The sequence below is a fragment of the Prionailurus viverrinus genome, chromosome B4, assembly GCF_022837055.1.
Source record: "Prionailurus viverrinus isolate Anna chromosome B4, UM_Priviv_1.0, whole genome shotgun sequence".
In the NCBI taxonomy this organism is placed as follows: domain Eukaryota; kingdom Metazoa; phylum Chordata; class Mammalia; order Carnivora; family Felidae; genus Prionailurus; species Prionailurus viverrinus.
In genome coordinates, this window is record NC_062567.1 from 34601815 (window position 1) to 34873213 (window position 271399).

Genomic DNA, 271399 nt, shown 5'->3' on the forward strand with positions numbered 1-271399 from the left:
GGCTTCGTGAGGAGTCTCGGCCTCCTGCAGGGCTGACAGGAGAAAAGGGAGACGACTGAGGGAGTCGGGCGGGGTGGGGGGTGGCGCGGGGGCAGCATAAACGAGAGACTGGAGATAGATAAATCAGGGGAGAAAAGGAAAGCGGCTGAGGTAGATGTACCTGTGCTGTGAGAGTGCGGTGGGACGGGTAGGAAAAGAGAAGCAGATAAGGAAAGAGGGAAAGAAGAGGGAGACCGAGAGAATGTTGGGGGGCGGGGGAGAGAGAAAGTGGCAAAAGGAAAGAGAAATGTATTTAAAACGAGGAAGTCATGGGATCCTGAGAGGTCATGATTTCTGTTTCCTATGTCCAGCCATCCCAGAGGTTAGGGGTCATCTTTAACACCTTCTGGAATGCATGGGTGGCTTAGTAGGTTAAGCCTTGACTTTTGCTTTCGCCCAGGTCATCATCTCACAGCTCGTGAGATGGAGCTCTGCGTTGGGCTCTGCGCTGAGAGCAGGGAGCCTGCTAGAGATTCTGTCTCCTCTCTCTACTCCTTCCCCGCTCTCTCTCTCTCTCTCTTAAAATAAATAAATAAACATAAAAAGTGTTCTTTAAAAATTTGAAAAAGAAGTCACACTTGCCCCTTTTGTACTAAACAATATATTCTCTTGGGGAATTCCCTGAGACACAAAAGTCATAGAACTATAGGGGACCCTAGAGAACATCTAGTCCTTCATTCAGCCAAGAGGAAACTTAGGGTGAGAAGTCTGTTTATGCTGGGTGTTCTCTGGACAAAACTGTCCTCAGGACAATTTTGGCCACTCTAATATGAACATGAACTAAATATACCAAACCCTGTGTGTCATGGGTTCATGCTTCCAGAAACTTCTGAAGAGATTATTCTGTGTGAAAAACAATTATGGGGGCACCAGAGTGGCTCAGTCAGTTGAGCAGCTGACACTTGATTTTGGCTAAGGTCATGATCTCACGGTTCATGAGATCGAGCCCCACATTGGGCTCTGTGCTGACAGTGTGGAGCCTGCTTGGGATTCTCTCTCTCTCTCTCTCTCTCTCTCTCTCTCTCTCTCTCAAAATAAATGAATTAATTACAAAAAGAAAAACATTTATGAAATGCATCCTCCTAACAAACACTGAGCTAGGTGATGGTAAGATCAAGATGACTAGGATGGAATCTTTGGCTTTTTGAAGCTTACAATTAAGTAGGTGAAACAGGTAGTAAATACTTAATTTTGATATATGATGGTGGTTGTATGTTATAAGATAGAGATATGCCCAGAGTGCTACAGGAGCCCAACAGCTTGGAGTATCTAGGAAAGTTTCTTGCAGAAAGTAACACTTAAAGTGGAAAGGATTTTCCAGAAAGGGGGAACAGAATGAGCAAAAGATCAGAGATATGAATCAGCATGAGCTGAATAATTCATAAATTACTACAATAAATGTACATGAAACACCCATTAATTGCTAAGTAATGTACTAGGAACTATGCAGGCTATACTTAGCATAGATAATAAATTTATGGTTTCTATAATCAAGGAGATTATAATCAAATACAATAGGTATGGTGTGCACATGAACAACTAAAATACAAATCAAAATTTCTGTGAGAGCTCTTCAAGCCAAGTGCCATAGGAGCTCAGGGGAGGAATAGATTGTGTTTGACTATGGTGATCTGATCAGGAAGAGGTGTTATTCAGCTAAGCTATGAAGGATGGAAAAGATTGCAACAATGAGACAGAACGGGGGAGCGGGGCAGAAGATGGAGAAGATATGTGAGACAGCAGGAAGGACTCAGGAATGAAATAGAGCACTTTAATCTAATTTGGCAGAGAAATTACCTTTTCCTCTGGGCTATAAGTGCTCTTAGCATATCTTAGCATATCTGTTACTGTACTGCTCTACTCTCCACACAGGTTGTGTTCCCCCAAGGTAGGCCTATCTGTGAATACCATGTGTCCAGTGAGCTGGGCCAGCCAAGCCCATCTGGTGCCAGACTTGAATGACCTTATGGGAAAGGATATGTGCTCTGCAAATATATTGGTTTCTCTGCACCTGCAGTATGTTTTTATTTTGCTTTCCTCCCATTTATTTTCCTAGGAAATTTCCTTTTGTAAAGAATGAAGGAAGGAGGCTTATCCACAGCTGAGCCAACAGTTGGGAGAACAGAGTACCAGGGAGGATCCTTCGGTAATGATCCCCCAACTAAAGAATGGGAGTTGAGGGATAGAACGAGGGTACACAAAAACTGAAACACTTTTCTTCTGAATTCTTTGCTTGTCTAGTTGATTTGTTCTTCATGAGTTGGGTGCTCATAGAGACAATACTATCTCTATAAGTAAAACAACCTGCATTATTATCCATAGGACTTGTTGGAAATGCAGATTTCTGGGCCCCATGTTAGTCCTGCTGTGTTGGAATCACTAGGGATGTGATTCATTTTTTAATTTTAATTTTTTCTTTTATTAAAAAAATCCACTTTATTTAGTTACAGCTTGCATGTAATAATATGCACCCACTTTGAATGCACAGTTCAATGAGTTTTGACAAACATATACACCCATGTAATCAAAATTAACATCATTTTAAAAAGTAACCTCATGCCCCTTTGCAGTCAATTGCTTTTATCCTCAGTCCTGGTCTACCATTCATCTGCTTTTTGCCAAGATAAATTAGTTTTGCCTGTTCTAGAATTTCTTGTAAATGGCAATCATAGAGTATATACTCTTTTGTGTTTGTTTTTTTGTGCTCAGCATAATGCTTTTGAGGTTCATTTATTCTGTTATGGTATCAATAGTGTGTTCCTTTTTATTTATGAGTGGTCTTCTATGGTATGAATAAACCATAATTTATCTATTCACCTGAAAATGGACATTTTGGTTGTTTCTAGGTTTTGGTTATTTTGAATAAAGCTGTCTGTGTGAACATATGTTTTATTGGGAGGAAAAACCTAGAATTGGAATTACTGAGTCATATACTAAATATATATCTAACTTAATAAGAAACTCAAATTGTTTTCCAAAGTGGTTGTACTATTTTTTATTTTCACCAGAAATGTATGAGAGGTTCAGGTGTTTTTGCATCCTCACTTGGTAATTTTAGCCTTTTAAAACTTTATCACTTTGAGTGAGTAGTAGCTTTAAAATGGCTTTAATAGGTATTTTTCTGACTAATGCTGTTGGGTATCTTCTCATGTGCTTATTAGCCATTTATCTATTTTGTCTGCCTACTCTTTCTATTGAATTGTTTCTCTTATGTATTGAGTTGTAAGAGTTCTTTATATATTCTGGAAAGCAGTCTTAGTCAGATGTATACATTACAAATATTTTCCCTAGTCAGTATCTTCCTTTTAATTTTCTTAACATTGTCTTTTGAAGAACAAAGGTTTTTATTTTGATGAAGAAAAACACTTGAAAAAGAAAAACATTTTCTTTTATACTTAATGTTTTTTGTGTCCTATCTAAATTTTTTTTTGCCTGTCCCAAGGCCAAAAAACATGTTCTTCTGTATTCTCTTCTAGAAGTTTTATCATTTTTGCTTTTAAGTTTAGGTCTGTGATCTATTTCAGGTTAATTTTTGTGTTTGCTATAAAGAGTCAAAGTTCATTTCTTCCTTAAATGTTTGATATAATTCATCATTGAAGCCAAACCTGGAGGGTTTTTTGTGAGTAGATTTTTAACTACAAGTTCAAGTTCTTTAATAGATACAGGGCCATTCAACCAATAAGTTTCTTTGTGTATCCATTTTGGTAATTTGTGCCTCTGGTAGGGAGAATGGCCACCCAAAGATGTCTCTGTCTTAGTCCCCAAAACCTGTGAATGTGCTACCTTACATGGCAAAAGCAACTTTAAATATGTGATTAAATTAATGATCTTGAAATAGAAAGATTATCCAGGATTATCTGGATGGGTCCAATGTAATCACAAGAGTCTTTGTAATGGGGCCATGAGAGTGTCAGAAAGGAGATGTGACAACAGAAGCAGATGTCAGAATGGGGCAGATGCTATCTGGGGAGAAGAATCCAGAAAATGCAGGTGGCATATAAGAGCTAGAAAAGGGAGGGAAACAGATTCTTCTCCAGAGCCTCCAGAAAGAATGCAATCCCACCAATATCTCGATTTTAGCTAGGTGAAACGCATTTTGGACTTCTGACTTCTGGAACTGTAAGATAATAAATTTGTAAGATAATAAATTTGCTTTAAGTCACTATGTTTGTCATAATCTAACAGCAGCAATAAGAAATGAATACAAGTGTCTTTCAAGAATGTATCAATTTCATTTGAGTTGTCAAACTTGTTGGCACAAAGTTGTTTATAATATGTTCCTATTAGCCTTTTAATGTCTGTTGGCTGTGTAGTGATGGCTCCTGTTTCATTCCTGATATTGATAATTTGGGTATTTTTAAAAGTCAGTCTGGCTAGATATTTATCCATTTTTATATTTTCATATAACCAGTGTTTGGTGTCACTGATTTTTCTTTATTGTTTGTCCATTTGCTATTTCATTGATTTGCTCTCATGTTTCTTTTTTCTTTTTTCTACCTACTTTTGTTTCCATTTACTTTTTCAAAAAATTTTTTTGATGTTTATTTATATTTGAGAGAGAGAGACAGAGACAGAGACAGAAATTGAGTGGGGGAGAGGCAGAGAGACAGAGACAGAATCTGAAGCAGGATCCAGGCTCTGATCTGTGAGCTGTGAGTACAGAGCCCAATGTGGGGCTTGAACTCACAAACCATGAGGTCATGACCCTAGCCAATGTCAGACACTTAACCGACTGAGCCACCCAGGCACCCCTCCATTTGCTTTTTTAAAACTAGCTTCTTAAGATGCAAGCTTAGATTATTGACTTTAAGTCTTTCTTCTTTTTCAGTGTAAGTATTTAAAGCTCTAAAGTTCTCACCAGGCACTGTTTTATCTGTATCCTAAATTTTTCTTATTTATTCAGTGCAAAATATTTTTTAAATTTCTCTTCATATCTTCAAATCTTTCTATTATTCATTTCTAATTTAATTCTTTTATGGTCAGAGAACATATCCATAGGAGTTCAATCTTTTAAAATTTATTGAAAATTCTGGAACTTTTATATGGTCTAATTTATGGTCTATTTTGATGAATGTCTGTGTGCAATTGTCTGATAGCCACTCCAGCTTTCTCATTTAAAAAATTCTTTTAAACATTTATTCATTTTTGAGAGACAGAGCGCAAGCAGGGGTGGGGCAGAGAGAGAGAGAGAAAAAGAATCCGAAGCAAGCTTTAGGCTCTAAGCCGTCTGCATAGAGCCCGACATGGGGCTCAAATTCATGAGTCGTGAGATCATGATCTGAGCCAAAGTTAGACACTTAACTGACTGAGCCACCCAGGCGCCCCACAGCTTTCTCATTATTAACGTTTGCATGTGTGGTGGGCAGAAAAATGGCTTCCAAAAATGTCCATATACTGTCCCAGGAACTTGTGATTATGTTACCCGACATGACAAAAGAGATTTTGCAGATGCCATTAAAATTAAGGACCCTGAGATCGAGGAGATTGTCCTGGATTTTGCTCTGGGCACACCTGTGCCCAACATAACCACATGATTCCTTAAAGGCAGAAAATCATTTGTGGTTGTGGTCACAGGGAGATATGACTACAAAAGAATGGTCAGGGTAGTGTGATGTGATAAGGACTAGACCTGCTTTGCTTGTTTTGAAGATGGAGGAAGGGACTTGAAGCTAAGGACTATGAGTGGTCTCCAGAAGATGGAAAAGGCAAGCTAACTGATTCTCTCCTTGAGTTTTCAAAAAGGAATGCAGCCTTGCTGACACCTTCATTTTAGCCTAGTAAGACCCATGTTAAATTTCTAACTTACAGAACTGTAAGATAATAAATTTGGACGGCCACAAAAACACAATACAGCATGTTACATCCCTCCCCCCCCCCATTCTTTTACTTTTAATCTATCTATATCTTCAAATTTAAAGTATTTTTTCTTATAAATAACATGTATTTGGACTGGCTTTTTAAAAATCCAGCCTGACAATCTGTTTTTTAATTGGCATGCTTAGATCATTTGCATTTAATTTAATTATCAATATGGTTAGATTTATATCTACTGTATTGCTATTTTATTATGTGTTTCTTTTGTTCTTAGTTCTTTTTCATCTTTTTCCTGCCTTCATTTAGCTTGCATATTTTCTGGTACTCCATTTCATCTCTACTAGTGGCTTGTTGACACTACCTGCTCATTTATTTATTTAGTCATTGCTCTAGAGTTTACAATATTTGTTGTTTAAATTCCCATGATGTACTGATCTCACGGTCCATGAGTTTGAGCCCCGCGTCGGGCTCTGTGCTGACAGCTCAGAGCCTGGAGCCTGTTTCAGATTCTGTGTCTCCCTCTCTCTCTGCCCCTCCCCTGTTCATGCTCTGTCTCTCTCTGTCTCAAAAATAAATAAGCGTTAAAAAATTTTTTAAAAATAAATTCCCATTATGTCCAAATATTGTATTTCACATATAATGTAAAAACATTACAAGTTTGTTTCTATTTCTCTCACCCTCTGTGCTACTATTGTCATAGATTTACTTCTATATTTATTACAAATTCCACAATACGTTGCTATCATTTTTACCTTAAGTCAATTACCTTTAAAAAACTTTTTAAAATTTTAATATCTTTTTAATTTACTCATACATATGCCATTTTGGCCACTTGCATTTCTTTATAGATTCAAGTTTCCATTTGGTATCATTATCCTTCCATCTCAAGAACTTTAACATATTGTATAGTTGTATAGTCAGGTCTGTTGGTGACACATGCTGTTATGTTGCTGTGTTTTTGTTTTTGTTTTTGTTTTTGTTTTTGTTTTTGTTTTTTGGCAGGCAAATTATTTATGTCTCCTCAATTGTTGAAAATTTCTTTTTCATGGATATAGAGTTTTTGACTTTGATTTTTTTTCCAGCACTTTAAAGATATTGTTCCAGTGTCTTTTGGCTTACATTTTGTGGTAAGAAGTCAGTGATCATTCTTTTTGTTTTTCTTAAGTTTACTTATTTTTGAGGGATAGAGACAAAGCATGGGGAAGGGAGAGGCAGAGAGAGGGAGACACAGAATCCAAAGCAGGCCCCAGGCTCCATGCTGTCGGCACAGAGCCTGACACAGGGCTTGAACTCACAAACTGTGAGATAATGACTGGAGCCTTCAAGTCGGAGGCTTAAACAACTGAGCCACCCAGGCACTCCAGGGATCATTGGATATGATGATCATTGTTATCATCTAATCATTGTTATAATCTAATATGAGGAGAAGAAAAATCAGCAGAAACAACATGTGAAATGAAAGACAGGTGAAATTAGCAAAGATTTAAAAATAGCTGTCATAAATATATGTAAGTATTTAAAGAAATACAATGAATACAATGAGGAGGGAAGTGAGAAATATAAAAAAATAAGTGGAACTTCTAGAGGTAAAAATACAATATTTGAAATGAAGGTTTTACTCGGGGGGCATTAACAGGTTTCTTAAAATCAATAAACTTAAAGATATAGCAGCAAAAACTATGTAACCTGATCAATATTGATCCACAGATCAGTGGGCCTCAATTTTTTGTGTGTGTTTTTTCTGTCTGTGTTTCAGTTTAGATAGCTTCACTTCTAGAAGTTTCATTTGGCTCTTTTTTATATATTCCATTTCTCATCTCATTATGTTTATGTTTTCTTCTAGTTTGAAGTCTTATTTTCCTGCCTCTTCACATATCTAGTGATTTTTTTCATTCTAAGCTGGATGGTTTGAATGTGAGTTTATTGAGTGCTGAATTTTGTTGTTTTCCTTTAACAGTGTTGGACTTTGTTTTTGCAGGTAGTTGTTACTTGTGGACCCACTCAATCCTCTCAAAACTTGTTTTAAGCTTTGTATAGGCAAGTCTAAGAGTAATCATTACTCTTGTCTAATTTATCCTTACTACTATGATGTGATCATTCTATCAACTGATTGAACAGCATCAAGGTATTTGCAGTCTGGCTGTTCAGAACTCTAATCTTTTCCAGTCTGTCCGAGCCCTGAAATTATTCACCTTAACCTCCCACAGTCATTAATTACTCAGTCACATAGAGTTTCACTCTGTGTATGTATGGCTTAGCAGACTCAAGAAGGCTATCTGCAGATTCCTGGAGCTCTTTCTTTATGTAACTCTTTCTTCTCTAGTACTCTGCCCTATAGATTCCAGCCACCCCAGCCTCCTCCACTCTCTGTGTCCTCAACTCAGAGAGACCATCATGTCCTGCTTTGGCTCCCTCTCCCTGTCCTACAATCTTGAAAGTTTCTCTAGGCAGTGAGCCAAGATGATTGTAGGGCTCACCTAGTTTGTTTTCCTTGTCTCAAAAATCATAATCCTGTGCTGATAGTTTTCCAATGTCTGGAAATTGGATTTCAAATATATGTTTATATTGGAATATAACAATTTTCTAATTGTTGAGAGTAGGAGGGCGAGTGCAGTCCTAATTTTTGGCTTCTGTCCTTAAATAACTGGCCAGAAAAAAATTTTTTAACTGGCCAGAAGCCAAAAAACTACATTTTTAACAAGTACTCAGGTGATTCTGTTGTACTCTAAATGTGGAGGACTCCTGGACTAGAGGGAAATAAAAGTAATGCCTTACTTTTGTGTGGCACTTTCCAGGTTGCAAGACCTCTTCATATGCATTATCATTTGATCCTCACATCCACCCTCTGAGGAATGCAGGGTAAGGATTATGATTCCCCTCTTAGGACACAAAATTTGAGGCCCAAGGATGCTGTGACTTTTCTGAAGCAGGATGATTGTTAGATGGGACAGCTGTAGCTGGAACTTTGTCTTCAGACCCTAATGCACAGACTCATCTCTTATACATTGTGAGAAGTGAGGAACCTTGGATGAGACAGGCCTAAGAGTGAGCTTGGGATTACCCTTCCCTGAGCCATGCCATGTGTTTTCTCTCCAGTGCTCAGACTGTTCTTTCTCTGCCACTGCATTCTAGACTATCTTCCAGCATTACGTTCCGTCACTTCCAGGTAGGTTCCAGTCAAACCGGACCATTTACTCCTCCCCAAACCCAATAACACTCTTCTTTCTTGTACTTTCTACTCTGGCTAACATGGCTTCCTCACCCTGAATCCCTGCATATCTAAATCCTGTCCCACCAAGTCTCAGTAAAAATGCCATTTACACCATGAGTATCTTCCATTTCCTCTTCTTTCTTTAGATTCTCAAAACACCTTATTATGTGTCTCTTTCCGGCATTCACTACTCTGTTATATAGCTATCTGTATAGGTGTCTTCTCCTCCTGGACTGCAATCTTCTGGACGGCAAAAATTAGTGCCTTATAAATCTGAACACCCACCCCACATCTGCACTAACCCCAGGGCCTAGAGCACAATGGATGTTCAAATAATATGTTTAATGAATGAAGAAGTGCAGTTGGGGAGAAGATAATGACCAATTATGCTTACTTGTAGGGAAGAATTCCTAAAAGAGATGTCTCTCCTTTGAAATGACATGGTGGGACCTTGGTTAAATTGTGTGTTATGCGTGTACTTGTCTACATGTATACGTAAACAACAATAAAAACGTATAAAAACAGACTGTAGAACAAAGTCATTTCTATATTTCCTCTTAACTTTGACATATACATTTGTAAAGTCCTAATTCTAGGGCAGTTTTATTGGAGCAAAAGGGATATTTATGAGGTCTTTGATGATCAATGTCTCATTGCAGGAATAGCAAGGCATTTGGTTTTTCTGGTCCAGGGTACCTCTCTCCTTCCCCACCTACCTGACAAGAACAGAGGGTGTTGCCATGGCTGGTGACAAATCCTCTCCTATCAGCACAGAATGCCCACAGATTTCACACCTCACTCTGGACAATTCTCCAGATGGGCAGGTGGGGCTGGGGGGAGGGGGTCGAAAGTGGCAGTATTGCTCTTGTCCAGAAGATTTGATGGATTCTTAACAGCTGGACAGGGCACTCAGGATCATTTCATCCAACCCTCTGCCTCCAGGCAGAGGAGCAACTAAGCCCCACAGACAAGAAGTTCTCCTGGCTCACATATATTTCTTATGTATTCTGTTGCCAGGGATAGAAATACATTAGGCCATCAGCCTACAGGGAAGTAAAGTAAATATGGTCTCTCCTTATGACCTTTTGGATCTGTTTTCACAGGTGTTGCCTTATTGTTGTATGATAATAGTGATGATAATTCTAGCCAACATTTGTACTTCACTTTATGCTTTTAAGTATCTCTGGGCCTTGGTTTCCTCAACTATAAAGTGGTAATAATAACCAAATGTGTATCGTAGGTTATTTTAAGGATAAGTAAACAGTGCATGTGCTGTGCAATAACGCATATTCATTTTATTTGATTGACAGTGTGTGGTGAGCAAGATATGCATGCTTTTCAGATGTGGCAAACGAGGCTTAGAGAGGGTGGGTAGTTTTCTTGAAGTTACACAGCCAGTCAAGGCAGAAGCATGACTAGAACCCAAGTCTCCCATTCTAAGCTCCTACCCCTTTTCATTTGCACCACATATTAGGACATCCAACGTGGAGACAATACTTTGGGGGAGTGTTGATCAGCAATGACCTTATGCTGTATGTGTGATTAAATGAAATAAAGCATGTGAAGCACTTAGAACAATGTCTGGCACAGAGCATGTGTCCAATAAAAATCAGCTTTATTACTAAGTAATTAACTCTATATTATGTATAAAGTACTTTCACAGATACACGATCTCATTTAGTCCGCACAATATGCCTATGGAATATTTTTATTAACCCGATTTTACAGGAAAGGGAACAGGGGCACAAAGAAATAGTGACTTTCCCAAGGCTAGTAAATAACAGAGCCAGAAATCCCCCTTCAGACAAAGCTGTTCTGGTTTTTTTTCAGCCAGGGCTTCCTTTAAATGCAGCCTGAGAGGTGACTTTTTCCACATCTCACATAGCAAAGATCAGTTGAGGAGATGCCGTTCATGGTACGGGCCTCAGAAGAAGTCTCTGAGGCCTTCTTGCTATCAGCTTTTGGGCTAGGGAAGCCCTATTCATCCCTAGTTGCCCACCTGATGGATTATGCTAGTCCTGCCAGGTTCTGAGACATTGTGGAGGCCTCCCAAGATTTCTGGCTTGACAGGTCACGATCTCGCGGTCCGGGAGTTCGAGCCCCGCATCGGGCTCTGGGCTGATGGCTCAGAGCCTGGAGCCTGTTTCCGATTCTGTGTCTCCCTCTCTCTCTGCCCCTCCCCCGTTCATGCTCTGTCTCTCTCTGTCCCAAAAATAAATAAACGTTGAAAAAAAAAATTTTAAAAAAAAGATTTCTGGCTTGAACAGACCCCTCATACCCTGCTCTCCCAAGGTACCATTTTCTTGGGGCTTCTCTGGATTTAAGAATGAAATAGAGTCATGGAAAAGAACATAGGTTCTGGAAAAGGCAGATGTGGGTTTGAACCCTCATTCTTCCTTTTCCAATCAATGTGACCTTGGGGAAGTTATCTAACTGGTCTGAATCTCTATGCAATGGGTATCATGGGGTTGTTGTAGTAGGACAATATCAGGTACAGAGTAAATGCTTAATAGTTTTTAGCATTTAGGAGTGGCCCCTGGAGTCAGAAAACTGATTTTACCCCTCTGGTCATGGCACGTGTGTGAGTCACTCTCTCTGAGCTTCCCATCGTCATCTGTGAAATGGGTCAATGTTGGTATTCCCTGAGCTCATGACTATGAATGCTCTTATGAACTGGAAAGTAGTGAACAAATTGTTAGGGCAGTAAACCAAATGGAATCCGTGGGCTCAGCAGAAGGTAGGAACACCCATCCCTTATTGTTCCCTATCTCTAGCCCCAGTAAATGGACTGTCTAAAATTTGGAGAAGGTTACAGCCTCTATGACAAGCACATTGAGACAATCCAGAAAGACCTACAGTGAGAAGGGCATAGAAATAATTTTCCTCCTTCTTTGAGGAGGACTTTTGTGGGGTGTCACTGAAAATACTTGAGGGGCACCTAGGTGGTTCAGTTGGTTAAGCGTCTGACTTCACCTCACATCATGATCTCATGGTTCATGGATTCAAGCCCTGCAATGGGCTTTATGCTGACAGCTCAGAACCTGGAGGCTGCTTCAGATCCCCTGTCCCCCTTTCTCTCTGCTCCTCCCCCACTTGTGTGCTCGATCTCACTCTCACTCTCTCAAAAACAAATAAATGAACTTAAAAAGAGAGAGAGAATACTTGAGAAAGCTTCGAGTTGGAGCTGCAGGTCTAGAATCCTGGTTACTGGTTTTAATCTGTTCTCTCTGCTCCTGATAAGCTTCCAGAGCTGGGGCCAAGGTGTGCCATTCTCTGGACCTCAGGAGTCCCACAGTAGAGTGAGGAGGTGGAGGTTGAGTCACTGGATCTAGGAGAAAGGACCTGGGAGCTCACCTACTCTAGCACACCCTTACACCCAAATGCAAGCATCCCCACCACATCATTCCTGATCACCAGTCTCTGCCCAAATTTTCCCACAACAGAGTCTCTGCATCACAAGATGGTTATCTAATTTTAGGATGGCAAAATGGCTAGGAAGATATTTCTTCTATTGAGCTGTGATATGCTTTCCTTTCCCTTTCTCCCACTGGTCTGAGTTCAGCCCTCTGAAGTTTCACTATACAAGTCAATCCCTAAACCCCTTCCAGCTCTATTTTCCCTGGAGAACAGGGGAGATAAGAAAGAAGGAAGGAGGGGGAAGCCAGATCCAAACTGCCTGAGCTTTCTTACATAGCCTCTGTCTACACACAAGCTGTGGGTGTCATGTTTGACAAATTGTTTTAAAATATTCTCTGTTTCTGATTGCTGCCAACTCTTTCTCACCCCCAACCCACAGAAATTGCTCTAAGAATGACCCAGGAAGTGGGAAGCACCCCACCCTTTAGGGCTTCTCCAGTTTGAATGGTGATGTTCAGTAGTTTTCAAATTTTTATTATTTTTTAAACAATTTTTTCAGCAGAATCCTTTTTATTATATAAACTCTTACACAGAAATCAGATGAATGGGTGGATGGATTGATAGATGGATGGATGGATGCATTGGCGGATTGGTGGGTGGATGGATGGGCAGGTAGTTAGATAAAATGGGAAGAGTGTGGTTAAGTATACTCTAGGGCCAGGGTTCAAATCCCTGCTCTGTCATTTACTAGCTATGTGACCCTGAGCAAGTCATTTAATTTAGATCCTCAGTTTCCTTATCTGAAAATGGGTAAAATCCATCTTATAGGAATATTGTGATGACTAAATGAGTTAATGCACATAAGGCACTTAACACCTGGGGCCATAAGTACTCAGTAAATGTCTGCCATTATTTTTGTTGTCATTGTTGTTGTTGTTGTTGTTACCACTGACTGAACTTGGGGAGACTCTCCCTTCTCCTAACCAGTGAAATTTTTGAGACATTGCAGGTTCTGGGAACTGCTTGTAGGTAACTTATCTAGTTCATTTTCTCATTGGACAGAGGAGAAAACAAGGCCCAGGAAGGAAATATCAGTTGCTTAAGGTCACACAACTGAGTGTATAGAGTAAAGCCAGAGCTGGAGCTGAGGTCTTCTACCTCTTGGCCTTTACAGTTCTCAGAGATCTTCCTTCATAGGCCAAACTGTGGACCAGAAGTCAAGGCCAGAGACAATTTGAGCATCCCCCAGCAGCCTGTGAGTCTAACCTTGGCTGAGCTTCTGTGCTCCCCATCCCCTCCAGGATGGGTCTGAGAGGTCCCCTGCTAATGAAGGAGCATCTTCAGCTCTCTCTTGGAGCCAGGGTGGAGGCTGAAAGGGAGGGGAGGAAGTGGATGAAGGCAGTGAGCTGTGCAGCTTAATTCACACTTAGGCCATGTCATAAAAGCACAGGCTACAAGATGTTACATGCTGTATGTGCAAAGTGCAGTGATTAATTGACAGGCGAGACTTGTCAGGCTTTCTCTGCCCCCTCACTCCCTTTTCTCTTATTCCACTTGAAATATTAGAGGAAGTGTCTCTCCCCAAGACAGGGAATTCCAGGCAGTGGTGCCCATCTGAAGTTTGCCTTGACTCTCCAAGGTAGTAGAAGAGGGAGGTCCTTAATTTTTATCAAAACCAAAGGAACTGTCTCTTGTATCAGGTGACAACCCTTCATTCATTCATGTGATGCGTATTTATTGAGCACTATGTATGTATGTTAGGAAGGGCCACCTTCATTAGAGTGTGATCTGTGCAGCCACAGGGTCCTGTGCTTGAGACTTGCACTAAGTATGATGCTCTGCTGTCCCCATCCTGAAGTCATTAATGATGACAACTTGAAATTTGTGTTTTCTAACTGAAGTCCAGTGGGACAATGGAGCATGCACATAGACAGAGGACATGTATGAATGTCTGCCATTCCTTGCCACCCCATTCCCATTCAGCCTTTTCAGTGCCCCGGAAGCCCAGAATTCTGGTGAACCCACGCTATGGGTGGAGCACAAGGAAGGGATATCCATGACTGATGAGCAGGGACACCCAAAAACCTGAGAGGCCATGCTTTCCATTCAAACCAGAACTTACACTGTACACAGAAAGAAAGCAATGACATTTGAGGATACACGAATGACCAAGGGAGCCTATGATACCCTTTCCAACTGTTGTTACATCCCTATATTAGCCCATACTCAGGCTAAAAATGGTTACATTCAAGGAGGGGGTGATCTATAGCTCTTTTTCCTTTCAGACCTGACTTACTCATCAACAACTCAAAGGTAGAGCATGCGGGTAGAATGTGAGTGTGTCAAAAAGTGAAATAAAAACATTGGAGTTCATTTTGTGCAGCATTTCCATTGTTCTGTAAGAATGAAATTCATACACATGCACAAGCTACAAAATGTGAATCATATAATTTTGGTGATTTCAAATATGAGTTAAACCCTCATATTTCCATTTAAAATTTATACCATATAATATAAAGATAAATGGTAATATTATAATAATAGCTTAAATTATTTTCTTTTATTTTTTTTTTAAATTTTAATGTTTGTTTTGAGAGATAAAGAGAGCAAGCAGGGAGGGGCAGAGAGAGATAGAGAGAGAGAGAGAGAGAGAGAGAGAGAATCCCAAGCAGGCTCCATGCTGTCAGCACAGAGCCCCATGCAGGGCTCAAACTCACAAACTGTGAGATCATGACCTGAGCAAAAATCAAGAGTCAAGCACTTAACTGACTGAGCCACCCAAGTGCCCCAATAACTTAAATAATTATTAAACTTAAAATGACATTAACTAGAAAGTTAAAATGCCATATATATTTATAAGCTGAGAAATGCTAAGAAAATTATAGTGTTCTCTAAGGGCATATAGTAGTAGGACTTCATCTAGCCTCAGAATTAGGGGACACTTCTCTGAGGAAGTGATGTCTGAACTGAAGAATAAGCAGGTGCTAGTGAGGTGAAGAAAAGGAAAGAGTGTTCCAGACAGAGGGGAAAGCATGTGCAAAGGCCCTGAGATAGGAGAAAGCCTGGCATAGTAGCTAAAAGAAAACTTATAAATCACATTAAAGAATTTATCTTTATCCTAGAAATTATGGGAAGGCATTAAGAATCTAAACATGAGAGTAGGGGCACCTGGGTGGCTTGGTCGGTTAAGCGTCCGACTTCGGCTCAGGTCATGATCTCATGGTCCGTGAGTTCGAGCCCCGCGTCGGGCTCTGTGCTGACTGCTCAGAGCCTGGGGCCTGTTTCGGATTCTGTGTCTCCCTCTCTCTCTGACCCTCCCCCGTTCATGCTCTGTCTCTCTCTGTCTCAAAAATAAATAAACGTAAAAAAAAAAATTTAAACATGAGAGTAATGTGATCAAATCTGTGTTTTAAAAAGGTCTGACACTAAGTGTCATATGTTAGAACAGCCTGAATGGAGGAAGATTCCTTAGAAAGGAGGCTCTTGCTGTAACTGGGTAAGAGATGGTGGCATAGACTGTAGTGGGGATAGAGAGATTGAATGTGCTAAGAGATAGGCAGAAAGAAAAGAGACGGAGCTGTTGGGGTCTGGAGAATAGAGGAGGAGAGATATCAGGAATGACCCCTAAGTGTCTGGTCTGTGCCACTGTGTGGAAAGTGAGGCTATTTCTAAAAGACGTTTCAGTTGGGGGACCAAGGTTGGAGAGTGAAGGAAGAGTAGGGGAGAAGGTCGTGAGTTTACCTTTTTGTTCAGCAGAGGTCTCTTTGAAACATCTAAGCAGAAGCATCAAGAATACCCTGGGCATATCTATCCAGAGCCCAGAAGTGCGTTTGGACAGAAGCAAACTGGCTAATAAAAAATTTCAGCCACGCAAAAGGCTAGAATAGGCACTTTACAAAACAGACTATCCAGACAGCCGGAAAGTACATAGAAAGTACTCGGTATTAGGGCACCTTTTTGGCTCAGTCGGCAAAGCATCCGACTCTTAATCTCAGGGTTGTGAGTTCAAACCCTGTGTTGGGCTCTGTGCTGGGTATGAAGCCTATTTAAAGAAAAAAAAAAGTGCTCAGTATCATTAGTCATTAAAGAAATGCAAAATGAAGACCACAGTGAGAGGCCATTTCACTACAAGGGCCAAAACTTTAAGAAATTGACAAAACAAAATGTTAGTCAGGATGTGGAATGACCAGAGCTCTGGTACGTTATTGGCAGACATGTAAAATTGTACGACCATCTTGGAAAACAGTAAGGCAGTTTCTTCAAAAGTTAAACAGACAACCCAGCAATTGCACTCCTTGATATTTACCCAAGAGAAATAAAACATTTGTCCTCACAAAGACTTGAAAAATAATGTTCATCGCAGCTTTATTCATAACAGCCCAAAATGGAAACAACTCAAGTGTGCAGCGATTGATGGATGAACAAATCATGCTATATCCATAAATACTGATTTTAACAAAAAGAAACAAACTACTGGTACCTGTAACAACGTGGATGGATGTCAAAAATATTAAGCTTAGTGAAAGATGTAACAGAGTGCATACGTATAATTCAATCTACGTGACATTCTAGAACAGGCAAAAATTATCGTTAGTGATGGACATCAGATCAGTGGTATGGGAGGGGGAGCGGGGTGGACTGACTGCCATGTGGTAGGAGGGCACAGATTTGGAAGTGGATGAGACTGCTCTATATCTTGACTGTGGTGGTGGTTACTTGACCACATGCATGTGTCAGAACTCAGAACTGGACACTGAAAACGGGAGAGCTTTACTTACGTGAATTATGCTTTAGTAAAAAAAAAAATTTTTAAATTGAAGTCACAAGTATTGATAAGATTCACTAAATGAAGAGGATAGAGAGAGAAAAAGAGAACCTGCGGCCGCTAATCTTACCAACGGGTAAGAGGTATGGTCGACCCCATCTTAACTATGAAGAAAACGGGGATTAGAGAAGTGAAGTGACTTCCCCAAGATCACACAGCTACTAAGTAGTAAAACTGAGGTCTGGAGCCAAGCTATCTGGTATTAAGGAACATGTTCTTTTCAGTCTGCCGCATCCAGAGTCCTGGGTCAGGGGATGAGCATAATGACAGCCCAGAGAATAGGACCCCAAGTCCTATTCTTTGAGGAAGACAGGCAGCAGCCGGAGGGCTGGGCCTGGATCTGAAAAACCATGTGGAAGAATGGAGAAGATTGCACACGCAGGTGGAGGGGATGGGGGATCACCGTGAGGATGGCCTTCTGCCATATTCTCTCCGTCAGTTGTCACTGCGTCCAAGGGAAGCTCTAGCAAGATGACAGGCCGGGGTTGGGGGTTCTTCCTGGGCCCGCCGCACACCCAGAAGCCACCGTGAGATCTGCTCCAGGGGAACGATTGTCTCCTGCCCTCATCCTCCAGGGATTTCAACATGGCCACAGACAGCACTTCACACTTTCCAACTCCAGAAGCATGTGCTGAGGACAACTACATTCAAAGCTCTTTCCTGGGGCTCATTGATCAGTCCCAGCCCTGGTGATGTGCTCTCTCCTGGACAGTGACCATGGCCACATGATGGCTCACTCTGCCTCCTATCCTGCCCTTGCTCACCACTCCCCATACCACCACCAGAGGGGGTTCCCAAAGGAAGTTGTGTCACTACCTTCTTACAAAATTTTCAATGGTTTCCCATTGCCTCGGCGGTACTTGGCAAAACTCGGGCAGTAGTGGGTCATGAAATCAATGTAATGGGTCATTTAAAAATATGAAATCAAAGGGGTGCCTGGGTGGCTCAATCAGTTAAGTATCTGACTCTTGGTTTCAGGTCAGGTCATGATCTCACAGTTTGGGAGATCGAGCCCTGTGTCAGGCTTTACACTGAAAGCATGGAGTCTGTTTGGGATTCTCTCTCTCCCTCTTTCTCTGCCTCTTCCCCACTTGCACACACACTCTCTCTCTCAAAATAAATAAATAAACGTAAAAAAAAAAGAAAGTAAATAGAACAGAAAAGAAAGTAGAGTATATAACATGTGCTAAGGTTAGATACCATGTCTTGAAATTTCTGATTCAGTTAGGTCTATCTATACATAGATGTATATATTTATGTACTGACCAGAGATATACCATGGATTTCTTTCTGTGGATTACAATCAAAAGGTCTAAAAGCCTAAAAAATATTGGTACGATGGGACAGCAATTACCTTTCCTGTCTCTCACTATGTGTATAGGTTCCCATATCCTATATTCTACCCAAACCAGGACATTCCTCCAAACACTATCCCTCTTCATGCTTCCATAGCTTGGCTCACATCCCTTCCTCGATCTTTGTCTTTCCATCCCTCCCTTTGCCTATTGTGATTCTGTTTGACAAAACACCTCTGAAATACTCACCCTTATCCCCAATTAGGGCTCATCACATATTCCTCTGTTCCCACAGTACATTTTCCTACACCTCTCTTTAGCATTTTTCACTCTGCTTGAATAAAGCTTAATTCAAATGTCAGTTTCTCCCAATTGCCTTGAGTTTTGAGCGCATATCTAATCCATCTTTGTTTTCCTCTGCAACTAACATAGTGTCTGGCACATTGAAATTGCTAGGGAAATGCTTATTTGATTGAACTGAATCCTCAAAAAACCCACTGAGGTGGGTTATTATTTCTATTTTGCACATAAAGAAAGTGGGGCTCCGAGAAGTTAGGTGACTTTCTCAAAGTCACACAGCTCGATTAGGAGAGGAACAGGTTCATCGATTTTCCCACAATGCAGTCCTGACCTCTGGCTGTGACTGGTCTCTGAAGTGTAGACCCCAGTGCAGATGCCTCCGTCACTGACCTGGCTGGGAAGAAGTCGGAGCAAAGCATTCCCCATGCACAGGAATTACTTCAGTCCATTACTTCAGTCCATGTACACACATTCTCCACAGATTGACTGAAGCTCCCCATAGACCACAACCAGCTCTGGGGTCTGGAGAGGGGTGTGCTGCCTCACAGAGACTGGGCTTGGAGGAGGCTGAGAAAGGCAGGAAGAGGGGCAGCAGAGGGAGCAGAAGGGAGGGACTGAGAAACCCAAGAGAAGAAGATAAAGAAGAGAGGAAACAAGAGAGAAGGAGGGACAGAGAGTAAAAGAGGAAGTCAGGCAGAAGGAGGAAGGAAGAGGAGAGAAGGAAGTGTAGAGGAAGACGGACAGAGGAAGGCCTGTGGAGGCCCCAGTTGCCTGCCTGTCTGGCCAGCTCCCAGAAAGCCCTGTTCCTCTGTGGGTCAGGGCTTCTTGCCTTTTCGTGTGTCTACATGGGGCCTCTAGCATCCGGCAAATGCAGCGCCTCATCTCTGTCTGGTCAGAAAGTGACCCGCCTTCAGCTCAGTGGGTAACATCAGCTTCTCTTCAGGTGGACAAAGCTTGACCAGGACATGGGGCACTTTGGTGGCAGAGCTGGATTTGAACTCACAGCTGCTGTGGGTTGACCCCTCCTAGGGAAGCTTTCATGGTAAGCCACTTCTTCAACTGTGGACTGTGAGTCAGGAGAGTGCCTTTCTGGTTCCTAGATCTGGAATAAAATAAATGAGTGACCTTAGTCAACTTTACTGACTTCTCTGGATCTGGGTGTCCGCATGTGTACAATGGGTCAGATGACAGGCATATCCATCACTGCCAACCACTTACTAGGTGTTAATCCCTGGACATGCTTCAAGTAATTCGGTGTTTATAGCCATTGCTATTTTATAGGACATAGGGATAGACCCACAGTCAGCTCCAACTTGCAGGATCAGATTTTCTATAATAGGGAGTATGTCCAGGGAAAGTACATTAGAAGTTAGACTCAATAGAAATCTACCAGCTAGAAAATGTCCTCCAGCCTTACAGTCTCTTCCTCTTCATTATCCTAACCATCCCCAACATCCACGAATCCCTATGGTTCATTTATTTTCTCTCCTAGTACTTAATGAGCACATCCCATGATCTGGGAACGCTACAGTAAAAAATAAAATGAGCAAAAATGATGATAAAAAAACATTGGAGAAAAATAAAGAAAGGAAGGTAGGGAGTGTTGGGGACAGGTAGAGGTGTGCTACAATTTTTAAAGGGTGACAAAGGAAGACCTCACTGCAATGGTGAAATTTAGGCCATAATCTGAATGAGGCAAAGGAGTGAGTCATGTATTTATGTGCAGGAAGGGCATCCAGAAGAGGGAGAGCAAGTGCCAAGACAGGACACAGGTGTTTCTTGGTGGTTTTGAAGACCAGCAAGGGACCATGTGGCTACGGTAGAGAGAACCTGGGGCCCAGTGGCACTCCTGCCCTGAGAAGGTGGGGGAGGCTCAGACTGAGAAGGGGCTGTAGGCTGTATCAGTGCTGTATTGCCGGGTTGCACAAATGTAGCAGCTTCAAATGACACACACCGTCTCACAACTTCTGCAGGCTGAAAGTCTGGGCACAGCTTAACTGGATTCCCTGTAAGGTTGCAGTCAAAGTTTTGGGCAAAGCTGGGTTTTTTTTTTTTAATGTTTATTCATTTTTTGAAAGAGAGAGAGGTGGGGGAGGGGCAGAGAGAGAGGGAGACACAGGATCGAAAGCAGGCTCCAGGCCCTGACTGTCAGCACAGAGCCCGACACAGGGCTTGAACTCACGAATCACGAAATTGTGACCTGAACCGAAGTCGGACGCTCAACTGACTGAGCCCCCCAGGCGCCCCAGAGCTGGGTTCTTATATAGGGTTCAACTAAGGGAGGATCTGCTTCCAAGGTCATGTGGCAGCATTCAGTTGCTTGCAGACTGCTGAATGGAAGCCCTCAGTCAACTGGATATCTACTGGAGGCATCTCTTAGCTCCTTACTGCGTGGCCCTCACCATATGGCAGCTCCCAACAAGGCATCCTCCTTCTTCAAAGCCAGCAAGGGAGTCAGGGCCCTGGCAAGACAGGTGTAGAATCTTATGTAACATAATCATGGATGCATAATCACATATAAACTGTCACCTTTAGTGAACGTTATCAATTAGAAGTAAGGCACAGGTCCTGCCCAAATACCTGAGGAAAGGGGATTATGCAATGGTGTGAATACAAAGAGGTGGGGGTCATGGGGGTCACCTCAGAGTCTGTCCACTTTGCCCTCTGTCCCCCAGTGACTCATGTCCATCGCATTTGCAAAATAAATTCATGCCCTCCCCCCCAAGATCAAAGTCCAGAAACTCATCTAAAGCAGGTTTAGTTATAGATGAGCTTCCTTTAGGTGTTCCTCTTACTTGACTTGTAAAACGAAAGATAAAAGTTATCTGCCTCTGGGGTGCCTGGGTGGCTCAGTTGGTTAAGCCTCCAACTCTTCGTTTTGGCTCAGGTCATGATCTCACAATTCGTAGGTTTGAGCCCCTCATCGGGCTCTGTGCTGACATCTCAGAGCCTGCTTGGGATTCTCTCTCTCTCCCTCTCTCTCTCTCTCTGCCCCTCCCCTGCTTGTGCCCTCTCGCTCTCTCAAAATAAATAAACTTTAATAAAAAACCAAGTTATCTGCCTCCATAAACATAACATACAATGGTGGGATAACAGCTATTGACATTCTTGTTCAAAAAAGGGTAATGTAGGAGGTACAAAGGAATCACTGGTCCACAGCAGTTCTGAAATCCAGATAAGCAAATGCTGGGTGTTCCCTGATTAGGTTTTAAGACCTGAGAATAATCCATGTTTCTTGGCTCTGCTTTCTGGGTACTGTCCTCTGGGTCATCCTTCCTTTCTCATGAAAGTTCATACACATTTGCTTCTGAATAGGTTTTTTTTTTTAAGTTTATTTATTTATTTTGAGGGGGGAGGGGCAAAGGAAGAGGGAGGGAGAGAATCCCAAGCAGGCTCCACGCTCAGCACACAGCCTGTTTCCAGGCTCAATCTCACAAACCATGAGATCATGACCTGAGCCAACCTACTGGGGCATGCAGATACCCCATGTACCTGAGTAGTTTTATGAGCTTTTTTTCTTGCCAGCAGAATTTGGAAGATCCTACAGCCCCCTCTCATTTTGCACTCTATCCCTTACAGTTCAAGCTGGCGGTGCACTTGCTGAAACAGCTTTCTCAAAAACTTTGTGTGTCTTCTGCGGATTTCAGTGGGGTTTATTCCACTAGGCAAAAGCTATATCCCAGATCTTTGTGAGATAAGCCCTTCTCTACCCAGCTCCTGCTCAGATGGCCATGGGATAACTCACTTAAGCTTCCTCAAGGCCCCATGGTTAGATTAAAAGGTTCTGGGAGGCACATCCTTAATCTCTTGAAACAGTCCTTTGTGTGACTCAATACTACTTTGATCCTTTGATCTTCATGATGTTCTAACAAAAGATGGTGTCCTCACACCTTCTGCCTTTTTTCTAAACCAGTGTTTATTTATTCCATGTGCATGGAGGCCATTTCTTAATTTTAGCACCTTTTGCTATGTAAGGAGGCCGAGAATTTTCCAAATCGAGTCCTGACGTTCAACAGTTTTTAAACCATTTTCCGCCTCAACTTATCTCTCTGCTCTCACATTTTACTAGAAGTAGCTGGAAGCAACCTGGCAGCACCTCAGTGTTGTGCTTGTTAATCTCAGCTATATTAACCAATTTATCACTTACATGTTCTATTTTCCACAGAGCTGCAGGAGACAATGTTTGTAAACTTTCTGCCACTACCTAATGAGGACCCCTTCCTCCAGTTGCTATCAATAAAATCCTCACTTCCTTTTAATCCTCACTGGCAAGCCCTCCAAGTCCACACTGCTGCTAACAGTCAAATCAAGGCAATCCTGGCTCCTTCTACCACCTCCTCGAAATTTCTCCCAGCTCTGCCCACCACACCCTTCCAAAACCACTCCCACATTCCTCCATTTTTTTGTTACTGCAGCATCCCCGTTCCAGCACCAAAATCGGTATTCCTTGTTTATTGCTGTGCAATAACTTTACCACAAATTTAGAGGCTATAAACACCACACACTTATTATCTCACAGTTTTTGGAAGGCAGAAGTCTGGGCTTGAGTGAACTAGGTCCTCTGTAAGGCAGCGGGAAAGATGTCCCCAGAGACAGGAAGGAAACCAGTGGTTTGCGGGAGGGGGGAGGTTGGGCAGGGGAGGAGAGAATGGGTAATGACCTCTGATGGGATGGATATAGAGTTTCCAGTGTGATGAAAATATTTTGGAACTAGATAGTGGTGATCGTTGCCCAATTTTCTAAATATACTATATATCCACTGGATTTTATACCTTAAAAGGGCTAATTATATGGTATATTATATATTTTTAAAAATTATTTCTTAAAATATTTTTATTTTTGAGAGAGAGAGAGAGAGATAGAGCGCGTGAGCAAGGGAGGGGCAAAGATAGAGGAGAATAGAGGATCCGAAGCAGGTCCCACACCTATAGAAGCGAGCCAGATGCAGGGCTCGAACCCACCAACTGAGAGATCATGACCTGAGCCGAAGTTGGCGCCCTTGTGAATTATATCTTAATTAAAAACAGAAAGTGTTGTCCAGGGCTGGGTTCTCATCCGGGGCCTGAATGGAGAAGGATCTGCTTCCAAGCTCACATGGCAGCATTCAGTTCCTTGCAGGCTGCTGGATGGAAATGGAAGGGCTCAGTTCTTGTGGAGGCAGACCGGAGGCTGCCTCAGCTCCTTGCTGCCCAGCCCTCTCGACCCTCTCCATATGGCAGCTTGTAACACAGCAGCCCACTTCTTCAAAGGCAGCCAGGGCTTGCCCCTGTCAACATGTTATTACAATTTTGTATTCTTATATAATGTAATCAGTTACATGTAGTCACTCCTGTCCTGTCACCTTTGCTGTATTCTCTTGGTTAGAAGCAAGTCACAGGTTCTGTCCACGCTCAAGGGGCAGGAGTTGCACAGGGCATGAACACCAGGCAGTGGGGATCATGGGGGTCACCTCAGAGGCTGTTCCCACATAGCCAATTTTAAGGGTCTAGGGCTTTACTCTCAGATAAGGGTTTTGAACCGAGGAATCACATGACCTACCATGTTTCAAAAGGACACCTCTGGCTGCCATGTTGAGCACAGACTGAAGGTGTCAAGAGTGGAAGCAGAAGACCAGTTAGAAAGCTACTGCAAAAAAAAAAAAAATCCAGATGAAAGATGGGCTGGGAGGCTGTTATTAGATTGACACAGACAAGGTCCTCTTCCACTTCCTAGGGGCTCCCTGGAACTTCCCCAGGGGATGAGGACAGTCCTCCCCAAGCAGGCTCTGGCCCCTCTGCCTCCCATCTCTCAGGGCCCATCCTCCTCTTTCCTTAAGGTCTCTTAAGCCCAGCACACACTGGTTAGTCCACTGAAGCAAACAGCAATTGGACTGTCATTCCATCTGTCAGCAAAATATTTGCTAAATGTCACTTGTAACTACGGTGTGATGTTAATACTGTGCCTACAAGGAGGAAGAAGCAATGATCCATGTGCTGGAAAAGCTTGTGGCCCAGTAATGGTTAGGCCACTATAGGTGGGACACACTCTGCCAGCACATGAACAAAGAATGGGGGAGGAGGCCACAGCGGCACTGAGGGGTATGGATCTAGGGGTATAGAGGTACCCAAGCCTCAGGATATAAACTAACAGACATGGCCCGCCTCCTGAAACGCATTTTTTTTTAAAGATTTTTTAAATTTTATTTATTTATTTTTGAGAGAGAGCGAGTGAGCCGTAGAGGGGCACGGATAAGGGGAGACACAGAATCCAAAGCAGGCTCCAGGCTCTGAGCTGTCAGCACAGAGCCCGGCACAGGGCTCGAACTCACGAACCAAGAGATCATGACCTGAGCTGAAGTTGGATGCTTAATGGACTGAGCCACCCAGGTGCCCCTTGAAATACATTTTTAACATAGCCACATCAAGCTGTCTCTGTTCTCCCTTCTCCCCCACCACCCTGCTCCTACCACCAGGCTATCTTCGGCCCTCTCCTAGAAAGCCTTCTGCCCTTCTTTACTAATTTTTCTCTTCCATCTGAAGCCAGAGTTAACAGCCTTTACATCTGGGGAGGAGCTGTTCAATAGACATATCATGTCAGTTAGGGCGCCTGGGTGGCTCAGTCAGTTAGGCATCTGACTTTGCTCAGGTCATGATCTCACGGTTCATGGGTTTGAGCCCCACATCGGACTCTGTGCTGACAGCTCAGAGCCTGGAGCCTGCTTCGGATTCTGTGTCTCCCTCTCTTGCTGCCCCTCCCCTACTTGCCCCCTGTCTTTCTCTCTCTCTCAAAAAAAAAAAAACATTAAAAAATTAAAATATATATATATATAATGTGAGCAAAATGTGTGACTTTGAAGCTTCTAGTAGCCACATTTTTTAAAGGTTTTTAAAAGTTAAATTAATTTTGGGGCACCTGCCTGACTCAGTTGGTGGAGCATTCAACTCTGGATTCTTGGAGTTGTGAGTTTGAGCCCCATGTTGGGCTTAGAGATAACTTAGAAAAAAAAATTGGGGGAAGAAAAAGTGAAATTATTTATATAATCTATATATCTAAACTTATATTAAAAATTATAAACAATAACTTGAAAATTTTCTTTTTTCATGTTAAGTCCCAAAAGTTTATTGGTATTTTACACTTATACCACATTTCAGTTGGGATCCTCAATTTTTATTGGAAATACGCAGTCTGTATTTAGATTCCACAAAATTTAGGTTGAAAAAGTAAATTCACATACCCATGTTGTCTCACACATTATTTAAGTTTTCCAATAACTGAATCCATTTTAAAATTAATGTTTAAGTTACTTAAAATTCAGTGCATTAACAGTTCAGTTCCTTAGTGGCACACACAAGCCACATTTCAAGTGCTCAATGCCCACAAATGACTGTTGTCTACCAGAGCATAGGCCTCTGCAGTCTGGGCCCCAGATCTACCACTCAGCTTCTGCTTTCTCCAATCACCCAGATTTACCCAGACCCTCCTGTCCTCAGCATGTCCACCCAAACATTGAAACAACAGCCTCCATTTCCCCCTGTACCCCCATCTCCAACCTGCGGGAGCCACCCATGACTCATACCCAATCCCTGGCTCCCCTAGCCCACTTTTTTTTTTTTTTTTTTTTAATTTTTTTTTTTTAACGTTTTTATTTATTTTTGGGACAGAGAGAGACAGAGCATGAACGGGGTAGGGGCACAGAGAGAGGGAGACACAGAATCGGAAACAGGCTCCAGGCTCCGAGCCATTAGCCCAGAGCCTGACGCGGGGCTCGAACTCACGGACCGCGAGATCGTGACCTGGCTGAAGTCGGATGCTCAACCGACTGCGCCACCCAGGCGCCCCCCTAGCCCACTTTTTACCTGGTCCTTCTATCTGGATTATCATTTCTATGCATAAACGTGAGCTTACCAGAAGGCCAATTTGCATAGTGATTAAGCGGATTCACACACTTTCAGGATCAGGAGGTATTCTCCCTACACGGAATTGGGCTCCAGAAAATTGGGACTTGCCTTCTTTGTCATCTACTGGAGAAGACAGGATTTCAGTACTTGCTTGGTTTATGAGATGGTAAGAAAGAAAAGCTGCCAGAGCCTGAATGGTAGTTGAGGGGGCAGGAAAGGTGGGTGCCTTGGGTGTGTGTGGGTGGGGAGAGGACATTTCACATATGATTTATTGTGTCAGAATGACTTGGTTGTTAAATAAGTACTTTAAGGGATTATTTCATCTTTCATACTTTAAAATTTTTATAATTTAAGTTATTCCCCTCCCCCCACCCCCCACCGCTGGATTTTTTTCAAGCTTCAGATCTCTGCCTGGAATTGTCTTGATTTGCATAATCTCACCTCTGAGGATTTAGCTCCACCCCTTAGGCCTCCCTTCACGCAGTGCCCCATGCAGAACCTCTGCTGGGTATTCACCTTCCCTAGTCTTCCTACTTTGGGCAGCCACCCTGCTCTGGCCTCCTCCTCCCTGGGGATGAGCCTGGCTGTGCAGCCTGCTGCTGAGAGGCTGGGATAATCCTCCCTGAGCTATTTCAAGGATTAGTCCTGCTGCCCTATGTCCAGCTCCCACACAAGTGGGATTCCAGAGCTGTGGACACTGTGCCAGGAAAGGAGGGGTGCAGCTCCTGTAATGCAGATCCATGCAGGGCAGGGCACCAGGGTCCAGGGTGCAAGTTTCTTAGAGACTGTCGTGGTACGTGGAGTTCAGTGAGATGGACACTGGCAGCCTGTGACCAGAAGTATGACTGTGAGTCTAAGAGCTGGAGACATGACAACCCAAAACTCCGGGGCCTCAATCTGTGCCTTAAAACACACACACACACACACACACACACACACACACCTCCCTGTCTCTCCATCACTTTCATCCACCAGCCTCATTATTACTTTCATAGACAGCACTTTTGCCTTCGTGAGGACCTTACTTCGTAAAAAAAATATTAAAAATTAGGTTTTATGACTATGTTGGCATATAGATGAATATATTACTATATATTAAAATATCTTCCTGAATCTATGGTTCATTTTTCTCTTCTGATTTTAATTAAAATATTTTTGTGGTCCCTTGAAAGTATTGTTACTGTGCCTGGTGGGTAAGTTGGCCTTGCCTCTGGTCCCACTTACACTCCCCTCTCTCTTTTCGCTGGTGAGGAAGGTCTCCATTTTCAAAGGAAAGGCACAGAGAGTTCTGAACCCAAAATGACTCACTCGAATACCTTACAGCTCTCCTACCACCCTCAATTCTGGCTTCTTCTACAGTATTGGTTGATAGGAGGACTACCTCTTTGGGCTCAGAGAGGGGCACTGAAGCTCCCTGTCCCCTCTGAAAATGAGGACCTTCCTCACCTGGGAGAGCCAGGTGCGGCCCCAAGAAGAACACATCCAGGTTTCATGAAGTCCTTCCTGCCCCTGCTGCCACTGATTATAGGTAAGTCTGAGCAATTCTGAGGGAGCCCAGTTTTGGCATCAGAATGAGATGGCTTTTTCCAGACCCAATGGCTATGGTCCCAAGGTTTTGACACATGCTGGCTCAAGTCCAGACTCTTTACTAGGACACATGAGACCCTCTTCAAGAGGTAATATAATATAGTGGATGAGAGTGCTTATTAAGAGGTGGATCTGTCTGACCTTGGACAAGTTCTTAAACCTCTCAAAGTCTCATTTTTCTCCAACACTTCATGGGGATGATGGGAATATTTTCCTCACCAGATTCTTGTAAGTATTCAATATTGTACATGTACTTATGTTTTGCATACAATAAAGCTCTATATATTTTCTAGGAAATAGGATTGTTATGCAAGACAAATAAACATAGACCATCTCCCACCTCTTCTCCACAACTCAGATGTGCCACATAACTGAGATTATATATGTAAAGTACCAAGTGTATTGCCTGGCATGGAGTAGGAGCTCCCAAAATGGTACCCAGTATTGTGGCCTGGTTCCCACTTACTTCTCAGTCTCATCCCCACCCCTCTCTGTCTTGAACTTCGGCGACATCAAACTGCTTATGGTCTTGTCTCCTATTTCCCATTCCGCTCCCAAGTGTACATTTTCTCACATCCTGATCATTGTTGCACAAACTAGTTACCTCTTCCTCTGGGGAGAATAGATAGACTGTATTTCCCAGCCTCCTCTGCAGTTACATGTGGCCACTTGAACAAGCCCTTAGCCAATGGAATATGAGTAAGAGCGTTGTATGCTGCTTCCAGGCCTGTTCCTCCAAACCACCCATGTATTCTTCATGTTCTTTCTCCCCTTCTAAGGAAAGTTGCAAATTTGAAAGCCCTAGGTTGAAGATGGCAGATCCAAAGGCGGAAAGCGCCTGTGTCCCTGAGTTAAAACATGAAGAAAACCAGGCAACTGTTTTGGACGTTCCATTAATTAGTGAGACGTTATGTAAGTTGCGCTTTGTTGCAGTAGCTGGGCTTACCTTAATTGATACACTCCTGGAATGCCTTTAACTCCACCCTGCTTCACCGGAGTAACTCCTACTTATCCTCTAAACTTCATCTCTGGCATCACATGCTATAGAAAGACTTCCCTGGGCACCCCCCAACTCCCAGAATGAGCTCTAGGTCACTCTAGCAAACACTGCACAGTTGACTGCCCTCTGTTCATTCTCCCGTTCTTCCTGGTACAATCTCAGTTTTGTTCAGGACAGTAATGTACCCAGTGAAAAATACCCACTTCTCAAGACTCCCTTGGAGTTAGCAGAGCATACGATCCAGTCCTGGCCAATAAAATGTAAGAGGAAGTTGCTGGATAGAGATTCTTAGGGAAGCTTTCAAAAAATGGAACAGACATGCCTGGGTGGCTCATTCGGTTGAGCAGCTGACTTTGGCTCAGGTCATGATCTCATGGCTGGTGAGCTCAAGCCCCACATTAGGCTCATTGCTGTCAGCTCAGGGCCTGCTTTGGATCCTCTGTCCCCCTCCCTCTCTGCCCCTCCCCTGCTTGCACATGCTCTCTCTCAAAAACAAGTAAAGCTTAAAAAAGAGAGAGAGAGAGAGAGAGAGAGAGAGAGAGAGAGAGAGAATGAGAATAGACTGGGCTCATATCTGCCTTTTACCTTTTTGCTTTGTGCTTTCTGCCTTCCCACCTGGAACTCAGATGCAGTGCTGGGGAGTGGAGCACACATTTTACACCCATAAGGATGACAGCCATGTGCTAAGGGCAGAGCAGAAAGAAAATTCCAGGTTCCTCAATGAACCATGAAGCCATAGTATCAGCCCTGTGCTGCCTACGTCCAGTTTTCCTACAATGTGGAAAAGGAAACTCCTAACACTTAAACCCTGCAGGGAGGTTTCTATGTGGCACAACACAAAGCAATCTTAACTGGACACTCCAAGCCTCTGAGAGCCCGATTCTCCCTTCCACTGCTTGTGTGGAAACACGATCACACTCTGGCCATCACCTGCTCAAGTGTCTGTTTCCCTGACGTGTTTGAAGGCATGGGGCAAGCACTCAATAAGCATGTGCTAAGAGAATGGTGACAAGGGACACTGTTGTGTCTTTCCTGACATACAGGAAAGGCCTGCAGCCTATGGCCTCCTTGCCCCTTCTCTCCTCTGTTGGTGGACCATCATCTCTATGACCTGTGAGGTATTTTCAAGCTCTCAAATTCTCTGATTCCATCTCACATCCAGTACACTCTCCTCACAGAGGAGGCTACAAAAATATAAGACACAGGCTGGGCCCTCCTTTGGGGAAGTCCAGGAATGCATACTGGATAATAGCTAATGCTTACACAGCACTTCTTAGACCCCACTGTCATTTTTTTTAAGCGAGGCAAAAGGCATATAAAAGGGACCATTTTAAAGTGAAAAATTCAGTATAGTAAAGTGAAAAATTCAGTCAGAGAAAGACAAATATATGACTTCACTAGTATGAGGAATTTACAATACAGATGAACATAAAGGAAGGGAAGCAAAAATAATATAAAAACAGGGAGGGGACAAAACATAAGAGACTCTTAAATATAGAGAACAGAGGGTTGCTGGAGGGGCTGTGGGAGAGGGGATAGGCTAAATGGGCAAGGGGCATTAAGGAAGACACTTGTGGGGATGAGCACTGGGTGTTATACATAGGGGATGAATCACTGGATTTTACTCCTGAAATCATTGTTGCATTATATGCTAACTAACTTGGATGTAAATTAAAAAACAAATAAACTAAAAAAAAATAAAATACAGTGAAAAATTCAGTGGCATTTAGTACATTCACAATGTTGTGCAATCAGCACTTTTATGTAACTCCAAAACCTTTCCATCACCCCAACATAAAAGTTTGCACCCATCAAGTTTGCAACTTCCCATTCTCCCTTCCCCCCAGCTCCCACCAGCCACCAATCTGCATTGTCTCTGTGGTTTCCCTATCCTGGATATCTCGTGGAGTGACCCGGCAGGCCAATAAGGGCAGGTAGGGCCTCAGTGTTCACACATTAGGATGACAGTGGGTTTTCTTTGTCCAACCAACCTGAGGTCAAGGATTCCCACTGCAGCTCAAGTGGCTGAGATTAAATGTCTTTACAATCCAGCTCCTAGGAAACCTTTCAAATTAGGTGTGGGATGAGCCTCTCAGTAGATTAGGGAAAGAGCTTTTATGGAGTGTAAACAGAGGGTGAACTGGGTGGTCTGGGTTGGGGGCTATCTAGTAGCACTTTTGTGAGAAAACACACCCAGTTTTGATATGGCGGTGGTGGTGGTGGTGGTGTGTGTGTGTGTCTATGTGCGTGTCTGTGTGTCTGTGTCTGTGTATCTGTGTATGTGTCTGTGTATGGACAAACATCCTGGAGCACATAGGAATTTCCTTTCATGTACGAATAATCGTTATAGATCACTAGGTGCTTTGACATCCTTTCTCTGCAGTTCTCAAAAGGAGGCAGGGCAAGCCTCGCAAGCCCAATTTATAGATGAGTCAACTGAGGTCTCATTTAGATGACCTGCCCAAAGTTGCACAAAGAATGAATTACAGGGTCCCAAGCTTGCATGCTCTCCTTTCTGAATGACACACTTCCCCTTCTTTGATGTGTTTTGAATATCTGAAAAGACCTTTAAAAACCTGCTCAGTAGGGCCGCCTGGGTGGCTTGGTCAGTTAAGCATCCGACTCTTGATTTCAGCTCAGGTCATGATCCTGACGTTCGTGAGATTGAGCCCCATGTCAGGCTCTGTGCTGTGAGATTGCTTGGGGTTCTCTCTCTGCCCCTGCCCTGCTTGTTCTCTTTTTCTCTCTCAAAATAAACAAATAAACATTAAAAATACCTGCTCATTGTTCGGGTGGAGTGAGGAGAAAATGTGTTTGCAGGTTGTATTAGTCAAAAACAAAATACCATAGACTGAGTGGCTTAAACACCATAAATCTATTTCTCACTGTTCCAGAGGCTGGAAGTCCAAAATCAAGGTGCCAGCATATTTGGTTCCTAGTGGAAACTCTCTTCCCAGCTTGCAGATGGCCATCTCCTGGCTATGTCCTTACATGGTGGAGAGAGAGAGCAACCTCTCTGGTGTCTTTTCTTTTAAGAGCTCTACTCTCATCATGAGGGCACCACCCTCATGACCTCACCTAACTCTAATTACTTCCCAAAGGCCTATCTCCAAATACCATCAAACCAGGGGTTAGTGCTTCAACATATTAATTTGAGGGGGTGAGGACACAAATATTCAGTCTACAGTACAGGTGGAAACACATCTCTTTGTCATCATTGGTGGCGATCGTATGCTGCAGCCAGCAAGACATTGGAATGTTCTTGTCAAAAAAAGACAATATTTATCAGGTCACGATCTTGCGGTTCCTAAGTTCAAGCCCCGAATCAGGCTCTGTGCTGACAGCTAAGAGCCTGGAGCCTGCTTACTCTCTCTCTCTCAAAAATAACTCTAGGATGGGGGTGGGCAGCAGGGAAGGAGGACAAAACTCAGAGAGTTTTAAGAAGAGAGTTAAGTTTGCCAGATTTAGCGAACAAAAACATCAAACATCTATTTAATTTTGAATTTCAAATAAACTAATTTTTTAAAGTGTGTCTCATGTTTAGTTTGGAATATCTATCTATATATCTATATATATATTCATTTCTTATCTGAAATTCAAACTTGGTGTTCTGTATTTTTATCAGGCAACCCTAAAAGAGAGGGGTCAAGAACTCTGAGACAAGGAGATAAATGTGGGGAGGGGCTGCTGCAGGATCTCTGGACTGATGCTTCTTTTATGCATTTAACTTTTTGTTTAATCTTTTAAAAATACTAACCGGCTTTGTTTTTTATTTTTGTAACACATGCATAACATAAATGTAATGTTTAAACTATTCTTAAGTATATGGTTCAGTGGCATTAAGTACGTTCACACTGTTGTAGATCACTGCTACCCATCTCCAGACCTTTCTCCTCATCCCAAACTGACATGTCAAAGAAAACCAGAACTGCACAGTAGTTAGAACAGTGAAAAAGAGATTTATTCTGGACTTTGCAACAGGGGAAAAGAAGCCTCGGTATAGAAGCAGGGTCACTTGAAAATACAGCATGGACAAGTGGGGATTCAGAGTCAAGGAGCAGGTGGGGGCGGGGACAGGGGATGGAAAATCACTAACTGGATAGTCAATCTTTGCTCAACCGACCGAACAGGATTCTCGCTGAAGGCAGCCAGGGCGATGGGCTAGCACCGGAGGTGCTGGGGGCGGGGGGGGGGGGGGGGGGGGGGGGAGAGGGGGGTGATCGTGGGGAATGAGGTACCTGGTCAGATATGGAGGGTGATCTGATGTAGAGACGAGGGGATTCCGGCTAAGGAGACTTAAGAGGATTCTGGCTAACAACTGGGTGATGCAGGTCCAAGGGTAGAGAATTCAGAGGAGCCTGAGTCAGTTCTGGACAGAGAGACGGACAGAATGTCTGTGCTCATTAAACGGCCACCCCGCCCCGCCGCACACCCACCGCTCTACCTTCTGTCTGTCTGAGTTCGACTGCCCCAGGCACTCACACACTGCGTCTGCCTTACACGGTCACTCCTCAGTGACTCCGAGGGGACAGGTGCCCCCTGAGGCACAGCCCTCAGGGCGCCCCACAGGGCGCGGGGGGAGCCGCGGACCCGCGATGAAGCGCATGGCTGGAGGGAGGGCGGTTCTTGGACCCGGGTCGGGGGTCGCGCTCCGGGGCGGCGCTCCGGAGCGGTGCTCCGGAGCGGAGGGGGCAAGCAGTCGGCGGAAGGCGGCGGGGGACCGGGGGACGGGACGCCCGCCTGGACTACGGCTCCGGGCTGCGGTGGGGGGCGGTTCCGAGCAGGGGCCCGCCACTGGCCTCCCAGAGCTCCACCAGCCGGCCGAGCGCCCCGAGAGGCGGAGCAGCGGCGCCGCGGTGGCGGCGGCGCCAGGACCCGGCGGCGCGGGCGCAGCGGAAGCGCGGCGGCCGGAGGAGCTGGCGGCGAGCGGCGCGCAGGTGAGGAACGGGCGGCCGGCGGGCGGGCCAGGGGAGGGCGCGGGCCCCGGGGCCGCGCGGGGACGTGGAGGGCGGGACGCAGAGGAGAGGCGGGAGGGAGGGGCTCTGGGAGGCGGGATCCGCTGCACCCCTTTCCCGGTGCCGACGCCAGCCGCCGCCCGCACAGGCCTGCGCCGGGCCTCACTTCCCACCCCGCCGCCCCGCGTGCTGCGCGCCCGGAAGCGGTGTCGGGCGTCGGCCCCCAGAAAAACTGCTCCTCCGCGCTCGCCTGCACTCGGGGCGCCGGTCTTCCCCCGGCCTGAGGCCCAGGCCGAGGCCGGGGCGCGGGAGGGCCCTGCCGGCCCGCCGGACTCGCGGCCCCGGGCACCAGGCCTCCCTTCCTGTCGCGGCCCACCGCGCCCCGTGACCCTCACGTGCCTTTCCACACTCCGGGCGCTGGGCCCTGCGAGTGGGCCGAACTGAACCCTCGGACCCCTCTTTTGCAGCTCCCGTCCCTCCCCGGCCCCTCTTAGCTGACCTCCCACTGCTTTCCCCGGATTTGCTTCCTGACTGCCCACAGCACTGGTTTTAACCTGGGCTGTAGATCCTGGGAGCCGGCTGTCCGGGGATGGTTTGCAGAAAAGACTTTATGTACTTCTGAAACTATAAACTGCACTGCGAGATGGGTTTGGTGTATGTTCATTTTCTGGGAGAGTCCATGGTTTTTATCAGATTCTGTAAGGGAGTGCCACGCAATAGAAATGCGGTGTGAGCCACACATGTGATTTTACAAGTAAAAAGAAACAGGTGAGATGGATTTAGTAATAGGTTTTCTTTAACCTAATATATCTAAAATATGGTCATTTCAGCCTGTAATCAATATAAAAATTTTGATGAGATATTTTACATTTTTTTCCTAGTAAGTCTTTGAAATTTGGTGTACGTTTTACACTTACACTGCACCTCAACTTGGATTGGCCACATTTCAGATGGCCCATAGCCACATGCAGCTAGTGGCTACCATATTGGACAGCACAAGCCTAAGGGTTTCAGTCCAAACTTCTTGCCATGGTTTTCAGTGTTTATCACAGTCTGGCCTCTCCTTTTTTTTCCTGCTAATGCCCAAGGAACGTTATACCCTTATCACTCAAGCCACTTGCCATTCCCTACACAGCTTTGTTCAAGCTGTTCTGCCTGGAATGTTCTCTCCTGCACTGCCTCTCCAGGCTTGGTAGGGAGATGCAGCTTCTGCTGAGAGGCTTTTCCTGACTCCCCTAACCTCTGGAGGGATTTATCACTGCTTCCTCAGTGCTTCCTCCCTACATTCCTGGCTGAATTAGACCGCTTAACACATGGTGTTTGTTTTGAGGCTGTCTCTATGACTAGCATAGTGTCTTATTCATCTTTTTGTGATCATGGCTGGCATCTAATAGTTGATCAGTAGATGTTTGCAGACAGAACGAGTAAGCCACTAACTAGCTATACTCAATCTCTTAATTCTTGAATGGACCTGTTACTTCCTGGTTTGGGAGATTTGTCCCTGTACTACCCCCTCACATTAATGTACACACACACACACACACACACACACACACACACACACACACAGAAGGGGTAACTTAGGAGGAATGCATCTCAAGATGTACACAGAAAGTATCTTCTACCTTTTACTCTCTCCTGATCTTAGGGATGGGAAAACTGAGGTACAGAATTAAGTTAGAGTGGCCAGCAAATTTGCATCAATATGAATATAAATAGGGGGGTTCCTTGGAAGGAGGGCAGTGGTCTCAGAGTTAGGTTCCTCAGGCATCAGCTGGCCCCACTTTGGTCATTTGATAGGAGGGAAGAGAAGTGGGGAGATGGGGAGTAACTCCTGGGCCCTGATGACGATTCTAGGCAGCTTCAGGTCTGGGAAACTGAGGATTGTCACTGCTGGAGAAAAAGTTGAAGAGCAGACCCGTCATTTCAGATCATGAAGAGACCTGGCCTGGGCAGGGTAGGAGAGAACCTGTAGGGTAGAAGGAAGTGCTGGGGAAGCCAGCAGAGGGAGCAAAGGTCTAAACTCCTTGGAGAAGATGGTGTGACGTTGGGAATAACCACTTCTTCAGGAGTAGTGCCATTCTCCGTCTGCAGAACGGGAAATGGAAAAAATCAGAGATTCAGAGAAGGCAAGCAACTTACCCGAAGTCACACAGTTCTTAAGCCTAAATGAAGCCTCCTGAACCCTCCCCATCACACTTACCCTGCCTCACCCACACCTCTATTGCAATCAGGGGCCCCATCATGGTGCCTGAGAGAACAGGTGTGCAGCGCAGTGCCAGGTCTGATTAATGTCTTCCTCGCCATCTTCTGCTGAGGGGCTGTGATTAGGCCTATTTATAGGGGCCCGGTGCCTTAATATTCTGCCTGGTACATCCCTTGCCAATCAAATCAGTGCTGTCTGCAGTGTGATTGCTGCTTTAGTGGCACCAGGGAGCGGAGTTAATTAAACCCAGTATAAATAGACTCTGCCCTCATCTTGCAATTCGAAGGAGTGTTTTTCCTTCTTGTCCCCCGCCCCCACATGTCCCTCCTTCCTCCCGGCCCCCCCTTAGCTCTAGCCTCAGGGAGCAGAGCCCAGACACTGGTGTAGGCAGAGTCACCAGCCACTACCTATCCTGTCTCAGGAACAGGTCCTGAGTTCTTCGGGGTCAAAGTGGGAAGAATTCAGGAGTCCACATTTTCTGTGCTTTTCCAGACTTGGCTATCATTTGGCAGTTGACACAGGCATTTTTCCCCCAAAACCCATCCCTCTGCTCCCAGCCTCTTTTGAACTCTGCAGCCAGGGTTTCTTTCTTGTTCATCCAGGCTCAGGAGTTTGAAATGAGATAATGTACAGAAAGGGTGCCTAGCAGAGCAGCAAGCACCTTCTCTGACTGCTTCTCTTCAGCCTCCATCGTCCCTACCAATTTCCTTTCCTCATTCACGCAGCAAGCATCTACAGAGTACCAGCTCCTGGGAGCTCCTAGCCTCCCACCCAGTGCCCTGTCCTCCACCCCCCGGCCTGCACTGGCTGAACATGTGGCAGACAGTTGGGGTGGGGGGCTGGGCTCTCTTCTCCCAGCACTTTGCCCAGTGGTGGGTGAGTGTGGGCGGTCCTCATGCTCTGGTTCCCTCCCGCAGGCACCATGACTCCCATGAGGACCCAGCACTCGTTGGCGGGGCAGACCTATGCAGTGCCGCTCATCCAGCCAGACCTGCGGCGAGAGGAGGCCATCCAGCAGGTGGCAGATGCCCTTCAGTACCTGCAGAAGGTCTCTGGAGACATCTTTAGCAGGTGGGTGCCGCCACCGACCCGCACCTGATTGGGGGCTGGGCGGTGGGAGTGCACCCTCTAGGAGCAGCCCTTTTGGTGATTCTTGGTCTTGGAGGGACCCAGCTGGCTTCCCTGTGCCCAGGGGGCCCAAGGTAGGAGCCCAACTTAGAAACTTTTTCTCTTAAGTGCTCATGGGAACTCAGTGCATGCTATCCCACTGAGCCCCCGGGGGGCCTGTGCCCTCGCTCATTCCTGCAGTCAGCAAATATTTATTCAGTGCTTATTATGTGTGCAAGGCACCGTGCTGCACTCTTTAGTTACTTACAGCAGTGGGTAAGGCAGTGTCCCTGTGCCAACCAGAGAGTGTGTGGGTTTCCCTCACTGTCTGAAAGGTCACGTTCTGCCACTTTGCTTTTATGAAGGACCTACGCTCGTACCTGTGTTTGCTAACGAAAGAAATCCAAAGTCGGTTCTCACTTGTATGAACTGGTAGTTGCTTCTTCGCTGCACACCTTTGCACTTTCTGAAAGGTTTCACGGGATCACTACCTGTGGATGGTGATGGGGGGCGGGGAACCTGGACTCTGGCAGGAGAGACAGACTGTAACCAATTGTGTAATTAGTGATTTAATTACAATTGTGATGAAGACCTACTTATAGTGGTTTTGTAATAACTGATACTCATATGGCATTATCCATGTGCCACCATTGATCTGAGTGCATTAACTCAACCCTCAGAACAACTTTATGAGGACATGTGCTTGTTATCTCCATTTTACTGGAGGAGACTGAGGCACAGCTAAGAGACTTGCCCAAGTGGCAGAGCCAGAGGTCACACCCAGCTGTTATGGCTCTAGACTCTGGAATTATCACTGTCTCCCTGTGATGGGGAAATAGGGTGTGACAGGAGTTGGTAACAGGAGGCCTGATTTGGTCTGGGGGGGATCAGGGAAGACATATGTGAGGAAAAACATTTATAAGAAAATCTGAAGGGTGAGTAGGAGTTATTGTGAGTGGGTAGATTGAGAAGAAAATTCCAGAAAGAAAGAAGGACATGAGCTAAAGCCCCGAGATGGGAAGGACCCGAATGGAAGCCAATGTGGTTGGAGCAAGGAGAGTGAGAGACTGAGGGGGCCGAGAAGCCCCCGTGAGGTAGGCAGGGCCTTAGGGGTAGTTTATGGTTTTGAGTAGGAGTATTGCCAGTGCTTATCTAGCATAACCCTCGGCTATAATGATTTTCACTCAGTGGTTATTGACTGGTGTTTGCTGTTGCTTTGCAAAGGTCCCAGGTTTTGTCCTTTATGCAGGTCTTTGTCTTTTTCTGGCTAGAAGAAGCCTGAAATGGGGCTTAGATCTCCTTCCTGGTGCCCACATCATGCCTTCACATGGGGACCTTTTATCCCACCCAGTGTGAAGTATTTGATTGAGGTCCCTCCTGTGGTGCAAGTCACCCCCCCTCCCCTGCTTGTACCCCTGACCAGGAAACCCCTGCTCCTTCACCATGTAACCTCCCCCTTCATCACCTGGAAGCAGGCCTCCTCCTGGAAGCCTTCCCGAGTAGGGGCAGAAAATGGGAGGAGTTAGACTTGATATAAACACCAGATCCTCTTACTCTTCGGCCTCTGACCTGACCCCCAAATCACCTACCTGCCCCGAGCCTATACAGAAGGTAAATGTAACAAAAGGGTGGTGCCCCAAAGTGATGAAGGGGGGTTGCCTCTGGAGCAGCCTGCCCGGGCTTCATTCTGACTTCCCCATTTGCTTGCTTCATAAACTTGAGCAAGTTACTTAATCTCTCTAAGCCTCAGTGTTCTCATCTATAAAATGGCATCAATAATGCTGCCTTCCTCATAGGATTGTGGTAAAGATTAAATAGATTAAAACTTGCAAGGGAATTAAAGTACCTGGAGTATAGTAAGCATTCAGTTAAACATCCCCTCTTTTATCAGTTGCTGTCAGCTCTGCTCCTTTGCTGCCTATGGTGGCCCTCCATTAACTTGCTATCAATAGTTATGAAAAGTGTTATGTGCCCTTTTTGTGTCTATATTTGTGCTAAATATGCCTAAGGAATTTGCCTCTTGTGCCTATATTTGTGCTGAATATGTCTAAGGAATTTTTGCTAAATATGCCTAAGGAACACATAAGCGAAGGACACAGGCCTTTAAGAGCCATCAGTCCCAGATTATAGCCACCCCATGCCCAATGACTGAAATGGATGCCAAAAACAATCCATCAGAAACATTTGTGTTTTCTCACCAGGATTGTGATGCTTGCCTTTCTCTAAGGGGAGCACTGGATTTTTAGTATGCTGCCCTTTCCCTTCCTGGTGTTTGACGCTGGTAGACAGTTTCGCTGTCCCTGTGCCCATGGATGGAATGAGGGGAGGGCGGGAAGTCTATCTCCTGGGAGAAAGTGGTGAAATATGGGCCCTCCCAAGTGGCTAGGCCTGGTCCAGAGAAGGTACGGTGCTTCTCAGGAGCCCAGGACCTAAGTCCAGGCTCCCCTCACAGCCAGGTGCCTGGTCACTCCATTAACCTCCAGCCATGTGCCAAATGTGCTGGACCCTGAGGGGTACCGATACGTGAGTGGTACAACGTGGTTCTTGTCCCCACGGATGTTATAGTCTAGAATGCTAAAACAGTAAGTCTCTAGATGGATTCTTTTTTTTTTTCTTTCCAAGATTTTATTTAAATTCAAGTTACTTAACATATAGTGTAGTACTGGTTTCAGGAGTAGAATTTAGTGATTCATCGCTTACATATAACACCTGGTACTCATTACAAGTGCCCTACAAACAACTCTCAGTTTGTTCTCTATAGTTAAGAGTCTCTTATGGTTTGTCTCCTTCTCTGTTTTTATCTTATTTTATTCTTCCTTCCCTTCCCTTTTGTTCATCTGTTTTGTTTCTTAAATTCTACATATGAGTGAAATCATATGGTATTTGTCTTTATCTGACTGACATATTTTGCTTAGCATAATACACTGTAGCTCCGTCTACATTGTTGCAAATGGCAAGATTTCATTCTTTTTGATGGCTGAGAATATCCCATTGTGTATACACACACGCACATACACACACACACACACACACACACACACACACACACACTACATCCACTTTATCCATTGGTCAGTTGGTGGACGTTTGGGCTGTTTCCATAATTTGGCTGTTGTCAGTAATGCTGCTGTAAACATCGGTGTGCATGTGCTTCTTCGAATCTGTATTTTTGTGTCCTCTGGATAAGTACCTACTAGTGCAATTGCTGGGTCGTAGGGTAGTTCTATCTTTAAATTTCTGAGGTAGTTCTATCTTTCTATGTATCCTCCTAAATGTTTTCCAGAGTGGCTATACCAGTTTGCATTCCCACCAGCAGTGTAAGAGGGTGCCCCTTTCTCCGCATCCTCACCAACATCTGTTGTTTCCTGAGTTGTTAATTTTAGCCATTCTGATAGGTGTAAGGTGGTATCTCATTGTGGTTTTTATTCATATTTCCCTGATGATGGATGATGGTAGATGGAGTCTTGGTTGTATAACATTAATTGTGCAGGCTTCTGGGGATCTAGAGAAGGGAGAAATAAGTAAGAATTGGTGGCACATTGGGGCGCCTGAGTGGCTCTGGCAGTTGAATGTACAACTCTTGATTTTGGTTTAGGTCATGATCTCGAAGTTCATGGGATAAAGCCCCGCGTCAGGCTCTGCGCTGACAACACAAAGCCTGCTTGCGATCCTGTCTCTCTGCCTCTCCCCTGCTTGTGCTCTCTCTTTCTGTCTCTCAAAATAGTAAAAACTTAAATGTACCACCATTTTTTTTTAATCAGTCAGAACTCCCTAAACCAGTTGAAGCAAACAGCAATCAATCAGTAGAGCAGGATTTGGAGTTGCAGGGCTTAAGTAATGTCATCAGTACCTGATGTTTCTTCCATTCCATCCCAGCTTGCTGCTTCTGGGTCGGTCCCATTCCCCACCAGGCTTCACTCTGCAATAGGGCTAGAAGCTTGTACACTCAGGTTCAGGTCCAGCAGGAAAGAGGGCTTTCCTCTGTGTCAGTATCTCCTCGGAAGGCCCGCTGGCCTGGCTGGGTTCTCCTGTCTATCCCAGAGCCCATTGTGGGGGCAGAGGGCATGACACGCCAATTGGCATAGACCCTGTTAAGGGTATTACTCCTACACCCTGGGTTTAGCCCCAGCTGAAGTGCAGGGACCCAGCCTATGGGAGCAGTGGATTCCTTACAGGAAATGAGGGCCCTTACTTGAGTAAGGAAGAAGTAGAGGAAACCCACATGCCTCCTACACATGGTCAGGGAAGGCCGGCCTCCTGAAGGAGGCCATAGGAGGGATAGGTTGTGTTTAGGCAGGGTAGGAATGTGCATGTACAGGTCCACAAACGGGTGCCAGAGGCTCAGAGTCCTGAATGGGGAGCATGGTGTATCCCAGGCTCCCCAGGGGAGGGTGGCCTGAACGGGGGGTGTTTTGTACTGGGAGTAGAGACATTACTGCTTGCCCCACACATTCAGTTCCTTCACTGCAGAACAGGGTGTGAAAAGTCAACTTTCCCTGTGTCTGTGGGCCTCGCTTCCCCCTTAGATTGTGTGCCTTTGGGAGCTGGGCTGTCGCTTCTTCCTGTGCTCCGCATTGCTGTGGGAATGCACCATGGCAGGGGAGTGGGAGGGTGGAGGTGGGGGAGTGAACAGTTGAGATCAGAACATTAGGGTCCAGGGGGCTTCTCCTAACAGGACGGGACTTTGCTCTTGGTTCAGGCCTTGTAGGGAGCCATAATAGGTTCTGGAGCCGGGAAGGGTGCCATAGAAGAGTTGAGAGAAGGCTCAGCAGGCAGCCCTCACAGAGTGGACAGGAAGGGGAGAGGGTGGCTTCCAGGGACCCACTGAGAGCTGTTGCTGCAGTCAGGGCAGGGAAGGGGTGAGGCTGCAGTCCAGGGGAGCTGCCGGCAGGGAGGGCTGGATGAGAGACATTTCAGAGGGAATGATGACAGATTGGGGTGAAGGAAAAGGAGGGGTCAGGGATAGTGTGGGGTGGGGGGTCGTACCCAGACCCAGCCTTATTTGCCTGTTCCTCCCACCCCCATCCTGCAGCAGTCAGCAAGTGTGTGCGCTTCTCATTTCTCATGGGCTTTTGCAGTGAATGTGACCCCCGCCTGGAATCTTCCCCCTTAAACTTATTCCACCTGCTTGGAAACTTCTTGCAAAGAAGAGACAGGCGGGTATCTGTCTCTCCTCCCCACTGTTCTGCCATTTCAGGCGCAGGCCCGTCAGCCCCAGGGGCGTCTGTGCCCAGTTCTGCAGGTAGGTGAGCTCATGGAAAATTAGCATTCTGAGCTGGCCTTCTTCCTCCTGCTCTGCCGCAGCGGGAGCCGCAGGGAGAATGGAGAGAATGACAAGCACCTCTCAGGCTCTCCTGGACCCACTTCTCCTCCTGCCTGGCAGAGTGCCCGTCCCTCACCTGCCCTCATCTTCACCTGGGACGAGCCAGGCTCCAAAATAGCTGCCCAGAGACGTCAGTGGCTTCACATGACTTAGATGACAAGGCAGAGGGGGCTGGGGTGGCATAGGGAAGAGGAGCTGGACAGTGTGGAGGTTGGGGTCAAGTGCTGTCACTCGGTGTCCCCGTCAGCCCTAGTGCTGTGGCCACCTCACCGAGGAAGCCGCAGCCTGGGGAAGGGTTCCTTTTCTCTGCAGAGCTTTTCCCCTGCTTCTCTTTTGTCTTTCCAGCCCCTCCTTCCCTCTCTCCCCTTCCTCCTTTCCCATCCTTCCCCCTCTGCCTCACTTCCTCCAGACTACCCTCCCCTCCCCTCCTTTCTTGGTCCTGATTGGCACCTGGTGACTCCTGAGGTTGGCAAGCACTCAGTCAGCTGCCTGCATAATTAGCAGATCATTCCTAATCATCCCAGTGAGTGGAGGAGGAGGAGGAGAGAATGGCAAGAGCAGGTTCAGGGGGGTCTCAATGCCAAGGGGTGGGACAGGCGAGGGGAGAAGCAGAGACTCTGGGGCAGGAAGGGTGCTCCCTCCTCCCTCCTCCCCAGCAGTCTCTGCAGAAGGCAGGGTGGGAGTGCTGATGGCCAGGGGCCGTGGCAGGAAATCATCCCTGACGGAATGGGACTGGGCGTTGGAGGTAGGAGCCCCGGGCCCAAGCACTATCCTGGCCACGTGTCCCCAACCTCCCCCACACCAGGCGGGGAGTGGTCCCTAGGGCGCTTCCTTGAATCCCTCCCATGCCAGCCAGAGGAGTCCTTGCTGTTGCCCAGCTCTCTGCTCCATGGTGTTCTTTCCTGGCCTGGAACTTCCTGCTTCACGTCAGCTCAGCACCACCTCTTCTTGCTTTCATCTGAGTGCCTGGAGCCCCTCGTCCTTCCTAATCTCGGGGGTAGCAATAGCAAATGCTAACCGAGTACTTTGGATATAGCTGCTAGTACAGGAACACTAGACATACAGGTGCTCGTTTTAACCTTTACAATAGTTCCATGATCTAGAAGTCACTGTCCCTGTTTTAGCTGAAGAAACCTGAGGCCGAGGCCAGCTGAGTGATTTGCTCAAGGTCACACTGCTGCTAACTGGATGTTAGACCCAGGTTTGTGGGGCATCGTAGTCACTTCTCTCCCTGGGAGAGGGGAATCTCCCTGAGGGCGGTTTTGCGTTACCTGATTCTTTTCTGTCCCAGGCTCTGAGCAGACCAACTAAGCCAGTTCCTTCCTGTCACCGCCAGCAGAAACAGCCCTGGTGTCTGGGCGAATGTGTTTTGAAGACATGGCTTCCATGATAAGCTTGGAAACAGACCTGCCTTGAAGCAGACCATCAAGCCAGCGGGCATCAATTAGGAATGGCAGATCGCCCACTTGCCACTACCCCCCATCCTCACGGGGGACGCTGCTAATGGGTTGTGGCACTCCATCCCAGCTGCGTATGGCCTGCCAGTCCTTCCTAATGCAGCCTTCATACTGCCACTGCCCAGCAGTGAGAGCCCTTTCACCCATGGTCTGCACTGTCTTTGGCCCCATGGCTGTGACTGTGACAGATTAGATGGCAGCTTTGTCAACAAGCAGGCCATTACCTAGACCTGTAGGCTCTTGGATGCTTGTAAGCTCCTGTCCTCCTCTCCCCTGCCCTGCACAGCAGTCTCCCTTGGAGCATTCCTGACAGGTGGTCATCCTGCTGGACTCTGATTTTCAAAGCTGTGTAACTGTTTACTAAAAAGTTCTTGTGCAGAAGATCTGCACAAGAGGTCTGCTTCCTTATAACTCCACCCGCTGGTCCTTATGCAGCCTTCTGGGGTGACGGAATAAGTCTACTCGCTTCTCAGCCCAACAGCACTTGTGATAGTTTTGATATTTGAAGGGAATCACCATACTCCCTAAGTCATCTCACCTGTAGCCAGAACACCCTTCAGTCATCTTTGTATGACTCCTTGCTGTCCTCATCACCCTCCTTTGGACGTTAACTTGTCACTTTACATTCAGCTGGTATTCATTACATGTCAGGCACAGTCCCAGGTACTAGAGATACAGCAGTGAATGAAAACAGACCCTATAGTCCAGATGGAATTCAGAGGACTCTTAAAATGTGGATCCAGTATACGGGCACCTGGGAGGCTTTGCAGCTGAGCATCCAACTCTTGATTTCAGTTCAGGTCATGATCCCAGGGTCATGGGATTGAGCCCTGTGTTGATAAGATTCTGTCTCTGCCCCTCTTCCCCCACTCGTGCTCTCTCTTCTCTAAAATAAATAAAAAATGTGATCCAGTTTAAAGGGGACACAGCTGCAGAGAGGTTGGTGCCCAGCATAGGTTAGCTCATTAATCTGGGGTCTGTTTTCTCTATAGTGCCTCCAAGAGAGTGGATGTCCCCTGTTTACTGAAAGAAGGAAGGAGGGACAAGGAGCTGTGTGCCCCAAGATCACATTTCCTTTTTAAGCTGCTTAACACACTTTTAGCTCATACTGAGCTATAGTTAACCAGAACCTCAGGCCTTGTTGCTAAACCTCCATCTTTTCTGTATTTGTGTACTTTTTAAACCTAAATGCTGGACTTCATCCCTTGTCAATTTCATCTTGTTGATTGCAGTTCATCTTTCCGGCCTCGCAAGATTATTTGCGTCTTGATTCTGCTATGTGGACCATTTTGACCCTCCTCCGTTCAGTACCCCCAGTTTACTAATCCAGTGTTACATGAGCTAGATGGGGCCCTGCCAGAGGCCTTTGTGAAAGGCTGAAATCATTTCATTCTTCGGCAGTGCCCTTTGGGTACTGTTGCTCATCTGGCTCTGATTTTTCCTAAATGTACTCTCCTCCAACCCCCATAGCTGCATCTCGTCTACAGGATTTTGTGAGAAGCCGTCAGAATCCTTGCTGACTCAAGATGCACTGTGTTTAAGGCTTTCCCCTGATACACCAGTCTAATAACACTGTCAAAAAAAGAAATGCTGTGAATTTAGAACAATGCTGGCCCCTGGGATCTGCCTCTTTCTCCTCGAAGTGCTTACAGACCCTCGATTTAATAATCCATTCTGGAAATTTGCCAGGGTTTATTGTTTAAGCTTTATGTTTGCAACTTGGAGAAATGGGCCCTTCTCTCCTTGATGGAAGAACTGGAACAGAATAGCCTTTGTCCTTCTCCAGTTCTGATGTCCCTCCCACTCTCCATGTTGACTTCAAGCCGAGTGGTTATGTAACCACTGACGTTGCTTCAGCACCCAGGGGCAGAATGTGGCTGGGTTGGGAATGGGAGGAAGTAGCTTGTGTGTGAGTAACCTTTCTCAGTGGATGGAAACCTTTCTTCCTGCCAGAAAAGATGGAACTCACGCAAGTCTGGTGATTCTGCATTCTCTCACTGGAAGGAAACTCTGCCCTCTGTTCTCTCTGTTACTGCCCCACTCAGACCAGTCTGTCAAGGAAGACTAAGCTGCTTTGGGTACCTGCTTGTACCCTAGCCCCCCACCTCATGTAGCTCCCTACACATAAGGAGCCAGGAGTAATCAGGGAGTTTGGGGAACAGAGACCCCTACGGTTGTGAAATTGGCTGATCGGGTTGGTTCTCTGGGGGACAGAATCCTCTAGAGTTGGTGGAGGTTGGTTGATTTAGGAAGATTGGTCCAGAGCTTTGACTGTTCAACTTTTAAAGAAATCCCAGAGTTCCCTGGCTGTATAGTCTCTGACCCCAGAGGCAGTGGGCCCCCTCTGCCATCCAATGTGTCCTCTTCCCCTCCCCTGCAAAGTAAACGTGCAGTTCTGCCTCTTTTGTTTTTCACTTGTGCACCCACTCCTGCCAGGTGAGTGCTTATATGAAACCCGGTGGTCGCAGGCAGGGACTGGTGTTCTTGGAGGTGGGGAAGCAACCGGGAGGAAGATGCCCTGGTGTCTCTGTCAACTCTGCGGTGAGAAGAAACTTGCCATTGCTCAATAATATGGGACAGCATAAGTGAGACTCACGTGCATTTACATTTAGGGCATATGGGTACTGTCACTCAGCGAGCCCCTGCAGGTGCCAGCACTGGGAATGTAGTAGGGACCAAAGCAAAGCCCTTACCCCCTTGGAGCACTCATGCATAATGTCAAATGGCTCTGTGTTTAAAGGGGGTCGGGAAGTGACAGGTGCATCTTTAAGAGTCCTTGGCCAGGAAGGCTTCCGCAAGGAGGGTGCTCAGTGAAGCGAAGAAGCCAGCCTTGTGGTTATCTGTGGGGACAGCACTCCATTTGATGCAAAGGCCATGCGATAATACATTTGGCATGTTTGGGGAATAGCAGGGCACTGGTGTCACTGGAGCCCACTGATCAGGGAAGGGTGAGTGGAAACCCAAGAGCACCCTGACCACAACCATGAGAACCATGGTGGGGACTTTCGATTTGCCCACACAAGCTGTTTATGATATGTTGGGGCAGCTCCCTGTGAACGGGTCTGGGACTTGAATTTAGACCCAGTCTTGCCCATCACCCATCCTTGCCGAGCTCTAGTTTCCTCGTCTGGAAGTAGGTGATTACATACGTGAGTCATGATAGTTTTGTCTCTGCTTGCCCCTGCTTGAGGCTGTAAACTCCTGGAGGCAGGAGCCCTGTCCCTTAAGATGGCACATCCAGGCACCGACTTGAGGCCAGAGCGATTGCCCATTCCTACCCAGAGCTCCAAGGAACCCAGTGGAGTTCATTCATAGATTCTTCAGGTTAGACAAGCCTTGCAGAGGCCACCCGGGCAGTCCCAAGATCTGCTGTGACCAGCAGAGAACACTGTATTTTAAGGGCCCTTGCCTAAGCCCTTGGCTTTGCAGGTTTGCAGGAAGAAGCAGGTGTGCAGGAAGCTGTAGCCTTCTGGGGAGCGGCCCTCAGCCTGTGATTCTTTTTCCATGGCAGGATCTCCCAGCGAGTAGAGCTCAGCCGGAGGCAGCTGCAGGCCATTGGGGAGAGGGTCTCCTTGGCCCAGGCCAAGATTGAGAAGATCAAGGGCAGCAAGAAGGCCATCAAGGTAGCCCATGTGACCCTGAGTCCCTGTAGCTGGCAAGCAGTCCCAGAAATCCCATCCCCACACCTCTGAGGTTGCCCAGGTCCCTGCCCACCCTGTCCAGCCACCCCTCAAGCTTTCCTCCTGCTCAGAATCCACCCCTCCAACCCCACCCTAGGCTCTGGAGCATCTTGGGCCCCCTGAAGAATTGATCTAAGATTCTGTGTCCACAGGTGTTCTCCAGTGCCAAGTACCCAGCACCAGAACGTCTACAGGAGTACGGTTCCATCTTCACAGGTGCCCAGGACCCTGGCGTGCAGAGACGCCCCCGCCACAGGATCCAGAGCAAGCACCGCCCCCTGGATGAGTGGGCCCTGCAGGTCTGATGGGCTCATGCACTTGGAGGGGTGACCAGAGGTGGCCTTGGCTGTGGGGGAGGAACTGAGGGTTCTGTCCCCTCAGAGGATTTTGACTGGGATGGGTGGTCACTTTGACCCAGTACTGAAACCCACCATTCTTGTGTTACCACCCCTCATCCTGCCAGGAGAAGCTGAAATACTTCCCTGTGTGTGTGAACACCAAGCCAGAGCCTGAGGATGAGGCCGAGGAGGGGCTCGGGGGCCTTCCCAGCAACATCAGCTCCGTCAGCTCCTTGCTGCTGTTCAACACCACTGAGAACCTGTACGGCAGAGGGCAGGGCTCTGGAAGGGCGGCTGGGGGCCCAGCCTGGCTTTGTGGGGGATACAGGGGGCATCAGACTTGGGTGCAGAAGACTGCAGGCTGGGTGGGGGGGGGGGGGGGGCCAGGCGCTGAGCAGTTTGGTTTTTACCTTGTAAGGCCTCGGAGTCCATAGTACAAACCGTGGCCCTGAAGAAATAGGAAAGATGGGTCAGGACCATGGGCCTAGAGCAGATATGATGGACTGCCCCCCACCCATCCCACCTCTGCAGGTACAAAAAGTACGTCTTCCTGGACCCCCTGGCTGGTGCTGTAACGAAGACCCACGTGATGCTGGGGGCAGAGACAGAGGAGAAGCTGTTCGATGCCCCTTTGTCCATCAGCAAGAGGGAGCAGCTGGAGCAACAGGTGGAGATGGAGGGCGCGTGTTGGGGAGGGGTGCAGCGGAGAGTCTGCCAGCATCCTCAGGGTCTGCTGAGGCCCTGCTCCCGCCCTGCTGTACATGGGTGTGCACGAGGCCCTGCTCGCTGCCCCAAGGTCAAACTACAGGGCACCGGTCCCCTGCAGCCCCTGACTCATACGCTCCCACCTAATCGTGCAGGTTCCAGAGAACTACTTCTATGTGCCTGACCTGGGCCAAGTGCCTGAGATCGACGTGCCATCCTACCTGCCTGACCTGCCAGGCATCGCTGATGACCTCATGTACAGTGCTGACCTGGGCCCCGGCATCGCCCCCTCCGCCCCTGGCACCATTCCAGAGCTGCCCACCTTCCACACAGAGGTGGCCGAGCCTTTCAAGCCAGGTGAGCTGGAAACAGGAGTTGGGCAGGAGCTCTCGAGCTCAGACACTTGCATCCTAGGAACATCACACTTTCCCACCTTTCCGTTGCAGACCCGGAAGATGGAGTGCTGATAGCACCCCCACCCCCACCCCCACCCCCGCCACCTCCCCCAGCTCCAGCTGTGCTGGTCAGCGCTCCGCCACCCCCATCCCAGACCCTGGCCTCCCCGGGCCAAGGTGCCAGGGAAGAAGACCGCAGTGGTGGCTTGTCTCCAGGTAGAGCAGCAGCAGGGTGCCCCCGGGGTTGGGGGCGGGGAGGGGACATGTGTTCTGAGAATGCCTCTGATTTCTGGATTCCTGAAGGGTTTTCTGTAGGTTTATGTGGCCATAAGGTTCAGACTTTCAGAAGAATTCTAATTTCAAAATCTTGTTCCCCTGGGTACATGAAATAGTGGTTTTCAAACTGTAGCTTCCCAAAATTCTAATCTCCAGGGAGAGGGAGCCTAGACATGGAGGTGTGGTCCCTCATTTCTATTTAAAAAGGGGCTACTGAAAAAAATGGAAAAGTTCAGCAATAAAATATCCAAATCCTTAAAATGGGGATTTTCGTTTTAGTATGACATCTGGTTTATCTCCAGAACCCACAGGTGGCACAAAAACTCCTTGTTGGTTCATGTGTCAAGTTCAGACACTGTCAGCAAATGGGTAGATTTGCAGTGGCCCCTAAACAAAGTGGCGTTGGAAGGGAGCAGGGGTGCCTGCATACAGGACCTCCTGAGTGCAGGCAGACACAGTCAGCATTCAGGCTGCATATGGGCTCCCAAGCCTCGGCTTCACCCACTGGCTTCCTTTGTCAAGAGGAACAGCCTGTTCTCACAGCCAGGTTTGAGGGGAAGCCTCTGGACCCCAGAACCTCCGGCTGGGCAAGGCTGTCCCATAGGGCGGCCTGCCTGAGCAGCCTTCTTCCTCACACCCTGCCCCTCCCAGCTACAGTCCAGGGAGCTCCCAAGGAAGTGGTGGACCCCTCCAGTGGCCGGGCCACTCTCCTGGAGTCCATCCGCCAGGCTGGGGGCATCGGCAAGGCCAAGCTACGCAGCGTCAAGGAGCGCAAGCTAGAGAAGAAGAAACAGAAGGAGCAGGAGCAAGGTGAGGGGATCCTAGGACCATTCCAGGAGGGCTCTAGGAAAGGGCCACCTTCTCTTGTAGCCATGACTCTAATAGGGTGCTCTCTGCCCACCCCAAAGGTGGTGCAGAAAGGCAGCACCTAGCCAACCTGCCTCATGCTTCTGCTGGAAGCCCTGGGTGGCCTAGGCTGTGGGATCCCTCCTGGTTTTGTAGCCTGCTTAGAACTTTCCTCGTTAAGCTAATAGGAGACAGAGCCTCACCCAGCTCAAACTATGACAACAGAGAATCTTCTTAGAATCTGCCAGGGGCTGTCCAAGGACATGGTTGGGGACCTGGAGGGTTAGCCCAGTCCTGCTTTGCTAAGCCTCTTGAGGCTGCAGGTTGCACCTGCTATGAATCTTAAATGCCGGCATGACTAGAACACCTGGGCACAAAGCAGCAATGCCCTAGAAGTCCTGAGTTTGAATCCCATCGCCAGTTTCTAAGTTCTGCTCTATGACCTCAGACAAATTGCCCGACCTCTTTGGGCCAGTTTCCTCATCCGTACAGTGGGGCCACTCATACCTCCCCCTCTGTTTCAGGTGGCTGTGTTACTCAGTTTCATATTAGTGCCCCGGTGCTGGATCCAGTGCCAGCCTGAAGCTCCAAGACATGGTGGCTGTGGGAGGGGCTGGCATGTGTTGATAGGGAGCAAAAAATAAATAGATCCAAACCCTGAGAATGTCACCCCAGAGGCAGATTTTCCCCTTGGTTCCTTCATCTTTCCTTACTAGTGGCTTTCCCATTACAGTGAGAGCCACAAGCCAAGGTGGGGACCTGATGTCGGATCTCTTTAACAAGCTGGTTATGAGGCGTAAAGGTAGGAAGCAGAGCCTGCTGCCTTCCCTTGGGCTGGGAGGCTCAGGATATTTTGTATCATGAACGTTTTGCCACTTTCTTCCTGTTGTTAAGTCTCTAGGGGCTGGGTGAACTGGTATCCCACACCAACCCCCTCACCCTCCAACTCTGTCCCCCCAGGTATCTCTGGTAAAGGACCTGCAACGGGGACCGGTGAGGGGCCAGGAGGAGCCTTTGCCCGAATGTCAGACTCCATACCGCCTCTGCCTCCCCCACAGCAGCCACCTGGAGAAGAAGATGAGGACTGGGAATCCTAGGGGTTAGCCGTTCCTTCCCCACCAAAACCCAGATTTAGTTACTGCCCTCACATGGACATGGCTAGGAAGGGCTGCCTGGCCCGTGAGTCTCTCTGCCCCTGCTGCCCTTGGAGGAACAGGGATTGTGGAGGACTGCCCCCCTCCCAGGTCTGTGCCCGGAACCTTCTTCAAGGAGTGAGGTGGCCAGCTTCTGAGGCCAAATGGCTGGGAGGGGGGAGCCCCCTGCTCTCTGCCTGTGCTCTCCTCCAGCTACAGACTGAAATAAATACGTGGATCAATAAAGACATAATACCGCAAGAACCAAGCATAAACCAGTGGCGCACTTTTAATCATGGAACTATAGCTGTGCAGAGTGCAAGTGTCTCCTCCCAGCCAGTGTCTGTCCTCCTGTTCCCACCAGGCTCAAGCAATGGGGGCAGAGCACCTGGCGGACCGAGGCCCCTTCCTCTGGGTCAGGGAGAGAAGAGAGGTGCAGTCAACAAGGGAAGCTGGTGCAGACGGAGGCGGGGGTATTTTCACACAGGGAAAAATGTCTCCCTGATAGACACGGGGTCTCTAAAAATAGTCCTGCTGAGAGCCTAATGGCCCTCAGCATAATTGCTAAGTCAGGGGAGGAGGTGCTTTGGAGTTTGCTCAAGTAGCTGAGGGGGAAGGTGCCACTGACTTGGAGGAAGACCTGGAGCCAAGCCAAGGGAGCAAGAAATGCTGTGGAAGAGGTTAGGGACCAGCCCTATGGTTTAAAAACAAAGGCCCAGGACACTCTTCCCAGTTTGTTTGTTTTTAATGTTTGTTTATTTTTGAGACGGATCATAAGCAGGGGAAGAGCAGAGAGAGGGAAACACAGAATCCAAAGCAGGCTCCAGACTGTGAGCTGTCAGCACAGAGCCTGACATGGGGCTTGAACTCACGGACCGCGAGATCATGACCTGAGCCAAAGTCAGATGCTTAACTGAGCCACCCAGGCGCCCCTTCCCAGTTCTTAACAACATAGAGAAAGAAGGTAGGGTTGAGGGGTGCAGAAAGAGCCCTATGGGCACCAGGAAGCTGGAAATAGGGAAAATTCTTAGTTTTGAAGAGAGGGTGAAGGTCTAGAACAGCTAACTGTAGCCAGAAGGGGGGAAAGGCAGGAGGGCCTGCCTGAGAAGGTGGCCACTGAGAGACTGCTAGGCCAGAGATAGTGCAGTTGAACAGGGCAGGAAGCTTGACTCTGGGCCATGCTGCATGGACAAACATTCAATTCCAGGGAGGGGAACAACTGCCCCGGGGTGGGCCCGAGGATGGCCAGGACCCACTGTTTCTTCAGATCGACTCGATTTTTCTCCTACTGGTTTTTCTACCTGTGCCCAGTCCTGGCAGCCCACTGACTCCAGAAAGGGGTTGGTCTGGTCTCCACCTGGGTATCACCTTCTTAGGCTGGCTCCCCACACTCCCCAACACTTCAAGTGGGCAGTGGGAAGGAAGAGCCTGGCACTCAGGCGGTGGTGGGTCATCCATCAGGAGGGGCCAGGCCTCTCGCGGTGAAACTGGGAAGACAGGCATAGGCAGTGAGACACTAGATCTCAGGGGTGGGGAGGCTCTCAGGGGGCAGGGTAAGGTAGGACTGACCTTCCTCATAGCAGCAAAGGCAGGGCCAAAGGTGGCTTTGACCTCTACGCGGTCTCGGATCCAGGCTGGCAGCTTTCCCAGGATAGGTGGGCGGGCATACCGGTGATCCAGGAGCACTATGCTGGCAAAATCCTTCTGGTGCCTGATGGCCCTGCCTAGATGGCAACAGAGGTTGGGGCTTCTTGGTTAAACCAGCCTCCACCACGGTGTCTATTGTGTCCCCCCAACCTCAAAGAGCAGTAAAATCCCTCTTCCCTGTCAACTCATTCTCCCACCATCCATCACCACTATCCGCAGGAACATTCCCCGGCCTACCTATAGATTGGTTGACAGCCTTCATACACAGATTCTCCACCAAAGCCTTCCCTGGTGGGGGCTGACCTGGGATTCTGGGCTGGGAAGGGCAGAGGAGATGATCTATCAGTATCTTCTTGCCTCCTCCTTAGTGTTCTGAGAAAATTATACTGCCAGGCTTTGGAGCAAGAACAGTAGTCTTCATGGGCACAATGCCAGCAGCTGATATAACGGATGAGATCACAGAGAAGCTCAAGAGGGTAAGGAGGTACATCCCATCCCCTGGAGCAAGGCAGGAAACACTGGCACACATCAGCGGGCAGTGGGAGGTCACAGCTGTACCGCCCTGGTATCACAGTCCTAGAGGCGACAGAACTTTCTCCCCAGCTGTCTCCTCCCATCCTTTGGCACGCTGAAGGTACTCACAAGAGTCTGATCCAGGTAGGCCATCTTCTCTTGTAGCTCTGGAGACTTGATGTTGGGGTAGGGCATGCCTACCATAACTACACACCTAGCATGGAGGGAACATGAGGCCATGGCATGTGGGCAGCCAGGCCTCCATCACATCTTCAAGGGCCAGAATATAGGACCCAGTCCTCACCACGCGTCCTCAGCTGCTATATCCAGCACACCTTTGCCCCCTCAAGCTGTGCTCACTGGCTCTGCCCCTCCCTCCCCACCCTGTACCTCCACCTCAAGTGCATTTTCTCAGCTAAGAAACCCAATGCAGGCCACGTGAATTGAACCCTGATGATCAACCTAACTTCCACCTGGAAGCAAAGGGCGAAACACCTCCCCATACAGCTGAGTGACCTGAGCAGTCAGCCAGGGTGCAGACGCAGATGGCATCGGCTTCCAGGCAGGGTCCCTGCTATTTGGAGTGAGGGGTGGTCGGTGTCAGAGCCCAGGAGACGAGACACCCACAACTTACCGGCCAAGGTCGTCAGAGAAGTTAATGCCTTCACTCATCTTTCCTCCAACCACGGAGAGGAGCAGAGCACCTGTCACTGTGCCTCCCGCATGGCCACAGCACTGCAGGAGACAACAGCCCAAGCTGTGGAGCCAGAGCTTGGATGCCACCCAAAACATCTGCAGCTGCCAGCTCCAGATGTTCTCTGGGCCCAAGGCCTCAGTTACACCTCTCACCTTAATGCACCTGGAATACTCCAGCAGCACCTGCTCCACCTGGTTCGCTCTCTTGGGTTCCTGAAATATCTGAAGGAGAACAGACAATGTCTCCCAGGAAAAGGTTTCAGAATGCATAGGTCCCAGGTATGCTCTCAGCCCTATGTTTTCCAGACTGGGAACCAGAGAACCCCACAGAGTAAGGGGCTAGAGAGAAATCCTGTGGGAGGTGACGAGGTGTTAGAAGTGGTGGGAGTAACTAACTAACAGAAGCCCATATGTAAGCCTAACATTCTGGTCTGACATGCATGAGAAATCCTAGCAGGAACCCTGGGTACCACTGACCTCACAAGTGGGAGTCCCAGATGAGGGGGTCACTCACCTTTTTCCTGACAGCCAGGCGGGCCAGCAGACCACTCTTATCCCAGTGGGCATGGACCTGGCGTTGGTACTCATAGGAGGGGAAGAAACAGACCACCCCTCCAGGGACCACATTGCACAGGTTATAGAGAATACGACCCGTCTCATCCATCTAAGGAAAGAAGACAGAGCCCTCCCTGAAGCCATATCCGAACAATGCTTCCTAACCTTGGGACTCAAAACCAAGTACAGATCCAAGGGTGACTATGATTGGGGAAGAGAAGTGTGGGCCCAGAGGCCCCCGGGCAGAAATCAACAGACAGGAAGGTGCCACCCTCTCACCACACACACACACCCAGCTGATGCTTCTGGGGAGTGTACCACACACATCACAAGGCCAGCACTCCAGAGCTAATAACCCTGCTGCTGGTGTGTCATGTCCTCCCTGCTCCAACTCCCAATGCCCACTGCGCCATGAAAACCCCAGGCAGCCTCTAGTGACAAGCTCCTGACACCTGCATCCCTGCCCAAGGTGGGGACTGATGCAACCAAATGGCAAGAGAACGAAAGGAAATGAACAGCTTCCTCATCAGTTTCATCCTGAAGGAACACCTTGAGGTTTAAGAAAACTTATTTAACAGTCCAGGGAGTGAGGGGAGGGGAACGCTCAGACTTCCCCTGATAAGCATCTAGATGGACACCAGCCATTCTGTTCCAGCTCTGTGGTGGAAGACCCCAGCACCTGGGCACTAAGCACTGGCCAGAGCACCCACCACCCCAGAAACTGCTCTCCTGCCCTGGCAGAGGCTGTGGTAAGGCAAGCAGGCTGGTACGAACCATCTGAGGCAGTTCTCTCTTCTGGTATGTGAACTCCAACTGCTGGCTGGAGGGCCCGCTGCAGATGACGAGGGGCAGGATGTTGTCTGGAGGGATCACGTGACCTGCAGAGACCGAGGAGGGGCTATTCTACAAGGAAGTGTCCAGAAGGAGCATTCCGCAACCTTGTCTTCCATGATAGGAGAACAATTCCAACACTCTGCCACCTGCCCTGCTTCCACAGCGCAGGTGGGCGGGACTCAGACCTCTCCCACATAGGCGGAGGGACACAGTGCAGAAGCACGGGGCTAAGTAAGCTCGCCGAGAGCTGGCAAAGGGAGAAGGTCCCACCTCGTGGCCTCCTCAACTGTGACAATAAGCTGCCAGAGTGTGACACATGGCCCATTCCACCCTGGCCATGGATTCTCACCACAGGAAAACTCCACCACTCGCTCAGCTTCTACCCCAGCACATGCCAGCAGCTGCTCCCGAAAGTCAGACACCTGCAGACCACAACAGCAAGGCTCCATGAGCTCCCCGCAGGCCTGAGCAGGCAGGGGCCTTGACAGGGAGGGGGACAGAGAGAAACACTCCGGGGAAGACAGAAGTCTGGGCTCGAAGGCAGCAAATACATGGGAACAGAAAAAAGAGGTAAAACGTAAGGCAGATAACAAATTGGCAGATAACAAAAAGGAAAAAAAATTACTGATACCCAGTGTTGACAGTCTCACTTAAACTGTGGAAATACCAGGAACACCTGGGTGGCTCAGTCGGTTGGGCATCCAACTTCGGCTCAGGTCATGATCTTGCAGTTTGTGGGTTCAAGCCCCACATCGGGCCCTGTACTGACAGCTCAGGGCCTGGAGCCTACTTCAGATTCTGTGTCTCCCTCTCTCTCTGCCCCTCCCATGCTCATGCTCGCTCTCTCTCTCTCTCTCAAAAAATAAACATTAAAAAAAAATTAAACTGTGGAAACACCAAAGGGAATCTGGTAAACTGGGCACAGTGGACCTTACCCCAGCCCATGCCCACAAGATCACCAGTGGGCATTCAAAACAAAATACACATGGCCAGGCCCCAGCCCACACCACTGAATAAGAACCTCTAGAGGGAAGATAACATGTATTGGCATTTCTTTTTTTTTTTTTTTTAATTTTTTTTTCAACGTTTTTATTTATTTTTGGGACAGAGAGAGACAGAGCATGAACGGGGGAAGGGCAGAGAGAGAGGGAGACACAGAATCGGAAACAGGCTCCAGGCTCCGAGCCATCAGCCCAGAGCCTGACGCGGGGCTCGAACTCACAGACCGCGAGATCGTGACCTGGCTGAAGTCGGACGCTTAACCGACTGCGCCACCCAGGCGCCCCTGTATTGGCATTTCTAAAGAGCTCCAGGGTTTATTGAGTACTCACACTAAACGTCAATGGACTAAATGTTTCAATCAAAAGACACAGGATAACAGAATGGATAAGAAAACAAGATCCATCTATATGCTGTTTACAAGAGACCCACTTTAGACCTAAAGACTCCTTCAGATTGAAAGTAAGGGGATGGAGAACAATCTATCATGCTAACGGCTGACAAAAGAAAGCCAGAGTAGCCATACTTCTATCAGACAATCTAGACTTTAAAATAAAGACTGTAACAAGAGATGAAGAAGGACATTATATAATTAAGGGGTCTATCCACCAACAAGATCTAACAATTGTAAACATTTATGTTCCAAATGTGGAAGCACCCAAATATATAAATCAATTAATCACAAACATAAAGAAACTCATTGATAATAATACCATAATAGTAGGAGACTTCAACACCCCACTCACAGCAATGGACAGATCATCTAATCAAAAAATCAACACGGAAACAATGGCTTTGAATGACATACTGGACCAGATGGACTTAATAGATATATTCAGAACATTTCATCCTAAAGCACCAGAATATACACTCTGTTCAAGTGCACATGGAACATTCTCCAGAATAGATCACATACTGGGACACAAATCAGCCCTCAACAAGTACAAAAACATCAAGATCATACCGTGCATATTTTCAGACCACAACGCTATGAAACTCGAAATCAACAAGAAAAAACTTGGAAAGATAACAAATATTTGGAGACTAAAGAACATCCTACTAAAGAATGAATGGGCTAACCAAGAAGTTAAAGAGGAAATTCAAAAGTACATGGAAGCCAATGAAAATGGTAACACCACAGCCCAAAACCTCTGGGATGCAGTAAAGGCAGTCATAAGAGAGAAGTATATAGCAATCCAGGCCTTCCTAAAGAAGGAAGAAAGGTCTCAGGTTGTGTAACCTAACATTACACCTTAAAGAGCTGGAAAAGGAAAAAATAAATTCTAAAACCAGCAGAAGACAGGAAATAATAAATATTAGAGGAGAAATCAATGCTATTGAACCCCCCCCCCAAAAAAAATAGTAAAACAGATCAATGAAACCAGAAGCTGGTTCTTTGAAAGAATTAAGAAAATTGATAAACCACTAGTCAGTTTGATCAAAAAGAAAAAGGACCCAAATAAATAAAGTCAAGAATGAAAGAGGAGTGATCACAACCAACACAGCAGAAATAAAAACAATAAGGGAATATTATGAGCAATCATATGCCAATAAAATGGGCAATCTGGAAGAAATGGACAAATTCATAGAAACATATAAACTACCAAAACTGAAACAGAAAGAAATAGAAATTTGAACAGACCCATAACCAGTAAAGAAATCGAAGTAGTTATCAAAAATCTCCCAAAAAACAAGAGTCCAGGGCCAGATGGCTTTCCAGGGGAATTCTACCAAACCTTTAAGGAAGAGTTAAAATCTATTCCCTTGAAGCTGTTCCAAAAACTAGAAATGGAAGAAAAACTTCCAAACTCTTTCTATGAAGCCAGCATTACCTTGATTCCAAAACTAGACACAGACCCCAGTAAAAAGGAGAACTACAGACCAATTTCCCTGATGAACGTGGATGCAAAAATCCTCAATAAGATATTAGCCAACCAGATCCAACAATACATTAAAAAAATTATTCACCACGACCAAGTGGGATTTATACCTGGGATGCAGCGCTGGTTCAATATCTGCAAAACAATCAATGCGATGCATCACATCAATAAAAGAAAAGGACAAGAACCATATGATCCTCTCAGTAGACGCAAAGAAAGCATTTGACAAAATACAGCATCCTTTCTTGATAAAAACCCTTAAGAAAGTAGGGATAGAAGGATTATACTTTGAGATCATAAAAGCCATATATGAAAGACCCAATGCTAATATCCTCCTCAGTGGGGAAAAACTGAGAGCTTTCCCCCTAAGGTCAGGAACAAGACAGAGATGTCCACTATCACCACTGTTATTCAACATGGTAGTGGAAATCTTAGCCTCTGCAATCAGACAACACAAAGAAATAAAGGTATCCAAATCGGCCAGGAGGAGGTCAAACTCTCACTCTTCGCGGATGACATGATACTGTATATGGAAAACCCAAAATTCCACCAAAAAATTGCTAGAACTGATCCAAGAATTCAGCAAAGTGGCAGGATATAAAATCAATGAACAGAAATCAGTTACATTCCAATACACCAACAATGAAGCAACAGAAAGAGAAATCAAGGAATCGATACCATTTACAATTGCACCAAAAACCATAAAATACCTAGGAATAAATCTAACCAAAGAGGTGAAAAATTTATACACTGAAAACTAGAGAAAGCTTATGAAAGAAATTGAAGAAGACACAAAAAAATGGAAAAAGATTCCATGCTCCTGGATAGGAAGAACAAATATTGTTAAAATGTCAATACTACCCAAAGCAATCTACATATTCAATGCAATGCCTATCAAAATAACACCACCACTCTTCACAGAGCTAGAACAAACAACCCTAAAATCTGTGTGGAACCAGAAAAGACCCCGAATAGCCAAAGCGATCTTGAAAACCAAAGCAGGAGGCATCACGATCCAGACTTCACGTTGTATTGCAAAGCTGTAATCATAAAGACAGTATGGTACTGGCACAGGAACAGACACTCAGATCAATGGAACAGAATAGAGAACCCAGAAATGGATTACAAATGCATGGCCAACTAATCTTTGACAAAGCAGGAAGAATATCCAATGGAATAAAGACAAGTCTCTTCAAATCATCTTGGGAAAACTGGACAGCATCATGCAGAAGAATGAACCAAGACCACTTTCTTACACCATACACAGAAATAAACTCAAAGTAGATGAAAGACCTAAATGTAAGACAGGAGCCATCAAAATCCTGAAGGAGAAAGCAGGTGAAAACCTCTTTGACCTTGGCTGCAGCACTTCTTACTCAACATGTCTTCAGAGGCAAGGGAAACAAAAGCAAAAATGAACTATTGGACCTCACCAAAATAAAAAGCTTCAGCACAGCAAAGGAAACAATCAGCAAAACTAAAAAGCAACTGGATGAAATGAAAGAAGATATTTGCAAATGACATATTAGATAAAGGGTTAGTATCCAAAATCTATAAAGAACTTATCAAATTCAATACCCAAAAAACAAATAATCCATTGAAGAAATAGGCAAAAGACATGAATAGACCTTCTCCAAAGAAAACATCCAGATGGCCAACTGACACATGAAAAAATGCTCAACTTCACTCATCATCAGGGAAATACAAATCAAAACCACAATGAGATACCACCATACACCTGTCAGAATGGCTAACATTAACAACTCAGGCAACAATAGATGTTGGCAAGGATGCAGAGAAAGAGGATCTCTTTTGCATTGTTGGGGGCAATGCAAGCTGGTGCAGCCCCTCTGGAAAACAGTATGGAGGTTCCTCAAAAAATTAAAAATAGAACTAGCCTATGACCCAGCAATTGCACTACTAGGTATTTATCCAAGGGATACAGGTATGCTGTTTCAAAGGGGCACATGCACCCCCATGTTTATAGCAGCACTATCAACAATAGCCAAAGTATGGAAAGAGCCCAAGTGTTCATCGATGGATGAATGGATAGATGTGGTATATATATACAATGGAGTATTACTCGGCAATCAAAAAGAATGAAATCTTGCCATTCGCAACTACATGGATAGAACTAGAGGGTATTAGGGGCACCTGGGTGGCTCAGTCGGTTGAACGTCCGACTTTGGCTCAGGTCATGATCTCACAGCTCGTGAGTTCAAGCCCCGTGTCAGGCTCTGTGCTGACAGTTCAGAACCTGGAGCCTGCTTCAGATTCTGGGTCTCCCTCTCTCTCTCCTGCTCATGCTGTCTCTGTCTCTCAAAAATAAGTAAAATAAACATTAAAAAAAAAAAGAACTAGAGGGTATTATGCTAAGCGAAATTAGTCAGAGAAAGACAAATATCATCTGACTTCACTCATATGAAGATTTTAAGATACAAAACAGGTGAACATAAGGGAAGGGTAGCAAAAATAATATAGAAACAGGGAGGGAGACAAAATATAAGAGACTCTTAAATATGGAGAACAAACAGAGGGTTACTGGAGGGGTTGGGGAGGGGGGATGGGCTAAATGGGTAAGGGACACTAAGGAATCTACTCCTGAAATCACTGTTGCACTATATGCTAAGTTGGATGTAAATTAAAATAATTAATTAATTAAAAAATTAAAAAAAAAAAAAAAAGAGTTCCAGGGTTTTCACCTATTGAATTGGCAAAAATCCCAAAGTGTCTCCCTCTGTAGGCACATACACACAGTGCTGGTGGAAGAGAGAACAGTACAGCTCCAGCTGGGGGGGAATATGGCAATATTTAATAAATCGGATGTATTTTTATCTTTCAACCTGGCAGCCCCCCTACCTAGAAGTCCCCTCTGAGCATACAGCTCCACAAACCAACCCATGCACAAGGATACTTCCTGTGCAGTGATCCCCTTCAGAAGGGGTCAGCTGAAAGCATCACGCTGGATCCTGCCAGCGCAGAGCTCCGCGGCCAGCAAGAGGTGCATAGATGGCACTGGCTACTGAATGGCGTGCCACAACACACTGGTGACTAAAAACCAGTTATGCTTTGATGTAAAAGACAAAGGAAAGGAAAAAATAAGTACATATATTTGCTTATTTCTGGAGAAAAATAAAATGAAAGCATAGAAAGACTAGGAGTAAGAAAAATGATAACCTATGGGCATGGGGAACAGGCTGGAAATGGATGGAAGTAAGACTTCCTGAATGCATCTTTTTTTTTTTTTTTAATGTTTGTTTATATTTGAGAGAGAAAGAGACAGAACATGAGCTGGGGAGGGGCAGCAAGAGAGGGAGACACAGAATCTGAAGCAGGCTCCAGGCTCTGAGCTGTCAGCACAGAGCCTAATGTGGGGCTCAAACCCATGGACCATGAGATCATGACCTGAGCAGAAGTCAGATGCTTAGCCAACTGAGCCACCCAGGCGCCCCTGAATGTATCTTCCATGCAGTTTTGACTTTTGAACCATACAGGTGTTTACTTATTTTAAAAATATAATTAAGTCTAGGGGCACCTGACTAGGTGGCTCAGTTGGTTGAGCAACCGACTTTGGCTCAGGTCATCATCTCACAGCTTGTGAGTTCGAGCCCAGCGTCGGGCTCTGTGCTGACAGCTCAGAGCCTGGAGCCTGCTTCGGATTCTGTGTGTGTCTCTCTCTCTGCCCCTAACCCACTTGCATTCTGTCTCTCTCTCAAAAATAAGCATTAAAAAAAAAAATATATATATATATATATATGTCTAAAATGAAAAATCAAACTCTAAAACTGAAAACACATGGCAACAAAGAAAGCCTAACTCTCTGTCACATTCACAACATAAGCACACAAAGCAACGCCTGACTTCAAGTGACTTCAGATCCTTAGTGACCATACATCCTTAGTAGGATATACCTAAGGGCAAAAAATAAATGCAAAGAAATGAAATTTCCATCAATAGTTTATTGTTAGAATAATACTGTATATGAAACTATTTTAGTATATCTTAAGTGTATTATGGGACGTAGCAAATAAGTAGTTACGTCAATGTAATGAGAAACCAAACATTCAGCTCAAGAGAAAAGACATACAGTGTAAGGTCAAATAAATGACTGATGTTCATTTAGAAATATCAATATGGACTCATGGTTTTTTAAAACCATTTTCCCCAGTCTACAAGAAGGCCTAAAAACATTTATAATCCAGGAGTACCACAAACACCCCAATACCCAGATATTGGTTTTTAAACACCAATCCCCAATAAAAGAAACCAGGTTATCTTAGAAAAATGAATGATCCCAGATACGGGATAAAGAAGGCATAAGGTGGCTGGGATGTTTCATCTTGCCAGAAAGCAAGAAAGCATCCCAAGGCTAGTGGGGCCTCATCAAGGACCAGAGGCAGCACGTCAGGCTGTCTGAGACACCTGGGCATTGAAAGCAGCAACGACTATAGATGCTTTTAATACATGAACAAAAATATACAAGTCTATAGAAAAGAAAGAAAAGTTGGAAACTAATAAAGCAATGGGGGATTCTAGCGGCTGAGGTTAGAAACGAATGACTGCATGGGCGCTGAGGAGCCTTCCACCAAAGTCCTGGGCCAGGTGTACCTTAAGGACAGAACCGCTGTGCAGAGACGTGGTTCTGTTTGCCACTGTGTTGCTTAAAACAGAGAAAGACTGGAAATCACCTAAATATCTAACAAAAGAAGAGTAGTTCTATAAGATATAACATATTCATGTAACAGAAAAAAATACAGCCAGAGCATGGTGGAATAAATACATACTGCTGACAAGGAAAAATGTCTATGACATTTGTTGCTGAGTGAAAAAAGCAAATCACAGCAACAGCATGTAGAGATACAGATTTTTGTTTTTAAAATATGTATGTATATTTGTAAAAATTATGCACACAAAGACTAGTATAATGATATACACTAAAATAAAACCTTTCGCTGGTGGAATTATCATCTATTTTTTTTTCCTGCTTTTGCTGGTCTCTGCTTTCTACAACGAAAACATAATACTTTCCTAAATACGTGTGTGTGTATATAAATTTATAAAAGAAAGGAAAGGTCGTATCTATGGTGGGTATAAGGAGTGAATGGCACTAAAATGGGGGCCTGAAATTCCAGAACGGCTATCTTTGGGAGAAGTGCGGTACCTAACCTACAAAAGCACCAAATCAGCAGCCATGTGCCTCCCTCCACCCCCACTGCCCACTCCACCCCTGCCCCAGGCTAAAGGCCCAGGCATGAGACAGCACAGCAATGCCACCTGGTGGACGCTGCTTGGCCTGTTCAAGCTGACCCCTTTCTGGTTTGGGGGCCCACTGGACAGCACCTCTTCCCCCTGTCCCTGTCTCATCCCAGCACTCAGGGCACAAGAGGCTGGGTCTGGTTCCCTTACCGGCTGCATGGTGCCGCCTGCAATGACCACTGCCCGGCATTCCTTCACCACTTGGGCAAAGTGCACGGCTGGATTCAGGAGCAGGAATTTGAGGCTGCTCTGACTAAGACTTCCTGAAAAAAAGACAGAGCCAGCTGGGGAAGGAGGGGGTGGTTTGCAGGCAGGCCGAACAAAGACTTCCATGAGTCTGAGGCAAACGGGAGCTCAGTTGGGTCCATGAAGGAGCCACTAGATACACCACTTTCCCTTTTGATTAGATTCCATTCAAAGTGCAGGACAAGCCCGAGGCAGACAGCACTACCAGCTCCTTTTGCACATGAAGACTGAGGTTCAGAGTGATAGACACAGCTTGGAGGTGACGGAATCAAGACTCAAACCAAAACTCACATACCTGTAACCAGTAGGCTATACAACTTCTCTCATAACCTGGCGTGAGATGCCAGCCTCCCCAGTGCCTCACATCCCTCCTCACCGCACCTACACCAGCCCACCCAGGCTACAGAGGACCAGTTTTCACCACCTTGTCTCCTCGTCCTAACCCAGAGAGGTGCAAGGCAGAATCTTTTCATGCTTTGGTTTCCCGGCTCCATGCTGATTCCTCCTTGGACTACCTTGGCGGTTCAGGATGACCCTGCCATCCTGGTTGGCAGTGGTGAGGGCTGCAAGGAAGCCTTCGATGTGCATCAGCGGGGAAGCAGACCGTGGCACCCTGGCCTCTCCCTCATCTCCGTGGGGCACGGGAGCTGCACAGAGCAGAAGGAAGACAGTCTGGGACCACAGATGAGGCAGGAGAGGAGTCCACGCGTGAGGGATGGATATTCTTGGCCCCCACCTGCAGCCCTGTCTCCCCCTCTTGACTCATTCTCGGTCAATGCGGGCTGCAGGCTCTGTAGGAAGTGCTGGAACCCAGCCAGTCTGGACTGCTCCCTGGAGGATGCAAGGACCGTGCCATACCTTTCTGTGAAGCCAAAGAGCTGGGACGGGGAGAGAGAGCACAGGGAGGAATGAGGGTGCAGCAGTGGGAGCCCAGGCTGGAGGTTCTGCTGCACCCCACACAGCCCACAACTTGCCCCCTAACACAAGGCATCTTGGCACCCCCTCCCAACACAGCAAGCAGCCCTGCAGTAAGAAGGGAGCAGGGGTGACTTGGGGCTCCAAAGGGCAGGGGAGAGCAAGGTACTGGGAGGGCAGGAGGTGGAGTGCTGTGGAGCCTGGCCAGACCCAGGAAAAGAGGCTGTACCTTTCTGCTGACCATGCTCTTTTCACAGTAGCGCCGCACCTGCAAAAGCAAACCACTGCAGGCACATGCAACAATTAGGCTGGAAAAAAAAAAAAAAAACACCACCTTCCAAAACCCCAGGGAGCATGATTCATTGACAGCTCCTGAGGAACCCAGCCTCCTTGTGGCCAACCGGGTCAACCTCCTTTCTGAGGTCACTCCTCTCCCACCACCCCCACATACAACACGGCGCTCTCCCACAAGAGCAACCTTCATGCACATGGCCTCCTCACTAACGTCTGCATAGCCCCAACCCTCTCTAAAGGTTCTTGGTGACAGGTCTTCTGTGCTCTCCTTCAATATGACAGCACCTAAGATGAACCCTGAAAAGATTAAGAGTTTAAAAAAACACATACGAGCAAAGGCACAGAGAGGGTAAAGCTTGGGGCTTGTTCGGGGGCCCTCCAGTGTGTACAACATGTGCAGCTTGGAAAGGAAGACAGGGAGTTGAAGCCTTTGAAGATTTCTAAAAAGGGCACTATCTTCCAGTGAGGACTCACCAGATGACAGTGTAGGAAAGATTTGAGAAGGGACAGAGAGTGAAGCCAGGAAGAGCGGAAAGGAGGCGAGAGGAAACGAGCCGGCCCTGAAGTGGCAGCTGTGGGATTGGAAAAGCGGTGGGAGTTCGAGTGCTCCTTCCAGCTCTGAGGCCCGGCAACTGTTTGGATGCGGGACCCAAAGGGAGAAGAAAGGCATCAAAATGGCCTCAACCGGTCAGATGGGGTAATGGCAGTGACCGTGATCAAAACAGGTAAGCTGGTTTGAAGAAAAATGGGAAGGCAGGAGGGAAGCAAGCAGGGTCTCAAGGCTAAGCCAGGGCTCACATACTGCCTCCCACACCAGGCACCATTTGCTCACTCATGTATGGCTAGTACATGTCGTCCTGGGGAAACCTCACCCAGCCCTGGTTTCCTCTGCTTCTGAATGGTGATGGTACCTCCTACCGTGGGGTCCCAGAACCTGGTGCACTGCCTTAGACACAGCAAGTGCTCTGTATTTTTAGTAATTTGGAATCGCTAAGTTGTGAGTCAAGTGATGGCAGCAGTACCCCGAACAGTAGGTCTGGAGCAGGCAGACACCTGCGGCTGGTGTGCAAGGATGGGGGCGGGTCACGCAGAGTGGCCCAGGGAGTGTTCTCAGCCACCTCAGCCCAATAGCAGGATGGTGCTCACAAAGCTGACCTGCTCTTTCTAGTCCAGGGCAAAAACTGGGCCAGAAGAAAGATGGAACGAGGTAAAGGACCTGGGAGTTTCTATCTGTGCTTACATGGTAAATGAAAGGAAGCTTTTCTCACCAATCCCTAGGACCCTTCACTCTGGATTGAAGATTTTTTTTCTTGCTGGCACTTTAAGGGTTAATTACAAACATCTATGCTGTAGATCCTCAGACTTCTAGACTGACTCACAACAGAAGAAATTTACTTTTTATTCCTTCCAGTCTTAACACAGTGCTCTGCTCGCAGGTGGCGGTAAGGATAAGGAAACTGGGCGCTGACACAGAAGGGGGAGAACCTCTACCTTGAACAAGTTGATGTTGTCGATCTGGCTCTGAAAGAGAAAGTCATTGATGGTCTTCAGCTCTGTCCCTAAGGATAAACAAAGAAGAGCCTTGGAATCCTTGCTCTGAAGACCACAGGCCCAGAGGTGAGCTCAGAAACGGCTCAGACCATCTCTGAGTCTCTGAAGGCCACCCTCTTACCTGTTTGCGAAAGGCTCTGTGTGTTGGGATTTTGCTTAATGTTTCCTAAAACAGAATTCAAGCAGGTCAGGATGGGGATCCTCTGCCCCCCACCCCCATCCTCTCACACATTTTGTGTGTACGCTATTTGACGTACTCATCAAATAAGAGCATTCACATGTAAACAGGTTTTTTGCCATTTATGGCACCCAAAGAACCCACTGAAAGGGTGGGAAGCTCTAGGAAGCCTCAAAATCTAACCCACATTTGCATATGGAGCCCAAAGCCTTGTTATCTCATTCTTTTCACACCTCCTCCAAGGAGGCTGGGGCCAAGGGACCACCCACTTTACGCAGGTGCAAAGAGTTGTCCAGGCTGCACAGTGGCCAGTGGCAAGGTAGAGGTGGAAGGGAGGAACACCGACATTAGACAAAATCCCTCCAGTGGAACGCCGCACTGGTTTTCCAGAACTTTGGCTTCTAGGAAAGCCTTCAAATGACAGCCATATATATAGCAAAGGAAAGGGTAGGTGACACAGAATTGTGCAAAGCAGTATGGAACCTAGAGCCAGAAGCCTCTAGTCTCTCCTACTAGGTTCATGAAGCAGAGGCAGGTCACATCTCTGAGCTTTAGTTGACTCCTCTGTCAACAACAGTGAGTGTGCCTGTGCAGCTCTCCTCACAGGAGCACTCCAAAGTTAACGTCACCCGTTTCTATTACACTATGCTGTTATTACTACCTGAGAAGTAAGGTCTGGCAAAATAAAAAGGACTCAGGGAAATATAAACTAGAAACCTAAAAAAGGATCTATGGTCAGACAATTCAACAAAGCTATGAAAAATAAGAATCTTCTAAATCAATGGCCAAGACAATTCTTGAGGACACAGAAATCCCAGGCGTCCTGACTGGCATCCAGAGAGGGGACTGCAGCAAGCTTAGCAGGCCAGGGGCTGGGGTGGGCATAGTGCTCCTTACCTCCCAACACAGTCACAAACTGCTCCAACAGATACAGGAGCTGTTTGATGTACATCAAGTTCTTGGCCTTCAGACGCTTCCTGAGGAGACACCAACGGACATCAAGTGGTAGCACTCCCCAAGCTGCTTCCCTTCCAAATGCCCCAAGTTGTGGCCTTTCTGTCCAGTGTCTTTCAAGGTAGACCACAGTGACAAATATGGTCCCAGAGAAAAAGGCTGGCCGTGGCCCAAGGCCTTCACAGCCAGCTGTTGTGTCCCAAGCACCCTCGGCCTATGTGGGGTACACACCACTGTAAACAGGAGGTAAACAGCACCCTGGCCCACTCGGTGTGGTGCCTGGGCCAGAGATGGAGACCCAAGTGCCTTCTCCCAGAGACTGAGCAGGATTTCCCTTCCCCCTCAGGAGGCAGTATCTTACCCATATCGTTCCATATACTGGAGCAACTGGGAATGGGCCTGGCAGAACTGGAGAGAACAGAGAACAGGTGTGAAGGCGGCCCAGGCTCTGAGCAAGCAGCCTAGGGCTGTGCCAATGATATCTTAGATCATGCCTAGAAGATGCTAGCCAGGACACCTCATGGGAAACAACCAAGGTGAAGAGAGCAGCACACTGCTTATGCCCCCCTGAATTTCAAGAGTTCTCAACGTTAACTAGGAATACCAGCCTGCACAGAGGCAGCGTGGGGTTTCACAATACTGTGTATGCTGCATGGCACAGAGGAGATAATCGATAAATAGTGGCTTTCAGAAATACTGAGAACCCCTCAAAGCAACAATAATGATGTCCAACCATGTGAGGACCCTGCTTCCCTCACCCCACTGTCCTGGGTTATAGAGAACTGGCTGGTACCACCCTGGGCTGGAGGGACTCAGGATGACATACGCCAGTGAGGAACAAGGAAATGAGTCACCTTGTCTGCGCTGGGTGCCAGCATTTCTAAGATCTGGGTCCCCGTAGTTCTAGCCAGTCCGCCCCTGACGAGGCCACTGCCTCGACTCAGTGCACCCTTCCCCACACCATTGCCAGATGAATTCCAGGTCTAGGCACTTGGAGAGATGATCCACATCCCTCTTCCCCACAGCAGGCACCGGCCCAAAAAGGGAGAGGCCGACCCACCTGGGAACCGCTGACCTCTGCACTGTAGATGCCCGTGATGGTGTCAATCAGGTTGTGAGCCTCGTCAATGACTACCACCTGTCCCTGCAGCCGGATCCCTGCGGCCTGGCGGGTGGCCCCGTGCAGCAGCATCTGGTAGGGCAGCACCACGAGCTGGGAGGAGGGGGCGACCACCTGAGCAGGGCTGGGCTCCTTGCCACAACAGCCCCACCTGCTCTAAGCTCCTGGTGTGAGTGGTTTCATTTCCCAACCAGAATACGTGTAGGGGCATTCAAGAGTGAAAGCTCTAGCAAAGCCCTGTGCTTTTAGCAACAGACCCCCTCTTCAGGTTTTATGTAGAACATGAAATATGAAACAGACATAACTGGGGCCAATCTGAATCTGACTGAACCAAGAGTGGCGGTGGGCAGAGGGGAGCAGAGAGAAGCGTGGAACCCCTGCTTAGCCTTATCCATACCCGCGAGGTAGCCCCTGAGGCACCCAAGGTTCCTCAAAACACTGTGAAAACCAGTGGTGTACTAGTAGGTAGCCCTGGGTTCTGGTCTTGGAGCTGTTATTTCCCAGCTAAATGACTCTGGGAAGAGTGACTTAATCTTTCTGCGCCTCAATTTCTTCATCTGCAAAATGATAAACTCTATCTCAAATAAGGGCTAAGGGGTGGAGGGTAAACAAAAAAGCATTCCATGAATTTTTAGGTGCTCTCTGTGATGATGATTTTACAGTTAAAAGAATACTGATAGAGTGAAAATCCAGAAAACTAGAAACTTAAGGCCCAGCTTTAATACTGGTTCCATTACTCACCCACTAAGAGAAAACAGATATATCACTTAACCTTTCTGGGCCTGTGTCCTCATATGGATATGAGAACATATGGATAATACTTGCCTTTGCTTTTTTAGTAGGATACTACAAAGCAAAAATGAGGTGAAAAGTATCTCAAAAAGTTAAGATCATGAAAATCTCAGGACATCTTACTATATTTGCACACAGGTATCTATGGCACTAATCTTGCAATGTGGCAAACAGACCCCAGGCATGGCATGCAACAATGCTGAGGGCTGGGAGGGTTCTGGAATTTAATTCTGAGCACCCACGCAACACGGTTCAACGTAGTATATTAATGAGCACTTAACTGCCTTGTAAAATTATTACTCATGTTCCCTGAATCACTGAAAACCTACCTAATCTCTTCTTTCTTATATGGAAGTCTCCATAATCGAAACCCTATTTCCAAAAGCCATTCAAATTAAGAAGTGGCAGTTAGACAGTAAAATCGTACCAAATAACAATGGTATTTTTGATCTGGCAAACCGGCAGTTTTTCTGTTTAAAGATGACACCAAATGTGGCAAGTCTAGAGAAGACTGTCTTCTCACACACTGGTGGGTAGGTTCCTCCGAAAGGCCATCTGGGAACACGTTTCTGGTACAGCACCCTTACTTCATCCCCTCAGCTTTCACCCCCGACTCTGTGTTTTCACTAGGACTGCACACCCCTTCCTGGCTTTTATCTGCTGTCCCCAATAATGCCAACTATTCCTGCAACCCAGAGCCACAAGGCACCTGGGGCCGCCTCTGACTCTACGCACCAGGCGTGTGGGTGACAGGTCACCGGTGTGCAGTGTGTTGGTCAGTCCAACCATGGCCAGTGACATCCTCCCAAATTAAGAGGAATGAGGAAACTCCTTGGGGCTGAGGCCACAGTTAGAGCCAAGAGTGACTGCCCAACCCTCCAGGGTCTTCACCTGGGCTGCTGGAATGGCAAACCGGCTCCCGTAATAGGGACAGGCCCGAGCCTCCTTCCCCAGGGACACCAGCTGCTCGATGTCCTTCACCCCCACCAGGACCTCATCTCGGAGGAGCTGCAGCTGCTCATAGCTGTAGAAGGGGCATGCGGCCTGGTGCTCCTGCCTTCTCCTCTTGGGCTTCTCATCCTCAGCTCTGCTCTTCTCTGAGGGGCACAGGCACAAGGGGGCAAAGGCAGAAAGAATGGTAAGTGTCCATTGGGTCAGGAGCCCAATTCCATAGGGTGGGGTCCGATAAACCCTTCCCAGTACTGCTCGGTACTCAGCACACCATTCTGGTATTTTACTTGGTATTCGCTAGAAAAAGCCAGTAAAATCATCTCAGAGCCAGGGTTCTGAACTAGACACTGACCCAAAAAGCAAAACGCCTTTTGCCAAGGAGATGGTCTTTAGGACGGACCCGGCCGTCTGCTCTGCCGTCACTGCCATTTAAGACACTATTTCCCACATCCTTGTCCACTTCTGCCCCACTCCCGACCCCTTCCCAGTACTGCCTGAGGCTACACGACAGTCCCAGAGCTCTTTGCTGCACAGCTCCAGGGTGCTGGCGGCTACCGTGTTTACTTCTCTGCATCTCCATGCAGCGGTCATTGATAAGCTGCGCAGAACCCAGGTTTTTCACATCTTCATTTATACAAAGATTCTAGAAGACAGAGGATAAAGAAAAAGTCAACACAATGGTCCCGGCTACGTGATACACAGCAACCCTCCAGAGCCTGCCTAGCCCCCCAAGGACCAGAAGAGGCCGATCCTCCCACCGCTCGGCCTGCCTCAGACCCACAATTCTTCTATGTCTGGAAGAAGAAGACGAAGGCCCAGGGAAGGGAGCAGGTTGGCACCCGAGCCAAGACCCACTGCCTCTGTTTACCTGCCGAGAGCCGAGGGAGACAAGCCGGGTGTCCTTGCCAAAGGGGCTTCTCTGCACCTCGTGCACAAACTGGGCCAGCTGGGAGTGCGTCCGACTGCAGTAGTAAATCTGCTCCGAGAAAAAGCAGGGTATTTCAAAGAGGAGACCACAATTTCTCCAAATATTGTCTGCACATCAAGGAATACATGGTCTAATAGGCTGAGGGACTGGGGACAGTGGCCACAAATACACAAACTTAAAGCAAGGGGACTCTGTCCCACAGCAGATCTCAGTTAACACAGGGCCGGGGCAGTCCCCACCATCCCCTCAGCTCCAGAAGGTCACGAGAACACCCACGACATGGAGCGCCTCCCATCAGTCCTGCTCAGCCGCTAATCCAGCCACTTTACAGGGCTTGTTCATCTCAGGACAGGCCGCCTCCCTGAGCTGTGGTTCCCAAATGGGAAAGAGTAGATTCCGGGGAGTGTGTTGGGGGGTGGGCTGTCCACACACACCTCCCAAAGGGCTTGGAAGACAGGCGGGCAGTAAGGCAGGGGGGCACTGAGCTAAACTCTCTCTGTGCTCCTCTGAGATGGAGAACAGCGACAAAAGAAGAGAAAAATAGAGACATAATATCTACTTTTAACGGAGAAAACAAGAGTCTTACACAAATGAAACCAAATGATTTTAAACATGAGAGGTGTCAGAATCATATGTACCTCACAGAACTCCATGCCAATGAAAATACAAACCAGAGAAGAGGGAGCCAAAGGGCAGGGTGCTCTTGCTCTGGCCTGCCGCCCCCCCTTTCCCCAGAGAGATACCACTGGTCCATGGCCCAGAATGGCAGCTCCTGGATGCCCTGGGGCACACAAGCCCAGGCTTCACTGCCAGGAGAGACCTCTCCTCTGGGTGCCTAGCCCATCTGGCCAAGTAAGCACCGACACCAAGGTCTGGGTCTGGGGAACCCCAGGAGAGTGAGAAGCAGCTAGGGGGATACAGCCCTGGACTGGGGACCAATCCCAGAATACCCAGGACACGATGTCTTACCTTAGTTACGTGTTCTTCCTCCAGGTCCTCCTCCTCCTCCTCCTCGTCCACTCTGAGAGAGAAAAATAACACGGAACAGTCTTCCCTGGGGACTCAGGTCAACTGAGATGCACTGTACCGAGCATGTGCCATGTATGGGAACTAGCTAAACAAGTAAGCTGTTCCCCACATGGAGGCCAGCATTGCTGGGGTTGGAGCCCTCAGCCAAAGGGAGACAGACCATTCCAACAACCAGGTTCCACCAATGAGCAGGTGCTCATTCGCTCAGTCAGAGAGACACCCCCAGGCTAACACCAACCCCATCCTCCCACTGCCACTCAGGAGGGAAATGAGAAAGGGGCACAGTATGCCCGAAGCCTAGGTTCAGTGTCTGACTTGTCCCTCATCAAAGGCTACTCTGTCCTCACTGTCCACCCTCCAGAAAACTGGAATTCTCTCAGTTCCCCACAGAACTTTGCTCTTGCCACCTCAGAGCCTTGGACATGCTGTTCTCTTTGCCTGGAATGCTCTCTCCCTTCACCTCCTCTTTTACCTAGCCACAGTCAACCTTGAGATCCCCATATAAACATTGTCTCCTCTGTTCAGCCTTCTCCAACCTCCCCCATAGGCTTGGCTGGCCTCTGACACACTGCCATGGCCCCCCTGCACCTCATTCAAAATAACTTATTCTTGGTCTGTTTCCCCCTCCAGACTGTCACGTCCACAGGCAGGACCTGGGAGTATCTAGCTTCTGTGAATGCCAGGGGTCCCACCAAGGCCTTGGCACACAGCAGGAATTCCACGCACATTTCCTGAGGGAAGTCACAACTGACTGCTGACTGACTGAATAAAAGATGCTGTCACTCAGAACCAGATAAATTCTTCTCTCGCCAGCACCTCAGTCTACCATTCCCAGCAATGAATGAAGAGCCCATGTGCACTGGCAGATTGGTGGGGAGGTAAATCCTGCATTACAAGGCTGAATGTTTGGTCAACATTATTAGTCTAGGTTCCTCAGAAAACACAAAATCTTTCACAGACACACTCTACCTACAGGGCCATCACTGGGATTCTTTTTACTCACCTGGCAAATTTTATTTAAAAAAAAAGCAGAAATGCTAATTGCTTTGGGGGATTAGAAGAGGAGTTATAGGGTTGCCTTCCCAGTCAATAAATAAATCAATAATTGTTCAGTCAGCTTTGTCTGAAAGGCCTTGATTTAAATCACACAGTAAGCAAACTCAACCGAATCTAGTAAGAAGCTGGACATGTGAAGAAATGAAGAGCAAAAATTTTATATTCAGAATGAGTTGTGTTCTCAGAGAGGCTCATGTCTCTTGAAATGCCAGGGCACTGGAAGCTGTAGAAATCTGCAGGATTACTGGCTCAGGCCCAGACCCTAAGTAGCACTTTCTCTAATATTCACAAACTCCACTCAAGTTCTTTCTCTTGTTCCCAGGGGCCTCTTGAGGAGAAGTACAGGAGTGGGCAAGCAGTCTTGGAGGCAGGTGGCAAAGGGTTTACAGAGCCTCTCTGCCCTTATCTCTTCGAGATAGGATGCATAAAGAGGTCTGGACATCTCAGCCCTGGGCAGGGTCAAAAGTTTTGGTTCTAATCCAGATCCCGAAATCTGTGCTTAGGGGCAGGCCTCTGAGCACCAAAGGAAAAGCCCAGGACTAGATGATTTCACAGGCAAATTCTACCAAATATTTAAAGAAATAATGCCAACCCTTCTCAACCTCTTCCAAAATACTGAAGAGGAGGGAACACTCCCAAACTCATTTTATGAGACCACCATTACCCTGATACCAAAGCCAGGTAAGAACACTACAAACACAGGAAACTACAGGCTAGCATATTTCCCTGATGAATACAGATGCAAAAATTCTCAACAAGACACTAACAAACTGAACTAAATGGCATATTAAAAGGATCATACTCCATGATCAAGTGGGATTTATCCCTAAAATATAATGGCTCATCATATGCAAATCAGTAAACGGGATACATCAATAAATAGAATGATATATAAAAGTCACATAATCATCTCAACACAGAAAAAAACATGACAAAATCCAATGCCTGTTCATGATAAAAATTCTCAATCAATTAGGTACAAATGAATGTACCTCAACATAATAAAGGCCATCTATTACAAGCCCACAGCTAACATCTGAACAGTAAAAGAGTGAAAGCTTTTGCACCAAGACAAGGAAAAAGACAAAGTTGCCCACTCTCACCACTCCTATTCAACATAATACTGGAAGTCATAGCCAGACCAATCAGACAAGAAAAAGAAATAAAAAGCATCCAAATTGGAAAGGAAGAAGTAAACGACATGATTTTATTTACAAAAACCCTGAAGATAGCACCAAAAAACTGCTAGAACTAATAAATTCAGTGAAGCTGCAGGGCACATGACCAACACACAAAAATCAGGTACATTTCTGTACACTAATAATAAACTAGCTGAAAAAGAAATAAAAGTCTAACTTATAAAGGCATCAAAAACAATAAAATACTGGGGCACCTGGGTGGCTAAGTCAGTTGAGTGTCTGACTCTTGATTTCAGCCCAGGTCATGTCTCACAGTTTGTGAGTTTGAGCCCCGCATTGGGCTCTGAGCTGACAGCTCGGAGCCTCCTTGGGATTCTCTCTCTCCCTCTCCCTCTCCCTCCCTCACTCACACTCTTTCTTTCAAAATAAATTTTAAAAAACATTTTAAAAAAACAATAAAATATTGGGGTGCCTCGGTGGCTCAGTTGGTTAAGCGTACAGCTCTTGATTTCAGTCAGGACATGATCTGATCTCACGGTCTGTGATTCTGAGCCCTGCATCAGGCTGTGTTCTGACAGCAAGGGGCCTGCTTGGGACTCTCTTCTCTCCCCCTCTCTGCCCCTCCCCCACTCACCTGTTCTCTGTCTCTCTCAAAGTAAATAACTTAAAAAAAAAAAAAACAAACAAACAATAAAATACTCAGGAATAAATTTAACTACAAGACTTTGATGAAGAAACTGGAGATGACACAGATGACAAAATGTCCCATGTTCATAGGTCACAAGAATTAACATTGCTAAAATGTACATACTACTCAAAGCTATCTATAGATTTAATGCAATTCCTTATCAAGATTCCAATGGCATTTTTTACAGATATAGAAAAAGAATCCTAAAAATCATTAGGAACCACAAAAGACCCCAAATAGCCAAAGCAATCTTGAGAAAGAATAAAGCTGGAGGAATCACAATTCCTTATTTCAAACAGCATGGTAATCAAAACACTTTGGTACTGGCATAAAAACAGACACGTAAGACCCGTGGAACAGAACAGAGCCCAAAAATAAACCCAGGTATATATAGTAAAGTACTATTGGACAAGGGAGCCAAGAATACTCAATGAGGAAAAGATGGCCTCTTCAACATGGTGCTGGGCAAACTGAATAGTCACAGGCAGAAGAACGAAATGGAACCCCTCTCCTACACCACTCACAAAAACTAAGTCAAAATGGATTAAAAACTTAAACGTAAGACCTAAAATCATAAAACTCCTAGAAGAAAACACAGGAAAAAGTTTCATGACATTGTTCTTCTCAATAATTTCTTGGATAGGACATCAAAAGTATAAGCAACAAAAGCAAAAATAAACAGGTGGGACTATGTCAAACTAAAAAGCTTCTGCACAGCAAAAGAAACAATCAACAAAATGAAAAGGCAACCAAGAAATGGGAGAAAATATTTGCAAACCACCTATCTGATGATAAGGGGCTTATATCCAAAATATATAAGGGACTCATAGAACTCAACAGCAAAAAACAAGTAATCCAATTAAAAAATGGGCAGAGGTGGGGCGCCTGGGTGGCTCAGTTGGTTAAGCGTCCAACTTTGGCTCAGGTCACGATCTCATGGTTTGTGAGTTCAAGCCCAGCATCAGGCTCTGTGCTGACAGCTCAGAGCCTGGAGCCTGCTTCAGACTCTGTGTCTCCCTCTCTCTCTGCGCCTCCTCCACTCACACCCTCTTTCTCAAAAATAAACAGAAAAAAATTTTTTAAATGGGCAGAGGAACTGAATATACATTTTTCCAAAGACATACAAATAGCCAACAGGTACACGAAAAGATGCTCAACATCACTGATCCCCAAGGAAATGCAAGTCAAAACTGCAATGAGATTTCACCTCACACCTGTTAGCATGGCTACCGCCAAAAAGATAAAAAGATGAGGTGCTTGGGTGGCTCAGCCCATTCAGCATCCAACTCTCGATTTCAGCTTGGGTCACGATCCCAGGGTCATAAGGATCAAGCCCCAGGTCAGGCGCTGCACTGAGAATGGAGCCTGCTTGGGATTTTCTCTCCCCCTGCCCTTCTCTCCTGCTTGTACTCTGAAAGACAAGGAACGGAACGGAACGGAACGGAACGGAAAGGAAAGGAAAGGAAAGGAAAGGAAAGGAAAGGAAAGGAAGAAAGAGAAAGAAATGTTTGCAAGGATGTGGACAAAAGGGAACCCTTGCGCACTGTGGGTGGCAATGTAAATTGGTGCAGCCACTCTAGAAAACAGCATGGACATTCCTCAAAAAATTAGAAATATTAAGTAGCATATGACCCAGCAATCCTATTTCTGGGTATATATCTAGAGGAAATGAAATCACTATCTCGTGGAGATCTCTGCATCCTCATGTTCAATGCAGCACTGATGAAAACAACCGAAGTATCCACTGACAGATGAATGAATAATGAAAATGTCTCTCTCTCTCTCTCTCTCTCTCTCTCTCTCTCACACACACACACACACACACACACACACACACACACACACACACACGGAAATATTCAGCCATAAAAAAGAAAGAAGTCTTGCCATTTGTGACAATATATATGGACCTTGAGGGCATTCTGCTAAGTGATGTAAGTCAGACAGAGAAGGACAATTCTGTGGCATATCCTAAGTGGAATCTAAAAAAACCAAACTCCTAGAAACAGAGTAGATTGCCAGGGGCTGAAGAGGGACATGAAAGTAGTCAAAAGGTAAAGGTACCATTATAAGATAATACGTTCTAGGGTCACAGCATGATGACTGTCATTAACTACACTGTATTGTACACCTGACAGCTGCTAGGAGAGCACATCTTTAAAGAAATGTTAAGTATGTGAGACGATGGATTTGTTAACTACCCTTATCATAGTGATTGTTTTGCAATGCATACATGTATCAGATATCAGATCATCATGGTATGTATCTTAAACTTACACAATGTCATAACCCAATTATATCTCAATAAAGCTGAGGGGGAAAAGAAAGAAAAGTCAGGGCAGCTGGGACGCTGAGCACCCGATGGTGAAGTTAGAAGGTGCACTGCAGACAAACTGAAGATTTTCTCCATCACAAAAGAGTCAACCAAAGGTTTCAGGCCTTGGAGTTACACTCTACACAGACATGGTGACCAGTGTCAATGAGAATGTAGAACACTGGAGTCACCTTCAGAGGAGCAGAAAACAATGCTTCCAAGTTGGGAGCCTAAGAGGGATGACCTCTAGGGGTACTTGTGACTTGGGGAAAGAACTGATATCAAAATGACTTTAATGCCCTAATGCCCAAATACAATCCTGTTACTCCCTTGTTTGAAACCCCACAGCCCCACTGCACTGAGAACACCCAAACCCTCAGTGGACCCATGAGGCCCAAACACACAGCTGCCTCTTCTTCCCCTCTCTCCCTCATTCGCTATTGCTCAGCCCCTGGGCCTTCTCTGTGCCCGTTGAACTTACCAAACCTGTTCCCGTTTCCAGACCAGGGTACCTTCAGGCTACTGACTAGACCTCTCTTCTCCCAGGTCTCCCCATGGCTCTTTCTCATGCTTTGTCACCCCCTTGGAGGGCTCTCCTAGCTTCACCTGAAGGTGCGACCCCACACGCTACCCCTTTCACCAGTTTTATTCTCCTCCTGGGCAAATGTGCTCATTTCACAGTTCTGGTGTACATTCCCCACCCCCCTGCCATCAACTACATGCAAGCTCCGGAGGGCAGGGGTCATGTCTGTCGTCTGTGGCATCTGGAGCCATGCCACACCTAGAGCAGACCCTCAAAGGTCATTTGTGCAACTAAAGCATGAATGAAAAAGGAGGCTCCCACTAGGGCAGTGTGGCCTCAGAACATCCTCACTGTCACCTTCAGTGTTTCTACTCCACCCAGCAGCTTAGGACTCACACATCAGAAACTCAGAAGCCAGAAGGCGAAAAGAACAAATTGGGCTAAGGATACGTTGATGGTTTATATCATAAACCTCACAAGGTGTAGTCTAGGAGCTAAGAGCACATGATCAAGAGTGGCCTGGGTGCTGGGTGCAGGTCCCTGCTCCTCCCCTTCCTAGCCCTGTAGCCTAAGGCACAGCCCCCATTTATGAGGAACTTAAGGGATGGCATTCCATCCCTTCAGATGTCTCATGAGGGACACAGCAGGCTGCCTCTCTCTAGGCACAGGAGCTGCCTCCCTGGGAGCCCCCATGCAGACCAGCGCAGGGGAGGTGGGTAAAGGAGAAGCACCATCTTACCCACGAGCTGCTCCCTTCTCCTCATCGCTCTCGTACTCGGCAAGGACCAGCTCCTCGTCCCCACATACCAGCTGCTCTAGGGGCTCGGTCCCTGTTCCTTCTGCTAGCATCTCCCTGCTGAGGTGGAGGAGACGCTCCATTTCTTCTTCTTCCCGTCTCTGTGTAAGAGCATTACAAGTGGGACAGAGGAATCTCAGTACGGGTGCCCCTGCCCCCTTGACGGAGTCAGCCTCGAAGTGGCTACCACCAAGGACAACACACATGCCATTTCCACAGGCCTCGCTGTCCTACTGGTATCTCCACCCCAGGCATCAATACCTCAGCTCAAGCTGCCAGCTTCTGGGTGATGAGGGGGGGGTCAGGGCAAGAATACTGAGGTCCTGACCACTCACCCAAAGGAGAAACTCCGTGAGGCCCCACGCAGTGGGACCGTGCCCGTACACCATCCCTGCCACTCCGAGAGGACACTCACCATGCGCTTGGCTGCATACTTGAGCTGTGCATTGTGACGGATCTGCTGCAGGCGCTCTTCTCGCTTCTTCCGCCTGACCTGCTCCTCCTACAGGGTAAAGGAGCCACACGGGAAACTCCCGCAGGAGGCCCAAACCAGGCCCTCCTTAAAGAGTTGGGGCTCGGCCTCGTGCCTCTTCACACAGGGCGGTTCTCCCTTCCATGGGCAACTCTCAAGGGTGCAGCAGCATCCCTGACCCTCACTGGGTACCAGCCCTATTGCTCACTGCAGGTCTACACACTCCCTCCCGAAGCCACAGACTCTCAATCAAATTCATTCCCTTAATGGAGTTTAGAGCCACTGAACCATGTTGCCAATAGCAACAGTGAGGTTCTTTTTCCAGGTGGGTAATGAATGGAACTGCCAATCCCTGGTCTAGAGAAGGCCCACTGACATCAGCTTTAAAAAGACAGAAAGCGCGATGCCTGGGTGGCTCAGTCAGTTGAGTGTCCAACTCTTGGTTTCAGCTCAGATCATGATCTCATGGTTCAAGAGTTCAAGCCTCGTGTCGGGCTCCGTGCTGACAGTGCAGAGCCTGCTGGGGATTCTCTCCTCCTCCTTCTCTCTCTGCCCCTCCCCCACTCTCCCTCTCTCAAAAATAAACAAATAAACTTTAAAAAGACAGCAAGGGCACAGTACCACTGGCTCAAGAAGGCACTGCAAAGGAGAAGGACACACTCATCAACACCAAATTACCACCCAAACACTGTTTCCTGGATCATTCTCACCTCCCGTCACCCTAGGGCTCACCTTCAGCCGGTCCACCAGGTCCCTTTCTTCTTTCTTCTGCACAAACTGAGTCACCCAGTCAGGCTCTCCGGCAGGCCTCAGGGTGTCTGGGGTCTCTTTGCAGGAGGATGAAAGAAATGGGGGCTGATCCTTCCCATCACTTAAGGGGACAGTTCCAGTTTCAAGGAGACGTGCTTCTTCTTTATGTTTCTTCTGTTCAAAGTCACGGAGCCAGGAAAGGGCCCCACAAATCAGACTTAAAGATTTTCCCTACAGGAAGAAAAAGGTCTTCAGGAAAAAAGAACAAAAATTAAAGCTTTCCAGATGATGTTTCCCATTTCAATAAAGCCTTCAGGGAAGGTCTACCTTTAATTACTAGAAGGTAGTTTAAGACCGAGCTGGGAAAGGGCAGGAAGGGAATTAGCAAAAGGGTAGCCAAGGAAAATATGAAAAAGGAAGAAATGAAAATGAAATTCATGGTTTAATTATACAGCTCACTGTTCCTAAAATAATTTAATGTGGCTTATCAGGTTACATATAAATACCGCAAGTTAACAAAATTAGAAGGTGAAGAATTTGGAGCACCTGAGTGGCTCAGTAGGTTAAGCATCAGACTTCAGCTCGGGTCATGATCTCACGGTTCGTGAGTTCAAGCTCCACATGGGGCTCTGTGCTGACAGCTCGGAGCCTGCTTGGGATTCTCCCTTTCTCTCTGCCCCTCCCCCACTTGTACTCTCACTCTGTCTCTCTCTCTCAAAAATAAACATTAAAAAATTAAAAAAAAAAAAAAAGGTGAAGAATTAGATAAATAGCCCCCAAAAAGAATTTAGGCCAAATAATATATAGCTTGAAATCCTATATCCTCACTAAGGGGGAGCCACCTTGGGCTCTCCACTTTAATACAGCCCCATGAGTCCTGGTCTTCAAAACACTTTAAAAGCAAACGAATTGCTCTGGAGAACACAATTCTTTACTTAAAGACCAGAATTTTCCCTGTGGGTTGAATTGGGACCCTCCGCCCAAACTCTTGTGTTAAGTCCTAACCCTGAGTGTCTCAGAATGTGACCTTATTTGGAAATAGGGTCACTCCAGATGTATTTAGTTAAGATCAGGGCCCTGATCCAGTAAGACTGGTGTCCTTACAGAAAGGGGAAATTGGGACACCAAGGCATGCCCAGAGGGAAAGTGATGTGATAAAACAGAGGGGGGCAGGCCAGAACAGTCTCTTCTTTCTCACCCTCAGAGAGACCCACCCCTGCCCACACTGTGATTCTGCATTTCTGGCCTCCAGAACTGTGAAGAGGAAGTTTCTATTACTGAAACCCCCAGCCTGTGAAACTCTGTTACGGCAGGGGGAGCACTAACACAGTCCTTCCGGGAGGCCGCTGACATGGGTTTCTTAAGGCTGCTTCTTCTGGTGTCCAAAGGGCAGTTCAGTTCAGGCAAGTCTCTACAGGAACCTACACGTTCCAGGCAGGCAGTCAGCTCTCCGAGCCTGCTTAAACTAGGGGGTCCCAGAGTACCCAGAGGGGTTCTGAACCTAATTTGGGCTTAAACGAACTATAGGTAAAATGCACAGGTGTTCAGAGATGGGGAAAGAGCAGAGCACAGTGGCTAAGGCTCCAGAGTCTAGGCTGCTGGCCAAACACTGGCTCCTCCACTCACCAGCTGTGACCTGAGGCTAACCTTTCTAGGCTTCTTTGCTCCACACGTACAAACATGGGAAGTTGGGGAAAAAAAAAAAGGTGGGGAGGGGGATAGTAATAGTACCTTCCTCAGAGAACTGTTGCAAGCATTAAGTTCCTACCCATAAAGGTTAATACCTACAGGGGCACCTGGGTGGCTCAGTGGCTTAAGCATCCGACTCCAGCTCAGGTCATGATCTCACAGGTTAAGCCCCGCATTGGGCTCTGTGCTGACACCTCAGAGCCTGAAGGCTGCTTCAGATTCTGTGTCTCCCTCTTTCTGCCCCTCCCCTGATTGCGCTCTGTCTCTCCCTCTCTCTCAAAGATAAATAACATGAAACATAACATCTCAAAGATAAATAAACATGAAAAAAAATTTTTTTGAAAGAAAAAGGTTAATACCTACCTACACTAGGATTATAACAATACGTGGTACATAAGTAAGCAGCTGGAGTTTTTTTTTTTTTGCTATTATTAAGTAATAATAATACAATTATTACTGTCCTAGATTAAGAACCTATTTCATCAATTCTTGAAAGGCCCTATGATAGAATGGCACTTCTAACATATCTATGGAAAAGCCCCATATATACCATTTCTCTCAGCTTTTGAGAAATACTGAGTGGCAGAGACTTCCAGACAGCACTCCCCAGCAGAACCTGGAGAGCAGCCATTCTGTACTGCCAGTAAAATGGGGAGCTACTGCCTTTAGCCATCACCTGGCTAGCAGCAGGTGAGACATCCCCCTGTAACAATGGCCCAGGGGCAGACACCTGGTTAGAGAGCCAGCACTCTCCACTTCAAAGTGAGCTGAGGAAGTTCCTAAGGGGGAGGTCAAAGTTATCCTCCAGAAACAATTGTGAATACACTCTAACACAAAGAGAAAGGAGAACTAAGGTCCTGCAATTCTATACCTTCTAATAAGACAGCAAAAGTATTAATCGGAAAATGTTAAAAGGATGTATGACCAAATGCTTGCCTCAGTTATGAAATAAATCTAATAAGGTACCCACAATATACCTAGCTTTGAACAATGTTATTTCCTGGGGTTCCATCCAAGATATCACAGTCATAATGTTACACAAGGCACAGGGGGCACAAGGTCAGAAGGTCAGCACAACGTGGTGGAGTCATGAAAGGCTAAAAAGGTGACATGTCCAAGTTTAGTAGGCATCATGAGGACCCAAGTGGGGAGGTGGCCACCCAGGGCAGAGGCCCAGCAGGTGAGGCCTGGCATGTAACAACATGGTGACAGGAGAAAGAGCTTACCAGAGGTGAGATGCAGACAGGGTCAGAATGTGATGGTAGCTGAAGACACAACAAAGATATGAGGACCTGGAATCAGAAACATCAACAACAAAGGGCTGAGAAGAGGGAGAGGATGTACGGAATGGGCAGAGGGCTGAGATGGGGACCTGAGGCCTTCAGATTAAACAGGGCAGAATAAATACATGCTCTTCTGTGTTCTTTTCTGAAACACACTAAATTTACACCAAAAAAAGAAGAGGCTTAAACCCCACAGAAAGAAAGTGGAAGAAGGGAGGGTAACAAGTTTTAGGAGAGATGAAAAGCAGAGAACTGGACGTGACAGAGTAAAGGACTGTAAGCCTAAGTGCCTGCAGAGATCTTCTCTGCAAAAGATAGGATGTGCACCCTCTGGAGGAGCTAAGCCAGGAGGGCCCCGGAGATAGCAGGTCAAGTGAAGGGTGGAGAAGGGAGTTGAAATCAAACCAGGACACTAAGCAAAAAACCATGCACCTGAAGCCACTTCCCCAGGACACCCTCGACAATACTAACCATCAGCCTAGGACTAGAAGGCAAGAGTTTAGAGGAGCCTTCTCTGGAAAAACTGGATGGCTCAAGAGAAATCACACAGACACTGATCACTGGAGGCCCCAACAGAGAGGCCAGTTCAGTGGTCCACAGCCAGCTTGCACCACAGGCCTGTCCGTCAGCCCTGCGGTAGCTTTTTCTTGAACACCAATAGAAGACAGCCAAAGATCACCAGACAGTTGAGGAAAGCCTCTCAACAAAACACAGAACCAAAACTGGGGGAGGGAGGAGGCTGCATGACAAGATGATACAGGGGGGGACAAAAATTCAAAATACTGCTATAATTGATATCCTCACAAAGATATTATTTCCATGAAACAAAAACAGGATGCTATTTTTTAAAATCAAAGAATAAGAAAAGTTCCTGAATATTAAGGCTAGGATAATAAAAATAAACTGAATAGAAAGACTGGACAGCAAAGTCAAAGAAATCTTAAGTAGAATTTAAAGCAAAAAGAAAACAAAACAAAACCCAACCAGGATGCCCAAAGAGATGGGCAATTAGAAGAAAACATAATTACAGAATTAACCAGCAAGTCCAAAACTCAAAGAATGGGAGTACCAGGAAGATTATCAGATGTGAGAAAATGTCTCAGAATGGAAAGATAGAAGCCTCCAGGTGGAAAGAGCCCACCAAGTGGCCAACACAAGGAACTGAACACACACATCCGACCCATCAACATGAGATTTCAGAATATAAAAGATAGAGGAGATCCTGAAAACTTTGGAGGATGAGGTGGGTCAGGTCACCACCAAGAACTGGGGTGCAGGTTACACGGGACTTCTTAGTAGCCACAATGGAAACTAGAGAGGAAAGGGAGTAGTTGTGAGGGAAAAGTGTTCTGCAGCTAGAATTACATACCCAACCAAACTATCAGTATCAATCAAGAGAAAGGCAGATTAATACCCTTTCAGCAAGTCTCAAAATCTTACCTCCCATACAACCCTTCAGGAATGTTCTCTACCAAAACAAAGAAGATAACGAATCCAGGAAACAAGAGACTCAAACACAGAAAAAACTTAAGAATACGCACAACAACATGGATGAATCCCCAAAACATTATGCTGGCTGAGCATAAGAAGCTGGTCACAAAAGAGTACTTATGATATGATGCCATTTTCAAGAAATTTTAGAAAGTTAAAACTCATCTACAGAGATGGTAAATGATCACTGACTACCTGAGGCTGGGGCAGGGTGTGAGGGGAGGAACAGCAGCCAGGGGTACAACAAACTTTCTGGGCTGGTGGAAATGTTTGGCATTTTCATTGTGGCAGTGGTTATATGGGGGTTTCCATCTGTCAACACTCACTGAACTTGTGGACTTACAAGGGGTGTATTTTATTGTATGTCAATTATACTTCATAATGTTGCTTTTTTTTTTTTTTTTTTTTTAAGGAGAGATGGGAAATCTTAGTACAATAGCTGTGAAGCAGATCGTAAGAACAAATGGGAAAATTTCAAGAAGGAAGTCTGCAGGGTAAAATGGAATTGGTAATTACTATAGACTGAATTATATTACCCCCAAATTCATGTTGAAGCCCCAATCCCCCATGTGACTGTACTGGAGAAAAGGCCTTCAAGGAGGCCCTAAGGACACAGCCCTGATCCTATAGAACTGGTCTACTTATAAAAGGGGAGAGACACCAAAGATCTCTCTACCACATGAGGACACAACAAGGAGGCCCTCACAAGCCAGGAAGAGTCTCCACCAGAAGCTAGAGGCTGCCCAAACCTTGATCTTGCACTTCCCAGCCTCCTGAACTGTGAAAAATAAGTTTCTGTCATCTGAGCCACCCAATCTGTGGTATTTTGTTATGGCAGCTGAGGAACCAGACTAAGCAGTAATTTTATGTATGGAATATCCTACGGAGGCCAATGGACGGTGTGAGAGAAAGCGGTGTAGGCATATTAGCTAGACATACTTTAAAAGGCATACTGGGAAAATAAAAATTATTCAAGACGAAAACCCATAATCAGAGCATACCGGCTTAGGAGAGGCTAACACTTTCCATCTAACTACAACAGGAGGATGGGGCGAGGGAAGGAAAAGAAATGGTAAGAAAGCTGCATCTTAGCTCTCACAAGAGGAAGGTACAATGATTAAAATCCATAAATCAAGAAATAGCACGAAACTTACAATTTCAAATGTGCTATGCAAGTATATTTCTTAGTAAACAGTTAAAAGAATTATAAGTACCTGCCCAAAGAACCAAGTTTAATACATTTAACTTTTTAAATGACATGCATTATTTTTGATTCATGTTTTGGGATCACTTTACACAAAGGAGAGGGATATGTTCACCACCACCAACTGTTGCAGAATGGTCAAATAAGGACTCGAAACACCCAAATCTATTTACCAGGAAGCCTCTGCTGATACTAAGAACACCTCAGTGGACTGGTAGTGGACTGCTGCACTGGGTTAAGAACCTCCTGTGGGTCGAACATGCCGAGCTCCACCGGATGACAGAGACATGGAGGACGGCCTCCAGGAGGTCGCAGCCTCACTGGGGGACCTTCACATCAACACAGGCATCTCACCATCACACGGTACTTTCTGAGCGGGAGGCAAGAGGCTGGACTGCTTGCCATAGCCCTAATCCTCCTCAAGGCCACCCTCTGATAAATCCTTCTCTCATTCCAGTCCCAGAAGGAAAAACTCAGGGCCCTTTGATGGGAACCCTCGGCACTTAGTAACCTCGTTCCTAAAGACTAAACTGATAGGTTTAATCTGTGAAAAAGCCAAACTAATTTGTTTCTCAACATCAAAGCAGTTGTGTACCCAGAACAATCTGGAAAGTTTTAGTGCTACAGGTCTTGGTTTCTACTGGGATTCAAATTCTTTAGCCTAATTGTTCTCAGATTCTGGGGCTGTGTTTATTTATTTATTTTTTTAAGTAGGCTTCACGCCCAGCACGGAGCCCAACACGGCTCAGCCAAACCCATGACCCTGAGACCAAGACCTGAGCTAAAATCAAGAGTCAGAGGCTCAACTGACTGAGCCACCCAGGTGCCCTTCTGTTTAACATTTTAATACAGGAAGTGACTATTACTCAGAAAGATAAACTGAGAGAACTACTTTGCCTGACGTCAAACCATGAAAATCTCTGCCTAGACTAACAAGCATGCTAGGTGGCCTCTGCAGTGTTGGAATCAGGGGTCTCTCAGGACACTTCTTAGCCCCTGATGATGCATACTTACAGTGCCAGTTGGACTCTCAAATATTCCAATCTTGCCAGCGTCCAACACCCGATAGAGCTCAGCCATGAAGTCTTTCTGGATGGAATAGGGTGTGAAGGGAAAAGGGAAATGGATGCCACCATCTTCCTGGGTTTTATTAGCCATGGTCCTAGGGGGAAAAAATAAACCTGGAAGTACTGGCTTGAAATCTAGAATAGTTCCTAAGAGCAGTCTCAATACTAGTTATGGAATTTCTCCTTAGGTTATACACTGTTTTGCAAGCAGAGACCACGTTCTCTCCAATCCAGGTATCGTCACGAAGCCATACCCAAATCATGTAATCCACTTGGTGACATTTATCAGAAATGGTTACACAGAAAGCCGCCTATTAAAGCCCCTGAACAGAAACCACCCTGCCATTTTACCTGGGATTATTTCGCTTTTTAGACACCCTTCTAATGCCTCCAGGAAAAGTGCACAGACTTCCTCTCAGAGACCTGTGCCCCTGATGTCAAGGATGTCGCTCCTGGCTACCTCTGCAGGACGGTTCTCTCACATCTCCACAGTGCAGCCTTTGCCTGGCACAGCTACCTCACTGAAGCCTGCTGGGAAGATCTGGAAGATCATGACGCACAGGCAGAGAATTACTGGTACGTTCTTTCTGAGGCACAGGTTCACGTATACATACATATTTCACAGGTATCTTTAATGTGCTTCTTAGTTCGTCCTAGCCTCCACTTCCAGTATAAACCAGAGCCTCCTCCTAAAACTTCTCCAGCTTTAAGAAATAAAGAGTTTTCTGTCTGGTTGCAGGCTGGGAGAAGCTCTCTTCACAGGGACTAAGACCTGGTTGCCAGAGCTTCCAATACTGAGACCACAGCATTTCTTGTTCCTTGCCAGGCCAAGGTCTAAGAACTCTGCGGCTCCTTTTTCCCTCCTCTTCTGAACCAAATTTCTCTGAGATAGCTTCTCCATACCCTTTCTTCCTTCATTACCATTTGGAGGACGACTCTTCCATCCTGGTTCCCACTCTCTTTTTGGAAGTCACTGCTCCAAACTATTGGAGAGGCCCATCTCTTCTAAATACAAATAATTATCAATCTGAAATCCACTTGCTATGTAACTGGCCTCAATAAGACTAATGACAGTGTCCATACATTTATGAAATAAGGGTAGTTGCCATGATGTTCTTCCAGTTTAGGGACACCTAAAAGGACTACAGAGGTGAAAGAACTACAAGAAGGTGACTTTGCGGGCACCTGAGTGGCTCAGTCAGTTAAGCGTCCGACTCAGTTTCAGCTCAGGTCATGATCTCACGGTTTGTGAGATAGAACCCCACACGGGGCTCTGCACTGATGGTGTGAAGCCTGCTTGGGATTCTCTGTCTCCTCTCTCTCCCTGCCCCTCCCCCACTTATGCATGCTCTCTCTCTCAAAATAAGTAAATAAACTTAAAAAAAGGGGGTGACTTTTAAAAACTAGGACAAGTCAATACTGAGAGGGAGGCATGTAATCAAAAAACCATTCAGATCAGAATAAAAGAGGAAGGTATCTAACAAATATTGATCAGTTCACAGGCCTTTTTACTACTATTATCTCAATTAACCTGTACCACACTCTAAGGATACAGTTGCTGGATACTAACGCTTACAGAAATTAGTTTTCAAAGGCACAGCTAATAAGAGGAAAACCAGGGATCCAAACCAAGATCCATATGGCTCTTTTAGTAAGATTCGTCTGGCAAAAGATAACTAGCATAAGTAAAAGGGAGATCTACTGAAAATATACATATTGAGAAATTAAAAATTGAGACAACGTGCCAAAACCTAGAACCTAAGGCACTAGCAGAGTGTGATTTCTTGCAGACCACAACTACAAAGTAGTCTGGATTCTAAGAGGGCTCCAAGAACTTCACCAGCAAGTAAACACCCATGGATTGTCCTTCTCCCACTCAGTCACATGCCACATGGAGCCACTCAATGACCTCCTCTGCTTACTCATAGCTTTTGCTTACCCAAAACCTCAGCTTGCACAAGGCCTCTTCGCACCCTCTACCTTTCAGCTCCAACTCTCAATGCCAAGGGAAAAATCTTTCCATGTTTCTTAGTTCTAAATCCCAAGAGAAAAATCTAGTCAGCACTGCCTCTCCATTTAAAATAGATCACTCACTGGTCAGCCTATAGACTGATGAGTTACCCTGCCTGATATAATCAGCTTGGGCCTCGTGCTTACTCCCCACCACTCCCTTCCACCCCTGCGTGGGAAACAATGGACATTTAGGACTCCCCTTACCTCCTTAAAAATGACTCCCTCCCTATTTGGCCACCCCATGTGGGTCAAATAACACTCCCATCCAAACACACACCACCCTACTTTAAGTGACTCTTTTGTCTTATTACCCTGTATTTAATTTCTTCACAGCTCTTAGCACTAACTGAACTTATTTTATTTACAATCCTCCCCTACCAGAATATACACAGCATAAAAGGAGGAAACTTGTCTGTCTTGTTCTTCCCTGCCCCTAGCACCAGAATAGGTACTTTGGCGCCTATTAGGTATTCACATAAATCTTGATGAAATAAATGAATAGCCAGCTTGACATGGTGGCTGTAGGTAGAGGTTTCTGTTCTTCAGAGGTGTGGGTAGAATAGTCCCCATGACTAAAATATCTAGTCCAAGGGCCCGTTAATAATTTCAAACTGTTTTCACATAACCTCACAGCAACCCTGTGTGATATTTTTATTAGCTCTATTTTATAGATGAAAACGCTGAGACTCAGAAAGATTGAGACTTGCCCAGTCACTCAGCAAGTGCTTGAACTCAAGATGTGAACCCCCATCTGCCAGATCTCCAAGCCCTTGGGCTTTATATTTCCTCCCTCTTCCTCCCACCAGGGCAAGCAGACTGAAAAGAAAGACTTGGTTACTAAACTTCAGAATGACAACATGAAACAATACAGAAGAAAAGCAATTATTATTTCACTTCCCTGTGGGTGGTAATTATGGATCTCATTATTCCCAAAGCAGCACAAGCCAAATCACAAGTTAAAGAAGGGTTTGCATAAATCCTTGAATAACGGATTCACTAAGCGCTATTAAGGTCATTTGGTGTAACTCTTTCTGACCTCTTCAGGTTGGTTTTGTGGAGGACAACCACGACCCCACACATGAGTTCTCCCTAGAAATCCCCACCAGTGCCAAGGCACATGCCATACATTTATAAAGGACATAAGATACATGAAAGCCCTCAGGGACATATTAATTCTGAGAGTTCATTTTCTTTGGTACCCAATTATCACTCATTATTTACCTGTGTATAAACTATTGCTATAGACTAAATTGTGTCCCCCCAAAATTTATGTATTAAAGGCCTAACCCCCCATATAGACTGTATTTGAAGATAGGGCTTTTGGGGAAAACTGAGGTTAAACAAAATCTAAGAGTGGGGTCCTAATCCTTACTAGGAATGGTGGCCTTATAAGAAGAGGAAAGAGGGAGGAGCTCTCTTTCCACACCGTATGAGGATAAGGAAGGAGGCCATCTGCAAGTCAGGAATAGAGCTGTCACCAAGAACCAAATATGCCAGCACCTTAGAATTCCCAGACTCTGCCACAGTGAGAAAATAAATTTTGGTTGTTTAAGCTCCCCAGCCTAAAGTATTTTATTACAGCAACCTGACACAAGTACGTTCCAGGTACTATTGTGCTGTTAGGCTCCGAAAATACTTGAACTTCACACACCTGGGAGACAACACAGCCCCAAAAGAAAAGCTTTCCTGCACCTGCTGCTAATCCAAAGCCATAGCATGTTGCACAACGGCAATGCTCCAAGGCCCGGAGAGACAGCCTGGGCTGCAACCCCCACAGTGACACTTTGCTGGGCCCTTCTCTCTCTCTCTCTCTCTACTTGTATTTATTTCCACTTTCATGACACTTCCTCCAACAAGCTGGTCAATTCCATTCATCTCAGTCTTCTTAACTGGACTCTACTCCACCTTGATTCCTTGATGGGCAGTGGAGCAGAGCCAGTAACAGTATGCGAACTGGGCTCGGGTGGCCAGGTCCGGGATCGCAGCTTATGTGAATATTCCTAAGCCTCAGTCTTCTCAGGTAACAGCACTTATTCACATGTGGTTGTAGTGACCACTGCATAAGGCAATTTATGAAAAGCGCTTAGCACAGCCGGGCTAATCTGAAGCCCCCAGACGCGTGCTAGCTAGTCTCACTCCAAAAGCGCTTGGGGCGTCAACTACAGGTCCCACCCTCCTTGGTAGGCCCTTACCCCTCCCATTGGTTTCTAGCCTGCCAATCATCCACTGGCCCCGCCCCCCCGGTTCCAGAACGCTTTCCCGCTCCCGACTCGTCCTGCCCCTTTGCACTACAGCCCGCCGTGTTTGCGTTTCCACCAGCGCCTGCCCTCTCTCCTCTCGCTTCGCCTTCTCACACGGCACCACGCTCACCGTCTTCGCCCGAGGGACTGCTTCGCGAAGTCCAGGCCAGGGAGGAGTTGAGGAGTCTGAGCATAACGCTACGGAATTTGAAATCGCGGCGCCTCTCCCTCAACGTCGGCCTCTGGGAGGAGCGTGCTGCATTGCCACGCCCCCGCACCACTGCGCCTGCGCACCCCTGAACTCGAAGGGGTGGGTGGGAGTTGGTCTCCTTTTGCTCCACTGCGCTTGCGCGGCAGACTCTGGGCTGGGCTTTTTTTCTGGCGCTGGGAGTCCTGGTCATGACAGACCCCTAGAGGCTGTGGTCTGAAATGCTTGCTGGGTTTTGGCCCTATCGCTTCAAAGCTCCACCTCCCTCCTCCACCTCCCCCACCCCCCACTCCTGGTATGAAGCCTCTAATTTAAGAAGCACCATTGGAGAAATAGAAGATGATAAGACATGAAGGTAAGTCGGGTCTGGTGGTAGAAGACTTTAAACAGCAAAATAGTACACTTAGACTTCATACTTGTTAAAAACAAACAAAATTCAAGTACATTTGGAGATCTAATTGGCTTTTTTAAACAGTTCTTGAATCCATAGCATCCCATCTAGGAAGCATAGGGGAGCTCCACTAAGTTAAACAAAAGAAAGGATTTTAAAGACAAAGAAGACTTTAAAAAAATGAATTTGGGGGCGCCTGGGTGGCTCAGTCGGTTAAGCATCCAACTTCAGCTCAGGTCACGATCTCACGGTCTGTGAGTTCGAGCCCCGCGTCGGGCTCTGGGCTGATGGCTCAGAGCCTGGAGCCTGCTTCCGATTCTGTGTCTCCTTCTCTCTCTGCCCCTCCCCCATTCATGCTCTGTCTCTCTCTGTCTCAAAAATAAATAAAAACATTAAAAAATTTTTTAAAAAAATGAATTTGTTAGCAAGGAATTTGTTTAGGCAAGGTTGCCCACCACCATCCCCTTCCAACTGGAGCAGAAGGAGTATATCAGTAAATTTCCTAGTGGTTGACCAGGAAATTCCATGCTGACTAGTTAAAGGTTACAATTCCTGGAGGTTGAAACTGCAGTTAGGGTAGGTATTGAGTCTTGGTTTACTGACTTGGCCTAAGTGATGCATTTTGGGCCTGTGGTTTTCTTTTTAACATACTGTAGGCAATTTGCAAGTCACTAAAATGTTTTTAAACACAGAGGTTAAGTTGCAAAGGCAATGTCTTGGAAATATTAAACTGGAAGCAGTATGAAGGTGATGCCAACAGGCCAGGTCCAGGGACTCGGCAGTGCTGGCGGAGGGGCGGGGGGGAGGGGTGTCTTATTTGGAGGTTCTAGCAGGGGAGTGCAGCTACTTGTATACCCTTGACCGAAGAACGGTCCTCCTCTATCGGGGAAGGTTGTCCTCGTCGACCAAGCACGCATGCAAACTGGTGGAGCCGCTCTGGAAAACAGTGTGGAGGTTCCTCAAAAAATTTAAAAATTTAAAATAGAACTACCCTATGACCCAGCAATGGCACTACAAGGAATTTATCCAAAGGATACAGGAGTGCTGATTCAAAGGGGCACATGTATCCCAATGTTTATAGCAGTACTATCAACAGTAGTCAAAGTATAGAAAGAGCCCAAATGTCCATGGATGAATGGATAAAGAAGATGTGGTTTATATATACAATGGAATACTACTTGGCAATGAAAAAGAATGAAATCTTGCCATTGGTGACAACATGGATGGAACTGGAGGGTATTATGCTAAATGAAATAAGTCAGTCAGAGAAAGACAGATATCATGTGTTTTCATTCATACGTGGAATTTTGAGAAACTTAACAGAAGACCATAGGGGAAGGGAAGGAAAAATAAGTTACAGAGAGGGAGGCAAACCATGAGACTTTTAAATACAGAGAACAAACTGAAGGTTGATGGGGGTGGGGAATTGGGACAGGGGGGAAATGGGTGATGGGCATTGAGGAGGGTACTTGTTTGGATGAGCACTGGGTGTTGTATGTAAGTGATGAATCACGAGAATCTACCCCTGAAGCCAAGACTACACTGTATACACTGTATGTTAGCTAAGTTGACAATAAATTATTTTTAAAAAAAATCAAACCTGAGCCAGCAGGAAATGAAAGCAGAATTTATTGAAAGTATAGAAAGAGTACAGTTACAGACAAAGTGTCTGGGAGACTCAGAAAGGAAAGGAGAGAGAGTCTGGTCTATGTTTGGGGTCTGGGTTTTTATCCAGGAGTGTGGTCTGTTGTACGTGTCCTCAGGCATCCAGGAACCGGTTAGAACAAAGAGGAGGGCCCAAGTGTTATTACGTGGAGCCAGAGGGTCTTGGTGTCATGATGTCTAGTGCCAGTGGAACACATAGGATGGCTTCCTCCCGTCATTCATGCCTGGCCCTTCCTTAGATGTTGTCTCTTACGAAGAAGACATACATTATTTGCACTATGAGGCATGTGTAAGGTGGGGGTGGGTGCAAGTCCTAGCAAGAATAGAATCAGGAAAAGGAGAAAAAAGCAGATTTGTATGAAGTCCTTCAATTTCCCTATCTCAAAGGGTGTTTAGGAGGGAGAGAGACCAGAAGCAAGCAAAGAAGCCAGGTTAGGTAGAAAAGCAGACAATGCAATAGGGACATGGACTTCAAGAGTGCCAGCGGTAGGAACAGAGGGGATGGAGGCAGTTACTGCTAGGCCATAAACCTGCATATGACCCTCTGTCTTCCCCTCATCCTCACTCTATGGCTTATATACAAGATTGAAACTCCTAATGTTGGACCCTGGGCTTTGTCCCAAAGGTAAAATCAAGACTGTTAGCCCTATGTAGACCACCTCTGCATTTCTTATTAAATAGCCTTAGATGGTGCCATTCACTGAATTAACTCCAAGACCTTCTTAACAAACTCCTCCCAAACTCAAATCCAGGGAGAAAAAATTGCCTATTCACGTACAAATACATTTTCTATAACTCAACAGTGATAGCTGCTTAAGCCCATTATATATGCCTTTTTGCCTCTGCTGCTAATAACCTCAAAGCTATATGTGTGCTATTTTAGTTTTTCATTGACCAGCATTTTTTGATACTTTTCTTTTTCTGTTCTTATTACTTCTTGATCATTTTAAGTCCATGCTCTAGTAAGTCAGACCATCTGGATTCAGATCCCTGCTCCACTATTAACAACCTCAATGAACTTGCAAGCTGTTTAAACACTCTGAGCCTTAGTGAGCCTCAGTTTTCTCAGCTCTAAAATGGAGATAGTGACAGAACCGACCTTACAGGATTCTTGTGAGATAAGGTGCTAAGGTACCTTGCATGCCACATTATAAAAGCTCAACAAAGGTTAGCTGTTACTAATATTAATTTAGCATTCCTGTGCTTTTTTTTTTAATGTTTATTTTTTGAGAGAGAGAGACAGACAGAGCACAAGCAGGGGAGGGGCAGAAAGAGAGGGAGACACAGAATCCAAAGCAGGCTCCAGGCTCTGAGCTGTCAGCACAGAGCCCGACACCGGGCTCACAGGGCTCAAACTCACACAGACTGCGAGATCATGACCTGAGCCAAAGTCGGACACTTAATCCACTGAGCTACCCAGGCACCCCTAGCATTCCTATGCTTTTATTTTAAGTTTCCTTAGATCCCCTGTAGATACAGCTGTGCTCTAAATCTAACAGTAAATAAATAAAATCTAATAATAAGTAAACTTGGGTCCTAAGTGTAAATCAAATTTTGAGATTTAGGCTTTTGGCAATTGGAAGTAGAGCAAAAATGAGGAGGTCAGGAGTAATGATGCATTTTGAAGGGGGATAGGAATATTCTGTCTTTGTTATGCAGTTTCATGGGGTACACATTAGTTACATGCCATGCTGCAGGCAGAACCAGGATTTCTCAAAGGCATCTTTTTTCCAAGGTATAGCCTGGCCTTAACATTCATCCATTCAATAAATACCAACTGAGCATCAGTCCAGAGCTGAATTATCTTAGTAAACTCAGAAAGTGTCAGATAACTGGGACGCCTGGGTGGCTCAGTCAGTTGTGCCCAACTCTTGATTTTGGCTTAGGTCATGATCTCCCTGTTCATGGGTTTGAGCCCCACATCAGGCTCTGCACTGACAGTGTGGAGCCTTCTTGGGATTCTCTCTCTATCCCTCTCTCTCTGCCTCTCACCTGCTCATGCTTGCTCTCTCTCTCTCTCTCTCTCTCTCTCTCAAAATAAATTAAAAAAAAAATGGGGGCGCCTGGGTGGCGCAGTCGGTTAAGCGTCCGACTTCAGCCAGGTCACGATCTCGCGGTCCGTGAGTTCGAGCCCCACGTCAGGCTCTGGGCTGATGGCTCAGAGCCTGGAGCCTGTTTCCGATTCTGTGTCTCCCTCTCTCTCTGCCCCTCCCCCGTTCATGCTCTGTCTCTCTCTGTCCCAAAAATAAATAAAAACGTTGAAAAAAAAATTTAAAAAAAAAAATGTCAGACTACAAATGCATGATCACTCAATTTACATCCATACCAATGGATTCCTTTATAACGGAGCTGTTTCCAGTGAGTGGAAGCTAATTTATCTCTTTCTATTCAGGAAGCCAATGTGAATTGGAAGATTTCTTGGTAAGCATAGAATCAGAACAAGGAAAACATAGAAATTTGAGTGAAATGTATCACCTACTTACTGGGAAAATCCCATGAAATGTGCCTGTCATCTAAGAGAAAAACTCTAGAGACCAGATTTCTCCCATCCCCAAGAATCCATGTGCCTCTCCTGGAACAGTGGAAGATGCACCCTAATATTATTTCTCTGAGCCCTAGTTTATTTGATTACTATGTCCAGTGCATATCTAGGTGTATGACTTTTCCTCATTAAGCCACACTCTCGTGGACATGGGATACACTCTGTTTCCTTACATAATAGGTTGATCTAATTCATTGGACTGAATTTATAGGCTACCCCATCAATGTTTCCATGAGGTATTCAGCAGTGTTTGAAAATGGAGGACTAGAGTTCAGGAAAGGGATAGAAGCTCGGTATATGGATTTGATCACCCCTGGGTAAAAGAACTAAAGCCTTGTTAAGTGATAAAATTTCTGAAGATGTGAACAGTTAAAATGCAGGGGGGAGGGGAGGCATTGACATGCAAAAAATGATGTCTGACCCTTACCTTATACCATATATAAAAATTAACACAAAATGGGGGCACCTGGGTGGCTTAATCAGTTGCACATCTGACTTTTGATTTCAGCTCAGGTCATGATGGGATCAACCCCTGCCACACTTGCTCACTCACTATCTCTCTTAAAAAAAAAAAAAAGTTAAATTTTAACACAAAATGGATTTAAATGTAAAAGCTAAAAGTATAAAGCTCTTAGAAGAAAACAGAGGGGATTTGGATTTGGCAATGATTTCTTGGATAGGATACCAAAAGCATAGGCGCAACAGTAAAAATGGATAAATTGGACAACAATAAACATTAAAACTTCTGTGCATCAAAAGACACAATCAACAGAGTGAAAAGGCCACCTACAGAATGAGAGAAGATATTTGCAAACCATGTATCTAATAAGGGGCTGATATTTAGCATATGTAAAGAACTTCTGCAACTTAACAACAACAAAGACAAAACAGCCCAGTTAAAAAGTGGGCAAAAGGAGGGGTGCCTGGGTGGCTCAGCTGGTTGAGCATCTGACTCTTGATTTTGGCTTAGGTCACAATTTCATGGTTTGTGAGATCAGGCCCCATGTTGGGCCCCTCAATAATAGCATGGAGCCTGCTTGGAATTCATTCTCTCTCTCTCTCTCTCTCTCAAAATAAATAAACTTTATAAATAAGTAAAGAAATGAAGAAAGAAATAAATAAAAGTGGGCAAAAGGATCTAAATAGACATTTTTCCGAAGAAAAGATATAGTTGGCCAACAAGCACATGAAAAAATCCTCAATATCATTCATCACAAGGGAAATGCAAACCAAAACCACAATGACATACCACCTCATACCCATTAGGATGGTTACTATAAAACACACAGGAAAATAACAAGAGTAGTTAGTAAGGGCATGAAAAAATTGGAACCTTTGTGCACTGCTAGTGGGAATGTAAAATGGTGTAGCTACTATGGAACACAGTATGGTGGGTCCTCAAACAATTAAAAATAGAATTAGCATATGATATAGCAGTTCCACTTCTGGGTGTGTACCCAAAAGTGGTGAAAGTAGGGAGTTGAACAGGTATTTGTACACGTTTATAGCCACATTATTCACAATAGCCAAAAGGTTGAAGCAGCCTGTGTCCATCAAGAGATGAATGAACACTGGGGCGCCTGGGTGGCGCAGTCGGTTAAGCGTCTGACTTCAGCCAGGTCACGATCTCGCGGTCCGTGAGTTCGAGCCCCACGTCGGGCTCTGGGCTGATGGCTCAGAGCCTGGAGCCTGTTTCCAATTCTGTGTCTCCCTCTCTCTCTGACCCTCCCCCGTTCATGCTCTGTCTCTCTCTGTCCCAAAAATAAATAAACGTTGAAAAAAAAATTTTTTTTTAAATAAAAAAAAAAAGAGATGAATGAACAAAATGTGGTATTTATATACAATGGAGTATTTTTCAGCCTTAAAATGAAAGGAAATTCTGACATCTGCTACAACATGGATGGACCTTGAGGACATTATAGTCAGGGTTATCCAGAGAGATTCAATAGGATGTATATAGCAAAAGATTTATTTTAAGGAATTGGCTCACAAAGTGGAGGCTTTGCAGGCCCAAAATCTGGTGAGGTAAGCCAGCAGGCAGACTGGAGACTCAGGGAAGAGTTGCAGTTCAAGTACAAAGGGTGTCTGCTGGCAGAATCTCTTGCTCTGGGAATCCGTTGTTCTGTTAAGGCCTTCACCTGGTTACATGCATTATGGAGAATAATCTGCTCTACTCAAAGTCCACTGATTTAAATGCTAATCTCATCTAAAAACCACCTTCACAGAAACATCCAGAATAATGTTTAATCAAGTATTTGGGAACCATGGTCCATCCAAGTTGACACATAAAATTAACCATCATATCATGATAAGTGAAGTAAGCCAGTCACAAAATGACAAATACTGTATGATTCCACTTAAAGGAGGTACCTAGAGTAGTCAAATTCATAGAGACAGAAAGTAGAATGGAAATTACCAGGGACTGAGGCAAGTGGGAAATTGGGAATTATTGTTTACTGGGTATAGAGTTTCACTTTTTGAGAGGAAGAGAGTTCTGGACATTGGTTGCCAACAAAGTCAACATACTTGACACTAAACCATACACTTAAAAATGGTTAATATGGTTAATCTTATATATATTTTACCACACATTTTTTTAAAGAGAAGAAAACAGCAGGGAATGACCTTTAAGAAATGGCCACATTTGGGGGAAAGGAAGGTGAGAGATTGATTAACTAGAAGAGTAGAATGCAAATTAGGGCCACCACAGAGCCAAAAGAGAAAATGATAAAAAATATTGGATACAGCAAGGTCAAGAAGGACAATAATTAGAAGGAAATTCCCTGGCAACTTAATAAGGGAGAGTCAGTACAGTAGTTTGAACAAAATCACTTTGCAAGGGTTAAGAAAAGTCTAAATGATGAGAAGGCTGGAGGAGCAGAAGTGCTCCACCCGTTCAAGGAGTCTGGAGGGGAGGAGACAAGGGGGAGATGCGTGCTGGAAGGCAGAAGAAGGGGAAACCATGCAAAGGAAGACAGGGGGTACTGATATAAGGACCAAGTGAAAGGGCAACTCTTCCCTCTGCCATTGACCAGCTTCCTCTGCCAGGTAGCCTGATTTGGGCAAGATCTCCCCCAAATACAAGACTAAGGGCCCTACAGAATCCTGATACAGACAAGGCAGCTGTCCTAGTACAGAATGGGCAGCCAGGGAGTGGTGGCAAGAATTAGAGATCATGACAGGGTTGGGGGTATCCTGAGAAGTCCAAGTTTGAAGGAAATTGCAGTGAAAGTCAGAAAGCCAAAAACAGAACGAAAAGGTAGGCCAAAGGCCAGTGGGGCAAATGCCAATACACAAAGCAGGGAAAGTCTCAGTGCTTGGGTTCAGAAGCTAAGTCAGAGTAGTGTTTCTCCTTTAAAGTTTAGTTCTTCTGCCAACTCTCACCAACCACACCTACATCATCCCAAATTGTTGATGCTGCTCTACTCATTCAGAGGAGACTGCCTAGTGTTAATTAGGGTTCTCCAGGGAAACAGAACCAATAGGGGGTGTGTGTGTGTGTGTGTGTGTGTGTGTGTAGAAAGAGAAAGATTGATTTAAGGAATTGCCAATTATGGAGGCCAGCAAGTCCAATATATATAGGGTGGCCCTTTAGGCTGGAGACACAGGGAAGAGCTCATGTTCCAGTTCAAGTCCAAAGGTCATCTGCTGGTAGAATTCCTTCTAGCTCTCAGGAGGTCAGTTTTGTTTTGTTTTAAGTTTATTTATTAATTTTGAGAGAGAGAGAGAGAGAGAGAGAGAGAATCCTAAACAGTCTCCATGCCATCAGCATGGAGCCCCTCATAGGGCTCAGTCTCACAAACCATGAAATCATGACCTGAGCCAAAATCAAGAGTCAGATACTTAACCAACTGAGCCACCCAGGCGTCCCAGGAATTTATTCTGTTCAGGTCTTCAACTGATGGGATGAGGCCCACCCACATTATAGAGGGCAGTCTGATTAACTTATTTACAATTGCAATGTTAATCTCATCCAAAGGCATCCTCATAGAAACATCCAGAATAATGTTTAACCAAATATCTGGGAGCTATGGCTCAACCATGTTGACACATAAAATTAACCATCATACCCAGGTAATAATTATAGCCATTAGTAAACACTTATTTATATACAAAGTACACAGCCATCTCCTTTCAGTCCATAACACCCATAAGGTAAGTTTGATATTCTCATTTTTAAATAGGAGGAAAACAGTTTTAGAAAGATTTTATCTAAAAGTTCATAAAATTCAGAAGCAATCAAAACCATTCTCATCATGGTTAACTTCAAAGAAATTAATTTAATCAATTTGACCAGAGTGGGAACTAGTTCTTTGGTCTTTCCACATCTTTCAAACTTCAAAGAACCAAGTTCCAATACCTAACTGGCATGACCTTTGTCAAAAAAAACAAACAAAAAAAATCATTGCCCTCTTACTTTGTGCCTGGCAAACTGCTAAGCACTTCATATTCATTATCCTCTTTAATCTGTACAGCAATGTTGAAAGTTTAAGTAAATCCATCAAGATTGGGTTTTGCCTGTGACAAAAAACTCAAATAGCATTGGGTAAGACAGATAAAATTTTACCTCTAACCCTCCAACCCCCCAGATAAAGTCTGAAGGTATCCAAACTGGTAAACAGCTCTACCGTCATAACTGGCCTAGGTTTTTTCTATCCTTGTGTTCTGCCATCTTCAGTGATCACTTCCTCCTGATGATCTGTGATAGCTATTTAGCTCCAACCATCATGCCTACGTTCCAGTCACCAGGGAGACATGACAAAGATGGATGGGCCCCTGCCCTTGAAGAACATGTCTTGGAAGTCATATATGCTACTTTCTCTTCCACCCACCTGGGTGGGTCAGACCTAGCAGCAAGGCAGGATAGGAAACATATTCATTTTTCTAGGCAACCAAACACACAGTTAAAAAAAAAAGAAGGGGAGAAACAATACTGGAGGATCCACAGGCAGTATTATCAAGGCCATTTCTAGATGAGACGTCAGACGCACAGCAGTGAAGTGCAGAGCTCTGAGGTAGGATAAAAGAACTAGTCACTAATAATGGTTATGTGGGAGAGGGAGCAAGGATTCAAGTCTGGGTTTTAGAGTGATTTTTAAGTGTTGTTTTCTAAGTTAACTTATTTTGAGAGAGAGAAAGAGCATGAGCAGGAGAGAGGTAGAGAGAGAGAAGGATAGAGAGAATCCCAAGCAGGATCTGCACTGTCAGCACATAGCCCGATGCAGGGCTTGAACCCATGAAACTGTGAGATCATGACCTGAGCCCAAATCAACAGCCAGATGTTTAAGTGACTGAGCCACTCAGGCACCCCAAGTGTGTGTGTGTTTTTTTTAATTTAAGTAATCTCTTCACCCTACATGGGGCTTGAATTCACAACTCCAAGGTCAAGAGTCACATGCGCTTCCAACTGAGCCAGCCAGGCACCCCTAGAGTGATTTTTAAAAACAAATTAGAATGGACTCAAACTTATCCCCACAAGAATGTCACTTACTCTGTTGCAATCTGATGTGCTTTTTTAAGTGAGAGAGATGGGGCTGGTGTTACTGCCACTCCACTGTTTACACCCACAGCCTACCTTTTTCTGTTCCAACCTGAAATCTGAATGTGCCCATATAAGTGTGTCAGGCCTGGGAGTTTCATCCAAGGTGTGAGGCGGTGGGGGGCAAAGGATCAGAAACCAAGGGGTGTGCTGTTCCACCATCCTACTCCTCTTCACTCTCGTCATTTGGAATTTTACCTGAAGGTTGAAGGAGATACAAAGCTGTCCCTGTCACTCAGGTTTATCCCCAATCCCCCAAAACTAGGATGAAAGTCACCTTGTCTTAGGATGAGAAAATAAGTTTTATTGACAAATGTATATGCTGAGAGCCAACAATCCCCTAGGGAGAGACACATACTGTGCCTTCTAGGATCAAAACCGCCTCCTTGGGTTTAATCCCAGGTAGCCCATCCAGTTGGAAAAAGGTAGGAGAGCTACTGTGAATCAAAGTACTGCTTATCTGGACAACAAATGGAAAAGGCTTCAGTCCCAGAGCAATTAGGTGCAACTTATTTAGGGGCAGGCCCAGCTTCTGTAGGTGGACTTTCAGATGTTGGGACCTGTGACCATATTGATTATTTATCTGAATTGCCTATTATGAGTGGAGTAGTTTTCACCCTCCTATTGTGCCAGTTGCACAAGGAATTTAGAGGGCCTCGAAGCCAATTCCAGATATTCTTTTTCTGATTGTCATCATCATCTCTTTCCTGTTTGACAGTCTTAAACAGTCGCTTCTTTCTTTCTGAGGTTTTCATGCCAGTGACCTTGAAGATGTTATTGCTCAGCTGGCTCATCCTGGAAGCAGAGATAGACTCGGGATTAAGATATTCATCAAGGTTTTTCAGGGTAGTAGTGACCAAAGACTGGATAGATTCCACAGGATCATTCCTCAGACTTCCAATAGCTGAAACCAGAAAGGAGGTCAACTCAGATTCTCAATCTCCAAGGATGCCATTTTTTTCCACCCCACATGCCAGGTTATTATTCTATAACTTCATTTAGAATAATTTTTGTCACCGTAAAAGTAATACTTCTTTTACTGTAGAAAAAATGTTTAAATAGAAATCATTTTTTTAAAGGAAAGAAAGAAAAATCACTCACCCCTCGCCCAGAGATAAGACTGTTAATATTTTCGTTCCTATCTTTGCAGTATATATTTTTTAAGTAATCTCTGTGCCCAACATGGGGCTCACACTTATGACCACGAGATCAAGAGTTGCACGCTGTGCTGACTAAACCAGTCAGTCACGCCAGTAGTATTTTTTTAAATACCGAATATGGACACTTCTTTTTACAAAAATAAGATTTACATTTTTTTCTTCCCACAAAATATTCTGCTATACACTGTAATATCCAATCACATGATTCTATCATAATTTCTTTGATGAACTCTCTATTAGTGAATAATTAGGTCATTTGCAATTTTTCACTGTTATAAACAATAACTATTAATTCTTTCAACAGCTGTTACTGAGCGCTTACTATCCACTCAGGTGCTAGGGGTACAGTGGTGAACAAGAAAGATTCCCCACCCTCAAGAACTTAACATTCTAGTGGAGGAAAGACAAAACAAACAAGCAAATGTAAATGAAGTATGAGGAAGGGAATTTAACAGAGTAATGGCAGTGAATACCTGGGAAGGAGCTCTTTAGATAGGCCAGTCAGGGAATGCCTCTCTGAGAAGGCAACATTTGAGCTGAGAAGTAAGAAGCTACATGAAGAGAAAGGGCAGAAGCACTCCCGAAGGTTGAAGGTTGGGATGGGGGCTTCTATTCACAATGTAGAAAGTAGCCAGTGTAGCTGCACCTTCTAGTGGGGGGGATGGTGCTATAGGCTAAGGGTGGAGAGATAGTCAGAAACCAGATCAATCAGGGCCTCGTGGCCAAAGGTAAGGGACCAGACTTCGACCTGAAGAACAATGGAAAGCCACTGAAGGGTTTTAAGCAAGGGGCAACATGATTCAATGTACATGTTTCAAAGAGAATCTGGCTTCTGTGTAGAGAAGAGACAGGGGTGGAGGTTGTTAAAATGGTCCAGTTAGGGAATGCCCTACAGGGGGGCTTAGATCCAGGTGGGAACAGAGGGATGGAGACTGGAAATTACTTAGCATGCAAAGAATAAAGAGAATAGGACAGGTGTTGGCTCAAAAGGGCCTTCAAGCCCATCAAAGTCTACGCTTCATGTTGATCTCATTTGTACTTAGCACAGGCGGAAGAACTGGGCTCAAGCTACACAGTAAATACATAAATCCTGTGAAGAGCCATCTCGTGATCACAAGGTTTGTTAGGCACTAGATATGGGTGTAAATGTAACCGGAATTACTTTTGTTGGGGAAAAAAGTCCCTCCTGTCTACATCATTTAGGCAGTCTTTCTGAGAGGCTCGCTGGGATGAGGAAGGCAGTTCTCTGGTATGCTGAGGAGTCTAGGGTATTCATTCTAGGTGTACCTTCCCTGACATGCTCCAGTCACTGGGAATAGGGCTCTACTACCCAGTAGAGACCTCAGTTGTAAAGAAAATGAGAAGGCAATAGAGGTACAAAACATTAGGGTCAGAAGCCAGGGTTAGAGCCCTAATGGGACAGATGCTGCTACCTGGTCACTGGGAGGCAGGAGAAGGCATGGCTACTCTTAACAGCAGCTAACAAACTCATTCTTCCTTGACCAGAACTCTGAGCACCCTCTCTGCCAGCTGCTTCTGGCACCCTGCCTGGCCTCGGTCCAGAAGACTAAGCCAACTCAACACAAAGGTTCTGTGGGACACGTCTGTGCCCAGCAAAGCACAGGTCTTTACATGCATCTGTATCTGATACTTAAACAATGTTTAAGATCAGCACTATTATCCTCACGATACTAATGAAGAAACTGAGGCACAGAGACAGTAACTCGCTCAAATTCACACGGCTCGTTATTGAGAGAGCCAGTATTTGAAACTGGGCTAGCCGACATTGGAGCCTGTATTTTTCATTACACATTGACTTGGAAGAAAAGACCCTTAAAACTCATTTACCTCACCACTTTTTACTCTCTAGATAAAGAGCAGTGAATAAGCCAGAAAGGAAACAAAAACTTGTCTTTCTGCAGTGCCTGCTAGGCATTTCCTCTGAAAGATGAGCCACCATCCCTTTATTTATTTATTTTTTACATTTATTTATTTTTGAGAGACAGAAAGAGACAGAGTGCAAGCAGGGGAGGGGCAGAGAGAGAGGGAGACACAGAATCAGAAGCAGGCTCCAGGCTCTGAGCTGTCAGCACAGAGCCCGACACAGGGCTTGAACCCATGAACCGTGAGACCATGACCTGAGCTGAAATCAGACGCTTAACCGACTGAGCCACCCCGGCACCCCATAGCCACCATCCCTTTAAAAGCAGCATATCCAGAGTATTAGCTCGAAGCAGGTCCCAGGAAGGTAAGTGGGCTCCAACCAGAAGGCAGGTCCCTGAGGACAAGCATGTGCAGCACTAGAACAGTGACAACAGCAAAGCTGTGGTACTCGTGTCAGGCTGTTCTGACACGCACACCCACTCTTGTGTACACAAGGACCCACACACGGGCAGGGCTGTAAAAGCCAACATTCTCTCCATCTTGTCTCTGCATCAAAGGAAGCAAACTGTGGCATGGAAGAATTCAAGCATCATTTCCATTTGGCACTGGAATGAATCACACAGGCACCACTTAGCACAAGCACCCTGAATCCTTCCCACCCCACCCCCCCCACCTTGGAGGAGTTGAGAACTGTGTTTCCTGAAGTATCCCTACCACCCACAGCAAAGTCCTAAATCCTTACCATGGCCGAAAAGGCTGGCAGGATTCTGGCCCCACTGCTGTTCTCTGAGCTCATCTCCTATTCTTCCTTTTGCTCACTCCACATGAACGCGCTGACTTCTTGTTCCTCCTTGAACATGCCAGGTGCTCTTCCCTCAGCTACTCAGATGGTTCACTCCCTCACTTCCTCCAGGTCTCCGCTCCAATGCCTCTTATCAGTGGGGGCACCCCTGCCCCGCCCTCTGACCCTTGGATCCCTGGTCCTGCCTCACCTTCTCCATAGTGCCAATCTAACACATATGTACTTGGTTAGGGCTCCTCCCCTACCCCACTGGAAGGAGTGCTGTAGCAGGGTGGGGACATCAGTTTTGTTCGCTGCAATTTCCCAGGGCTTAGAAGAATACCTGGTAGACAGCAGGTCTTTAATAATTAAGAAACTAATTTAATTGAGAGCAAGTGCAGAAGTACCTCCTATAGCAAACATAGGTATGGCTGTTTGGCTATTTTAGGGACCAAAGGATTTTGCAGGGGAGGTAAAATTTCTCTTCTGATATACGTTGGGAATCTCAGCTCTTCTTCCTCCACACCCCAACTCCTGTTCCCTCTTTTTCAGGACTTTGATGAAATTAAAGGACAATGGAGTGAGCATTCATTAGTGCAAAGGTCCCTGAATTTGGAGGTACCTGGGTGGCTCAGTCAGTTAAGCGTCTGACTTCGGCTCAGGTCATGATCTCACAGCTCACGGGATTGAGCCCTGCATGGAGCTCCATGCTGACAGCGTGAAGCCTGCTTCAGATTCTCTCTCACTCTCCTTCTCTCTCTACCCCTCCATTTCTCTCTCTCAAAATAAATAAATAAATAAACTTAAAAAAAAAAAAAAGTTCCCTGAATTGGAAATTCTAGCTCTGGCTCTCCCAGTAATTCACTTCTATGATCGTGGACAAATGACTCAGCCTCTGAAATTAGGAGGATTAGAGACTGGGACTAGGAAACACTTCTCTGAAGTACCCCTAACTTCAGAGGCAGAAGAGAATAAATGCGTAGCCTCAAGGGTCTGGATGAATTACCTCAAATCTCATATACTCCACAAATCTTTAGAACCTCTTTATCTTAAAAATTCATGTATAATTTGCATTCTACTCCAAAACATGTCTATTATTAAAACAGTTGTTTAATGTTTTAATTTTTAAAAGAGTATCATTTAGAAATATATACTAAAATATTTATAGATGAATAATATGAAGTCTGAGGTTTGGCTCAGAATAAGCTGGCAGGGAGGGGTGTAGGTAGAGAAACAGAGGAAACAAGGTAACCATGAGTTGATACTTGTTGAAGCTGGGGGACAGGGTTGGAGGGTTTATTATACTATTTGCTAGATTTTTTTTTAATGTTTAGCTATTTTTGAGAGAGCAGGTGGGGAAAGGGTAGAGAGAGAGAGGGGGACAGAGGATCAAAAGCCGGCTCCATGCAGGGTTCAAACTCACAAACTGTGAGATTATGACCTAAGCCAAAGTCAGATGCTTAACCAACAGAACCACTCAGGTCCCCTATTTGCTATGCTAAAAACTAAAAGAAAAATCTTAAATTGGCTGGAGAAAAGGGATAGACTAACCTGCAAAGGAACAAAAATTAATGACAGCAGGCTCCTTTTAGCAGCAAAGAAAGCCAGAAGACAGTAGTATATCTTCAAAGTGCTGAGAAATAAACTGTTGGTCTCGAATTGTGTCACTATTAGGGGCACCTGGCTGGCTAAATCAGGGAAGTATGTGGCTCTTGATCTCCGGGTTGTGGGTTCGAGTCGCACATTGGATATAGAGATTACTTTTAAAAAATAAAATTGTTAATTAAAAAAAAAAGAATTGTGCCACTAGTAAAGCTACCTTGCAAGAATGGTGATAAGAAAAAGTCATTACAAACAAGCAAAATCCAAGAGAGCATAACATCAAGATACTAGCACTAAAGAAACTTCTAAAAAGTGTACTTCAGGATGAAAAAAAATGAAGGATGGTTAGAGATAGAGAAAGGAATGGAGAGCATATAAAGCTGCAGTAAGCCCTCACTGTTTGTATAATGTAACAAGAATCATAGTATCTAAGTTCTGGGTTATAAAAAAAAGGAACTAAAATATTCAGTAACAAAAGCCTGTAAATTGGGAGGGGTGGTAATTGGAACTCATGTCAACACAGGAAGGAAGGTTAAAATGTTTTACTCTAAACCCTGTTAAGCTCAATATGCATGATAAAAGCCTACTCTCTGGTATCCAGCCCAGAGAAACACTTACACCTGTATACAAGGAGACATATGTGTATACACACACACATATATCTGTTGCAGAAAGTTATATATATATATATATATATATATATATATATATATGTATATATGTATGTATGCATATATATAACATTGTATATCCTATAATATATTACAGTATATATTATATGTTACATAACATATATATTCTATGTGTACACAGCAAAAGCATACAAGACTACATAACAAACAGGGGAAGAGGGTAGAGGAGCCAGACTTGAGGGTGAATAGAACTTTACCCCCCAAAAAAGAACTTTACCCTTATCAATAATGTTCCCTTTTTTTTTTTTTTTGCAAACAGACTACATTCATGCATTTCTTCTGTAAATAAAAATTAACTTTAAAATATTTTTACTGCAATAAAAAAGAGCACAAAACTGCAAGTTCTTTAGGGGACAGGGGGTGTCTCCCTTGAACACCACTGTAGCATCAGCAACTGACAGCACATGATAAATTTTGAGGGACTAGAACATTTTGGTTAGCCTTGTTTTTCTCTAAGCAGCAACACAATGGATAACTTGTTTTCTTCCTCCTACTTCTCCCCATTTTCTCCTTGTCCATATAACATTTATAGTGGTAAAGACATACTTTATTTAAAGTAACAAAACATGTCCTTAAGGGATTCCCCTTTCTGTCTTGCCCCATGCCTTGTGGTACCCAGAACCCAGGTACAAGGCCCCGACTCACCATTCTGTAACAGCTCCACATCATCCTCGTGAATTCGTTTCATGGTTAACCTCTTAATTGTTAATCCTAAGGATAGGACAGATGTAAAGTCCTTTCAGAATTCCAGACCTTTGGGCCACCCTTTCCCCCCCTCTAGCGAACAAGGAAGTGTGTAAACCAGTTCTAGCAAGAAATGTTTCTCCAAGATTCCCTGTGGCCCACGTGTCAGTATTCTAGTGAAAGAGCAATGCTCAGAGCAGCTGTGACCCAGGAAAATGTTGTTGGCAGATGACAAGTAGGGCATGAATCCAGGGTGTCAAACTCCATGGGGTTCCCACACCAATTGGAAAATGAACAAAGGGCATGAGGCAACTAACTAATCTGCAAAAATAAAATATGCATTGTCAGTAAACATGGGAAAAATGTTTAATCTCACTACTGGTAAAAAAATATATATTAATCAGAACAACAGCAAGCTACTCTTTTCACCTATCAAATTGGTAATGAACGTTAAAGTACTACCCAGGGTTAGCAAATATCTGCAACATGGATACATACATGCAGTACTGGTAACAATGGGAAATGATTGCAACTTTTTAGACGGCAGTTTAAGCACCAAAATCCTTAAAATTGTGCCTACCCTTTGGGCCCAGCAATTCTACTTATTAAGAAATTTATCTTGGGGCGCCTGGACGGCTCAGTCCATTGAGCATCCAACTTCAGCTCAGATCATGATCTCACACTTCTTGGGTTTGAGCCCCGTGTCCTGCTCTGTGCTGACAGCTCAGAGCCTGAAGCCTGCTTCAGATTCTGTGTCTCCCTCTCTTTCTTCCTGCCCCTCACCTGCTCGTGCTTTCTCTCTCTCAAAAACAAACATTAAGAAAAAAAAATTTTTGAAGAAATTTATCTTAAAATAATCATGATGGCATGTAGAGATTTAAGCACTGTCTCTCTGCTTATAAAAACAAAAGATGACACAGTCTCAATATTCAAAAATAAGAACTGGTTAAATAGTTTCATAAATCTACCTGTAAAATGGAATTAATATTATGCAGTGATTTTAAAAAAAATGTTGAAGGGTATGTAATGGCATGTATTTGTGATAGGCAAGGGAAAAAACAGTATACCAAACTTCATGGTTTTTAAAATGGCTGTGTGTGTGTGTGTGTGTGTGTGTGTGTGTGTAGTATATTCTTAGGGGAAAATTCTAGAATGTTAGCAGTGGTTAAATCCAAATGGTAGAATTTCTGGCATTATTTATCTTCTTCTTTTTTGCCAATCTGAATTTTTTTAAGTTTTCTAACACAAACACACATTGTGCTGCTATTATAATTTGAAACAAAAATATTTTTTAAAATCCATGGGGTTCCAGTGGAAGCAATAGTTGTTTCCTTTTCAAACATGTATGGTTCTTTTCCCCCCAAAGCAGAGTGCAGTCAGTGTGAGTGGACCCACACAGAGTGGGGCAAAGGCACAGAGCCTTCTCTTCTTCCTCCAGCCTTTCTAACATGGATTTCTTTTCATGCTTATTTATTTATTTATTTATTTTGAGAGAGAGAGAGCCGGTGAACTGTGGAGAGGAAGAGAGAGAGGGAGAGAGAGAATCCCAAGCAGGTTCTGTTCTGTCAGTACAGAGCCAACATGAGGCTCTATCTCACAAAGAGTGAGATCAGGGCCTGAGCCCAAATCAAGATTCGGATGCTCAAATGACTGAGCCACCCAGGTGCCCCTCTAACATGGACTTTGAGCCTGGGTCACAGGACAGCCTCTCTAATCAGGTCAGAGCTAGGAAAGGAAGTGACCTGTTTCACAGTACCATGGTTCTGGCTTAGCCCTTGTGGAAGGTCAAGGAGGGTCCCTTGCTGAAGACAAGAGGGAAAAGCTGCCAGGAGGAAGCATCTTACCTATGAAGTTGATGGCAGCTTCCCGTAGGAAGGACTGAGGGCTCGTCAGGAAGTCGAAGCTCTGGGACAGAAACTCCCCCACAAGCTGTATTTTTTTTGTGCCCACCTGCGGAGCCAAAGAGGGGTGGTGCTGACCAGGAGCTGGGGGGGGGGGGCGGTGCCTGGGAGCACCACTAGAGGTCCCCTCACCCCCCTCACCCTGTCCACAAGCAGCACTGTTCTGTCTTTAGTCAGCTGAAAGAGCTTCAACCTGGAACCTCAGAGATCCCTACCCCAGTGACAGGGCAGACTTAGCAGGAAGTTCATAAAGAGGATTTTGCTGCTTCACACCAACATGATAAGGGGAAACACAACTGGTGTGGAGCCAGGAGACCCAGGGCTGAATACTGACTCTGACACTGGCTCCAGTTTTCTTTTCTTTTTTTTTTTTTTAATAGAATTTGTTGGCCAGTTGGCTAACGTACAGTGTGTAGTGTGCTCTTGGTTTTGGGGGTAGATTCCCGTGATTCATCCCTTACATACAACACCCAGTGCTCATCCCAACAAGTGCCCTCCTCAATGCCCATCACCAACTTTCCCCTCTTCCCCACCCCCCCATCTACTCTCAGTTTGTCCTCTGTATTTAAGAGTCTCTTATGGTTTGCCTCCCTCCCCCTCTGTTTTAAACTATTTTTTTCCCCTTCCCTTCCCCCATGGTCTTCTGTTAAGTTTCTCAAGTTCCACATATGAATGAAAACATATGGTATCTGTCTTTCTCTGACTAACTTATTTCACTTAGCATAATACCCTCCAGTTCCATCCATGTTGTTGCAAATGGCCCGATTTCATTCTTTCTCATTGCCAAGTAGTATTCCATTGTATTATACCCCATCTTCTTAATCCATTCATCAGTTGATGGACATTTGGGCTTTTTCCATGATTTGGCTATTGTTGAAAATGCTGCTATAAACATTGGGGTACATATGCCCCTATGCATCACCACTCCTGTATCCCTTAGGTAAATTCCTAGCAGTGCTATTGCTGGGTCATAGGGTAGATCTATTTTTAACTTTTTGAGGAATCTCCACACTGTTTTCCAAAGTGGCTGCAACATCACTCATCATCAGGGAAATACAAATCAAAACCACATTGAGATACCACCTCACACCAGTCAGAGTGGCTAAAATTAACTCAGGAAACAACAGATGCTGGTGAGGATGTAGAGAAACGGGAACCCTCTTGGTGGGAATGCAAACTGGCTTCGGTTTTCTGATCTTTAAGAGTGGATATATAAGACCTGCCCATCCTTCCCAGAATTGCAAGGCTCCAGTGGGATAATGGATATAAAAGTGCTTTGTAAACCTAAAGTGGTCTACCTGTGTAAGGCAATAAGCACCCAAGTCCATAATATTAAAATTACTAATGTTAATTCCTAATCTACTTGCTTAGCCCTTAAATATTTACTTTTCAACAAGGATTCCTGACCTCATCCCTATTCTTGACTTCGTAGGAGCCACAGACCCTAACACCATGACCACTAAAGCCCTGATGACTCCTGCCTGCATCTCTTCCTGCCAAGTGTCACCAGAAAACCTCTGCCCCATTGCCATCTACTACCCTCACATGACCTCCCTAGCCTCTGAAAGCAGACACTGGGATGCTAAGAGAATCAAATATGAAGAACCAAGGACTGGCCTCCCAAATGTGTGTTCTCAGATTTTGCTGATGGTAAAGAATGAGAATTGAGGAAGAAAGAATGTATCTTCTGTCAGCCCTCCCCTCCTTAGCCTCTTAGCCTGCCTTTGGGTTCCTGACATGAGTATTGTGGCCTGGCTTCTCAGAGACTCTCACTCACCAGGTACTTGCACGTTTCTTCCAATACCTGGATGTGATCACTGAGGGTGGTGTGCTGGAATGTCTGTGTGAGTGATGACCAGCCAATCACCTTAGTCCACTCAGTCAGGGCCCCTCCACAGGCCTATGGGATGGAGAGAAGGGGATCCCCAAAGCCTCACTCCTATGGCTCTGTGGAGCCAGGGCAGGAGGCTAAGTGGAAGACCATGAAGGTAGCCCCCAGGGGGCTCAGTTGAGGGTTTGGAGCTGGAATCAGGTAAAACGTGGGACCTTGTTCAGGACATGGGACATAAATAGCTTCAGGAAACAGAACCATATCAGGATGAGATCAATAGCACCCAAAAGAGGGGGTAAAAGTGCTCAGAGCCAGCCCCAAGGATGACACCAAAGATGTGGACAGGAAATGTACAGCCAAGGCTGGGCTCATGAAATAGAGTCAAAGGGAAGGGGGCTCTGCTCTAGCAAAAAAAGGAGGGGTGGGAATCTTTCAGGACAAAGGTCGCCAGTACCTTGACTACCTCGGTGTTATTATCCTGAATGCTAAGCAGCAGCGGGACTAGAAAACTGTAGATCTCTCTTCGGGTGATGGCTCCCGGCTTGAATTTGTGAACTCGATGCAGCATGTGGCCCAGGGCAGAGGTGGCCGAGATCTTCACCAGGTCCCTCTCCTGCCACGAAGAGCAAAACGGAGATGGGCGGCTGTGCTTTCCCTCTGGCCCTGCCTGGCCTGGCTCCCTACTCCCACATCTCATTTCCACGTCCAAAGTACCCTGATGGCACTGTGTTTACCATGTAAAGGCAACACGGTTTGTGTATCTGAGTAATTCTCTTAGAGTCCAGAGCTAGTAAGTCCCTCTGTTAAGGCACAGGCTTAGAGAAGCCAAGATCATAGTTTCAGTTCCGCCCTGGGCCACACTGACAGCTTAATTTCTCTTCTAAGGATTTAGCTAAGGATTTGGCTAAAATTTCAGCAAAATTTTTATTTTAAAAAAAAAATTTTTTTTAACGTTTATTTATTTTTGAGACAGAGAGAGACAGAGCATGAACGGGGGAGGGTCAGAGAGAGAGGGAGACACAGAATCGGAAACAGGCTCCAGGCTCTGAGCCATCAGCACAGAGCCCAACGCGGGGCTGGAACTCACAGACCATGAGATCATGACCTGAGTCGAAGTCGGACGCTCAACGGACTGAGCGACCCAGGCGCCCCAGCGAAATTTTTAAAAATACCTATAGCTATCCTAGTTATACTGTGAATAAAATTGTTTAAATCGATATTAGCTTGTACTAATTAACAACGGTCATAAACAGCTAAACTATACACTTTCAAGAGTATATTCTATGTTAATTGAACAAATGCTTATTGGGTAGCTCTCAGGAGCTAGGCATAGCACCAAATAACAGAGATGTGGTGGGACAAGACAGATAGTCCCTGAACTTGTAGGGTTTGGGAAGCAGACATTTTAACAAAATAGATATACATGTTGTTATTTTTTGCACAGTGAACATAATAACAAAACAGATGATTCAGTGTTAGTACTTTAACTAAAAAGTATCCCAGGTAGTTTGGCTCAAGATCAGTGATTGAGTACTGCTTCACTTATCCCTTCCTGCCCCAAATCCCTGAAAGAAATAGTAGAGACACGTCTCTTTAAATCCATAATGGTTCTGAAATAGTAGATGGGATCCTCCCTGACAGAGGACTAGAATGTCCCTGAAAGACACACAGCAGACAGGATTGGAATTAAAGTTGAAACCATAGCCCAAAGTGTGGGCAAGAACAGACTGCTGGAGGAGGTGGGCATGTTCTGGGAATGCTCCAAGCTTAACAGCTCTGAATGTGAGGAGCAGAAGCAGATGCTGGGCAACTGACAGGGTGGTCATTCGGAGAGGGGTAGTCCAGGGGCACAGCACAGTGTCTCCTTCCGTGCTGCCCTCCCAGTATCCTCCTTGCTAAATAGCAAGCAGGAGGGAGACATACCACCCCCACAGAGCAGGGAGTGTGCTATCTCGACCAGAGAGAGGGGATGGGGCCCTGCGAGTCTGGCAACACCCAGGAAGAACAGGGAATCCCACAAAGACTGGCTATTGGTGCATCCTACTGGCCACATATCCCTGGACACGTCCCACAGTTACTGAAGCCGGGCTGCAGTCATAGGTATTACTTTCACAGAGGGCTGGCCAAGAGTCAGTAGTGTAAACTTTCCAGAACTCACCACCAAGACTCACCAAATGTTCAGGAAAACCAGGACCACAAGAGAAACAAACAAAAACCTGCACCACCCGAGGATACAATTAATAATACAATGTAGGGGCGCCTGGGTGGCTCAGTCGGTTGGGCGTCTGACTTCGGCTCAGGTCACAATTTCACTGTCCGTGAGTTCAAGCCCCGCGTCAGGCTCTGTGCTGACTGCTCAGAGCCTGGAGCCTGTTTCAGATTCTGTGTCTCCCTCTCTCTCTGCTCCTCCCCCGTTCATGCTCTGTCTCTCTCTGTCTCAAAAATAAATAAACGTTAAAATAAATAAATAAATAAATAATACAATGTAAACAAAACCTTAGAGACAGTATAATTGAATCATCCAGAAGATTTTGTAATACCTATCTATAGATAGATATAGATATAGATATGACATTTTTTAAACTCCAAACTTTGAACTTATAAATAAATGAGTAAATAAATAAATACAGGCAAAAGTCAGGTAGTGTCTCTATAGAATAATGTAATAGCTATTCAGATACCACACCATCAACTAGAAGAGAAAAATAAAGAGGAAGGACCTGCTTCATAAAAAATATTAAATAAAAATTCAATAGGTGGGTTGGATAGCAGAATAACCACAGCTAAAGTGTGAGTTAGTAAGAGGAGAATCAGCCCAGAAATTCTTCCAAGGTGGACAAAGAGATGGGAAATATGAAAGCAAAATGAAGAAACACAGAGAATAAATCTAAAGAAATTGCAAAGGACAGAACAGAAAGAAGAGAAAAAAAGAGGATATAGCAACAAAATAATAGAAGAAAATTTTACAAATGGTAAAACAACAGAGATTTACCTAAGTTCCTCTGGCTAGGTGAATCATAAAAGCAGCACCAGGAACCCAGATCCTATGACCCGAGGGTCAGTGTTCTTTTCATTCTGGCAGGTTGTCATTGTGTACATGATAACCGTTTACTATTTCTTGATTAGACCATAAATCTCAACTTTCCATTCTAGCAATATGGGAGAAAAGATAACCTGATAACTTTACCACTATAAATGCCTTTAAATGCTAGATAATAAATACCCCCAAAATTAAAAAAAAAATTTTTTAATGTTTATTTATTTTTTCAGAGAGAGAGAGAGAGAGAGAGAGAGAGAGAGCATGAGTGGGGGAGGGGCAGAGAGAGAGGCAGACCCAGAATTCGAAGCAGGCTCCAGGCTCTGAGCTGTCAGCACAGAGCCCAACGTGAGGCTCGAACTCAGGAACTGCGAGATCATGACCTGAGCTGAAGTCAGACGCTCAACTGACTGAGCCACCCAGGTGCCCCTACCCCCCCTAAATTTTTTAATGTATAGCTAAGCTTTAAGGAAGTAAGAGAGATTCCCAGAAGCCAAAGATGAAGAGGTTCCTGACGCTCCAGCTACTGTGGGGGTAGGAGGATGCCACCAGTCTCAATAGCTGAGGGGCACATCTGTTCATACCAGCTGGTCTCCCTGGCTGGCCCACAAGGAAACCAGAAACTGGGAAGCAAGCACCCTGGGCAGACAGCTCCAAGAGAAGCCCTCTACTTAATGCACGAAGTTTCTTTTTCTTCCCTTGATTCTCTCATGTCACAGTTCCAAAACAAGCCCCATGGGAGTCTATAGGAGCCAAAACTCTGAGGGAGGGGAAGCTTACTCTCCATCTGAAGGAGCTGAGACCCCAAGAGGATGGATAAGCCCCCATTGCTTTATTTCCTCTGCCATCATCCCACTTGGCCCCGTTGTGGGCACATAGAGGTGCCTGGCACTGCAGAGTAACTAAAGTACCAGCTTTCTTGTGAGACAACTGGAAAAAGGGAGCCCCAAAGAACTGTAAAACCAGGGAGGTCACAGAGAGGAAGGAGCTAGGGAGAGTGACCCTATAAAGTTGTTTATGAGCTCCTGTGTTCACTCCATGCATAGATCTGACCCTAAACCACATACCATAGACTTTGAAAACTGAACTACAGGACAGACAACAGTCCAGGTCCCAGGCTGAGATGTGAAATGGATTGGTATTGGTGTAGGTAGTTCAGATTCCTGAGCCTTTGAGTCCTTTTGACAAGGTTCCTAGCATTCTAGGGTTCCTGTGTTATCTGGGAGAAGGGTAAAGTTGTGACTTGTCTCCCCACACTTCACTCCAGAACCAATTTCATAGCAGGGTGCCATTTTTTTTTTCCTTCAGTGGCTCCTGGTGAGAGAATAGGTAGATAACTGTGTGCTAGGTCTGTCTGTAATGGAGAATGCACTGGGGACAACCCTATGCATGGCTTCAGGTAGCCAAGTATCCTTTTTGCTACCCCTTGGTGACTTCAGCCTTCTGCCACAGTCCCACAGCCCTGCCCCAGTACCCTCTGCTCAGTTTCCAGGGCTCATCCTCAGTCCCAGCCCATACTGTTTCCAACTGATCCTAGGAACTTTGGCCCGTACATCATTGATGAGTGGACGCAGCTGCTTGGAGATGCTGCAAAATACCACCTTGGTGTTCTGTTGCTTCCCAAAGCAGATGATGTTCCGTAGGCTCTTTACTGCCTGCATTGTCACTCGTGCCTCATTCTTCAGGAAGTCTCGCAAGAATGGAACCTGGCTCTTCAGAGATTCTGACTATTTGGAAGAAGGCAGAGATCACTCACCACCTGAGGATCCTGCAACACCCTAGGGACAGGATTTTTAGAAAACAGTGCCTAAGAGGAACAGACATGGGGAATCTGAGGGCCAGATGTGCCCAGGAAGTAGAAGGCTGGTGTTCACAAGGTTTAGGAGGTCTGATGGCCAGTCTATGTAAGTCTACAAACTGGATGTTGTGCTGTCCTTGGACGAGAGGTTGGGGAATGTACTATGTCCTGGGTAACTAAGAGAACCAAGAGGTAAGCCCAATTCTTCAGGGAGAAGAAGAATTGGGCTGAAGAGGTAAGCCCAATTCTTCAGGGAGTAGCACTCGATTCCCATTTGGTCCTCCCCACTCTTACTTGTCCTGGGTGCAATGCAAGGTTACTGATTCCACGGAGCCCAACTTCTTTCATAATGATGTTGGGCTCGTTGGTCCACTTGATTAGATTGCCCAAAAAGTCTTGCCCCACAGTCTGAGCCACTGATCGGTGCCAGAGCAGCTGTGGGTATGAGGAGACACAGCTATGGATGGAGAAAAGGTTATAAGTACCCAGTACTCCCTCAGTCCTCCCTCAGATCCCATACTCAGGTAATGTGTGTGTCCAGTTGAGCACAGTAGTAGATCTGTATACACGGGGTGGAGACTAAGTTTAGGAGGTAGAGGATAATGCTGAAAAGGTTTGAAGTTTGAGTCAAGTGCTAGGATCCATGGATCATTCTGGAGCACAAGCCGCTGGCCCCCTCCTCAGGCTTTCCTGCCTCCTTTAACCAGGCACCTGAAGTGCCAGAGAAGGGACCCCACTTTAAATGACTTAAGATTATCCGTTCTCTTTCTGGGGCTAGTTATTTAACATTTCCGTTAAATGTTCCTCAGCCCAGGATATGAATGGCTCAGGCTGTGGACCTTTCCCCACGCTTCACCTGTGCATAGAAAGTCCTGGCCAGAATCCTCCTGTGATAGTTGGAGCTATAGAGGATGTTCCTGATGAGGTTGAGGATTCGATGCAGGATGGCAGGTTCACAGTTCTTCACAATGCCACTGGGGTGGGACACAGGAAGCCAAGAGTTGCTGGCGGGGGTGGGGGGGGGGGCAGGTGGCAAGGGACCAGCATGCATGGAACAAGGAAGACACGAAGGCAGGAGACCAAAGGATTGGGAGGTGGGGAAGGGGCCACTAAAGGCTGGCACTAGAGCAGTACCAGGGTTACTGGGGAAATAGCCTCACCTTGTCAGGTCCATGATCCCTATGTAGTAAAACTTGGGGCTGGACAGAAGGTCCCAGCAGTGATGCTGATTTGCATAGACCACCACTCCTTCATATGCAGCTGCCACGAACACCAGCTTCACTACCTCCAAGGCACAACTGAAGGTCACCACCATTGGGTGTGTGAAAAGAAAGGGAGAGAAGGATGAACAAGGCATTATGCCCCGATCTGCATCCTGTGCTTGCAAACCAGGAGACAGTTTCCTGCTTGGGTAGCTGGGTTTTCCTTTCCTGCTGACAAGAATCAATGGCTCTGTGAAAGCCATTTCCAAATGCCCATCCACTCCCTCAACTCTGGCCCTCATCTAACCACAGAGTCCTATGAAAGAGACTATAGAGATATCTGAGTGCTATGGTTTTCCAATTCTGCTCTCTGGGGCACAGAATGGGGTTAGGATATCTCTTCAACTCCACACCCACCTAATCAGTATGTGGTTTTATTTGGTTTTGGTTTTATTTTTTCTCATTTTATATAAGATTCCATATGGATAGAATGTCCTGAGGTTTAAAAGAAAAAAAAAAAAGCATGACAACCACATATTTAGGAGTCCAGCCCCCATTTTTGAGATGAGAAAACAGAATTCCCAGTTGTGACTTGTGCAAGACAGCAAAGCTAGTGACAAAGCCAAGTCAAAGGTGATCCAGATTCGAATGCCACAACAGCATGGAGAGAATGACAAAGATGCGGGCTTGCCCGACCACCTACCATCTAGTTGAATCTCTTCATGGGCAGTTATGAATATGGACATGAACTACTGAGTGAATCAGCTGAAGAATGCATACAAGAAGATGATAAATGAGAAGCTTGAAAATATGTGAGAATATTCTAGCACATGTGACCACAGTACGCACACCCGTGTTCTGTCTCCGCTCTTCTGTTCTCTTCCTTGGCATTCCTAGGGGGCCAGCATCCAGTTGTCCAGGGCCCTCTGGAATGGACTAGTCCCAGCTGTCCGTCACAAGGCTGTTGGGCTTACCTAGTAGGATCAAAGGGCTTGCTTTTGCGGCCTGGGCCCTCCTCCCTGTTGTAGACCACCATCTTCTGGGGGACGTTTTGTTCAATCACCCAGTAGAGATGATGCAGTATAGCCAGCAACAGCCGGGGGTAGAGCTCCTGGACAGCCTCCTGGCACAGGGACCCTGACAGCATCTCACACAAAGCACATGTCACCTGGCAGATGGTGGATAAAGACATAAAATGGTCCCACAGCCCCACACACTGAGTCCCACACCCTGCCCTCCCTATCACTGCCCAAAGGGCACAGCTCACTCTAACTCAGGCTTATAAGAAGCATCTAAGAACTGAAAGCCCACCACTCTTCCCTAGGAAAATAAGGGGGCCATACACAGGCAATCTGCTTTCTCTTCACTCTCTTGACATCAAAAACAAAATTGGAAGCAACTCTAACATTTTTAGGAGAAAAGGATTTGGGGAATACTTTGTCCATCCCTGGTAACCAAACCTCTTCTGCCTCTAACCCCCATGCCACACCCCAGCCCCTGGGAAAAGGAGTACCAGCCCCAGAATCAGGAGACAGAGAAAACTGCTTAGCTTTAAACATCAGTTTCCTTGTCCATAAAATGTGATCAATCCCTGCTCTCTCTGCAACATGCAGTTCTTAGATATACAGGTACCAAGAGGAGGTACAAGTGTAAATCAAATGTACAGTATTAGTGATTGCTCCTCTAAGACCTGGTCCCACCCTGCAGCTCTTGACCTTCAGCTCTGCCCCCAAGTCCCAGAACAGGAAGTCCTCGGCTCCCCTGCTCCCATGCTGACCGCCACAGGCTGGAAGGCCATCTCCCTAGATTCCTCTCTGGAGTGGAGCTTTTCCAGGATGCCTATGAGCAGCTGCAGGACGCTGATTGTGGTCTCTCGCCGGGTGCCAAATGCCTTCCAAAGGGCCAGATTGGTTCTGCAGGACCCAGGGGCAGCTATGTCACAGGCCCTAGTGACCAAGCTCCTAGGATTAGTCTGGTCTTGGGCCTTTGAAGGGCCAGTTGTCAGGGTCTAGACTTGGCCAGAGAACGCAGACAGGAAGTGTGATTGGTGTCAAAGAGAAAGCATCCCAATGCATTGATTTTTGGGCTGGGCTTGGGCTGAGGCAGGGGAGGGTGTACTGGGCTGGAGACTGTGTTCCCAGGCCATGAGAGGGGTACCTGTCCCAAGGCAGGGTCTTGTTGAGCAGCATGGGCACAACCCTGTGGGTGTTGTTGCCAGCCAGCAAGCACATGGCCCGCATTGTCTCCTCCTTCGTGTTGGGCTCCAGCTGTAAGTTGAGCCGTCCCACAATCCCCTCCACAATTTCTTCAATCTATAGGGAAGAGCCAAAAGAGTCTCAGCAAGTGTTTCCTTGCTACCTTCCCCCTTCCTTCCTACCTACCAACTCCCTGACTCAAGGGGCTACTTGCAATCCTGCCAGTGACTCTTAAGGCAGAATTCTAGGGTGCCAGAGGCTGAACCAGCATGGGTGACAAAAGGAACTCCAGAAGCTGGCACCAATGTCCACTAGGACAGATGTCTGCCTGCAGCCCAAAGTCCAGAGAGTTACTCCTAGGTGACTCGGGAGACACAAAAGGCTCTGGAAGGGAGACAAAAGCCCTATACACCCTTCAGGGCTTCTTCTTCCCACTGAGATCAACTTGAAACCCCTGAAACTGCAGGAACAGTTTGCATTGAATGTGGGGGTACCATAGACTCTCATCTGGCCCTTAGATTCCTAGTTTATGGCCCGCTGCCAAGTCCGTTTTATTGTAATACCTCAAGGACACCCTCAGAAGTATCCTTCCATTTCTGGCACCTAGGCCAGGCAAGCCACATAAGTGAGTGAAGGCAATAGGTGTCAGGGGATTCAGAGATAGGAAGGTCTAGAGAGCCCGTGCCATATATAAAAGGGACAGTGGCCACTCAAAGAATTGCCCTATGTGACCTCATTTAAAAGTTTTTCTCAGTGAGGCGGGAAATGTGGATTTTTAGGCAAAACCTTCCTGTTTGTACACATTATCCTGAAAGAAAATGTACTCAAAGGTCAGTCATTCCATGAGCTTGCTAGTTTGCAATCCACAACCTTACCTTCACAGAAATCTAAGCCCCCTGACCGCCCCCTCCCTGGGAATCAGAGTGAATCCCCCCTTCAATGCTTCCTTGTGCTTCGGCCACTAGGCCCTGCAGCTGCCCACACCACTGCTTGTGGTTGTCTTTCTCTGAAGAACCAGCCCTGAGCTCAGAATTACAGATGTCCAAGCTCAGTGGGACCACAGAGTAAATCCAGCCCAAGCCTACATGTTAGAGGTGAGTGAATTAAGGCCTACAAGGAAAGGGACTTCCCAAGGCCCTTCAGCTGGTTTGGAATAGAGCCAGCAGAGAGCCCAGGCTCCTGGCGTGCATGACAGAGCTCCCACCACAGCACCACACTACCTTTATCATATCTCTGCCCCGTTCTTTCATGACAGCACTCATCAGCTGGGCTGCTGCCAGAGACACCGTGGCCTTGCTGTCAGTCAGACCCTCCATGGCTGTCAGCACCAGGTGGGTGAGCTGCATCTCGGTGAAGTACTCTGCAAATGCCTGTAAGGGTGGCATCAGGCCGCCTGCACCCAAGGCCTCCTGCTTGAGGTAGCCTGTGCCATCCTTCCTGGTTGGGGTAGGAGGAGAGTCCTTCTCTTGGGAACATGATGTGCTTTTGTCCTAGGCCTGTGCTGTCTGCCTAGCTCCTAGAAGACCCTTTCACTGGGAACAGAGTCTTTGGGAATGGGAGGGAGAAAATACTGACCTCAGATGTACCGAGGGGCTCACAGGTCAGGGTCAGAGTGCTGGGAAAGAAGGGCTGAGACCAAGATCCTTAATGACATGTGTTTGAGGCATGGGCTGAGTCTACAAAAAGCATCATTAGTGTGAAGCAAACGCTTCTGGGTGACAGGTAAGAAAGAAGGATTAGGACCCATGATGCTTAAGAGGGAGCATACTGTAGCATGTTGAAAATTTCCCCAAAGTAAAAGTTCACAATCAGCAATGGAATGGGAAAGGGGATGGAATAAAGGAGTCCCACCGCAGGAGTCTATAATATGATGTAGGTTAGAGGCCCAGGCTCTTCCCAGTTTGTCTCTGGCCCTGCCCTCTCACCTTGGCAATCTCAAAGGTGTTGTTATAGAACACGTTGGCACTATAGACTTCACTCTTGCCCTCTTCTTCCCATAAGCCCTGTTTTTTCCTTTGCATCTCTGAAACAAACATACCCGACCCCACCCCTCAGACACTTGAAAGGTGTCTTAGGTTCCCCTTAGGTTCCCATCTGCCCAACCCAAACCACCTACTGCACTAAATCAGCTTGGGGAGATGTTTATCCCATGGGGAAGGGGAATGAGCTGTAAGATAAGGAAAGGTGAGAGCTAATGTCAAAGGAACCCCCATGTTGCCTGCCTCAGAGCAGAGACAGAATAGGGTCAGAGTATGGTGCTCAGCCAGAGGGGGAGAAACTAATTCAAAAGAACTGTTTCCTGAGTAGCTATTTTGTCCCAAGAGGGTATAGGTAGATGTCTAGGGGCAGGTTCCTCATTGGAAATGAGGTTGCTCAGGTAACTTCCTAGCTCTCACTCTTCCAGAACAGTATGTGGGTGGATGGCCAAACCTAAATGGGAGGCCAGAGCAGAAGTGAAAAGAGGAGATTCTCCCTACGCTTTTGCAACAGGAGGATACGGTAGAGATTGTAGACTGCCTGTGAAGACAGGAAGCAGATGTTGTCCACTGGGTCCTGGCAGCGCATGGCCAGCAGCCTTACCAAGCACCCCAACCGAGAGAACTTGATCTCCACCTGGAGAGGAGAGCGGGAAGTCACCAGTTATCCCAGCCATTCCCTTAGGCTGAGTTAAAACGAGAGGAGGTGGGGATTCAGGAGAGATATGAAAGGAAAGACTAGGTGAGGTTAACGGGAATGAAATTAGACAGGTGGGTTGTAGCTATTAAAAACTTGTGGGATCATAGTTTTGGAATGACCTTACACTGTCCCTCTTCTTTGCCCCTTGATATTGCACTCATTGTTCAGGCCTAGCTCAAATGTCTCCTCCTCTATGAAGCTTTCCCTTCACTTACACTTCATTTGTGTTTTGATCTTTTATTCCTCCTAGATTTGGTTTGTACTTTCGTAATTGCCTTCTATTTAAGTTTGTTCTATGCATGCTTCTCTCCCCAGTGGACTATAAGATCCATGAAAATAGAAAAACTGTCTTGTCATCTATGTATCCACTGTAACGCTTAGCATGATGCCTGGTGAGTATTCAGTAACTGCTTGTTGAGATAGCTGGAATCAAACTGAACCAAGTGAAATGGAATTGAATTGGTGGACAGGGAAAAAGACAAAGGGAGGAAAGAGAGAAGGTGGGGTGAGGGTGAGTAATTGAGGCTAGGTAATATATGACCAAGTTTGACATAAGGGTAGAGATGAGGGCCCACGCTCCAGGGCAGGCTCCTGCTCACTCCAAAGTTGTTCCATTTTGCAGTGAAGCCAAGAATACGGGCAGCACACCACATGGCCCGTTCCCTCTCATTGTCGTTCTGGGAATTCAGCCATATGTTCAGATGCTAGAGGAAGAAGAGAATGAAGGGAGAGACCTGTTAAGCTGTATTCTGGAGGGTAGAAATGTAACCTGAACCTGGCTTCTGCACAGGATCAGGACAAGACTTCTGAGAACAGGACTTCTTTTGCTATCAGGCAGGTTATATGTGGCTCTGGCACCAGAAGCCCTTATACCTCCAGCCCCCAATTTACCTTATCTAAGTGCTAGAAACACCCTCATTTAACACCTCCTTTTTTTCAAATTAAATCAGGGGCTCTCAAATTATATTGACTATTATTCATTTCAATGGGGGTCAGTGTCCCCCAGGGTCCCCCAATAATGTTTTCCCAGTCTTCAATAGAAAGAGAACTTGGTAGTAACAAAAAAGAGTCACTATATTCACAGATTCCTAGCTGAATTATGTATAAACTTGCTTGAGAAATATAGTTATGGATGATTCCTATTTGAAACATAGTATGTCAGTGTATCACTATTGGTAAATTATGGACCCAAAATACCACCGATCCAAAGACGCATTGTCAATCTACAATAATCAATCTGATATTAATGGAACTAAACAAACAGCAATTTATAAATAAAAAAAAGAAGGGCAACAGATGAAAAATCTACAAGCAATGGAAGAGAATACTGATGCTGCATTGATAAGAAAACAACATTCTTCTTGAAGATTGGAAGAATTCTAGTGGGAGATCTGCAAGTCTTCCTTGCAGCCAGACTCTGATGAAATAGCCCCGTGCCAAGACTGTGGTCTCTAAATACCATTTTTCACTAAGAGGAATCATTGGTCATTGGAGAAACAGTTTATCCCAGGAATGAGACAGGAAATATACAAGATAATATACTGGAGAGCAAGGAAGCCATGAAAGACTATTGGCATTATATTAGAGGGATTCAGGAGCTAACCTGAAGAGGCTCCCATTGACCAAAGAAGGGACAATTTAAGCATCCATAAGAATAATAGTTGTAATTGATCAAAACATATGAAGCATTTAAAAATCCATTTTAGGGGCGCCTGGGTGGCTCAGTCGGTTGAGCGTCCGACTTCGGCTCAGGTTATGATCTCGCAGTCTCTGAGTTTGAGCCCGGTGTTGGGCTCTGTGCTGACAGCTCAGAGCCTGGAGCCTGCTTCGGATCCTGTGTCTCCCTCTCTCTCTGCCCCTCCCCTGCTCATGCTCTGTCTCTCTCTGTCAAAAATAAAATAAACATTAAAAAAATTTTTAATTCATTTTAAATTTATATGATACTAGAGAAATAACCCTCACTAGTTATCTTTGGATGACTAGGAAATAAATACTTACATTACCTTGACAGCTAATGAAGGGAAACCAGCATTTATCTTGTCTTTCCTATATGAGCTATACCTCAAAGTAACCAAACAGCTTATAAAGTCGATTTCTCTTTATAGAAGAATTCCAGGTAAAAATAAACAAGGAATGATAGAATTATAGTGTCATCACTTTGCAAAAATAATAGAAGTATATTGACTCAGTGGACTACTACATAGCAATAAAAAAATGATCTGATGCTACATGTAACAACATGAGTGAATCTCACAGATAAAATGTTGAAGCAAAATGATATAGACAAAAAAAAGTACATACTATAAAATTTCATTTATGTGAAGTTTAAAGAACAAGCTAAACTAATCTATGGTGATAGAAGTCAGAATAGTGGTTATCAGTGGTTATTCACTGGGAAAGGAAACTTTTGGGGGTCTTGGACATGTTCTATATCCTGATCTGATATTTACACAGATACATACATATATATACAAACATATATACATATATACATGTATATATGTATATATGTAAGAATGTATCTAAGTGTACACTTAAGACTTGTACACTTTATCATAGCAAGTGATATCTCAATAACAAGGTCTTTTTTTTTTTAAAGAATGTCACCAGTTCTCAGCCATTAGTGAATCTAAGCAGTGATCATCAAAAGCTCTAAACACCACAAGACATCATGTGACTGTTGATAGAAGAAGACAACACTACTTGTGAAGTAATCTTGCCAAAAATTGATCAGGTTCATGATCTAGATCCAACAATTACAATTAGAATCTAACAGATTCTAGGTCTCGCAATTTATAGGACAGATTTAGACAGAGGAGTTTATTAAGTGGCCCCAAAAAGATGTAATTAGGACAACCCAGAATGTGGAAAATTTAGAGAACAAATGACTAGGTTTCTTCAACAAATAAATTTCAAGGAAAAAAATGATTGAAGGGCAATATATAGATTAAAAGAATTAAGAGACAGGGGCGCATGGTGGCTCAGTCAGTTAAGTGTCCAACTTCGGCTCAGGTCATGGTCTCATGCGGTTCATGGGTTCCAGCCCCATGTTGGGCTCTGTGCTGACAGTGTGGAGCCTGGAGCCTAGAGCCTGCTTCAGATTCTGTGTCTCCCTCTCTCTCTCTTAAAAATAAACATTAAAAAAAATAAGAGAGACAAACCAACTGATTGGGATGTGTGAATGTTTAATGACACCAAGAAATGAAATTACTTTCTTTCATCAGTGTTTTATAGTTTTCAGAGTACAGGCCTTTCACCTCCTTGGTTACGTTTTTTCCCAAATATTTTATTATTTTTACTGCAATTGTAAGTGAGATTGTTTACTTAATTTCTCTTTCTGCTACTTTCTTATTAGTATATAGAAATGCAACTGATTTCTGTATATTAATTTTGCGTCCTGTAATTTTGCTGAATTCATTTATCAGTTCTAGTATTTTATTTTGGTGAGGTCTTTAAGGGTTTCCATATATAGTATCATTTCATCTGCAAATAGTGAAAATTTTACTTCTTCCTTCCCAAATTGGATGCTTTTTATTTCTTTTGCCTCTCTGCTGTGGCTAGGACTTCCAATACTATGTTGAATAAAAGTGGTGCGGGTGGATATCCTTGTCTTGTTCCTGATCTTAGAGGGAAAGCTTTCAGTTTGTTACCACGGAGTAATGTTAGCTGTGGATTTTCATGTATGGCCTTTATTATATTGAGGTATGTTCCCTGTAAACCTACTTTGTTGAGAGTTTTTATCATGAATGAGTTTGTGCTTTGTCATATGCTTTTTCTGCATCTATTAAGAGGATCATATGGTTTTATCCTTCCTTTTATAAATTAAATCTTGCCATTTGCAACAACATGGATAGAGCTGGAGAGTATTATGCTAAGTGAAATAAGTGAGAGAAAGACAAATACTATATGATATCACTCATATGTGGAATTTTAAAAACCAAATAAACAAAAAGGAAAAAAAGAGAGAGGGAGGCAAACCAAGAAACACACTGAGGGTTACCAGAGGGGAGGTGGATACAGAGATGGGTAAAACAGGTGATGAGGATTAAGGAGGCATTTGCTGTGAAGAGCACTGGGTGTTGTATGGAAGTGTTGAATCACTATATTGTACACCTAAAACTGATACTATACTGTGTGTTAACTAATTGGAATTTGTTTTATTTTATTTTACAGTGTATTTATTTATTCTGAGAGAGAGAGAGGGAGAAAAGGGGAGGGGCAGAGAGAAAGAGAATCCCAAGAAGGCTTCTCACTGACAGCGCAGAGCCTGATATGGGGCTTAAACATACGAACTGTGAGATCGTGACCTGAGCTGAAACCAAGAGTTGGACGCTTAACTGACTGAACCATCCAGGAGCCCCTAACTGGAACTTAAATAAAAACTTTTAAAAAATTGAAATAAGGGGCACCTGGGTGGCTCAGTTGATTGAATGTCCAACTTCAGCTCAGGTCATGATCTCACGGCTTGTGAGTTCGAGTCCCCCATCAGGCTCTGTGCTGACAGTGTGGAGCCTGGAGCCTGCTTCAGATTCTGTGTCTCCCTCTCTCTCTGCCCCTCCCCCACTCACACTCTGTCTCTTTCTCTCTCTCTCACTCAAAAACAAATAAACATTAAAAATAAATACAAATTTAAAAACTGAAATCAGTCTCCCAGAAATAATATATTCTAATCAGAAGAGCACCCTTTGGGGGCACCTGGGTGGCTCAGTTGGTTAAGCATCCAACTTCGGCCCAAGTCACGATCTCATGGTTTGTGGGTTCGAGCCCAGCATTGGGCTGTGTGCTGACAGGTCAGAGCCTGGAGCCTGCTTCAGATTCTGTGTCTCCCTCTCTCTCTGCCCCTCCCTCGCTCATGCTCTATCTCTTAAAAATAAATAAACATTAAAAAGAAGAAGAAGAACAACAACAACACCCTTTGGAAATTTCAAAGGAGTCAGACCTTGTGGTATATAATAAAAAGGATACATTGCCTTTCAAACTTATCAAACAAATTGATATTTTTTTTCATTTCTTTGAGTTGCTAAGTATCATAGTAACTTTGTAGCTATCCTACTGGATTACAAACAAAAACTCTGTGTGGTGGAATGGAGGGATGAATTTACACTAAAATGAAGTAGACTCATTCTGATTTATATGTAATGCACTAACGACACCAAAATGGAAGAAGCTAAGTGAACACCAGTTATCGTTAAGCAATTTTATGGCCACTAACAGATGTTTCCATAATGTACTTCTCCAAAGTTCCAACAGGGCACATTCTAAAGAATACATCTTGCATGAATTATCTTTTACATAAATGTGTAATTAGCAAGGTTTAACAATGCATATGATTGAACCCTGCAGCATGATCTGTACTTGGCAATATTGTCAACTCAAATTACTGTGATTCTTGTGATATTAATTAGGTGATAAATAAGCAAAGTGTTGCTAGGGAAAAGAAAGTTTTCTATCCGAAAAAAAAAAGTAAAATCATGTAAAAGTATGTCTTGACCATAAAGGAATTAGACCAGAAATCAATAACCACAAGAGAATAGAAAATTCTCCAAACATTTGGAAATAACACGCTTCTAAATAATCCATTGGCCAAAGAGGAAGTTTTGAGAGAGATTACAAAATATTTTGAACTGAAATGATATTGGAGGTATATATTAAAATGTACAGGATGCTGCGAAAGTAGTGCTTAGAGGGAAATTTAGAAAACTAAATGTTTATATTAAAAAAGGAGAAAAGGGGCACCTGGGTGGCTCAGTCGGTTAAGCGGCCAGTTCGCGGTTAAGGGCCACTTCGGCTCAGTTCATGATCTCGTGGTCCATGAGTTTGAGCCCCGCGTCAGGCTCTGTGCTGACAGCTCAGAGCCTGGAGCCTGTTTCAGATTCTGTGTTTCCCTCTCTCTGGCCCTCCCCCGTTCATGCTCTGTCTCTCTCTGTCTCAAAAATAAATAAACGTTAAAAAAATTTTTTTTTAAATAAAAAAGGAGAAAGGGGTGACTGAAGTGGCTCATACACTGGATTTCTGTACCATCTCCACTGCAGGAGGAAGTATAGGTGGCCTGATCCTTAGTCTCCAAGTGTCCCCTTCCTTCCCAGCAGTTGAAGTCCTGGGTTCCCTTCTTCCTGGAGGTATATTTTAGAGGATTGCTGGGAAGATGGCTCACCTTGTTTCACAAATACAACTAGATAACACTCACCTCAGTGTAAATAACCTAGAAAATGACCTGAAGGCTGGCAGAACAAACTCCACAACTAAATGTAGAGAAGAGGGTAGGAAGGGGAGAGAGGTGGTGAGGAGCTAAACAGAGCTGGGGGACTGTCTGCCGAGAGGCTCATAGGCACAGGCAGGGGAGAGAAATAGTCTATCGATCTGGGAAGCCCACACAGTGAAGACAAATCCCTTTAACATTTGGCTGTGAAAACCAGAGGGGCCAAATTTCATCAGTTCTTACTGATGAATCCAGCAGACTCAAAACCTGGAATTTTATATATCAGCAGGCTTGGCTCTGGGAGAGCTGAGAGGGTGAGAGGAAACTGAGTCCCTGCCCTTAAAGAGACAGCACAAAAAAACAGCCCTTCAGAGATACAGCATAGAAGGAGCAGTTTGAAAAACATCTGGGGCATATGGCAGGGAAAGTTGTTTACTAATCTCAGAGTATGTCCTGGAGGGACAGAGATTGTTGGGAAGCTCCTCCAAGAACAAAAAGGAGCTGGCAGGTGCCCATGCCTCAGCATAAACACACAGCCATCTGTGGGAACCAAGGCAGCACCAAATCTCTACCTAACTTGCTAATACCATGAATCCTACACTGCCCCTCTCACATCTGCAGATCCATCCTCTCCAGCCAGGCCTACCCTAGTCCCTGCACTGTGGGACCCCTCCCCCAGAGGACCAGCACACAAACCTTGCTAACACTGCACTTCCTGTCCCAAAACACATTGCAGATCCACCCCCTCCAATATGCTCTTGCCCTGAGCCTATCCAAAGCAGAGCCACAAGCCTAGCAGTGTGTAAGCAGCCCCAACAGGGACCACCACCACTCCAAAGTGACTCCTGCCCTAGGAAGAGGGAAAGATAACCAGACACACCAATCAAACTACTATCCCAGCAATGGGTTGGGGGCTAATGGTTAGTCCATCTAACTACAGGCCCTGCCCACCAATAAAACCTTCTTAGGGACAACTCAGGGAAAGTGCCTTGCAGTTTGGTGCTATTGTATTTCTGGAAAATGTCTGCTCTGACTCAGCTGAAGCCCAAGTTGGCTCCAGACTGATACACTAACCACACAGGGACCAAACTCTGCCTTCAACAAGCAAAGAAAGCCACTGCAGATGATTGGATTGAAGGCAAGAGTGACTCAGCCACAATAGTCGGGTGCACACATCACACATAGGAGACACCCTTGAAGCACCAGTTTCTGGTGAACAGGAGATGTTGCACCTCAGGGCACTACAGGACCTCTTCTTCACAAGACTACTACTTTCAAGAGCAGGAGATGTAGCTGACTTTCCTAACACAGAAACAGACACTGCGAGTTATATACAAATGAGGAGACAGAAAAATATGTCCCAAATTAAAGAACAGGACATAATTACAGAAAGAGACCAAAGAAAAATGGAGATAGGTAATATGCCTGATAGAGAATTTAAAGTAATGCTCATAAAGATACTCACTAGACTTGAGAAAAGAGTGGAAGACATCAGTGAGACCTTTCATAAAGAAATAAAAAAGAAGTAATTAGAGATGAATAACACCATAGATGAAATTAAAAATACACTAGAGTGTATTTAATAGCAGACTAGGGGAAGCAGAATAAAATTGGTGACCTGGAGGACAGAATGATGAAAAATAATCAGTACAAATGGGTAAGAGGGGAAAAAAATTATATAAAATGAAAATAGAATAAAGGAACTCAGTGACAACATCAAATGTAATAACATTTGTATTATAGTAATCTCAGAAAGAAAAGAGAGAGAAAGGGGGGAAGAAAATTCATTTGAATAAATTAATAGCTGAAAACTTACCAAATCCGGGGAAAGAAACAGAAATCCAGATCAAGGAGGCACAGAGATCCCTCAACAAAATCAACCCAAGGAGGTACACACCAAGATACATAGTAATTAAAATGGCAAAAGTAGTGGTAAAGAGAGAATTTTTAAAACAGCAATAGACAAGAAAAGTAACATACAAGGGAAACCCTATAAAGCTATCAGAGTAGTTTTCAGCAGAAACTTTGCAGGCCAGAAGGAAGTGGCATGATATATTAAAAATGCTGAGAGGAAAAGATCTGCAGCCAAGAATGCTCTATCCAGCAAGGCTATCATTCAGAATAGAAGGAGAGATCATTTTCCAGACAAAAAAAAGTTAAAGGAATTCATGACCACTAAACCAGCCCCACAAGAAATGTTAAAGTAGACTCTTTGAGTGAAAAGGAAAGATCATAAGTAAGATCAAGAAAAGTAAGAAACACAAAAGCTGTAAAAATAAGTATATTTGAAAAAAAGAGTATATCTGTAAATCAGTCAAGGGACTCACAAAATAAAAGGATGCTAAATATGACACCATACACCTAAAGCATGGTGGGGAAAGCAGTAAAGAATAGGTTCAAACTTAAGCAACCAACAACTTAATATAGACTGCTATATGCAGATGTTATATACAAATCTAATGGTAACCACAAATCAAAAACCAGTAATAGATATGCAAACATAAGGAGAAAAGAATCCAAGTATACCACTGAAGAAAGCCAACTTATTATGAGAGAAGAAAGCAAAAGAAAGGAACAGAGAAGAACTACAAAAACAACCATAAAACAAGTAACAAATGACAATAAGTACATAACTATCAATAATTACTTTGAATATAAATGAACTAAGTGCTCCAATCAAAGATATAAGGTTAAAAAAACAAGAGTAGGGGCGCCTGGGTGGCTCAGTCGGTTGGGCGCCCAACTTTAGCTCAGGTCATCATTTCGCGGTCTGTGAGTTCAAGCCCCACGTCAGGCTCTGTGCCAACAGCTCAGAGCCTGGAGCCTGCTTCGGATTCTGTGTCTCCCTCTCTCTCTGACCCTCCCCCATTCATGCTGTGTCACTCTCTGTCTCAAAAATAAATAAACGTTAAAAATAAAATTAAAAAAAAAAAAACAAGAGCAATCTGCATGCTGCCTATAGGAGGCTTGAGACTCATTTCAGACCTAAAGACACATGCAGATACAGACTGAAAGTGAAAAGATGGATAAACATTTATTATGTAAATGGATGTGAAACAAAAGCCAGAGTAGCATACTCATATTGCACAAATTAAACTCTTTTGTGTGTGTGTGTGTGTGTGTGTGTGTGCGCGCGTGCCCGTGCGCACAAAATAGACTTTAAAACAAAGATTGTAACAAGAGGCAAAGAAGGACACTATATAATCACAAAGGGGACAATCCAACAAGAAGATATAACAATTGTAAATAGTCATGCACCCAACATGAAAGCACCCAAATACATAAAACTGTTAATAACAAACATAAAGGAAGTAATCACTAGTAATACAATAATAGTAGGGAACCTTAACACCCCACATATATCAATGAACAGATCATCCAAACACAAAATCAACAAGGAAACAATGGCTTTGAATGACACACTGGACAAGATGGATTTAATAGATGTATTCAGAACATTCCAGGGGCACTTGGGTGGCTCAGTCAGTTAAGCGTCTGACTTCAGCTCAGGTCATGATCTCACAGTTCATGAGTTTGAGCCCCACATCAGGCTCTGCACTGACAGTGAAGAGTCTGCTTGGATCCTCTGTCTCCCTTTCTCTCTGTCCCTCCCCTGCTTGTGCACATGCTCTCTCTCAAAAATAAATAAACATTTTTAAGAAGAACATTCCATCCTAAAACATAAGAATACACATTCTTTTCAAGTGCACATTGAAAATTCCCCAGAATAGATAACATATTAGGCCACCAAATAAGCGTGAACAAATTCAAAAAGATTGAAGTCATACCATGCATCTTTTCTGACTGTAATGCAACCTCAAGAAAAAATCTGGAAAGAGCACAAATACATTTAAATACATTAAATAACATGCTACTAAACAATGAATGATTCAACCAAGAAATCACAGAGAAAATCAGCAAACACATGGAGACAAATGAAAATGAAAATACAATGGCCCAAAATCTTTGGGATGCAGCAAAAACTATTCTAAGAGGGAAATTTATATCAATACAGACCTACCTCAAGAAGCAAGAAAAAAAATCTCAAATAAACAACCTAACCTTACACCTAAATAAGCTAGAAAAAGAACAAACCAAACCCCAAAACCAGTAGAGGGAAGGAACTATAAAGATTAGAGTAGAAATAAATGAAATATAAAAAAAAAAAACAAACAGTAGAACAGATCAGTGAAACCAGGATCTAGCTCTTTGACAAGATCAACAAAATTGATCAACTTTTAACCAGATTCATCAAAAAAAATTTTTAATGTTTTTCAATTTAAGTTTTAGTTAGCATACAGTGCAATGTTGGTTTCAGGAGTAAAATTCAGTGATTCATCACTTACATATAACACACAGTGCTCATCACAACAAGTGCCCTCCTTTTTTTTTTATTTTTATTTTTTTATGAAATTTATTGACAAATTGGTTTCCATACAACACCCAGTGCTCATCCCAAAAGGTGCCCTCCTCAATACCCATCACCCACCCTCTCCTCCCTCCCACCCCCCATCAACCCTCAGTTTGTTCTCAGTTTTTAACAGTCTCTTATGCTTTGGCTCTCTCCCATTCTAACCTCTTTTTTTTTTTTTCCTTCCCCTCCCCCATGGGTTCCTGTTAAGTTTCTCAGGATCCACATAAGAGTGAAACCATATGGTATCTGTCTTTCTCTGTATGGCTTATTTCACTTAGCATCACACTCTCCAGTTCCATCCACGTTGCTACAAAAGGCCATATTTCATTTTTTCTCATTGCCACGTAACATTCCATTGTGTATATAAACCACAATTTCTTTATCCATTCATCAGTTGATGGACATTTAGGCTCTTTCCATAATTTGGCTATTGTTGAGAGTGCTGCTATGAACATTGGGGTACAAGTGGCCCTATGCATCAGTGCTCCTGTATCCCTTGGATAAATTCCTAGCAGTGCTATTGCTGGGTCATAGGGTAGGTCTATTTTTAATTTTTTGAGGAACCTCCACACTGCTTTCCAGAGCGGCTGCACCAATTTGCATTCCCACCAACAGTGCAAGAGGGTTCCCATTTCTCCACATCCTCTCCAGCATCTATAGTCTCCTGATTTGTTCATTTTGGCCACTCTGACTGGCGTGAGGTGATACCTGAGTGTGGTTTTGATTTGTATTTCCCTGATAAGGAGCGACGCTGAACATCTTTTCATGTGCCTGTTGGCCATCCGGATGTCTTCTTGAGAGAAGTGTCTATTCATGTTTTCTGCCCATTTCTTCACTGGGTTATTTGTTTTTCGGGTGTGGAGTTTGGTGAGCTCTTTATAGATTTTGGATACTAGCCCTTTGTCCGATATGTCATTTGAGAATATCTTTTCCCATTCCGTTGGTTGCCTTTGAGTTTTGTTGGTTGTTTCCTTTGCTGTGCAGAAGCTTTTTATCTTCATAAGGTCCCAGTAATTCACTTTTGCTTTTAATTCCCTTGCCTTTGGGGATGTGTCGAGTAAGAGATTGCTACGGCTGAGGTCAGAGAGGTCTTTTCCTGCTTTCTCCTCTAAGGTTTGGATGGTTTCCTGTCTCACATTTAGGTCCTTTATCCATTTTGAGTTTATTTTTGTGAATGGTGTGAGAAAGTGGTCTAGTTTCAACCTTCTGCATGTTGCTGTCCAGTTCTCCCAGCACCATTTGTTAAAGAGGCTGTCTTTTTTCCATTGGATGTTCTTTCCTGCTTTGTCAAAGATGAGTTGGCCATACGTTTGTGGGTCTAGTTCTGGGGTTTCTATTCTATTCCATTGGTCTATGTGTCTGTTTTGGTGCCAATACCATGCTGTCTTGATGATGACAGCTTTGTAGTAGAGGCTAAAGTCTGGGATTGTGATGCCTCCTGCTTTGGTCTTCTTCTTCAAAATTCCTTTGGCTATTCGGGGCCTTTTGTGGTTCCATATGAATTTTAGGATTGCTTGTTCTAGTTTCGAGAAGAATGCTGGTGCAATTTTGATTGGGATTGCATTGAATGTGTAGATAGCTTTGGGTAGTATTGACATTTTGACAATATTTATTTTTCCAATCCATGAGCAGGGAATGTCTTTCCATTTCTTTAAATCTTCTTCAATTTCCTTCATAAGCTTTCTATAGTTTTCAGCATACAGATCCTTTACATCTTTGGTTAGATTTATTCCTAGGTATTTTATGCTTCTTGGTGCAATTGTGAAAGGGATCAGTTTCTTTATTTGTTTTTCTGTTGCTTCATTGTTAGTGTATAAGAATGCAACTGATTTCTGTACATTGATTTTGTATCCTGCAACTTTGCTGAATTCCTGTATCAGTTCTAGCAGACTTTTGGTGGAGTCTATCGGATTTTCCATGTATAATATCATGTCATCTGCAAAAAGCGAAAGCTTGACTTCATCTTTGCCAATTTTGATGCCTTTGATTTCCTTTTGTTGTCTGATTGCTGATGCTAGAACTTCCAGCACTATGTTAAACAGCAGCGGTGAGAGTGGGCATCCTTGTCGTGTTCCTGATCTCAGGGAAAAAGCTTTCAGTTTTTCCCCGTTGAGGATGATGTTAGCTGTGGGCTTTTCATAAATGGCTTTTATGATCTTTAAGTATGTTCCTTCTATCCCGACTTTCTCAAGGGTTTTTATTAAGAAAGGGTGCTGGATTTTGTCGAAGGCCTTTTCTGCATCGATTGACAGGATCATATGGTTCTTCTCTCTTTTTTTGTTAATGTGATGTATCACGTTGATTGATTTGTGAATGTTGAACCAGCCCTGCATCCCAGGAATGAATCCCACTTGATCATGGTGAATAATTCTTTTTATATGCCGTTGAATTCGATTTGCTAGTATCTTATTGAGAATTTTTGCATCCATATTCATCAGGGATATTGGCCTGTAGTTCTCTTTTTTTACTGGGTCTCTGTCTGGTTTAGGAATCAAAGTAATACTGGCTTCATAGAATGAGTCTGGAAGTGTTCCTTCCCTTTCTATTTCTTGGAATAGCTTGAGAAGGATAGGTATTATCTCTGCTTTAAATGTCTGGTAGAACTCCCCTGGGAAGCCATCTGGTCCTGGACTCTTATTTGTTGGGAGATTTTTGATAACCGATTCAATTTCTTCGCTGGTTATGGGTCTGTTCAAGGTTTCTATTTCCTCCTGATTGAGTTTTGGAAGAGTGTGGGTGTTCAGGAATTTGTCCATTTCTTCCAGGTTGTCCAGTTTGTTGGCATATAATTTTTCATAGTATTCCCTGATAACTGCTTGTATCTCTGAGGGATTGGTTGTAATAATTCCATTTTCATTCATGATTTTATCTATTTGGGTCATCTCCCTTTTCTTTTTGAGAAGCCTGGCTAGAGGTTTGTCAATTTTGTTTATTTTTTCAAAAAAACAACTCTTGGTTTCGTTGATCTGCTCTACAGTTTTTTTAGTTTCTATATTGTTTATTTCTGCTCTAATCTTTATTATTTCTCTTCTTCTGCTGGGCTTAGGCTGCCTTTGCTGTTCTGCTTCTAGTTCCTTTAGGTGTGCTGTTAGATTTTGTATTTGGGATTTTTCTTGTTTCTTGAGATAGGCCTGGATTGCAATGTATTTTCCTCTCAGGACTGCCTTTGCTGCGTCCCAAAGCGTTTGGATTGTTGTATTTTCATTTTCATTTGTTTCCATATATTTTTTAATTTCTTCTCTAATTGTCTGGTTGACCCACTCATTCGCTAGTAGGGTGTTCTTTAACCTCCATGCTTTTGGAGGTTTTCCAGACTTTTTTCTGTGGTTGATTTCAAGCTTCATAGCATTGTGGTCTGAAAGTAAGCATGGTATAATTTCAATTCTTGTAAACTTATGAAGGGCTGTTTTGTGACCCAGTATGTGATCTATCTTGGAGAATGTTCCATGTGCACTCGAGAAGAAAGTATATTCTGTTGCTTTGGGATGCAGAGTTCTAAATATATCTGTCAAGTCCATCTGATCCAATGTCTCATTCAGGGCCCTTGTTTCTTTATTGACCGTGTGTCTAGATGAGCTATCCATTTCTGTAAGTGGTGTATTAAAGTCCCCTGAAATTACCACATTCTTATCAATAAGGTTGCTTATGTTTATGAGTAATTGTTTTATATATTTGGGGGCTCCGGTATTCGGTGCATAGACATTGATAATTGTTAGCTCTTCCTGATGGATAGACCCTGTAACTATTATATAATGTCCTTCTTCATCTCTTGTTACAGCCTTTAATTTAAAGTCTAGTTTGTCTGATATAAGTATGGCTACTCCAGCTTTCTTTTGGCTTCCAGTCGCATGATAAATAGTTCTCCATCCCCTCACTCTCAATCTAAAGGTGTCCTCAGGTCTAAAATGAGTCTCTTGTAGACACCAAATAGATGGGTCTTGTTTTTTTATCCATTCTGATACCCTATGTCTTTTGGTTGGCGCATTTAATCCATTTACATTCAGTGTTATTATAGAAAGATACGGGTTTAGAGTCATTGTGATGTCTGTATGTTTTATGCTTATAGTGATGTCTCTGGGACTTTGTCTCAAAGGATCCCCCTTAGGATCTCTTGTAGGGCTGGTTTAGTGGTGACAAATTCCTTCAGTTTTTGTTTGTTTGGGAAGACCTTTATCTCTCCTTCTATTCTAAATGACAGACTTGCTGGATAAAGGATTCTTGGCTGCATATTTTTTCTGTCTAGCACCCTGAAAATCTCGTGCCAATTCTTTCTGGCCTGCCAAGTTTCAAAAGAGAGATCAGTCACGAGTCTTATAGGTCTCCCTTTATATGTGAAGGCACGTTTACCCCTTGCTGCTTTCAGAATTTTCTCTTTATCCTTGTATTTTGCCAGTTTCACTATGATATGTCGTGCAGAAGATCGATTCAAGTTACGTCTGAAGGGAGTTCTCTGTGCCTCTTGGATTTCAATGCCTTTTTCCTTCCCCAGTTCAGGGAAGTTCTCAGCTATGATTTCTTCAAGTACCCCTTCAGCACCTTTCCCTCTCTCTTCCTCCTCTGGGATACCAATTATGCGTATATTATTTCTTTTTAGTGTATCACTTAGTTCTCTAATTTTCCCCTCATACTCCTGGATTTTTTTATCTCTCTTTTTCTCAGCTTCCTCTTTTTCCATAACTTTATCTTCTAGTTCACCTATTCTCTCCTCTGCCTCTTCAAGCCGAGCTGTGGTGGTTTCCATTTTGTTATGCATTTCGTTTAAAGCGTTTTTCAGCTCCTCGTGACTGTTCCTTAGTCCCTTGATCTCTGTAGCAAGAGATTCTCTGCTGTCCTGTATACTGTTTTCAAGCCCAGCGATTAATTTTATGACTATTATTCTAAATTCACTTTCTGTTATGTTATTTAAGTCCTTTTTGATCAGCACAAGTGCCCTCCTTAATACCCATCACCCATCTAGCCCATCTTCTACCCACCTCCCTCCATCAACCCTCAGTTTGTTCTCTATCATTAAGAGTCTCTTAGGAGCGCCTGGGTGGCTCAGTCGGTTGACCATCTGACTTCGGCTCAGGTCATGATCTCACAGCTCATGAGTTCAAGCCCCATGTTGGGCTCTGTGCTGACAGCTCAGAGCCTGGAATCCACTTCGGATTCTATGTCTCCCTCTCTCTGCCCCTAACCCACTCGCATTCTGTCTCTGTCTCTCTCAAAAAACACATTAAAAAAATCTTTTTTAAAAAAGAGTCTTTGTGGTTTGTTTCCCTCTTCTCTCTTCCCTCCTTTCCACGTGTTCATCTGTGTTGTTTCTGATATTACACACAAGTGAAATCATATGCTAGTTGTCTTTACCTGATTGACTTATTTCACTTAGCATAATACATTCAAGGTCCATCCATGTCTTTGCAAATGGCAAAATTTCATTCTTTTTGATGGTTGAGTAATATTCCAGTGTGTGTGTGTGTGTGTGTGTGTGTGTGTGTGTGTACACCACATCTTCTTTATCCGTTCATCAATTGATGGAAATTTGGGCTCTCTCCATAGTTTGGCTACTGTTGATAATGCTGCTATAAACATTGGGGTGCACGTACCCCTTCGAATCTGTATATTTTTGTATCCTTTGGGTAAAAAACTAATAGTGCAATTGTTAGATCATAGGGTATTTCTATTTTTAGTTTTTTGAGGAAAAAAATTTTTAAGAGAGAGAACTCAAACAAAATCAGAGGAGAAATAACAACCAACACCACAGAAATACAAAGGACTATAAAAGAATATTATGAAAAATTATATGCCAACAAATTGGACACCTTAGAAGAAATGGATAAAGTCCTAGAAACATGTAACTCCCAAAACTGAATCAGGAAGAAACAGAAAATTTGAACAGACTGATTACCAGCAATGATATTGAATCAGTAATCAAAAACCCCTAACAAATGAAAGTCCAGGCCAAATGGCCTCACAGGTGAATTCTACCAAACATTTAAAGAAAATATTCCAAAAAATAGAAGAGAAAGGAAAATTTCCAAATTTATTACATGAGGCCAGCATTACAGATACCAAAACCACTACAAAAAAAAAAACAAAAAAAAAAAAACTACAGGCCAGTATCTCTGAATATAGATGCAAAGATCCTCAACAAATATTAGCAAACTGAATCCAGCAATACATTGAAAAAAATCATTCACTATGATCAAGTGGGATTTAGTCCCATGATGCAAGGATGGTTCAATATTTGCAAAAACATGTTTTCAATAAGACACATTTATTCAGCATCATGATCAGACAATTACATTTAGCAATCAGCAGCATGAGTACAAAAAAAAATCTACATTAAAACCCTTTGTTTTGAATCCTTTTACTTTCCACAGAACAGAAACTAAGATAACCTGTTATTAGTCACAAATACAGTCCTTGAGTTTTTTGTCCATACACATGAATTTGTCTAAAGCATGTCTGCTTTATAGCAGCTAGGCCCTGCCATCACTATGTTTGGCTGAGTTCACAAATCTGTTGTAACTTGTAGCTTCCTTGTCACTTCTCTGGCTCTCCTCTCCTGCTAAGCTTTGTTTTCTGGAAGTAATTAAAACCTTCTGCCACTATCATAGCTACCGGTGCTGCTGGAACCACCATAGCCACCTTGGTTTTGTGGTTTGGCAAAGTATTGGCCTCCACCACCACAGGGGCCAGAGCTTCTGCCTCCAAAACTTCCTCCTTTCATGGGTCCAAAAGTTGAAGATTGATTGTTGCAATTGCCAAAATCATTATAGCTTCCACCACCTCCAAAGTTGCTTCCATCATTACCAAATCCATTATAGCCATCCCCACTGCCACCATATCCACCACCACCTCAACTGCCACCAAAGCCACCTCACCCATAACGTTGTCATTCCCACCAAAACCACCTCCACAACCACCACCAAAGTTTCCAGAACTACTCTGACCTCTTTGGCTGGATGAAGCACTAGCCACCTCTTGCTTAGATAGAGCTTCCCTTACTTCACAGTTGTGGCCATTCACAATATGGTATTTTTGAATGACAATCTTGTCTACAGGGTCATGGTCATCAAACGTTACAAAAGCAAAGCCTCTCTCTTTGCCACTGCTTCAGTCAGTCATGATTTCAATCACTTCAATTTTCCGATACTGTTCAAAATAATCTCTTAGATGATGTTCTTCAGTGTCTTCTTTAATGCCACCCACAAAAATCTTTTTCACAGTTAAGTGGGCACCAGGTCTTTGAGAATCTTCTCTTGAGACAGCCTTCTTTGGTTCTACAACTCTTCCATCCACCTTGTGTGGCCTCACATTCATGGCTGCATCCACCTCTTCCACAGTGGCATATGTGACAAACCCAAAGCTTCTGGAGCTCTTGGTGTTTGGGCCTCTCCTTACCACACAGTCCATAAGTGTTCCCAATGCTCAAAATGGCTCCTCAGACACTCATCAGCTGTTTCAAAGCTCAAACCTCTGGTGAAAAGCTTCTGCAGCTGTTCAGGCTCTTTGGGAGACTGACTTAGATATGATGGTGGTGGGAGGGGAGACTTCAACAATGCTTACTCCCAATATTTGCAAATTAATCAGTGTGATACATCACATCAACAAGAAAAAGGATAAAAACCATATGATCATTTCAATAGATGCAGACAAAGCATTTGACAGAGTATAACATCCATTCATGACAAAAACCTTCAACAAAGTAGGTTTAGAGGGAACATATGTCAACATAATAAAGACCATAATTGAAATACCCACGGCTAACATCATATGCAATGGTAAAAAACTAGGAGTTTTCCCTTAACATCAGAAACAAGACAAGGATGTCTGCTCTCACCACTTTCATTCAACATAACTACTAGATGTCATAATCACAACAATCAGACAAAAAAAAAAAAGGAATAAAAGGCATCCAAACTGATAAGGAAGAAATAAAAGTTTCACTATTTGCAGATGACATGATACTGTATATAGAAAACCCTTAAGACTCTACCAAAAAAAAAAAACCCTACTAGAACTGATAAATGAATCCAGTAAGGCTGCAGAATACAAAATCAATGTACAGAAATCCATTGCATTTCTATACACTAACAATGAAGCATCAGAAGGAGAAATTAAGAAAAACTCACATTTACAATTGCACCAAAAATAATAAAATACCGAAGAATAAACTTATCCAAGGAGGTAAAAGACCTGTACTCTGAAAACTATAAAATACAGATTAAAGAAATTAAAAACAACACAAACATATGGAAAGATATTCTATGCTTATGTATTGGAAGAACCAACATTGTTAAAATGTCCATACTACTCAAAGCAATCTATAGATTTAATGCAATCCCTATCAAACACTAACAGCATTTTTCACAGAACTAAAACAAAGAATCCTGAAATTTATATCAAACCACAAAAGATGCCAAATAGCCAAAGCATGCTTGAAAAATAAAAATAAAAATTGAAGTATCTTAATTTCAGATTTCAAGTTATACTACAAAGCTGTAGTTATCAAAACAGTATGGTACAGGCACAAAAATAGACACATAGATCAACAAAAGAGAATAGAAAGCCCAGAGATAAGCCCACAATTATACAGTTAATTAATCTTTGATGAAGGAGAAAAGAATATGCAATAGGGAAAAGATAGTCTTTTCAACAAATGGTATTGGGAAAACTGGAGAGCAATGTGGAAAAGAATGAAACTGGACCACTTTCTTATACCATATATAAAAATAAACTCAAAATGGGTTAAGGACCTAAATGTGAGACCTGAATCATAAAAATCCTAGAAGAGAGTACTAGTAGTAATGTCTCTGACGTCAGCTATTACAATATTTTTCTAGATATGTCTCCTGAGGCATGGAAACCGAAGCAAAATTAAACTATTGGGACTATACCAACAAAACAAAACAAAGCAAAACAAAACAAAACAAAAACAAAAAACAAAACAACCTTCTCCACAGCAAAGGAAACAATCAACAAAACTAAAAGGCAACTTGTGGAATGGGAGAAGACATTTGCAAATTACATATCTGATAAAAGGTTAGTCTCCAAAATTTATAAAGAACTTATACAACTTGATACATACAAAAAACAAATCATCCAATGAAAACTGGGCAGAAGACATGAACAGACATTTCCCCAAAGAAAACATGCAGATGGCCAACAGACACATGAAAAGATGCTCAAATCACTCATCATTAGTGAAATGCAACTTAAAACTACAATGAGATATTACCTCATACCTGTCAAAATGACTCAAATCAAAAAGACAAGGGGTGCCTGGGTGGCTCAGTCAGTTAAGTGTCCAACTTGGGACACTCATCGGCTCTATGCTGACAGCTCGGGGCCTGAAGCCTGCTTCGGATTCTATGTCTCCCTCTCTCTGCCTCTCACCTGCTCATTCTCTCTCTCTCAAAAATAAATACATATTTTTAAAAATTAAAAAAAAAGACTAGAGACAACAAGTGTTGGTGAAGAAAGGAACTCTCAAGTACTGTTGGTAGGAATGCAAATGGAGGTAGCCACTGTGGGAAACAATATGAAGATTCCTCAAAAAACTGAAACTAGAACTAACCTACAATTCAGTAATTACAACTGGGTATTTACCCCCAAATTACAAAAACACTAATGCAAAAGGATATATACACCCTTGTATTTATTACAGTATTATTTACAATAGCCAAATTATGGACATAGTCCAAGTGTCCATCAATAGATGAGTGGATATAGAAAATGTACGTGTATATGTATATGTATATGTATATACACACACACACACAATGAAATATTATTCAGCTGTAAAAAAGAATGAAATCTTGCTATTTGCAACAACATGGATGATCTAGAGTGTATAATACTAACCAAATTAAGTCAGTCAGAGAAAGGTAAATACCATATGATTTCACTCATACGTGGACTTTAAGAAACAAAATGAGCAAAGGAAAAAAGAGAGATAAACCAAATAACAGACTCTTAGCTATAGAGAACAAACAGATGCACACCAGAGGAGAGGTGAGTGGGGGGATGGGTGAAACAAGTGAAGGGAATTAAGAGTATACTTCTCTTGATGAGAACTGAGTAACATATAGAAGTGAATCACTATATTGTATACCTGAAACTATTATAACAATGTATGATAACTATACTAAGTTAAAATAAAATCAAAAGGAGAAAGGTTTCAAATTAAAAATCTAAGTTTCTACTTTAAAAAAACCTAGATAAAGTGAAATAAATTCAAAGCTAACAGAAGGAAGAAAATACTACAGATAATAGCATCAAAGAATAAAATCGTAAACAAAAACATAAAGATATGAAGAAAATTAATAGAGAAAAAATGAAAAAAAAAGTGGTTCTTCAAGGAGGGCAATAAAACTGATAAACTTCTAGAAAGATGGACAGAAGTAAAAAGAGAAAAGGCACAATAATGAAAGAAAGTTCACATTAAGAGCATAATAAGAGAATATTACAAACAACTCTCACATAAATTCAATAATTTAGATGAAATGGAAATGGACCAATTTTTCAAAAACTAAAACTCCCAAAAATGAAACAGATAACCTGAATAGTCCAAAACTATTTTTTAAATTGAATGCATAGTTTAAATACTTCCCCAAAAAAGAAATCTCTAAGTCAAGATGTTTTCAATGGTGAATTCTACCAAATACTTAAAAAGGAAATAACATAGATTATACATAGTCTCTTCCATAAGATAGAAGAAGATGCACTACCTAGCTCATTTTATGAGGCCAATCTTAAATTGATAACAAAATCAGACAAAGACAACAAAAAAGGAAAACCATAAGTCTGTCCCTCAGGAACATAGATGCAAAAATTCTCAACAAAATATTAGCAAATTAAATCCAACAAAATACAAAAAAAAAATACACCATGACAAAATGCAATTTATTCTGGGAACACAAGACTGCTTCAACACTTGAAAATCAATCTAATCTTCTATATTAATAGTCTAAAGAAGAAAATCAACATGATCATATCAATTGATACAGAAAGAGAATTTCACAGAATTCAGCATCTATTCATACTAAAATTTTTCAGCAAACTAGGAACAGAAGCAAACTTCCTAACCTCATAAATGGCACCTACAAAAAAATCTATAGCAAATATCATACTTAGTAGTGTATAACTGAATGCCTTCCCACCAAGACTAGGAATAAGGCAAGGATGTCTACTCTTAGCACTCCTATTCAATGTCATACTGGAAGTCCTAGCTAGTGCAATAAGGCATGAAAGTGAAACAAAAGGTATAAGATTTGAAATGAAGAAATAAAATTGTGCCTATTTATAAACAAGATGATTTCTACATAGAGAACTCCAAGGAATCCATATACCAAAAAAGTTCTAGAATACAAGTCAGTATTCAAAACTCAACTGAATTTCTACATGTTAACAATGAACAATTGAAAACTAAAAATTTTAAATAGTTGCAATTACAGTATCTCCTCAGAATGAAATACTTAGGTATATACAGGTTCTTCATGCTGAAAACTACAAAATGCTAGTGAATGAAAAAGAAGATCTAATAAATAAAGAGACATAACATGTTCATGGATTAGAAGACTCAACATAGTAAAGCTTTCCATTTTTCCCAATGAATCTATAGATGTAATGCAACTCTATAAAAATCCAGCAGGATGTTTTATAGATATAGACAAGTTGATTCTAAATTAATATGCAAAGGTAAAAAGAAGAAAGAGAAATTACATTATACAATTTTAAGACTTACTCTGAAGATAGATTAATCAAGACAATGTGGTATTGGTAAAGGAATAGACACAGAAGTTAATAGAACAGAATACAGAGTCCAGAAATAGATCTATGCAAATATGGCCAATTGATTGTGACAAACATGTAAAGGCAATTCAATATATAAAGGATAGCATTAGAAGAACTGAACTTTCATGTGCAAAAAAATTTAACTTCAACCTAAAGCTCATACATTATACAAAAATTAATTCAAAATGGATCATAGATTTAAAGTAAAATGTAAAACTAAAAAGCTGTTAGAAGAAAACATGGAAGAAAATATTCATGACCTAGTTCTTAGACATGACACCAGTCATGATTCCACAGAGAAAAAAATATAAAATGGACTTCATCAAAATTTAGAATTTTTGGGGGCGCCTGGGTGGCTCAGTTGGTTAAGCGTCCGACTTGGCTCAGGTCACGATCTCACGGTCCGTGAGTTCGAGCCCTGCGATGGGCTCTGGGCTGATGGCTCAGAGCCTGGAGCCTGCTTCCAATTCTGTGTCTCCCTCTCTCTCTGCCCCTCCCCCATTCATGCTCTGTCTCTCTCTGTCTCAAAAATAAATAAACGTTAAAAAAATTTTTTTTTAAATTTAGAATTTTTGCTCTGTGAAAGACCCTGTCAAGAGAATGAAAAGACAAGCTACACATAGCAAACCATAGATATGACAAGGGACTTTTATCTAAAATATATAAACAACTCTCAAAACTCAACAGTAAGAAAACAATCCCATTAGAAAATGGGCAAAAGACATGAACTGACATTTCACCAAAGATGTATATAGCAAATATGCACATGAAAATATGTTCAACATCATTAGCCATAAGGGAAACATAAATTAAAACCACAGTGAGGTAAAATTTAAAAATTATACCAAGGATTTTATTTTCCAGCAAGGATGGGAAGAAACTAGACATCTCATACATTGTTGGTAAAAACATAAAATGGTTCAGTCACTCTGAGAAATAGTTTGGTAATTTTCGGATAAGACTAAACATGTACTCACCATGACTCAGCAATTACACTCTGGAATATTTATCCCAAACAGTGAAAATGTATATTCACACAAAAGACTGTACATGAATATTTACAGGAGTTTTTTTCATAATTGTCAAAAACTGGAAACTACCCAAATGTCTTTCAATGGGTGAACGGCTAAACAAACTCTAGTATCCATACCACGGAATACTACTCAGCAATAAAAAGGAATAAACTAATGATGCAGACAACAACTTAAAGGATCTTAAGAGCATTAAGCTAAATGAAAGAAGGCAATCTCATAAAATTTTATATACTATTTGATTCCATGTGCTTAACATCCTCAAAATGACAAAATTACAGAGATGGAAAACAGATTAATGGTTTCCAGGGAACAGGGACAAAGCGGGAGAAGATGTGACTATAAAGCGTCAGTACAAGAGTTTCTTTTAGTGAGGGAACATCGTATATCATGATGGTGGTGGTGGTGGTTTCACAATTTATACGTGAGATCAAATCTCATAGAACACACAAATAAGTATGTGTAAAAACTGGCCAAAACTGAGTAAAGTCTGTAGTCAAGCAGTAATATACCGACAATTCCCTGGTTTTGATAGTTATTACTGTTATATACGATGTCACCATTAGGGGAAGCAAGGTAAAGCATTCAAGGGACTATATGTACTATTTTTTCCTACTTCCAATGAATCAACAATCATTGCAAAATAAAGTTAAGAAGAAAACTAGCAGTAGGGCGCCTGGGTGGCTCAGGCGTTTAAGCATCCCACTTTGGCTCAGGTCAGGCTCAGGTCATGTTCTCAGTTCACAAGTTCCAGTCCCATGTTGGGCTCTGTGCTGACAGCTCAGAGCTTGGAGCCTGCTTCAGATTCTGTGTCTCCCTCTCTCTCTGCCTTTCCCCCTCTCGCATTCTGTGTGTGTGTGTGTGTGTGTGTGTGTGTGTGTGTGTGTGTGTCTGTGTGTGTGTCTGTGTGTGTGTGTCTCAAAAATAAATAATCATTTAAAATTTTTTTAAAAAGAAGAAAACTAACAGCAAAATGATTGGAAACAGCCCAATGTCCATCCATAGGGAACTGGTTGAGTAAATTATAGTACATCCACACAATGTATAAAACCACAAAGAAAATAAGGACTGTATCTGTGAACTGATTGTGGATAAGAGAAAAAAGTAAGATCCAGAGCAGTGGATAAAATGTGCTACCTACAGCACAAGAAAGGCAGGAAAATAATAATAATATATCATAAACACAGGTTTGCTTATTTTCACAATAAGAAAGACAGGAAGGTCAAACCAGAAGCCATTAAAAATGGTTATCTACAGGGGATAAGTGGGAATGAGGTTAAGAAAATCAGAGTAGGAGCAAGAATTCTTTGCATGAAACATTATAAAGTTTTAAGTTTTATTCTCTTCAATTAAATAAAAGAAAGGAAGCCCTAAAATTTAACACAAACAAGTTTAAATTATCCCAATTTGATAATATAATCATATAGAAAATAATTATTTCAAGTAGCTTTTGAGCACAATAGTCTGACTATATTCCTTAGTGATCTATATTTTGACAACAAAAGAAACTACAAAGAAATTTTGAACCTCATGTGGTAGCTGGGGAACAGGATATTAGGAGAAGGCCAAAATATGATGACAATAGTATAAAGTAAATCAAATCAATTAAAAGACAAATTTTATTTTTTATTTTTATTTTTTAAATATAATTTATTGTCAAGTTAGCTAACATACAGTGTATACAGTGTGCTCTTGGCCCACTGCTCATCCCAACAAATGCCCTCCTCAATGCCCATCACCCATTTGCCCCACTCCCCTATTCCCCCCATCAACCTTCAGTTTGTTCTCTGTATTTAAGAGTCTCTTCTGGTTTGTCTTCCTCTCTGTTTGAAACTATTTTTCCCCCATTCCTTCCCCCATGGTCCTCTGTTAAGTTTCTCAAATTCCACATATGAGTGAAAACATGATATCAAAAGACAAACAAATTTTAAATGAGCAGATGAGCCAAGCACTTTGTAAACATTATCTCATTCAGTTATCAAAATGACTATGTTAACTACTGTCATCTCATTTTCCAGGAGAAAACTGAGGCAGATGGAATTTAAATAATTCCCCAAGGCTATACTGTTAAGAGCAGAATCAGAATCTGGAATTGCAGCGTATGGCAGTCAAGAGCCCATGCTTTTAACCTTTAGCTCCCATGAGGGAGCAGAGGGAGCTGAGAAAGATGACCACAGCAATGACTGAAGGGGAAGAAAGAAGAAGGAAAAGATATCCTCCAAAGAGCAGACCAATGTTATCTGGATCCTAGCTCTGGTTATCCTTTCCCTAAAAGGTCTGAATCCAACCTTCATCCTCAGACCTCTTACTTTTCCCCCCACTGTTCTGCTGTTCTATTCCCAACTGTACTGCGTTGATAGAGTCCCCCCCAAATTCATGTGCACCCAGAACATCAGAATGTGACCTTGTTTGGAAAATAGTCACTGGCAGATGAACTCAAGTAAAGGTGAGTGCATATTGGATTTGGATTTGGATAGGCCCTAATCTTATGACTCCTGTCCTTATTAAGAAGAAAAGACAGAGAAACATACACACACACACACACACACACACACACACACATATCCTCCTGCACCCCACAAATGCCCTGTGAAAATGGAGGCAGAGATTGCAACAGTAGGTCTATAAACCAAGGGACACCATGGGCCACCAGGAATCACCAAAAGCTAGGAGGGATGCATGGAACAGGTTGTCCCTCAGAGCCTCCAGTAGAAACCAACCCTGCTGATACCTTGATTTTGGACTTCCAGCCTTTACAACTGTGAAAGAATATATTTCTGTTGTTTGAAGCTACTCAGTTGTGGTACTTTGTTATGGCAGCCCTAGAAAACCAATACACCAAATTCAGGGGCTCCTTCCCACTGACCTCCAAACAGTACTGGATCTGAGAAGGCATCTCAACAATAAGTGTCTCCATTAGCCTTAGGAGGGATTGAAGGGTCTCCATGAGCAAATCCTGAGGGAGAAAAGAGACATCTCAAAGACTTGCTGAGATATCAGTCCCACCCCTCCTTCTAAACTTAGCTCAGTGCTCCAGCTCTCCCAGGAAGCCTTCCTTGGGAAGTTCTGCTCCGCAAGTTTCCCCCTAACATTTCAAGTGCCACTTGTCCATTACTAACTTGAAGAAATTTTTCTGTTGTTTTCAGCAGAGCACAAATATCTGCTTGATACACGGTTTGTCCTAGTGGATGGGGAGATCCCAGCTTGCCCCAAACATGGGGAAATCCTGTCAAAACCTTCCCTCTCTAACCAGAGCTACACTGAATAAGGCCTCATGGGGGTACAAGCATAGGAAACCAACCTCAGCTTTCTCTGTATGTACCAGTCCTTCCTTCCTAACATAAATAAATATGAACTGACAAAGAAGGACCACCAGACATCTGATGAAAAGGCCCAACTAAACAAACAGACCAAATGGTCCTAAAGAAAACCAAACTAATTCAGTAAGTAATAGAAACCTTTATTTTTAAAAATTCTTATTAATATCCTCAAAAAAAAAGAAGCAGGAGATTGTGGTATCAGTAAAACAAGAACAATCAGTAAAAATAAAGGAGTAATCAGAGAACATGAAAGAATTCCTAGGAACTAAACATATAAATTCAAATTGGAAAACTTAATCCCTCTTCCTTCCTTCAAGGAAACACTACAGACCCTGTGGGAAATGGACTCAGCTCTCTTGCTGACTCTCTGAACTTATTTACCCATGGGCCTTTAGTAAAATCACGTTTGAAACCTTCCAGTCTGGTTTCAATTGTACAACAGTAAAAGGTAAAGAATTGAGTGTCTGCATCTGGGCCAGAATATTAAAGTGGTGACAGTGGCAATCAATGAGTGCTCTCAAGAAGGAAGTACTTCTCATGAGTAGTGTTCAGACTATATGACCTAGTAATCTCTGATGATTATCATGTTTTTATCAAAGAGGTCCTTACATATAACTGCTGAACTTATACTTCTCATCCTCTCAAAAGTAAAAAATAAAAACAAAGAGACAAACATCAAAGAGTTAATTACTTCAGTGGCCTGGGCTTCCTGGGAACTGGATGCCTCCTTCTGCAAATCCTCTGTGGATGGCAGGCATAGCACACTCTGAAAGCACGTTTGGAGTAGCTCTGTTCTTTCTTCCACCTCTGTGAGGGGATGGAGCTTCCTAAGATCCAGGAGGAAGGAGCAAAAATGTAACCAGAGAGTAATGGCCAGGAATAACAGCTGAGGAAAATAAGAGAGAGGTGGTGGAGACAGAGGGAGAGGTGGGAGAAAGAAGATACCAAAAGAAAAGGTAACCAAAAGAAGAAAAGGAGGAAACAGTAAGAAAAGTTTTTAAATGCCAGGAATATGGAAAGAAAGGGATAAAGGGAAAGAGGAACTATTACAGAAAAGGATACTAATATTTGGGGATGATATATTACTGTTTGGTTCCCCGGATATTTTGAGGGAATGGGGGAGGCAGTCAGTGATGGAGATGGAGGTGTTTAGTCAGGGACATCCCTGTGAGCAGAAGAAAGACTGGACCAGAAACAACAGCAAGTGCCTATGGAAGATGGGAGAGGTGGTCTCTGCCACATGCTCCAAAAATCCCATCCAAAAAATCTTGGTAAAAAGAGGTGGCATACATTGTCCAACAGATGTCTACAACTGCCTGGGGCCCCCATACTAAAAGCAGAGCAGAAAATAAGGTGGGGATAGATCAGGGAATAAAGAACTGAAATCCAGTCAGAGGAAGGAGGACAGAATGGCTGGAACATTGTTACCTGAAGTTAGTGATGAAGTTCATTGCCCTCTGCCTAATGGAACTGGAGATGGAATTCAATGGCTCCTCCCTGATTAACTCCTGTAACACACCCACCCCAATCCCCCACCCCAGAGAACAAGAGGATGTGAATATATCTTTCTTGCCTTCCTCCCCCTCCTCCCACCCAAGCTGTATTCACAGGAAACTGGGACCTAGAATTTTCAGAGACTTCCAAAGACTCTGAAGGATAGCACATCTCTCCTACTCCCAACCATACCTTCCCCACGGCACTTACCCCTACCTTGAGAATGGGAAAGGGAGCAATAAGGTAGGAAAAAACAACCAGAAAATCTGGACTTTTATCCCCCAGGCCTAGTCTAGGAGCACTGCCAATGGTTTCCATGAATGAGGACCCATCCTCCCTCCTCTGTGCATTTCTACCTCCATCCTCCTGAGTTGTACTTACCATCATAAAGGTTACAATTTCTATTTTCTGAGGGAACTTGAATTGAAAGGCCATGGGCTGGCTGCTCAAGATGTTTATTAGCTTGGTCAGGGCATCCAGGTACTCCAGCTTCAGGTTCTTATCCTGAACCAACCAGTATACTCAGAGATTTCCAAGGTAGGAATGATCCTAGGGCAAGGGAAAACTACCTACACAAAATCTGGGAGATGAGGTGCTAAGGCTTCCTTAGGCTAAAACCCTGCATCTTCCTTCTGAGGGCAGCTTAGGAAAGCAAAGCTCCCAAAGCTTCCATGTCTCTTAAGTTATTGTCTTTTTACCAAATAAGTTCTTCCGAAGGATGTCTAGTTGGATGGTAAATGAATAGGGAATGAGAAAGGTTTCTTTTCCTACCCTAGGGATATATGCTCTGAACAAATGGCAAAGGCAAAAAAAGTATTCGGGGCTCCCTCTTACCTCCCCTGAAACAACTGTGATTGCCCCACCCCCGAGTTCCATTCAAGGCCAGGCATCATTTTCTTGGAGGGGAAGGGCCAAAAAAGGCAGGGATGGGACACTGGAGAAGTGGAGAAGGCAGGAAGTACCTTTTCTACAATACAGTTGCGGTAGTGTTGCAGGACAATGGCCAGGATGTCATCTAAATGCATGAAGATGGCTCCCTTGCTCTCTGAAATAATCTTGCTATAGCTTAAGTAGATGATGTTACAGACCAGCCCCCATTCCCTTTGCTGATGTTCCTGTAGGGGGAAGGGGGAAACTTGCCTTCTCTTCATCTTATCCTCCTTGGCTGATGGGGAAATGGAGGTTCAGAGAGGAATGGATTGCCTGCATGACACGGAAGGGAAGATGGGGCTGTGGAATGGTGAACAGCTTGGAGGAAGGTGGTGCAGCTGGTGATACCAGGGCCTGATTCACGGCATAAAGGAGCACGGGAAAGGGACAAGAGGATGAAACTTCCCCACAGTTGGCCAGAGGGAAATAGAAACATTCATAGGTGGGTCAGCACACCTCAGAGAAGTGGGGAGTCTGGGGTGACAGGGATGCCTTGGAAGGCTTTGTGTGGGAGGTTGGCAGAGCTCCCAGGAATGCCATCACCTTCATCAGTTTGAGGATGGATGATGAGTTCTTGTCAGTGAGTATAGCACTATATGCTTGCAGTTGGTCCAGGGTTACCTTCAGATGTTTCATGGACACGATACTGAGCGCCACAGCAATGCCCTGTAATAGGAATAGCCTCAACCTCATGCCACAGCTCAAAGTGAGCCAGAACTTTATGTTCTCCCAGAACTATAGATTTAGAGAGAGGAAGAGAGAGGAATGGGAAAGAAAATAAATGGAAGGAAAATTTGGTTCCTCTGATTCAAATTACTTAAAATCAAGGGGGAGAACCAAAGTCCATACAAGAAATAATTTAAGAAGCAAATTACAAGAATCAGACTCTTAACTATAGAGAACAAACTGATGGTTACCAGAGTGGAGGTGGGTGGGAGGATGGGGGAAATAAGGGATGGGGATTAGAGAGTACAGTTATCATGATGGGGGAAAAAAAGAACTCTAAAAGATGACTGATTGATTGATTGATTGATTGATAGATAGATAGATAGATGATAGAGTGGCACAGAGTTTATAAAAATTCAGGAGTCCTCATTTTTGTATTTTTCATACTAATTGACAACATCCAGAAAAGCCCTTCCTGAATATCATGGAGCAGAGGAACACCCCCCACACATACCCTGCCATAATATTTATGAACTGTGGGCCCTCATGGGTACATGAATTCATTTGTGGATTCAGTAGAGTTTTGGTGCCTAAGGCATGGGGGTGGGGAAGCAAATTAACTCAGATTATGAAAAATTAGAGTCACAGATTTACAAAATCTTGGGATTATCAAATCCAACATTGCAGAACAGAGAATACTTACATGCACTAGTAATTCAGAGAAGGGTGGTAAGGAGGGGGCAAAGGGGAAGAACAAATCCAAGGCACATTATTGACAGGATTGGATGGATAATCAGAGAAGAAACAGAAGAGAGAGACAACTAACAGACAGTGCCAATATTTCTAACCCTGAATAACAGGAAACAGCAGTAACTGACCAATAATGGGAAGGTGGAAAAGGGGGGCCTGTCTAGAGTTGGGGAGAGAGGAATGAGGAACGTCCTGCATGTGTTTTGTAGGACATAGTAGAAGGACAACTAAGTGAAAATGCTATCAGTGGTTAGTGGATCTGGGAACAGATGACTGAGTGGGAGACAAGAGCAAGGGAAACTTGGGGATTCTATAATTCCTGCCAGGAACAGCATTTAATTTAAATCCCTCTGCCTCATAACAGGCCCTTTGACTTAAGTGTCAGCCAAGTGTCTTCCAGAGCTTATTCAACAAGGATATCTGGGCACAGAGCTAAAGGAACATCTAACACAGACAAGCAGGTGCCAGCTATTTGCCAACTGGCTTGTTTATGCAGGACAGGCCACCGTTAAGATTCTGCAGTAGAGGAGGCAGAGTGACAGGGACCTGGGGACAGTTACAGTTGCTCCAGGACACAGATCTTCAAGAAAGGCTGAAGTATTAGTGGGACTTACAGACTTTTGACCTCCAAGTAGATGAAGGGAAAATTTTGCCTAGTTGTAAAGCAGGGACTAGTTGAACATCAGAAAGGGGGTTTATTCTGTCCCTCTTTTTAGGCCATCCCTTATCCATGGCTTCCAGTCATCCTGGTCATTCATCATCATCATCATCATCATCATCATCATCATCATCATTATCCATCATCATCTTCTTCATCACTGACATCATCAGAGTATTTACTGCTTAGTTTTTACCAAACTTAACACATGCTATCTCACTGATCCTAACCCTAAAGATTTGAGATAAATATTACCAATCCTATTTTACAGAAAGGGACAATATAATTGTTCCCTAACGTAGCCATCCAGCCCAGATCTGAGCTCCAGATCTACATGGCTACTGAACATCTCCACCTGGCTATACCAAGGGCACCCTTTTCTCTCCTGATCAAAAACTGAATGCATCATCTTCCTCCCCATTTTGCCCTGCATTCCTGGTTTCAGTGAAGGATACTATTATCCTCCCAGCTGACCATGCCAGAAACCCAGGAAACATCCTGAACATCCTCTTCCCTCTTATCTTTATCCTTTGTATCCAGTCTGTCCCCAGGTGGCAGCAGAGGGGTCATTTTCACTTCCCGTCAAAGAATTCTGCATTCCAGTCCCACCACACGACTAACAGTTCTGTAGACATGCCCCCAAAAGTTCTTGCTCCTGAGTCTTGTCTTGGAATATTATGTCAAGTGAGAATACCCACTTCACTCCTTCTCCTAATCTAGACCCAACTAGCCCAAGTCCCCACCACCCCACACAGCCACTGTATGTCTCTGTGACCACTCATGTAAGGCTATTCTGTGTAGTCAGCTGTTTTCTTCCTATATGTGTCTGTCTCTTCAACGATACTGTTGCATCTTGGGTTTGGTAAATACCTGATGATATAGTCATGATGATGGTGGATGCTCTGAGAATCTGGCAGGGAAGAGGCATTGTAGAGGGGAGGCCTGAGAACATGGGTACCAACTCTACCAGTAACCAACACCTAGAGAGTGCTTGTGTGCCAGGCATTGTTCTAGGAGCTTTTATATATTTAATCCTTAAAACCATCCTTTGACACACATACTCTGTGGTATTCCCACCAAAATACATAATCTAAACCTAATCATGAAGAAATATGAGACAAACCAAAAATGCCATATATTCTACAAAATAAATGGTCTATACATTTAAAATGTCACGACTGCCTTTCGCATCTTTCCCAGACCCACACCCTGTGGAGAGATTCTCTTCCCCCTTTGCCCCCTGTCTGGGCTACATCTGGCAGGAGGCTTCTTGGAAGTTGACACATCATCCCTAGGTACAAAGGAATCAGATTTCAGGAAGATCAACTCAAATATTTGTTTGGCATTTAAAGGAATTTCAAGAAAGTTGTTACAGCAAATACTTGGCACACAGGAAGAGACAAGCTACACACACTCAGAGACTCAGAAAAAACTTTCTTTCACACCAGTGCCAGCCCAGCAGAGTCCTCTCCAAAGGTTGAGCCCCCCCAGGCCTGGTGCTAGCCTACTTTTATGCCTGACCAGCTTTCAGGGCTGAATGAGTGCCCAATTTGCCCTTTAAAACCATCTCAGCCAGAGGAGGGAGGAAGATGGCGACTAGGAGGACACTGGGCTCACCGCATCCTGCTGATCACTCAGATTCCACCCACACCTGCCTAAATAACCCAAAAAACCACCAGAAGACTAGCAGAACAGATTCTCCAGAGCCAAGCATAGATGAGAGGCCCACAGAATTGGGTAGGAAGGGCAGAGAGGTGATGCGCGCTACACAGACTGTAGGGAGGGAGCTGGGGCAGAGGGGCAGCCCGCCGGCCAAGCAGAGCCCCTGAGTCTGGCTTGCAAAAGTGGAGGGGCCAGACGGAGTGTGTTCTGACAGCAAGTGGGACTTAACATCTGGAAGGTAATAAGTTAACAGCTCTGCTCGGAGAGCGGGAGGGCTGGAGGACAACGGGAGGGAGAGCTGTTGAGCCCCAGATGACAGAGTTCAGCTTGGTGGGGAACAAAGGCACTCGCCAGCGCCATCTCCCTCGCCCATCCCCCAGCCAAAATCCCAAAGGGAACCAGTTCCTGCCAGGGAACTTGCTTGCACTGCGCAAACACCCAATGCTGTGCTTCTGCGGATACATCCCTCCTGTGGGTCTGACTCCCTCCCAGTGCCACAGGGCCCCTCCTGAAGTGGATAACTGAAGGAAAAGTGAGCTGAGCCTGCCTCTCCTACCCCTGTGCACCTTGCTGATCTACCCCAGCTAATACGCGAGATCCCCAGCACCACAAGCCTGGCAGTGTGCAAGTAGCCCAGATGGGCCACGCCACCCCACAGTGAATCCTGCTCCTAGGAGAGGGGAAGAGAAGGTACACACCAGTCTGACTGTGGCCCCAGCAGTGGGCTGGGGGCAGACATTAGGTCTGACTGCAGCCCCACCCACCAACGCAAGTTTTTCAAGAGAGCACAGGGGAAGTGCCCTGCAGTTCCACACCACTCCAGGGACTATTCAAAATGACAAAATGGAAGAATTCCCCTCAAAAGAATCTCCAGGAAATAGCGACAGCTAACAAACTGATCAAAAACAATTTAAACAATATAACAGAAAGTGAATTTAGAATAATAGTCATAAAATTAATTGCTGGGCTTGAAAACAGTATAGAAGACAGCAGAGAATCTATTGCTACAGAGATCAAGGGACTAAGGAACAGTCACGAGGAGCTAAAAAATGCTATTAATGAGCTGCAAAATAAAATGGAGGCAACCACAGCTCGGATTGAAGAGGCAGAGGAGAGAATAAGTGAACTAGAAGATAAAATTATGGAAAAAGAAGAAGCTGAGAAAAAGAGAGATAAAAAAATCCACGAGTATGAGGGGAAAATTAGAGAACTAAGTGATGCACTAAAGAGAAATAATCTACACATAATTGGTATTCCAGAGGAGGAAGAGAGAGGGAAAGGTGCTGAAGGTGTACTTGAAGAAATAATAGCTGAGAACTTCCCTGATCTGGAGAAGGAAAAAGGCATTGAAATCCAAGAGGCACAGAGAACTCCCTTCAGATGTAACTTGAATCAATCTTCTGCACGACATATCATAGTGAAACTGGCAAGATACAAGGATAAAGAGAAAATTCTGAAAGCAGCTAGGGATAAACGTGCTCTAACATATAAAGGGAGACCAATAAGACTCGTGATGGACCTCTCTACTGAAACTTGGCAGGCCAGAAAGGAATGTCAGGAAATCTTCACTGTGATGAACAGAAAAAATATGCAGCCGAGAATCCTTTATCCAGCAAGTCTGTCATTTAGAATAGGAGAGATAAAGGTCTTCCCAAACAAACAAAAACTGAAGGAATTCGTCACCACTAAACCAGCCCTACAAGAGATCCTAAGGGGGATCCTTTGAGACAAAGTACCAGAGACATCGCTACAAGCATGAAACCTACAGACATCACAATGACTCTAAACCCATATCTTTCTATAATAACACTGAATGTAGGGACGCCTGGGTGGCTCAGTCAGTTGAGCATCCGACAGCTCAGGTCATGATCTCGCGGACTGTGAGTTCAAGCCCCACATCGGGCTCTGTGCTGACAGCTCAGAGCCTGAAGCCTGCTTCAGATTCTGTGTCTCCCTCTCTCTCTGTCCCTCCTCTGCTCACATTCTGTCTCTCTCTCTCTCTCTCTCTCAAAAGTAAAGATTAAAAAAAATTAAAAAAAAATAACACTGAATGTAAATGGACTAAATGTGCCAATCAAAAGACATAGGGTATCATAATGGATAAAAAAAACAAGACCCATCTATTTGCTGTCTATGAGAGACTCACATTAGACCTGAGGACACCTTCAGATTGAAAGTGAGGGGATGGAGAACTATTTATCATGCTACTGGAAGTCAAAAGAAAGCTGGAGTAGCCATACTTATATCAGACAAACTAGACTTTAAATTAAAGGCTGTAACAAGAGATGAAGAAGGGCATTATATAATAGTTACAGGGTCTATCCATCAGGAATAGCTAACAATTAAAAATGTCTATGCGCTGAATTTGGGGGCTCCCATATATCCCCCATATATATATTGGGGGAGCCCCCAAATATATAAAACAATTACTCACAAACATAAGCAACCTTATTGATAAGAATGTAGTAATTGCAGGGGACTTTAATACCCCACTTACAACAATGTGTATATCATCTAGACACATGGTCAATAAAGAAACAAGGGCCCTGAATGATACATTGGATCAGATGGACTTGACATATATATTTAGAACTCTGCATCCCAAAGCAACAGAATATACTTTCTTCTCGAGTGCACATGGAACATTCTCCAAGATAGATCACATACTGGGTCACAAAACAGCCCTTCATAAGTATAGAAGAATTGAGATCATAGCATGCATACTTTCAGACCACAATGCTATGAAGCTTGAAATCAACCACAGGAAAAAGTCTGGAAAACCTCCAAAAGCATGGAGGTTAAAGAACACCCTACTAACGAATGAATGGGTCAACCAGGCAATTAGAGAAGAAATTAAAAAATATATGGAAACAAATGAAAATGAAAATACAACAATCCAAACACTTTGGGATGCAGCGAAGGCAGTCCTGAGAGGAAAATACATTGCAATCCAGGCCTATCTCAAGAAACAAGAAAAATCCCAAATACAAAATCTAACAGCACACCTAAAGGAAATAGAAGCAGAACAGCAAAGACACCCTAAACCCAGCAGAAGAAGAGAAATAATAAAGATCAGAGCAGAAATAAACAATATAGAATCTAAAAAAAACTGTAGAGCAGATCAAAGAAACCAAGAGTTGGTTTTTGAAAAAATAAACAAAATTGATAAATCTCTAGCCAGGCTTTTCAAAAAGAAAAGGGAGATGACCCAAGTAGATAAAATCATGAATGAAAATGGAATTATTACAACCAATCCCTCAGAAATACAAGCAGTTATCAGGGAATACTATGAAAAATTATATGCCAACAAACTGGACAACCTGGAAGAAATGGACAAATTCCTGAACACCCACACACTTCCAAAACTCAATCAGGAGGAAATAGAAAGCTTGAACACACCCATAACCAGCGAAGAAATTGAATTAGTTATCAAAAATCTCCCAACAAATAAGAGTCCAGGACCAGATGGCTTCCCAGGGGAGTTCTACCAGACGTTTAAAGCAGAGATAATACCTATCCTTCTCAAGCTATTCCAAAAAATAGAAAGGGAAGGAACACTTCCAGACTCATTCTATGAAGCCAGTATTACTTTGATTCCTAAACCAGACAAAGACCCAGTAAAAAAAGAGAACTACAGGCCAATATCCCTGATGAATATGGATGCAAAAATTCTCAATAAGATACTAGCAAATCGAATTCGACAGCATATAAAAAGAATTATTCACCATGACCAAGTGGGATTCATTCCTGGGATGCAGGGCTGGTTCAACATTCGCAAATCAATCAACGTGATACATCACATGAATAAAAGAAAAGATAAGAACCATATGGTCCTGTCAATCGATGCAGACAAAGCATTTGACAAAATTCAGCATCCTTTCTTAATAAAAACACTTGAGAAAGTCGGGATAGAAGGAACATACTTAAACATCATAAAAGCCATTTATGAAAACCTATAGCTAACATCATCCTCAATGGGGAAAAACTGAGAGCTTTTTCCCTGAGATCAGGAACACGACAGGGATGTCCACTCTCACCGCTGTTGTTTAACATAGTGTTGGAAGTTCTAGCATCAGCAATCAGACAACAAAAGGAAATCAAAGGCATCAAAATTGGCAAAGATTAAGTTAAGCTTTCACTTTTTGCAGATGACATGATATTACACATGGAAAATCCAATAGACTCCACCAAAAGTCTGCTAGAACTGATACATGAATTCAGCAAAGTTGTAGGATACAAAATCAATGTACAGAAATCAGTTGCATTCTTATACACTAATAATGAAGCAACAGAAAGACAAATAAAGAAACTTATCCCATTCACAATTGCACCAAGAAGCATAAAATACCTAGGAATAAATCTAACCAAAGATGTAAAAGATCTGTATGCTGAAAACTATAGAAAGCTTATGAAGGAAACTGAAGAAGATATAAAGGAATGGAAAAACATTCCGTGCTCATAGGTTGGAAGAATAAATATTGTCAAAATGTCAATACTACCCAAAGCTATCTACACATTCAATGCAATCCCAATCAAAATTGCACCAGCATTCTTCTCAAAGCTAGAACAAGCAATCCTAAAATTCATATGGAGCCACAAAAGGCTCCGAATAGCCAAAATAATTTTGAAGAAGAAGACCAAAGCAGGAGGCATCACAATCCCAGACTTTAGCCTCTACTACAAAGCCGTAATCATCAAGACAGCATGGTATTGGCACAAAAACAGACACATAGACCAATGGAATAGAATAGAAACCCCAGAAATAGATCCACAAAAGTATGGCCAACTAATCTTTGACAAAGCAGGAAAGAACATCCAATGGAAAAAAGACAGTCTCTAACAAATGGTGCTGGGAGAACTGGACAGCAACATGCAGAAGGTTGAAACTAGACCACTTTCTCACACCATTCACAAAAATAAACTCAAAATGGATAAAGGACCTGAATGTGAGACAGGAAACCATCAAAACCCTAGAGGAGAAAGCAGGAAAAGACCTCTCTGACCTCAGTCGTAGCAATTTCTTACTTGACACATCCCCAAAGGCAAGGGAATTAAAAGCAAAAATGAACTATTGGAATCTCGTGAAGATAAAAAGCTTCTGCACAGCAAAGGAAACAACCAACAAAACTAAAAGGCAACCAACGGAATGGGAAAAGATATTCTCAAATGACATATCGGACAAAGGGCTAGTATCCAAAATCTATAAAGAGCTCGCCAACCTCCACACCCGAAAAACAAATAATCCAGTGAAGAAATGGGCAGAAAACATGAATAGACACTTCTCTAAAGAAGACATCCGGATGGCCAACAGGCACATGAAAAGATGCTCCATGTCGCTCCTCATCAGGGAAATACAAATCAAAACCACACTCAGATACCACCTCACGCCAGTCAGAGTGGCCAAAATGAACAAATCAGGAGACTATAGATGCTGGAGAGGATGTGGAGAAACGGGAACCCTCTTGCACTGTTGGTGGGAATGCAAACTGGTGCAGCTGCTCTGGAGGACAGTGTGGAGGTTCCTCAGAAAATTAAAAATAGACCTACCCTATGACCCAGCAGTAGCACTGCTGGAAATTTACCCAAGGGATACAGGAGTACTGATGCATAGGGGCACATGTACCCCAATGTTTATAGCAGCACTCTCAACAATAGCCAAATTATGGAAAGAGCCTAAATATCCATCAACTGATGAATGGATAAAGAAATTGTGGTTTATAGGGGCGCCTGGGTGGCACAGTCGGTTAAGCGTCCGACTTCAGCCAGGTCACGATCTCGCGGTCCGTGAGTTCGAGCCCCACGTCAGGATCTGGGCTGATGGCTCGGAGCCTGGAGCCTGTTTCCGATTCTGTGTCTCCCTCTCTCTCTGCCCCTCCCCCGTTCATGCTCTGTCTCTCTCTGTCCCCCCCAAAACAAACAAACAAACAAACAAAAAAACGTTGAAAAAAAAAAAGAAATTGTGGTTTATATACACAATGGAGTACTACATGGCAATGAGAAAGAATGAAATATGGCCCTTTGTAGCAATGTAGATGGAACTGGAGAGTGTGATGCTAAGTGAAATAAGCCATAGAGGGAAAGACAGATACCACATGTTTTCACTCTTATATGGATCCTGAGAAACTTAACAGAAACCCATGGGGGAGGGGAAGAAAAAAAAAAGAGGTTAGAGTGGGAAAGAGCCAAAGCATAAGAGACCCTTAAAAACTGAGAACAAACTGAGGGTTGATGGGGGGTGGGAGGGAGGGGAGGGTGGGTGATGGGTATTAAAAGGGCATTTTTTGGGATGAGCACTGGGTGTTGTATGGAAACCAATTTGACAATAAATGTCATATATTAAAAAAATAATAAATAAATAAAATAAAATGTCAAGATCATGAAAGACAAAGACTGAGGAACTGTTCCATATTAAAAATTGTTAAAGATAATTGATAAATAAATGCACTATTTGATTCTAAATTAGATCCCAGACCAGAGGGGGGTAAAATGTTTTTCTTCTGCTCTAAAAAAATGTTGGTGGGACAATTGGCCTTTTTCATAGATCAGCTGTATAAATTAGATAATTAGATAGATAATTTGCTAGTACTGTAGCAATGTTAACTTCCTAATTTTGATCACTGTGCTTTGATTATATAAGGGAATATTGTTATTTTTAGGTAGTACATCCTGAGGTATTTAGGGGTAAATATGCATGCATCATGACTGCAACTTCCTGAAGTGATTCAGAAAATAAAATAATAATAGTAAGTAACTTGCCCAAGGGCACACAGCTATAAAGTGGTAGAGCTAGGATTCCAGCCCAGGTTGTCTAGCTTGCCAGGTCCCAGCTTTTAACCACTTTGTCATCCTGCCTCTTAAAGTAAAAATGCTCCCCCCACCCACCCTGCTTTGCCAGTTCCTCCACCTCACCTCCCTCTCCTGCAGCTCTTCATGGACAGTTTGTAGGATGGCGGAGAGCATCATCTGCACCATTTTTATATTCCTCGAGGTCCGCAGGGTGAAGCCAAAGAATTTATATAGAAAAGCCTAGGAGAGGTAAAAGGGTAGAGGTGAAAGGCTATGCATAGCTTGGAATAAGCTTAGGGTAGCCTGGGGAATAGACATTTCCCAAACTGGCTTTGTAACTGTCAGCCAGCACCTTCCCCCAATGCCCCATCCTCCACATAGGCCCTCTTGTTCCGGGGGGGGGGGGGGGGGGGGCGGGGAGGTCATCTGGATAAGGTAGTAATCCTACAGAGCAGGGACTCAAGCTAGAGTTAAGAGAAAGCTGCATTTCTAATTTCTCAAACTCTTAGGGTATGGATCATCCCTTTAGGGACTTTCCCTGATCCACATACTTCCCATTTCCAGCTAGGAAATGAAAAGTTCCTTACTTCAATGTTTTACAGTTTTCACCTCCTTGGTTAAGTTTGTTCCTAGCTATTTTATTATTTTTGGTGCAATTGTAAATGAGACTGTTTTCTTAATTTCTCTTTCTGACGCTTCATTAAGTGTATAGAAATGCAACAGATTTTTGTATATTACTTTTGTATCCTTTACTGATTTCATTTATCAGTTCTAGCAGTTTTTTGGTGGAGTCTTTAGGATTTTCTGTGCATAGTATCGTGTTATCTGCAAATAGTGAAAGTTTTACTACTTACTTGCCAATTTGGATGGCTTTTACTTCTTTTTCTTGTCTGGTTGCTGTGGCTAGAACTTCCAGTTCTAATGTTGAATAAAAGTGGTAAGAGTGGACATCCTTGTCTTATTCTTGATCTTAAGGTAAAAGCTCTCAGTTTTTCACCATTGAGTGTGATGTTAACTGTAGGTTTTTCATATATGGCTTTCATTATGTTGAGGTATATTCTCTCTAAACTTACTTCGTTGAGAGTTTCTGCATGTATTGAGATGATCATATGGTTTTTATCTTTTCTTTTGTTAATGTGATGTATTGTTGATTGATTTGTGAATATTGAACCACTCTTGCATCCCTGCACTAAATCCTACTTGATCATGGTGAATGATTTTTTAAAATGTATTGTTGGATTCTGTTTGCTAATATTTTGTTGAGCATTTTTGCATCCATGGTCATCAGAGATATTGTCCTGTGGTTTTCCTTTTTTGTAATGCCTTTATCTAACTTTGGTATCAGGGCCACAAACAAATGGAAAGATCTTCCATGTTCATGGATTGGAAGAACCAATATTGTTAAAATGTCTATACTACCCAAAGCAACCTACAAATTCAATGCAACTCCCATCAAAGTACCAAAAGCATTTTTCATAGAAGTAGAACAATCCTAAAAATTGTGTGGAATTATAAAAAACAAACAAGCCAAACCAAATAAAACAAAACCCTGAATAGGCAAAGCAATCTTGAAGAAGAAGAACAAAAGGTATTACAATCCCAGGTTTCAAACTTCACTACAAATCTGTAGTAATCAAAACAGCATGGTACTGGCACAAAAAGAGACACATAAATCAATGGAACAGAATATAGTCCGGAAATAAACCCATGCTTTTATGGTCAATTAATCTATGACAAAGGAGACAGAAATATACAATGGGAAAAAATCTCTTCAACACATGAAATTGGGAAAACTGGATAGCTACATGTAAAAGAATGAAACTGAACCACTTCCTTACACCATACACAAAAATAAAATAGGTTAAAGACATAAATGTGAGAGTTGGAACCATAAAATTCCTAAAAGAAATAATAGGTAGCAATTTCTTTGACATCAGCCATAGAAACATTTTTGTAGATAGGTCTCCTCAGGCAAAGGAAACAAAAGCAAAATTAATCTACTGTAAATACACCAAAACAAAAAGTTTCTGCAGAGTGAAAGAAACCATCAACAAAACAAAAATTCAACCTATTGAATGGGAGAAGATATTTGCAAATGATGTATTTGGTAAAGGGTTAATATCCAGAATATATAAAGAACTTATACAACTCGACATCAAAAAAGCAAATAATTCAATTAAAAAATGGTCAGACGACCTGAATAGACATTTTTCCTAAGAAGACATATAGATGGCAAGTAGACATATGAAAAGATGTTCAACATCACTAATTATCAGGGAAGTTAAAATTCAAAACCACAAAAAAATATCATTTTACACCTGCCAGAATGGCTAAAATAAAAAACACCAGGAATAACAAGAGTTTGTGGGGATGGGCAGGGGGGGAGAAGGAACCCTTGTGCACTGTTGGTGGGAATGCAAACTGGTGCAGCCACTGTGGAAAACAGTATGGAAGCTCCTCAAAAAATTAAAGATAGACTAACCATATGGTCCAGCAAGTCCACTCCTGGGTATTTACTAAAAGAAAATGAAAACACTAACTCAAAAAGATACATTCACTCCTATGTTTATTGCAGAATTATTTATAATAGCCAAGATATGGAAGCAACACTGTCCATTGATAGATGAATGGATAAAGATGTGGAATAGAATATTACTCAGTCATAAAAAGAATTAAATCTTGCCATTTGCAACAACATGGATGGACCTAGAGGGTGTAATGTTAAATGAAATAGAGAAAGACAAATACCATATGATTTCACTCATATGTGGAATTTCAGAAACAGAACAAATGAACAAAGAAAAAGGAGACCAACAAAAAAAACAGACTCTTAAACACAGAGAACTAACTGCTGGTTGCCAGAGTGGGGATCGGTGGGTGGACAAAGTACACTTATTGTGATGAGGGCTGAGAAATGTATAGAATTGTTAAATCACTGTATTGCACACCTGCAACTAATACAACACTGTATGTCTATTATACTTGAATGAAAAAATAAATTAAAAAACAAGAAACAAAAAATAAAATAAATTTTGATAACAAAGTCTCACTTGAAAAATTTTAAAAATAAAAAAAGTTCCTTAAATTTGTGTAATTTAATTTTTTTTTTTAATTTTTTTTTCAACGTTTATTTTTTGGGGGACACAGAGAGACAGAGCATGAACGGGGGAGGGGCAGAGAGAGAGGGAGACAGAATCGGAAACAGGCTCCAGGCTCCGAGCCATCAGCCCAGAGCCTGACGCGGGGCTCGAACTCACGGACCTCGAGATCGTGACCTGGCTGAAGTCGGACGCTTAACCGACTGCGCCACCCAGGCGCCCCAAATTTGTGTAATTTTAAAATTAACATAGCATAATCGAAAAAGTATCTTTATGTAATGTTTATCTCTCCCTCCTCTGAATTTCAGTAGTCTTTATCCCTGCTTACTGTGCATTGCCTTTGTCTACCTTGTAATACTCATATTTACATACTCACCCACTTTCCTGCCTCAGGGTTTCTATATTTCCTATTTCTCTGTCTGGAATCTTCCCTGGGCTCTTCAAAATGCTGTTTCATTCTCTTTCTGATCCTGGCTCAGTGAGCCTTCCCTGACCTCCCAAATTCCTCTCCAGCTCACCATCCTGCTTTTTTCGTTCAAAGCTTCATCACAACTGCTAATTATCTTGTTAATGTATTTGTTAGGTTAGTTCTTAACTTGCCCCATGCTCTCATCTCCAATGAGAATAAAGCTCAGGAGCAGTGCGTGTCTGGTTCATTGCTCAACTCCAGTGCTAACACAGTGCCTGACACAGTAGACAAATAGGGTATACCAGATGTTCAGTGAATGTTTCAACTCTCCCCCTAAAACCTCCTGTCTGTGGGCACCTTTTCTTCCCCTAGCAGATGCCTTTAGTGCTTTGGCCAGACTCAAGGGTTCCTTCCCTTCCCTGACTGCAGGCACCATCATGAGCAGTTCCTACCTGCAGCCTTTTTGGGCCTCTTTGCCTGGAGGTGCCTGAGAGTTACATTCTTCTCTCTCCCATCCCTGCCCCATACCAACTATGGAAGTGACAGAGAGGTGGAGGGGTGGGGAAGTACAAAAGCCCCCCTCACCTGTCTCTAACAGGGTAGACTCTGCAGTATAGTTTCCATCCAGGGCTCCTCATATCCTTACTTAACCTCTCCCCTTCCTATCATGCTTCCTTTACTTTATCAGCTTCTCCTGAGAGCACTTTCTTGCTAAATCACTTGACAAGGACCCCCACCTTAGGCTCTGCTTCTATGAAACCTGACCTAAGGTAAACTGCTTCTCTGCTCAGCTGATAAATGATTACTCTTCCCAGACCTATTTATTCTTCTCTAGAGTGATGATCTTCTCAGTTTTCCCAGGACTGAGGTATTTCCTAATATGCTGGACTTTCAGAGCTGAAACCAGAACAGTCATGAGCGAACTGAGATGGTGGACCGCCTTTGAGAAAGCTTCTCTGGCCAGTGCCCACAGGCCAAGTAAACAGCTGCCCTCTGTGTTCCCAAGCAAACAGTGCACATTTTGATCCTGATGCTTACCACACTTATTGTAATTGTCCACTCTGTCCTCTGTTTGCTCAAGCAGACAATGATTTCCTGAAGGCAGAGTCTGTGTCTTTTATATGAGTACTCTATGCCTGATTCATGCCTCCTGTGCTGTGAGCATTTAGTACATATTTTTAATAACTTTATTGATAAGATCAGAATTCCTGCTTGCTTCATTTTACCACTCACGAAACTTTGCATATAGCAGGTGCTTCATAAATATTTATTAATAATTAGAGAGCTAATAATCAGTCTTGGAAATAGGGCCTCTTCCCTGGAGACCCCCCAAAGCCCAAGTAAAGTGTTGCTCAGTGATAGGAAAATAAGATTAAAAATCAAGAAACCTGGAATCAGGTGCCAATTTTACCTATAATTTGTGTAAAACTCTGAGTCCCTCTGGATTGAGCTGTCTGGTTATTTGGTCTGTTGAATTTACAGAGCAACTGCACAGATGTTGTTGTCTATATTCACCCACTCTCCTGTGCTGTAGGAGTTATTGCTACTTCCCAAGTGAGTCAACTGAAATTTCACGAAGGCTGAGACACCTGACCCAGATTACACCCGGAACACAGGAAAAGCCAGGACAGAAACAAAGCCTTCACCAGCATAGACCTTGAACTCTGTGAGCAAAGGAGCCCTTCCTCCTTACTCAGCTCTGCAGCCCCAACATCATGCACAGTGCCTGATCCATGGTATGCCCTCAAATATTACTTGAATTAACTTGCTTAAATGTGACTGTTAGGTCAATAATCTTTCCACTGCACCCAAATACCAGATCTAATCTGTTACTTCTGAACTACTGGGAGGTTTAATTAAGACAACAAATGGCAAAGTTCTTAATAAAACCCAAAACACTAAGCAAATGTAAGACACTGATATTTCTGCTGTTCCTGTGTGACCACCAGCTCCATGTCCTCCCCAACCCTCCCTTCCCCAGGACCAAGAAACATGGGTTTGCTTTTCCCCCAAGACCTGTACTTCATGTACATTTCTATATTCCCTCCCCCCAAGCTCCACCCCCCCATTTGTCTCTTTGCAACTACCACCCCCAGCCGTGTGGTGTGCCATGCACGCAGACACACACACACACACACACACACACACACACACACACCCCTACCTTCTCCTCCTCATCATCGCTGAAATAATTTATCCTCTCCAAGACAACCTTAATGAGTTGCTCCAGCCAGCTGTCATCATCGATCGCCAATAATGACTGACTTGAAAACTGAGTAAAAAGGGAGAAAAGGACCACACAGAGCAGTGGGCGGGATTTTCTGCCTCATGGAAGTGGGTCAGAAAGAAGCAAGAGACAAGGGGACATGGTCTGTAAATATGAAAAAAGAGCTCAAGAAATGGGGAGGAGCTGAAATATACAGAGGGGGTTAGTCAGGACTGAGAATGACAATATAGCAACAATGATGGTAATGTCAATTATGTATGTGAAACTATAGTCTACAAGGCTCTCTCTCTCTCCTATATTATCCTATTCAATTATGAGAGATAGGAGTTATTTCTATTTTACAGATGAAGAAGCTGAGGCTGGCAAAGGCTAAATAACTTGCCCAAGATCACAAAGCTAGGGCCCCATTTCCTTACTCTCTCTTGACAGTCGGACTTTGAGGGTGTGGAAGGTAAATTAAGGTTTAGGATATAGTCAGAGACTCTGATGCAGAGGCCAGGAGCCAAGGATTCCCCAGAAATAGGTTTTCTTGAGTAGGGAGGTCTCTTGATCATGTCTCAGTCTCTGGGGGGTCTCCCTCAGGATCCTAAGGAGGAGAAAGAAGGCAAGTGTGGAGGGAGGAATGTCTCATACGGTGCTCACCTGGAGCAGCCTGCCTTCCCACTCCTCCTGATTCAGGCTCTTCTCAGTGTGATCTAGGAAAGGAGAAAGCATGATCTGCCCAACCAGAAGGCCCCAGATAGGGAAAAAGAACCAACATCTGGACACTATTCCAGGGGCCTTATGCCCATCATCACATTTAATTTTCACCATGACCCCACAATATAACTATTCTCCCACTTTACAGAGGCTCCAGGAAATGTATGACTTTTCAAAGATCAAACGTACCCAGCAGGCAAGTGTTAGAACAAGGATACCAACCTGGGTCTCTCTGGTTCCAAAGCCCACACTCTTCCCTGATCCTCTGCCCACAAGAAGGGGTATTCTGGGAACTCTGGAGCCACAGAATTCTGGACTGCATATCTACTCAGTGAAGAACATGGTCCAAGAAGCAGACCTACCCAAATGGCATCTCAGAAAGACAGAGAGACTGGTCCTGGTTCTCCTCACCCCAAGGAAGATCCATCCTGTACCTTGGGACTTCATCTCTTCTGGAGTCTGCCCCCCTGCCCCAGCTCCATTTCTCCCACCTTGCAGCCAACCCCTCACCATCCAGCATCTGCAACATCTGTGGGATCTCCGTCATCCACAGCTGGCCCACATTCGAGTTGATAACGGGGTGCAGGGAGGTGATAGGATGCAGGGCATATAGTAGCCTTAGAGAGCTTACACCAAACTCCCCTTCTCTATAGGGCTTCAGGGAAAACATCTGAGAAACAAGAGAAGCGAGCAGGAGGCAGAGAATGGATTTAAGGGAAAAGAAGGAAGAAAATAAGAACAAATCCATTGAATGGTAGAGCTGAAGCTTAGACCTTCCCATTCTTTTCCACCTGTGAACTACATGTTCTGCAAGATGCTCTCAAAACGTTGCCTCCTCTGTGATGCCTTCTTTGATTCCTGGAGACCAAATCAGCCCATCACTCTTCTAAGATCCCAATGCACCCCATGTATTCCTCTACTAACATTTATCACACTGCATTATGGGTAGTTATTCCCAGGCTTGTCTTTCCCACTAAGACTGTGAACACTTCAAGAGCAGTTCTACACCTTGTCTTTCCAAGTATACATAATGTCTATAACATAATGTCTGGGCAAATAGAGAAACTCAAAACATACTTGCTGAGAAAATGAGATCCAGAAAGCCATGTCTAAGATCAATAGAGAACAGCTCACAATAAGGCCACATAGAATACAGGCCAGGTCTTCTCCAACCCACATTCCTTCCCTCCTCCAAGCTGTTTGGCCTGGATCACCTCTCCCCAAAGTCTCTATGATCTTTGGCCCTACCCTTTATTCCTTGCCCAGCACAATGCCTAGAATACAGTGGTACTCAACTATTTGTAGAATGGGGAGATGGACGGATAGATGGATGGATGGAAGGATGGATGGTAAGGTAGTATTCATCCCATTCATTCATCACTTACCACAAGATGGGTCAGGAGTTTCTGTGGGGAGATGAACTGGGTAGCTGAGTTAAAAGAGATAAGAGAATAGGACAGAGTCAGTGCCAGCTCCAGGATGCCCAACCTCCAGCCCCCCATTCCCAGCAGCCCACCATCCATTCTTTAGTGGAGGACAAAAAGCAAAGTGGAGAGTGAGCATTGGTGCCATTGCCATGGGGATTTTGACATTTTGACTCAGCCTCAAAACAAACCATTTCCAGCATAAAACAGATGCGTGCGCACCCGCGCGCGTGCGCGCACACACACACACACACACACACACACACACACACCGGAATATTATTCAGCTATAAAAAAGAATGATTATCTCACCATTTATGACAACATGGATGGACCTAGGGGGTATAATACTAAGTGAAATAAGCACAACAGAAAAAGACAAATACCATATGATTTCACTTTTATGTGGAATCTACAAAACAAATCAAATGAACAAAGAAAAATAGAAACAGAAACAGAATCATAAATACAGAGAACAAACAGATGGTTGCCAGAGGTGAGAGATGGGCAAGATAGGTGAAGGGGATGAAGAGGTACAAACTTCCAGTGATAAAAGAAATAAGTCATGGGGATGAAAAGTACAAAGTAGGGAATATAGTCAACAATATTGTAATCATACTTATGGTGACAGATGATAACTATACTTATCATGGTGAACATAATGTATAGAATTGTCACATCACTACATGGTACACTTGAAATTAATACAACACTGTATGTCACCTATATCACAATTTTAAAAGTTTTTTTTTTTTTTTTGATAGAGAGAGAGAGAGAAACTAGGGAAGAAAGGCTGCTATGTCAGCCTGGCATTGTCCAGCCAGAGCATGGTGAATGGTCATTACCCATGAGTGTATTCTATTAGTGGACACCTTGAAAACATCTCCCACTATTCTAAGTTGTAATCCAGGTATACATTTTATTGAGCGTAGACTTTCATATTTGAAAATCCTAGGTCCATATTTTAAATATCTATTGTTCATATGGATTATAATCAGAACTCTCAACACTGGGAAAGTAATTTGTTACCTTTCCATCTTTTTAAAATTTTTTTTTTCAACGTTTATTTATTTTTGGGACAGAGAGAGACAGAGCATGAACGGGGGAGGGGCAGAGAGAGAGGGAGACACAGAATCGGAAACAGGCTCCAGGCTCTGAGCCATCAGCCCAGAGCCCGACGCGGGGCTCGAACTCCCGGACTGCGAGATCGTGACCTGGCTGAAGTCGGACGCTTAACCGACTGCGCCACCCAGGCGCCCCTACCTTTCCATCTTTTAAAACCTAATAAAGAATGCTTATTTTCCAAACACACAACCACACATACATACCCCAAGTAATGTGCTGAACAGATATCCTCACCCCAACTCTGACTCCCACTGGGACTCGAGGTCAAGAAGGGGTGAACAAAGAGTAATGCTCAGAATCAGGGCAAAGGGTCAGGAATGTCTGTGTACACATTACTTTGTAATTAACAACAATATTCTTACATCTCTACTCCAGTGTTTCAAGATGAGGACTAAAGGCAAGAAGGATTTGTGTCTGGGGTTGCCTGTCTCCCAGAGAAATCCCCTTTTCATTCATGTGAAGGGCCAAATGGCATCAATCTGCTGTGCTAACCCTTTGCCTACCTCCTCCATCATGGCTCAGGCTCACAGCCATAGCCCTGCAGATCTGCACCCTGTCCCTACACCCACCGCCCCTTCAGAATCTCACCCTGTCTCCTGCCCCCACTCTCCCTGCCTGTGGCAGCCTGTGCTTTCACAGTTAACCTCTCTCCACAGTCTTCCCCACCGTGTACTTACGCCTGAGGTGAAAGCTGCTGAGGTAGGGAACCTGGCCCAGGAAACGGGCTCTCAGAGCCATTTTCGTGGCCATCTTACTCAGGGGCACGAAGGCCAAGGTGTTGCTGGGCTGGCATACCAAGGTGATCAGTTTGGGCAAGGTTACCTAGTAAGATGTGGCAAGGGATTCAATGTCAAGCCCCAAATTAGCCCCAACCATAAGTTCTCCAACCCCATGGCTTTGTCTTCCTTTCCTGGAGGGGCATTTGAGACCCTATATACACAGTCTGCCCATTCCCTGCCCTTCCCTCTCACCCTCTTTCCCTTTCCACTCCATGTTGGTAAAACATAACCAAGGTCCTGATTAAAACTACAGTAGGAAGGACTTGATTAGATAGAGGGGCTTCTTGAAATTTGGAATTGTGTGACTTGTAATCACCTTCACTGGGGAACATCCCAAGGGTAGAAGACATGCTAGTGATCAGGAGACAGCTTTGCTGGGAGAGGGGGACTCTGGGAGGGAGAGCAAATCACAGCTTTTCCTCCCATGGCCCCTGACTCAACTCTGACCCACACAGCAACCCGTAGGAGTCTTCAAGAATCCCTAGAGATTGCTAAGACCAGCAAGGGTGAATAATCACCAACTTTTTTACAGAAAGAGAAACTGCAACCTGGAGAGCAATTTACTCAAGATTTTACAGCCAGAAACTGGCTGAACAGGACCCAGGCTCAGGCCTCCAGGTTTACCATCCAGTGACCCTCTTCTGCTCCACTGAGCCACTTCTTAGAGAAGTCCCAGGCACTTGAGTGGTTTCAGACAGAGGTGGGGAGGGTGGAAGACACAGTACAAGGGGTTATATGGAGTTGGGAGGGGGTGGAAGGCAGGCAGAGAGTATGCAATCTGGGTGTCAGGGTAGTGATCTGGGGAGTCAGGGGAGGAGGAGATGAAGGGGCCTCTTTGACCCTAGTTGTTTGTACCATCTGTAGGATTTTGGAACACGTTAGTTGGATGTCCTCTTCATTCTGGAATAAGAAAAGGAAATATTTTAATCTGAAACCAGTGCTAGCTGAGTCTTCTGGCTCAAGGCCTCCCCTGGCTCACCTCTCAGAGTTTAAGATGTCAAAGCCCATTCCCATTGTGCCAACCATACCCTCCTCTTCTTTCCCTTCTGCTCCCAACCTGCCCTTCTCTTGCTCCCACCCTCTGTCTGCTCCCTGCCTGGACCCTGCTCACTGAGCAGTCAGACTCGCTGAGCTTGATGACATAGTTGATGATGATGCTCCCCTGGGGCAGGGCCAAGTAGTCATGCTGGATCAGCATCTCGATGAAGTTCAGGAGGGCCCTTCGCACCTGTGGGAGTTATAGACCATCATGTGGCAACATAGGAAGGCACATCAGTATGACCCCTCGTATTCCAGGTGAGGACACAGAGGACCAGAGCAGGTGAGGGGTATCTTCAAGCGACTCAGATCTCCTGACTTCAAACCCAATGTGACTCTTCAGTGGGCTCCAGGGGATGACAGCCACTGACCCTGACCACCTTACTCCACCCTCAAATTCTAGCCCATTTCAGCTGCTACCAGGATGCTACCATCCTCCTGAAGAACTGTAAGCACTTAGCTTGCCCACACCTTATATAAGATAAGAAATTGGCAGAAGTATTGGGTAGGGAGAAATCGGAGTCCAGGAAAAGTACCATGTTCTGGCCTTCGTTGAGAAAGCCAGGAATGAATCCCTCAAGTCCTGAGGGCCCAGCCCTCATGATCCCAGTCTCTCCATTAACATTCTGAATATTCAGGACTTTGTTTTTAGGGATAGTGTCATTGTTGCCCATTTGGCACCCTAAACCACTGCTCCTCTTCTCCCTGTCCTGCACGATTCAGAGCTGGGAGCAGTTTCTGCCTCTAAGCCTGGCAGAGCTTGTTAAAATCATGGCTTCTCAGACCCCATGCTAGATATAATGTTTGAGGTCTTCTTCCCCTCTGAATTTTTAGTATCCTTTAGAGCTCTGTGTCCCCACTGACAAGGCTCAGAAAATACTGGAACCACCTATCCGCTTCTCAAATCCTTCTCAGGTTTGAAGAGCCCAAATGTAACCATGGGAAAGTCTGAGGCCATGAAGAGCTTGGTAAGAGTGCCTTACCTCTCCCCTCATCCATGAAACTCCCCGTCTCCATTTTATACAACTTCGAGGTCTCATAAAACCAATTGCCCTCCCAGCCCAAACATTTAGCCTTTCTGCTCACTGGTTTGAGATCCTCCTGAATCATGATTATGACTGAATGCATCACCTCATTCTTCAGTTGCTCTGTCTGGGGCACTAGAGAAAAGACAGACATGCAGCTGGGGGTCAATTTCCACCCTTCTCTGTTGTTTTGGGAGGCACAAGAAGATAGACAGCTGGGAGGAATTCTAGGTACTGTCCTGGTATTCAAAGGCCAGTTAGAATCCCTAGAGGTTATTTCCACCATACTTTTGCTTCAAAGCAGACTGAAGAGTGACCTAAAACAGTATTTTCATCAAGCTGGCATTTGAGCTCCAGCCCTTTCCAGTTTCCTATGACTGCCCACACAAATCCACCTCTCCAGCTGCTCCCCCTGCCCCATATATATCTCAACCTTTAGAACTATGACCACTGTTCTTCTGTTCTTCTTTATGTGAATTCCCTCTCCTAACTTGCTGTTACAATCTCCTTGCCTGCATCTCCTGCACAGAGCCCATCTCATCTCTGGATTGACAAGCTTCTCTGTTTTCCTATTGCACATCACCATGCTCACATTTAAACAACCTATCACATATTATCTTGCATTGTTTCACTATCTGAACAGCTTTATATTCCCCACTTGATAGTGAACTCTTTTGAGAGTAGAGACTATGTTTTATTTAAGTGTCTATTTTCAGTACCTTGCACCGTGCTAGGCACAAAGCAAAGGTTTGGCAAACACTTGATTGGAGTTGAAGCCTATTCCCCCAAGATAACAATCATAGACTACATCACTATGAAACTGACTGCATAGTGGGAACTGGTCTAAGCACCTCGCATATGTTTTTCTCATTTAATCTTCACTAAAAACCTGAAAGGTAGGTATTAATATTACCTCCATTTTCAGATGAGGAAATAGAGGTACAGACTAAAAGCAACCTGTTACAGTTTGCATGCTAATAAGAAGTGAAGCCAAGATTTAAACCTATTGAGTTTACTTTGAGTTTACATTGAGTTTAAAACCAAGTTTTTAACTACTACATGGGACTGTCTCCCAGAGAAAAGAGCTCTCATAGGAAAGAAGATCCATAGGACCAGGCCACTCACCTTTCTGGAGCACATCTGTGAAAATTTGAATGGTTGATACTATCTTGGCTGGATCCTTGGATTCCACGTTCTCTCGTATTAAGGTTACCACCCGATCATTATATAACTTGGCTATCAGAAGGGTGCGAATACAAGGGAATCAAGTGTATGTTTAAGTAGGAAGTGGTAAGTAGAAGTAAATCATGTTTAGCAAACCACTGATGCCATGAACTAGATAAACTAGTGTCCTTTAGGTTGGAGAAAGGAAAAAGGGAAAAAGAGAGCCAGTGTTTACTCAGCATTTACCATGTGCCAAGCACAGGGCCAGATCGTTTTCCTGAGCTGGGCTCTGTCCCTCCACGGCCCCACCACATGCCCTCCCATAGGTCAGCACACTTTTCATGATGATTAGTGTTATAATTACAGGATCACCTTTCTTTTTTTTTTTATTTTTTTTATGTTTATTTATTTTTGAGAGAGAGAGAAACAGAGCATAAGTGGGGGAGGGGCAGAGAAAGAGGGAGACATAGAATCCAAACAAAGCAGGCTCCAGGCTCTGAGTTGTCAGCACAGAGCCCAATGCGGGGCTCAAACCCACAAACTGCAAGATCACAACCTGAGCCGAAGTTGGACCCTTAACTGACTGAGCCACCCAGGAGCCCCTACAGGATCACCTTTCTGAGCTGGGAATCAGTGAAGGAGAAAGAGAAGTCAACTTCAGGTAAAGGGAATGGAGCTATGTCTATACCCTTCGAGATTCATTGAATTTCAGGCAAAGCTCACATGGATCACTTTGCATTTAATCTAGAAGAATGGAAGCCTCTTATGGGAACTTAGGCCCCTGCTCCAGTCCAAGGAGACAAAAAAAATGATCCTGAGTGCCCACCCACACAAATACCTGGGGTTAGGGAACTGTGGTAACTTACTCAGGATATAGAAGGCCTTCAGGGCAAGGCTGTGGTTCTGTACAGAGTGATGATTTGAGTCCTCAACTGTTTCACTCAGCTGTGGGGAGACCAAGGCCATCAGACCCAGGAGGACTGAAACTAAGGGCCTTAGAATGTGGATGAGGAAACCAAGGCATGTATCCATGGAAAGTGTGGTGCTTAGCCATAAGGAGAACAAGAAAACAGAACCCAGGAATCCACATTCCCAGCCCCAAAGGGAAGAAGACAGTGGGAAGCAAATTAAACATACAGAAGGTAACCCTTTTCTGCAAAATGTTCAGTTTTCCTCTTCCTACTCTAGGCTGCAAAACAGAGGGCCTGACATTTCGCACAGGTATTATGGAGTGGTTTGAACTTTCTGCCTTTTAACCAGAGATTAGGGGGAAGCAGCAAAGGTCTGTGACCTTCAAGAAACATGTAGAATGTACCCAATTTACCTCATGGAGAATATCCCACTCAGTTCCCGGAATCCAGGCATTTGCCTATTCCAGGGAAACCTGATGTGTATGGTTAAGGTCACCATGTGAAAGACACCTTCATCGTGTGGAGGTTGTGATCTGAGCTGGGGTAGCCATCACCTCCAAAGAAGAGAGAAAGCAAGCCCATAATCCTTCTAGCCCCATAACACTCACCTGTTTGAACAGCATGCCTATAATATTTCCCAGCTGGGATTCCAAGTTTATACCTCCACAGCCACTAAGAGCCAGAGCATCTATAAGTTGGAAGATACACTGTGTGCATAAGGACAGAATAAGTACAAGTCAGCTCAGACTTTCCACAGCCTCAAAAGAAATCCTCTGTCCTCACATCTACTCTTCAAGGATGGCCCAAGTCATCATTGTTTCACACTGCCCTCTTGGACATTTCCAAAAAAGGCTCAGGGTCTAGTTCTTTCATAGCCTAACACAGTCATGACCTGCCCTTCCACTTTGCCCAATAAGCTATACTTATTTTCATATAATCTCATTATTCCACAGAAACCTAAAGGGAAATTCAACATTGCAAGTATTGGCTGCCTTCAAAGGAGCAGGATAAATTTTAAAAAATCAACATTTCCTCTCCTTTGGTCTACCTGATGGATTCCCAGTTAGGGCCAGCTTGCTTAAATAGAGCTGGCTAGTGCTAGTTGATGTCCAAACAAAATTATACTGTGGGCTGATAACTATCTTGATTCTTGACCACCATTCCTTGGAGAGAGGGAGGAGGAGGAATGAGAAGGAGAAAGGGAGTAGTCAAAACATTTCCACTGTCAGCCAAGACATGAGGTGAAATTTCCACCTGAATAATCTTCAGACTAGTAGTTGGTATACAAATTTCAGCCTTCAACTGGCTAATTGGCTACATAGAGCAAACCTTTGTTCCAAATTCACAGACCGTACACCAGGCAACATGGAGACATGTGCCAGAAGGGAGATTAAACAAGAGATTGTGTGGCTGGTCCACTAATGTGGAAAACTCAGAGCATATGTGTGAGAAAGGCCATCCCTTCATATACCAAGGAAAGTGTATTTGAGGTGGTAGCATAACAGTAGACTGAACACTGTAGTCACTGGAAACTTGATGTTAATGTGTGTTGCACTAAAAAAAAAAATCCTCCTCTTTGAAATTCACAAATGCACATTAGCATATTTAGTAACCCTGAAAAATATGCCTCTCAGATGCCTATTGGTGCATAATTGACCAATATGTGCAGCTACCATGCTCTAAAATCCATCACTGTGTTAAAACTGAAGTCAGATTCCCACAGGTTTGTCCCAGCCAATGACTGAATATGGCAGGTCCACTAAAGCGGGCCTATTAGTCCTTCAAGATATAGGACTTTTCTGATGGGTAACTTTGGTTCAGTGACTCCCTGTTGGCTTTACTAAAACTTTCTTACAACTGCACTGTAATCTAAAACCTTCCTCTCTTTCCTCTCTCCTTCCCTTCCTTCCCTCCTTCTCCCTAGCCTTATCAAGGGTCAGACATACATCATAGTCTGATGACTCTCCAAATCCTCTCTGTTTCTATCCCTGTTTTCTCTCACAGATGTTTCTCCAATAAATCTCTTGCACCTCTAATCACATGTTAGTATTTGCTTCTTGGAGGACCAGATTAGCCTACATACTGAAAGCTCTGAGAAGTCCTGCATTTAAGATATTTATTTAATTTTAACTCAGTATTTCCCACCCATTTTGCTAACTAACACATCTTCTTTTTGCAGAATCCCCATTAAAATTTGAAGGGAAATTGGCTTGAGGAATGCCATTGAAATGGAAGAAGGACTTAACAATCAGAAAATTTGGGTAGTGGTTCCGAGTCCTGTGCTCCTAAAAATATCTAATATTGGTGTAACAGTTCTAAGGTAGGCAGAATATAGCAATGGCCCCCCCAAATTCCAGGGCCTTTCTCCCAGTTATTCAATCAAGCAGTAATGTAGGTGTTTATATGTAGAGATTTTGCAGACATAATTAAAGTCCCATACCAGTTGACCTTAAAATAGGGACATTATCCAGGTGGGTTTGATCTACTCTGATGAGCCATTTAAATCTGAGTCTAGAGGTAAGAGGAAAGTCAGAGAGATTCAAAGTGTGAGATGAATTCAAAATGGGAGTGGCAGAATTCCAACAAAACCTCACTTCACAAAAACAAGTTTCAGGCTGGATTTGGCCTGTGCGCCATGCTCTGCCAACCCCAGCATTAATTACTCAGTAAACATGGAAAGCATAAACCCATTAAATTATCTTCTCACCCCATTCCAATCACCTGGGAAATGTAGAAAGGTGCCACTTTTGCAGACATCAAAGTCATTAACCATCGGGTTAAACGGTTCACTTGATTCTTGAGTTTGGATGGTGGAATGAGGAAGAAGAGATGACCAATTATCACCAGAGCTTCCTCTGTCACCTGTGCCCAAGGAAACACAACAAACTTGCCTCAGCTCAGGGATGAAGGCAAGATAATCCTTTAGAGGCTTTGCTTTAGTCCTCTTTGTATCTGCAAGGTTTAGCACAGTGCCTAGCAAATGATGGTAATCAGTAAATGTAAGGTTGCTTAATTGCATACATATTATGTGAACAGACAGTGGAGTTTTCTGATAGTACCCTTTTAAGGAGAATGGGAAGAGGAACCTGAGGAGAATCACCCTGCTCTTTTGGAAGAGCCATTTAAGTTATCCTCCCACCAATAAGTGGCTAGACATGGCCCTGTGCCATCTTTGATTCAAGACTTACTCCTTCAGCCCATGCATCCAGCCTCTGCTATCTACAATCCCACCTTGTTGTTGCTCCTCAGGGACCAACGATTGAAGAGAACCCGAAGGGTGAGGTAAGCCTTGATGGACAGCGCCTCTTGTGTGATGTCCATTATTTCATCATTCTTAGTACCCAGATCCAGATGTTTCCGGGCACTGATGACCAATCCTTTGAGCACTATGAGGGTTACAGGGAGTTTGAGCTGCACATCACCTTTCCTTTCCCACAAAACGAAACATACATACATGTGGGCACAGTCTTCTCATCCCCAACTCTAAAAGGGTCTGTGGTGTCCTGTGCTGGGAAACACCAACCCATTCACCATCTCCCCAACTATCTCTCTTTTCTGACCACACTTTGTCCACACAGCAGGGAAAGGGAAAGTGGTTGAGGCTGTCTACACCCACAGCATCCCTAATCAAACTTGGTCCTTGCCCCAGATCAGGTGAAGAAAAGTCAGATGGAGAAAAGCAGCTGCTCTCAGACATTTCCTGCCCCTCCCCAGCCCTCTGGGATCCATATTCAGAGGGACCCAGTCTCATTCTTCCCTTCTTTCCTCTCTCCCTTATTCCAGTAGAGTCTTCCCCAGACCCTCCTAATCCTCACCATGACATACTGCCAACATGTCATCCTCCTTTTGGGCCATCCTCAGAAGGTGCAGGATATATTCCCATGTGACACCAATGTAGGGGTCTGCACCTAAGAGAGAGAGTACAAGAAAAACATCCCTATCCCAGGGAGGGGTGCATCCTAGCCTTACTGTAGGAAACTCTATAGATTGGGAGGCAGGAGACCTGGGTTCTGATCCTAGCTCTGCCTCCAGAGTCTGGGCAACCTGGAGCAAGTTACTTAATTTATCTGAGTTTCAGCTTCTTCAACTGTTAAATAGGACTACAATTCCTGATGTGACTGCTGCACAGGGCTGCTGGAAAGATTAAGCTCAATAATGGATGTTAGCACAGCATACAGATACAAGATATTGGTACAGCCTAGGCATGAACACTCCCTTCCAAGGACCCTTAAGGAAATAAAGAGCAATGATGTCTGAAGTGGATGTGAAAACATTTGTCCTGATTATATCAGGATACACATTTCCAATTTCTGTTACTGTGTCCTCTGAGCTTGCTGTGCAGCCTAAACCACATGCCTTGTCATTTTTATCTTAATGCCCAGAAGGTCAGCTGACTTCCCCCAGATTCTCTTTGGCCCCAGTTCCAAGTGGTAAAGGGAAGTCACTGTCATAGGCCGGTGACTTGATTATTTTTTCATACTTTGTGATTGGGAGAGGGGAGTGGAATGAGTAAGAGAGCCACTGCCATCACCAATAGCCACCAGGATAGAGATTGTATGGTGATTCTTGGCCTCATCCTGCTACACTATTACCTTCCAAGCCTCTAATGAAATTCAAAACTTAAGGTTCCCTTAAGTAAACCACTCCTTGCTTCCTCCTTTGCCCCACCCCACCACTCTATTCTGCCTTCTCTCTCCACCTGGAGTCTTCTCTCCAGCTCCACAGTCTCTCATGCCTAATATGTCCTACTCTGCCATTCTTGGTCTCCAGAAACTCCCTCCTGAGTTCCCAGCAGCCCAATAGGGACCTAGTTTGTCCCCTTCCCATCTACACATACACCCCATGACTGAACTAAATGGAGATGTCCAATGAGAGGAATCAGGAGGATAAAGCTAGTCTAGAATAAATACAATGCCCCCACCCCCTGCTGGCCCTATCCTCTTCTAACACTAACTCTTCCACAATAGGGATCTATACCCTGGCAGAAGATGAGTCTCCCCACTGCAACCAGGAGACCATTTGGGGGCAGGTTGTTCAAATGCCATCTGTCCCACAGCTTGAAGATGACTATTCCTGGAGACTGGAACCCCAGAGCCAATAGGACTTCAGTGCACAACTCCTCCAGTTCTCCCTCTGGCTTCTGAAAAGAGAAAGACCAACTGTTCCAAGGCTAATCCCCAAGATGAGTCCCACAGCTCTGAGAATCAGATTTGGTCAATAAGTGATTCTCCTCCATCGAATAGGCAGGAACTCACCTACCACCCATCCAACAGACACCTTCCCAGTGATGGAGGGCAAGAGCTTCCTAAAGTGTGCAAAGAACAGGAAGACAAGAAATCCGCACAATCTGTGTATTGGGGTGGGAGTGGGGATTAAGGTTTCCAAAGCACAGAGGTTTCACTGCAGCAGCAAGTGAATCATCAGGAAAGTGGGTAGATTACAGAAGCAACTTTGGAAGTCCCTGGAAGGCCAGTGGTCTTGATCAGAAGACAGGCATGCCAAAGAAGGCAGGCAAACTGGAAGGAAGATACCCCATAGGTAGGTAGTTAACAAAGAAAATAAGGAACCAGATTAACCCAATGTCAGGGAAGTAAGTACAAAGTATGTGAATAGATGGATAAGTAGATATCATGAATGTTCAGTCTAAAGGTGGGTTAGCATACAGATATGTGGGTTTAAATAAGTTAGTAAATAGATTGAGATGCTTAGTTGAGTTGTAATAACAAAGGGACCACCTAAGGAATCCCAGGACACAGTCTGAAAACCAGGTCAGACTCTGAGATCAACAGCCCAAATCCTTCCCCCTTTCCATTTCACTCCTCCTGCCTCACCACTTCACTTCACTACTGTATCTTCCAGTTCTGTCTATGTCACAGTTCTTGAGATAGGCTCACAGTACAAGATATGGACTCCAGCAAACTGTTTAGAAATGAGATACTCATATCCAAGTTCTCACATAGTTTCCAAGTGTCATCATCCACCAGAAAGAACTCTTGGGCTCATACCTGGGGTGCTTTCTTTCCCCAAAGCTCCCAACCCAGAGGCACAGCTCCTCACCATGGTCTTCATGTAGTCAACGATGATATCTGTCACCTTCTGGCATCGTGGAGTTGCCATCTTGTTATTTAGGATTTTGACTTTCAGCAACTTGAGCGTTTGTAAGACATTATCTGCTGACAACTATAGGAGAGAGGGGACTCAAGGAGAAAGGAAGGTTGAAGGGTAAAGATAATAATGATCCCTGGTCAAGAAAGGAAGAGGAGGAGTGAATCTAGAAAGAGGATTAAAGCTGGATCAGACGTTGAGGAGTGAAGAATATGGGTCAGACTAGGAACACTGGAACTAGACCTGGAGCTATGAATGGACTGGACCAAGTAGTGCTCTGCTGACTGGAAATTTTCCCACTCTCCTGGCACAATGGGTGTGTGCCCAACCAAATACCTTGATCGAGATGGTCCTATGCTGGCTGGAGCCAGGAGATGTCTGAGATGTCCTCACCTGACCAGCAACTTGGAGTGCCTCCATAAAGTCCTTGATGTTCTTTTCTGAGACATCCAAGTTCCTGTCCGTGATCTCTGAAGAACCTACCATAACTATAAACATCTCTATAAGAAATAAAAATGGTGAGGAGGGGGAGCTGTTTCTCTCTTGCTATAGGTGGGTATTTCATTACAGGTGGGTATCATGGTATGAGGAAAACATGCAAAGAATAATTAAGAATCAGAAGACACAAGTTTGCCTCCTGACTCAGAGTCTGTCCCTACTAGCAATATATCCTTAGGTAATTTATTTAACTCCTGGAGACTCTATTTATTCATATGTAAAATAAGTATAATAAAAATTAACATGAGAGTCAAAAAAGATGAGATAGGTACTATTAGGTATCACTTTCAGCATTTCAGCCTGCCCTTTGGATCGCATCTTTTCCCTTGACATTATAAAGTGCTTTCTATGGGTGAGAGTTGGATAGAGATTTGGAGTAGGAGAGTACTTGTCTATAGGACTACAAAAATTTCATAGAAATAAAATAATTTCATATTAATAAAATTGACTATTATAAACTACAAACTTATATTCCAGTGACATATACCCATAGTTTTGGTTAATAATGATAGGGAAAAAAAGCCAGAAAATTAATTTAGTCTGAGTTCAGTCTATCTACTACCAGCAACAATGGATTAGTTATTCATTCATTCATTCATTCATTCATTCAAATGTTCTGGTTTGTCTTCACTAAAGGCATTATTTAACATGCCTTAATTTACTCATTTGTAAAAGGGTCATCATTGTGGTAGTGATAGTAGAAGTAATAGTCATAGTAGTCATAGCAATAGTAGTAGTAGTATCTAACTCATAGAACTGTTAGGAACATTATATGAAATAATATATGTAGAACAGTGCCTGGCATATTGTATTAACTCAGTAAATATTGATTATTATTCTCAATTAGAAACTGTTGGCACTCTACCTGAATCCACAACATCCCCATATCTCTACAGGAGAAGAGCCACTTATTGTCATTTGAAGCCCAGGTTCTGGACATTAGATCAGGAGTAGGGGTGCAAATGAGACAGTCACAAAAAGCAACTAGAAAGGAAGTGTTTTACACAGAAGGAGAGAAAGAGGGAAAGGAAGAGAAATAGAGAGATGCTACTTACAATAAACAAACTCAAGTTCCCAAAGACATGTAGAAATCTAATGCTACAAAAGATAGACAACATAACAAAATCAACAATTGGAATAGGAAATTACTTCAGAGGAGATTAATTTTGTAAAACAGTCTCTCAAAGACTTTAATAAAATAATAATGATAATCATTGTCACCATCCTCTTCTCCTCCACCTCCTTCTCCTCATGATCATCAAATCAATGTGCTTAGGGTGCTAAAAAAGTGAAGAAATAATTTGCATCTTAAAAGAACAAATAAAGACAGAATGAAATAATTTATAGGTAGATATGAAAAGAACCAATTAGAAAACTTGGAAATGAAAAACATAGCCATCAAAATTTGAAATCTCAACAAATAATATATAATCAAGACTAAATACAGTTAAAGAATTAGTAAATTAGGGGTGCCTGGGTGGCTCAGTCAGTTAAGCGTCCGACTTCAGCTCAGGTCATGATCTCGCGGTCCGTGAGTTCGAGCCCCGCATCGGGCTCTGGGCTGATGGCTCAGAGCCTGGAGCCTGCTTCCGATTCTGTGTATCCCTCTCTCTCTGCCCCTCCCCCGTTCATGCTCTGTCTCTCTCTGTCCCAAAAATAAATAAACGTTAAAAAAAAAGTTTAAAAAAAAGAATTAGTGAATTAGAAAATCGTGAGGAATTCACCCAGTGTGCAATGTAGGAAAATAAAGAAAATAATTTTTAATAAAAGAACAAGTAGCAGGTGTGTTGGATGGACTGAGAGGAGTTCCAAAAGAATGGCAGGATGGTAACATATAAAGATAACTGAGACTTTTCTAGAATTGAAAAAAAAAAGACAAGAATCCTCTGATGGGAAGTGTAACCCAAGTACTCACCAGGACAAATAAAGATAAACTGATGTTTCAGTGACACTGCAGAACATCAGGGATAAAAATTAAAATTCTAGAGCCACTAGAATAAAACACAAATTACCTACAAAGGAATAACAATCAGCTAGTCCTTAACAGCAACAAGAGATGCTAAAAGATAGTAAAGAAATATCAAGATGGATGTTGTACTCTACCCTATAGAGTAAGAGTCTAAAATAACGACTGTAGGGGCACCTGGGTGGCTCAGTTGGTTAAGCGTCCAACTTCAGCTCAGGTCATGATCTCATGGTTCATGAGTTCAAGGCCCATGTCAGGCTCTGTGCTGACAGCTCACAGTGTAGAGCCTACTTAGGATTCTGTGTCTCCCTCTCTCTGCCCTTCCCCTGCTTGCACTCTGTCTCTCTCTCCCTCAAAATAAATAAACATTAAATAAAGTTTTAAATAACCACTGTAGTAAATATAAAAGAATGTGTAAATAATTAGGTAATCGAAGGGGAAAATAGAATGATTTTTTTTAAAAAGTCAATCCAGGGGCGCCTGGGTGGCTTGGTCGGTTAAGCGTCTGACTTCGACTCAGGTCATGATCTTACAGTCTGTGAGTTCAAGCCCCGCGTCGGGCTCTGTGCTGACAGCTCAGAGCCTGGAGCCTGTTTCGGATTCTGTGTCTCCCTCTCTCTCTGCCCCTCCCCTGTTCATGCTCTGTCTCTCTCTGTCTCAAAAATAAACAAACATTAAAAAAAAATTCAATCCAAATAAAGGCAAGAAAATAGAGAAATTAGAGACATATAACAGGTGGCATATTCAGAAAATGCTTTTAAAGAGGGTAGATTTAAGCCCAGATATACTAGTAATTACATTCAATGTAAATTTATTACATGTTCCAATTAAAAGAAAAAGATGTCTAAACTGAATTAACAAAGCCAATCATATGCTATCTACAAGAGACACATCTCAAGCAAAGGATGCAGAAAGACTGAAAGAAAAGGAAAGGCAAAGATATATCAAGCAAACATGAATCCAAAAAAAAGCTAGTATAGCTAGATTAGCAGCAGATCTTCAATAGATCTTAAGGCAAAGAGCAGTACTAAAGAACATCATTTCATATTAATAAAAGATTTAGTTCACCAAGAAGATACACTCTTACATTGGATGAGTTTAATAACATAACCTCAAAATGTATAAAGCAAAAATTGATAGAACAAAAAGGAGAAACTGATAAACCCAGGTTTAAAATGTCAGGTTTTTTAACACCTATCAGAACTGATAGAACAAAAAGATAATCAGTAGGAATATAGATTTGGAAACTATTATTAACAAATTTATATAATGAACCTACAGAACACTGTCCCCAACAACTGCAGAATGTATATTCTCTTCAAGCATACATAAAACATATAAAAGTCGATTGTGTGCTGGGCAATACGGCAAGAATCCACAGATTTCAAACAACTAAGTTCATATACATGTTTTCTGTCCACATGTGATTAAGCTAGAAATAATAAAAATATAACCTTAAAATCTTCATATGTTTGAACATTAAGAAATATACTTCTAAATAAACAATGGAACAAAGAAGCAACCTCAATGGAAATTAGGAAATATTTCAACTGAATGACAAAAATATGACATGTCAAAATTGCTATGAGGCAGCTAAAACTCTTTATAGGGGAGTTTACAGCATTAAATATAAACATTAATTTGAAATAAAGTAAATGTTTTGTATAAGTGAAAAGTACAAGTCAGAAATAGAGTAATCCTCAAAAATCGAAAACAAACTGAAACAAACAAAGCTCATTGCATATTGTTAGTGAAATCAGAAAGAAAAAAATCAGGAGAGATATTATTTCAGGTGATTTTAATATCCAGTATTTTGTTTGTACAATCATAATGGTGTATATTCTAAAGACAAAAAGAATCTTGAACTGCGTTCAATAGTCTCATTGTCAGTAATAATATTGGTATAACATTCCGAAAATGTCATATGTATATTTTTAGCTTAATGTAAATAAGACATGTTAAAAACTAAAGGAAGTAAAACCCTGTGTTCTAGTTATCAATTTGTTGCCTCTTAGCTTCAAATCTACCCCTTCATGCTTCACTCTGTAATACGGAAACTGGACCCTGAAACATTTCTTCTTTGCTAGTTGACATGATGATGTTAAGCTTTATCAGTAGACGGAGCTAGAAAAATCTGCAAGATGAGCTTCTACTCTTCCATTCCTGTGGCATGGTATGTTTGTGGGATATGCAGTGGTGCTCACTATCCAGAAAGTTTTGTTGCCAATCCCACCCCCTCATTCCTTAATCACCATCCTTGGCTTGCCAGCAACCCAGCAAAAAAAAAAAAAAAAAAGAAAGAAAGAAAGAAAAAGTTCAAAAGAGCTTTATTAGTAACAGCCAAAATGTCCTCCAATACATGAATGGCTAAATAAACCATAGTACATCCATACCATAGAATACTACTCAGCAACTAAAAACAAAACAAAACAAAAAACTATTGGGGCATCTGGGTGTTTCAGTCAATTAAGAGTCTGATTCTTGATTTCGCATTAGGTCATGATCTCACAGTTTGTGGAATCAAGGCCCACATAGGGTTCTGCGCTGACAGCACAGAGCATGCTTGGGATTCTCTCTCTCTTTGCACCTCCCCCTGCCTCTCTCTGTCTTTCTCTCTCTCTCAAAATAAATAAACAGAAGAAAGAAAGAAAGAAAGAAAGAAACAAACAAACAAACTATTGATACATGCAACAACCTGGGTAGATCTCAAGAGTATTATGTTAAATGAAAAAATCAATCTCAAAAGGTCACAATGTTATGACAAATTTAAAGGTTTTCAGTAAATTGGACAAATTCCTAGAAAAAAAGATGCTCTATTAAAACTGGCATAAGTAGAAAAAACTGAATAGTCCCTGCTCCTAAAGAAATTTAACTTGGGGCGCCTGGGTGGCTCAGTCAATTGAGTGTCCAACTTTGGCTCAGGTCATGATGTTGCAGTTCATGAGTTCAAGCCCTGCATCAGGGTCTGTGCTGACAGCTCGGAGCCTAGGGCCTGCTTCAGATTCTGTGTCTCCCTCCCTCTGTGCCCCTCCCCCAATCATGCTCTGTCTCTCTCTCAAAAATAAATAAACATTAAAAAAAATTTTAAGTATACAAAAAATTTAAAAAGAAAAAGAAATTTAACTCATAATTAATAGCCTTGCACAAAGACACTCCAGGCTTAAACAGCTTCATCAATAAATTCTACTAAACATTTCAAGAAAAAGTAATTCCACTTATACACAAAATTTCCAGAAAATCAAAAAAAAAAAAAAAAAGGGAAGGGAACATTACTCAACCTGCATTATGGTGATACTAAAACTTTAAAAAGATTGTACAAAAACAGAACACTGAGGCCAATCTTTCTCATGACTATAGATGTGAAAAACTTTTTTTTTAAGTAAAAAACGAAATCAAGCAATAATATATAAAAATTCGGGGCACCTGGGTGGCTCAGTCAGTTAAATGTCTGGACTTCAGCTCAGGTCATGATCTCACTGTTTGTGGGTTCGAGCCCCACATCAGGCTCACTGCTGTCAGCATAAAGCCTGCTTCAGATCCTCTGTCCCCCTCTCTCTGCCCCTCCCCTGATTGCTTGTGTGCTCTCTCAAAAATAAATAAACATTTAAAAAATTAAATAATAATAATAATATATAAAAAATTATAACCCATAAAAACCCATAAAATACCTAGGAATAAATCTAACCAAAGAGGTGAAAAATCTATACACTGAAAACTATAGAAAGCTTATGAAAGAAATTGAAGAAGACAGCAAAAAATGGAAAAAGATTCCATGCTCCTGGATAGGAAGAACAAATATTGTTAAAATGTTGACACTACCCAAAGCAATCTACATATTCAATACAATCCCTATCAAAATAACAACAGCATTCTTCACAGAGCTAGAACAAATAATCCTAAAATTTGTATGGAACCAGAAAAGACCCTGAATAGCCAAAGCAATCTTGAAAAAGAAAACCAAAGCAGGAGGCATCACAATCCCAGACTTCGAGCTATACTACAAAGCTGTAATCACCAAGACAGTATGGTACCAGCACAAGAACAGACACTCAGAACAATAGAATAGAATAGAGAACCCAGAAATGGACCCACAAACGTATGGCCAACTAATCTTTGACAAAGCAGGAAAGAATATCCAATGGAATAAAGATAGTCTCTTCAGCAAGTGGTGCTGGGAAAACTGGACAGCGACATGCAGAAGAGTGAACCTGGACCACTGGTCTTACACCACACACAAAAATAAACTTAAAAAATGGATGAAAGGCCTAAATGTAAGACAGTAAGCCATCAAAATCCTTGAGGAGAAAGCAGGCAAAAACCTCTCTGATCTTAGCCACAGCAGCTTGTTACTCAACACGTCTCCAGAGGCAAGGGAAACAAAAGCAAAAATGAACTATTGGGACCTCATAAAAATAAAAACTTCTGCACAGCGAAGGAAACAATCAGCAAAACTAAATGGCAACCGACAGAATGGGAGAAGATATTTGCAAATTACATATCAGATAAAGGGTTAGTATCCAAAATCTATAAAGAACTTATCAAACTCAACACCCAAAAAACAAATAATCCAGTGAAGAAATGGGCAAAAGACATGAATAGACATTTCTCCAAAGGAGACATCCAGATGGCCAACTGACACATGAAAAATGCTCAACATCCCTCATCATCAGGGAAATACAAATCAAAACCACAATGAGATACCACCTTACACCTGTCAGAATGGCTAACATTAACAACTCAGGCAACAACAGATGTTGGCGAAGATGTGGAGAAAGAGGATCTCTTTTGCATTGTTGGTGGGAATGCAAGCTGGTGCAGCCCCTCTGGAAAACAGTATGGAGGTTCCTCAAAAAACTAAAAATAGAACTACTCTACAACCCAACAATTGCACTACTAGGTATTTATCCAAGGGATACAGGTGTGCTGTTTCGAAGGGACATATGCACCCCAATGTTGATAGCAGCACTATCAACAATAGCCAAAGTATGGAAAGAGCCCAAATGTCCATTGAGGGATGAATGGATAAAGAAGATGCGGTATATATAAACAATGGAGTATTATTCAGCAATCAAAAAGAATGAAATCTTGCCATTTGCAACTACGTGGATGGAACTAGAGGGTATTATGCTAAGTGAAATTAGTCAGAGAAAGACAAATATCATAGGACTTCACTCATATGAGGACTTTAAGATACAAAACAGATGAACACAAGGGAAGAGAAGCAAAAATAATAAAAAACAGGGAGGGGGACAAAACAGAAGAGACTCATAAATATGGAGAACAAATTGAGGGTTATGGGAGGGGTTGTGGGAGGGGGGATGGGCTAAATGGGTAAGGGGCACTAAGGAATCTACTCCTGAAATCATTGTTGCACTATATGCTAACTAATTTGGATGTAAATTTTAAAAAATAAAAAATAAAATTTAAAAAAATGTTAACCCATTACAAGGTCTACACACACACACACACACAGGCAACTTAAACCACACCAAGGGGGGCGCCTGGGTGGCTCAGTTGTTTAAATGTCTGACTCTTGGTTTTGGCTCATGGTTCGTGGGTTCCAGCCCCACATCGAGCTCTGTGCTGGCAGCATGGAGCCTGCTTGGGATTCTGTCTCCCTCTCTCTCTCTCTGCCCCTCCTTTGCTTGCTCTCTCTCTCTCTCTCTCAGAAATAAATAAATAAACATTAATTAAAAAAAAAAAAACTACACCAAGATCCATTTCTCCCCTCATCAGATTGACAAAATTTTCAAAGCCAATAAAGCTTAGAAAAACAAACTCTGCCATACATTGCTGGTAGGTGTACAAAATGGCATGACCCCAATGGAGTGACGTATTGCAACATCTAATAAAATCACATACACATTAACTCTTTGCTCAGCAAATTCCATTTCTAAAATTTACCTGGAAGCTTCTCTTCTATAAATATGAAACAATATGTGGACAAAATCACTCATCGTAGTATTGCTTGTAACAGCAAAATACTGGAAACAAAATGCCTATCAATTGGAAACTGGATGAAGAAACTATGGTACCTTCCCCAGTGGGGGAATGTGCAGCTAAAATGTGAGGAAGATCTCCACAAAATGATATAAAATTATGCTACCTTTTGTGTAATAAAATGATAATATATGTGTACATTTTTGTGTATGTATATATTCTTATGTATGTCTATAGTTTTGCTTATTTTTTTTAATGTTTATTTATTTGCTTTTGAGAGAGAGAGCATGGAGGGTGGGGGCAGAAAGAGAGGGAGACACAGAGTCCAAAGCAGGCTCCAGGCTCCGAGCTGTCAGCACAGAGCCTGACATGGGGCTCAAACCCACGAACAGTGAGATCATGACCTGAGCCAAAGTTGGACGCTTAACCAACTGAGCCACCCAGGTACCCCTAAGTTTTGCTCCTTTTTGAAAAGAAAATGCAGAGAAAGGATAAAACCAGAAACTAATAGAAATGGTTACTTATTGGTGCGTGAGGGAAGAGAAAGAGAGAAATATGGGATCAAGGCTCCTTCAGCTTGGAGCACATGGGTGGCTCAGTTGGAAGAGCCTGCAGCTCTTGATCTCAGGGTTGTGAGCTCAAGCTCCATGCTGGTTGTAGAAATTACTAAAAATAAATTAATAAGCTTAAAAAAAGACCTCTTTGGCTTTACCTCTTTATAAAGTTTTGACTTTTCAACCATGTAAATGATTCATGTATTCAAAAATAAGCTAAATCCAAAGGGGACAAAAAAGACAGACCCTATAAATGAATAAAACAGAAAGAAGTGAACCTAACTGCATATGAAAGTGATTATATAACTACACAGAAAAGTATTCCAGTAACTTTTAAACACAATACCTTAAGCATATGCCCTTATTGGGATATATTCTAAAGATAAAAAGACCTGCAAAGAAGCCTTGAACTTTACTTACTGAGTTTGTTATTGGGGTAGTGATTCTGAAACTATTCTGTATATTATAGGAAACAAATTGCTTTTCAGGAAACAGGACTGTTACCATGGAAAAAGGCAGATGCAAATATGGAATGGGAGCCCATGATGTTCAAATTTTAATTAATTTTAAATAATTTAATTAGGGGCGCCTGGGTGGCGCAGTCGGTTAAGCGTCCGACTTCAGCCAGGTCACGATCTCGCGGTCCGGGAGTTCGAGCCCCGTGTCGGGCTCTGGGCTGATGGCTCAGAGCCTGGAGCCTGTTTCCGATTCTGTGTCTCCCTCTCTCTCTGCCCCTCCCCCGTTCATGCTCTGTCTCTCTCTGTCCCAAAAATAAATAATAAAACGTTGAAAAAAAAGATAATAATTTAATTAATAATTCATGATTTAAAGTATCACTGTGTCCACTGAAGAGGCCTAGAAGCAATGACCACACCTACTACCTACTACCTAAAATCTACTTTCTACATACCATTCATAGCCTGGTCTTAAAAAAAAAAAAAAAAAAAAAAAAAGCTTCTTGGAGAAATGGTTGATTACTGATTGGCAGTAGGAAAAGTACAAGATAAGTCTCTACCTTTTTGTGCCAGAAACAGGGAAGTGCTCAAAAACTAATGGGTATGCATTAAAAGGACACAAGATCCAGATTAAAGGTTTCTCTCACTATCCAAATGAGCAGCAATTTGAACATCAAAAAAGAATGCTAATAGATTTAAAATCCATTTACGAGGGGCGCCTGGGTGGCTCTGTCGGTTAAGCAGCCGACTTCGGGTCAGGCCATGATCTCACTGTTCCTGAGTTCGAGCCCCGCATGGGGCTCTGTGCTGACAGCTCAGAGCCTGGAGCCTGCTTCAGATCCTGTGTCTCCCTCTCTCTCTGCCCCTCCCCTGCTCATGCTCCATATCTCTCTGTCTCAAAAATAAATAAACATTAAAAAAATTGTTTTTAAATAAATTAAATAAAATCCATTTAAGAAAAAAGAAAAAGGAAGGAATCCATGGACCCAAATTGGAGCTAAAAAATGCATGGTAGTTATAGTGGGGGAGAGAATGATAGAAATACAACTACAAATGAAATAACTTATGCAGTCAAGAAATATCAAGGAACAAAATATTGACAAGGCCTCAAAGCATCACCATACATGTCATGTATTAATTATAACAGGAAGAAAGTACTTTCACAATAGAGAGATCTGATGGATACCACTACACCAAATGATCAAACTTAAAATTATCAATAATACAACTGATGTTATGTGTTCCTGATGATGCCATGGGAAATGCATATCACCATGTAGTATTTTTGCCCACTATGTTTAACCTGAATCTAAAATGGGAAACAGTTAGTCAAATCCAGATTATGGGACATTCTACAAGACAAGTAAAGGCAAAAACGTTGAGTGGACTATTTTAGGTGAAAGGAGAATACGATGATCATCTTTTTTTTTTTATGTTTATTCACTTTTTGAGAGACAAAGACACACACAGCATGAGCAGCAAAGGGGCAGAGAGAGGGGAAGACACGGAATCTGAAGCAGGCTCCGTCCGACAGGAGGGCTCGAACTCACAAACAGTGAGATCATGACCTGAGCCAAAATTAGACACTTAACTGACTGAGCCACCCAGGCGTCCCTGCAATAATCATCTTTGATTGGATCTCAGCTGGGGAGAAAAACAGCTAGAAAGGAAATTCTAGCTATAAAGAAAATTTCAAGGATACTTGGGGAAATTTGACCATAGGCTGTATGACAATAATAATATTGTATCAATATTAAGTTCCTTGAGATAATAAGGTTATTAGAATTTCCTTTTTTTAAATGTTTACTTATTATTTTGTGAGAGGGAGAGAAAGAGGGAGTCAGCATGAGTGGGGAAGGGGCAGAGAACAGGAGACACAGAATCTGAAGCAGGCTTCAGGCTCTGAGCTGTTCAGAGCCCAATGCAGGGCTCGAACCCATGGACTGCGAGATTATGACTTGAGCCGAAGTTGGATGCTTAACTGACTGAGACACCCAGGCGCCCCCTCCTTTTTTTTTAAGGGGATACATGCTGTAATACTTAAAGTCTATAATATAAGTGTGAAATTAATTTGGAATGATTCAGATCTTTATGTGTGCGTGTCTGTGTATGGATTGAGAGACAGAGGCAGAGACAATATGAGATGAGCACAAATATGGAAAAATATTTTAGCAAATTGATGAATGTAGGTTGAAGAATAATAAGTGTTCATTACATTATTCTTTCAACTTTTCTATAGGTTTTGTATTTTATTAAAATAAAATTTAAGAGAGAAATTTAAATTCACCAGTCATCAAAAGACACCATTAGGTGAGTAAAAATGGTAAAGCTCAGAGTGAAAAAAGATACATATCATCCATAAGGTCAACATAGTAACCATATCCAAAATATATAACAATCTCCTGCAAATCAGAGAAAAACACAAATAAAAAAATAGGTAAGAGACTTAAGCGGAATATATAAAAGAGGATATCCAAATGGTCCATAAACACATGTAAAGGTTCGGCTCAGCCTAACTAGGAATTGGGGAAGTAGAAGTTAAAACCACAAAAGTATATTGCAACACACCCACCAGAATGGCTTAAATTTAAAGGTTTACAATAACTAGTGTAGCAAGGATTGGAACAATGGGGATTTTCACATACTACTAGTGGGATGTAAAAGAATACAGCCACTTTGGAAAACAATTTGTTATTACCTTCTAAAGCTTAAAATACGCATACTCCACGATCCTTTCCTGGGTACACACCTAGTGGAATGCATGCTTACTAATAGCAACAGATATGTTCATAGCGACATAGCGCCATTATCCGTAATAGCCCCCAACTGCAACTCATATGTCCAATATCATCCTAATGGATAAATTGTGATATATTCATACAAATTAATATAATAGAATGCTATATAGCAATGCAAATAAACAAACCACAATCTCCTGCAACAATATGGGTAAATCTAACAAATACAAAATAAGTGAAAGATGCCAGAGACAAAATAATACATACTTCATTATTGTATTTATAAAAAACTCAAAACCAGACAAATATAAACTACTGTGTTTCTGGATGCAAATTTAGGTAGTAAAACTCTAAAGAAAAGCAAGAATGTGATTTTTATTTAAAAAAATAACCATTTCACTTCTATGTGGAATCTAAAAACCAAAACAAATGAACAAACAGAAACAGACTCATAAATACAGACAGCAAACTGGTGGTTGCCAGAGGGAAAGGGTGCAGGGGAAGGATGGGTGAAGTAGGTGAAGGGGATTAAGAGGTCCAAACTTCCAGTTATAAGATAAATAAGTCATAGAAATGAAAAGACAGCATAGGGATATAATCAATAATGTTGTAATAATGCTGTATGGTGACAGAAGGTAACTACACTTACTGTAATGAGCATTGCACAATATATTGAATTGTCAAATCATTCTGTTGTACACCTGAGATTAATATAACATTGTGTGTCAACTATAATTCAATAATAAAATGTTTTAAATTAATGATTATCTTGGAAGGGAGTAATGACTAGGAAGGATCACAATAGGGAGATCTGGACGGTGGTGACACAGATATTTGATTTGTGGTAAATCATTGACGTCTACTTACACATTTCATGCACCTTTCTGTGTGTTTATGTAACAAAATAGGGGTTTTTAAAAATGTTTATTTATCTTTGAGAGAGAGACAGAGCGTGAGCAGGGGAGGGGCAGAGAAAGAGGGAGACACAGAATCAGAAGTAAGTTCCAAGCTCTGAGCTGTCAGCACAGAGCCCCACACAGAGCTCAAACTCAGGAACCTGAAGATCATGACCTGAGCTGAAGTTGGATGCTTAACCAACTGGGCCACCCAGGTGCCCCAACACAATAGTTTTTAAATTAAGAAACAGGAACTGTACGGGATCCTGGGCGGCTCAGTCAGATAAGCATCTGACTTCAGCTCAGGTAATGATCTCTTGGTCATGGGTTCGAGCCCCATGTCGGGCTCTGTGCTAACAGCTCAGAAGCTGGAGCCTGCTTCAGATCCTGCGTCTCCCTCTCTCTCTCTCTGCCCCTCCCCCACTCACTCACGCTCTCTCTCTCTCTCCCTCCCTCAAAAAGTAAACATTAAAAAAAATTGTTTAATAAAAAAATAGGAACTGTAAGAAGAATACAGGGGGCGCCTGGGTGGCTCAGTTGGTTAAGCATCCAACTTCGGCTCAGGTCATGATCTCACGGTTCATGGGTTCAAGCTCTGCGTCGGGCTCTGTGCTGACAGCTCAGAGCCTGGAGCCTGTTTCAGATTCTGTGTCCCTCTCTCTCTCTCCGGCTCACCCCTGCTTGTGCTCTCTCTCTGTCTTTAAAAAAGGTGTAAACAGGGGCACCTAGGTGGCGCAGTCGGTTAAGCGTCCGACTTCAGCCAGGTCACGATCTCGCGGTCTGCGAGTTCGAGCCCCGCGTCGGGCTCTGGGCTGATGGCTCAGAGCCTGGAGCCTGTTTCCGATTCTGTGTCTCCCTCTCTCTCTGCCCCTCCCCCGTTCATGCTCTGTCTCTCTCTGTCCCAAAAATAAATAAACGTTGAAAAAAAAAATTTTTAAAAAATAAAAAAAATAAATAAATAAATTAAAAAAAAAAGGTGTAAACATAGGGGCGCCTGGGTGGCTCAGTCGGTTAAGCATCCGACTTCAGCTCAGGTCATGATCTCGCGGTCCGTGAGTTTGAGCCCCGTGTCGGGCTCTGGGCTGATGGCTCAGAGCCTGGAGCCTGCTTCCAATTCTGTGTCTCCCTCTCTCTCTGCCCCTCCCCTGTTCATGCTCTGTCTCTTTCTGTCTCAAAAATAAATAAACGTTAAAAAAAATTTTTTTAAAAAGGTGTAAACATAAAAAAAATCTTTATAAAAAGAATACAGGATTTTACATAAAAGAAATAAGAAGTTATATTTTTATTTTTATTTATTTTTATTTATTTTTGTGACAGAGAGAGACAGAGCATGAGCAGGGGAGGGGCAGAGAGAGAGGGAGACACAGGATCCGAAGTAGGCTCCAGGCTCTGAGATGTCAGCACAGAGCCTGATGCGGGGCTCGAACCCACAGACTGTGAGATCATGACCTGAGCCGAAGTCAGACGCTTAACTGACTGAGCCACCCAGGCGCCCCAAGAAGTTATATTTTTAAAAGATAATGCAGAAAGAAAAACATAGACATCAAACAACTCAGTAGATAGGTTTCATAGTAGACAAGATACTGCCAAAGAGTGAGTTAGTGAATTGGAAGAAAGAGTAGCAAAAGTGACCCAGAATATAGCACAGACATATAGAGAAGAAAATAAAAGAGAAGTTTAGAGAGATGGATGAAAAACTCCAATATACACTTAAGGGGAATTCCAAAAGAATAAACAGGCAAGAGCTAATAGTTGAAGTGAAAATGTCTGCAGTCTTTCAGAATTAAAGGAAATATGAATCCTCAGATTGAAAAAGAACACCAAGTCTTTCACAGGATAAAGAAAATCAATCCATATCTAGATACACTGGAATAAAATAAAAGACCAGAGAAAGCAAAAGAATACTAAATGCTTCAGAGAAAAAAGATTAACTACAAAGGAAAGACTACCAGATAGACTTCTCATGAGCAACAACAGAGAAGACAGTGCAATAATAGCTTCCAAGTTTTGAAGGAAAATAACCATGGGGCACCTGGGTGGCTCAATCAGTTAAGCATCCAACTCCTGATTTCAACTCAGGTCATGGTATCCGTGAGATTCTCACTCTCTCTCTCTTTCTCTCTCTCTTCCTCTGCCCCACCCCTGCTCACTCACACACACACACACACACTCTCTCTCTCTCTCTCAAATAAATAAATAAATAAATAAATAAATAAATAAATAAGGTAAAATAACTATCAATCTAGAAATTTATACTCAGCTATATCATGCAAGAATGAAAGCTAAATGAAGACATTTCCAGATAGGCTAAGAAATTTTTTATTTGTAAGCCCCCAATGAAAGAAATACTAGTATATTTCCTTATTTCAGCAAGGAATAAAATAAACCTGGAAAGGAGGAGGAGGATTCAAGAAATGTATTAGTTATGTACTAAGAATTAGTAAAACACTTGGTATTCTGAATATCTTCTGTTGGCTCTCCAGATCTTGCCTACACTCTTCTACACTCTGCTAAATGCTTTGGAGGCTACATCAAATAAACTCCCTTGTCCTCTGGCTTGGAACTGGGTTTTGCCAATGGGGAGCCCTAATAGTACACTGCAGAAAGAAAAGATGTCAGATCAAAGTATATATTTTTGTTTCCTCCTACCAAGGTAGTCTTTGGCTGGGTGTATACCTTGAGGTCACTATTTCTCTCAAGATAGCCCTATATGTATTACTCTTCTTTCAGCTTTTCATGATGGCTCCCTCCCCAGATCCCTTCAGGTCTAGGGGTGATAAAACTCTGGTTGCTATCAGCTCCAGCATATTATACTATCTCTTGTGGGTTTCTTTCTTTATTTTTTCTTTTCTTTTCTTTTTTTTTAAGAGAGGGAAGAGTACAAGCAGGGGCAGAGAGAGTACAACAGGCAGAGAGAAAGAGAAAGAATTTTAAGCAGGCTCCACGCTCAATGTGGAGCCCAACACAGGGCTCGATTCCACTACCTTGAGATCATGACCTGAGCCAAAATCAAGAGTCAGATGCTCCACTGACTGAGCCACACAGGTACCCTAATATCTTGCGGGTTTCTTAATCTCTATTCACACATACTCATTAGAAATAGTTGCTTTAATTTATTTGTTAAACTGTCCTTGAATTATCCTAATTTGAGTGTGTAATTTATTTTCTGTTAGGAGACTGAGAGGTTGGTAAGTTTAAATAAGTATTGACTATGAAATATAATAATAACCACTAATTTGAGGGAGTTAAAACCATGATGGAATGAAAACATTAGACAACACAGCTCAAAAGATGAGAAGGGTGAGGTTGCAGGCTAATTAAGGAGTTTAAGATCCTTATCTTCTTTAGAAGAAAAATAGAGAATTGGTGAATTTTAAACTTCGTTAGAAAAATATAGAGTAATTTCAGAGTAACAAAATCTGTCTCCCTAGGCCTTAAGTTGCAAATAGTTATTTCTATATTTTAGACTTCTTCATTTCTTGTAGTATTTAAAACTCAGCACATCCAACATTGAACATATTATCTTCTCTCCATCCCAAAATTAATCCCTATCTCTGGGCAGAGCTTAAGTCTCAGTCATCTTTGACTTCTCTCCCGCACCATCCACAGCCCTGCCAGGACAGAGAATTTTACTTATTAAATGTCCCCTGAATGGGGCACCTGGGTGGCTCAGTCGGTTAATCGGCCAACTCTTGGTTTCAGCTCAGGTCATGATCTCATGGTTTATGGGTTCGAGCCCCGCACTGTCATCATGGAGTCTGCTTGGGATTCTCTCTCTTTCTCTCTCTCTCTGTCCTCCCCTGCTTATTCTCTCTCTCTCTAAATAAATAAATAAACTTTAAAAAAAAGTCCCTTGAATCCATTCCTTTCCCACCCCTGTCCTAGTTCATTTCTCATGTTCAGACTCACCTTCTCTCTAGGCCTGACCCTGCTCCAGTCCCTATTTCTCTCCTTCTTGCCCACACCAGATGGACAACAGCACTATGAGGAAGCAGTTGAGATGGCATAGAAGTGTCTCCTGGGAATACTACCCAATTATTGAGAAATAATTACACCTTAGCAACCAAACCTGGAATGTGTACCCTGGAACTAACCCACCAGCTCCTATTCTAAAGAACCGAAGGTAGAATAGAGCTTCCCCTCCCCCAATTATGACTCCTGGAGAGAAATGGCTTTATCATAACTTCTTTAAAATACCTGCTGCATAGTAACTATTCAATAAACTTGTTATGTTGAACCAAAGGTGTGCACAGGGTTTATATACAAAAATATTTACCATGGCATTATTCGTCTATAAGTAAAATTTCAAAATTTTCTTGACACTCAACAATACATAGATATTTATATCACAGTACATACATATATGTACAGTAATTAAAAATAATTTGGGGGGCACCTGGATGGCTCAGTCAGTTGAGCATCTGACATTGGCTCAGGTCATGATCTCACAGTTTATGAGTTTGAGCCCTGCATTGGGCTCTGTGTGGACAGCTCAGAACCTAGACCCTATTTCAGATTCGGTGTCACCCTCTCTCTCTGCCCTCCTCTGCTGATGCTCTCTCTCTCTCTCTCTCTCTCTCTCTCTCTCTCAAAAATAAATAAACATTAACAAAATTGGGGATACCTGGGTGGCTCAGTCAGCTAAGAATCCAGCTTCGGCTCAGGTCATGATCTTGCAGTTTGTGAGTTCGAGCTCTGTATCGGGCTCTGTGTGGACAGCTCAGATCCTAGAGTCTACTTCAGATTCTGTGTCTCCCTCTCTCTCTGCCCTTCCCCTGCTCACACTCTGTCTTTCTCTCTCTCAAAAGTAAATAAATATTAACAAAAAATTGTTTTAATAATTTAAAAAATATTTTAAAAAATTTTTGTAGGAGCCCCTGGCTGGCTTAATTGGTGGAGCATGCAACTCTTGATCTCAGAATTGTGAGTTCAAGTCCCACATTGGGTGTAAAGGTTACTTAAAATAAAACAAAACCTTTAAAAAGTAATAATAATTTTGTAAAATAATATTTAGTGACAATGTAAAACATTAATATTACATTAAGTTAAAAAAGACAGGCTACAAAAAGTATGTATCATACTGTTTTATATATATCCATATATATTCATATATATTACATATACACATATGTGTATACATATACACATATATACGTATATATTCATATATACATATATATGAATATTCATATATACGTATATATTCATATATACGTATATACGTATATATTCACATATATGTATATGTGTAATATATATGAATATATACGTATTTGTGTATATTATATAAACACACATGTAGTGGCACCTGAGTGGCTTAGTTGGTTGGGCTTCTGATTTCAGCTCAGGTCATGATCTCATGGGTTCGTGAATTCAAGCCCCACATCGGCCTCTCTGCTGTCAGCACAGAGCCTGCTTTGAATCCTCTGTCCCCCTCTCTCTCTGCCCCTCCCCCGCTTGCACTCTCTCAAAATAAAAAATTAAAAACACACACATATATTATACACACACACACACACACACATATATATACACAAACACATATGAGTCCACAGAAAAAACTGGAAGAGCTTACATCAAAATGGTAACATATCCAGATGGTAGATTTATAAAGAATTTTTATTTTCTTCTAAGGACTTTTCTATAAATTCCATTCAGTTTAAATAAACATATGTTACTTTTCTCATCTAAAAAAATGTTATTTTTAAGTATGTTCTTTTGAAAATATAAACAGTTTGACAATTTAGAAAATGGTCTATTAAAAGCAAGGTTTATAGAAAAAGCCTAATTCAAGTGAGCTCAACAAAAATTTTTTGGCATTGTCTATATGATAGGTATTGTAAGGGTATTCAAGATAAATCTAACATGATTGTTAACCTCAAAGAACTTAGTAAAGAACACATGACAATTATAGGACAATACGTGCAATACTATAGGCATGTACAATGTTCTGAAAAAAATAGAGATGAGCACATAATTAATTCTGTAAGAGTTAGAGAAGCTTTAAGAAAGAATGGGCTGGTGAGTGTGGTTTCTCAGGATGAAACAGAGTAGAGGGGATGATATGGAGGGAGAAGGAACAAGATACACAAAAAGCCATGAGGCATGAGACAACATGATAGGTAAAGGGAAGTACACACAGAACCCATCAAAAATGTATAATATCTCCAAATGATGTGTCATGTAGCTGTTAAAATTGATATCTTAAAGTACATTAATGAGTTCAATATTTGGTGGAAGTGTACAAAATGAAACTGAGGAGGAAAGACTTTGCCATGCTATGGCAATGGGGAATCTTTGAAGGGTTCACATACCAGAGGATCTGTGATTTAGAGAAATCACCCTCTGGGTAATGTGGAAGGTGGATTTGAGGAGGAGTGAGAAATAATAGTCACCTGATCTAAGGTAGTAGCAGTGGAGATGAAGACAAAAGAACAGATTACAAAGATACTTTGGAGGTTAAAATAGGCAGAACTAGGCAGTTGATTAGAAAAGGCAACAGGAGGGGTGCCTGGCTGGTTCAGTTGGTTGAGTTTCTGAATTCGCCTCAAGTCATGATCTCACAGTCCGTGGGTTCAAGCCCCATGTCAGGCTCTGTGCTGACAACTCAGAGCCTGGAGCCTGCTTTGGATTCTGTGTCTCCCTCTCTCTCTGCCTCTCCCCCATTCGCACTCTTTATCTCTCTCAAAAATAAATAAACATATTTTTTTTTTTTAAAAAGAGAAAGAAAGAAAAGGCAAGAGGAAGGAGCACCTGGGTGGCTCGGTTGGTTAAGTGTCTCCACTCTTAATTTCGGCTCAGATCATGATCTCAAGGTTCATGAGATCGAGGCTTGTGTCAGGCTCTGCATTGACAGCATGGAGCCTGCTTGGGATTCTCTCTCTCTCTCTCTCTCTCTCTCTCTCTCTCTCTCTCTCTGTGCCTCCCCTGCGTGTGCATGCACAGGCATGGAAAATAAATAAACTTAAATAAATAAACTTATTTTGCACATGCATGCAAAATAAATAAGTAAACTTAAAAAAAAATAAAAAGGAAAGGTGAGAGGAGGGGCCAAGGAGAAGCACTCCCAGGTTCAGACTTGAATAGGGTAAATGGAAAGGAAGAAGTAAAACAGTCTTACCCACAAATGACATGATCTTGTATATTGAAAATCCTAAGGGGTGCCTGGGTGGCGCAGTCGGTTAAGCATCTGACTTCAGCTCAGGTCACAATCTCGTGATCCGTGAGTTCGAGCCCCGCGTCAGGCTCTGGGCTGATGGCTCAGAGCCTGGAGCCTGCTTCCGATTCTGTGTCTCCCTCTCTCTCTGCCCCTCCCCCGTTCATGCTCTGTCTCTCTCTGTCTCAAAAATAAATAAACGTTAAAAAAAATTTTTTTTTTAAAAAAAGAAAATCCTAAGAAATCCACTAAAAAAAAAAAAAAAAAAAAGCTAGAATTAATAAGCCAGTTTGGCAAGTTCACAAAATCAATACACAAAAACCAACTGTATTTCTAAAATTTTTTTTTCAACGTTTATTTATTTTTGGGACAGAGAGAGACAGAGCATGAATGGGCGAGAGGCAGAGAGAGAGGGAGACACAGAATCGGAAACAGCCTCCAGGCTCTGAGCCATCAGCCCAGAGCCCGACGCGGGGCTGGAACTCCCGGACAGCGAGATCGTGACCTGGCTGAAGTCGGACGCTTAACCGACTGCGCCACCCAGGCGCCCCCCAACTGTATTTCTATACACTAACAATGGACAATCTGAAAATTAAATTAAGAAAATTAATCCATTCACAATAAGATAAAAAAGAATAAAATACTTAGGAATAAACTGAACAAAAGAAGTGTAAGACTTGTACAATGAAAACTATAAAACATTGCTGAAAGAAATTAAAGAAGACTTAAACAAATAGAAAGACATCCCATGTTCACGGATCAGAAGACTAAATATAATTGAGATGAATATTCTCCCCTAATTGTCTACAAATTCAACATAATCTCTATCAAAATCCCTGCTGTCTTTTTTGTGAAAACTGGCAAGCTAATCATAAAGTTCATATGGAAATGCAACGAATCCCAAAACAATCCTAAAAAGAAAGGTTGGGGCACCTGGGTGTCTCAGTTGGTTAGTATCCAACTTTTGATTTTCGCTTAGGTCATGATCTCACAGTTCATGGTAACCCCACATTGGGCTCTGCACTAACAGCACAAAGCCTGCGTGGGATTCTCTCTGTCCTCTCTTTTTGCCCCTCCCCCTGCTCATGTTCACTCACAAAATAAATAAATAAACATTTAAAGAAAGAAAGAAAGAAAGAAAGAAAGAAAGAAAGAAGAAGGGTTGGAAGACTTATACTTCTTGATTTCAAAACTTACTACAAAGATAATCAAGAGTGTAGTACTGGCATAAATATAGACATACAGGTTAATGGAAATGGACTGAAAGTCCAGAAATAAACTCTTACATGTATAGTCAAGTGATTTTCTACAAAAGTACCAAAATTCAATGGGAAAGAAATCATATTTTCCACAAATGGTGCTGGGACAATTGGATAACCTCAGAGAAAAAATAATTTGGGCCCCTACCTCACACCATACACAAAAACTAGCTCAAATAGGTCACATCTAACCTAAATGTTAGAACAAAAACTTAGGAGAAAACATAGGAGTCAATTTCTGTGGTCTTGTATTAGCAAAAAGCAAAAGCACAAGGAGAAAACAAAATGGCAAATTAAAAACTTTGACACATCAAGAAAGTGAAAAGATGATCCATAGAATGGGAGAACATATTTACAAATCATATAGATATATGTGACTTGTATCCTGAAGAACTCTTACAACTCAATAATAAATACATACAACTCAATTTAAAAATGGGCAAAGGATCTGAATACACGTTTCTCCAAAGAAGATATATTAGTGACCAATAAGCACATAAAAAAAAGCACTCAACCTCATTAGTCACTAGAAATCAAGAAGAAAATAAAAATAACTCCTTCTGACCAAAGATGAGACATTTTGCATATTAACAAAGTTAATAATTGCAATGATTTAAAATACATCAAATGCATTTAAATTCCTGAGTTCAGAATGATTCTTAAAGGGGGAAAAATGTGGCCACCTTTGAAGGGCATAATAAAAAAAAATTATTTTGAAAAATGGTAATAAAAATCAAGCAATTATTCAGGCTTTTCTATATAAATTGTACCACTGGGTAACAAAAACAGTTTATAAGGAGCAGTATCTCTTTCCAGAAGTATACCAACTAATAAAGGGAGAAGCAATGATATAATAATGCCAACATTTAAAAAAAAACTTTTTTAATGTTTATTTATTTTTTGAGAGAGGGAGAGAGAGAGAGAGACAGTGTGAGCGGGGGAGGGGCAGAGAGAAAGGGAAACAGAATACAAAGCAGGTTCCAGGCTCTGAGCTATCAGCACAGAGCCTGACAGGGGCTGGAACTCACAATCATGACCTGAGCTGAAGTTGGATGTTTAACCGACTGAGCTGCCCAGGCACCCTATGCCAACATTTTTCAATTCATAATTCATCAATAGCTGCTAACATACTAAAAAAAAAAAAAAAAGACATCCAGATATGATTATCTCTGTTGCTCCCCCCCCGCCCCGCATCTCTAACCAGAGTCTGATCAAGCCACCAGAACAAACTAATTTATAGTAAATACAAAGAACAGAGGGACATGTAAAACAACATCATGAGGCTATAATTAGCAAAATCCAAAATATGGGAAAAACAGTCCTTTTTCTTCAATAAATAAATCACAAGGGAGAAAAAAAGAGATGAAAGGGGAAATCAAAGTTCAAAAAAGCTAAGAGACAAATCAAACAATCATGAAGTGGGACTTTATTTGGATCCAGGTTCAAACACATTATAAAAAAGATATATGAAACTGTAAATTTGGAGATAGCAGAATATTTGATGATATTGAAGAATAATTGTGTGGGGTGATTGGTGTGACAATGGTATTGTGCTTATGTTTTTTTAAAGAGACCTTATCTTTTACAGATACATACTGAATATTTATGGATGAAATTATGTAATGTCTGGGATTTGCTTCAAAATAATAAGCAAGGGGAAGAAATGGGTGGGAGTATATGTGAAACAAGAATGGCTATGAGCTAATAAACAGTACATTTAGTGATGGGTACAGGAAGGCTAACTACACTATTTTCTTGACTTCTGTATGATTAGAATTTTCCACAATAGAAAGTTTTTCTAAAAATCTACTTCATGACTTTGTAGTAATAATTATCTAGAGGGCTTATCACCATGGCTGACAGATAACCTCTAAACATTGTTTTTCACTTTTATATTCCCTTTCAATTAATTAATCACACCTAAAAGTACATTACTTAGACCAAGACCCATGGTTCATATGACTTTATCCACCTAGTAGTAATTTACTGAAGTTTCAAGTTTAGAATTAGGAAATGCCAACCTTCAGAGTCCCAAACCTACCCTACAACAGCAGAGGCAACAATCCCAAATGCCTCCCTATCACTACTAATAAATTATTGCTTTCCTCTCACCTTGTAGAAATACTTGCAATCATTCATTTAGTCATTATTTTTCATTAATTTATTATGTGTCCAGTATTAGGTGTAAGGATGCAAATAAATACTAATACAGTAGACCCTTAGGGCACCTGGCTGGTTCACTCAATAGAGCATGCGACTCTTGATCTAGGGGTGGTGAGTTTGAGCCCCATGTTTGGCAGAGAGATTACTTTAAAAAAATACAGTAGCCCTTTGATTGAACGCTAGATGAATATTTTTGAGTGCCAAATGCATTCAAGAAACAGTGCTAAGTAACTGTAACAAATACACAACCTAACTCTCTCCTAAAAGGCAGCTCTACTGGGCACATAAAAATGAACAGAGATGGGAATGCAAGCTGGTGCAGCCACTCTTGAAAACGGTATGGAGGTTCCTCAAAAAACTAAAAATAGAACCACCCTATGACCCAGCAATTGCACTACTAGGCATTTATCCAAGGGATACAGGTGTGCTGTTTCAAAGGGACACATACACCCCCATGTTTACAGCAGCACTATCAACAATAGCCAAAGTATGGAAAGAGCCCAAATGTTCATCAATGGATGAATGGATAAAGAAGATGTGGTATGTGTGTATACACACACACACACACACACACACACACAATGGAGTATTACTCAGCAATCAAAAAGAATGAAATCTTGCCATTTGCAACTACATGGATGGAACTAGAGGGTATTATGCTAAGTGAAATTAGTCAGAGAAAGACAAAAATCATATGATTTCACTCATATGAGGACTTTAAGAGACAAAGCAGATGAACATAAGGGAAGGGAAACAAAAATAATATAAAAACAGGGAGGGGGACAAAACAGAAGAGACTCATGGAGAACAAACTGAGGGTTACGGGAGGGGTTGTGGGAGGGGGGATGGGCTAAATGGGTAAGGGGCACTAAGGAATCTACTGAAATCATTGTTGCACCATATGCTAATTTGGATGTAAAGTTTTAAAAAAATTAAAATAAAAAAATAGAAAATAAAAAAAACTCTCAGTAAATTAGGAAAAGAAAAAGCTTTCTGATAAAGGGTATTTATGAAAAAATTATCACTGATGAGCACTGGAAAAATAAATAAACAAACAGAGATGTGGTACTCGCCCTCACATAGTTTAAAAACTGATAGAGCCCATGAGACAAGAACCCAAACAACCAAGAATAGAAAGCTGAATGTGATAAATGGTCGCAAAATGATTCAGTCACCAAAGTGGGAAGTGGTGAGTAGTTAAGATTGGCGGGAGAATTTAAGTGTCTAGGTAGAGTTGGAAACTAAGGCTGGAATGGTACAACAGAGCCATTATGTGGAGTTAGGTTAAGGGATCTGAATTTTATTAGGCAGCAACAGAGAATTGTTTAATGTTACTGAGCAGGGCATGACACGCACAGAACTGTGACTTGGAACAATGCCTCTCGCAGCAAGTGGCAGAGCCCACAGACCACTCGTGGAAGACCAGTTCAAGCCTGAACTACATCTCCAGGCTCACAGCACACTCCCACATACATGTGAACAAGCTTAATGACTAACAGATTTATAGCACCTGAGATGCACTTGAAGCTTTTGGAGACCTCGCTCCAGAGTACAGCACCCAGACCAGCACTGAACTGCCTCGGAGAAAACTTCCAGCCACAGCCTAGAGCAAAGCTTAGGAAACTTTTTTCCATAAAACGGTCAGATAGTAAGTGTCTCAGGTTTTGCAGGCCATGTGGTCTCTGTTGCAACTACTCAACTCACTAACACAACCAATGACAACAACGTGTAGATGAAGGAGCTGAGTTGTGCTCTAATAACATAGGACTTGGCCCTTGAGCCATAGTTTGCCAACTCCTAGCCTAGAGTTTGGAGCCTCTTCCAGAACCCAAGTGACCAATCCAGTTACAGACCAACTCCAACTCCTTCCAGAACACTAGCGTCATTCATCAAAGACTAAGAAAGCTCCTTCAGAAGTACAATCCCTCTAGGCCTGAGAGTCCATCTGCCCACTGAAGAACCAGGGAAACTAATTCTCTGCCTAACCTTGTGACAGCTAAACCCCATCAGGCCCACACCACTGTTATCCTTGCTTACCCCCCAAGGATACAAGCCCCTCCAAACGTCTTACTCTCCCACATCCTCTTTGCCTTTGCTCTTACTGTCTCCTCTCCCTAGAAGGGATGCTCACCTCCTACTCAGCTCACATGTCAATGCCACCTCCTCAGAGAGGTTTTCCCTGGTCCCCCAACCTATTAAAGCTCCCCTAGTCACTCTCAATTACATTTCCATTTTCCATTCTTCATAGCACTTTGTACTATCTGAAATTATCTTATTTATTATATGTCTCCTCCCACAAAAATGTAAGTTCCATGAGATTGGGAAACTTGCTCATCTTGATCGCTACTGTATTTCTGGCCTAGTACCTGGTCCTCAGTACCTACTTATTAAATAAAATGAACAAATAAAGGAGTTGCCCTATTAGCTCTGTGCTTCTTCCCTCCAACTACCCCTCTGCCTCCACCCCTTCCAACTTCTCTCCAACGCCTTTGGAAAAGCCTCTGTATTACAAAAACTTCCTTATCTCCTCAACTCTTTTTTTTTTAAGTGTATTTTGAGAGAGAGAGAGAGAGAGAGAGAGAGAGAGAGAGAGAGAGAGAGCCCCAAGCAGGGATTCCACACTGACAGCGTGGAGCCTGACAAAGGGTCATGAGATCATGACCTGAGCTGAAATCAAAAGTCGGCTGCTTAACCGATTGAGCCAGGATATGGACCACCCAGGTGTCCATATCCTCAAATGGAAACCTGAGAACATGATTTTTCCTGCATGCTCTCAAGTGGAGGCTGCTTGTTTTCTCCTGTGCTGCACACCTTAGGGTCAGACACCACACATACCCCCCCCTTTTTATTTCCAGTCTTGTTTAAACACTTTCTCTCCAGTCCCACCCCCACTGCCACCCGCTCCCTCATTGGGTAAGTCTCTACTCATCCAGTTGAGCCCTGATGTCATTGCTCTAAAAACTCTGCCTGGGTACCTGACCCACACTGCTGTCATCCAGATAATGTGCACCACCCAGCCCCTGGAATGTTCTCATTTATGAGAGCATTTTTCATACTGTATTGCAACGATCAGCTTAAGGTATCTATCTCTTCCTTCACCCTATCCCCCAGAACTAGGCCATAAGCTCTGTGGGGGAAGGAACTTATCATCGTGCCTGAATGTAATGGACTATCCATAAACATTTATTAAGTGAAAGAAGTCGTGGGGCACCTGGGTGGCTCAGTCAGTTGGGTATCTGATTCTTGATTTTGGCTCAGGTCATGATCCCAAGGTCATAGGATCGAGCCCCGCATCAGGCTCCATGATGAGCATAGAACCTACTTAAGATTCTCTCTCTTGGTTGGGGCACTTGAGTGGCTCAGTCAGTTAAATGTCCAATTTTGGCTCAGGTCATGATCTCACGGTTATGTGGGTCCAAACCCTGCATTGGGCTCTGTGCTTACAGCTCAGAGTCTGGAGCCGGCTTCAGATTCTGTGTCTCCCTCTCTCTTTCTGTCCCTCCCCACTCACACTCTGTCTCTCTCTCTCTCTTTCAAAAATAAGTAAACATTTTTTAAAAATTAAAAAAAAAAAAGATTCTCTCTCTTGGGGCACCTAGGTGGCTCAGTCTGTCAAGCAGCCTACTCTTGATTTTGGCTCAGGTCTTGATCTTGTGGTTCGTGGGTTTGAGTCCGACATCTAGCTCTGTGGGATTTTCTGTCCCTCTCTCTTCCTTTCCCCCACTAATGCGCGCTCTCTGTATATAAAATAATAAATAAATAAATAAATAAATAAATAAATAAATAAATAAATAAACAAACAAACAAATAAACAAATAAATAAAAGAAGTCATAAGCTATTCCAACAGTGAGAGAAACTAAACATGGTGAGACCTAACAGGAAGCCTCTGCCAGGGTCTAGACCCTCTGCTAAGGGTCTAGATTGGAGAAGTATGGCAGGAATGAAATGTAGAGTGGGACATGATGCCCCATACTTGTCAATGACATGCCATCTTTCTCACCAGATCTCTCCTCCTCCCTTCTGTTCATCTCATCAGCTGCCACCAGCACTCACCCCTGCCACTGAAGCCAGAGAAACCTGGGAGACATCTGCCCCCAACCCACTCCATCTAATCAGAGACCAAACCTCATGTCCAACTCTCCTTCCCCACCCCACTGCTTCCATCTTTGTTCAGAGCACCATCATCTCGCACCCCTGCCTGTTTCAGGTAAATTAGTCTTCAGGTCTGCCCTTCCTACAACCCTACAGTATCCCTCCTCTGCAGACCTGGAAGAGTGAACTTTTTAATTAACTATTTATTTTTTATTTTTTATTAATTTTTATTTATTTTAAGAGAGAGAGTATGCACATACACACATAAGCAGGGGAGGGACAGTAGAAAGCGGGAGAGCGAGAACCCCAAGCAGCCTCCACACTGTCAGCACAGCACCTGACAGGGGCTCAATCTCATGAACCACGAGATCATGACCTGAGCTGAAATCAAGAGTTGGTCACTTACCCAACTGAGCCACCCAGGCACCCCTAAAACAGTGAACTTTTTTAAAGTGCAAATCTGAGTGTGTTATTCTCCTGATTAAACCCCTATGATGGCTTTCCATTTCCTTCATGGCTCTAGTTCAGGCTCCTTAGCATGGCAGCCAAGGATAGCACTGCATGATCCATCAGCTTCCAGAGGCTCTTCTCCTGCTCCCTCCCTAGCACCTTTTGCCCATAGTCAGTGTTATGCTCACCCTGGCTTCCCTGCCTGGGATGCCCTTCTTGGCTGTGTATGGACACATAAATATGACTTCGTTCTTTCATTTATTTGTTTGTTTATTTATTTATTTATTTACTTATTTATTATTTTAGAGAGAGTGTGTGTGCATTAGTGGGGGAGAGGCAGAGAGAGAGGGACAGAGAATCCCAGAGAGTTAGACGTGGGGCTCGAACCCACAAACCATGAGATCATGACCTGAGCCAAAATCAAGAGTAGGCTGCTTAACTGACTGAACCACCCAGGTGCCCATCATCTTTCAAGACCTAGTTCAAGCATCTCCTCTAAGGGGGTGCTTTGTAATGTCTCCCCATCCTTCCTTGGGACACTGCAGTCCTCCAAGCAGCCTTCTGCCTTAGCACCTCATGCCATATCTGGCACTTTATGTGTTTCCATTGGCTTCTCCAGAGCAGGGTCCCATATATATCTTAGTCAGCTTTGCATCCCCAGTGCCCAGCACATAGTGGGCAGTCAGTAACCATCTGAAAACTGAATGGAATCCAAGGAAGCTCTGGAGTGATCACCTGGGTGATGGGGGAAATGATCTGCTGCCCTCTCCTGACAACGTGAGGCATTGTCCTAACCACAGACACCATCCAACCTTGCAAAAAAATTAAAAAAAAAAAAATTGGAGGAGGAGTAAGCTGGAAAAGGGGAGGATGGAGAATAGAATTGGATTGAGGTGTTGGTGGGACACCTTCGTCCACTCCCACACTGTTCCCATGTCCATGCAAGCTAGGGTGCAAAAGCCAGGTCAGTGCTTCCAAAGGAGGGCATATCCTTAGAATGGGTCTGTCCCTGACACTGAACTGTAAACTCTAAATTATACTGTATTTGTTTTCCACTCTGTCCTGTTGTCATTGTTGTTGCTATTCCTGCTGTTTCCATTCATTTTAGTAGGCAATCACTAATTTTTTCCTCCATTGTTTTAAAACATGTTTTTTGGGGTGCCTGGGTGGCTCAGTCAGTTAAGCATCCAACTTCAGCTCAGGTCATGATCTCACAGTTTGTGAGTTCGAGGCCAGTGTCAGGCTCTGTGCTGACAGCTCAGAGCCTGTAGCTGCTTCAGATTCTGTGTCTCCCTCTCTCTCTCTGCCCCTCCCCCGCTCGTGCTCTGTCTCTCTCACTCTCAAAAATAAATAATAAAACATTTTTAAAAATTAATAAATAAAACATGTGTTTTGTTCTTGTACATAGAAAGACTGAATTTGACCACTAGTTTCTCTTGATTTTAATTCAACTTCCCACTGGTCTAGTGTCTAGTGTTGTGTCTAGTGCTCTGGGTGTCTCTCCTTTCTGCCAAACTACAAACACCAGTTAGGATCCCCCACCCTTCACCCCTTCCCACAGCTTCAACAAGCCACGTGAAGTCATGGCAGGGGAGGGTGGCTTTCGGCAAGGAGAATCATTACCTTGCTCCTCTTGGGGCCATAGTCTTATTGCCTGCATTTTGACATGTGGAAAATTGTCTAACACCTAACATGAGAAATCGACTTGGTGAAGGAGCTTGAGACTGGAGACAGAAGTTGGTGAGTGATGTGTATACCCAGATAGGTAAAGACTCAGAGCAGCTAAGATAGCCACCTGCAGAGAAACATCACCTCTTACTCATCTTTGAGTCCTTAATGTTTACCACACAAGGTACTCAGTAAATATCTAATGTTTGTTGAAATATTGAAAGGAGAGTACACACACACACACACACACGAAAGAAAAAAAGGGACAAGGATGAGAGGTCCAACTTTTTATAGTGTGAATGATTAGAGCTGCCTGATAGATTTGCCCTAAATTTAGGGATTTACCCCACTAGAAAGGAAATGCCTTTTTCAATGAACAAATGATCTCTTCTGGGCTTCCAAAGAAGGCCTCCTCATCTCTTACTTAGTTCCGGTCCAATCATCCTACCCTTGAAGAGTTTACTGAACAACTTTGGAATGGCATCATAAACATTGTCTCCACATAAAACTGTACCTGCCTTCAAGTGGTTTACAATATACTTGGTGAGACGTAGAGCAAATGAAGAAAATTGTTCCCTGTCCTCAGGAAGGGAACAATTGAGTCACCAATTCCTAAGTCATCTCACTGGAACGCAAGGCGTCCATCTGCACCTGCCTTTTCAGAATAATTAGAGGACCCTATAATACAGGATGAAATAGTCAACCAACAATCACTGGGCGCTGAAAACATGCACTGTAGAAAATAAGTAGTATTCAGGTGGAGCTACCAGGGAAAGCTTCCTGAAGGAGGCTGGGTTTGAACTCTCCTAGACTAGGTAGAAGTAGTAAAGAGAATGGAAAATTCCTTGTCCAGGGGTCTGGAGGCATCCTGGGTCTGAAGGACAGAAGTCTCATCAAAGCTCCAGAGGTGGGGAGACGCGTTCTCAGCATTGAGTGTGCCACCAGGGCCAGAGAGAGAGGTGGAGAGGACAAGTGCATACCTCTCAAGATCCCAAATAGTGTGCTTTGGTGCCCTTTGAATATGGCCCCCCCTCCAACAAAACCCATGCCCGTGCAGAGTGTAGTGAAGTGCTGGCCAGGCTGACAGCGCCACCTCAGAATGTCATCAGGGAGGCCTGCGTTAGTTCAGAGACGACCGACGGGATGGGGCATGCTAGGCAATCTGGAGAGCCAGAGTGTCTCAGACAGATGAGGTGACCATGACTCCCAGACCCCCCAACCTTCATGAACAGAGTCTCTTTGATTCGCAGAACTGTGTGACGCTGTTCTGGAATAACAGTCAACAGCATGCCAGGTTCGCCCTCTCACCAGGTGGAGTGAGAGAGGCTGTGTCTTTTCTCCCCCTGCTCATTGCATCCCAGTCCAGCCAACATCCCCCCCAAACTTCCAATGAACCGCCTAAACACTCCAATCCGAGTGGTCTCTTATCAGCGGAGGGCCAAATTCCTCTGCTTCCACCTAATAATCTCATCTCCTGCTCTCTGGCACACTCTACCCCATCCGAGGCCCATCTACTCTGTGCAGCAGGTGCTCATGTCCATTTTAGGGCAGCTCTCTCATACTGTTCTCACCTCCTGAACACCCTGCCCCCTCCACTCAGAACAGTATGGCAGAAACAAAATCAAGACTGGACACGGAAGCAAAGAAAAAGGCTCTGAATCGTTCCATAGACACTGAGTGCCGATATACCTCTGCTCTAGCGAATCACCGCAGATGTGGGACTTCAAACAACACAAAGTGGTTATCTTACAGTGCGAGGTCAGAGGTCCAAAATCAGTCTCACTGGGCTAAAATCAAGGTGTCAGCTGGGCCACTTTCCTTCCGGAGGCTCCAGGGCGCCGGGGTGGCTCAGTCGGTTAAGCGTCAATTTCAGCTCAGGTCGTGATCTCACCGTTTGTGAGTTCAAGCCTCACATCAGGCTCTGGGCTGACAGTGTGGAGCCTGCTTGAGATTCTCTCTCTCCCTCTCTTTCTGCCCTCCCCCACTTGCGTGCATGCACTCTCTCTCTCTCTCTCTCAAAATGAATAAATAAAGTTAAAAAAAATAAAAATAAAGCAGTGCCTGGGTGGCTCAATTGGTTAAGTCTCCAACTTCTGTTCAGGTCATGATCTCACAGTTCATAGGTTTGAGCCCCATGTTGGGGTCTGTGCTGACAGCTCAGAGCCTGGAGCCTGCTTTGGATTCTGTGTCTCCCTCTCTCTCTCTGCTCCTCCCCTACTCACACTCTGTCTCTCTGTCTCTGTCTCTCTCTCAAAAGTAAAAAAACAAAAACAAAAACAAACATTTAAAAGAATTAAAAATAAATAAAAATAAAAATAGCATTTATAATAGCACCAAAACAAACAAAAAAATCCTAGGAATAAATCTAATAAAAGATGTGTCAGACCTCTATACTGAAAATAAAAACACAAAACATTACTGAAATAAAAGTAAAGAATATCCAAATAAATGGAGGAATATATCATGTTCATGGGTTGGAAAACTCAGTATTAGATGTCAAATCTCCCTAATTTGATTTATAATTTCAATGAACTCTCAATCAAAATCCCAGCATTTTTTGAAGACATTGACAAGGTGACTATAAAATGTATATGAAAAAAATCAAAGAATAGAAAATCCAAGGCAATCTTGAAACAGAAGAACAAAACTGGAAGACTACTACCACAAGATATGAAAACTTATTTTAAAGCTAGAGCAACTAAGATAGTGAGATATTGGCACAAGGATAGATTAACAGACCAATGGAACAAAATAGAGTACACAAACAGATATAAATATATGGTCACATGTGACAGATGACAAAGGAGCTATAGAGCTACAGTAGTAATCAGGACAGCGCAATATTGACAAAGGAAAAGACAAACAGATCAATGGAACACAACAGAGTGTGCAGAAACAGATCCACATAAATACAGTCAACTGATTTTTCACAAAGGAGCAAAGGAGATACAACGGAGCAAAGACCGTCTTTTCAACAAACGGCACTGGAGCAATTGAACACCCCAGTGCAAAAAAAGAGAATCCAGACACAGACCGTAACCCCTTCACAGAATTAACTCAAACTGGATCACAGACCTAAATGTCTATGGGCAGAACTACAAAACGCCTAGAAGGTAACACAGGAAAAAAACCTAGATGACCTTGGTCATGGCAATGAGGTTTTAGATACAACACCAAAGTCACAATCCATGAAAGAAACAATGGATAAACTGGACTTCATTACAATTAAAAACTTCTGCTCTAAAAATCAATGTCAAGAGTATGGGAAGACAAGACACAGACAAGAAGGAAGTATTTGCAAAAGACACATCTGATAGTGGACTGCTGTCCAAAATATACAAAGAATTCTTAAGACTCAACAATAAGAAAACAAACAAATCTGATTTTTTTTAATGTTTATTTATTTTTGACAGAGAGACAGAGTATGAATGGGGGAGGGGCAGAGGGAGAGAGGGAGACACAGAATCTGAAGCAGGCTCCAGGCTCTGAGCTGCCAGCACAGAGCCCGATGTGGGGCTTGAACTAACGGACCACGAGATCGTGACCTGAGCTGAAGTTGGATGCCCAACTTCAAACAAATGTGATTTAAAAATGGGCCCAAAACCTTGACAGATATCTCACGGAAGATACACAGATGGCAAATAAGCATACAAAAGGGTGTTCTACATCATACACCACAGGGAAAAGAAAATTAAAATGACAAGAAAACACTACACACCTACTAGAATGGCCAAAATCCGTAACACTGACAAAACCAAATGCTGATCAGGATGTGAAGTATTAGGAAAGAGAGTTCCTAACTGTCACTGGTGGGAAGGCAAAACACCCACTTTGCAATATAGTTTAGCGGTTTCGTACAAAACCAAACATACTCTTATCATACAATGGTTTACCCAAAGACGTCTAAAACTTATGTCCATACAAAAACCTGCACACAGGTGTTTGAAACAGCTTTATTCAGTTATTGGTATATGGTAATGGTATATGGTACATACATGTCATTACAAATTTGTCCAAATCCATAGAATGTACTAGACCAAGAGGGAACCTGGGGCGCCTGGATGGCTCAGTCAGTTAAGTGTCCAACTCTTGATTTCAACTCAAGTCCATCTTGTGAGTTTGAGCCCCACGTCAGGCTATTTGCTAACAGTGCAGAATCAGCTTGAGATTCTCTCCCTCTCTTTCTGCCCCTCCCATGCTCATGCACTCTCTCTCTCTCTCCTCTCCCCTTTCTCTCTCTCTCTCAAAATAAATAAACTTAAAAAAAAAAAAAAGACCAAGAGTGAACCCTTATGTAAACTATGGGCTTTGATTGGCGGTAATGTATTGATGCAGGTTCACTGATTTTAACAAATGTACTCCTCTGGTGGGGGGATGTTGATAATGGGGAGAGGCTATAGTGGGTGTGAGGGTAGGGTTCTAGGCGAAATCTCTGCGCCTTCTGCTCAGTTTTGCTTTGCATCTAAAACTGCTCTAAAAACTAAAGTCTATTAGAGAAAATCACCAAGCATAAAAAATACATTAGTAAACTGAACTTCATTAAAATTAAAATGTTCATCAAAACATACCATTATGTGGAGTGCCTGAGTGGCTCAGTCCGTTAAGCATCTGACTTCGGCTGAGGTCATGATCTCACAGTCCATGGGTTCGAGCCCCACATCGGGCTCAGCGCTGGCAATGGAACTTGGGATTCTCTCTCCTCCTCTCTCTCTCTGCCCTTCCCCACTCATGCTTTCTCTCTCTCAAAATCACTAAAAAAAAAAAAAACACACACACACACACATATCATACCATTATGTGAGTGAAAAGTCACACTACAGACCAAAAGATTATTGCAATATATCTGTCAAAGCAAATCATACCTATAATATATAAAGAAACTCCAAAATAACAAAAACATAGACAATGTAATCTTTTAAAATGGGCCAAAGATACAAACAGGTACCTCACAAAGATTTGAACGACCCATACAGATGGCCAATAAGTATATGAAAAGGTGTTCAATTTCATTGGCTATCAAGGAAATACAAATTACATAGCACTACTTCCCCCAGATAAGCTAAATTTAAAAGGACTGACAATACCATGTTTTGGCAAGAATGAGCAAGAACTAGAACTCTCAGACACTCTTGGTGGGAGTGTAACTTGATACCATGACTTCAGAAAATTGGCAGTACCCACCAAAGCTAAATATAAGGAAAACCCATGACCCAGCAATTGTGTTTCTTAGGTATATACCAAACTGAAATGAGCACTTGTGTCTCCAAAAGTCATGTATAAGTATGTTCACACAGTGGCTGCGTGACTCAGTCAGTGAAGCGTCCGACTTCGACTTAGGTCATGATATTGCGGTTTGTGAGTTCAAGCCCCACATTGGGCTCTCTGCAGTCAGCATAGAGCCTCCTTCAGATCGTCTGTCCCCCTTTCTCTCTGCTCCCCCTCCCTCTCGCTCTCTCAAAAATAAATAAACATTTAAAAAAAAAAGAATGTTCATAGAAGCTTTGTACATAATAGCTCAAACCTGGAAACAACCCCAATATCATCAACAATTGAATGGGTAAGAAAATTGTGATACAGTCACAGGATCAAATATTATATAACAACAAAAGGTAATGAACTACTCCTGCCAACAAAAGGTAATGAACTACTCCTGCATATAACAAAATGGATGAATTTCACACACAATGTGGAATTAAGGAAGCCAGTCAAAAAAGTACATACTGTATGATTCCTTTTGAATAATGTCCAAACACAGAGAGAATTAATCTATGGTGATAGAGGTCAGAATAGTGGTTACTCCTACTCCTAGGGATGATTATTGCCCAAGCAGGGGACATGAGGGAGGCTGCTGGGGTGCTTAAATGCTCTATATCTTGATCTGGGTGGTAGTTAGGTATATATATATATATATATATGTGTGTGTGTGTGTGTATACATTTATATATATGTATATATACACACACGTGTGTGTATACATTTATATATATATATGTATGTATATATACACCTATATATACATACATATATATATGGGTTCATATATATATACATATATATGTATATATATACACATATATATGTAACAATTTATCAAGCTATACATTTACATATTTTTTAAGTAAATAGAGAATACTACCCATCTTTCAAGATCTTCCTTAAGTTCTAGCTCTTTCTGAGGCCTTCCCAGCATACTTTCCCCCTTACCAGATCTGGGCATTCTGCTCTTTGAAACAGTGCCACACTGATTCGCCCTTGGTTTTGCTCTAACTTCTCTGTGTGAGCATCTCAAGGGTAGGGTACTTCTGTCATAGACTCTAGGCACCCTACAAACCCTAGTGATGACCTTGGAACTCAATATGTGTGCAGTAAATAACTTTATACCAACTGGCCATTTATAGGAAGTAGTAGCAGCAAGCATTAGTGGGCACCAGTCTTGAGGAAGGGCTGAGGGATGTTCTCCATAACCCTATCTTTCCTTCCCATGGGAAAGAGAGGACAGTTGGGATGTCGAATAATTGATCAATGAAGGAGCAGACCAAGAACCCCTTTATAAAAGGATACCCTTCTCCCCCAAAGGTGTATGAGGCTCTCTTTGTCTGGTCTATCCCAGAATCTATGTGAGTATTTCCAACCTTGGTTAGGGTTCCCAGTATCATATGAAGTAATTAAACCTGAGGAAGCGAGCCCAAGGAAATACCAGAATAGTTTCCCTGGAGGTGGCTAGTTGTGGAGAGAACCCAGGTGAAAGGTTAAAGACAGAGATGTTCTGAATACACATTCTGAATAAATGCTAAAAGAATAAACATTAAGCCAATATTTGACTAACTGGTAAAGCTATTACCAATATAGAACAAACTTCTGGGAAATAAGAATAAATCTGAACTGGGGCGCCTGAGTGGCGCAGTCGGTTAAGCGTCCGACTTCAGCCAGGTCACGATCTCGTGGTCCGTGAGTTCAAGCCCCGCGTCGGGCTCTGGGCTGATGGCTCAGAGCCTGGAGCCTGTTTCCGATTCTGTGTCTCCCTCTCTCTCTGCCCCTCCCCCGTTCATGCTCTGTCTCTCTCTGTCCCAAGAATAAATAAATGTTGAAAAAAAAAAAAAAAGAATAAATCTGAACTTTCACATAAATTTTTTATTATTATTACAATTTAAACACTTTAATTTTTTTAAATGTTTGTTCAATTTTGAGAGGGAGAGGGTGAGTGTGAGTGGGGAGGGGCAGAGAGAGAATCCCAAGCAGGCTCTGTGCTATCAGCTCAGGGCCCGATGTGGGGCGCAAACTCACCAAACACGAGATCATGACCTAAGCCTAAGTCAACGCTTAACTGACTAAGCCACTCAGGTTCCCCCAGAACTTAATGTAAGCAGACCAACTATAGAAGTTTGACACTATACTGAAGGAAAAATAATTTCTTAATTTTTCAGTAATGACAGCTACTGGGTTGCTCCTGTGGTCACTACAGTGCACATTTATGATATTAAATATACATTTACTTTCAAATGAGGACAATAGAGGGCAAGATTGTATTTTTCCGAAATGAAAATCTCCATTTTAATTATGTTAATTAGACATGATGACAACCACGACAAACATCTGATCTTCAATCACACTCAAGTTTGGGAAACTAGAAATAATACCAAAGTAGGTACTTGGCTATATGACCCTCTGAAAAACAAGGCCGAAGCCATATTTCAGTGCATTCATAGATACAGGGGATGAAGACTGGCTACTTTTTATGACCTTAGGAGCAAAACAAAAAAATATATATTTATCTGTGGTGGGAAATTTTAGTTTTAAAAGGAAGAAAAAACTCTTTACTTAGCAGGATAACCACTAAATATCCTGTCCTCCTGTCCCCAGAGAGATCAGATAATGGTGGAGCCCAAGGAAATATTAGGACCAAATCTTTACCATCACAGGATTCCAGGTCTCTTTGGAATGACACATTATCAGCACACAAAGATACTATGAGTTAGAATTAGGTAGATTCATAATTGAGTGTTAAAGAGCAAAAGGTACAGATATGATTTAACATCAGGAGAGAGCACTCCTCTGGAAATGACAGAGCAAACCCAGTGGCTCTCAACCTAAAGGCCAGAGCCAGGGTCCTCCAGGGCTTCTATTCCATGGTCCAGCAATCGACAGGCTGAATCAATAAAACGGGGCACTAGGGTTATTATGACTTACTTATTACCGTGTGCCACGCACTGCTTTGAGTACTTCACACATAATAATTCATTTACTCCTCCCAGGAAAACCCCTATGAGGTAGGGACTATCACGATTCCCAATTTAGAGCTCAGGAAAACTTGCCCAAGGACCCACGATGTGTTCAATGATGAAACCGAGATTTGAACCCAATCCAGAGCTCAAGAGCTTAACCTTTACACTATGCAGATCTCTCTTATGAGCAAACTTCACACAGACGTCTACCACTTTTCAAGTGTATGAAAATGGACCAGTAAATAAATAAGTAAATAAATGTATGCTTCATGAACTATGGAGCAGCTGTTTGGGTCAGCAGTATAGTTTGTATTTTCTCAGTCAAAAGACACCAAAAGTAGCAAGAAATGATGTAAGTCCTTAACATTTTTAGTATTACATTTTTAAAATATTCCAATATAGTTAACATACAGTGTTATATTAGTTTCAGGTGTACAATATAATGATTCAACAATTTTTTTTTAATGATTCAACAACTCTATACATTACTCTAAGAGTACTCAGCATACTCTTAATCCCCTTCACCTATTTCACTCATTCTCCCAACCCACCTCCCCTCTGGTAACCATCAGTTTGTTCACTATAGGTAAGAGTCTCTTCTTTGTTTTTTTTTTCTGAAATCCCACATATGAGTGAAATCATATGGCGTTTGTCTTTCTCTGACTTATTTCACTTAGCATTACACTCTCTAGATCCAGCCAGGTTGCTGATAATGGCAAGATTTCATTTTTTATGACTGAGTAATATTCCATTGTGTGACTATACCACATCTCTACCCATTCATCTATCAATGGACACTTGGGTTGCTTCCATAATTTGACTATTGGAAATAATGCTACAATAAACATAGGGGTGCAAATATCCCTTCGAATTAGTGGTTTTGTATTCTTTGGGTAAATACCCAGTAGTGTTTACTATTCTATTTTTAGCACAAATCATATTGGTGATATTCTAATTCTTAGGCTAAGTGGTATACTCCCAAGGTTCGTTATGTTGGTATGTTATATAAAGTGTGCATGTGTACATGTATAAACACACACACATACTCAACTCACATAATTTTAAGTGATTCATATGTGTATATATATATATATATATATATATATATTTTTTTTTTTTTTTAACATTTAAGAGCATTGGCAGTCTAAGTTCAAAATAGCAACTTTAAAAAACAAGGGGGGTATTTGGGTACCTGGGTGGCTCAGTCGGTTGAGCATCCGACTTCAGCTCGGGTCATGATCTCATGGTCCGTGAGTTCAAGCCCCGCGTTGGGCTCTGTGCTGACAGCTCAGAGCCTGGAGTCTGCTCAGATTCTGTGTCTCCCTCTCTCTCTGCCCCTCCCCTGCTCACGTTCTGTCTCTGAAAAATGAATAAACCTTAAAAAATTTTTTTTTAAATAACGGGGTCTTTATGTCTGAAGGATGGGCCTAGCATTACAAAGATGAACCAGATGAACTCAGGAAGGCTGATTTTGGTAATAACACAGCTTTTGACCACAGCATGAGTCATGTACAGTATAAAGTGGATTATTAAAAAAAAAAAAAAAAGTATGTTCTCTTCTTCAGCAAAAGGGGAAAATTTTGGAAGGGTTTTGAATGAGTGAATAATACCAGTGAAAATAATTACACTGTTAAACATCTTTAATGGGAGTACTAATTTAAATGGGCTGGGACAAACGGGTAAGTCAGGGGAGGGAAAGAACAAAACGTCTGCACACTTTCTACATTAAGTATGTGTAAGTTTTACAATCAGAAGAATATAACGTAAAGGACTGGGGGAAAAATCTAGAAACAATAAGGCTCTGGTCTGGGAATTCAAAAATCCAATGCCTATTGCTTCTCCCTTCTCCTTTCCATTCCCTAGCTCCTCTAATACTCAAATGGGGCCAGAACTTTCTCACTGGAAACCTGTCCCTCCTATCCTTCCCCTTTCCCTTCCACCCCATCGTTCTCCTCTCTAATAGACCTCTGTATTCTTAGCACTCTGCCCCCATCTCTACCATTACACTTATCACATAATGACCATTGTTTAGTAACCACCCACTTGAAGGCAGGCACTGTGCTAGACACCTGCCATGTGTTTCCTCTTTCACAACTACTTCCATTGACCAATGTTACTATCCCTATAACCTGCCCCAAATCAGATAGTATGCCAGTGACCCAACTCTCTGCTTACTCCAAAGCACATGCTCTTTCTGTTATTATGTGTTCAGGCAATGGCAGGTACATCTTAAGCACTCAATATGTACTGACAAGAACGAAAAGACGCAGACTTATGCTGTTTGCTTCCAATTAGGAAACAGATGCAAAAAGCAGTCCTCTAAAGGTGAACTTTTCTTTTCCATCCCAACTGGTTCTTCCAGATAATACCCAATGAACCTAGCATTAAAAGAAACTAGCACACGATGGGATAGCCCTGTGCATAAACCAACAGCAAGATAACTGCCAACCCAGCAAGCCAGCACCTTCCCCACCACCTCTGTCTCCCGGAGTTTTGGAGGACCTCCATTCACACTGTTATTTCCTCCTCTACTGAGGAAAAAAGAAAAAAAAAAATTTAACCCCCCATACCCTCCCGCTGAGGGCATCCCCAGTCATCTAATGAGAAATGTCTTAGTTGTGGCTAAAGTCATTTGCTGTAGGCATGCCTGGGTGGCTCAGTTCGTTAAGCGTCCGACTTCGGCTCAGGTCATGATCTCACCATTCCAGAGTTGAAGCCCCATATCTGACTCTGTGCTGACAGCTCAGAGCCTGGAGCCTGCTTCAGAGTCTATGTCTCCCTCTCTCTCTGCCTCTCCCACACACACCCCCCCTCTAAAATAAATACACATTAAAGTCATTTGCTGTAAACTGCTGGAGGAGACGGTTTTATTTCTTCTGTATCCCCTTCCCCTCAAGTTCCATCAGAAAAGACTACAGTGAATTATCAAATTATGTTATGGTATTGAAATTTCATCTATAATAGGGCAAATTAAATTGCGTACCTAAATGGGAGAGTTTGCACAGGACCAGGCACATAGCAAGGACTCCAAAAAATAAATTATTATTATTGGAATACAAATTTATGCAGCCAATAACTGCTCACCAGGCACTATGTTAAACGGTTGAGTGCTGAGCAAAACCGACTCTCCCTAGATGGATCTTTTTGTCAAAGGCTATTTAGCTCTGACTTGCCACACAAATGCTCGGTACTCCACAGGCAGTCGCTAAATACTTCGGAACCAAGTATCAAGAAAAGATTCCTTCCCACGGGCCTTTGATAAGATGGAATGACTTTTTTCGTGACTTGAAACCATTCTTATTTTTAAATATTAACCAAAACGGTCGTTTTATTATTGCCGGGTTAGGTCCCTTTAATATGTGCCCCCATTTAAAGAGCCCTCAGCTCAGCGGGTCATTTCTTGCAGATCTGCTGCTTTAGCATTTTAAAGAGCTGAAGGCGGCACGTGTTGCCGGCTCTGGGGCAATCAAGGCTGCTTTCCCCAATTCTGTGCACTGGGGTTACATCTTTTCACTCACTTTCTCCCCAATTCGTTAAGTATATACACCGAGTAAAGATGGAGAGATCATGCCGTCCGCGCTTACGACCGGCTTTTATAAAAATGCGCGTCTCGGGTCCCGGGGAGACGGACGCGCTGCCACTCACATCCGGCTACAAGGCTCTAAGCAAACCACGCTGCAAGATGCAATGTATAGGGCGGATCTGGGGCGGCTGGCAGGCTCGGTATTGGAGTGATGTAGGGGGATGGAGAAGGATCTGGAAGAATCCGGTTAGACCGGGAAACGGACGGGGGAGGGCCGGGGAAGGGCGCTGGGCCGGAGGGGAGCAGGAGTAGTGAGCGGGGGAAACCCCCAGAGTCCTAGAGTTTCAGGAGTGGGGGCAGGGGAGAGCCAAGCAGCTAGGAGAAGGAATGACCCCCCCCCCCCGTAAAAAAAAAAAAATTAATATAAGCACCCTTAGTACTACAGCCCGAACGGGCTTAGACGCCGCCGTCTCTAGAAAGTTCTCCACCTCCTCCCCCTCAGTCCGTCGCTCCCGCCCCAGCTCCTCCCAGCCCCTCCCTCCGCGGCGGGGTGGGACCAATCGCTCCCCGCGGCCGCTCATTACCCACCTACTCCTGCTCCCGCGCCCGATCCGCCGCGGGCTGCGAGCGCGCCGGTAGCCAGAGGTGCTCGAGCCTTCGACCGGTTCGCAGCTGGGTGGCCGCCGCGCTAGCGCCTTCCCGCCCGCACGCCCGTGCAGACAGGCCCGGACGAGAGGGCTTGGCTCGCGCCCAGTGCTCCCGGAGTAAACGGCGCACCGAGTGGCGATGACCGCCGAGGAGATGAAGGCGGCCGAGAGCGGGGCTCAGTCGGCGCCGCTGCCCCTCGAGGGGGTAGACATTAGCCCCAAGCAAGACGAAGGCGTGCTGAAGGTAGGGGGATGGGGGGCACGGCAGACGCCCATCGCAGCCGCCCTTCCCGCCGAGCCTGGGAGCCCCAGGCCGCCTCTGCAGCGTCCGGGCGGGTCGTTGAGCCGGGCCGGCGGCCGGTTGCATCGCCTTCCTGGATCTAGCTGCGTTGTTCGGGCTGGGAGGGCCGCCGCAGGCTCGCAGCGGGTGGCCAATGTGCGCGGGCCTCCCCACGGCCGTTCTCCGGCCCCCTAGGGGGGGCCCGCGATGCGGGTGAGGCCCCGGCCCCCCAGCCCTGCGGCGCCCGGGCCCGGGACTGCAGCGCCAACTCCGGCGTGCGCGGTGCAGCGCGGAGGGAGGGGCGGGGCCGCAACGCTGCATGCGAGCTGCAGCTAGAGGGCCTCGGGCGGCATGCACCCGGGCCCGCTCCGGCTCCTTTCCCTCCCCTCAGCTCTCCGCGACCCTGCGTCCCCGGCCAGGCCGCCCGCCGCAGCGGGAAGTCCCTGGCCGCCTTCGCTGGCGGTGCTGCGAGAGCTCGCTCACCCCACCCCCCGGGCAGTTAAACATTAGCTAGGACCTGAAGCGGGTCACCAGAGTTATTTCCTGGCCCAGAGGCCTTTGTACGACTTGGTGTCCGGGGCCTCGCCGTGAAAGAGGTTCTGGTGCCCTCCGTCCTCTTGGTTACCCTCTTCCTAAAGGCTAGGACTCAGCTAGGTCACCCGCTCGGCCATGCTGCCCCCCTCCCCCCGGCCCCGGGAAAACCAGGGAGCAGTGCATGCCGGGACCTGTAGTTCCCCTCCCATCTCGCCCTCTGCCGTCTTGATTTGGGGCATGGGGTGTGGGGCCGGGAGGAGGTGCTTTGCTGGGAGCCTCGGAGGAGGGAAAGGGAGGGATCTGGCATTCGGGGAAGGGCATCTTGACCTGGGTCTGAACGACTGATGGTGCTTCAGAGCAGGTTTTGCAGAGTACAGGATGGCGAAATCAGCCTGGATTTCATACCTCCTCCTCAACCAGTGTTTCTTTTCGTCCTGGCCTCCCACTGCTCACTTCCACGTGTGTGTGTGTGTGTGTGTGTGTGTGTGTGTGTGTGTGTGAGAGAGAGAGAGAGAGAGAGAGAGAGAGAGAGAGACCCCTGAGCAAAGCTAGAGATATCGGCGAGCCCTTATCTGGTCCAGAAACGCTCCTGGTTTTGCCCCACATGTTCGAATCTTAAGCTGTTCTCCCAGTGGGCATGTGGCTTCCCCTTCTTTCCAGCATTCTGGTGATTTCTACAAGGTTATTCATCCCAGAAGGGCCATTTCCCCTTTTTTTCCTCCAGTCCTTCCCCTTTGCCTTTCTATTCCTCAAGTCATTTGTCCTTTTCCTTAGAAGGTATACCTACCCAGGTGATCCATGGAGTCTCCTTGTCACCTCTTTTAAGTGTTAAAGAAGAGGAGCAGAACTTAAGTTCCTGAGAAATGCTCTTAGCCCAGAAATAAAAGACTTAATTAGCCTACCAGTCAGGAATGGTGGTGTCCCAAGTCAGTTTAAGGGCCCGAGTGAGAGCCCCTGTGCTTATCAGTGACCTGGTATTTTAGGACTGCTGCTATCCTGTTTATTATTCATATTCTCATCCTTGTCTTATCTGCAAACCAGATCTTGATCTGACGACCACTGGCATTTCTTTGCTGCTGCTGATAATCATCTTTAACTTTTTACCAATGTAATTCTCCAACCCTGATAGGGATTATTATTGCTAGTTTACAAATAAGGTCTAGAGAGTTGGACTTGTACAAGATCATACAGCAAAAACTTGAACCTCGGGTCTTTTGGCTCTAGTTTTCAAACCAAGTCGTTTTATGTTCCACCTCAAGTAAAATGGGGGGAGGGGGTGGGAGGTCAGTTGACTTCTAGCCAAACTCCATATCAGAATCATTTGAGGCTTAGTCCCTTGGCTTACAAGGAAGCAGACGATTCCTTCTGGGTTTCCATCAGAAGTATGCAGGTAGTGTGGGTGCCTCTTTCTGCCCCCATGCCTGGGTACTCACCTTCTCCCCCTTCCTCCCAGGTCATCAAGCAAGAGGGCATGGGCACAGAGTTGCCCATGATTGGGGACCGAGTCTTTGTCCACTACACTGGCTGGCTGTTAGATGGCACTAAGTTTGACTCCAGTCTGGACCGCAAGGACAAATTCTCCTTTGACCTGGGCAAAGGTAGGCATGGTTAGTGGGTTGGTAGTGTAGGCTCTGTGGAGGGTATAAGCTGTCACAAACAGAAACTATACTCTCAGAAGTTTAAGGAGGAATGGTTTGTTACACTCTGTTAATTTTTCTTCTGTTACTCTTTTTTTTTTTTTTTTCTTCTACTCTTCTGTAACTATCGATCTCTGATCTCTATCTCACCTTCCCTGATCATCTCTGAACACCTCAGTTCCTGTTCAGGGATGGACTGCCTTATTCCTTAAACTCCTTTGTTCCAGAGTTGAGTGGGGGTTTTTTTGTTTTGTTTTTCCTTTACTTTTCTCTTTTTAAGAGGTCTGAGACCTGACAGCACTTATTGCAACTAAGTTTTCTACTTTTCTAAAGAGTGTCTAGCCTCCCCTTGGGCGTGGTATAATAAAAGTCTTTTGGAGCCAGTGTTTGAGCCCAGAGTCTGATCCCTGCCAAAGAGGACCTGTTTGCTTTCTATACCTACAGGGGAGGTCATTAAGGCTTGGGACATTGCTGTAGCAACCATGAAGGTGGGAGAAGTGTGCCACATCACGTGCAAACCCGAATATGCCTACGGTTCAGCAGGCAGCCCTCCCAAAATCCCCCCCAATGCCACACTTGTGTTTGAGGTGAGTGTCCAGGAGCAGAGAGCAAGGCGAAGAACCAGCCTTATCTCGCCTGGGTCCTGGCTGCCCTCCAGCCCTTCCTGCCGCTTGGAGACAATGTAGCCAAGGCTAAGGGCCTGGCCTTAGAGGAGGAAGAGACAGGGAGAGGGCAGCTCACTCTGCTGTGCACATAGCATGCTGCTGCCAGAGAGCAGCAGCTGATGGAGGTCTCGGGTGGAGAGAGGTGGCCACAAACCCCTCTTCGGACCTGAAGCAGGGTGAGGGTTGAGGCATATTTTATGTCAGGAGCAGCGCCCAGAGATTGGTTATAATTTTGACTGGAAGAGGTCAGGAGGTCTATACATTCTAAATGACAGTATGGAATACCAGTGCTTTAGGATCAGAGGAGGGGAGGGATGCGCCCCGTGGGTCAAGGGGATGAGGAAAGCCTTCACTGAGAGGTGGAACTTCATTCATTCCGAGGATGGCTTAGCCCTCATTAGTGGATACTTGGAGAATGTTCAGAAGACTACTGAAAGATATTGGGTCATTTCCAATGCCTACCAGATTGGCCTTCTCAAGTAGCTGGATTAGGATAGGCTGGAACGTGGATAGGATAGGCTGGATCTTCTGAGGTCAACAAAAGCCGTGGGACGGGCCCACCCCTACCAGAGTTGAGACTAGAGCCCCCGGGACTTAGAACTTTTGCTAAGTGCCCCTTTGTCCACTCCTGGTCTGGCAGTTACTAAGGACTGTTCTGAGTGAGGGAGAAGTTGCATCTCACTGCTGATGGAGTTAGTGCCCAAAGGAGTCGTGTTGCCTTATGTGTTGTCCCACAGGTGGAGCTCTTTGAGTTCAGGGGAGAGGACCTGACAGAAGAAGAAGATGGCGGAATCATCCGGAGAATACGGACTCGGGGTGAAGGCTATGCCAGGCCCAATGAGGGCGCTATCGTGGAGGGTGAGACAGTATAGTCTGGGATTTCCGTTCTGATTCTGGTACTTAGGCCCTGGGTGGTTCTGGGCAAGTCACTTCCTTTTTAATTTATTTATTTTTTTCAATGTTTATTTTTGAGGAACAGACAGAAGATCGTGAGCGGGGGAGGGGCAGAGAGAGACAGAGGAGACAGACACTGAATCCAGAGCAGGCTCCAGGCTCTGAGCTATCAGCACAGAGCCTGACAGTGGGGCTCGAACCCACAAGCTGTGAGATAATAACCTGAGCCTAAGTCGGATGCTCAACCAACTGGACCACCCACGCACCCCATGTCACTTCCTTTTCTGATCCTAATTTCTTGTCTGAGAGACGAGGGATTGGACCATTTCCTCTTAACGTCCCTCCAGCTCTGAGAACACGACAAAGACATCTTGGGGGCAGGAAGTGATGAGGTGATAGAGGGAAGCCGGTGGCATCCTTCCTCAATCCCCTGCCTGCTCACATCCCTGACACATTGCCTCTTTTTCATGCCAGTTACACTGGAAGGGTACTATAAGGACCAGATGTTCGACCAGCGGGAGCTCCGCTTTGAGGTTGGTGAGGGGGAGAGCCTGGACCTGCCTTGTGGGCTGGAGAAAGCCATTCAGCGCATGGAAAAAGGAGAACGTTCCATTGTGTACCTCAAGCCCAGGTGAGGAGTGGGTGCTTTGTATAACAGATGGGTGATCAAAAGTCCGAGATCCACATGTCCACAGTTAGTTGTGTAACTGGACACTTGTATCTTTTCCTCTGTGTGTGTTCACTACTCCCACAGCCTCAGTAGAGGGCCCTGCAACTCTGCACAGCAAACGTGATCTCCATATTTAGGAGCACGGTCACAGTTGTCCACATCTCAAATCAAAGGCTAACCTTTTCAGTCAAGGCTGCTCAAGATTCCCTCCTTTACCAATGTCAAAATTTTTATTTTCCATTAATGTTCTCCATCATTGTGATATTTATTAAAACATGCCTATTATGTGCCAGGTATAATGCCGAAAATTCCCAGGTATTCAAAGACCTTATTCCTGCCTTCTAGTGACTCATTGCTCAGTGAGCTTTAGCAATTAGTAATTGAGTAATCATCCCAGTGTGTAGTGTGCGTGAGGAGGATGTGGAAGATGCTAAGAGACCAGCTAATTGTGTGAAGAGGTCAGGGAAGATTTTGCCAAACAGGAAACATTTGAACCAAGTCTCAAGGGATGGGAAGTTACTTTGCAGGAAACAGACAGGAAGCCTTTTCAGTAGGGAGCGGGTTAAGCATGGCAGCGGTGACCTAGATTTTTTTTGCCCCCCTCCTTCCCCCCAGCTATGCTTTTGGCAGTGTTGGGAAGGAAAAATTCCAAATCCCACCAAATGCTGAGCTGAAATACGAAGTACACCTCAAGAGTTTCGAGAAGGTGAGCTTGCTCGAGGTCTTCTCTGTCCCGGAATCTGGTCGCAGTAGGTGGCCTTGAGGTAGCTCACAGCTTTGTTTCTGTCTTGGGGTTAGGCCAAGGAGTCTTGGGAGATGAACTCTGAGGAGAAGCTGGAACAGAGCACCATAGTGAAAGAGCGGGGCACTGTGTACTTCAAGGTGAGCCAGCATCTGGGGCCTGGGGGAAGGCCCCTCTGGGCCCATCCTTCCTCCTGATGCCTGAAGTCCTTTTCTGTCAGGGAGAGGATGGCGGCAGTGGGAATGCCTATAATCTTCACCTAGTAGATCTAAGCTAGCTGCTCTTGCTGGAGGAGGAGGGGAGGCAGGACTTCTCATGCCCATACATCACTGATGTCTACAGAGTCTGACAGCCTGGTGCTCCTGAACCTGTGTCTATTGCCTAAGCCTCCCTCCCTCTCTAGGAAGGCAAGTACAAGCAAGCTTTACTGCAGTACAAGAAGATTGTATCCTGGCTGGAATATGAGTCGAGTTTCTCTAATGAGGACACACAGAAGGCACAGGCCCTTCGCCTGGCCTCCCACCTCAACTTGGCCATGTGTCATCTGAAACTACAGGCCTTCTCGGCTGCCATCGAAAGCTGTAACAAGGTGAGGCCCTTTTAGAGAGGGCATGGGAGCAATGTTCACGGATTTGGCTGGGTGAGCTGCCAGCAGGTCTGAAACTTGGTCTCAGTGACTAGGGTAGGGGTAGGATAGTAAGTGGGCTAGTGGAAGCTCAGAGATGAAGGGCCCAGAGGCAAGGGCTCTTGGCTTTAGTGGTAGGAGAAGCAAGCACCTTGGCTTTAGTGATAGGAGGCAGCTAATGCAGGTAGAAGGTAACACTGGATGGGAAAAACCGCCATGGCATTTTCTCGGCCCTGGTTCCTAGTCTGTCCCTCTTCTATACCTGCTTTATTCTAGAGAAAACGAAAATGTTGTCACGGGTCTTTCTCTTTCACCTAAAGCTGTTTTCCCTTTGCTTCTTGGACTAACTGGGATTCTTTCTTAAACCTTGGTTTGTTCATTTAGTGCCCCGAAACTCCTTTCTGGGGTGGAGCCAGCCATTTCCATTCTGCCTCATCCTGCGGAGTGAGGACTACCTTTGGAACCCAGTCTTGGCCACAGGCTGCAGGGACTGACGTCTCACTGTTGCTTCCTTAGGCCCTGGAACTGGACAGCAACAACGAGAAGGGCCTTTTCCGCCGGGGAGAGGCCCACCTGGCGGTGAATGACTTTGACTTGGCACGGGCTGACTTCCAGAAGGTCCTGCAGCTCTACCCCAGCAACAAAGCCGCCAAGGCCCAGCTGGCTATCTGCCAGCAGCGGATCCGCAAGCAGCTCGCTCGGGAGAAAAAGCTCTATGCCAACATGTTTGAGAGGCTAGCTGAGGAGGAGAGCAAGGTAAGGATTGGGACAGGGAACAGTTGGGATAGACAGAAGAGGAGGCTAGGCCTAACCCAAGTGCCGTGGCTGTTCATGCCTCTGGTTGTATGGGTCACTCCTGGAAACCAGAAGCTACCCTTGTCTCTGGAGGAAGAACATGTATGTTCCTTCAGCACAGAACCCTGTTGTGGGGGCCACACTTCCTCAGTGATCAGGGCTAAAAACCCACTCACAAGCCCCAGAGGTGGGGAGTTGGTTACTCTGTGTGTGCTTCCCAACCTGTACCTTTTTAAAGCCTAGGTTTTATCTGTCTGTCTATCCATCTGTCTGTCTGAAAGAGAGAACATGGGGGGGGGGGGGGAGCAGAGAAAAAGAGAGAGAGAATCTTAAGCAGGTTCCACACTCAGTGCATGACCCTGGGATCAAGACCCGAGCCGAAATCAACCAACTGAGCCACCCAGGCACCTGCTAAACCTAGGTTTTAAAAGCCCTATGTTTAAATAGATAATACAGTTACGTAGTTTTATTTAAACAGCGCAGAGGCACCTGGTTGGCTGGTTAAACATCTGACTCTTGATTTCAGCTCAGGTCATGATTTCACAGTTGTGGGATCAAACCGCACTTCAGGCTCTGCACGGGCATTGCCAAGCCTGCTTGGGATTCTCTCTCTCTCTCAAAATAAATAAACTTAAAAAAAAAAACAAAAAAACTTTAAACAGCACAAAAGAACATGTAAAAAGACTGCCACCCCCAGAAGCAATTGATATTACCAGTGCTTAGATCATTCGTACATGCACAAGTAGACCGTTTTCTCCTTTTTCCCTAAATAAAAGGCCACATGTTCCACCTCTTTTCTGCATTATGCTGTCTTCAGATCATATGTAGAAGATTGTTTTGTACCAACATAAAAATTAGCTTTCACATTCTTCGCTGCACTTAACATGGTGTAGCATTGGACACATAACCTATATCCTCTTACCCAGTCTGATTAGTCTTCCAGTGTTCTAAACCAGCTCTGTCTGATGGGAATATAACGCAGTCTACACAGCGATTTAAGTTTTCTGGTGGCCATGTTAAAGTGAACAGAAAAAATATAGCAGTGGGTAGATTTTTTTAATTGCATTTGTTTGGGTTTTTTCTTTTCTTTTTTTTTTTTTTTTTCCAGACTAAGTAAATCTCTTAAATATCCACTGTTTTGTTGTACTTAAAACCCATCCATTTGAACTAGCTGTATTTGAAGCACTCAGTAGCCAATGTGGTAGTAACTGCCATGTTGGATGAGTACAGTTCTAAGTAGCACCATAGTGAACGATTTTGTAAATTTACAATTTCATGTGTGTGTGCCTTTAGGACATACCTGGAAAGGGAGTTGGCTGTGTTGGGGTAATTCTGTTGGAAGCTAGCATGTTTTGTTTTGTTTTTTTTTAACTTGGGATGAGTATTTGTGGTACAGACCCAACACAGTGTCAGCATGGTGGTAGGTGAATATAGCTGTGTCCCCAGATCAGTGCAAGCAAGTGGGAGTGGGGACATGAAGTAAAAGTCCCCTTTGTCATCAGAGGGATTGGGCCAGATGAGAACTGGAACTCATCCCCTTCCTGTCTTCCTTTCCGCAGGCCAAGGCAGCAGTAGCTGCAGGAAACCATCATGCTGACATGGAGATGAAGGATGACCAGAAGAATGATGTGGCAGGGAGCCAGCCTCAGGTGGAGACGGAAGCATAGCCTCTACCCAGCCCTACTCCTGCGGCTGCCTGCCTCCCCTGCTCCCTCCCCTCCTCCACCCTGTTAGTTTTGTAAAAACTGAAGAATTTTGAGTGAATTAGACCTTTATTTTTCTATCTGGTTAGATGGTGGCTTTGGGGGAAGGGGGAAAGGAGTAGGCTGGGGGATCGGTTTAGGTGATGTCACCCCCTCTTCCCTTCCCCCTTCCCCCATTACATGTGAACGAATGTCCATCCACACGCACACTCATCAGAACGTTAATTTATTTTGCTGCTTCTGTTTGCTATGTCCATTTTTCAAATGGTAGAAGGGAGTGAGTGGTAGGGATACTTGCGGGGTCTGATGTGAAACCAGGGTGGAGAGGGAGACTCCTGGGCAGCCATTTTCCTTGTCCTTCCCTCCTCCCGGTCTGTTCCCAAACATGTGGCCTCCATGTGGGTGCTAGGGGCATGGGGAAAACCACTGCTGTGCCCGCTACTGCTCTCTGTTCCCGTCCTCACCCCAGATGGTATGGCTGAGATGTCTTCTGGTGTCCTGATGACCGCCTCTGCTGCCCCCCCCCCCCCCCCCCCATATTTCCCTTTGGATCTGTTTCCCTTCTCAGCCAGGTTGTGTCCCCAACCCCCTCAGCCTTTTCTCTGCACGTTGCTGAAGGTCCAGGCTTGCCTCAAGTTCTGTGCTTGAGCAATAAAGTGGAAACAAAACCTGAGTGTCAGGCAACCTTTTTCTGTTTGGCCTCAGAGGGTGGGCATGGTGGCTGTGCAAGTGCAGCAACGATGGAGGAGCATTCTTTGAGCATGGAGTGGTGCCCACATACGGGGCCTCTTGGGTGCTGCCCAGACCACTGCCACCACCGCCACCCCACTCCCCACTCCACCCCCCACCCCCACAGCCTGGTGGGTTTTCATAGCTCTGCTTTTGTTCCCTAACACTTAGGAAAATATAAACATGTAAAATACTGGGACCAGTTGTGTGTGTTTTGGTTAGATTTGTCTACTTCTGCCTAAGTGATCTAGCAGAAAGCACAGCTTTCTTGGTTTCTCATCAAGGTAAAATTCCTGTTAGCCATCCCTCCAGTTAGACACCTTTTACACAATTAAGGTGAAGAACAGTAAAGCCAAGGAACATGCACTCAGGCCCGCTTTCCAGCTTCCTCCTTGACCTTAATAGAAAAAAGCTTATGCTTATGCTTCTAACTATGTGTTGACCTTTGGCTCCTATAGCATTATGGGGCCTTCGGAGAAGCCAGGGGGCACAAATCTGTCTTCTCCAGATGATCTTGCTTGTAGGCTAGAGCCTCTGTCTATAGCCTTACCCTCTTCTCTCCAATGTATGCTGGCCTGCACAGTGGTGGAGGTAGTCTGCCTACCTACATGCCTATACAGTTCCTCCCAGAAGAAATTTCTCCATGCTTTTCTATGGAAGATTCATTTCTGTGTGAAGATTTCACCCAAGTCCTACATCATGGTTGGTGCCAGAGCCAGAACTAATATTTGTTTTAGTCTCCTGAGTGCTCTTGCTGAGTTCACACAGTCCTGTGCCTCTGGGTCTTTTTGACATTTCAAGATCTGTCATGCCCCTATAGCCAACAACAGTAGCTAACTCACTAAGCACCTAGAACATAAGCCTAGCATTAAACCAGGAACCTCGTGTGAATTAACCTTTTTTTCTTTTAATGTTTTTGAGAGCAAGCACATGTGTGCTTACACGAGCAGGGGAGGGGGTGGGGGGGAATATAGGATCTGAAGTGGGCTATGCACTGACAGAAAGCCCCATGTGGGGTTTAAACCCATAAACTAGGAGATCATGACCTGAGCTGCAGTCAGACACTTGACTGAGCCACCCAAGTGCCCCTCATGTGAATTAACCTTAATCCTTGGCAAAGGAGTTAATGCCCCATTTTACATAAGAGGAAACCAAGGCTCAAGTTAAATAGAAAGGGGTCTGCCTGGAAGAGGAGCTCTCTTGAACAAACCCAAACTCTTAAATATGAGGTTTACGTGACCTTGGGCAAGTTGAGATTTCCTTATCTGCAAAAATAGAGTGGATGAAATGCACTCCTGAGGTTCCTAATACCCCTGAATGGTTCTGTGGGATTCCGGGAATTTCAAACAATTGCACTTCTATGGAACTGGACAAGTCTTATGTAACATTAAAACTGTCTTGTGAAGATGTTTAAGTGGCCAGAAGTCTTTAGGATTAAAAACAGACCCAGCATGTACTTACACTCTGCTCTGACCCACGTTCAAAGTTCATAACCTAGTCCATTGACCCTCACCAACCTTTAAAATCTTCCCATACGGAGACAATGTGCTTGAATAAAGGAAAACCAGTAGTGACCAGCACTGCTAGCTGTTCCTGCAGATTTGCAGTCTCTGGAAAATGTAAGATAGGGTTCATCTTGTCCTATTGCTGATCCTAATGTCAAGTTCTATACAGTTTATCTCCTGAGTATTTCCCATCTCCATTCCAGCAGCCCCTCTCCAATGTCACCAGGCACCTCCAGCCCACTCTTCTGTCCTGCAAAAGGTTCCTCCTGTCTTGCACCCTCTCTTGCCCCAGGTGCACTTGATTCTACACTGCATCCAAATCCTACCTCTCCCACTGCTTAAAATCCTTTCCTATCCCATTTAGTCTGAAGGTTACAAACTTTACTGTAGTCCACAGCCACTGTGGGACCCAGCACAACCTTGCCAACCTTACACCAGCATCAGAGCACTGGACTCCTTCACTCTACACTAGCCACACCACCTGAAGAGTAGAAGGGGGAAATTGTGCATGTCATTTCACTTACAAGAGTGGAATCTCACATCTTAGTCCTGTCTTCCATGTTTCTTCCATTCCCTTTCCAAGCGCAGATCATCTCAGAGCCTTGTAACCATTAAGCTGAAATGAAAGAGGCTAAGGGCAGTGCTGAATAAAGCCAAAGGAAAGATCTAAGTAAGAGAACTTGTCCTCTTTCTGGAAATCACTATTGCTGACTTTATGGCTGTAGTTCCCCAGCTGCTTGCCAACCTCAGATAACTTGGATGCACCCACTATCCTCAACTATAAAATCTAAGGCTCATAATAAAACCTTGCTTAGCGTGTAATGACACAACACTAAATACACCAATTTGGGAGGCAAAGTAAGAATGAAAGATTCACAAAGTGGTTCTGGGGAGAGATGATCAAGAAAAAAAACAATGCCAGGGCACCTGGGTGGCTCAGTAAGTTAAGTCTCCGACTCTTGGTTTCTGCTCAAGTCATGATCTCACAGTTTGTGGGATAGAGCCCCCACAGCAGAGTCATGGTCTGCACTGACATCATGGAGCCTGCTTAGGATTCTCTCTCTCCCCCTCTCTCTCTGCCTCTCCCCTGCTTGCTGTCCCTCTGTTTCAAAATAAATAAACATTAAAAATAATAATAGTAGGGGCGGGTGGCTACTGGGTGGCTCAGTCGGTTAAGTGTCCAACTTTGGCTCAGGTCATGATCTCACAGTTCATGAGTTTGAGCCCCACATCAGGCTCTGTGTTGACAGCTCAGAGCCTGGAGCCTGCTTCGGATTCTGTGTCTCCCTCTCTGCCCCTCCCCTGCTCATGCTCTGTCCCTCTCTCAAAAATAAATAAACATAAAATAATAATAATATTAATAACGCCTTCATGAACTTTCAGACTTCTTTGGCTAGAAGAGAGGACTGGCCATACCCCATCCCCCTCCCCCAAGACATGTGGGCTCCAGAATCACCAGTCTCCTGTGCCCCTGTTAGGAGTGCTTCACACATAAAATTGTTGTTTGTATATATATATATTTTTTTTTTTCTTAATTGAAGTGGAACTCACATAATATAAAATTAACCATTTTAATGTGAACAATTCAGTGGTATTTAGTCTAATTACAATGTTGTACAACTGCCACTTCTGTTTAGTTCTAAAACATTTTCATCATCCTTTGTGTTTGAAGCCCATGTCCTCATGTTTTGACTTCAGAGACCATGAAGGACCACTCTTCATCCTTAAGTGAATGGCCAGAAGAGTCTTTTAACAGGCTACAACCCTGGGGTGCCTGGCTGGCTCAGTTGGTAGAGCATGTGACTCTTGATCTCAGGGTTGTGACTGTGAGCCCCATGTTGGGTGTTGAGATTACTTAAAACATCAAAAAACAAAACAAAACAAAAACCAGACAACAACGCAGACAGGCTCTAGGATCAAAGTTTCCCAGAGTGGGTGGTCCCTTCTAACGGGCCAAACTTGTGAGGGAGGGGGTGGGACTCAAAAGGAGAGCAGCAAATAACAGCATTTCACTCAGAGCAGGGCTGCCCACACTGTTAATTCTACCTAATTTCTGGGTCAAGTCAGTCTGAGAAACAGGTTTCTGTCTTTGAGGACTTCTCAGAACCTTTAGTATGCTAAGGTGCACTGTAGATCACGAAGGAGAATGAGGAAGTCTCAAACTGAGCCCATTAGGAAGCCCTAGGCCCTGCCCCCCCAGGATGGTGAGTGACTCTGGACCTCACATATAGAAAGCTGTGTAGAAAGTTTTAAAGGTCCTATTTCTTACCTGGCCTTCCTAAGCAGACAGAACTTGGACCCCTCTACTGGGGTCTACTCCTGGAGGAAGAAGTGGACAAAGAATCTCCCTAGAAATCCTTCCCACCTAACACCTCCCCGCCACTCCCCACTCCCATAGCAGGTTTCTACTGAAGCTACCATTTGGCTGGTTGGTAAAGACTATGCCACTACCCACACAACTGTACCATGTCATCTAACCAGGAAGATGGCCTGGTTAGGCAGTTCTGGGGAGTAAGCCAAAACTGATACTGGAAGAGTGCTTGACTTTAAAAAGGCGAGCTCTAGATGGTGCCGGTGGAGACCCACCAACCACCCCCCTAGAAAGGGTCAAGAACATGGGTGCTCCTTGTGGAACCAGGGCTCTGTCCACATGGCTGTGCAACCCCTGTGTTCCACTTACTGTGAATATAACACAAGGCAGTTACAGTAATTGACACACAGTGGGGAGAGGGACTTGGTCCATGTCATATTTCCTGAAGACTTATCTTTCCTCCCTTTCTAAATTCATTTGGTTCTCTTGACAAAAGCTAAAAGGCATGGTATCCAAGTTGCCATGTAACATAATACCATAATGACATGACCTACAGGACAAACATTAGCAGGCGCCCCTTGGCACAGAAAGGTCAAGAACAAGAAACTCAAGTAATGGAGAAGATAAAACTGAGGCACTGCAAAGTGCTAGGTCAGGGTATAATTTCAGAGAACTGGGTCAGGCCAGGGCACTTGGTGGCAGAAGCAGTTTTGTCCTGGGTTATTTATGAATTTATTTATTTATTTTACAATTTCATTCAAAAGAGAAGAGAAAACAATGAAGAAATAACAGTGAGAAGAAACAGAACCCAAAACATTTTAACTTTACATTGAGAGGTAAACATTTTTAAATTGGCTTTTTATTTTCCTACCCCTTAAAACCAACAATGAAGCTTAAGGTTTCAGCTACAATGGGAGAAGGATAGAGACATGGTAGCTGGAGGCTGCATGCAGCCCCTCCGTAATTAGATAATATATTTAAAGCATTAGGTACACCTGTGTGACACAGTACCTTTGAATAGACCCGGCCAACCCCACAGTATATGTATCACCAAAAACAGAAACATGAATGTATCTGCAGTCCCCAGCGTTTGTCTAGACTGCCTCCTGTTTACCGTTTTGTTTGCTCTTCCTTGTTTTCATCTTACCTGGCTGTCAGATCCATTGGGACCTCTGGGACAAAATGTGTCATCCCCCTCTCACACTCCCAGGCAAAAATGTCCTGCTTTTCAGTGCCTTCTCCCATCATGCTCAGATATAGAAAGCGGGACCAGCCCCTGGCCCAACATCCCCAGGTGAGGTAGATATTATTTTTACAAAGTTGGCTCCTGAAAAACCAGTGCATAATTGGCCTAGAGCTGCAGATCTGAACTTTAAAGTGTATTGAACAACTACAGAATTTTGCAAATAATACTTCTGATGCCCTGACTGATGAGGCACCCCAAAGAAAGACTTACTTAATCTTGCTGAACCTGTTTTTCTCATCCAAAAATACTGAATAATAATACAAGCTCTCAGGGTTGTTGTGCTCATTACGTGAAACAATATACATGAAATGTGCTTTACAGCAAGTGTAACTAAGGACTTTTCTAACTAAGGACCACAAAAGCATACACACACCATTTAAAAAGTCATTTTTGGGGCGCCTGGGTGGCGCAGTCGGTTAAGCGTCCGACTTCAGCCAGGTCACGATCTCGCGGTCCGGGAGTTCGAGCCCCGCGTCAGGCTCTGGGCTGATGGCTCAGAGCCTGGAGCCTGTTTCTGATTCTGTGTCTCCCTCTCTCTCTGCCCCTCCCCCGTTCATGCTCTGTCTCCCTCTGTCCTAAAAATAAATAAACGTTGAAAAAAAAAACATTAAAAAAAAAACCACACACACAAAAACACTGTTGGAAACCATACACTTGTCAATTATTACGATTATTATGATTCCCTGGTTTAGTCTAATGGCCTGGAGACTTCAATGCTAGGGCAACAAAGGAAGAGGTCAAGGTTATTAGGTCTAAGCCCGGACAGCCTGTTGCCTGGGGAACAGATCGCCCCCCGCCCCCCCCTTCAAGATTGGTCTACCCAGGCTAGGAGTGGCCCATGCCCCTGTCACTCACATCAGATAAGCCCGCCCCCAAGTTCAGAGGGCTAGGAAGACCCACCTCCTCTTTCAGGTTAAGCGAGAAAGGCCGCAATTGGAGGCTTGAGCGGTGACGTGACTTTCCGCTTTGGCTGGCCTTCCGCTTGGGCTGCTCTCAGGAGGGGCTCGGGGAACATTTAGCGGGCCTCCCCGGTCCCTCGGCCCGTGCAAGTGCGATGAGGTCGGTTAGCTACGTGCAACGCGTGGCCCTGGAATTTAGCGGGAGCCTCTTCCCGCACGCGATCTGCCTCGGAGACGTCGATAACGATACGGTCAGTGCATGCGCACTGCGAGAGACGCGACCTGGCTCTGCGCCAGGGTAGGGCGGGGCCGGGGAAATGGAGAAGCCGCTCTAGGCGTGCGGGGGGAGCGGAGCGCGTGCGCGGTGGGGCTGCGCGGTGACCTAAGGAGAACTTGGCAGATAGCTTACGTGCCTGGAAGTCAGGTCAGAATTGCACTGCTTCCCTGCCCTGGTGTTCTTTTAGGGACATAGATAACTGACCCTTTGCCTAAGTCAGTAACTGGTTCACAGTAGGAGCCTGGTAAACCGGTGGCCAGATATCCCGGCTCACTGCTTCCCTCCTTACGCAGAGGCATCACCTCAAATCACTTTGCCTTTCGAAGCCTCCATAGAAGCTTAAAACGCTCCTTTGCTGCTCTTACACGTGGCTCCTTGCGCCGGAACACACTGCTGTACTCTTCTGCCTCTCCACCCCACCACCCTATTCCTAATGCCGAGTTTCTGTAATGCCTGGTTTCTGTAATGCCTGCTGCATAGTACACCAAGCGTATGGCAACTTGAAAGCGCTACACCTTGGTTGTATTACAAAAGCAATTGACATCTACCATCTCCGCAGCTGTTCTTTTTCTCGTTGTTGAAATGCATTAATACAGATAAAGCAGGTAGAACTATCCCTGGCCCACAGTTAACACCAAGTGTTAGTGTTGTTAGTATTTGATTCTGTTTCTGCAAATGTTTATTCAAGTGCCCATTGTGTGCTCCAAGGACTCTGCTATATTCTGGGAATTCCAAAATGAACAAGACAGTCCCAGCCCTCAGCTAGCTCACAGTCAGGTAGGGTGATAGTCACCAGAACAACGAAATGTAAGGAGGCGCACTGATGAAAATATGTAGAGTTTTGAGGTGGAGCATCAGAGGGGATGGGGGCTGTTGCTGGTGTGAGACACTCTTAACAGACTCTTTTCATTCATTATTCCCTATTTTTAATGCAAAGCACCTTATTGCCATCCTCTCCTACCCTCTGCCCCACCTTCCTATTCTGCCGGCTTCTCATCCTCACGTCCCTAACTGTTCTGTGTTCTCTTCCCTGGGGGAAAAAAGGGCTAAAACATACCCCTGCCCCCAGCCTCCTTTGTGCTGTGATAGAGAAGATATTTTATGAAGCCTCTTTTGGCTCTACTCCCTGTAGGGAGGAAGGAGTTATTCTCATAAATTTGTATTGTTTTTTGGACTTTCACATTTCGTAATATGCCAAGCAGTACAATTTTATGAGAAAATCAAGAGAGGCATTTTCAAATAGTAAATTAACAGAGTGACTTTAGGCGTACATGATTTTCCGTGTTATCTGACGGTCTTCTTTGTTTAAAAGGGAAAAATACCTGCCTTTTTTCATAGCTTCATGGCATCAGCTTTTTTGGAAATTGTACTTTTCTGAGTAGATTGCACCAATACACTCAGTTCTACAATATTAGATATATTGTACTACCTTTTTTTTTTTTTTTAACCCTGAGTTGTAAGCTACATAAGGCTGGGGATTTATCTGCTTTTTCACTGCTATATTCCCAACACTTAGAATTGTGCCTGGCACATAGTAGGTACTCAGATGTTTGTTGAATAAATGAGGATTGTTATGGAAAGCAAATGTGATTATTTGTCTCAAAGCAATTTGAAGTGCTTTGCATGTTATTGATAAATATAATTGAAAGAAGGGCAAGTAGTTGAGATCGTTGCCTAGTGGTACATGTATATATGCACGTGGTACATTCAGCCTGCATGAGTGTGGATAGAAACGCTGTTATTAGTTCAGCATTTGGGGCAGGAAAAAGACTTATTTCATCCTCATAAATCATTAGCCTAAAGTTCTTTGAAACTAATTTGCTTCCTGGTAAGTTGTGGGGGAGGGGAAGCCAGGAATAGAATGCACACCCTGTAGGACTGCCCATGGAAGCCTGGCTACACCAGGGGAAAATCTCTAGAAGGCTATAGCAGACCAGAGATCTCTCCTCCTGCCTCCTTTAGTATTATATGGCGACTGTACCCTCTAGCTGGGGTTTCTTAGCGTCCGTGAGTGACCTCCAGAGGCCAGAGCCAGGATCAGCCACAGGGAAGCAGAACTGCTGGGAAGCATTATAGCTGCCAGGAAGCAGATGGGCTAGTTTGGAAATGTCCTCTTCCAGGAGGCCAGCCATTGCCTCAGTGTCATTGCTTGGTCTTGCTTGTCATTGCCTGGCTGGGCCACATCTACTTGGTCACTGCTCTTACCATACCCATGTCTGTGCCCTTGTTAAAACTGTAAGGTCCCCCTCAGTAGGGAGTCTGTGGCATTTATCTTTGTACCCCTAACTCACTATCTACCTTTACCTGGAAACTCAAGGGCTGACTGAGCATTCCCTTTCATTCTGATTTTTCTCTGTTTCTTAAAATCTTTTTTGTTAATTGTCTACTAATTAAACATTTATCAGGGCACCTGGGTGGCTCAGTCAGTTGAGTGTCCAACTCTTGATTTCGGCTCAGGTCATGATCCCAGGGTCATGGGGTCAAGCCCTGTGCTGGGCTCCTCACTGAGCATGGAGCCTGCTCGGGATTCTCTCGCCCTCTGTCTCTCTGTCTCTGTCTCTCTGTGCCCCTCTCCCCCACTCACACTCTCTCTCTCTCAGATTAAATTAAATTTGGGGCACCTGGGTGGCTCAGTCAGATAAGTGTCTGATTTTAGCACAGGTCATGAACTCATGCTTCATGAGTTCGAGCCCCATATTGGGCTCTCTGTGCTCAGCACAGAGCCCACTTCAGGTCCTCCGTCCTACTCTCTCTGCCCCTCCCCTACATACGCTCTCTCTCAAAAATGAAAAAACAATTTTTTTTAAAGCAAATTTAATTTAAAAGAAAAGCAAACATTTACTGAGGTGCTGGTATTGACTATGGCATTTGCTGAATGGATGTATAAAAAAAGAATAGATTGTGTGAAAGATACCAGGGTCCCTAGCCATGGAGGCCTTTTAACTAGAGGCTGAAAACCACCTGGTATTAGTGCTTGCTGTATGCCAGTCACTGGTTTGTTTGTTTGTTTGTTTGTTTTTTATTGTTTCTTCACTTTTGAGAGAGAGTGGGAGTGGGGCAGGGGCAGAGAGAGAGGGAGACACCGAATCTGAAACAGGCTGCAGGCTCTAAGCTGTTAGCACAGTGCCCATGAACTGTGAGATCATGACCTGAACCAAAGTCGGACACTTAACTGACTGAGCCACCCAGGTGCCCCTGCCAGTCACTGTTTTAAAGACCTCCCTCTGTTAGCTCAGTTCTTAGAACAACTTTCTTCAGTAAATACCCTTATGATCTTTGTTTTATAGATGACAAAATTTAAGCATAGAGAGCTGGGTTCAAATCCAGGCAGCTGCACTGAACCTCTGTGCTATGCAGCCTGCCCCCGGTGTGTCTGCCAAAGTCCTCTGGAGCAGCCGAAATGGAAACATCAGGTGGAGAGAGTTTAATGTCAATAAACTTGTTTTATGCTTCTGTGATCTAATATTCCCACCAGATATAATATAATAAATATAATATAATATAATATAATATAATATAATATAATATAATATAATTCCCATAACTATTAAAAAAATAAATCGAAGATTCAAATCAAGTAAATCATTGATAAATCCCAATTCATTTTTAACTTTACTTGTGATCTGTTACGTCTTTGTTGCCTTTAGAATTAAATCTCTTGAGAATCTGATATTCACTCTATTTTGAGAATAGGAAGGGGGTGCTGGCTGCCCACCCCTCCACCCCTTCCCTCCCCACCACCCTCCCACTCCTCAACAGGGGAAATCAGAAAGCTACTTGTGGAAACAGGGTTTGGTGCTACCTTGTTATCACTGTTTACCCCTAGAAAGGCAGGCAGCCTTTGCCGAATGACTGGGAAATGGAGTACCCAAATACAAATAGGAAGAGACTCCTCCCTTCAGGGAACCCCCCTCCTGAGAGTTGGGCCACCACTTGGGGGCGCCAGAAGCCCAGAGCACAGAGGAGGCTGACACCAGCAACCCCTTCGTGCTGTTCCCTCCAGCACCTCCATCCCCTGTATATGTTCACTCATACACACCAAGTTCAAAAGGTCCCCTTTTCTTTGCAGCTGACTTGCGTTGGGGTTGGAGATGTTTGTAGAGGAAGGAGGGCCCCCAGAGCTGACCTTGTCTTTTTATTTGGCCCTTGATTTAGTACGTGGTCTGAAGTTCAATTTTCCAAAAGTTCAATGTTCTAGGTTGTTTTCAAAACATGTCCCATTGGCAATGGACAGATTGGAAGAGCTGAAATCGGGCAAGCAGGTCATGGAGCTATTCACTTGTCAGACTTTTCTGGGAAGAGTCATAGATTCCGTGTTGCCCCATTCTGCTATCCTCCTCTGACACACACACACACACACACACACACACACACACACCGACAGGGAAAAAAAGAAACTCTGGGAGGGGTGCCCGGTGGCTCGCTCAGTTAATTTCGGCTCTTGATTTCAGCTCAGGCCATGATCTCATGGTTCGTGAGTTCAAGCCCACATCAGGCTTATCAGGCTCCACGCTGATAATGTGGAGCCTGATTGGGATTTTTCTCTCCCCCTCTTTCTCCCCCTCTCCTGCTCAAGGCCACGCTTGCTGTCTCAAAATAAATAAACTTTAAAAAAATTTTTAAATATGAAATTTATTGTCAAATTGGTTTCAATACAACACCCAATGCTTATCCCTAAAATTAAAAAAAAAAAAAAAGAAACTGGAAAACTGTGGCTTTGTTGGTTGCAAAAGATTTTTACTAAAGTTGGCGAAGATACAAATTAAGGTCTTATGATGTGCCCAGGATGGGCCTAGAGAAAAGCTTCAGGTGGTTCCATAGGATCCCATCCTAACACTGTCTTCTCTCTCCGTTTGAAGTTAAATGAATTGGTGGTGGGGGACACCAGCGGGAAGCTGTTTGTGTATAAGAATGATGACAGCCGGCCGTGGCTCACCTGTTCCTGCCAGGGCATGGTCAGTATTCAACTTCCTGGGGCGTAAGGGGCAGAAGGATCCTTTCTGTGCAGGGACTATCAAGGCTGAGCCATACAGAAACCCACCAGTGTGTCCCAGTTCACCAGCTATTCAGCCAGCCACTGCTTCAGGGTTCATTCCATTCAGGGAGGGAACCCGCGGGGCAGTGCGCCTCCAGCTGGTGGGTTGTTTTTTATCTTCTGTTTCCGCGTGGCTCTCAGTACTTTAAAAACTGCCAAGGTCATCTGATCTCATAAAGTATAGTACAAAATGGGGGTAATACTTTGCATAAGTCTAGAAATATGATAGACTGGTTGTATTAGATGTATCTTTTGTTTTGTCTTGTTCAGCCCAGACAGACTTAACTACTTGAGGTCTCCCTACTGCTCTAGGTAAACCAGACTTAGAGCACAAGAATGCGATTAACATGAACTATCCGTGTAGGTCATGTGGCACAACTTTTCAGCAAATGATGGTAGTTAGCAAACCCTCTCCTTGCTTCACTGAGATTAGAGAGTACTGGTCTCCTTCAGCATGTCTCCCCTTTTCTTTGCAGCTGACTTGTGTTGGGGTTGGAGATGTTTGTAATAAAGGAAAGGTAAGAACTCTAGGGGACGTTGGGACTTCGGTAGAACTCCAAGGCTTTGCCTAGATTGCTCCCCCTCTCCTGGTGGAAATCAGTTGAGAGTTAAAGGCTTTAGCCCTCACTTCTGTCCTTTAACGACCAGGCTTGTGCCCAAACTTCCCTCCCCAGCCATCCCTCCTATGCCTCTGCCTCTCCCAGAACCTGGTGGTGGCGGTGAGTGCTGAGGGATGGTTTCACCTGTGTGACCTGACGCCTACCAAGGCCCTGGATGCTTCTGGGCACCACGAGACCCTAATGGGAGAGGAGCAGCATCCAGTCTTCAAGCAGCACATCCCTGCCAACACCAAGGTCATGCTGATCAGCGACATCGGTGGGCATGGCTGTCTCCGCAGGCAGCCAGGGGAATAGGAGTCAATGGGTAGTAGAGCAGATGTCACGGGATTCAGGGAGGTAGTTAGTATTCATGGGTGCAATTATTATGCATTTTATGTTGAGTTACTAAGCTCCCATTATAAACTAGTTATCATTCTAAGCACTGTGATTGCAGCAGTGAATAAAATGGACAAAAATCACTGCCTTCTTGGACCTTTCCTAGGAAGGACAGAAAATAAACAGTGTAAAATATTTTAAGAAGATTAAATAGTATATTAGAATGTAGTAAGTGCCGTGGAGAAAATAAATCACAGAAAGAGGCTAGGGAGTGTCAGGGTAGAGAAGTAGAGCTACCAATTCTAAATGGAGTTATCTGGAAAGTCCTTTCTGGGAAGGTGACATTTGATCAGACACTGAAAGTGGCAAGGGAATGAGTCGTACAGATATAGGGCTGATGTTTCGGCCAGAAGCTGTCACGAAGGTGATGGTATGTGGCATGAATCAGGACACCCGAGTTTTGTGTCTGAGGGAAGAAGCACAGCACAAAGTGTGTGAGGGGACTAGCGCAGCTCTTGGGGTCTGAAGTTGTACCGGGTTTCGGCGCAAACACTGGTGATGTTAGCAGGGGGCGGAGAGGACGTGTGTGTAGGATTCAAGCTGATGAACACGCATGTGGCTCCAAACTCGTCCTACTTTCTGGACCCACAGATGGAGATGGGTGTTGTGAGCTGGTGGTCGGTTACACGGACCGTGTGGTACGGGCTTTCCGCTGGGAAGATCTGGGTGAAGGCACTGAACATCCAACAGGGCAGCTGGTGTCACTCAAGAAGTGGACACTGGAGGGTCAGGTGAGAGGCTGAGCGGGGGGTGCTCAGGGAGCCCAGGGAGCAGGGAGGAAGCCCTCATGTAGGGGCCCTCTTGAGAGAACAGTCGTGGGTCAGGGTTTAGAGTGGGAGGAAGGGAAAATCTCCTTGTTGAGAGAAATCCAAAGAAGACAGTTTCAAATCAGGGTCTTAGGGGAAAATTACTAATAAGAGGCAAAGAGCACCAGGCTAAGAGTTAAGAGTGTGCTTGAGGGTGTGATGTGCTTTGTGTCAGAGTGTGGACCCTGGTTGAGGCATGCACAGTGGAAAGCAGATGGGCTATGTGGAGATGATGGCACGAGGCAGGAACCCTGCAAACTCAAATTCTTCCTCCTGCTGTTGCCCCCCAAGCCTGGGATGCTGTTCCCAGGGCCCCTGCCCCACTTCTCTCCCATGCTCTCGGCAGGGTCCCATTTCTGTCCCCAGCCCCCTTTAAGGCCTTGTTCCCTGGTGCAGGTGGACAGTCTTTCAGTGACTCCAGGGCCCTTGGGTGTTCCTGAACTGATGGTGTCTCAGCCGGGCTGTGCTTACGCCATTCTCCTGTGTACCTGGAACAAGGACGCCGGGCCCCCTCCCACCTCTGAGGGGGCCCCGGAGGGCAGCAGGTAAGGGCGCAGACCTGTGGATGGTGTGGTTGTGGAATCTAGATGGGCTCCTGGATGCACTGGCAGTGGACAGGACTGCAGTAGGCAGAGCTGCTTCGGCTGGGTCGTGGCACAGCACCTTTACCCCATCAAGGAAAATTATTTCAGGACCCAGGAAATCCTGGGCTTTAACCTCGTAGCACCTGGAAAAGATTCCAAGATTCTAACTTGGCAGCTCTGTCCCTCTCTTTTCTACTCACCACATGGGCCAGGCAGGGTCAGCAATAGATTTCCAGGCTGATTCACATCCTAGAAGCTCGTACAGAGATCGGGGCCACAAACGTCCTGCAGAACTAGGCTCATTTGGTCCCCACTTAGTATCCCTCCCACCCCACCCCCACACAGGGAGGCCCCGGCTGCCCGAGATGTCATGTTGCACCAGACTTCCGGCCGCATCCACAACAAGAATGTCTCCACCCACCTCATTGGCAACATCAAACGAGGTGAAGGTGGGGTGGGGACACAGGAGGGAGCTGAGGGGCAAGCATCAGTCCTGGGAGAGGGAAGATGCTGGGCCTTCCCTTCCTCCCTACCTTGGGCCACCTCTCACCCCACCCTGTGTGCTCTGACCTTGCCCTACCCTTCACATTTTCTTATTCCTGTCCTTCTGTCCCTCCTGCAGGCCACAACTCTGAGATGGGTGGCTCCGGCCTCTTTGCCCTCTGCACCCTGGATGGTGAGTTCCTGCTGGGGCAGGAGGCTGTGTGCCTGTGGGGGTGCTCAGGGGTCCTTGTCCTGCCCACCCCGGCCTGCCTGTCACCCTGCAGGGACGCTGAAGCTCATGGAGGAAGCAGACAAGCTGCTGTGGTCGGTGCAGGTGGATCATCAGCTTTTTGCCCTAGAGAAACTGGATGTCACGGTGAGAGGAACATTCTTATCTTCTTCACGTGGAGAGATGTGATGCAAATGAGTCCATTCTCACTTCACAGTTCGCTCTCGATGTTTATCTAAGTCTCTTCAGACAGACTCTTAACTGCGTCTCAAGTGAGTCTTTTTCCTAACTTCTCAGGGCTTAGTACCATCTCTGCACTGCCGCGGAATCTCTCGGCGGCAACTTTTCCAGGAGTAATGGCTCCAAAGAGAAATAATTTATTAGGGTCCAGAAGTGAGTTTTTGGCCTCAACTCCAGATGTATGTTCTGTAATTTTTTTTCTCGTCTATCTATGAGCCTCTCTTTACCAAGGCTGCAGCCCCAGAATCTGCGACACGGGGGCATACTTTGCCGTTGTGCATGTGTGACGGTAGGAGAAAAGGCACGAGGCTTTGAAGTCGGTAGAACAGGCCTGGGTTTGAGTCCTGATTCTGTGCTGCCTCCCTTCTATGCTGTGTGACCATGAGTGAGCGACTTCATTTCTATAAGCTGAAGTTTCCTCCATATAAAATTGGGAATAATGGTGTCTCCTTCATCAGTTGTTTGGTGACTGGCGCACGGAGGAAGTTCAGTAAGAAACTTAGGGCTGCTTTCCTTCCCGGCTGTTGGTCACCCAGAACTAGGTCCACAAGTCCTTTATGTGCTATCCAGACCCATTGTTCGGGCTCTTCTATTTACCAGCTCCCTGCCACCCCTGCATTCTTGTCTCTGGCCTTTTTCAGGGCAATGGGCATGAGGAGGTGGTTGCCTGTGCCTGGGATGGACAGACGTATATCATTGATCACAACCGCACCGTCGTCCGCTTCCAAGTGGACGAGAATATCCGAGCCTTCTGTGCAGGTGGGACCCCACCCCATGGACCCTCTCTAACCACACTTGTATGCCTCTCATTTCTACTCTCTCTGTGTCCCCTAACGTGCATCTTCATAAACAAATGAGCTCTTCAGCACTTTTGTTAGACGGTGATGGTGGGTACTGAATTACCGTCTGCACAGTTTTAAATAAGGAATGAGAGACAGTGACAGGTTCATCTCTCAATATCTTAAAGAATGGGATGAGTTCTTAGCATCTGCCCGTCTGGGATGTGTGAAGGCATGGGAAAGTTCTCTCCCATCTGAGCACGTCAGAACTCTGTGAGGAGCATTCTCCCAGACAATTTGCATTTGTTACAAATCAGGGACTTGGAAAGCAGTCCTGGCGTTTTCAGGTGACATGGGGAGATCTTTGGTTGCTGAAATGGTAAGAATTGTACAGCGCTCTGGTGTACATACTACAGTGACCCAGAAGGTTAAAATGCCTTTGAAGAAGGGACTGCCACCAAAGAGAAGCCTTAGTTTCTTTTCTTTTTCTTTCTTTTCTTTCTTCTCTTTTTCTTTTTTCTTTTCTTTCTTTCTTTCTTTCTTTCTTTCTTTCTTTCTTTCTTTCTTTCTCTTTCTTTCTTTCTTTCTTTCGAGAGAGAGAGAGAGAATCCCAAGCAGGCTCTATGCTATCAGAGAGAGCTCACAAACTGTGAGATCATGACCTGAGCTGAAATTAAGAGTTGGGTCACTTAACCAACTGAGCAACCCAGGTGCCCAGCTTTAGTTTCTGATCGTGTTTTGCTAATCTACCCCTTGGACTACCAAAACTGTCCTTCATTCCTCCAAGGCTATCACTAAGATGGGAAAATCAGCAAAGCACTTTTGTGGGGCCATTCTGCCTTGTGGGTTTTTTTTCTTTTTTTTTTTTAATTTATTAAGCCATCTTACCATAACTCAATACCTATTTTTTTTTTAATGTTTATTTATTTTTGAGAGAGAGACACAGTGCAAGCAGGGAAGGGGCAGAGAGAGAGGGAGACAGAATCTGAAGCAGGCTCCAGGCTCTGAGCTGCCAGCACAGAGCCCGACACGGGGCTGAGACTCACAAGCTGTGAGATTATGACCTGAGCCGAAGTCAGACGCTTAACTGACTGAGCCACCCAGGTGCCCCCCATGGTGTTTTTTCATATCTGAAATGGGGAGGTATTTTACCTATTTTACTGAGTTCCCAACACAAATGGATTAGAAAGAGGGCCTTTAGGGGCGTCTGGGTGGCTCAGTCGGTTAAGCATCTGACTTTGGCTCAAGTCATGATCTCACAGTTTGGGAGTTTGAGTCCCGCAACAGGCTTGGAGCTTGTAGGCTTCAGATTCTGTGTCTCCCTCTCTCTCGCTCCTCCCCCACTCATGCTTTGTCTCTCAAAAATAAATAAACATTTTTTTAAAATTAAAAAAAAAGAGGGCCTTTAGCTTTCTGCTTGACGTCTGTGGGAGGGTCAAACTGCTGACTCCAAGGCCTGCATCTTGTTCTCTGCCCTTCCCCACTGGGACTGGAACTCTCTGACCTTTGTCTCACCCCCACACCCTGCAGGCCTGTATGCCTGCAAGGAGGGCCGCAACAGCCCCTGCCTCGTGTACGTCACGTTCAACCAGAAGATCTACGTGTACTGGGAGGTGCAGCTTGAGCGGATGGAGTCGACCAATCTGCTGAAACTGCTGGAGGCTGAGCCAGAGTTCCAGAGCCTGCTGCAGGAGCTGGGCATGGGTGAGTCCCAGGAGTGCTTCGGGACCGAGAAGCCCCGTGCCAGGTGCCCAGGAGATCCACAGCCACTGAACCGCCCCTTTCTTGCCCTCAGATCCTGATGACCTCCCAGCTGTCCGCGCCCTGCTTCACCAAACCCTCTACCATCCAGACCAGCCCCCACAGTGTGCTCCTGCAAGCCTCCACGATCCCACCTAGCTGGATTTGCCCTCTTAGCTGAAGAAGGAGCCTCCTGAACCAACCCACCCCCCAAGGTATCCATAGTGCTGGCAGGATTGGGAGTAGACATCACAGAGGAGCGTGGAAAGATGGCAGCAACCTTAGGGAAGCTGTGAACTATAGCCTTCATGGTCTCCTTGGTGAAAGAAGAGGCGAGTTGGCCCTCGGCCCTATTTCCTTATGTACCTCACCCATCGCATCAGCAGAATCATAGAACCCCAGCCTCATTCCACATCATCTGGGACTGCCCCCTTCCTAGACACCCCCCCCCTTCCAACTCTCATTGTGTGGAAAACAGACTTGTTCATGAGGAGGGAGCACAGATCCTTTGCATGGCTCCGATGCCTATAAGGAAACCAGGCTTCGGAGCCAGTAGGGCAATGAGATAAGGGCTCCCCGCATCCCAAGCTCCGTCTTGCATGGCACAGCTCCAAGTCACTGACATTAGGTATTATTACAGGAATGGCACACTGTTTTGCTTTTGAAGCGGGGGTCTTTAATCATCTTACAGTCTGGTCTTAATTGTTCCCAGCAATGCTGAGATGATTGTCTTCTTTTTACCAAAGATACTGGGCTAGCACTTTCTCATTTTGCCATGTTGCTTGTGCAACTTTGTGGGCCTTGCCCCCACATCCCCCCCAAAACACCTTTAGAATCCAATGTGGCTTTATGATCCAGACCACAATCAGAATTCTATCTTGGACCATTTATATTCCTTCTGCTCTCGATTCTGTGCACCGTTAGTTAGTGTTTTTCACGTTACAGGCTGCGATTCTCTGGTGGGTTGTGGTCAGCATTGTTTGAATAAACGAAATGGGGTAGAATAAAATAGAAGGAAAAATATCTGAGTGTCATACAGCATAGGGAAGTATTGTTTTGTTATAACTGTACATGTGCATGTGCATGTGCGTGTGTATGCTACCTGCTCTGTAAAATGTATTTCCTGCTGTGAGTTGTGTTCAGAGGAGTCAGAAAGCCATTGCTCTCAATTATATTAACCCAGCCAGACGGGTCAACCTGGGGAAAGGTCCACATTCACATCACCTTTCTGTAAGGGAATAAGGGCAGAGTTACCAATTCGGACTCTGATCGACATGGAGGGAAACCAGAGAAGGACATGAGCATAGAGAAACAGGTGTTTATTCAAGTGGAGAAGCAGCTGGGCTGAAGGCCTGCCACTGGGTCTGGGGTCTGCGGTTATAGAAGCAGCAGGAGGCAGGAAGGAACAGGCAGAGCCAGGAAAGCAGAGGTTATGGGGCAAGGCAGTGAGGGACCAAGGGTACCCACATTACACGTGTGGTAGTGAGCCCCCTCCTCTTCTCTTGAGGTCAGGGGACTCAGCTGGGAAAGGCAAGACCAGATGTCACAGGGCAGCTGGTTCTCCTCTAATCTACCCCAGGCTCACAATCTTGTTTCCACCCCAAGGTCCTAGTTCCCTAGCTGAGGTTAGTTACACCACTGTCTTCCTCTCCCCTTCGTCCGTGACTTGAGAGACTCAAACCTGCCAGAAAGATGCTCAGGGTGTCTGGCTCCTTAAGGTTTGGGTTCCTCTCTTTACAGTGAAGATGAAAAGCCTCCTTGTTTTTGTGCTTTGGCTCAGAGCCTGGCAAGGGATCAAAATAAGATTCCAAAATAAGACAAGCTCAAGCTCAGGAGGCCAGAGATGAGGGGAAGGACGAACGTCTAATGAGGTGAGTAGTTCTAGAAATAAGAAAGACTACTGGTTAGGTTCCAAGTCTGAGTACGGCCAGGCCCTGCCATCCTGTCCATCTTGTGGGGGCAGTTCCCAACAGGGCTCCTCGCCATCCCCCTGAAGTGTAAAAAAGCAAGTGGAGGAGGAGAGACACCTGGAGAAATGCTAGAGGTACACCCAAGGTTTTGCACAGGGAAATCAAATAATAACTGACTTCTGACATTTGCAACCCCAGGAAAGGTAACTGAGAAAGCTTCTGAAGCTCCTCTGCCAACTCGCCTTTCTACTGTACCGGAGTATTCTGTTTCCTGTTTCTTCCCCCACTCAGCTGTGAGCAGATGTGCGCAGAATCAGAAAGGCAGGCGGCAGCAGGGACAGGACCCCTGGTGGGTGAGATGTGGCAGTCTAGTTGCAAGAGGTACTAAGCCCCAGGAGGGGAAGGGACAGGCATGGGAGTGAAGGCCACCGAGGGGTGTGTGGGATGGATCTGGAGGCAGGTAAAGGACAGTATGGGCTGCAGCCTTTGACTTGGGCCAGTTCCTACCACGCCACGCTTACATCCTTTTCCACAGTCCTGATTTGGAGGGGAACGGGGAGGCCAGTCCCCTGAGATCATGGGCCCTCTTTCTGGAAGTCTTCTGGAGGATTGGGCAGTTGCTGAGAAGCAGAGAGGAATGTGGCTGACTGAGGCCAATGGGACGTCAGGGTCAGGGTGGTGACAGAAGGGACAGACGTGGTAGTCCCAGGTACCTGGCTCTAGTAATGCCCCATTCCCCAACATGGCTCTTCCCCGAGGCAAGGTCCTTCCCCCGGGGACTGACTGGTTCATCAGTCACTGGCCAGGCCCTTGGTACAGAGGCAGGAAGGGCAGCTCTGAGAAGGGGGCCCTCAGCCGCAGCACTCCATGCTCGAGGTCGATGCAGCACTGTGGGGGGTGGGGGGAAATGTGTGCTTCTCTCAGCAGGTAGCCTCTCCCTCAGCCCTCCCCCCCCCCACTTTCCACAGCCCCCAGCCCCTGCTCCTTGCTCATCCCCCTGTTTCCATTCACCTGGAACTCTGGGGTTGTGGGCAGTGGGACCTGGTTCTTATGCTTCACTTGTGGGCAAATAAGGAACCTCTAAGGAAGCAAGGTGAAATCCCACAACTCTGAGTCATTCTCATCAGAAGCTGGCCCACGCTTCCTCACCTGTGCCTTTTACCTCTTTATCCCAGCCCTTTGGGTCAGGCCCCAAATGTGGGTCAAGCGCCCGCATCCTTCTTACCTTGAGAGAAAGCAGAGTCTGCAGTCCAAGACAGAATTCAGGACTCTCAACATCTGCAGGAATCGTTTGAAAACAGAAGAGGCTGGAGGGCACCCAGGGGTCACGGTGCCCTGTGAGCACTCACTCCTTGTCTGCCCTCCCCACCCCCAGCTCTGAGGATCTGGGCCCAGAGATTGGGGGCACCTCATATGGTGCCAGGAGAGGAAGGCGGAAGAGGAAGAAGAGGCTGTGAATGAAGGGAGGACTCACCCACAACCTGGGCTGAGCAGGCCACCGTCTCCTGGCCCAGCTGTAGCTCCAGCTGCTCCACCTGCGTGGGGGGCCCAGGTGCCACGTCCCCACCTGGGGCTTTGAGGACCTTCCCTAACCTGTGGTTGGGAAGTAAGGGTTATGGCCACCACAGCCCCCAACCCCAATGCCTTTGTCAGCTGACGCCCCTCCCCCTACACGTGGGTTCTCATCCAATCCCTTGCCCCCACGTGGGGTCTGAATCCTTGTCTTCTCTACCAGAACCCCCATCCAATCTTTTTTTTTTTCCAATTATAGCTCTATTGGTATATAGTTCATATACCGCAAAAGCTACCCTTTTATAAATGCAGAGGTTTTTAGTATATTCATAGAGTTATGCAACTACCACTACTATCTAATATCAGAATATTTTCATCACCCCCCCTAAAGAAACCCCATCCCCCATCCATTCTTTTAGGCCACACTCTTACCCCAGGCGGCTGAGGCACCCAGCTGAGATCTGGTTGTGTTGGGTGCCTGTGTCCACGGCCACCCGAAGCTCCTGGTCTCGGCACTGAGAAAGAGGGTCGCGGGGAGTCAGAATGGATTGGGCTTGGATCCTTCACCTTTCCCAGCCCTTTGATGACTCCCTCTCAAAAACGAGTGAAGGGAATGAACCAAGCCTTTCAGAGTGATCTTTATGGCACTCATGCAATCGAGGCAAAACTGGCTCTTAGATGGAGGAATCAAAAAAGGAAGTAGAGCTGTCTATGGGGAGGTCATACACTTGGGAACCACTTGACCAGAAATGGAGATCTGTTTGTGTAGAGGAATTCTTGGGACGCCGGGGGCTTAGGTTAGAGAGGTCTAGGTGAGGGATACAGGAGGGGTGAGAAGACCAGGCTGTCTCGCCAGGAAGTTCAGATGAGGGTAAGCGACAGGTTTACCAAGGAAACAGACGGGTTCACTTTCTTCTGGATATATACAGACATTTGTGGGTACACTTGGACATCCCAAATGCATGTCATTTTCTCAATCCAGACTTCTGCTGAGCACCTGCTATGTGCCAGAGATGTGGCTGGAAGGTACATCAATGAATGCTGTGCTCGGGTGTAGGGGAAGTGACATGTAACTAATGCATGGTAGAAAGTTTTAAGGTCTATGAAAGGGTTGTCAATAAAGTGTCCTGGATATTGAGAGGGAGGGGAGGCTCTTTCTCCCCTGGGGAAATCAGAAAAGGTTTCAAAGAAGAGGTAACATTTGAGGCTTTAAAAGGTTCTAGAATGTGGCCAGAGACTGGAGAGCAGGAAGAGGAAATGCCACACACAAGTGGTGGCAGAGGAGTGGTGGGTGTTCAGTACCGCTGGGGTGGTCAAATGGCTCCAGAGAGGACAAGGCTGTCATCGGGAAACACTGGCAAGTATTTACACATGCGCATTTGGAGATTACATTTGATAAAAGGGTTGGCACGGACACGTGGAATTGCAAGGAGGGAAGATGGGTTGAGGTAGAAAGTAGAGAATGTACAGGATCCCATTTTTAGGTCCAACCTCGGGGGAGAGGTGCTTTTTCTCCCTCCCTCCTTCCCTCACCACCCAGGGGAGGAAGGAGAGTGGCGGAAGTGAGCCGTTCACAGGATCATTCATGAAAGCCAGTGCCCTGGGAGGCCTCTCACCTTGCAGTTCACCAGAAGAGCAGGAATCTGTGTCTTGCTGGTCTTCCTCCTGCTCTCCTGGCTGTGAATCGGGGCCTGCGCGGGGGGAGACTCCCCCTGAAACCGACTCTGGTTTCCCTCCACCAGGCGTCTTTGGATCACACTGTGCGGCTGCTGGCTCCATCACAAAACAAAGAAGGCAGACAGGTCTAAACCCAAGTATCCAGGCCACTCATCTCTCCCACCTTAGATCTCCCACAATGTTCAACCCAACCCCACCCCAGTCCCGCGTCTCAAGGGAGTAAGAAAGGGGCAGGATCTTACCCAAGTCCCAGCTGTCACATCATTATAGCAGAGTGAACCCTCGTATCAAATCATACCATTTTGCTGAGACCCCAATAGATTGCTCAGCAATGAAGAAATGAGAAAAGAACAGTCCATTCTAGGTTAGACCAACCTATTGACTGCCAAGACCTCTCAGGAGCTAGTATTATGCTGGGGGAACTTTTTGTCTCAGGTCTACAACACATTTTTAACATTTTTTTTCCCCTTTGTTTCCCCTTCTGACCTCATCCTTCAATGGGCTGCAGATCCCAGAGTTGATGTTGTGATGGAAGTCAGAGAAAAAAAGTCACATCTTCAAAACTAGGATGCTTGAACCATCCCTCGCCTGAAACCACCTTCACTCCATCTGGTCAATTTACTAAGTTCTGCCAGCTTTGTCTCCTGTATTTATAGAGTCCAACCCTGCTTTGTACTACTGCCTTTATTCAAGCCTCACCTCAGCTGTCCTGGATCACTGGACCACCTCCCTAAGTTCCTAAGAACTGGCCTCCAGTACTGCTGTCTCTCAGATACACCTGCTTGAAGCCAGTGATTATCTAAAACCCTTGCTACTTGGGTGCTTGAGTGGCTCAGTCGGTTAAGGGTCCAACTCTGGATTTCAGCTCAGGTCGTGATCTCACAGTTCGTGAGTTCGAGCCCCATGTCAGACTGCACTGACGATGTGGAGCCTGCTTGGGATTCTTTCTCTTCCCCTCTCTCTACCCCTCCCCAGCTCAAGCTCACACTCTCTCTCAGAATAAATGAATAAACTTAAGAAAAATAAAGCCCTTGCTACTCAAAGTGTGGTCCTCAGATATGTAGCTTTAACATCACTTGCCATCACTTGGAAGCTTGTTAGAAATGCAGAATCATGACCTACTGAATCAGAAGCTTCATTCTAATAAGATGCCCTGATGATTCGTGTGCATGTTAAAGTCTGAGAAGCAGAAAAGGAAAACAAAACTAACCATATTACTCCTGTTTAAACTCCCATCAAAGCATGCCTGCTTCCTGTTGCATGATAAAGCCCAAACTTTCAGGGGATGCACAGCCCAGATGACCTGGTCACGGCCTCATCCTCAGCCTTGTCCTTCGCTCTGCCTATCTGCCCCCATTGACCCTACTTGTACCGCTTGTACCAGGCTGCTTGCTCCTGGCCTCCACACATTTGCTCCTGTTCAACCCCCTTCCTGAGACGACTCTCATTCTTCTGTGGGCCAGACTGGATGACTGGTTCAATGTACTTTGTTCCGGAGCTACTCTTTATTTGGGAGAGAGGTTTTTATCTAAGTCTGGAATTCCATGTGTGTCCTGTAATTAACACAGGGTTTACCTCCTCCAGGAAGCCCTCTCTGACCTCTTTGTACTCTTCATTCCACACGCCAGGCTGGGGCCAGCATCCCTTCTCTTAGCTCCCTTTGTCATGCTTCTCACAGTTGTTATTTGTGGCTTTTACTCTCCCATTAGCCTGGAGAGCCTGTGACATCAGATCTTTATACCCCAAGGCTTAGCTTAACATATAGTAGGCACTCAATAAATGCTTGTTGAAGAATGACTCTATCTGTCCAGGCTCCACACATCCTTCTCCACCTGCCCTTTCTTCTTGGGAACGTGGGATTGTTTTTCTACCCTTGGTTTAATGAGCCCCTTGAGACTTGCTGCTCCCGCCAGCAAGGCTGCCAGCAGGAGACCCAGGTCTGGGAAAAGGGCAGTGAACTCCAGGGCAGGCCGGAAAGAGCAGCTCTGCGGTTCCCAGCTCTCCTCCCACCTTTCCCACGATGGACACAGCCTTCAGGCCCCCACTGCTGTGAGGTTTGCTCCAGAGTTATCCTAAGGAAGGAGACGGTGGGGTCCCCCCAACCTGTTGTGTCTTCACTGCCAAAGCCACACAAGGTAACTGCTTGAGATCAATTTGGGACGTCCTGAGGCAGTGGGGTGAGGTGAAAAGCTCAGGACTTATCAGAAGGCTGGACCTGCCACACTGGGATGGTAATGTTAACAGAGCCTCTCTAATCCAGGGCCAGATGGATGTAGGGTGGTCTCCAAACCATAGAGGCTCAGAGGTCCTAGCCACCGGGAGCCAAAGCACCAGCTTCCCTGCTGTCCCGTTTCTCCCTGTTTCTCAGCTGTGCTCTCTGTGTGTGTGCAAGAGCAGCCCTGAAGTTCCCTGAACTGAGATCTCGGTCTGGTCACTTTTCCTGTTAGGGAGCTGCTGGGATGAGGCTGGGAATCTGCTGGCCTCTGGGTTGGGTTCCTGGAGGAGGAACATTTCGTCTGAGAGGAATCTGGTAGGGCTGGGTCAGGAAAGGGAATGAGGGGCTGCGTTGGCTGAGGCCCCTAGAGTTGACTTCGTGCCCTTCAGGTTGGAAGAGTGTCCTCCTCTCAGACCTTCTGATGAGGAAATGGGTGAGGGAACAGAGTGCTTTCAAGCAAAAGCCTTCCTTTCTTCTAGAAGAGCCACAGGCCACAGAGGGTTCCATTTTCTCTGGGCCCTACAGAGCTTATTTTCTCCCTCAAGCTAAATGGAGTCGTAGCTGGAGGAACAATCATACTCAGACCTTAGTATGCTTTAGAAATGCTTTCTATTTTCCAGGCTCTTTTCTAAGCCCCTTATAGGTATTAGTTCGTGCAACTCCCACAGCAACGCCATGAGGGAGATACTACTAATTTCGTCTTCATTTAGCAGATGAAGAAACAGGTTCAGAGACATCAAGCAATTTGCCTAAGGTAGTAAGTGGCAGGGCCAGGATCTGAACCCAAGCCGCGTGGCTCCAAAGCCCATGCTCTTCACCACTGTCTCGGTGGGGGCGGGGGAGGGATGAGTGTACGCAGCTGCCCCTGACCCACTCACCTCCTTGTTACACCCCCACCCCATTCCCTCTGGAGGCCACAGAGGCCCTGCTGCAGGGAGATGGAAAGAAAGAAGCCTGGAAGGGCCATTGCCCCTATGAGGAAGTAAGGGGGCACTCAGGGGGCTGGTGGCCCAGGCAAGAGCCATATGAAACCCTGAGGCTCTGGAAAGGACAGAGGCCCTTAGTGCTTCCATTCTGGAGGGAAAAGGCAAATGGATGGTCAGAGCTGGTAGGAAGGAATACGTTGTTTAGGGACAGGAGAGAAACCATAACCCTAAACTGGCCAGGCCTCCAGGCCCTCCCAGCAGTAAATGACTGCTCCAGAAGGTTCCTGTGTCCTTGTAAGCCTCTTCTCCTAGAGAGCACAGTTCCTCATCACCCCCAAGATAAGTCTTGGGCTGTGTGAGAGAAGCTGACTGAGCAAGGAGACTAGGCCCCCCAGAGCCACCGAGCCACGGGAGCACCCCCAGTGAAGAGTCTGAGGATGGTCGGGGTGGGGCCCCTCCACCTGGGACTACCTCTGCCCCACTCTCAGCAAGGGAGGGGAGATCTGAAGGTTAGGGTCTGCAGTTTCCGGCCCTCCGCCCCCTCCCCAGGATATAGGAAGAGAGAGGGGAAGGGTGGGGAGAGGGCTGCCTCACCAAGTCCTTGGAGGTGCCGAGCCTCTTGAGGCTGTCCAGGGGGAGCAGGTCGGCAGAGTCCTTGTGCAGGAACTGGGTGGCCTGTCTGAGCCGGCGCTGCTGGCTCAGGGGGGCTCGGTCGCGAAGCGCTGCCTCCTGTCCCCTCCTCCTGGAGTCTCCCTCCACTCTTCTGGCCTCCTGCCGGGTGGCCCCTGCGGGGCTCCCGGAGCTTGATGAGCAGGGCGGGGGCTGCTGAACCGTCCTCGTCTCCATCCCCTCTGCCCCGCCACCCGTGGCCCCGCCGCTTCCCGCCTCCCTCAGTTCCGGGTCGCAGCTTTCCTGACAGGAGGGTCTCCGCGGGGGACAGAGTAAATCAATAAATAACGTGCTGGAGCAGCCGCGTCAGACACCAATTTCCCCGAGATTGCAGTAGAGGGAGTGAGGCTCCGGCTGGAAAAACCCAGCACTCCAGGAGGAGGGGCAGGGCGGGGGGGTGGTAGGTTCTGCAGCGCGTCCAACTCTGGGGTCCTGGTGGGAGCGGTCGGTGGAAGGTGTGTGTGTGTGTGTGTGTATGTGTGTGTGTGTGTGTGTGCGCGCGCGCGCGCGCGGGCGCCTGCAAGCACGAGGGGTGTGACGGTGTTGTAAACTGTCAGGGTGTCCGTGCCAGCTTGTTTGAAAGGCAGTGCGTGGGTGTTGGGAGGGAGTCAGCCTGCGTGTGGGATGCGGGCACGTGCGGCCCTGTGCGTGTGCCCTCCCGTCTCCTCTTGGGCTGCCCCGCTCTTTTCTCCCCTGGGGCCCTCTGCAGTTTGGGCTTGGGGGGCAGGCCAACAGCCAGGTTCAGAACAGAGACGGGGGCCTCAAAATGGTCTTCCCCCCTCTCCTTCTTGTCAACAGGAGAGGCTTCACCCTTCTGGGTCTCGACCTTTCGGATGTGGCGGATGTCAGAGTCTTATTTATTCTGGGTTCTGGATTCCAGGGGGGCAGCAAGAGCAGCTCTGAATCTCCCCACAAGCAGCGCCCCAGCATCTCCCTCTTCTTCTTCTTCTTTTTTAAAGTTTATTTATTTATTTATTTATTTTGGGAGACAGAGACAGAGCACACAAGCGGGGGAGGGGCAGAGAGAAAGGGAGAGAATTCCAAACGGGCTCTGCACTGCCATGTGGGGCCCGAACCCACCAACCTTGAGATCAAGGCCCTAGCTGAAGTCAAGAGCCGTTGCTTAAGTGACTGAGCCACCCAGGCGCCCCTCCCTCTTCTTTATTTAAGGCTTCTGGAGTCCTGGCTCTTTAAAAAGTATTACAATTCAAACATTTAGAAAGTTGTAAAGAATAACCTTTACCTTTTGCTGGCCACCCCAGTTAAAAAAAAATAACCAAACTATTGTAAATATAATCGAAATGCCCCTTGCACCACTCCTTCTCCCCAGATAACATCCTTTTCTCAATTTGGCATTTTAGCATTCCCACATTTGTTCACTCTTTATGCATGTACGTATATGTGTATCCGAAGCAACATATCATTTAGTTTTGCCTGACACATTATATATGACCTTCTGCAGCTTGTTCTTTTTTGCTCAATACTTTATTCGTGAGATTCATCCCTGAGCTATGCATTCTCTTTAACAGCTGTATGTTTTTCCTTTATATGAATACATCACACTTAGGAAATTTAGATTATTTTTCTACAAACAATGGTGTTTTGAACATTTTTACACTTGTGTCCCGGGCACACATATGAACATTTCTCTAGAGGGCATACCTAGGTGTGGAATGGCCAGGACATCAGCTCACAGCTTTCCCCCTTTGGCATAATGCCACCTTGCCCTCCAGAGGATTTATACCAGGGTGCGCCCCAGGCAGCAGTGTCCAGGGGTTCCACGCCCTCCCCTTCCTCACCAGCACTTGGAATCAAACTTTTTTATAGCCCGGGCTCACCTGTCGTCAGATATTTCTCTCCAGCCTTTTATCTTCACCATCATCAAAAGGCATTGGTCAAGCACCTGTTTACTTGTGTTGGACACTTACAGGCTGGGAGCCCCGACTGAGCCCTGCTCCTTAGAGGCATAGTCTGATCCAGACATCCACGAGGCACACACACGTTCAGACAGACAAGATGTCCTCTGGCCTCCTGCAGACCCAGCCTTTTTCAGGTATTTTCACAGCCATGACAATTATATGAGGAAGAATTGCGTTGTGATCCCTGTTTACAGATGGGAAAAGTAGTTAAGGTGTATAGGTTAAATTGTGTCCCCCATAAATCTGTACGTTAAAGTCCCAACTCCCAGCACCTCAGAATGTGACCTTATTTGGAGACAGGGTCTTTAAAGACATAATCAAGCTAAGATAAGGTCACTAGGGTGGACCCTAATCCAATATGACCGTATCCTTGCTAAAAGGGGATATTTGGACACAGAGGTACACACAGGAAGAACGCCATGTAAATATGAAGGCCGAGTGTGAGTGATGCATATATAAGCTAAGGGACACCAAAGGTTGCCAGCACCACCAGAAGCTGGGAGAAGGGCCTAGGCCAAATTCTTCCTCAGCCCCCTCAGAAAGAACCAACCTTGCCAGCACCTTGATCTTGGACTTCTAGTCCCCAGAACTGTGAGACAATAATCTTCTATTGTTAAAGCCATCCAGTTTGTTATACTTTGTTATGGCACCCCTGGGAAGCTAATACTGAGACTTAGAAATCTCACCTAACATTCAGTTACTGTATGGCAGAGCCAGGAATAAGCCCCTTATGTTCTGTCTCCCGAGTCCTGCTCAGTGTCCACTATGCCGTAAAGAGAAGACTGACAGAGGTGAAAATCATGGAATGAAAACTAAGCTATAGTATGATTCCATTGATTGAGTTCTGGACCACCCACAACCTGGCTTCATTTAAACACAGTTTCAGTGGACTATTCCAGCCCCTTCCCATGCCTTGGCATCCTTTACCACCACACGTTTGCCTGGGATAGAGATCGAGGAGGGGCCACTGACATGTTGCACTGGTTCCTGTGATTGTTTTGATCAACTGTACGCATTGATAGATGAGTGAGTGGCCTACATACTATGATGCTGGGCAGGCCAACACTAAAAGGTATCTCCTTCAACTTTATTCTTGGCAATTCATTCTTTAGGTTTGAAAATCCTTCAACATCTTCAAGAGTCCTTCATTAATCCATTTCTTGGAAAAGTAATGCTATCGATGAACAAGAATGAGATGATTCCAGAGCACTTAGCAAAGTTGCGTTGGGCCAGGCTGACGACATGGATGGGATGTCTCCAAACTCATCAGTGCACTTAGGTCTGCAGACAAAACCCGAGGGAGGAGTAAACATACCTGTGGTGTAGAATGGAGCCTTTGGAGTTTACAGTTTGGATGCAGTGACGTTGGGGACGGCATCACCTCTTTTCCAGTTCTGACAAGGCTTTTGTTGCCTGGCGCTCAGAACCACTAGTGCTCAGGAAATGCCATTCTTTGGAATATACTTGTGCAAAAAGAGTCAAATTGGTCCCTGTGTTCTGTGACCCAAACTAATACTGTCTCATTCATTATCTAGCACACCATCTTTGAGTGGGGCTAAGGGGTAAAAAAACTCTCTTTTGCCTTTTTTGTATTCTTTGTTTTCTTTCTTTGTAAATTTGCTTTTCCTCAAATTGTAGGGAGAATGAGAATGTTTTGGCAATGGAAAGCTGAGTTTTTTTAAGGAGCTAAAAAACTCCCTTTGGTAAGATGATGAACCCAATGCAATCCACAGATCCAGTGAAATTCGTATCAAAACACCAGTAGTATTTTTCACAGAACTAGAACAAGCAATCCTAAAATTTGTATGGAACCACAAAAGACACTGAATAGCCAAAGCAAGCTTGAAAAAGAAAACCAAAGCTGGAGGCATCACAATTCCAGATTTCAAGTTATACTGCAAAGCTGTAGTAAACAAAACAGTATGGTACTGGCACAAAAATAGACACATGGATAAATGGAACAGAATAGAGAGAGCCCAGAAATAAACCCATGGTCAGTGAATCTACAACAAAGGAAACAACACACAATGGGGAAAAGACAGTCTCTTCAACAAATGGTGCTAGGAAAACTGGACAGCCACACGCAAAACAATGAAACTGGACCACTTTTTCACACCATCCACAAAAATAAACTCAAAATGGATTAATGACATAAATGTAAGACTTGAAACCATTAAAATTTTAAAAGAAGATAAGGCAGTAGACTCATGGACATCGACCTTAACAACACTTTTATGGATCTGACTCCAAAGGTAATGGCAACAAAAGCAAAAATAAACAATTAGGAATACACCAAAATAAAAAGCTTCTGCATAGCAAAGGAAACCATCAATAAAACAAAAAGGCAACCTACTGAATAGACATTTTTCCAGAGACATACAGATGGCCAACAGACACATGAAAAGGTGCTTAACATCACTTATTATCAGGGAATGCAAATAAGAACTATAATGAGATATCACCTCACACCTGTCAGAATGGCTAAAATCGACAGTACAAGAACAACAGATGTTGTGAGGATGTGGAGAAAGGGGAACCCTCTTGCACTGTTTGTGGGAATGCAAACTGGTGCAGCCAGTCTGAAAACAGTATGGCATCTCCTCAAAAAACTAAAAATAGACCTATCATATGATCCAGTAATCCTACTTTTAGGTATTTACCCAAAGAAAATAAAAACACTAACTCAAGGGGCATCAGTTAAGCGTCTGACTCTTGATTTCAGCTCAGGTCATGATACCATTCATGAGTTTGAGCCCTGCATCGGGCTCTGTGCTGACAGTGTGGAGCCTACTTGGGATCTGTCTCTTCCTGTCTCTCTCTGCCTCTCCACCACTTGCATGTTCACTCTCTCCCTCTCTCTCAAAGTAAATAAATAAACTTAAAAAAAAACTAACTCAAAAAGATATATGCACTCTATGTTTATTGCAGTGTTATTTATAATAGCCAAAATATGGAAGCAACCTAAATGTCCATCAATAGATGTATGGATAAAGATGTGGTATAAAATCTCACTACTGGGTATTTATGCACAGAAAATGAAAACACTAATTTGAAAAGATATATATACCCTTATACATATTACAACACTAACTACAATAGCCAAGATATGGAAGCAATCCAAGTGTCTACCCATAGATGAATAAAGATGTAGTACACACACACACACACACACACACACACACACACACTGGAATACTACTCAGCCATAAAAAGGATGAGATCCTGCCATTTTCAGCCACATGGATGGACCAAGAGGGTAGTGTGCTAAATGAATTAAGTCAAAGGCAAATGTCACATGATTTCATCTGTATGTGGAATCTAAAAAACAAAACAAATGAATAAACAAAAAGCAGGAACAGACCCATAAATACAGAGAACAAACTGATGGTTGCCAGAGGGAAGGAATTAGGGGGATAGGCAAAACAGGTACAGGGGATTAAGAGGTGCAAACTTTTTTTAAATGTTTTATTTATTTTTTTGAGAGAGAGAGTACAAGGGGGAAGGGGCTGAAGGAGAGGGGGACAGAGGATCTGAAGTGGTCTCTGTGCTGACAGCAGCAAGCCCAATATGGGGCTTGAACTCACAAACCATGACAATGACCTGAGTTGAAGTCAGACGCTCAGCAGACTGAGCCACCCAGTCACCCCAAGAGATACACTTCTAACTATAAAAAATAATTCATGAGGGTGAAAATTATCTCCTAGGGAATATAGTCCATAATATTTTAAGACTTTGTAGGGTGACTGATGGTAACCACACTCACAATAGCAAGCACTGCATAATGTATATAATTGTCAAATCACTATGTAGTACACCTGGAACTAATAGTATATGTCAACTATACTTTGGCTTAAAAAAATCTAGCCTTGTCTAACTCTAAAAAAAAAAATGATGGTGGAGAGTGCCAGGGAATGTTCTGAGGTCACTTTGTATCCTTAGCTGGGTGTTCTGTGTCTTCGCCAATAACTTACCTCTGAAGGCAGTTTGTATCCTCAGCTGGGTGGTCTGTGTCTTTGCCAATAATTTACCTCACTCCCCTCCCCTGGTCATTTTTTTAGCTTATTTATTTTAAGTAATCTCTACATCCAACATGGGGCCTGAACCACAATCAAGAGTCACACACTCTTCCAATGAGCCAGCCAGTTGCTCATCCCCTGGTCATTTTTTTAACCTAAAGATTATAGACTTCAACAAACCAATTCATTAACAAGGGATAACTACATTGAGCTCTAATGATGAGACACAGGGGGAGAAAACTTCCAGGAGCACTATTCAGGAAGATTAAACCAGTCTTCTACAGTGAGGAACAGAGGAAGTGGAGATATTCCCTTCCAAGATACTTGGGAAATATCTGTAATTTCTCTCATTTATTTCGTCTTGTGGTTTACATAGATGTTGAAGTGAATGGATCCAGATTCAGAAATTTCATGAGGAGAAAAATGGAAGTGTGAGATTTGGCTCCCTCACTGCACTGGTTCTCCTCTGAATTATAGCAAGTTTTCCTTTCATTCAGTCAAAAAATATTTATTGAGCACCTACTATGTGTCAGACACCAAGGTAGGCTCTGGGCCTAGGATGGTGAACCAAATGAAGGCCCCACCCTCATGGGGTTCACATTGTAACATGGAAGGCAGACAAGGAACAATGACATTTATAATGTCAGGTTGTGGTAAATGCTGAACAAAACTAGAGCAGGATGAGAGGAGAGAGAGTGATGGGGGTAGGGTGGTGGGTGGATGACACTGTGCCAAGATGAGAACAAGGTGAAGGCTGTGCACATACCTGGAGGAAGGGTGTCTCAGACAGAGAACTCAGAATATTGCAGGTAAGATAAGGTAGGCTGAGACAGTGCTTGTCCCCACACACACACCCCAGACAGGGTAGATTTACACCTGTCCATCCTTTCTGTCCAGCCTGGCTCCTCTGGTGACCAGTCACTTGCACCAGGAAGACTGACTGAGGTATGGAGCATTGTCTCCTGCCATGGAGAGAATAGAGCTACCTTGTCTACCCCAGGATGAACCCTTTTCCTTGCTCTGCTTGGCACAGTGCTCTTCCCATTTGGGTTGACTAGCCGCCAAACCCCAAGTCCAACAGACCTGAGGAAGTTGGGATTCCCTCTACTGAAAGAGAACCCAGAACACTGCTGTGTGGGTTCTAAGAACAGCCAGAGGGCGATGGGTCTTTGTATTTCTGGCAATGAGGAAGGCTGAGAGGGGCTCCTAAGTTAAGGCTTTCTTGACTTTTACCCTCAGAGGCTCTCAGGTCTCTAGAGAACTTTCTGCCTTCAGATAAAACCAGATCACACCTTATACTTGCCATTGGGTGTCAGACAACCCTTAGTAAGTCTAGATTTGTGCTGACCAATATAGCAGTCACCAGCTACATACAGTTATTGAGCACTTGAGGTGTGGTTAGGCTGAAGAGAGCTTTGCTGTAAGTGTAAAATATACACCAGATTTTGAAAACAATACAAGATAACAATGTGAAATATCTCAACTATTTTTACATGGATTACATTATTTTATATTCATAATATTTCAGATCTATTGTATAAAATAAAATATAGTACATTATAAAAATCAATTTCACTGGTTTATTTTTACTTTTTTTAATATGGCAACTAACAAATTTAAAGTTACATATACCGGTCTATTATATTTCTATTGGATGGCACTGGCCCAAATAGATTCACAGCTGGTCCCTTGAACCTGATCTAATCTATGCCAGCAACTCTCCACTGACTCAGGAAGTTCTTTATATCTAATCTAAATCCCTGTACCTATATTCAGAATCCCTGCCTTCCTGTCCAAGCCTTAGTAGAGATGGAGATGAACTGGTTCCCACCTTCCTTGTGATACACTTTCATGCCTCTGAATATCTTTATACCTCTTCTTGTAACCTTTTTTCTTCAAGGCTGACTAGTACCAATTCTTATCTCTGATGGTAGGGATGGGGAGGAGAGCTCATTTGGCACAGTGAAATCACCCAGACATTGCTCTGCCACATAAGGAAATTCCCAGAATATTCTTCATAGAATGGGTTATTCAGAGCTAGACAAACAGCTCCCTTGAGCCCGTGGAAGGTTAAAGGCAGCCAGTTCTATTTCAGTCTTTATCCTTTGGCCCTGTCAGATCTGCTGAGGACAGGAATGAAGCTGTTTTCCAGAATTCTCCTGTCAAGCAAAGGTCCCAGGAGGTCATACCAGTTTTGAAATGTATCACCCTACCTCCACCCCAAAAACTACCAGGCTAAGACATTAGTTGAATGCATTGGGCAGCAGGACTCCAGTGGACACAGGAGGAAACATGTTGTTATTACCCCATCTACGCAGGTGATGAGACACCAGAACAGCCTGTCGAGTTCCCCACCTGAATTTTTCAGCTGCAGAATCCAACTAATGCCCTAGGGGATCATTCAAAACCCTATTCTACTCATCCCCTCTTTCCTTTGCACCCATAGGATTTATTTGCCAACTCTTCTCACCGCGGGGGTCTTTGCCAAAATCTGGATCCTGCAAATAACCTCAGAGAATCTGACCAAGCTGCCCAAAGCCACCAAATATTCTGGACCTCTGAGCTTCAGAGACTCCTGTTTTGCCTTTCCTCTGGCTTCAATATTTCTCTTCCTCCCTCTTGTGTTTATCTGCTTCCTTTCTTGCTTCCATTTCCCTCCATTTCCCCCTTCCTCCTTGCTTAAGCTTTGGGCCTGCCCTTGGCACCCCTAGACATGACCTCCATTTCCTAGTGACATTCATGCTAACGAAGTCAGCGACTATTCTCTAAGAACCATATATGATACCTAGTGTCAGTGTTCAGTGGACATCCAGTGGGAGTGATGGGTGGGCCGAGGGGAGCCACCCGGCAAAACCTTTGCCTCTGAACAATGGCAAGATGCAATAGCATTAGCTTACAAGCATGGAGGCATTTGTGAGGTTCTGTCCTGGGACCTACAGAGTGTGTGTTGGCTTGAGACTACCATGAGATGGGGAACTGTATGAGTGGCCACAGAAAACCACTAAATATGATAAATAGGAAGAAGCAATTATTTACATTGTAAATAAATACATATATGTGGTTCAGCAGACAGTACAAATAGGAGAGGGCTTGGAGGTGGAAGAGAAGCAAGAAGACAAAGGGCTTGGAATAAGCAAGTCAGTGATGAGTAGAAATGACAGGGCAGAGGGCCCTGAGGAAGGTGGGAAGTGAATCTGGGGAAGCCTGGAGAGAGGATGTCTGATGTGTCACATTGGGGAGCAGCAATGGGGCTTTTTGAGGGATGGCAATTAGACAGGACAACACTGGCAGAGAGCCAGATGAAGAATGAAGACTGAAGACCATGGTTGGCAAAGCCCCTGCATCTCCTTCAGGGGTTCCCAGCCCCACAGCCTCCAGCACTCACTGACCCCCAACCATCCCTCAGGCCCTGGTAACTCAGGGACCTGAACTGGCCTTGGCCATCCAGCTCATGAGACTATACCTGGCTTACGGATAGGGTGGTTGAGGAAGGGGAGGTGTTGACCCGGAAGTGGCTCTGAGGCTTCTGTGCTGGGTGAGATTAATCAGTTTCCATGAGGCTGGTGGCATTCAGCAGGTGTCCCATGGGGTTGGTGATATGTCGAGGGAGGGATGCTCACCCTGCTTCCCATCAAAAGTTGTGGTAGGACAGTAGATCTCTAAGGCAGGTCTGGGTTACAGGAATCCCCCACTCCACCCCAACAGAGGCTTTCGAGGATGCCATATTTATTAGTAAATGTGGGGTTGGGGGATGAGGGATGTTCATGGTTGCCAGCAGGTTGAGCTGGGGCTTGCCTTGGAAGAGACCCCAGGACCAGGAGGGTGTATGGATGCTATCATTGTCCCTCAGATCTCCACAGCCCACCGCATCAGGAATTTCCAGGGTGTTGCTTCTGCAGTTTAGGGTGGCCAGTGGACAAGAAGGCCTCTGATAATGCTGTGGTCTCCCTGCCAGCAGGAAAAAGACTGCTATCCAGAGAACAGAGCAAACAGCTGGTGGGAAGGGTGGAAGTCCTTCTGACATGAGGTTAGCAACCTCTTGAGTGGTCTTGGTCGGCCAAGGCAGGAGTCTGTGTAAGTGCACCTTACCATTCTGTTTTCCTGCACCTTCCAGGCCAGGGGGTAGGCAGCCTTCTCTGAAGAACGCCAATGGCCTACTTCCTCCCACCCCCCAAACCTTCATACCAACCTTCTAAGTTTCCCCAGGGCCTTTCATTGTGGAGGTGACAAAATCCATGCATCATGGGCAGAAGTAGAATAACGGAAGAGAGGCTGGATGAGAAAACAAGCCCCCGAGTCCTAGCAACCAGCCTCCTTTCTACTGCCAGGAGGGGCAGGGACTGCTTGGCTTTGTGGCCCCGAGCAAGTCACTTGCCCATGGGCCTCGGTTGGCCACCTAAACACTGAGGGGATTCGACTTGTGTCCTCATGGCCTGCCCAGCTCTGACATGTTAGGATCCTAGGTGAGGGGACCTCCTGCTTTCCACCATTATTCCTAACCCAGAGTGGGGAGAATGGGCACATTCCCAGAGCTCTGGCAAGCCCCTGGAGTACTGAGAGAATTCTCCTTCACCCTTTGGCTCTGGTCGCCCCCACCCATCCCCCATACATATCAGGGGGAGGAGAAGTGTTGAGGAGAAGAACTATTAATA

The 271399-nt window shown here is 44.4% G+C and overlaps 6 protein-coding genes and 1 pseudogene across 28 annotated transcripts; 3 read left to right on the forward strand and 4 right to left on the reverse strand.

Moving 5' to 3' along the window:
• Positions 1 to 34114: 34114 nt before the first annotated feature.
• WASHC1 (WASH complex subunit 1) lies at positions 34115 to 52004 on the forward strand. Of its 2 annotated transcripts, none has more exons than XM_047865057.1 (11): positions 34115 to 34242; positions 37384 to 37537; positions 47865 to 47976; positions 48186 to 48332; positions 48497 to 48633; positions 48903 to 49038; positions 49232 to 49433; positions 49523 to 49687; positions 50399 to 50557; positions 51327 to 51395; positions 51554 to 52004. In XM_047865057.1, exons 2-11 carry the CDS (start codon positions 37389 to 37391, stop codon positions 51688 to 51690), a joined length of 1413 nt encoding a protein of 470 aa, XP_047721013.1. In that variant the 5' UTR covers positions 34115 to 34242; positions 37384 to 37388; the 3' UTR covers positions 51691 to 52004. The 2 variants fall into 2 exon arrangements, with proteins under 2 accessions (XP_047721013.1, XP_047721014.1); XM_047865058.1 differs by lacking the exon at positions 34115 to 34242 and adding an exon at positions 34826 to 35028.
• Positions 52005 to 52558: 554 nt separating this feature from the next.
• Positions 52559 to 92056, reverse strand: DDX11 (DEAD/H-box helicase 11). 5 transcript variants are annotated; one of them, XM_047865053.1, is made up of 29 exons: positions 91920 to 92056; positions 87888 to 88077; positions 87484 to 87631; positions 83718 to 83783; positions 80785 to 81033; positions 79996 to 80082; positions 79524 to 79681; positions 73005 to 73056; positions 71976 to 72083; positions 71663 to 71750; positions 71048 to 71253; positions 69305 to 69457; positions 68606 to 68652; positions 68188 to 68267; positions 67234 to 67278; positions 67053 to 67120; positions 65497 to 65535; positions 65089 to 65230; positions 64868 to 64999; positions 64257 to 64369; positions 56321 to 56393; positions 55912 to 56015; positions 55097 to 55246; positions 54736 to 54804; positions 54521 to 54621; positions 54016 to 54100; positions 53611 to 53689; positions 53296 to 53450; positions 52559 to 53213 (listed from the first exon to the last, which is right to left on the reverse strand). In XM_047865053.1, the coding sequence occupies exons 3-29, from the start codon at positions 87625 to 87627 to the stop codon at positions 53184 to 53186; spliced, it is 2823 nt and encodes a 940-aa protein (XP_047721009.1). In that variant the 5' UTR covers positions 87628 to 87631; positions 87888 to 88077; positions 91920 to 92056; the 3' UTR covers positions 52559 to 53183. The 5 variants fall into 5 exon arrangements, 4 of the variants coding, with proteins under 4 accessions (XP_047721009.1, XP_047721011.1, XP_047721010.1 ...); XM_047865055.1 differs by lacking the exon at positions 83718 to 83783; XM_047865054.1 differs by lacking the exon at positions 55097 to 55246.
• Positions 92057 to 102432: 10376 nt separating this feature from the next.
• On the reverse strand, positions 102433 to 200317 carry LOC125169584 (maestro heat-like repeat-containing protein family member 1). 11 transcript variants are annotated; one of them, XM_047865042.1, is made up of 41 exons: positions 200229 to 200317; positions 183609 to 183760; positions 183225 to 183347; positions 182145 to 182307; positions 180983 to 181075; positions 180399 to 180553; positions 179889 to 180029; positions 177776 to 177874; positions 177123 to 177201; positions 176218 to 176328; positions 175154 to 175227; positions 174141 to 174257; positions 173885 to 173929; positions 172928 to 173072; positions 171087 to 171130; positions 170212 to 170371; positions 169645 to 169697; positions 168940 to 169047; positions 163392 to 163508; positions 153290 to 153412; positions 152779 to 152931; positions 152198 to 152320; positions 151751 to 151830; positions 151014 to 151149; positions 149869 to 149958; positions 124177 to 124281; positions 123379 to 123514; positions 122827 to 122924; positions 122122 to 122271; positions 120864 to 121018; positions 120484 to 120619; positions 119681 to 119874; positions 118665 to 118802; positions 118361 to 118478; positions 117799 to 117939; positions 117260 to 117433; positions 113124 to 113282; positions 112616 to 112738; positions 110782 to 110887; positions 108899 to 108964; positions 102433 to 103038 (listed from the first exon to the last, which is right to left on the reverse strand). In XM_047865042.1, the coding sequence occupies exons 2-41, from the start codon at positions 183756 to 183758 to the stop codon at positions 102710 to 102712; spliced, it is 5010 nt and encodes a 1669-aa protein (XP_047720998.1). In that variant the 5' UTR covers positions 183759 to 183760; positions 200229 to 200317; the 3' UTR covers positions 102433 to 102709. The 11 variants fall into 11 exon arrangements, with proteins under 11 accessions (XP_047720998.1, XP_047720999.1, XP_047721001.1 ...); XM_047865043.1 differs by having other exon boundaries at positions 183666 to 183772; positions 200229 to 200311; XM_047865045.1 differs by having other exon boundaries at positions 183225 to 183364; positions 183666 to 183772; positions 200229 to 200311.
• Positions 140380 to 142031, reverse strand: LOC125169775 (heterogeneous nuclear ribonucleoprotein A1-like; annotated as a pseudogene).
• A 25129-nt stretch (positions 200318 to 225446) lies between the features above and the next one.
• On the forward strand, positions 225447 to 234973 carry FKBP4 (FKBP prolyl isomerase 4). The gene is made up of 10 exons (XM_047867700.1): positions 225447 to 225744; positions 227768 to 227912; positions 228396 to 228538; positions 229354 to 229474; positions 229985 to 230141; positions 230796 to 230886; positions 230979 to 231062; positions 231326 to 231511; positions 232064 to 232303; positions 233902 to 234973. Exons 1-10 carry the CDS (start codon positions 225640 to 225642, stop codon positions 234007 to 234009), a joined length of 1380 nt encoding a protein of 459 aa, XP_047723656.1. The 5' UTR covers positions 225447 to 225639; the 3' UTR covers positions 234010 to 234973.
• Positions 234974 to 240745: 5772 nt separating this feature from the next.
• Positions 240746 to 257560, forward strand: ITFG2 (integrin alpha FG-GAP repeat containing 2). 5 transcript variants are annotated; one of them, XM_047867205.1, is made up of 14 exons: positions 240747 to 240986; positions 244300 to 244425; positions 245872 to 245967; positions 246524 to 246565; positions 246722 to 246923; positions 247634 to 247773; positions 248245 to 248393; positions 248778 to 248875; positions 249055 to 249108; positions 249200 to 249291; positions 250026 to 250143; positions 251694 to 251867; positions 251959 to 252118; positions 257511 to 257560. In XM_047867205.1, the coding sequence occupies exons 1-13, from the start codon at positions 240891 to 240893 to the stop codon at positions 252060 to 252062; spliced, it is 1491 nt and encodes a 496-aa protein (XP_047723161.1). In that variant the 5' UTR covers positions 240747 to 240890; the 3' UTR covers positions 252063 to 252118; positions 257511 to 257560. The 5 variants fall into 5 exon arrangements, with proteins under 5 accessions (XP_047723162.1, XP_047723161.1, XP_047723163.1 ...); XM_047867207.1 differs by having other exon boundaries at positions 240748 to 240986; positions 246752 to 246923; XM_047867206.1 differs by having other exon boundaries at positions 240746 to 240986; positions 251959 to 257560.
• On the reverse strand, positions 254565 to 261278 carry NRIP2 (nuclear receptor interacting protein 2). 4 transcript variants are annotated; one of them, XM_047867212.1, is made up of 6 exons: positions 260738 to 261278; positions 256942 to 257094; positions 255758 to 255840; positions 255288 to 255406; positions 255039 to 255091; positions 254565 to 254701 (listed from the first exon to the last, which is right to left on the reverse strand). In XM_047867212.1, exons 1-6 carry the CDS (start codon positions 260987 to 260989, stop codon positions 254609 to 254611), a joined length of 753 nt encoding a protein of 250 aa, XP_047723168.1. In that variant the 5' UTR covers positions 260990 to 261278; the 3' UTR covers positions 254565 to 254608. The 4 variants fall into 4 exon arrangements, with proteins under 4 accessions (XP_047723168.1, XP_047723169.1, XP_047723166.1 ...); XM_047867213.1 differs by having other exon boundaries at positions 255039 to 255120; XM_047867210.1 differs by having other exon boundaries at positions 255039 to 255120; positions 256942 to 257098.
• Between the last annotated feature and the right edge of the window lie 10121 nt (positions 261279 to 271399).

Coding starts and splice junctions, on each gene's coding strand:
- WASHC1 (XM_047865057.1), top strand. CDS start 37,389: ATGACTCCCATGAGGACCCAGCACTCGTTGGCGGGGCAGACCTATGCA. Junction 49,434..49,522: donor GGCCGAGCCTTTCAAGCCAG/GTGAGCTGGAAA, acceptor TTTCCGTTGCAG/ACCCGGAAGATGGAGTGCTG. Junction 49,688..50,398: donor CAGTGGTGGCTTGTCTCCAG/GTAGAGCAGCAG, acceptor TGCCCCTCCCAG/CTACAGTCCAGGGAGCTCCC.
- DDX11 (XM_047865053.1), bottom strand. CDS start 87,627: ATGGCTAATAAAACCCAGGAAGATGGTGGCATCCATTTCCCTTTTCCC. Junction 80,083..80,784: donor ACCTGGTGGACCGGCTGAAG/GTGAGCCCTAGG, acceptor TTTACCCTGTAG/GAGGAGCAGGTCAGGCGGAA. Junction 54,805..55,096: donor GCCTGGCTGTCAGGAAAAAG/GTGAGTGACCCC, acceptor GTTCTCCTTCAG/ATATTTCAGGAACCCAAGAG.
- LOC125169584 (XM_047865041.1), bottom strand. CDS start 183,770: ATGTTTATAGTTATGGTAGGTTCTTCAGAGATCACGGACAGGAACTTG. Junction 163,509..168,939: donor GCGATGATGAGGAGGAGAAG/GTAGGGGTGTGT, acceptor TACCTCTCCTAG/GCTTTTCTATATAAATTCTT. Junction 151,831..152,197: donor AAATTGTAACCTTTATGATG/GTAAGTACAACT, acceptor GGTGTGTTACAG/GAGTTAATCAGGGAGGAGCC.
- FKBP4 (XM_047867700.1), top strand. CDS start 225,640: ATGACCGCCGAGGAGATGAAGGCGGCCGAGAGCGGGGCTCAGTCGGCG. Junction 229,475..229,984: donor TGAGGGCGCTATCGTGGAGG/GTGAGACAGTAT, acceptor TTTTCATGCCAG/TTACACTGGAAGGGTACTAT. Junction 230,887..230,978: donor ACCTCAAGAGTTTCGAGAAG/GTGAGCTTGCTC, acceptor TCTTGGGGTTAG/GCCAAGGAGTCTTGGGAGAT.
- ITFG2 (XM_047867206.1), top strand. CDS start 240,891: ATGAGGTCGGTTAGCTACGTGCAACGCGTGGCCCTGGAATTTAGCGGG. Junction 244,426..245,871: donor AGCCGAAATGGAAACATCAG/GTGGAGAGAGTT, acceptor CTCCGTTTGAAG/TTAAATGAATTGGTGGTGGG. Junction 249,292..250,025: donor TAGAGAAACTGGATGTCACG/GTGAGAGGAACA, acceptor GGCCTTTTTCAG/GGCAATGGGCATGAGGAGGT.
- NRIP2 (XM_047867210.1), bottom strand. CDS start 260,989: ATGGAGACGAGGACGGTTCAGCAGCCCCCGCCCTGCTCATCAAGCTCC. Junction 255,407..255,757: donor GGGTGCCTCAGCCGCCTGGG/GTAAGAGTGTGG, acceptor TCCCAACCACAG/GTTAGGGAAGGTCCTCAAAG. Junction 254,702..255,038: donor AGACTCTGCTTTCTCTCAAG/GTAAGAAGGATG, acceptor CACCCCCCACAG/TGCTGCATCGACCTCGAGCA.